Genomic DNA, 288358 nt, shown 5'->3' on the forward strand with positions numbered 1-288358 from the left:
TGGGATGTGACGTGTAGCTAAAGGGGCGGCAGCACACTGCGATTGAAAAGCAGAGAGAACGCAATAGGACTATTGGAGTCAATTTTACGGATGGTGTAGGTTATTTGGAGATGTTTAGCGTGAGCGAGGAGAGGTGGTAATTTGATGAGCTGGTCAAGGAACCCTGTATGGGAAGGTTGGTTGGTTGGTTGCTTTGGGGAAGGAGACCAAACAGCGAGGTCATCGGTCTCATAGGATTAGGGAAGGACAGGAAAGGAATTCGGTCGTGCCCTTTGAAAGGAACCATCCCGGCATTTGCCTGGAGCGATTTAGAGAAATCACGGAAAACCTAAATCAGGATGGCCGGACGCGGGATTGAACCGTCGTCCTACCGAATGCGAGTCCAGTGTCTAACCACTGCGCCACCTCGCTCGGTTGTACGGGGAGGAAGGTGCATGCTGAAAGCGAGACAGAGAGTATGGCGTTCGAGGATCTGGAGGGACTTGTACTGTAGAACTTAGGAGGGGCGGACAGCCGTGCAACATTTGCGTAGCCAAGGATGGAGTGGATCAGGGACTTACGCAGGCCTTCTGCTGTGTGTATCACATCATAATATACTGCTTGAAGCATTAGCAGATGTTTCACTCATCTCTCCTTAAGGGTCTAGTATAGTTTACTCACTTTATTTTTATGCATTTATTTTATTTCCTTGTGCTAAGAAGCTGTGGTTCCCCCATAAGTGGATATGCGTTGGCAACAAGGGAGCTACTAGTAGAAACTAAGAGGACACTCTAGATACTCCAGATTAGGATGTGCATCCAATCCATACATATTTCGAATCTGCGAAGCGTTACCGAATTCACTATTGCATACATAAATTGGTGTGGAAGTAATTACCATAGTTATCAATTTGAGTACATTACCACTAGTCATATTTGGTTGTTAGTAGAGGAAAGGTGCCTAATATGAGACACACTTTTGTAAACCCGTTTGAAAGACCGAAAAGTAAGTGAAGTTGTATTTTTTATGATGGTTATAAGATCTTGCATTATTTAATTTTGTCATACAATTATCGTATTTGCAGTAATAATCTTTCAGAGTAGTTATTAAATCTTCAGAAACAAGGCATTTCGTAGAAACGAGATCAGGGTTTCCTAATATGAGACAGTAATAATATTCTACTTTAATTATTTTATTACATAATAATGACATATGAATATATAATTTTTACATGTTCATTCATTTCTGTTATCCTTCACTCACTTCACACTACTTAGGTTTTTATTTACGACATCCAGGGCAAACAAAATTGTCTTCTGTGACACCGCAATCTTCATCACCCCTTCGATAACATTTCTTGCACTATGACCATTTTTCCCCGTGTTTGCCTTCAGAAAAGCGCCCAGTACAGAACAGACACTCTGCGTCATCGTCATCACCGCTGTCTGAATCCCCACTGTCATCAAGATGGACATCGGATGCCGACGATTCTTCTGCTTTAGGTCTACGATTGGAAGATTTTCCACTCTTCTTCCCAAATAACTTGCTCGCTGCTTTCTTAGCTTCAGCCACTGATCTATTTAGATTCTTGCAGTTGCTTCATGTAAGGAGTTGAAGTTAGTAACGAATCAGAGCACGAACGCGATGTTTGACCTATTTGACTAACTCCAGGTGGTTTTGCGATGTGTGTGAGAGGTCTGATGTCTGCTGGGCTGACAGCCTGACCATCACCATGAGTAGTTTCATTTTAGTTTTTGGCACCTCTTTCTTGAAGGGCGTTAGCATGGCGAAAAAATGAAAATTCATGTTCCCTAAAGATGTTTCTGTTGCATGGTATGAGACCTGTTTCTCTGAAGGCATTCAGAGATGCTTCCACTGTTGTTGCTCGGTTGTAAGCTGCCCCAAATAACTTGGCTATTAATAATGGGGTGATAACACGACCTGGGTTACTTGCCAACCACGTTTCTATCTCTTGGGCATAGTAGGTTTTCAAAGGCCTCATAAATCCGACGTCAAAAGGCTGCATTTTATGCGTTGAGTGAGGTGGCAAACATACAATATGAACATTGTTTTCACATGCTTTATCTAACACATCGAGATTCTTTGCGTGGGAATAATGCCCATCAAGAATCAAAAAGACAGGGTCATTTCAAGATGGCTTTACATGACTCACAAAATGACCAAACCACTGAGTAAAAATGTGAGTTTGTATCCAGCCACTTGGATGGCCAGCTGATATTGATCCTGCAGGTGCACCGTCCATCAAGTTCCAGAAAACATTCCAATTTCTGATCATAAGACTAGTCAAAGTAATCCCTGTTTATGATCATTTAATCGAATTAAAATAAAGGCAGTTGCCAAAATTTTACTACAAAAAACGATGACATATGACATATGACATTTAAAAAATCGAGAGAGAACGAGTTCCCCCAATATGCGATAGGTATCGTAATATGCGACACTGTCGCGTATTTGGATCCCCATACTATCGCATATTAGGAATTTCGCCATCTTACACAAAGATTCACGCACCTGCTAACAACGTTCGTTGGAAAATTAACCTATTTGCCAATAATTATAGGTAATACCATTACAAATAACAACAACAAAAGCGTACAGTAATATCCACTCACCTTTAAGCTGGAATATTGCCACAACACAGATGTCGCAAAAATTCCAAACACAAGACTTTTGTATCAACCTCTAAGTACTGTGTCCGGCTCAACTATGGCGTCCTTCTCTCTGTGCCGTCGTCTGGCACGCAATAGAAACTCTCCACCAGAGTGCAACCCCTAACATGAGCACAGTTGGGGTGTCGCATATTAGGGAATTATCGCATAATAGGCACCTTTCCTCTATGCTTTACAGAAGGAGCCGTCAGTGGTTGCTTCTGCCTGTTAATGTCAGCCTGACTTCTTCCGTATCCTTGAAGGCTTCCCTTCACGATGCTATTGTCGGTGCACGATTTGTGGGTGAATGAATGAACGTCTGACAAGATTAGTAATTGTCATGCCTAAGGTAAGACAAACAATCAGAAAAATTACTTCGGTTCTAGGTGGCTAATTTTGCTGTTTAACGTTCAACTGCCATAGTATAATGGCATACGTGACGGTGACACTGATGACGGAGACGGAGAGGCGGCGGTCGACGCTGAAGTAGCCGGCCGCTGAGAAGCGGACCGCAGGCACGTGCAGCCCTTCCGCCCTTAGAGCCCAGCGGACGCCCTCGGCCCGCCTGGTCACGGCGTGGCACACCTCTATGACCAGCACAACACGCAAGAGGCCGTTCACTATGGTGGTAAGGCTGGACATTATAAAGCGACAGCCGAGTTCTGTCATTTCCGAGCTCCTGTGATATTCCACATATATCAGCAGTAGATTGTTGACACCGAAGAGCAAGGTGAAAAATGTACTGGCGATGTCGACAGCGATAATGATGCCAAAATGAGCTTCCAGCATCAGAAAGATCCGCAGGAGCGTTGAATAACCAGACCTCAGTGTGCTGAGTGACGGTGTTCGTGGCACTCTTATAGTTTGAGTTCGGACAGCGGAGGTGCCTGAAAGAAAACAAACACAAGTCATGTCTAGGAGCACCGATTCGGAAGAAAGTTGTAGAGTCAAAATCGGTTGTCAGTTTGAAATATTTGCTATGTTTGTTGGGAGAAAATACAGACTCGAATTCACTGCTTGTGAGTCATGCGAATTTTTGTACGAAAATGTTTAAACGTGATCAATGTTCCTCATGTTTGTCTACAGCCTCCGTGAGGAAGTAAATAATACTGAATTATTGCTCACTTTAAAGGGACACAGTCGAATAAAAAATATAGGACTAGCAGAAATAAATACTGTAGTAATCTAAAGTGTTTTAAGAACACTATTGACCTTATTTAGGATGTAACACATCACACTTGTTTCAGGATCTACCAAACCGAGCGAGGTGGCGTGGTGGTTAGACAATGGACTCGCATTCGGGAGGACGACGGTTCAATCCCGCGTCCGGCCATCCTGATTTAGGTTTTCCGTGATTTCCCTGAATCGCTTCAGACTAATGCCGGGAGGGTTCCTTTGAAAGGGCACGGCCGACTTCCTTCCCTAATCCGATGAGAGCGATGACCTCGCTGTCTGGTCTCGTTCCCCAAACAGCCCAACCCGACCCCCAAGATCTACAAAGAGTTCCCAGGTGAATACAGTAGCAGAATCTCGCTCAGCAACATTTCTTCTCCGTGTGCAGTTAAAGCCATATCGTATTCAATATCTTCGACATTTCGCGGCCCTGTCTGTAACTGTATAAATATTAATTTTAATTTTAATGATCGACAGCCTCAGTTGCACCGTTTATCTAGAATTTACCTAGGTTTCAGTCGGGATAACCCAGCTTTCTTCAGAATAACAGTAACTACCGTTTGTCCATAGTGGACATCAAGCTAAAACTACAAATCCATAATTAATCGTCGGACTATAAAACTTATCTGGAACTGCCTCGGCCCCACTTCGCGACCGCGATGCGGCAGCCAAAAGTGCTGTGCTGGAGTGCTCAGTTACAGCTCGCACCGGCCAGACCGACTCACCGACTGGCGAGCTCATAGCACCCCTTAAATGCACGTGAACAGGCAACTTTTCCACCTTCCCACCAGAGGGACACACCAAAGCTGCGATCGCCACAGCGGCGCCGCCACCAGAAACGGAGGGCGACTGCTTCACACTACGCGCTGCGACGCGCACTTCAAAACAGCGATTTTTACCATGGCTCAATAGACATTATTTCTACCGCAAGTGTAGCACTAGAGATCTGAGAAGCTAGTGTATATTTCTTACGATCTCAATCATCACACCATCTTCTACAGTTTTGTGATCCTTCTCAATCATCGCCTATCACTCAGTGGATATATTGCAGAACCTCTGACATGGCATCGAGACAGAATGTACACTCCTGGAAATTGAAATAAGAACACCGTGAATTCATTGTCCCAGGAAGGGGAAACTTTATTCACACATTCCTGGGGTCAGATTCATCACATGATCACACTGACAGAACCACAGGCACATAGACACAGGCAACAGAGCATGCACAATGTCGGCACTAGTACAGTGTATATCCACCTTTCGCAGCAATGCAGGCTGCTATTCTCCCATGGAGACGATCGTAGAGATGCTGGATGTAGTCCTGTGGAACGGATTGCCATGCCATTTCCACCTGGCGCCTCAGCTGGACCAGCGTTCGTGCTGGACGTGCAGACCGCGTGAGACGACGCTTCATCCAGTCCCAAACATGCTCAATGGGGGACAGATCCGGAGATCTTGCTGGCCAGGGTAGTTGACTTACACCTTCTAGAGCACGTTGGGTGGCACGGAACACATGCGGACGCGCATTGTCCTGTTGGAACAGCAAGTTCCCTTGCCGGTCTAGGAATGGTAGAACGATGGGTTCGATGACGGTTTGGATGTACCGTGCACTATTCAGTGTCCCCTCGACGATCACCAGAGGTGTACGGCCAGTGTAGGAGATCGCTCCCCACACCATGATGCCGGGTGTTGGCCCTGTGTGCCTCGGTCGTATGCAGTCCTGATTGTGGCGCTCACCTGCACGGCGCCAAACACGCATACGACCATCATTGGCACCAAGGCAGAAGCGACTCTCATCGCTGAAGACGACACGTCTCCATTCGTCCCTCCATTCACGCCTGTCGCGACACCACTGGAGGCGGGCTGCACGATGTTGGGGCGTGAGCGGAAGACGGTCTAACGGTGTGCGGGACCGTAGCCCAGCTTCATGGAGACGGTTGCGAATGGTCCTCGCAAATACCCCAGGAGCAACACTGTCCCTAATTTTCTGGGAAGTGGCGGTGCGGTCCCCTACGGCACTGTGTAGGATCCTACGGTCTTGGCGTGCATCCGTGCGTCGCTGCGGTCCGGTCCCAGGTCGACGGGCACGTGCACCTTCCGCCGACCACTGGCGACAACATCGATGTCCTGTGGAGACCTCACGCCCCACGTGTTGAGCAATTCGGCGGTACGTCCACCAAGCCTCCCGCATGCCCACTATACGCCCTCGCTCAAAGTCCGTCAACTGCACATACGGTTCACGTCCACGCTGTCGCGGCATGCTACCAGTGTTAAAGACTGCGATGGAGCTCCGTATGCCACGGCAAACTGGCTGACACTGACGGCGGCGGTGCACAAATGCTGCGCAAGCTAGCGCCATTCGATGGCCAACACCGCGGTTCCTGGTGTGTCCGCTGTGCCGTGCGTGTGATCATTGCTTGTACAGCCCTCTCGCAGTGTCCGGAGCAAGTATGGTCTGACACACCGGTGTCAATGTGTTCTTTTTTCCATTTCCAGGAGTGTATTACAAATACCGGAGATATATCTAGCGGCGGAGGTGGAAACACAAAAGGCCAAAGACACTGCTAGCTAGGGCATAGCCACCTATGGTAAACTAACATACGCAAACAGCGACAAACGTCGGTAAGCCCCTGCATATCAGCAACACTGACTGGCAACTACCAGCTGCTATTAGAGCCGACCAACAAGCCAAAGCAGGGACATCGACGAGCTCGCCCACAGGCGCACAATCAAGCTGCCAACATTCCCTCATACTGTGCTTCCGGTATATTACCTATCGGACACAAGATCGATAACAAACCTAACTGTTGCAGGTTGCCGACGCTGAACGAGGACTCTGTAACAGCACCAGCGCCAGCCGCCGATCAGCACAACGCACAACGCCAAGGTATCGACAAGCATGATACCCACTACTAACAAAGCCTATCCTTGCACAACCTATCGCAGGCAGCAAGACAACCGCTACTGCTCTTACCACCCGACCTAACTATCGCAGATGTTTTTTTTTTCCCCTTGGCTCTTGCCTTGGCACTTTTCCTCTGCCCTTAAAACCGCTACCCTTCGTCAGATTTCGACCAATCTATCTCCAGATGAGCGCGTATTAATGGTTAATCTGAACCAGACGTACGCAAACATCGCAGTACCCACATCCTGCGACACCTCACTTTAGTGAATACTAACCCTTACGCAGAGATGACAGAAGACCTTTTGTATTGGCCATCATGCCGGTGTGGACGTGGAGGGGCTCCACCTGTATAAAAAAAAAAAAAAAATAGCGGCGGCGGGGTGAGGGCGTTGCAAATACCGGTTTCGTAAAAGGCTTCTTAGCCGAATCGCTTTCAAAATGCGGTAATTTTGTTACGAGGTTGCACCGTCGCCGACTTGTTGGTCTGATACTATACACTGCGGCGATCACCGTCCTATTTGTCTGGTAAAAACCACGAGATTCGTAGATAATGCCATACGTGGATTTATAAAGCCGGTATAGCTTATAACAGGGGTACTTGTGTGCACATGTAGAACCAAGACCGCTTGTGACAGTAACACACAGTAGTTGTTGGGATAGGGTTTTTTAACATCTGCTGGTTTGTAAGACGATTAAACCCTCTTTCTAAGACACGGTGATAGCACTCGCAAGGAGAACCTAAGAGACATGTCCACCCATCGTTGATTTTCGGTCAGTATTATTTCGCGATTATTCAGTGATCAGTTATTGATGCATTATTAACGTTAGTATTAAGGGGTGCATGATAGGTTCGCCGTGAGCGTCAGGCTTATATGTTTGTCTTCAGGCATATGCAAAGGAAGGTATGGATTTGACGTGGAATACTGTGACAGCAAAGGGAAGAGTATGTCAGGCCATATAAATGGTACTGATATTTCTATTTGCAGTGCCACATTCGTCAACTGGGTGTATTTACTACACTTCGCTCCTTGTCAAAACTCGTTCAACTGAGACAAGGATTAGAAATATATGTGACGAATTTCTTAGGATGGCGATATTACCCGTGCATGCTCCGCGTGCAACGCCGGTGACCTGTGCGACGATGATTCACGTTTCCCGTTAACTGTAGGAGCTGTCTGAATGGAGAGGCCTGGTGGAGTGTAGGAACGTAGATGACTTAACCGAATAACGAACTATTACTTAGTATGTGTTGGATAGCTTTCTTGACCACTTGGAAATTTGAGAAGATGCAATACGGGCATAAGTTTGCTCTGGGCCATTATTCCCGCCCATGTAAATTACTCAGTTGATTGCTTCTTCACATTTCGCATCTTTATTTAGTTGAGAAACATCGATTGTGGTGTATGGATCTAGCAGGTGGAAGACACTTTTGCTGGTTTTCTAGCCATGAGAAACACGTTATTTGACTTTGTAAATTATAGAGATAATTCGGAATCTGTCACCTCGTCGACATCGGTATTAGCGAGTGGAAATATCAGTTTACTCTATTTTTCTCTTGTCGAATTTTTTTTTTCACTTCAAGAAAAGTCGTCGCAGATGGGATAAGTTTCTAGTTACTCTATGGGTTACAGCACGCTCCTCATAGCTAAAGTTTTGTGTTTCTAGAGACATAATTTCCAGTCTATATTTTCGGAATTATATCGCGCAATCGGTACTCCTATACTAGTGATATTGATATGTGTTTGATATCGAGAGATACCGCTAAAATGGTATGATATTGTAGCAAACTATGAGAAATTAGATATGTCCTTGTAATGACAGAGTCTGGAGATGTGTGTAGAAAAGTGAGCACACAAACAGGTCCAGACCAGAAACAGTAATACGTTTATGCCAAGGGGAGAAACAAGTCAGTCTTTGCAGAACAGTTGAGAGAATGACTTCAGCCCACTGAGGGCGCTCTGGTCACGCTTTAGGATTGGATGACTGCCCTACCTGGCGGGAGATATCTAGTGTGGTGCGTATACCTATGCTGTATGTGCTTATGCTGTCTGTCATCGCGGTTTATGTACAAAAATATAAAAGGAGTGATTGTGTATGGCGCAGGATATGAATCGTATGGTTACTACATCGACATGGTATGCGGTGCTATATAGCTGGGTTGGAGATCAGTTACACACTCTAATATTCAAGCTCCTGTCCTCAGCCGAATAGCAGTGCAATTCAGTAAGAGTGTTTCCATATTTGACGATATGTAGAGTACTTTGCAAGGTTTAATTGTGGGTGCAATATGGCTGTCTGTGTAAAATACTCTTCTGCAACTCAAAGTCTCGTCTGCAGAAAGAAAAAAAAAGGTGGACAGTGCGTCTACACCAGCAGCATCAGTAATTCGGTGGTTAAATTCGATAAGAACGAAACATAATCCCCATTCATTGACAAGACATCCTTTATGCTAGGATATAGGAGTCTCTACATAACGGTGAGGACGTTTGCAGAATGCAGTAAGGGTAAGACATGATGGACGGGGTGCAATGTTTGGACCATCTGGAGGAATTCATTTCTCATTATTCCCCACTATTTTCGTTAACAGGTTCGTCTAGGACAAGAATGTCCATGTGGACAAGCGTAGACATCATAGCTCCTACAAAAGTGACCGATAACTATTTATGAGACACTATACAATTTCCGAGAGGTCGACTTGACTCTTATTTTACATAGCCATGTGACGTCAGTATAACATTGAGAATCTATTGTATGTTGAGTCGCCATATATATGTTTCGTGGCGAGGCGTCAGTCACGCTAGGGCAGCAAGCATGGCTGGACACAGCTCGTATGTCCGTTTAGGATAGCTAAGGAGAAAGAAGCCTGTGGTATTCTGAAACAGATTTTTATAGTGCTATCTGTGACTTCAGTATCAACAAATATAGCGTCAGCAACAAACACACGTGCTGCCCAGAGGCGTTTTACGTATGGAATCAGTGTGAGGCGCCTTGTTCTGAGGTGAGGTGGACAGTTGGGTGTGCTGTACATCACGTGATTGGCAAGGACGTTACGGTGGAGGAGAAGATGCTGCAGAATCGGGCAGCTGTGAGCTGGCTGGTTGCTGCAACCCTAACCTGCTAGCCTGAGGGAGGGTGGCCCAGGGACGCCATAGCGACATTATGGCTGCCGCGGCCGGGGTAGTGTCGGGGCCAGGAGCCAGCGGCGCGTCGACTAAAAAATATCGGACTAGCCAGCCCGTTCTCCTGATCTTACACCTCTGGACTTCTTTGTGTGGGGTACGTTAAAGGAGAATGTGTACCGTGATGTGCCTACAACCCCAGTGGATATGAAACAACGTATTGTGGCAGCCTGCGGCGACATTACACCAGATTTACTGCAGCGTGTGCGACATTTATTACGCCAGAGATTGCGATTGTGTGCAGCAAATGGCCACCACATTGAACACCTGTTGGCCTGACATGTCAGGACACACTCTATTCCACTCCGTAATTGTAAACGGAAACCACGTGTGTACGTGTACCTCACCCCTCATGGTAATGTACATGTGCGTCAGTGAAAGAGACCAATAAAATGGTGTTAGCATGTGGACGTAATGTGCTGTTCCAGTCTCTTCTGTACCTAAGGTCCATCACCGTTCCCTTTGGATCCCTACGTAATTCGGTGCTCTCCGATACACACGATCGAACTGTGGAGGAGTGGTACTCAAGCATCAACTTCAGGTTACAATGTCTCCGTATGTAATTAACATTTTACAGTGCAAAAAAGGCACTGATTACGTATTTGTTTATATGTTCAGATGTGCTAACAAAACTAACGGGGTTCCATTTTTAAAAAAAAACGTAGGTTTGTGTTAAAAAACATATTTCCGTGCATTTTTTATGGTTTGTATGAACCAATTACACTAGCCCCTCTCGTCACGTTCGGTCTGTGGAATCGATTCGTCAGTATTTGATGTGGTTTACGAAATATATCCAGCGGTAATGTTAGGTGACTCAACCTGTATAATGTGAGCCTTATAACTATCCACCGTGCTGTGATAAGGAAAGTTCATTTTTACTTCCATGTCCACAGATCTAATTCCATTGAGACATTGTAATTTGTAGCGAGACGACCACTTTTCATTGACAATTTCTTTAACCTCACCAAACTTAGAAAGTGCATCTTTAATTTTAGCATTGTCAATCTCTATGGGCCAGTTAAGTACTCGAACAGTCCGAATCGAGGTATCGGCACGTGTTACAGTAAACATACTAGTGGCGCCGTCGCGATGAACAAAAGGGACTTGTTTGCCAATTTTTTTCAATAAGTCGATCAACTGCTACTGGACTGAGAAACTTGACAAACACGCAATAACGATCAGAATCTAGGTGGGTGGTGTGCACACAATCAGAAGTGATGCCTATTACTTCGGTTAGCCAGTCATGAATCTCGAGGGTGGTCGGATGAACTCGGCGGGTATGCTTTTCAAAGCCAAAAACTAGGGTGTTTTTTCCGGATGGTGGTAGATATGGCGCTGCAGCTGTAGGGAATCCGGTCAAACCCGAATCCCGTACAAAATCGGCAAGTTGCTGACGAGAAGGACGACCACAAAAAAGTACAATACACGTGAATCATTCTGAACACAGGAACACACAACGGCAAACAGTAAACACTGGCAAAGACATCGACGATGCGGAGCAACCAGCTAGCACGTCCGAACGCGGCGACAGCGAAAGCCACAAATGCGCCCATCTGAGCCACCGAGGGCACAGATGATAGGGCGATTGCAGGGACTATCTCGCGCACGCCTCCCGCGAGACTCACATTCTCACCTTGTATGTCCACACATTATATTCGTAGTGCCCCACCTCAACACACTCATTACTCGTGGAAGACATTCTTACCAAGTACCGTAAGAGTTCGGGACACCATATCCCTATCCATAAGTTATAGTTATGACGATGCCGGCCATGACCTTCTTCTTCTGTGCGGATGCACACGTATTCCCCGACCTCTTACGGCACTTGGAAGAATGTCTTCCACAAGTAATGAGTGTGTTGGGGTGGGGCACTACGAATGTAGTGTGTGGACATACAAGGTGAGAATGTGAGTCTCGCGGGAGGCGTGCGCGAGATAGTCCCAGCAGTCGCACTATCATCTGTGCCCTCGGTGGCTCATTTGGTTAGCCGGCACGGTAGCTCAGCGTGTTCGGTCAGAGGGTTAGCTGCCCTCTGTAATAAAAAAAAACTGAGTTAACCGATCAACAATGAACTTAAACGGATGTCTTACGACGTCCGCCCCGAGCAGATGCAACGAACAAAATTTGGAAAAAAAGAAAAGATGGATAGAGCGTCTGCCATGTAATCAGGAGATCACTGTTTCGAGTGCCAGTCGGGGCACACATTTTCACCTGTCCCCGTTGATCTATATCAGCGCCCGTGCGCAGCAGACGGTATTAATATAATTCTAATCCCCAAAGAGTGGCTGCGTTGTCTTTAGTGTTGGTTGGTTGGTTGAGTTGGGAGAGGGGACCAGACAGTGAGGCCATCGGTCCGATTGCATTAGGGAAGGAAGCGGAGGAAGTTCGCCGTGTACTACAAAGAACCATCCCGGCATTTGCCTGAAGCGATTTGGGGAAATCACGGAAAACATAAATCCGTCCTCCCGAGTGAGAGTGCAGTGTGCTAACCGCTGCGCCACCTCGCTCAGTCTGTCTTTATCGCGAAAGTGCAGATTTGTAGCTTTTGAGTGCGTTGTGAAGTCCAAAGAATAAATTATGTTTCTGAGTGACTTCAAATTAAGTATAAAAATGGGACAGGAAGCTCATGTAAACTAAAGAGTTGCTCAGCGAGGTCAGACAACGAATTGAAAATGGAGAAGGCAAACAAAGGTTACCGCTCTTCTTGGTACGAGGAGTCTTCTTTGAGGAAAAGAGTGAAAGCTGTGAGTAGATAAGATAGATTTTGGCAGTTACAGAGGGGTATACACGGTGCGTTAACTGTGGAAAATGGTGGCACGAACAGTGCTCTTCATTTGAGGCTGATATTGCGTTCATTTGTGATATTTACTAAGTGCGTATTCTTTGGGCCAGTTTTGCGTACTCTTAAGAGCAGGTAAACGAAAGAGAACGCATTACCATTTCTTGTGTATTTTTTAAAATTTCGATAAAAGAATTACCTGTCTGTTGCTGTAGTTTTCTGGACATGTAGCTTTTGTGTTAATAAATATAAACCTAAAGTTATTTAGTTTTTCTGTTGGTAGTAACCCAGATGCTTACGCTTATTCCTTGAATGCGCACTCTTCGATGTGGTTCCCCTACACGCTGTCAAGGTTCCGATCGACCCCGACTGACCACCACAATGGATGCCTGCGGCAGTCGTGCACAGGTCACACCGTAACCCCTTCACGTCCTGCGCCTGCCACTCAAAAACAAGCAACGGACTGGCTGCCTGCGACATTCCCTGTCATCCCAAACCACAGGTCGGAGATTTGCAGCAGCCCCTCTAGACCTAGAGGATTACCGTCCCATGCGTACGCTCCGGTAAACACCACAACACAAAAAGCTTATTAAGGTATGGTGTCCTGACCAGGGGCGGATCCAGGATGGCGGGGGGGGGGGGGGGCAAATTTTTTACCATATGCCTTCCAAAAAAATTAATTACAAATAAAAGCATTAATACTTTATATACTCGCGCGCATACAGACACAGACACACACACACACACACACACACACACACATATATACACTCCTGGAAATTGAAATAAGAACACCGTGAATTCATTGTCCCAGGAAGGAGAAACTTTATTGACACATTCCTGGGGTCAGATACATCACATGATCACATTGACAGAAACTCAGGCACATAGACACAGGCAACAGAGCATGCACAATGTCGGCACTAGTACAGTGTATATCCACCTTTCGCAGCAATGCAGGCTGCTATTCTCCCATGGAGACGATCGTAGAGATGCTGGATGTAGTCCTGTGGAACGGCTTGCCATTCAATTTCCACCTGGCGCCTCAGTTGGACCAGCGTTCGTGCTGGACGTGCAGACTGCGTGAGATGACGCTTCATCCAGTCCCAAACATGCTCAATGGGGGACAGATCCGGAGATCTTGCTGGCCAGGTTAGTTGACTTACACCTTCTAGAGCACGTTGGGTGGCACGGGATACATGCGGACGTGCATTGTCCTGTTGGAACAGCAAGTTCCCTTGCCGGTCTAGGAATGGTAGAACGGTGGGTTCGATGACGGTTTGGATGTACCGTGCACTATTCAGTGTCCCCTCGACGATCACCAGAGGTGTACGGCCAGTGTAGGAGATCGCTCCCCACACCATGATGCCGGGTGTTGGCCCTGTGTGCCTCGGTCGTATGTAGTCCTGATTGTGGCGCTCACCTGCACGGCGCCAAACACGCATACGACCATCATTGGCACCAAGGCAGAAGCGACTCTCATTACTGAAGACGACACGTCTCCATTCGTCCCTCCATTCACGCCTGTCGCGACACCACTGGAGGCGGGCTGCACGATGTTGGGGCGTGAGCGGAAGACGGCCTAACGTTGTGCGGGACCGTAGCCCAGCTTCATGGAGACGGTTGCGAATGGTCCCCGCCGATAGCCCAGGAGCAACAGTGTCCCTAATTTGCTGGGAAGTGGCGGTGCGGTCCCCTACGGCACTGCGTAGGATCCTACGGTCTTGGCGTGCATCTGTGCGTCGCTGCGGTCCGGTCCCAGGTCGACGGGCACGTGCACCTTCCGCCGACCACTGGCGACCACATCGATGTACTGTGGAGACCTCACGCCCCACGTGTTGAGCAATTCGGCAGTACCTCCACCCGGCCTCCCGCATGCCCACTATACGCCCTCGCTCAAAGTCCGTCAACTGCACATACGGTTCACGTCCACGCTGTCGCGGCATGCTACCAGTGTTAAAGACTGCGATGGAGCTCCGTATGCCACGGCAAACTGGCTGACACTGACGGCGGCGGTGCACAAATGCTGCGCAGCTAGCGCCATTCGACGGCCAACACTGCGGTTCCTGGTGTGTCCGCTGTGCCGTGCGTGTGATCATTGCTTGTACAGCCCTCTCGCAGTGTCCGGAGCAAGTATGGTGTGTCTGACACACCGGTGTCAATGTGTTCTTTTTTCCATTTCCAGGAGTGTGTATATATATATATATATATATATATATATATATATATATATATATATATATATTCTGCTTTTAGTTTAATTGTGTATCGCTATGTGTTAAGTGTGCTTAATCAAATAACTTACTGCATTACCTAAAAAATATTCTTCAAATACGACACGTGCACTTGAAAAACTCCGTGTTTGTCTGCTAATGTAAAATAATCTATAAAAATGCTAATGTTCGTTTCCATTCTTAAATCTCCGAAATTAGTTCACCAGTTGCTTTCATATGACAGAATGTTGCCGTCGAATTCGCGCATGTGTTTATACGCAGCAATGACGATACGAATGCGAAAAGTTATAATAGGGTATTTGACTGAGTTCCGTAAATCATCTTATATTGTTAATTACGTCAGCATCTGTTTGAATCTGCTGACCGTAACATTTATATTCTTACTGTATGACAGAATGGATTGTGAATGAATCCACAGACGATATTTTCGTGTTCATTATTACATTTGGCTAATTAATGTTTGTTCACATTCCGCATGAAAGTGAGAAGAAAGCCAAAATGGGGGAGAAGCGTTCATCCAGATCAAAAACGTGCAACTGCAGAATAAAACCGACTGTCGTAAGGTTCTCACTATTTGCAACTAATGAGAATATTTTCAAGTATTCCATCGGTGTTCATCGCATAATTATCAACACCATCTCTTTGCAAATTACCACTAGAAACAAAATCTTACATACGCACTGCAGGAAAAGTGCTAAAAAAGAGACAGAGATCGCTCATGCCTCAGCGAATATTATCATTTTATTTGTAAGTGTAGCTGTTTCTTCTGTAGTTTATTCACTAAATGGAAGAGGCTTCAAGGTATCTTTTTGAATTGTTACATCAAACTGCGTGCCATTGTTTACATCTTCGACTTCAAGTAAAACATACTAGGTAGGGCGACGTAATCAGCCCCTAAAGCAGTCGGAAAAAAAAGATCGGTCACGCACCAAGGGGGGGGGGGGAGGGGGCAATTGCTCCCCCCGGATCTGCCCCTGGTCCTGACCGAGAACCGTGGATTGTTGATGAATGTCGTTGCATCGCCGTTCTGAACCACCCCACTACGAATACCGCCATCGGCGAGTACGGCGGCGACCTGGAAGAGGTTACATTCTTCCATTGTTTTGGAGGGGCAGCACGGCGTTGTCTCTGCTGGCTTCTCGTTGTGGGGAGCCGTCGGGTGTGACTCTAGGTCACGACTGGCAGTACCTGTGCTGGGAACTGCGGTACGTCGCAGACATCCTGCTTCCTCGGTATTGCAAGAGTTTATTGGTAATGTTTTTCAACGAGCAGATGGTCATCCATAAGTGGCACGTGTCTCTGTGAACTGTCTGTCTGATGTTAAGGTACTTTTTTTTAATTTTTTTTTCATCAGTCTACTGACTGGTTTGATGCGGCCCGCCACGAATTCCTTTCCTGTGCTAACCTCTTCATCTCAGAGTAGCACTTGCAACCTACGTCCTCAATTATTTGCTTGACGTATTCCAATCTCTGTCTTCCTCTACAGTTTTTGCCCTCTACAGCTCCCTCCGGTACCATGGAAGTCATTCCCTCATGTCTTAGCAGATGTCCTATCATCCTGTCCCTTCTCCTTATCAGTGCTTTCCACATATTCCTTTCCTCTCCGATTCTGCGTAGAACCTCCTCATTCCTTACCTTATCAGTCCACCTAATTTTCAACGTTCGTCTATAGCACCACATCTCAAATGCTTCGATTCTCTTCTGTTCCGGTTTTCCCACAGTCCTTGTTTCGCTACCATACAATGCTGTACTCCAGACGTACATCCTCAGAAATTTCTTCCTCAAATTAAGGCCGGTATTAGATATTAGTAGACTTCTCTTGGCCAGAAATGCCTTTTTTGCCATAGCGAGTCTGCTTTTGATGTCCTCCTTGCTCCGTCCGTCATTGGTTATTTTACTGCCTAGGTAGCAGACAGAATTCCTTAACTTCATTGACTTCGTGACCATCAATCCTGATGTTAAGTTTCTCGATGTTCTCATTTCTACTACTTCTCATTACCTTCGTCTTCCTCCGATTTACTCTCAAACCATACTGTGTACTCATTAGACTGATCATTCCGTTCAGCAGATCATTTAATTCTTCTTCACTTTCACTCAGAATAGCAATGTCATCAGCGAATCGTATCATTGATATCCTTTCACCTTGTATTTTAATTCCACTCCTGAACCTTTCTCTTATTTCCATCAGTGCTTCCTCGATGTACAGGTTGAAGAGTAGGGGCGAAAGGCTTCATATGAGCACTTCGTTCTTGATTGTCCACTCTTATTATTCCCTCTTGGTTGTTGTACACATTGTATATGACCCGTCTCTCCCTATAGCTTACCCCTACTTTATTCAGAATCTCGAACAGCTTGCACCATTTTATATTGTCGAACGCTTTTTCCAGGTCGACATATCCTATGAACGTGTCTTGATTTTTCTGTAGCCTTGCTTCCATTATTAGCGGTAACGTCAGAATTGCCTCTCTCGTGCCTTTACTTTTCCTAAAGCCAAACTGATCGTCACCTAACACATTCTCAATTTTCTTTTCCATTCTTCTGTATATTATTCTTGTAAGCAGCGTGTTAATCATTGAGCCACCTCGCTCGGTTCCGGAGAAGGATGTAGAATCATCTTTCGATGCATGAGCTGTTAAGCTGATTGTGCGATAATTCTCGCACTTGTCAGCTCTTGCCGTCTTTGGAATTGTGTGGATGATGCTTTTCCGAAAGTCAGATGGTATGTCGCCAGACTCATAGATTCTACACACCAACGTGAATAGTCGTTTTGTTGCCACTTCCCCTAATGATTTTAGAAATTCTGATGGAATGTTATCTATCCCTTCTGCCTTATTTGACCGTAAGTCCTCCAAAGCTCTTTTAAATTCCGATTCTAATGCTGGATCCCCTATCTCTTCTAAATCGACTCCTGTTTCTTCTTCTATCAGATGAGACAAATCTTCACCCTCATAGAGGCTTTCAATGTATTCTTTCCACCTATCTGCTCTCTCCTCTGCATTTAACAGTGGAATTCCTGTTGCACTCTTAATGTTACCACCGTTGCTTTTAATGTCACCAAAGGTTGTTTTGACTTTCTGTATGGTGAGTCTGTCCTTCCGACAATCATATCTTTTTCAATGTCTTAACATTTTTCCTGCAGCCACTTCGTCTTAGCTTCCCTGCACTTCCTATTTATTTCATTCCTCAGCGACTTGTATTTCTGTATTCCTGATTTTCCCGGAACATGTTTTTACTTCCTCCTTTCATCAATCAACTGAACTATTTCTTCTGTTACCCATGGTTTCTTCGCAGCTACCTTCTTAGTACCTATGTTTTCCTTCCAAACTTCTGTGATGGCACTTTTTAGAGACGACCATTCCTCTTCAACTGTGTTGCGTACTGCGCTATTCCTTATTGCCGTATCTATAGCGTTAGAGAACTTCAAACGTATCCCATCATTCCTTAGAACTTCCGTATCCCACTTCTTTGCGTATTGATTCTTCCTGACTAATGTCTTGAACTTCAGCCTACTCTTCATCACTACTATATTGTTATCTGAGTCTATATCTGCTCCTGGGTACGCCTTACAATCCAGTATCTGATTTCGGAATCTCTGTCTGACCATGATGTAATCTAATTGAAATCTTCCCGTATCTCCCAGCCTTTTCCAAGTATACCTCCTTCTCTTGTGATTCTTGAACAGGGTATTCGCTATTACTAGCTGAAACTTGTTACAGAACTCAATTAGTCTTTCTCCTCTTTCATTCCTTGTCCCAAGCCCATATTCTCCTATAACCTTTTCTTCTACTCCTTCCCCTACAACTGCACTCCAGTCATCCATGACTATTGATTTTCGTCCCCCTTTACATACTGCATTACCCTTTCAATATCCTCATACACTTTCTCTATCTGTTCATCTTTCTGCTTGCGACGTCGGCATGTATACCTGAACTATCGTTGTCAGTGTTGGTCTGTTGTCGATTCTGAATAGAACAACCTGGTCACTGAACTGTTCACAGTAACACACCTTCCTATTCATGATGAATCCTACACCTGTTATACCATTTTCTGCTGCTGTTGATATTACCCGATACTCATCTGACCAGAAATCCTTGTCTTCACTTCACTGACCCTTACTATATCTAGATTGAGCCTTTGATTCTATGACTCAGTTGTTTTTTTTTTTTTATTACAGAGAGCACGCGGCCCTCTGACCGAACACGCTGAGCTACCGTGCCGGCATCCCTAGACCACGGGTATGCTACGTGTCCAAAAAGATCCTTAAGTCGGTGACCGATACAACGTGTCTGGAGCCAGCACGGACTTCAGCACTCCCTCATTGCCAGTCTCCAGAAACTCAAGGAAGTGTTACAACAGTTGTCGGCCCGCTTATGTCTTGTTGCCATCCTTCCCAATCGACTCAGTCCACGCATCCAGTCAGCGGAGGTGGACTCGTAATGGCAAGTTCGTCGTAAATTTGACTTGATAATGTATCCACTGAAATGAAATCAAACTGTCTCTCAACCCGTCACGTTTCCGTCTCCCTTTGTGCGCTCTTAACTTTTTTTGTCAGGCAGTGTATCTCCGAAACGCAGTCTGGAAAGATGTCTTAGCGTCAAGGAAAAATGTATTTTGTTTCATTTTTCGAGTACCGATTGACATACGGAGACAAAATGGAACTACTGCCAAACATGGTAGTACATTTTCCGTAGAAGAACTTCACGACACAAATGGAATACTGGTTGAAGTGGCTCGGTGTAACGTTCTAGTGTGGCGGGATCAAAGCGAGCGACCGCCTGCAGACGACATCGCCAGTGATATGTCGCTCCCGTGTGTGCGTCTCAACGACTGGTAGGATGTCAAACGGGCCGACTTGGAGGGGCATAACAGGACATTTCAATTTCCACCGTCCATACTTTTACAAATAAATCCATAAAACTTTATCAGCATGGCCACGAAGGATTAAGGATTCACATTCATAGCAGTGGATGTTAAAAAACATAAAAAAATAATTTATTTTACATGTGAAATTTCATAATTTTTCGCTTACTACTGACTGCATGTGTTGCTATAGGTACACTGTTCTTCATAAGTGAGATTCTTCGATGAATTTTGCACAGCATACAAACCATACGTATAAGTGCATGAAATTGTAAAATTTATTTAATTTATGAAAAAATGAATGAGCTGTTACATTTTAAATTTCATGTTTACAGAAAATACAAATTTTATAGTTAATTATCTCAGTTTTTAATAGATTTGGAAAATTTTAGAATTTCATACAGCTATAACTATGGTTTGTATGCTGTGCAAAATTCATCGGAAAATCTCTCTTACTTATGAAGGAAAGTGTACTTATAGCAACAAATTCTATAAGACATTGTGGTCTCCTGACCTTCATTGCTTACATATTCCGCCCTCACAATCATATTCCACACATGAAGACGCTTCATTCGAACCCAGACTCGATAAGATAAAGTCAATGTTGTATGAATGCATTTGGACGTATGCAAATAACTAGTAAAGCCGAAGTGCGCACCGAGATTGAAAAACTCGAGGCTGGCTTACAGACGCCGGCCGGAGTGGCCGAGCGGTTCTAGGCGTTTCAGTCTGGAACCGTGCGACCGCTACGGTCGCAGGTTCGAATCCTGCCTCGGGCATGGATGTGTGTGATGTCCTTAGGTTAGTTAGGTTTAAGTAGTTCTAAGTTCTAGGGGACTCATGACCTCAGATGTTAAGTCCCATAGTGCTCAGAGCCATTTTTTTGGCATACACACACACACATTCAAGACACGACAGTCGCAGGGGCTTTTAGTTCGGGAGAGACAAACCGCACGCCGCGAGGCCTGTCCCTTCAGAGGACGAGTCAACCTATCTACGTCATCTCCCAACCGCCCGTAGAGCAGACAGCGTTTGCCCGAGTGAAAGGGAGAACGACCCCGTGTTCGGCTTAAAAGCAAATTCCGCTACATTGTGTGGGAGCACCCAGCCTACGCATTCTTTATAAATATAGCACACAGTTTCAGAGGTTTTCACAGGGAGACAGCAAACGCCAAACGCCGATACTAGAGATATCCAGATTGGTCGCCTTAAATGAAACGTCATTCTCCCGTTTTAGAAGAGCAATGCTGATTGGCAGATGATATTCCTGACGCCTTGAGCTGAAGGAGTAATGGAAGAGACCGAAAGATATACCCCTTCACATCTGGCGTGGAGAGGGCCGTTCCGTTGTCGCCCTTCGAGCGAGAACACGTAACGAGAGCGTGTGTGCTCGTACGTGTACTCAAGAGCGAGGAACAAGTCTCTCCCAGTACTTCACCGGGAAGGCACCTCTGTCGAGAGCGAATCGGAGTGCGGCTCTATAGTGAGTCCTTGCGATTAAACGTTGTTCACTGTGTTGGCCGCCACACTTATTATGTGGTGTGAACGGATAGAGTTATAGTTAAACGCCTGATAGCGAATTTTTGAGTGGCATCGCGGTGGACTGGTTGTCTAACCGGTGTACCACGCCAATAGTTAGACTAGAGGCGAACAGGAGCCCTTGACTTCATCAAGGCATAGGGAGAGTTCGATTGGCGAAGGTCAATCCAAATAGAAGGAGAGTTATCTTATTTGTCAGCAGCTTACGGTATTGTGCAGTACAGCTCTTGCGAGCTCCATATTTCCTCCACAACAGTACACTTCACTGCATTTCACACGCGACAGCCTCGACCGTACCTAGTATCATTCTAACGGACAACTATTCAAGTTGAGTAGGCGCGGCTCTTAGCCATTCTGCCAAGTCAACAACAATCTTAAACTTTGTATAGAAATTTCATTAGCGAATCCTATCCTTAAAAGGTAACTTCACATTCCGAAAAGAGCCCGGAAATAACTTGTTCAGTTCATAACTAAAAGTTCCATTGTGATTTCTCAGAATTTTTGCAAAAAAAATAATAATTTTTTTCGATAGTTTCATGTTTTTCTTACACTAACGAGCACTACTCCAGTACCCAAGTATCCCATTTGTTACGTAGGAAATTTTGTGAATTTTTGTGTCATTTCCTTACAGCAGACGACTCCAGAAGATATTTGTTGATGAAAGTTTTTCAGGCATGTCTCTTTAGAAAGTTAGGAGCGTCTCTCTGACTTCTGTAGAAGTGTGGGGGTGGAAACTGCATCTTGCAGGAGCCACAGGGTAAAGGGTACATCTCAGATTAATCCATTGCCCAGAATGACAGAATAGCACCCACACGCACACAAAAGAACGATAAAATTTCACATGCAAAAAAAATAAATTATTTTGTTACTTTTTTGAAATTCCACTGCTATAAGTGTGAATCCTGATTCCTTCCTGGTCATGTTGACAAACTTTTACGAATTTAATTGAAAAGTATAGACAGTGGAAATTAAAATGTCCTGTGTTTCCTCTCCTGCTCCAAGTCGGCTCATTTCACGTCCCACCCGTTTATGTGATGTCCACGAAGCGGTTCTCTAAGCAACTGCACGGCCTGAGGAAACGTACACCAGTCCTTGTCCCTGGTCCCTTCTATAACAACGCGAATCCCCCGAATATAGCTAGTACTGGAGTAAATCAGTCTCATTGCAAATCCCCTTGCTGTGTCTTTCGTAGACACCAATCTAACAGAAGTCGTAAGGGCACAACAGCGCAAAAGAAATTCCGAAATCTGTTACTGCTAGTACAATTTCTCCTTTTTCCGTTAGTTGCGTTTCACTACTTTCGTCATGCCCACATCTGCTGATTACATTTGGCTGCCTGAAAATTATTCTACACTTCACAAAACATTATGAACTACAGATTTTCCGTTTCTACTTGTGTTTTACTATTTCTGTCGATACTGTTTCTCGATATGCTTCTACATCTAGTACGTCTACAGGTGCTACATCGAGTTTGGATGTAATAAAAACGTAAGAACACACATTATTACTCCTGCTGTAGGTGTCATACCTCTTGCGGGATGGACCATCAGAGGACCGCGTTCTGCCGGATATTTCGACATCTCTCGGAAAGCCTGGCCGATGCCCTCCATCATGTACACGAACTGGGATAACATCACTATAGTGGACAAGTTCATCAACAGTCTCACGACATTCGCTGCCCCTCTACAAGTCAGCTTTTTCACTTTCCAGTCCCCGTAAAAATTCGAAATTGTTATCATTAGTTGCAAAATAAACATCACATCGAGAGCGAGATGCCACATTCCGGTGTGTTTCTCGGGGGCACTTCGATTCTTCTTGATTCGCATCACACACTTATAGACGCCTTCTATCTTCCGGAACTGGGTGCAGATGCATCTGCAGAAAACTATTACAGACGAAAAGTGAGACAAGAAATTGTGGAGTTCGTATAAGCATTTTAGTGCAGGAGAGGTTTCCGTCGAGCAAGTGAATACTCTGTAGGAAAACGAGGTATCTGCGATCAGAAAAACTGCTAGCCACAGTGAAGGAGCTAGCGTGGCATTAAATCCGGGGGAGCGACGACTGTTCTGCAGAGGGATGAGGCCGAAGGCCCTCCACAGGCACTGCAGCGTCCTCTCTCGAAGGCTCATCTACTGCGCTCTAACCCTCCGCTCCTTGCTACAACTCCCACCGCACGTAACAGCAAACTTTCGGGGACGTTCCACGTTTTCTCGATTTGCGGTTGCGCAATATTAGTCCAATACCACCACATAGTGTCGTTAACAACACATACGAAATTTTGCTGACAGATGACAAACGTTTCCATCGATTTCTGTTGTGCGCATTTTCTGTTCGCTCTCATACAGAAAATTTTTCCAGTGTACGCGTCTTGGTCAGAAATTCACAAAGTCCGCGATAATATTCATAACGAGGAAGCTATGAATTGCAGCCGTCTTGGCAGCTATTGTGATAGTATTTATGACAAATGTGTAATGTGCAAATTTGACATCATTTCTTGCCGTCGAACACTAACTGACGCGTAGTGCAGAAATACTGTCACCGAATTACCAATAAATATATAAATACAGCAGTAATCGCAAGCACTCAGCTCGTAATGGAAAAAGAAACCATACTCTCTCAGAAGGCCGGCTCTAGCAGTGTAGAGCGAGATCCAGATTATGCAGGTACTCCAGGCTGTACTAATTACTCGAGAACACAGATAATCCAGACACACGCCTTTACTTTCTTTTTTACCGGTAGCTGCTATTTACTGCATTTACGTGTTATATGTCGCACTTGAGAGCCCACTGCATTACTTGCGCCTTACTCGCCTGAAGCAAGTGGTCGGAAAATATCATCCTTTTATCTACTAGAAAGGCGTAAACATACAGACAGGAAACCGGCCGCGAACATACTCCGTGAATAGAGTCCCTGAATTCACCTGGAGACGAAATGGGAACCAAAACAAAAACATTCCAGTCCAAGCATGCTTGGACAAACAATAGTTTGTGCTTCGACCACGTAGAGCTTGTAAGGTGCCTCTTACGTGAGGAAGACATTTCTACCAGTTTTAATAGTTATTGTCTCTTAGCGATGTTATCACGATAGGAAGTGCTGTAGCCCGTAGCCGGCCATGAGTCGGAAAGCATTTCCCACGCTGACTGGCTAGGTGAAGAAGCGACCGTATGTCGCACGTAGTGGGGTGGGGATCGGCGCTGGACCGTAGCAACAAGCCTGGGAAATGTACATGACTGGAAGTACCGTTATCTTGGCGCCAAAGTCACCGATTTTGTTAATTTATATTTAATAATTAAAGTCATTTATGACAACATGAATACTAGGAGCAGCCTCTGGATGTTTAAAACTATTTATCATAATTTTCCCTCGTTAAAATTCATACCCGTTCATTGAAAAATGCGTATCTTAGTAAATGCGAACTTGATCAGAAATTCACGAACTGTGACGGAACTAGTGAAAGATACGGACTGGCGCCAAAGTCGGCAGTCGGCGTTAAGAGCTCTTCCTGTCTTATTCGATGGTAGTCATGCTCTCGGTTACGAGTAGTTTGTGACATGAGTGTTCATATTGATCTAATAGGAATAAAAGGGATATTACTCCATTCTGAATGTTAATTTCGAAAAATAGATACCGCAAAGTTAATCGACAGCAATTTCAGATAATTAGCTTCCACCAACAGAGACATCCAATGCGCCAATGAGGAATATGCGCCGGACGACATTTACGAGAGCTGCACCACGCACAGGTAGGAGGAAATCTGACGACACGATCCACCAAGGCGGATCAAGACAACCGACCGGGGTGGACGAGTGGTTCTAGGCGCTACAGTCTGGAACCGCGCGACCGCTACGGTCGCAGGTTCGAATCCTGCCTCAGGCATGGATGTGTGATGTCCTTAGGTTAGTTAGGTGTAATTAGTTCTAAGTTCTAGGGGACTGATGACCTCAGAAGTTAAGTCCCATAGTGCTCAGAGCCATTTGAACCATTCTTTGGATCAAGAAAGGTCCGACTTAACTCGCAAATTCCGGGTGGAAATGCTGACCAGTTATAGTGTTATACTGTACGTCACATATACCACCCGCTACGGACTCGCGGCTAAGCTGAGTAATAACAGTATCAGTTTAGAAGCGAGGGGATCTTGCAATTTGAGCGAAGGCGATTTGCGGATTCAGCCAGCTTTGCCTTTGTGATGCGAAGGAAAAAGAAAAAAATGTAACTCAATTTACTGGATAAAGACTAGTTAATGAAACCGTATTCTAATATTAAGTTATTCTGAGATTAAAGAGTATATACACGATTGCTATTTATATTTCAGGATAAATAGGAGAGCAATTTGAACCTCCTAATACTCGCACCACCTTCGGTCAGTCATGAGAGAAGCTGTAATACCATACGAAAGACTGACAGCAGACTGCGATTTCACGTGCTCTGAAGGGGCTACCAAGACTTGAAATACGCATCTGCGGCCCACAAGTGTAGACTTGCGTACTTCATCTCTTCCTTCAGTTTTTTGCCCCCTGTAAATGAGTCTGGAAGAACTTCGTTTAAAAATGACCTGTTTGTTGGTCATAGGGTCATTTCCTTGTATTTTCTTAAGAATGTGACGTACACAACATCCCTTTCTTCCTCGCCGTGTTAGCCTTTAGATTTAATGTTGTTGAGACAAAGCTAGCCTTAGTGTATTCAAATAAGACTGTCCAGCTATTTGCTGTTGATCTGATTCATATGGTTCGACGTAATATCGCTACGAAGACTGCCCCGCTGATGTTTCCTTCTGCATTGCATGACTGAAAATCGATCAATTACCAAGTAGTTCGAACGGTCCTAATGCTTGTCCAAAACTACGCCACAGAGGGTCAAGTACGCTTGTACAAAGCCCTTCATCATGCAAACTTGTCAAACTTGAAGTTCCGTGTGGCGTCACTGTCAGAGGAACACGTATGTCCAAATGTAGTTGCAAAAGGAATATGTATCGCACTACATCATAATGTGGACTGTATTTAAAGCTTTATTTTACGATTAGTAGCATTTTGAAAGTGTGTATCGGTTTTAGATAAAACAATCAGTTAATGACCAAGTGACAGACAACATTTATGGTTTTTAAAATCATGTCATTACTCATTGGATACTTAGTTGCTGACAATAACACCTTGCAAAAGAAAATGGCATCTAACAGTAAAATGAGGAAACCGAATAGGAGCTCGAACTACATATCCACTAATGGATGTTTGCGATCACATATTCTGTCTTTTCTGTCTCTTCCAGCATGGATCAAGTCGTCGACGTTTCTTATTCCTTTCTACTGACTCATGTTATGGAGCCATGACACTTTTCTCCTGTCATTTCCTCTTTTGCCCTCAATCTTCACCTCGATTATCATTTTAAGAAGGTGACACCTTTCATTTCGTATTACATGGCCTAAGTAAGCTGTTTCCTTACGCTTGATTGTGGTTAGCAGTTTGTGGTCTCTTTTTACAATTCTCAAGATCTCTTCATTTGTTTTTCTTGCTGTCCATGAAAAAAAAAGTATTCTTCGATATAACCACGCCTCGAATATTTCCAACTTGTTCATGGTCATCACTTTCAACGTCCAACTTTCCACGCCATACAAAAGCACTGACCGACCACACGTAGCTGTTCATAAATCTAACTTTGAGGTTAAGATGCTAGAGCACACTTTGTAAAAATTTCATGAATGCACTGCTGGCGTTCTCCATTCTGCATCTGATTTCCATGTCCGATGACCAGTTTTCACACAACCACATCCCCAAATAGTTAACCCTCTGTCGGGCGCGGTGTTTGTCGCAGCGAGATCGGGTGCGGCATATCAAATTGATCACACCGATTTTTCACGTGATCATTTATTAAATTCTGTTCACAAAACATATTATAAGTACCAAATATATTTAAAGAAAGACAAAGATGACATACGAGCACAACTGCAGTAGAAATATTCATCATTCAGATTTCTTATCGTCAATGTTGGGCTTTAGTAACAAATTATAAAAACGTCGCTTTTTCATTAGCTTGTTTATTATATTTCACTAATGAAATACACTCCTGGAAATTGAAATAAGAACACCGTGAATTCATTGTCCCAGGAAGGGGAAACTTTATTGACACATTCCTGGGGTCAGATACATCACATGATCACACTGACAGAACCACACGCACATAGACACAGGCAACAGAGCATGCACAATGTCGGCACTAGTACAGTGTATATTCACCTTTCGCAGCAATGCAGGCTGCTATTCTCCCATGGAGACGATCGTAGAGATGCTGGATGTAGTCCTGTGGAACGGCTTGCCATGCCATTTACACCTGGCGCCTCAGTTGGACCAGCGTTCGTGCTGGACGTGCAGACCGCGTGAGACGACGCTTCATCCAGTCCCAAACATGCTCAATGGGGGACAGATCCGGAGATCTTGCTGGCCAGGGTAGTTGACTTACACCTTCTAGACCACGTTGGGTGGCACGGGATACATGCGGACGTGCACTGTCCTGTTGGAACAGCAAGTTCCCTAGCCGGTCTAGGAATGGTAGAACGATGGGTTCCATGACGGTTTGGATGTACCGTGCACTATTCAGTGTCCCCTCGACGATCACCAGAGGTGTACGGCCAGTGTAGGAGATCGCTCCCCACACCATGATGCCGGGTGTTGGCCCTGTGTGCCTCGGTCGTATGCAGTCCTGATTGTGGCGCTCACCTGCACGGCGCCAAACACGCATACTACCATCATTGGCACAAAGGCAGAAGCGACTCTTATCGCTGAAGACGACACGTCTCCATTCGTCCCTCCATTCACGCCTGTCGCGACACCACTGGAGGCGGGCTGCATGATGTTGGGGCGTGAGCGGAAGACGGCCTAACGGTGTGCGGCACCGTAGCCCAGCTTCATGGAGGCGGTTGCGAATGGTCCTCGCCGATACCCCAGGAGCAACACTGTCCCTAATTTGCTGGGAAGTGGCGGTGCGGTCCCCTACGGCACTGCGTAGGATCCTACGGTCTTGGCGGGCATCCGTGCGTCGCTGCGGTCCGGTCCCAGGTCGACGGGCACGTGCACCTTCCGCCGACCACTGGCGACAACATCGATGTACTGTGGAGCCCTCACGCCCCACGTGTTGAGCAATTCGGCGGTACGTCCACCCGGCCGCCCGCATGCCCACTATACGCCGTCGCTCAAAGTCCGTCAACTGCACATACGGTTCACGTCCACGCTGTCGCGGCATGCTACCAGTGTTAAAGACTGCGATGGAGCTCCGTATGCCACGGCAAACTGGCTAACACTGACGGCGTCGGTGCACAAATGCTGCGCAGCTAGCGCCATTCGACGGCCAACACCGCGGTTCCTGGTGTGTCCGCTGTGCCGTGCGTGTGATCATTGCTTGCACAGCCCTCTCGCAGTGTCCGGAGCAAGTATGGTGGGTCTGACACACCGGTGTCAATGTGTTCTTTTTTCCATTTCCAGGAGTGACATTAAAAATGACAATTATCTTTACAAAAAGGCTATTACGACACTGGAGCAGAACAACAATGATATTACAACTCATTTATTTGTTTCATTGTCACTTTTTGACTGTGGTAACAAATGCGGAATTTTTCCGCATTCAGAGCAAAAAGGTTCAATGTGTATCAAACAGATAGGTTTCTGACAAATTTTGCAACAATATTTTGTCAGTATTTTTTTCTGTGCAGCTATTACACCTTGTCCTCTTGATCCCAGTCCCTTGTTCTTCGTTTCTGCTTGTGTCTTCTGCTTCTTGTTCACACGTTGCCCTATATAGTTGTAGCCGCAGTTGAAGAACGCTGTGAATTCCTGAGGTGTCCAAGCATCTACGAACCAAGTGAGGTAGAACTAACGCAGATAATAGTTGCTTAAGGAATCCTTTTCTTCGGATAAAATTCTCGTTGCTGCCATAGCAAATTACTTTTGATTTGATTCCACTCATATTGATCATTTCAAAAATATGACCATGGGCCAACGGCACAAATTTCTTGCTATATTGTATGAAGCGGTCAACTTATCGGTAGTGTCGACTCCACCTTCGGTGCCATTGAAAAATGTTACAATGGATGGTTTCTGTTTATCTCCAATGTTACCATCTACTGAATTATCTTCATGCAAACTTGATGCCAAGATAACACACTTCCCCTTTTTAGGAACGTAGGAAACTAGAGCACAGCCTTTCTTGAAGCCAAAAAGTGAACTATGGACTGCCCTGCCTTTACTGGTAGCAAACTTCACAGGAATCTCACGCTTATTTTTGTTAATCGTTCCAACAAAAGAAAGATTTTTTCTTCTTAGCTCTTCTATCAAACCAATACTAGTAACCAATTGTCTGCTGCCACATTTCGACCTGACTGATAAATTGGTTCACATTGTTGCAGAACAACATCTGAAGGTATATTGCTAACGTGGTACAATCCTTGTGGCTGCAGCCCAGCGTATATTTCCAGATTATAGAGATAAAATACTTGGGAATCCACAAGAGCATATACACTCCTGGAAATGGAAAAAAGAACACATTGACACCGGTGTGTCAGACCCACCATACTTGCTCCGGACACTGCGAGAGGGCTGTACAAGCAATGATCACACACACGGCACAGCGGACACACCTGGAACCGCGGTGTTGGCCGTCGAATGGCGCTAGCTGCGCAGCATTTGTGCACCGACGCCGTCAGTGTTAGCCAGTTTGCCGTGGCATACGGAGCTCCATCGCAGTCTTTAACACTGGTAGCATGCCGCGACAGCGTGGACGTGAACCGTATGTGCAGTTGACGGACTTTGAGCGACGGCGTATAGTGGGCATGCGGGCGGCCGGGTGGACGTACCGCCGAATTGCTCAACACGTGGGGCGTGAGGGCTCCACAGTACATCGATGTTGTCGCCAGTGGTCGGCGGAAGGTGCACGTGCCCGTCGACCTGGGACCGGACCGCAGCGACGCACGGATGCACGCCAAGACCGTAGGATCCTACGCAGTGCCGTAGGGGACCGCACCGCCACTTCCCAGCAAATTAGGGACAGTGTTGCTCCTGGGGTATCGGCGAGGACCATTCGCAACCGCCTCCATGAAGCTGGGCTACGGTGCCGCACACCGTTAGGCCGTCTTCCGCTCACGCCCCAACATCATGCAGCCCGCCTCCAGTGGTGTCGCGACAGGCGTGAATGGAGGGACGAATGGAGACGTGTCGTCTTCAGCGATAAGAGTCGCTTCTGCCTTTGTGCCAATGATGGTAGTATGCGTGTTTGGCGCCGTGCAGGTGAGCGCCACAATCAGGACTGCATACGACCGAGGCACACAGGGCCAACACCCGGCATCATGGTGTGGGGAGCGATCTCCTACACTGGCCGTACACCTCTGGTGATCGTCGAGGGGACACTGAATAGTGCACGGTACATCCAAACCGTCATCGAACCCATCGTTCTACCATTCCTAGACCGGCAAGGGAACTTGCTGTTCCAACAGGACAGTGCACGTCCGCATGTATCCCGTGCCACCCAACGTGCTCTAGAAGGTGTAAGTCAACTACCCTGGCCAGCAAGATCTCCGGATCTGTCCCCCATTGAGCATGTTTGGGACTGGATGAAGCGTCGTCTCACGCGGTCTGCACGTCCAGCACGAACGCTGGTCCAACTGAGGCGCCAGGTGGAAATGGCATGGCAAGCCGTTCCACAGGACTACATCCAGCATCTCTACGATCGTCTCCATGGGAGAATAGCAGCCTGCATTGCTGCGAAAGGTGGATATACACTGTACTAGTGCCGACATTGTGCATGCTCTGTTGCCTGTGTCTATGTGCCTGTGGTTCTGTCAGTGTGATCATGTGATGTATCTGACCCCAGGAATGTGTCAATAAAGTTTCCCCTTCCTGGGACAATGAATTCACGGTGTTCTTATTTCAATTTCCAGGAGTGTATATTAATTCCATATTTATTTGCTTTGCTAGGTATGTATTGGCGAAAACTGCACCTTCCTCGGAATACTTCAAGTTTCTCATCTACTGTAACATTTTCTCCTAGGGGATTTCTGGCAAGTCTGTACAAACAGAAAAAATATTTCCCGAATCGCTGTTATCTTGTCTAATTTTCTCCTTTCATCGCGAGTCACACAATTGTCAAATTCTAGGCACCGCATGATGAATTTGAAACGTTTTATGTTCATAACGAGACGAAATTTTTCAATTCCATCCGCATCACTTTCCCACAGATCTTCTAAGCTTTGTCTGTTGCTTTTGTTAACACCAGCCAAAAACAGAAGGCCAATGAAAGCTTTTAATTCAATAATATCTATACGTTTTACGTCTCTCTCTCGCTGAAAAAAAGCTTTGATGCTCTCAATGTACTGATTGGTATACAGAACTATAATAGACAAAATGTCGTCATCTATGAGGCAATTCCAACATTTCAAAGGTGTTCTCAATGGTTTCGCCGCACCTATAGGACCAGGTAACTTTCGAATAATATTGTGGGCCCTGAAACGTACTCTCTGCGATGGTGGTACTTTATTCCATTTTGTCTCATTGTCCCTTCCAATATAATAATGCTGACTTTCTTCAGATACTTCCTCGTCGTTTTCACTGTCGTTTCCCTCTGTTTCTGACTCTTCCTGCCGAACTTCAACTGCGTCATCGTAATCTGTGTCTACTTCATCTTCAAAAACCTCTTGAACTTCATCATTATCCTCATCGAACAACATTTTTTGTATTTCTGCAACATGTTTTGGGTCAATGAGTTTTTACGTCTTACTGTAGCCTGCCATGATCAAGTGTCTCACACCTAAAATGATAAAATTCCTATAAAATAACGCAGTCAGGCGCAGTGTATCAATTTGATACCTGATACTCAAACATTCTTAACTGACGATTAAACGGTCCAAAAAGAAAATAAGTACATTTCACATTGTATATTAACATTGAACTACTTACTAAGTTATGTTGATAACCAAAGAAATGAATTGTTGAAATGCAACACGAACGGGCGCATTGTATCAAACTGGTCAATCAGCACATATATCGACAACAGAGCAATTGTATCGACACTGAAGCACACAAAAATTACAAGCGTTCGGAAAAGGGTAGCTACTAGCGAGTAGGCGTCAGTGTTGCCACTCCTTGACAAATAATTTACAGTAAACTTCGAGGTGCATCAATTTGAACAGCCGCGCGCGACGGGAGGTTAAATCTATTCGCCCTATCTATGGATTATCATGAATTAATTCTGCATTTTGAAGCTCATCTGAAATGCGAGTGGCTATCATAAATTTGGTCTTTTTGGTGTTGATATTGAGACGCATATTCCTGCTGCGCTCTCCCACTGTAGACCGATCTTGCAGATTGTTCATGTTATCTGCGATTAACACTGTGTTATCTGCGTATCTGACATTGTTAATCCATACCCCATTTACTTTTGTACCTATCTCACAAGCTTCAACCGCCTCCTGGAATATAAATTATGTTCTCAGTACAGGTTAAAGAAGAGAGATAAGAGTAGACGGCATTGTGTAACTCCTCTACAGATCTTTTGCGCTTCTGTCAATTGACCGCCAGTTCTAACCTTAGCAGTTTGATCCCAATACAGATTTTCTATACAATATTTACGGCTAAGTCCTGTCTTCTCAAAATTTGTACAAGGTTATGGTGTTGCACTCTGCCTAACAGTTTTTCCTAGTGTATGAGCACACCATTGCAGCCTTCCTCTGATCGTAGCTGTTTTGAACAAATCCCTGAATTGCATCCCTCGTATCTAGATCCAGTCTAAATCCCAACCGTGAATATCACACATCCCTTTCACCCTTTGCTGTGATTCTATACTGAGTGATGTTAAGAAATACCTTTAGGGTTTATGCCTTATCAGGCTAATTAGTCTGTAGTCTTCGCATTTTCTTGCATTGCTTTTCTTGGGCAAAGGGATGAAGCGTGACGTCAGCCATTTACCGTTATTATAAATTTGATTAAATATTTTTTGGAGAACTGAGATGCCGTTATCATCTAATAATTTCAGAAATGCTGCTGGTATTTGATCTGCACCTACTGCTTTCCTGTCTTTTGCCTTCCTATTGCTCTTCTGATTTCATGGCAGGACCCGACACACCATGGTCATCTTTATTTTCTATTTCAGGTCTTCCATATGCAAAAAGATTGTTTATATTGCCCTCCTAGATAATTTTCTTCTGCTGATCGTCCTGTGCTATTTCTCCTTGGTCATTTTCTATATTTAGCAAGGTTTTCTTACGATATATACCAACCGTTTCCCTTATCTTCTTGTGTAAGCAAGTCGTCTTGTACAGGGTGACACAGAATAACGGAAATGTTGGAAATGAGCAGTGGCAGCCATGGGCAGGTGGCAGCACTGCGGGTTCGTGACAGTTAGCGAGTAAACAGTCCGCCATTTCAATACTCATCGATCAGTGGAACAGACAACAGCGTACGTTGGCCACGATTTTTTTTATAAAAACAATGCTAGTCTGGTAGCGGCGCAGAGGGAGTTTCGAAGTTTTTGTAATTTAGGACGTCATGATGTCGTTTCGTCGAAACACACGATAAAACGGTGGATTAATAACATAGAGGAGATTTGATCTACCCTCAAGATGAAACCAACTGGACGACCAAGAAGTGTGCGTGTTCTGACGAACATTGATGTAGGCGAGTCTGTCTTACGGAGCGCACGGCGTGCAATTCGTAAGCAAGCAGCTGTGGTTGGAATGTCCCAGGAGAATGTTCGCAGAATTCTTCATCTTGATTTAAAATTGCATCCGTACAAACTACAGATGGTGCAACAATTGAAGGCCAACGATTACCGGTTTCGATTAGTATTCTGTCAACAAATGATGCCAAAAATAAACAATGACGACGAATTTCTGAACAAGCTGTGGATGTTAGATGAGGCACATTTTCATCTCACAGGATATGTGAATAAACAGAACTAAGAACTACCGTTACTGAGCAAACACAGATCCTAATGACGTTCACGAGCGACCTGTACACTCTATTAAAGTGACAGTATGGTATGATGTTTCATCACATGGGATTATCGGACCGTATTTTTTCGCAAATGAACAGGGAAACACAATAACTGTCAATGCCGATTGTTACATGTAGATGTTATGAACTTTCGTTACACCTGCATTGAACAACTTTCCAAACGTTCAAGAAGCCTTGGTTCAAAAGGACGGAGCGACTTCACACAACTGCAGGGCAATCATTGGCATATGTGCTAGAATTGTTTGGCAACTATAAATCTATATTTCTAACATCGATCAGTTGTAGAATTTTGGAACACGTATTATGTTCGAGTATAATGACTTTTCTGGAGGCAAAAAATCTACTCTGTAGGAATCAGCATGGGTTTCGAAAAAGATAATCGTGTGAAACCCAGCTCGCACTATTCGTCGACGAGACTCAGCGGGCCATAGACACGGGTTCCCAGGTAGATGCCGTGTTTCTTGACTTCCTCAAGGCGTTCGATACAGTTCCCCACAGTCGTTTAATGAACGAAGTAAGAGCATATGGACGATCAGACCAATTGTGTGATTGGATAGAAGAGTTCCTAGATAACAGAACGCAGCATGTCATTCTCCATGGAGGGAAGTCTTCCGAAGAAAGAGCGATTTCAGGTGTGCCGCAGGGGAGTGTCGTAGGACCGTTGCTATTCACAATATACATAAATGACCTTGTGTATGACATCGGAAGTTCACTGAGGCTTTTTACGGATGATTTTGTGATATATCGAGAGGTTGTAACAATGGAAAATTGCACTGAAATGTAGGAGGATCTGCAGCGAATTAACGCATGATGCAGGGAATGGCAATTGATTCTCAATGTAGACAAGTGTAATGTGCTGCGAATACATAGAAAGAAAGAACCCTTATCATTTAGCTACAATATAGCAGGTCAGCAAATGGAAGCGATTGTTGTTGTTGTTGTTGTGGTCTTCAGTCCTGAGATTGGTTTGATGCACCTCTCCATGCTACTCTATCTAATGCAAGCTTCTTCATCTCCCAGTACCTACTGCAACCTACATCCTTCTGAATCTGCTTAGTGTAGTCATCTCTTGGTCTCCCTCTACGATTTTTGCCCTCCACGCTGATCTCCAATACTAAATTGGTGATCCCTTGATGCCTCAGAACACATCCTACCAACCGATCCCTTCTTCTGATCAAGTTGTGCCACAAACTTCTCTTCTCCCCAATCCTATTCAATACTTCCTCATTAGTTATGCGATCTACCCATCTAATCTTCAACATTCTTCTGTGGCACCACATTTCGAAAGCTTCTATTCTCTTCTTGTCCAAACTATTTATCGACCATGTTTCACTTCCATACATGGCTACACTCCTTACAAATACTTTCAGAAATGACGTCCTGACACTTAAATCTATACCCCATGTTAACAAATTTCTCTTCTTCAGAAACGCTTTCCTTGCCATTGCCAGTCTACATTTTATATCGTCTCTGCTTCGACCGTCATCAGTTATTTTGCTCCCCAAATAGCAAAACTCCTCTAGTGCTTTAAGTGTCTCATTTCCTAATTCCCTCAGCATCACCCGACTTAACTCGACTACATTCCATTATCCTCGTTTTGCTTTTGTTGGTGTTCATCTTATATCCTCCTTTCAAGACACTATCCATTCCGTTCAACTGCTCTTCCAAGTCCTTTGCTGTCTCTGACAGAATTACGATGTCATCGGCGAACGTCAACATTTTTATTTCTGCTCCATGGATTTTAATACCTACTCCGAATTTTTCTTTTGTTTCCTTTACTGCTTGCTCAATATACAGATTGAATAACATCGGGGAGAGACTACAACCCTGTCTCACTTCCTTCCCAAACACTGCTTCCCTTTCATGTCCCTCGACTCTTATAACTGCCATCTGGTTTCTGAACAAATTGTAAAGCGGTTAATTCCATAAATTATCTGAGAGTACGCTTTAGGAGTGATTTAAAATGGAATGATCATATAAAGTTCATCGTCGGTAAAGCAGATGCAATACTGAGATTCATTGGAAGAATCCTAAGGAAATGTAGTCCGAAAACAAAGGAAGTAGGTTACAGTACACTTGCTCGCCCTCTGCTTGCATACTGCTCAGCAGTGGGGGATCCGTGCCACATTGGGTTGATAGAATAGATAGGGATGATCCAACGGAGAGCAGCGCGCTTCGTTACAGGATCATTTAGTAATCGCGAAAGCGTTACGGAGATGATAAACTCCAGTTGAAGACTCTGCAGGAGAGACGCTCAGTAGCTCGGTATGGGCTTTTGTTAAAGTTTCGAGAACATACCTTCACCGAGGAGTCAAGCACTATATTGCTCCCTCCTACGTATATCTCGCGAAGAGACCACGAGGAAAAAATCAGAGAGAGCCCACACAGAGAGATACCAACAATTCTTCTTTCCACGAACAATACGAGACTGGAATAGAAGAGAGAACGTATAGAGGTACTCACGGTACCCTCCGCCACACACCGTCAGGTGGCCTGCGGAGTATTGATGTAGATGTAGATGTAGAACCGCGTGATCTCACGATTCGGTGACATTCGCTGGCCACTTAGATCGCCAGATTTATCCGTTTGTGATTTTTTCTTGTGGGGCTACCTCAAGAGCAAAGTGTACACGAATCGACCAAGAATCCTGGATGAGTTGAAACAGGGAATTCGGGACGCAGTTCACAGTATCCCAGCTGAGACGCTGCATCGGTCAATGAGCAATCTCAGCAGCAGATTTCACGAATGTGTTCGTACAGGAGGACGCCATCTAAAGAACGTAGTTTTTAAAAAATGATAAATGTCATCAGTGTTTTGTAAATGGGAAAGGTGTAAGTTTTCAATTACTATGAACGCAATTTCTTTCCTTCATCACTTCTAGTTTTATTGGATTGACGAAATGTTCCCGTTTTTTCTGTGTCACCCCGTATTTATTTGTTGCACCCATTCCAACTCTTTACATTGTTGTTTCAGTCAGTTATTTTTTGCTGCTCTTATCTCCTTTCTCATGACTTTCTGCATGTCCCTATATTTGTCGTGGTTTCTTTCGTTTTTATGTTTTCTTCGTTTTTCAAATAATGACAAAATTTCTTCTATCATTCCAGTTTTTGTTTCGTGTTTTTTGTTTGTAACCTGTTTCATTTTCCGCAACATCTGTCACATTTTTCTGCACTTCCTCCTGTGCGTTATTTGTATCTGTTCCTTTTTCTAGTTGTGGTTTACTGTATCTGTAATTCTTTCCCTGATTTTTGTGGCTACCCTGTTTTTGATATCTTCATCCTCAAGACGATCGTATTATTTTTTCCGCTGTTGTGTATGTTTTTTGGAATTTGTAATTTTTATTTTTGCTACTAGCAGGATCCAAAGCTCTTGTTAATGAGGATGGAATCTGTTTGGTGCTGTACTATATTGTCAGGGTGATGAGCTGGAGCTCTCTCCATGTGTACAACAGTCTAGGTCAGTGGTCGCCAAACTGCGGCACGCGGGCCGCATGCTGCCGAGATCACGTTTTCGCGAGGGCCGCGACCTCTTCGGCTTCGCACGGGTAGCATGAGTTATCTACTTGTCTGGCTAGTGGTGTTTAGTTCCCGAAACTGCGTAAATTGTGATTAAAATCGAGGAAGTAATTAGGTAACCGAAAACAATCCACCATTTTCATTTAACGCGCCACTTGCTGGTGTTCCGCAGCGCTAAAGGCGTGAGCGACCTGCTAGCCAACTATGTGAGTAGTGATGGGGAGCTCGTGAATGAGTCGTTCAAATGAACGCTTCACTCCAGTAAAGTGTGAACTAACCGCTCAATTTCTACGAACTGGTACTTCAAACTCTTCACAGATAGCACACTCCAAACCTTTTTCTAGTTCACTCACTCTCTTCCCCTCTCCCTCTCCCACTACATCGGCGCTGTCACTCCTCCCTTCCCTTCAGTCCTCCCTCTACTGCCTGTCGACGAATCGCGCGGTGTTTGTTGGGAACGATAGGGTTACGAGGGGTTGAGGAGCGTCAGCTGCTTCCTGCAGTGCTGACATCATTGCCTGTGACTATTTGTGCAGTTAAACTTCGCGTCTACAGGTAGCCTACCGTTGGCACCGCTTGCAGACAAATGAATATTAAACGTACGAACGAAGAGGCAGGCTGTGTGAGCACGCACAGCCAACATGAAAATAAAAAGTTTGTTAATAACACTGAAAGAGGGATTTTACCTGAAATCGTACCACAGATGACAGTTAACGTATTGAATCTGGAGGGTTATTATTCTCAACAAAAATAAAATTTATAGGCAAACTTCTAAATAATTACTTAACTTAGGTACATAGACTTTATGACAGTGGTAAACATACTCTATTTTGGATTAAATTTTAAAAGGAACATAAAATTGGATGTATTTCGTTGGTAGCCCTAGTTTTCAGTCCATGAATACAACAAATAATGTTTCATTTGGCAAACAAAGACTTTTTTGGGCGCTTCATGAGGAAATGTCGAGCAAGATTAAATGTAATACCTTCTTTATTTGTGACAGGCTTCTCTGTTTATCTTTCCTTTGTCCCCTTCGACCATGCTCTATTTAAGTTAACTCAGACGCTGTAAGAGCGTAAAACGTTGCGTGCACGTTACTGCATAGTTCGGCCATCTGTTGGTAAAATTATGAAGTATTACGAAACTTTATTGTACGAGCGAGGAGAAACGAGCGTAGTCGCGTCTGAGCGGCGAACTGGGCAACTTCACCAGGCTTCCGTACTTCATGAATGAACTACTTCACTTGAACGCTTCACGGCAAAGAGTGAAATGAATGAAGTAGTTCACGGGAATTAACGAGTTCGACCCATCTCTATATGTGAGCCGTGCATCAATCGCGCCGCGTGGCCACGGACGCTCGTTTGTCGGCGGCTGGCTTGTCCCGCAGCCGCCTCATTGTTAGCCGCGTCCTGTCCAGTGTAGCCAATCTAGCGACTTTGTCGCTAGAAATGGCGACTTTTGCCTTCGTCTTAGCGACAAAAAAAAACTTTTTAGCCACAAAAATTATTTAGCGACTTGTCTGGAGACTTTTGGAGTACTGACGACTTTTGAAGTACAAATCAAAACTATTTTAGGCCAGTATTTCATTAACAAAGTTAAATTAATTTCTTAGCAGATCATGTAGCATTGTGCAGCATTTAGTGAACCTGAATGTGAGAATTGCCTACAGAGTAAGAAAACCTTGACTATAGAACAATTCATTATTCATTACCCACTAGTTATCGTCGATAGCGTATCGATATTCTTCAAAATTTGAACTCCCTTTATTTTTCGCATTGACAAAAAGCATATGTAATATTAAGTATAATAAAATACATTTCTGTTCAGCAACCTCTAATTTTTCGAAATGGTAACTCGCAGTCAAATTACACTCCTGGAAATTGAAATAAGAACACCGTGAATTCATTGTCCCAGGAAGGGGAAACTTTATTGACACATTCCTGGGGTCAGATACATCACATGATCACACTGACAGAACCACACGCACATAGACACAGGCAACAGAGCATGCACAATGTCGGCACTAGTACAGTGTATATCCACCTTTCGCAGCAATGCAGGCTGCTATTCTCCCATGGAGACGATCGTAGAGATGCTGGATGTAGTCCTGTGGAACGGCTTGCCATGCCATTTCCACCTGGCACCTCAGTTGGACCAGCGTTCGTGCTGGACGTGCAGACCACGTGAGACGACGCTTCATCCAGTCCCAAACATGCTCAATGGGGGACAGATCCGGAGATCTTGCTGGCCAGGGTAGTTGACTTACACCTTCTAGAGCACGTTGGGTGGCACGGGATACATGCGGACGTGCATTGTCCTGTTGGAACAGCAAGTTCCCTTGCCGATCTAGGAATGGTAGAACGATGGGTTCGATGACGGTTTGGATGTACCGTGCACTATTCAGTGTCCCCTCGACGATCACCATAGGTGTACGTCCAGTGTAGGAGATCGCTCCCCACACCATGATGCCGGGTGTTGGCCCTGTGTGCCTCGGTCGTATGCAGTCCTGGTTGTGGCGCTCACCTGCACGGCGCCAAAGACGCATACGACCATCATTGGCACCAAGGCAGAAGCGACTCTCATCGCTGAAGACGACACGTCTCCATTCGTCCCTCCATTCCCCTCGACGATCACCAGAGGTGTACGGCCAGTGTAGGAGATCGCTCCCCACACCATGATGCCGGGTGTTGGCCCTGTGTGCCTCGGTCGTATGCAGTCCTGGTTGTGGCGCTCACCTGCACGGCGCCAAAGACGCATACGACCATCATTGGCACCAAGGCAGAAGCGACTCTCATCGCTGAAGACGACACGTCTCCATTCGTCCCTCCATTCACGCCTGTTGCGACACCACTGGAGGCGGGCTGCACGGTGTTGGGGCGTGAGCGGAAGACGGCCTAACGGTGTGCGGGACCGTAGCCCAGCTTCATGGAGATGGTTGCGAATGGTCCTCGCCGATACCCCAGGAGCAACAGTGACCCTAATTTGTTGGGAAGTGGCGGTGCGGTCCCCTACGGCACTGCGTAGGATCCTACGGTCTTGGCGTGCATCCGTGCGTCGCTGCGGTCCGGTCCCAGGTCGACGGGCACGTGCACCTTCCGCCGACCACTGGCGACAACATCGATGTACTGTGGAGACCTCACGCCCCACGTGTTGAGCAATTCGGCGGTACGTCCACCCGGCCTCCCGCATGCCCACTGTACGCCGTCGCTCAAAGTCCGTCAACTGCACATACGGTTCACGTCCACGCTGTCGCGGCATGCTACCAGTGTTAAAGACTGCGATGGAGCTCCGTATGCCACGGCAAACTGGCTGACACTGACGGCGCTGGTGCACAAATGCTGCGCAGCTAGCGCCATTCGACGGCCAACACCGCGGTTCCTGGTGTGTCCGCTGTGCCGTGCGTGTGATCATTGCTTGTACAGCCCTCTCGCAATGTCCGGAGCAAGTATGGTGGGTCTGACACACCGGTGTCAATGTGTTCTTTCTTCCATTTCCAGGAGTGTATTACCACATGCACAGTGGTAACGCAAGAACAATTCGGTGGGGGTATCTCATAGACATTATTACGATTTAAACAATAAACAAATAGGACTGAAGTCGAGTTACCGAGTGAGCAGATAGTTTCATGACTTCTAGTTCGCCTGAGTTTTAATGTATTTTCAGTGATTATAAATCGGTGAAACTTACGTTGTGGTGGCTCACATAATGGATTTACCGCAGACGAAGAAGCAGTACGCTGAAAAATATCTGGATGCGTGGGAAGCAGAACCTGAATTCAATGGGTGGCGGAAACCAGTCGTTGGAGACTTATCCAAGGCAAGATGCCAAGTATGTGCAACAGAGTTTTATGCTCAATTGTGAGATATTAGAGACCATTAGAAAACTATTAAGCATAAACAAAAAATTGATTTAAAAAAAAATTAAACCACCTTACCCATGAAAATTGTTCTGAAAACTACAGTTACAATAGCAAGCAGAGCGGAAGGCGCCCTTTCTTTGTTTATTGCTGAACATTGTTCTGTTTTAGCTGTAGATCTTTTAGGAATACTGTACAAGAAGGTGTTTTCCGGTGATGAGGGCGCTAAAAACATGCAATTACATCGTACAAAGTGCACTAACATTATAACTGAAGTTTTGGCTCCATATTTTACACAATCATTGGTTGAAGATGTAGGCAACCAAAAATACAGTGTACTAACAGATGAATCCACAGATGTATCAATATCTAAAATGCTAGGTATCTTTATACGCTACTATAGTGTTGTTGTTGTTGTTGTTGTCTTCAGTCCTGAGACTGGTTTGATGCAGCTCTCCATGCTACTCTATCCTGGGCAAGCTGCTTCACCTCCCAGTACCTACTGCAACCTACATCCTTCTGAATCTGCTTAGTGTATTTATCTCTTGGTCTCCCTCTACGATTTTTACCCTCCACACTGTGCTCCAATGCTAAATTTGTGATCCCTTGATGCCTCAAAACATGTCCTACCAACCGATCCCTTCTTCTAGTCAAGTTGTGCCACAAACTTCTCTTCTCCCCAATCCTATTCAATACCTCCTCATCAGTTACGTGGTCTACCCATCTAATCTTCAGCATTCTTCTGTATCACCACATTTCGAAAGCTTCTATTCTCTTCTTGTCCAAACTAGTTATCGCCCATGTTTCACTTCCTTACATGGCTACACTCCAAACAAATACTTTCAGAAACGACTTCCTGATACGTAAATCTATATCGATGTTAACAAATTTCTCTTCTTCAGAAACGCTTTCCTTGCCATTACCAGTTTACATTTTATATCCTCTCTACTTCGACCATCATCAGTTATTTTACTTCCTAAATAGCAAAATTCCTTTACTACTTTAAGTGTCTCATTTCCTAATCTAATTCCCTTAGCATCATCCGATTTAATTTGACTACATTCCATTATCCTCGTTTTGCTTTTGTTGATGTTCATCTTATATCCTCTTTTCAAGACACTGTCTATTCCGTTGAACTGCTCTTCCAAGTCCTTTGCCGTCTCTGACAGAAGTAGAATGTCATCGGTGAACCTCAAAGTTTTTACCTCTTCTCCATGAATTTTAATACCTACTCCGAATTTTTCTTTTGTTTCCTTTACTGCTTGCTCAATATACAGATTGAATAACATCGGTGAGAGGCTACAACTCTGTCTCACTCCTTTCCCAACCACTGCTTCCCTTTCATGCCCCTCGACTCTAATAACTGTCATCTGGTTTCTGTACAAATTGTAAATAGCCTATCGCTCCCTGTATTTTACCCCTGCCACCATCAGAATTTGAAAGAGAGTATTCCAGTCAACATTATCAAAAGCTTTTTCTAAGTCTACAAATGCTAGAAATGTAGGTTTGCCTTTTCTTAATCTTTCTTCTAAGATAAGTCGTAAGGTCAGTATTGCCTCACGTTCAAACGTTTCTACGGAATCCAAACTGATCCTCCCCGAGATCTGCATCTACCAGTTTTTCCATTCGTCTGTAAAGAATTCGCGTTAGTATTTTGCAGCTGTGACCTATTACACTGATAGTTCGGTAATTTTTACATCTGTCAGCACCTGCTTTTTTTGGGATTGGAATTATTATATTCTTTTTGAAGTCTGAGGGTATTTCACCTGTCTCATACATCTTGCTCACTTTCTGGTAGAGTTTTGTCATGACTGGTTCTCCCAAGGCCGTCAGTAGTTCTTTCGGAATGTTGTCTACTGCCGCGGTCTTGTTTCGACACAGGTCTTTCAGTGCTCTGTCAAACTCTTCACGCAGTATCGTATTTCCCATTTCATCTTCATCTACATCCTCTTCCATTTCCATAATATTGTCTGAAGTACATCGCCCTTGTATAGACCCTCCATATACTCCTTCCACCTTTCTGCTTTCCCTTCTTTTCTTAGAACTAGGTTGCCGTCTGAGCTCTTGATATTCATACACGTGGTTCTCTTCTCTCCAAAGGTCTCTCTAATTTTCGTGTAGGCAGTATCTATCTTACCCCTAGTGAGATAAGTTTCTACATCCTTACATTTGTCCTCTAGCCATCCCTGCTTAGCCATTTTGCACTTCCTGTCATTCTCATTTTAGAGATGTTTGTATTCCTTTTTGATTGCTTCATTTACTGCATTTTTATATTTTCTCCTTTCATCAATTAAATTCAATATTTCTTCTGTTACCAAAGGATTTCTAGCAGCCCTCGTCTTTTTACCTACTTGATCCTCTGCTGCCTTTACTACTTCATCCCTCAGAGCTAGACATTCTTCTTCTATTGTATTTCTTTCTCCCATTCGTGACAATTGATCCCTTATGCTCTCCCTGAAACTCTGTATAACCTCTGCTTTAGTCAGTTTATCCTGGTCCTTAAATTCCCACCTTTTTTGCAGTTTCTTCAGTTTTAATCTACAGTTCATATCCAATAGATTGAGGTCAGAGTATATATCTGCTCCTGGAAATGTCCTACAATTTAAAAGCTATTTCCTAAATCTCTGTCTTACCGTTATGTAATCTGTCTGATACCTTCTAGTATCTCCAGGGTTCTTCCATGTACGAGGGTCAGTCAAAAAGTAATGCCTCCTATTTTTTTTTCTACGTTTATTTGTCAGGAAATTTTAATGCAATTACATAGGTTGAAAACCACAACATTGAGGATCATTTTGTCATTTTTCAATGTAATCTCCGCCCATCTCCACAGTTTTGGTCCATCTTTGAACAAGGGCATGTATCCCTGCAGGGTAAAAATCACAGCTCTGCTTCCTAAGCCATTGACGCACGGATGTTTTGACGGCCTCCTCATCTTCAAAATGAATCCCACGATGAGCTTCTTTTAGTGGCCCGAACAGATGGAAGTCTGATGGTGCCAGGTCAGGGCTGTATGGGGGATGAGGCAAAACTTCCCATCCAATTTTGACAATCTCGTCAGAGGTGTGACGACTGGTGTGTGGTCTTGCATTGTCATGCAAAAGAAGAACATCTGCCATTGATTTTGTTGGGCGAACTCGCTGAAGACGTGCTTTAAGTTTTTTGAGGGTTGTGACGTATTGAACAGAATTTATTGTGCATCCCTGCTCCAAAAAATCAACCAGAATCACACCCTCTGTATCCCAGAAAACTGTTGCCATAACTTTCCCTGCCGATCGCACAGTTTTGAATTTTTTCTTCCTCGGCGAGCTTGTGTGACGCCACTCCATTGACTGCCTCTTTGATTCGGGTTCAAAAAAATGCACCCATGTTTCGTCCCCGGTCACAATTTTTTTCAGAAACTCATCTCCCTCCAAACGGAAGCGCTGCAAGTGTTGGGAGGCTATTGTTTTCCTTGCCTCTTTATTCTGATCGGTTAACATTCTTGGAACCCACCGTGCACAAACTTTTGAGTACCCCAATTGTTTAATAATCGTGATCACACTGCCTTTACTAAGAGAAATAATGCGACACACTTCATCTGCAGTCACCCGACGGTCACCACGAATGATGTCATCAACTTGCTGAATGTTGTGTGGAGTCACTGCACTCACCGGCCTGCCGCTCCGCTTTTCGTCAGTCAACGGTGTTTGCCCTTCAGCTTCCTTACAACGACGAACCCATCGTCTAACAGGGCTGACATCCACTGTCACAACACCATACACCTTCTTCAGTCTTTCATGAATGCGTATGGGCGTTTCACCTTCTGCATTCAAGAATTCAATCACACAACGCTGTCTCAAACGAACATCGATGTCGGCCATCTTACAAACTTCTGCTGTGCTGCCACCTGTTGACACAGAAAGTTACTACTGCAGTGGATTGCAGAAGAAGGTTTGAGGAATGGCGCCAAATTCAAATTTTTCACTTAACTTAACTTTTTAAGTAGAAAAAAAAATGGGAGGCATTACTTTTTGACCGACCCTCGTATACAACCGTCTTTCATGATTCTTGAACCAAGTGTTAGCTATGATTAAGTTATGCTCTGTGCATAATTCTACCAGAAGGCTTCCTCTTTCATTTCTTAGTCCCAATCCATAATCACCTACTATGTTTCCTTCTCTCCCTTTTCGTGCTGACGAATTCCAGTCACCCATGACTATTAAATTATCGTCTCCCTTCACTACCGAATAATTTCTTTTATCTCATCATACATTTCATCAATTTCTTCATCATCTGCAGAGCTAGTTGTCATATAAACTTGTACTACTGTAGTATGCATGGGCATTGTGTCTATCTTGGCCACAATAATGGGTTCACTATGCTGTTTGTAGTAGCTTACCCGCACTCCTATTTTTTTTTATTCATTATTAAACCTACTCCTGCATTACCCCTATTTGATTTTGTATTTATAACCCTGTATTCACCTGACCAAAAGTCTTGTTCCTCCTGCCACCGAACTTCACTAATTCCCACTATATCTAACTTCAACCTATCCATTTCCCTTTTTAAATTTTCTAACCTACCTGCCCGATTAAGGGATCTGACATTCCACTCTCCGATCCATAGAACGCCAGTTTTCTTTCTCCTGATAACGACGTCCTCCTGAGTAGTCCCCGCCCGGAGATCCGAATGGGGGACTATTTTACCTCCGGAATATTTTACCCAAGAGGACGTCATCATCATTTAATCATACAGTAAAGCTGCATGTCCTCGGGAAAAATTATGGCTGTAGTTTCCCCTTGCTTTCAGCCGTTCGCAGTACCAGCACAGCAAGGCCGTTTTGGTTAATGATGCAAGGCCAGATCAGTCAATCATCCAGACTGTTGCCCCTGCAACTACTGAAAAGCTGCTGCCCCTCTTCAGGAACCACATGTTTGTCTGGCCTCTCAACAGATACCCCTCGTTGTGGTTGCACCTACGGTACGGCCATCTGTATCGCTGAGGCACGCAAGCCTCCCCACCAACGGCAAGGTCCATGGTTCATGGGGGGGCTATAGTGTATACAACCAAATCATTAGATCAGCATTTCTCAAACTCGCTGTAGTAGAAACTGTAGATGCAAGAAATCTGGCTGCTGTTCTTGTGAATTCTTTGAAAGATCTCAAACTTCCAATCGATAATATGGTAGGAATTGGCACAGATAATGCTTCTGCCATGGTTGGAATAAGCAATGGGCTTTTCGATCAACTCAAGAGAGAATATGGTTTGAAGCATTTGGTATTGATCCTTTGCGTTTGTTACTCTCTTCAGCTTGCAATTTCGCATGCCTCAGTGAATACCATACCTAGAAACTTAGAGTTTCTTGTACGGAAAAACCTACAATTGGTTCTCCATTTCAACCAAAAGACAAGAGGAATATAAAAAGGTTTATGGGACAATCAATTGTGGAAAACAACAACTAAAATTTCTGAAGGTCTGTGCAACACGTTTGCTTCCAATTGAACCAGCAATACTAAGAATTCTGGAGCAGTGGGCAGAACTAAAGCTACATTTTTCACTTGCCATGGTTCAAGACAATTGTTACACTGCCGATCTTTTGTACAAGATGTATTGTGACGACTCAAACCATCTATACATGTTTTACCTTAAACATGGTTTAAAAGACGTACCAACAGCAATAGAAGCTTTTGAAGGAGAAGACGATGACCCCACTAAATTACTAGATACACTTGTATTTCTCATGCAGTCACTCGGACAAAACATAGTTTTTCCAATTGTTGATTTGTTGAGAACACCAGTTCCAAGCGAATGTATGTACGCAAATCCGAACCTTGCTTTATGTTTGAACAGAAATTGTCTGAGTCATGTTTGTCTGAAGAAAATAAAGTTCATTTGGAGAAGAGATGCATTCAGTTTAGTGTGAAAGTCATAAAAGAAATTCAACAAAGAGTGCCAAGTAACGTTACGATCCTGAAAAAAATGTCAATGCTGAATATTGAAGAACACTAAAAGTGGATAAAAATAATGCTGTAGCGGATGTATCCAAGGAATTGGGTTTTAGTGGCGATTTCATAGACGGTATGTTGCAAGAATGGCATAATATCAACTTCATTAGGGGAATAACACTACTAAAACTGTTCGATTTTGGAGTGAGGTTTTTCTAGTATAAAAATGCTGCAGGGGAGAATCCTTTTTCTTTTATTTCACAGTTAGCAATGACTGTTCTATGCCTACCGCATTCAAATGCAGAAGTGGAAAGACTATTCAGTTCTATGAATATTATAAAAAGTAAACAACGTAACAGATTATCGTTAAAGACAATTGATGCTTTGATCATATTGAGAGACCAGCTGAAGAAACAAAATAAAGATTGTCCACCTTCTGACATACCGTCAGACGTGTTTGAGCTTATTGGAAAGAACAAAAGTTACTCTTTTGCGACAAAACCAGTCGAACTGCAACACCATCTTTTGAGCGACGATCAACCCTCTATATCAACTACAGTTCTGTCAGAGCATGAAACAGAAGAGTTATTCGATCTTCTGAGTGACGACGATGAATAGCTTACATACCAGTACGTATAATTTATGTAACCTAATTTGAGTTCGTGCTTTCTTTTGTTACAAATACATTTGTATATTTCTAGTATATTTGACTACTGTGATTGAAACAACAATTTATGTGTTGCATCAATTATGATAACACGTTTAATTAAACGTTAGCGTATTTTATATGTATGTTGTTGCAAGCGATGCGTCATTTAATTAAGACAATATAGCAATTAAGTATGAGAATTTTTATTAATATTTTATTATTCCCCCCCCCCCCCCCCCCCAACTGGCTTAACCATGCACAGCATCATATTTTCAGTACACCCCGAGTAAAATCAGGTTTAGCGGCTTTCTAGCGACGTTTGATATTGAATCTAGCTACTCGGGTTTTTTAGAGTTGGCAACACTGCGGAAGTACTATTACCTTTTAAGAGGTGCTAATCTTTACAGTTTCTGAAGAACGATAAATGATGTATATCCAAATCCGGCAAAGAATAAATGGTTTGCAGCCGTCGGCTGTACCTGTCTCCTTCGTCAAATGAAAAATATACCGGAAGAATTGTAAGAAGGAGTGCGTAAAGTTGTTGACTCACCTTTACGGGTGCCACTTGCCACAGGGGCAGATAGATTTGTCGTAGCGGCGGGAGGGGACGTAGTAATGGAAATCTTTTCTTGTTTGTTTCTCAGTGCTGACAACAAATGGTTGCGTGTGCCTCGTACCAATTATCTGCTATTCTATCAGTCTTAAATGAAGGTGCCTTGGATTCATGAATACGCATTATAGAGACGGTCGTATGCTCTACATATCTGTTAGAAGAAATAATTGGTCATTAGCTGTTAAAAATGTGTGTGTGTATGTGTGTGTGTGTGTGTGTGTGTGTGTGTGTGTGTGTGTGCGTTTATCCTCCACTTCTCCTAAACCCTCTGATTTCAACCACACTGATACACATATTATTTTCAATCTGTAAAGAAACATTGTGGGGTAAGCAAAGGCAACGTTTTACTGGGGCAGGGGATGGTAATGTGGAGAAGGGGGAGCAGGACATGGACACATACAGGGGGAGTGCGAAATGCACAGATAAATGGGTGAAGAGATGGGGAGTGAGGGGAAAGTCGAGATGGACGACAGAGAGTGAGGGAAGGAAGAGACTAAATAACACAAGATTGGAATAAATACATATCTAGCCAATGCCAGGTACCTCATCAAGTATGAAATAAAATTAAGGCTGTTGTAGTTCAGTCAAGTGAGTTGAAGAAAAAGACTTTCAAAACATGTAGAAAACAGTTGCGATCGTGTCTCACGTTACATAATACATTTAAGTATAAGTCTGTTTGCTGTTATTAACCATCTGTTCACAAAGACAACGCAGCAACATTTCGTAGGCAAATACAGTGTTAAAATGTAAAGCTCATTGATGGTGGCAACAATCTGAAACAGAGAACGATAAGTGCTAGAAAGTCAGTGGTAAACCTCTCGCTTCTTTGCTATAGCTAGTCTATTGGAGGTTCGTAACACACCATTTACGTAGTTTGTCAGTTAATAAAAAGACCTGGAAATCTGCAGCCCGAGGTGCCTCATCATATTGTTAGTTTTGGTCGTTGAGCAAAAACGTTTGACGACCACTGTATAGGTAGTAGCTCAAACCAAGTGTTTGTTCTCTTCATCTGTTCCTCTTGACAAAATTGACAAAGCCGTTCGCCTCGATCATTTCGTATTCCTACTCCATATGGACCGACTAGTTCTTCAAATCTTTCCTGTTCTATTTCAGAGTTAAAATCACCCATTATCAAGTTTATCTCACGGTCTTTTAGCAGCATAAGAAGTTGTTTCAACTCCTAGTAGAATACCTAAATTTCATCTTCAGTTATATCTGATGTGGGCGCGTATACTTGGATGATGTTGATATTAATTGGAATGACATTAGTTTAATTAAAGTCATTCGGTCTGAATGAGACAATTATTACCATACCTTTTCTGTGCCTGTTTCTTGGTTCCCTTAATAGTATACAATTCCTCTGTGAACCTCCCACATCTCAGCATCTGGCCAGCATGTCTCTGGCACTTCTTACTGCATGCTTATAATTAAAGTGCAGGTACTCACTACTTATTATACGACAGTGAAACTGGGTAGGTATGCTAACGCGAAACCGACTTACGCTGGGAGAAAACATTAGTTGCAGTTGTGGCTACCTGGTGCAAATCTGGAGCTGTGATCTGTTGGACGTTATGGCATCCACGCTATCATTTTACTAGCGGTAATGTGAGAGAACAGTGCGGCTGTCGAACAAGAGACCGTGCGGTGCTAGTGAAACAGTTTTATGTGACCGGCAGCAATTCCAGTGTTGCAATGGGAGAGTATCGCTGACTGAAACGTCTGAAGAGAGGCCTCATGCCACTAAATGGTTTAATTACGTGATAACTAAATTCGAAAACATTGGCGAGCTCGGTGCGGCACCTGGAAGAGGAAGGCATGCTATCCCGGTGGCAGTTATTGACTAGGTTGCTCTTCCTGTAACTGATCATGCAGCACATGCCCAGGGTAGCGACAGTGCTCGTGCAGTATCTCAAGGACTGTACATCACATAGTCAGCAGCACGGAAAGTTTTGCGGACCATTATACACTGGCACGAGATCCGAAGCCTCATGATCTGCAGCAACGTTCTCAATTTGCTCTTCGGTTTCTGGAACGGATAGAATTTGTTGACGTGTGATGGGGCAATACTCTGTGGAGTGACGAGTCACGTTTTTCACTGCAGGGTGCTGTGAATACACAGAACTAACGAATTTGGGGTACTGCGGAACCGCATGCTGCGCACGAAGAGCCACTGGACTCGTCGTATGTGACTGTGTGGTGTGGATGCAAAAGTACCTTTACCCTCGGTCCGTTCTTGTTTGAAGAGCATGCGCACAGACGGTCTGTCAGGTGTACTATGGCATCGGCACTTTGTCAAGACCTCCTTGCACAGCATGTGATTCCTGCTCTGGAAGAGTGCAACTGTGTGTAAGATGGGGCAACGTCTGATGTAGCTCGCCCAGTGAAAGATCTGCTCAACGCAACCTACCACCAACGTTTTATTTCTACAGATATTCCAGGTGCATGACCTGATCTGGATCCATCTGACTTTTGGCTCTGGAGATATCTACAAGAGCGTGTCTTCCAGGGACATGTTTAGTGTTTACCTAATCTCATGGCCATACACCATGTTTAGTGTTTACCTAATCTCATGGCCATACACAGGAACACGTTGCTCAGATTCCGCCAGAACTGATGTCAGCAGAGCGTTGATCACTTGTTTTACAGATACATCCTGTCGTCAGCTTCTCTGGCGCTCATATTTAACAAATTCTTAAGAATAAAATCAACATTAGGCTTTCTCACTTGTTTGACGTTTTCTGCCCACATCCTACCCCCTAACGCATTAAAATGGGAACATTTATATACGTTTTTCTTGCATAGACAGCGCTAGGTTTGTACCAGGTGTTAAAAATTTGAACTAATTGTTTTTCCAGCGAAAGTAGGTTCCGCATTAACGCATTGGAATAACTACCAAGCTTTGCTACCATGCGATAATTACAGGCCATACTGGAACTCTGTAAGTTAATGCACTTTAATTATAACCACATGATACTTCCGGTTTTGTCTAGTATAATATAACGGCTCTAATTATTAACAAGTAGATTATAAACCCGTCTTTGTGTGTTAGCGGCAAATTATTTTATTAGCTTCTGAGCACATTTCTAGATCAGTTTATCTCAATCATAGGCCTAAATATGAATAAGCTCAAACTTGTAGCAACAACATTAATCTACCTGTCATCCGACGTGTTGCTAGCAGTTGCTGCCATCCGTATACATACTTGTTTAGCTGCAGTTTACATTTAACGATTGTCTCTCCCCAAACCTGTTTACTATTGCTGAATTTGACCGTGAGCTATGTCAAGTTTGCCGCTTACGTCAGGGCCAGAGTTGTATTTTTACGGCCACTGTGGGGTTGATAATGTGAGAGGGGGAATATTTCATTCTTCGTCTTCCAATGCTGACAGCTCAGGCGCGTGCACAATTGGCACCGCTCAGCTGCTGTGGCATACTAGTCAAAAGGAAGTAATGTGGATTCGTGAATGCGCATTATAGACACGGTCATCTGCGAAAGTGGTACGTTTTGTAGCAGTTGTTGTTGTGGTCTTCAGTCCTGAGACTGGTTTGATGCAGCTCTCCATGCTACTCTATCCTGTGCAAGCTTCTTCATCTCCCAGTAACCTACATCCTTCTGAATCTGCTTAGTGTATTCATCTCTTGGCCTCCCTCTACGATTTTTACCCTCCGCACTGTCCTCCAATACCAAATTGCTGATCCCTTGATGCCTCAGGACATGTGCTACCAACCGATCCCTTCTTCTACTCAAGGTGTGCCACAAACTCCTCCCCAATTCTATTCAACACCTCCTCATTAATTATGTGACCTACCCATCTAATCTTCAGCATTCTTCTGTAGCACCACATTTCGAAAGCTTCTATTCTCTTCTTGTCCAAACTATTTATTGTCCATGTTTCACTTCCATACATGGCTACAATCTATACAAATACTTTCAGAAACGACTTCCTGACACTTAAATCTATAGTCGATGTTAACAAATTTCTCTTCTTCAAAAACGCTTTCCTTGCCATTGCCAGTCTACATTTTATATCTTGTCTACTTCGACCATCATCAGTTATTTTGCACCCCAAATAGCAAAACTCCTTTACTACTTTAAGTGTCTCATTTCCTTATCTAATTCCCTCAGTATCACCAGACCTAATTCGACTACATTTCTTTATCCTCATTTTGCTTTTGTTGATGTTCATCTTATATCCTCCTTTCAAGACACTGTCCATTCCATTCAACTGCTCTTCCAAGTCCTTTGATGTCTCTGACAGAAGTAGAATGTCATCGGCGAACCTCAAAGATTTTATTTCTTCTCCATGGATTTTAATACCTACTCCGAATTTTTCTTTTGTTTCCTTTACTGCTTGCTCAATATACAGACTGAATAACATCGGGGAGAGGCTACAACCCTGTCTCAGTCCCTTCCCAACCACTGCTTCCCTTTCATGCCCCTCGACTCTTATAACTCCCACCTGGTTTCTGTACAATTGTAAATAAATAGCCTTTCGCTCTCTGTATTTTACTCCTGCCACCTTTAGAATTTGAAAGAGAGTATTCCAGTCAACATTGTCGAAAGTTTTCTCTAAGTCTACAAATGCTGTAAAGGTAGTTTTGCCTTTCCTTAATCTTTCTTCTAAGATAAGTCGTAGAGTATTGCCTCACGTGTTCCAATATTTCTACAGAATCGAAACTGATCTTCCCCGAGGTCGGCTTCAACCAGTTTTTCCATTCATCTGTAAAGAATTCGTGTTGTATTTTGCAGCTGTGACTTAGTAAACTGATAGTTCGGTAATTTTCACAACTGTCAACACTTGATTTGTTTAGGATTGGAATTATTATTTTCTTATTATATTCTTCTCATACATCCTGCTCACTAGATGGTAGAGATTTGTCAGGACTGGCTCTCCCAAGGCCGTCAGTAGTTCTAATGGAATGTTTTCCACTCCCGGGGCCTTGTTTCTACTCAGGTCTTTCAGTGCTCTGTCAAACTCTTCACGCAGTACCGCATCTCCCATTTCTTCATCTACATCCTCTTCCATTTCCATAATATTGTCCTCAAGAACATCGCCCTTGTATAGACACTCTATAAACTCCTTCCACCTTTCTGCTTCTCCTTCTTTGCTTAGGACTGGGTTTCCATCTCAGCTCTTGATATTCATAAAAATGGTAGGCAGTATCTAGCCATTTTGAACTTCCTGTCGATGTCATTTTTAAGACGTTTGTAATCTTTTTTGCCTACTTCTTTTACTGCATTTTTATATTTCCTCCTTTCATCAATTAAATTCAATATTTCTTCTGTTACCCAAGGATTTCTACTAGCCCTCGTCTTTTTACCTACTTGATCCTCTGCTGCCTTCACTACTTCATCCCTCAGAGCTAGCCATTCTTCTTCTATTGTATTTCTTTCTCCCATTCGTGACAATTGATCCCTTATGCTCTCCCTGAAACTCTGTACAACCTCTGCTTCAGTCAGTTTATCCTGGTCCTTAAATTCCCACCTTTTTTGCAGTTTCTTCAGTTTTAATCTACAGTTCATAACCAATAGATTGAGGTCAGAGTATATATCTGCTCCTGGAAATGTCCTACAATTTAAAACCTATTTTCTAAATCTCTGTCTTACCATTATGTAATCTGTCTGATACCTTCTAGTATCTCCAGGGTTCTTCCATGTATACAACCGTCTTTCATGATTCTTGAACCAAGTGTTAGCTATGATTAAGTTATGCTCTGTGCATAATTCTACCAGACAGCTTCCTCTTTCATTTCTTAGCCTCATTCACCTACTATGTTTCCTTCTCTCCCTTTTCCTACCCTCGAATTCCAGTCACCCATGACTATTAAATTTTCGTCTCCCTTCACTACCTGAATAATTTCTTTTATTTGATCATACATTTCTTCAATTTCTTCGGCATCTGCAGAGGTAGTTGGCATATAAACTTGTACTATTGTAGTAGGCGTCGACTTCGTATCTATCTTGGCCACAGTAATGCGTCCAACATTTTGTTTGTAGTAGCTTACCCGCATTCCTGTTTTTTATTCATTATTAAACCTAGTCCTGCATCACCCCTATTTGATTTTGTATTTATAACCCTGTTTTCACCTGGCCAAAAGTCTTCTTCCTCCTGCCACCGAACTTCACTAATTCCCACTATATCTAACTTTAACCTATCCATTTCCCTTTTTAAATTTTCTAACCTACCTGCCAGATTAAGGGATTTGACATTCCACGCTCCGATCCGTAGAACGCCAGTTTTCTTTCTCCTGATAACATCCTCTTGAGTAGTCCCCGTCCGGAGATCCGAATGGGGGACTATTTTACCTCCGGAATATTTTAACCAAGAGAACGCCATCATCATTTAACCATACATAAAGCTGCATGTCCTCGGGAAAAATTACGGCTGTAGTTTCCCCTTGCTTTCAGCCGTTCGCAATACCAGCACAGCAAGGCCGTTTTGGTTAGTGCTACAAAGCCAGATCAGTCAATCATACAGACTGTTTTGTAGCAAGCGATGTGAAATAAAATGAAGGTTGTTGTAATACAATGAAATAACCAAAAGAAAAAATTACGTTGAAAAAATTTTGTAAATATTTATCGAACATTCCGTCGGTTCTCGGAGGAATGCAGACATATTAAAAGATTGAAAACAAGTGTTTAATGTAGTAAACTTTGTGATCGTGTCTCATGTTAAACAATCACTGTTATTAATTAGTCTAACATACTTACTCAAGTCTGTTACCAGTTAATTGTAATATAGATAGCTGAAGAAGCGTTACGGTGGCCAAGAAGGAAAAGAGACCATAGCATATCTTTTGCCCCGAACAGCACAGCCACCTGCCAGTTTGTGAACAGACTAGTTCTAATATTCACAATGTACATCGTAACTTGTACGGAGAGTAATAATTTTTTAAATATTACTGTTTAAACAACGTCTTTCGGCCTACATATGCAGTTTCTCTTTCCTCCAGGTGAAAAAAAACCGCATAATACAACAGATAAAACTGACTTCTAAACCCTTTTACATACAAAGCTGTTACCCGCCATTATATACGTTTGTGATAATTTTGAACTAATTTAATTATATTATTTAAAACCGTCTCTGTTCTGTATTACCTGGCCTAATAGAAAAGCCCGACTGAAAACGGTTTGCTGCCGTCGCTTGGTATTATTTCAGATACAAGGTCAGAAAAATGCCTAGAAAATACACTATGTGATCAAAAGTATCCGACCACCCTCAAAAACGTACGTTTGTCATATCAGGTGCATTGTACTGCCACCTGCTGCCAGGTGCTCCATACCAGCGATCTCAATAGTCATTAGACATCGTGAGAGAGCAGAATGTGGCGCTCCACAGAACTCACGAACTTCGAATGTGGTCAGGTGATTGGGTATTGCTTGCGTCATACGTCTGTACGCGAGAATTGTACACTCCTAAACATCCCTAGGTCCACTATTTACGATGTAATAGTGAAGTGGAAACGTGACGGGACAGGTAAGCACAAAACCGTACAGGCAGACCTCTTCTGTTCACTGACAGAGACCGCCGACAGTTGAAGAGGGTCGTGAAGTGTAACAGGCAGACATCTATCCCGACCGTCACACGGGAATTCCAAACTGCAGCAGGATCCACTGCAAGTACTATGACACTTAGGCAGGACGTGGGAAAACTTGGATTTCATGGTCGAGCGGTTGCTCATAAACCGCGCATCACGCCGGTAATGCCAAACGACGCCTCACTTGGTATAAGGAGCGTAAACACTGGACGACTGAACAGTGGAAAAATGTTGTGTGGAGTGACGCATCACGATACACAATGTGACGATCCGATGGCAGGGTGTGGGTATGGCTAACGCCTGGTGAACGTCATCTGCCATCGTGTGTAGTGCCAACAGTAAAATTCGGAGGCGGTGGTGTTATGGTGTGGTCGTGTTTCTCATGGAGGGGACTTGAACCCCTTGTTCCTTTGCGTGGCACCATCGCAGCACAGGCCTACGTTGATGTTTTGAGCACCTTCTTGCTTCCCAATGTTGAAGAGCAATTCGGGCATGGCGAATGCATCTTTCAACACGATCGGGCAGCTGTTCATAATGCCATATGCCTGCGAGAGTGGAAGCTGTCATTAAGGCTAAGGGTGGGCCAACACCCTACTGAGTTCCAGTATTACCGATGGAGGGCGCCACGAACTTTTAAGACACTTTCAGCCAGGTGTTCAGATACTTTTGCTCAAATAGTGTAAGCCCGGAAATCAGAACAACAAACATGGGATACTGCTGCGATGGCACTGGCCACAGTATCCGCTTGGATGCGGAAAACTGGTCGTTATACGTGTAGTTCCAATGCATAACTTTCTTTTCGACTTCTAAATATTTGGTGCGATCTCTCATAGAATGTGTGTAGCCCGCATCTCGTGGTCGTGCGGTAGCGTTCTCGCTTCCCACGCCCGGGTTCCCGGGTTCGATTTCCGGCGGGGTCAGGGATTTTCTCTGCCTCGTGATGGCTGGGTGTTGCGTGTTATCCTTAGGTTAGTTAGGTTTAAGTAATTCTAAGTTCTAGGGGACTGATGACCATCGATGTTAAGTCCTATAGTGCTCAGAGCCATTTGAACATCAGTGTGTGTAAGTAGTAAGCTTCTATCAATAACTACCCCACCCCTTTTCTATGCGGGCCGGCCATTGTGGCCGAGCAGTTCTAGGCGCTTAAGTCAAAGTCAAAGCAGTACACCACTACGTACGCAGCCGATCTTATCGCCCGAACGTTCTGACTTCGGACGACAGTGGGTAAAATTCAAATCAATTTATTTTCGTCGGTCAAGTTAACTCCAAGGACGATTAAATTTGTGGCATCCTGAGGATGAAAATAACATAATCGGAGTATGTATCTATGGACTGAAAGCGATGATTTATTCGAAACCTCATATACGCAGTCTTTATTGGAAATTTTAGGCATTGATTACGACCTCAAAAAATATTTTTTTTTAAATGAAAAGAGTTGCGTATCCTATATGGTTATAGTTACTGTAATGTATCTTTTTTGTGTTAGGTGGCCTACAAATTGTTATTATTGCTTACTAGCGTTTTATGCCAGTAGTGTAGTGATGTTAATGTGAAGTATTTTGCAAATATTGCGGACAGTATGTATTTCCGCTTTTAAGTATTTTAGGTTTCCAGAGAATCTTATGCTACACTTTATGCTTGTCTTTCGCTCGAGTGCTAAGTGTCAGTCACTGAATTTAACTGACGTACGTCTGCACAACTTTAAATAAAAATACTGAGAAACAAGGTGTTTTTCAAGATTACCACGAATTATCTCGAGTATGTAACAGAACGTGTGCACTTCATCTCATATCATTATTCTTAAAACTTGTCTAGTTATTCCTATAACCGAGGACAAAGTGTGTAGTACACGCCACGTTCTATGATCTATACGATGCAAGAAAGCTCCTTCACATGCAATTGGCATCTCTATTAGCAAAAGCCTTTATGCAGCACTCGTATCCAAGCTCAGATCCGTCGCGGTATCCATTCCACCCTAAAAGGTTAAAATCTAACCTGCTTCCTTTTGTGGGATAGGTTATAAAGAAACTTGACGTGACCTCGTTGACCTTACCAAAAAGTGACGAAGGGGTCGGACGCACTATGACCACTCTATCTGCCGATGTTATCGGGCGACCTCTGGCGACGGTATCTGATGGCCGTTGTCTGCTCCACTGTGAACGCAGCCTTTAGTAAAAAAAAGTTTGACGACTACGGCTCTAAGGTTTCTTGAAACCTTCTGTCGCTTTGGTAATTGTGTGACGCTACATCGTCGATAACGGTTAATATCAACAAACAAGCCTCTGCTAGTTTTGATGTTCAATTTTCCCTGGAAAACTCACAAGGTGCGGTGATTAATGTTCTACTCACTAAGAGTATCACAAATAAGTATTTAAAATTTCACGAGTTTTTTCTTCCGCTGGCGATCTACTTTGTACCACAGCGGATCTAATGGATAAAAATGGAGATGATAAATTCGCGCGTGTCTGAATTGCGCACTAATTTTATTATAAGCCGCTTAGCACAATTCTGAATCACGTTATCTTGTTCCAAGATGTAAATTGTGTTCAATATTATAAAAACTATAGTGCGGTACTAAGAAAAGTTATTAAAAAGTCCAGAAGCATGTGTATCATGTCTGAGATCAGTAACTCTGATAATAAAATTAAAGTAATTTGAAATATTATTGAAAGGGAAACAGGGCAACCAAGAGTACAGGAAGACTTTAGTGCCATAAAACTGAATGACAAGTGTACTAACAAACAATCAGAAATTGGAAATATTTTCAATAATCATTTTTTAAATGTTGTGGAGAAAATAAGATCTAGATCTTCACTAGAAGAGGCAAGGCTTCTAATAGAAGAGGCCATACCTGTGCATTTTGAAACAACTGTATTTCTACCAACCTCTCCCTCTGAAATCAGTAAAATAATAAACTCACTGAAAAGTAAAAGCTCTTACAGAATTGATGGTATTTCCAGCAAGATACTTAAAGCTTGTTCCCCACAGATAAGTAGGATTCTCAGCCACGTATGTAATAGCTCTTTGGAGCAGGGTGTTTTACTTGATAGACTGAAATATGCCATTGTAAAACCATTTCATAAAAAGGGGGATACGTCAGATGTCAACAACTATCGCCCAATCTCTCTTCTGACAGCTCTGTCAAAAAATTTTGAGAAAGTAATGTATTCAAGAGTAGCCTCCCATATTTGTAAAAATAAAGTACTAACAAAATGTCAGTTTGGTTTTCAGAAAGGCTTTTCAACAGAAAATGCTATATTTGCTTTCACTGACCAAATATTAAATGCTCTGAATAACCAGACATCACCCATTGGTATTTTTTGTGATCTCTCAAAGGCCTTTGATTGTGTAAATCATGGAATTCTTTTAGATAAGGTAAATCGTTATGGTTTGAGGGGGGCAGTGCACAAATGGTTTAATTCATACTTAACTGTAAGAATGCAGAAAGTTGAAATAAGTGGTTCATGTAATGTTAAAACAACAGCTGATTCCTCAAACAGGGGGGCTATCAAGTACAGGGTCCCACAGGGTTCGGTCTTAGGTCTTTTACTGTTCTTGATATACATTAATGACTTACCATTCCATATTGATGAAGATGCAAAGTTAGTTCTTTTTGCTGATGATACAAGTATACTTATAACATCCAAAAACCAAGACCTAAGTGATGTAATTGTAAATGATGTTCTTCACAAAATTATTAAGTGGTTCTCAGCAAACGAGCTCTCTTTAAATTTTGATAAAACACAGTATATACAGTCCCGTACAGTAAATGGCACAACTCCAGTAATAAATATAGACTTTGGACAGACGTCTGTAGCTAAGGTAGAATTTTCAAAATGTTTAGGTGTGTCCATTTATGAGAGGTTAAACTGGAAGCAACACATTGATGGTCTGCTGAAACGTCTGAGTTCAGCTACGTGTGCTATTAGGGTTATTGCAAATTTTGGTGACAAGAATCTCAGTAAATTAGCTTACTATGCCTACTTTCATTCACTGCTTTCGTATGGCATCATATTCTGGGGTAATTCATCGTTGAGTAGAAAAGTATTCACTGCTCAAAAACGTGTAATCAGAATAATTGCTGGAGCCCACCCACGGTCATCCTGCAGACATCTATTTAAGGATCTAGGGATCCTCACAGTAACCTCACAGTATATATATTCACTTATGAAATTTGTTGTTAATAATCCAAAAGTAATAACAGTGTGCATAGTTATAACACCAGGAGAAAGGATGATGTTGTTAAATCTGACTTTGGCTCAGAAAGGGGTAAATTATGCTGCCACAAAAGACTTTGGTCATCTACCAAACAGCATCAAAAGCTTGACAGATAGTCAACCAACATTTAAAAATAAATTAAAAGAATTTCTAGATGACAACTCCTTCTACTCATTGGCTGAATTTTTAGATATAAATTAAGGGAGGGAAAAAAACTAACTTAAACATTAGTGTCATGCAATATTTTCTGTAATGTAATATCTTGTACAGACAACTTTCATTAACCTGACACGTTCCACATCATTACGAAGTGTCGTATTCATGATCTATGGAACAAGTATTAACCTAATCTAATCTTGAACGTAATAGACCATTTAGAAATATTCTATTTATTACATAATATCTGATTTATGTCATTGCAGGAACATAGCGCAATGTCTAAAATGGTGTGACTGGGTTCAGTTGGCATCCTGGTACAATGCATGATAATCTGCAGTAGAAGTACAGTGTGAAAGGACCTCGTGTCTCAATGGATACAAAGACCATAAGGAATTGCCCCACTAGCTAATCAACACAGGCTCTTTATCAGACTTCCACAGATGCGATTGACCTCCATCATCTAGGATGGAAGAAAATGAGCAAGTGTGCAGGAAATGTTCATGTGAAGCCCTCAGAAAACAGTAAGGTAAGCACTTTGCAAAGATGATCTAACCCAACATAGTTTACACTGTTCTGTACAGTGAGTTAAATTTTCATCCATGGAAACTACTGAGCTAGCAAAAATTATTGCTAGAAGACTGATCCCTGGTTTGAATAGGGGAAGGTGTGGTGTAAACACTAGTCCCATACTTTTTATGCTATCTTGTGGTCAGATGAAGTTGTGTTTAACATTGAGGGATTGCTGACCAGTACAGTTATTGTCACTGGGCAACAGAGGATCAGATGGCAGTTGATGAAAAAAAGTCAATGTCACCCTTAAGGTACAGTGTAGTGCGATATTGCACAAAAGAAGTTGTTACAACAGAAACTGTGGATCCATATCTCATTCAGGATACAATGAATATTGAACAGTATCATAAATGCTTGAAGATTATGTTCATGGAATTACATCCACATAGGACAATTACAGTGACCTAATCTTTATATAATATGGGGCCCAAATTGACTTTGTAAAATCTGTCCATGTGTTTGCTCAACACCTATTTTCCAGGACACTGGTTGGTATGTTGTGGCTCCCTTGAATAAGGAGTCCTGACTTAACATGATGGAATTTCTTTTGGGGTTGGGTGAAAGAGGAAGTTTGTCACTTTAACCAAAAAAGTGATGAGTAGCAGGAATGAAATTGCAAAGTTCTTGGAAACATACTGCTGGGTTATCTCCAGAAGTCTTCCACAAACATTTGTTTATAAAAACAACTGGATAATAATATTGCTAATGTGGAATTTTAGCAATTCATAACAATTCTAGCATTGTAAGGATCATAATGCTTTTATTTCATGACACTGATTAAGTATTATTTAACCACCCACCTTTTGTAAGGAAAATGATAAATAAAAATGTCTGAAGAAATGTAAATGAACAAAAAGAACTACAGGGTACAAAGGAATAACAAAATATTGATAAATACAAAAGATTGAATCATACCACATAGCTTCTGCAAAGGTAGTGGACTGAAGAAACCGACAAGTGAGTTCAGATGGAGTATTTTCGATACATACAAGATGCCCATGTTGAAAAACTGTTATGTACTGGTGTTTCATAATGTGTTATATATTAGAGTCAATAAAGACTTAAGGGACAGTAACAAGTGTTTACTGTTTTGTACAGTTAGTACATTTTACCTCAAGGAAGTTTGCACAGGTTCTCCAGTACATTTGAGGCGGTGTTTTACAACAGCTAACTTCAGTATACATTTTCTTTGAATGTCCCATAACTGTCTGTAGCAAAACTTGTAACAGTTCTTTTCTAGTGTGTATGTTAATGAGTTATGTCATGGGTTAAATAAATAATTTAATTTGGCAGTTATGTAATATTGCATCAGTGTTCTCCAATGGTCAGCACTAATGCAATGAAGATACCTTGCAGTCATCAGTCATCTGACTGATTTGATGCAGTCTGTCACAATTCCTCTTCTGTACCAACCTCATCTCATGTAGCACTCACATCCAGCATCCTCAATTGTTTGTTGAATAAATCCCAATCTTGGCCTTTCCCCATAGTTTTGATCCTCTACAGCTTCTTCTAGTACAATGGACATCATTCCCTAATGTCTTAATACACGTCCTACTGTCTTGTCTCTTCTCCCTGTTTACACATATTTCTATGCTCATGAATTGTGAGAAGAACCTCCTCATTCCTTATCTTATCACTCTACATAATGTACAGCATCCTTGTGCAGCACCACATCTCAAATGCTTTGATTCTTTTATACTCAGCTTCCCCCACAGTCCATGATTCACTTCCATGCTGTGCTGTACTCCAAATATGTTCTCAGAAATTTCGTCCTCAAAGTAAGGCCAACATTTGATACTAGTAGACTTTTCTTGGTCTGGAATGCTTTCTTTGACTGTGCTTGCTGTTTCTTTATGTCCTCCTTCCTTCATACGTCGTTTTGCTTTCAAGGTAGCAGAAGTCATTAATTTTGTCTATTACATGGTCCTCAGTTTTGAGATTAATTTCATCACTAATTACATTTCTGCTACTCCTTGCCACTTTTATCTTCCTTTGGTTTACTCTCACTCCCTATTCTGTGCTCAGTTGGCTATTCACTTATCAGTATGTCATCCTGAACTTAACCCATTTTTTATTTCCATCATTGCTTCTTCGATATATAGATCAAACAGTAGGGAAAAAAGCCTGTATCCTAATGTTACACCGTTTTTAATACAAACACTTCATTCTTTATCTTCCATTGCCTTTGTTCCTTCTTCATTCCTACACATATGAGTACTGTATACTAATAATTTTTCCTTATAGTTTACACTTATTTTTCTCAGAATTTCGAACATTCTGCACCAATTTACACTGCCAAACACTTTTTCTATGACGAAAAATCCTATGAACGCGCTTTGATTTTTCTTAAGTTTTCCTTCCATTATAAAGTGCAATGTCAGGGCTATCTCTCTGCTGCTTTACCTTTCCTAAAGCCAAAGTGATTGTCATCTAACAAGTACTCAATTTTCTTTTCCACTCCTGTAGATCATGCCCATCAGCAGCTTTGACACTTTATCTGTTAAGGTGGTTGTACAGTAGCTTTTGCACTTACCTGCCCTTGCCATCTTCAGGAAAGTGGAAATGATACTTTTCCAAACATTGGATGATGTACCTCCAGTATAATATATTCTACACAGCAACTTGAATAGTGATTTGGTCAAAACTTTCATCAATGATTTCAAAAATTCAGAAGGAATATTTTCTACACCCTCTGTCTTATTTGTTCACAAGTATCCTAAATCTCTTGCAAATTCTGACTGTAAAACTGGATCACCTATGTCATACTATTAATGCCAGTTTCTTCTTATATGACTTCATCAGACAGATCTTTCCCCTTATAGAAGTCTTCAATGTACTGTACTCTTTTCACCTATCTGCACCCTCCTCTGTATTTGACAATGAAATTCTTCTTGCACTCTTAATTTTGAATATTTTGGTTTTAATTTCACTTTAGATTGTCCTGACTTTTCTGTATGATGAATCTGTCCTTCTGATGGCCTTTTCTCTATCTGTGTCCATGTGGTCATTTTGCTTTAACTTCCCTGCACACCTTCTTTATTTCACTCCTATAGGATTTATATTGCAGTTCAAATACAAGTTCAAAAATCTATATTTGGTGAAATTCTTCTTGCACTCTTAATTTTGAATATTTTGGTTTTAATTTCACTTTAGATTGTCCTGACTTTTCTGTATGATGAATCTGTCCTTCTGATGGCCTTTTCTCTATCTGTGTCCATGTGGTCATTTTGCTTTAACTTCCCTGCACACCTTCTTTATTTCACTCCTATAGGATTTATATTGCAGTTCAAATACAAGTTCAAAAATCTATATTTGGTGGCATCAATCTTCTCATGCTGGTTCGAAGTTTTTTTTCTGTATTCGTATCATAATCAATGGATGTTTTTCAAGGTATTCCAATTTTCATATCAGCAGTCAGTTTTTTTTTTACAACTGCGCGTTTTCAGTTAAATCATTATAGCCATTGAGTATCAAGTTTCCATTCGTTGCATTTCCTCTTAGACATCATTTTATCTCCTTAGATTCTTTTGCTCCCATCTCTCATAATAATTCCTATATAAACAGATTTATACTTTAATGTCAAATTACTCATGTATAAATCTTTATGCCAAGTAACTTATCATATGATTTGTTTTATTTCTAGCAGATTAAAACTGTATGTCAGACAAGGACTCAAACTTGGCATCTTGGCCTTATTTTATATTTGCCTCCTAATAATTGTTTGGTAAATCAGGTAGGAATAATATTTATTGCAGGATATCAATCTGTTGTGATCATACAAGAATTTCATTTATTACTGATTAGAGTCACCTTAATATCATTTCATTCCATATCTTGGCAGTATGTGACATGAATGCAAAAGGGAATTTTTATATATCTCATATGGTAATGAGCTTTGGAATGAATTGCTTTTTGCAGTTTTTCATTTTTTTATCAGAAGATTGCTCTCTTTGCTTACTCAATAAAATTGTTGTATGGTTGAAACAGATTATTACACTGTCGTAAATTCCACTGGAATTAGTTTTTGGATGAGATCAAGTTATATTAAAAGATATCATGTTTGATAAGCACTTACCAAAGTTCTCGAGGCATGAATTTTACTGATTTCTTTGGAGGAGTTATTGCAAGAGGGTTCAGATTATTGAACTGTGTGTATTGGTTGATTTACTAAGAAGTTTGTTAAGGAAAAGTAATTAACTGAGCAATTACTCATGCTTTACTTAATGCCAGCATTGAACATGGTACGCAGTCTGTAAAAATACAGGGTCTAACAACAGTGAAATTCAATAACATGATTTCAGGCTTCCAGCATGTCAGCTGGTTTAAAATGACATCTGCCTTCTACCAAGTATATCCTAGCTATTGTTAAGTGAATTTACAGATGATGTGTTGCTGGCAAGCCCTGATATACTGTTGCTGCCAGCTGTGGTATCATAAACGTCCCTAGTATTGCCATGTGTCTACATGATTGATGTGCCCACTTCAACATTGCTACCGTTAGAACCCCAGTATATTTTTCAACTCAGTTATAGATGAGTATGCTCTGGAAATGATCACTGGATTTAGTCTGATGACACCTCTGCAGTGGCTTGCACTAATGGCTTTTGAGACAGTGCGATTAAAGGAGACACTGAAAAAAAAACATACACTTCCCTTAATAGAGACAGTTGCCTACAGCTTAGTGTGGTGTGAGATACATTGATTACAAGGTTGAAGTGGATGCATAGAACACTGATGTAAAATATGTCCACACACGATGATACTGCAACAGCAGTGACATCACAACCAGCAGCTAGAGTATACCAAGGTGTAATAGCAGCCAAACAGCAGTCATTTCCTTGAGAATGGCCAAAGAGTACTTAGTCATAAGGTCATACCATTTTAACCACTTGACATAGCTGAAAGGCCAAGAACATTTTATTGAGTATTTCTTGTTTTGATTAGTGCTTCTTATTACTGTGTGCACAATTCCAAATTATTTCATTTCCCTTTGCAACATGTTCAGTACTGAAAAGAGTTGTTAGCTGCACATACGTCTTAAATTCTATGCCTGTATCAAGCATGGTAGAAGGAAAATATAATGCTAAAAGCTTAAGAAAAGTAAAAGGTATTAGTAAAGGTGCCAAATTTGGTGGCTAATTTTAAAACAATTAAATATTTGTGTGACATAAATGTCAGTGATCATAAATCATTATCATCTTAAGATATCAACAGCACAATGCGTACTGTCTGCAATTTCCAGTTTCCAGAAACATACAGAAATTTGGTGGAATGTTGGCAGCATTACCTATGCTATATCATTCTATAGTTTTGATGTTTTATGCAATCAAAGTGGTTGTGTCATAACTGGTTCCATTTAATCAAAGTTGATCAGATATAAAACAAAATCAAAAGCCAATGAATGGCTCTAACAAAGAAGAACAACATAGTGGAATAACTAATGACATATGGCACAGCTAATCCATACCATCTTTCAATATTAATTCATCCAACATTAATCAGCATTGAAATGAAATATTTATTAGAGAAATTTATCTTTCCTCAATGAACTTGGCCTGAGTAATTTTTTAGGTTATCCAAGCATGATAAACAGCACATATAATTTTATGTGTACAGCTGCTTAAGAGTTCAGACACTGCGTACATTTCATTCATTCAGTTCTTTCATTCACACACCATGTTCCATCTTTGTCATAATGAAATTGAGTTATAGATTAAAAGGCAGAAGCAACCATTGCTGGGTACAACTGCTCAAACTGATAAGTATACTAAATACTTCCAGATTACTTTGAACAAAATAAAACAATGGAAAATCTAGGATGGAATAACAACAAGAAAAGGTCTGGTTTAATCTCCTAAGTCGACAGTGACCAGGTGTGTGTATTATGCATGTGTGAAAGACTGTATGTTTTGTTTTGTCTATGTCAGATGAATGATTACTCTATGTCAGATGAATGATTTAGTCTGATAGCCAAAGAATATCTAACACTTTTTTTTAATGCACCTGTCTGTCATCCAAAAGGATGAGTCACCTAAAACTTGCAGTGAAAATATTGCAGAAATGGAAAGTGCTATTGAAGTGTGGTTGTCCCAGAATGGATTTGTAGTCAGGGGCTCATACTGTTAGCCAATCAAAAGATTGTAATAACACTTAGAAAGTGTATATTTTGTGCAAGCATACCCTTTTTAAATGGAACAATGCCTACTGACTTTAACAAACTAAAAGTGAGGTAAATTTCAATGTCAGTGGTATTTGTTGTAGGATTATAGTGCAAGTTGTTTACAAATATCATATTTTGAGAAGTTCCCACACTGACACTTGTAGAATTCCTGTGGCAGTACAAACTATAGAAGAATAGAAGAGCATACCCTAGATATATGGATTCTGGCCAGTAATGAAACAACTGACCATCACAGGTTGCATTCAAAATGACCATCAGCAATGGCAATATATGCTTCCCATCTGGTATGGAAAGACCTCTGCACTTAATATAGTATTCCAGTGGATATGTCCTAGCAGGCTGCAGTAATATGTCATCGCATACCATATGGTGTACTTGGTATGTCCTTACACAAAGTGTCTTTCATCTTTCCCCACAGAAAAAGTCTACAGACAACTCTGGGGAAAGGGCCGGGTGATGTACAGGTGCTCTGCATCCAGTCCAGTGATGAGGAAACAATTAATGACAACATGCGCTACTGGTTGTACATCAATTGTGTTGGTATCACAGGTTCCTCCAAGCATCTGTGGAAGATGGTCTGTTAGGAGACTATGATACTTGAGTGTGTTCAGTATTCTGTCTATGAAAAATGGACCTATGAGCTGACAGTTCACTATTCAGCACCACACATAAACACTCCATGGATGCTGACATTCTGCCTGATGAAGCCAGTGAAGATTATAAACAGATAATGATGTTTCAGCACTTTACCTGGCCCTGATTAGTAAATGTGACTTCATCACTAAACAAGATACATCTGGAGTATCCTGTCTTAATGCCCATACACAGAAGTTAACATGATTCACATAGCCGTTTCCATGGAGCTCTTAATAAAGAGAGATGTGATAGGGCCAGAACCTATATCAATGGAGAACATCTGGGGCCTTGTCTGACTCATGCCACTTCCTCGGGCAATTGCACAGGTCACATGCAGATCAACTGCAACAGCAGCAAGAACATTAATTTTTCTCTCTTCTGTCATTACTTGTTTCCTTCTGTTGTCTGCGTGTTATGCTACGACTTTCATGTCACTGGTTGAAGAGGTCAATAAATAATTGGCGAAATGGTTGACGTCTATTGGGATATGTTGCCACATACATTGTGCAAGAAGTAATTGTGTTCTTCCTACACTCTGCAACACCATGAGCATGTCAGGTTTTCTGCATTGGTAAATCCATCATCATGAACTACTGCTTGGACTGTCACACACTAAGTATCAGGTTACAATGCACTCAAGGAACACACAAACACACTGTAAGTAAACATATCAACATCTTACCTAAAAACTCCATAGTGTCAGTGTGAAAATTTTTCAAAATATATCTGATAAATGAGGCACACTACAGTTATGCAACAGACACCACTAACATTCTAATTTACCCTACTTCTAGTTTGTTAATTCCAATAAGCAATGTACCATTTAAAAAAAATTGTATATTTGAAAAAAAAATACACTTGCTAAGTATTATTATGATCTGTTGATTGCCTAACAATATGAACCCCTGATTACCAATCCCTACTGTGAAAACTGCTCGCCAATGGCACTTTAATTTTCTGCAATATCTGTGGTGCTAATTTAAGGTGATTTGCCCTCTTTAAATGCTAAGTGAAACACAGCTACTTTGAGAGAAACCAAAGCTATCATTCACAATAGCCAGTGGCTGTTGTCATCTCATACTCAGTTCAGATGTACTGCAGAACAAATGGCTAATGGAGCATTCTTTTCCTTTGTTTTTATGTCTTTGGTGATTTTCAATTTATATATTTATTTATTTATTCTTTGACCATGGACTATAGCTGATAATTCTCAGACAAGATCTCAGGTGCATCATACAATTCAGTAGGCAGACAGACAGATCAACATCGGTGTTGTGACTGTATTTCTTTCCTGAAGTCCATTCACGACCTCTTATATTTGCACCACAATATTAAGCTCCATTCTGAACTCTAGAGATGGATGCATAACCTATACAGAAATCATATCTACTTCTAGCATTGTGGTTGCGAATTGCTGATTACATTCAAAATTCAATCCTGTTACTAACCACAAATACCATTAGAGAAAAGGTGTTACGGCATTTGCAGATAAGAGTCCTTATGTACCTGAGGAGGACATTGATAGATGTTTGGTTATTATATTTGTACAGTATTCTTAGTGGTTGCTTCTGTAGAATAAACACTTTTGTCATGTTAGATTACGCCACGGAACACAACTGAAGGTAAGCAAATTTCGCAATCTGCCAATCTCATTTGCAGGTAAGCAAAGTGAGAGAAATTTCTGAGTGCAATGTGGGCAGAACTGATTTTTCTGATTAACTTATTCTTATGCTAGTGTCATTTCAGTTTATTATCCATCTGGAAACTCAGGAACTTCATGTATAGAACCTTGTCCAGTGCATGCCTGTTGAAACTTCTGATACCTGAAAGTATTTTTTATTTATCTGTAATTGAATAATTTGAATTTTTTCAAGTTTAACGGTTGATACATTGGCTGTGAACCAGTTATAAGTCTGTTCCATTATTCTCCTGCCTGTAGGGATGTGTCTGGACTTTTTATCAATATACTTGTGTCGTCAGCAAACGCTACAGTTTTTCAAGAGTCCTCCTGTGTGCCCAGTAAATCACTTACGTAGACCAAGAACTGAACCTTGTGGCACATCTATGTTCCCCCAGCCAAATTTAATATTATTTACTAATTGATCCTCTGTTTTCTATTGTTAAGATATAACTCCATCCATGCAGGTGTAAGACCTGTAACACTACAATTATACAGAATGAAATCTTCAGTCTGCAGTGGAATGTGTGATGATATTAAACTTCCTGACAGATTAAGCTTTACTTCTGCCAGTACCTAATCTCCTACCCTCCAAACTTCACAGAAGCCCTCCTGCGAACCTCGCAGAACTAGCACTCATGGGAGAAGGGATATTGAGGAGACACGGCTTAACCGCAGCCTGGGGGATGTTTCCAGAATGAAATTTTCGCTCTGAGCAGATTAAAACTATGTGCTGGACCGAGACTCAATCTTGTGACCTTTGCCTTTCATGGGCAATTGCTTTACCCAAGGATGACACTGCCCATTCTCACAGCTGTACTTCCACCAGTACCTCATCTTCTACTTTTCCAACTTCACTGGATACAACTTTAGTTCACCTAGCAGAATTTTACGATCTATTTTACAGAATCAAAGGCCTTGACAAGACCACAGAAAATGACAATAGGTTAATTTTTGTTGTTTACTTGTAATTAACCTGATTGTGAGATCATGAGTATTATTTACTGCAAACAAGAGTAACATTGTTATGACCAGTCAAAACTACAATTATCTGACCAAAACTGTGGATTCTTTGACTGCTCTGGGAGATGGGTCATTGGAACTGCAAGATATGATATATTAGTTCACTTTATTAGATGAAGATTTACTTAACTTGATACAATCCTTTGCCACAGGAATGCATGACAATTTACAACTGTCATTGACTATTGAAGCATGGATTGATGCATTAATTAACAAAGTTTTCTCTTGAAGTACAATGTTCAACATTTACAAAAGTACATTTCCATCTGAGACTTAAATAACTCTTTACCGCAATTCCACAATGTTGACTGCTTCATCTGAGATTAGGAACTACGGCTTATTGCTTCCAAGCTTGGCTCTGAATTGACCTCTGTGCAAGGATGCTGCTGTGCTTAGAGAGAGGATGTGTATTCTTCAGCCTCTCTCTTTCATCACTGCAGACTGCAGTGAGACATTGCCAATGTCTACAGTATCAATGCACATTGCTGACTTTGCTGTGATGATACCACATCCATAAATATAATACTCACTCATCATTAGTGTGGCGCAGAAAGATGTAAGCTATTCAGTCATAATCTTTGATCACTTATCCAGTGATGTGATGAACCTAATTGATAATTAAATTAGCTCGAAACTCGAACTGAAACCACATCTGTTTAATAACTCTGTATACTCCTTGACTGGTTTCTCATTGTAACAAGAGATCATAGTTAAGAACCATGGAATGTGCAGATAACTAGCTAATTAACATGGTGAAACTATAATGGTCAGTCCTCCTAACATTGTGTCTTAAAATGGAACAGTCAGCCTCACTGGAAATTTGCTTTAGTTCCATGAGCTATACAATATAACATTCCTTCTGTTATACACCCTCCCATTAAAAATGTTGTCACCTTTGCCTGAGGGTATAGCATAGTCTGGGGCCTTTTTACCAATTATTTTTAGTATTAATGCTAACTAATTTCCTCTCTGGGTTACAATTATGAATTTTATTTACAACCTTAAAACTCCAGCCTCTTTCAGTAATAAAATATTAGTATTATGAAACCATATACTGATAAAGTTACTGTTGGTTAATAATACTTCACACTAAGGTTTTACTAATTCTTTTGATTTTATTAGCATTTCTCAGTCTTCATTTTATTAATATGTTGTCATTGTGGTCTTCAGTCTGAAGCCTTGCTGTAGCTCTCCACACTAGTCTATTCAGTAAAGTATTATTCATCTCAGAATAACTATTGCAACCAACATCCATTTGAATTTGTTTACTTTATCCATGCTTATGTCCCCCTCTACAATTTTCACATCCTACACTTCCCTCTATCATCAATTCTCTGTTCACTGATAGGGCAGTGATGGTCTACTGGGTAGAACACTAAACTCTGGCACTTGATCATTGCTTCAGTCCCTCATTCCAGTCCAGCTAGGACAGCCCCAGGTGTTGTGACTAGATGAAATTACAATAAATCAGCCATAGAGGTGGATTCTTTGATTGCTCTAGGAGAAGGATCATCAAACTAGAACACATGAAATATCAGTACACTTCATTACATAAATTAAAAAAAGATTTAATTAACTTTGGCACATTTCTTTCCCATAGGATTTCTTGATTCTTTACAGCTGTCATTGACTATGAAGCATCACATGATGCACAGATCAAAACACTTTTCTCTTTCAGTACAAAATGCAACACATACAAAAGTACATTTTTTCAGAAACTTTAACTACCTCTGTCCTGCATGATGACATTGCCTGCCTTAGCTGAAGTCTCAATGTGAGCGAGAGCTCTTCCAACCTCAGCTCTATATTGACCTCAGTGTGAGAGTGCTGCTGACAAAGAGGGGAGGTGTGGCCGTCAGCAGCTGACTTTGGTGTAGCACCATGATTTCTGGACAATACCACACCAAGTCCACTCAATCTGTTGTCAGTATAAGCACCTGGGATGTCTCCTGGAGGCAATGGGTGGCCAGGGCGAGGGCTCTACACTTCTGGCCCTATGGCGAATAGAAGAGCTGCACTCTATTGGCACACAGACCAATAGTGTGGTCCCAGGCATGTGCCTTTAGGAGCTGCTGGAGATACCATTTAGTTCATGAGTGGTTTGTAAGAAAACCCAAGAAAAGCATTTTTTATGTTTTTTACTGTCAGCAGTGGATACCTATATAATTAACCCAGTAACTGGCTCAAATTTTAACGGTATATTCTCTGGGCATTTATCTAAGTGCTATCTTCCCATTATCAAAAATATATTTATCCATTATCAAGAAATGTACCAAAAACATGGTCTTTGGGCACCAAAACTGAGTCACAGGTTCCAAGATGGCTATGCACACCAAATGGCTGAAATATTTATAATATATTCCTAAGATTCTGATCTTGAACAGCCTGAACAATTTTCTTACGTTTCCTGTACACAGAAGTTCAAAGTTACCCTACTTGTACACGTAAAATACACAAATAAAATCTGAGGTGAAAACATAATTTACAAAGTTACATAGCATGGAGAGATATTGTTTTGAGTGTCTCTCTTATCACCATAAACGTTCTGGAAACCTCATGTTAAGTACTGAAGCATATGCAAAATTTTTTTGCCCATAGAATTTGGCTGAGGTACACAATTATTTTTGCATTATTTCAATTCCATATAAGCAAACTTAAAAAAATTTACTGATCCTTAAAGCTCTTTTTGTATGATAACAATGCTCTACTGTAGCTGGGAAAAGAATGGAAAAGTGGAAAAAGCCACTATTATAGCCAAAAAAGTTGAATATGCTGCTATTTAAAAGTCTCTGGCTAAAAATTTTGTTAGCTGCTGCCTCATTTTACCTTTCTCAGCACCCTTAAAAGTTTTCCCAAACATGCAAACAGATTTACACTTTTTTATGGTGAGAGAGGAGACAGCAGCACTGGGAAAGATAAAGAAAACTAATAAATAAACAGTGCTTGTCATACAGAAAGAGCAAAGGAGGCAATGGCAGTGTGAGAAAAGAAGGACATGTGGCAATAGAACATAGCTGAAAGTGACAGAACAGTGCTACGAAAAGTGTGAAGGAGACAGTCGCCATGGGAGAAGACTAATGAGGAGAAAGTGGAGGTTGATGAGAGCCAGTATAATAGGAGCAGAGTCCATGGCAATGACAATGAGAAAGAGAGAGATAGTGGCAATGAGGGCAATGACAATGAGAATGAGAGAGATACTGGCAATGAGAAGCGACAGCAGTGGTTGGAAGGAAAGAATGAGACAGTTGCAGTGAGAGAGAGCAAAAGCGAGGCAGTTAAAAAGAGAGAAGACAGTAGAAGTAGGACAGAACAGAGGAGACTATGGCTGTCAGACAGGAGACAGTGATAGTCAGGGAGACACAAGGATATAATGACAATGAGTTGGGCTGAATGAATGAGCAAGAACAGGTGAGTAGCAGTGGGTGGCTATGTGTGACTTACAGTGATGGACTAGTGTGTGTCAGCAAGTTACAGACAGAGGAACCTGTGGAAGTAAGAGACTGCATGTTATAAACGAGCATGTATATGTGTTTGCATACCAAAATTTTTGCTAAAATTTTTAAAGGTACTGAGGAAGGTAGTCAGGCAGCTGGTACCCCACTTTTCAGTCAGAGTCCTTTAAACTGAAGCACATTTGCCTTTTTGTGCTTGGATAGGAGCACTTTTTTGTTGGTTTATTTTTCTCCAGCTTGATTCAATACCTCATCATTCTTTGATCTACCCATTTAACCCTCTGTGGCACCATGTTTCAGAAGCTTCTATTCTATTCTTGTATGAACTGTCATCATCCACATTTAACTTCCATACAACAATACACTCCAAACAAATGCCTTACCAAAAGGTCTCCTAACACTTAAATTTATATTAGATATTAACTAATTACTGGTACTCTTGTTTAAAAATTATTTCCTTGCAATTGCTAGTCTGCATTTTACATAATCACTACTTGTGACATCAGTTATATCATTTCCCAAATAGCAAAACTTATATACTGCTTTAGTATCTCAATTCCTACTCAAACTCCCCCTCTATTGCCTCATTTAACTCTACTATGTTCCATTAATGTTCATCTTGCAAACATTTAAGACACTATCCATTCCCTTCAACTGCTGTTCCACACCATTTGCTGTCATTGACAAACATGAAAGTTTTTAGAATGATATTTTCACTCTGCAGCGGAGTGTGCGCTGATATGAAACTTCCTGGCAGATTAAAACTGTGTGCCCGACCGAGACTCGAACTCGGGACCTTTGCCTTTCGCGGACAAGTGCTCTACCAACTGAGCTACTGAAGTACGACTCACGCCCGATACTCACAGCTTTACTTCTGCCAGTATCCATCTCCTACCTTCCAAACTTTACAGAAGCTCTTCGGTAGCTCAGTTAGCAGAGCACTTGCCCGCGAAAGGCAAAGGTCCCGAGTTCGAGTCTCGGTCGGGCACACAGTTTTAATCTGCCAGGAAGTTTCATATCAGCGCACACTCCTCTGCAGAGTGAAAATCTCATTCTGGAAACATCCCCCAGGCTGTGGCTAAGCCATGTCTCCGCAGTATCCTTTCTTTCAGGAGTGCTAGTTCTGCAAGGTTCGCAGAAGAGCTTCTGTAAAGTTTGGAAGGTAGGAGACGGATACTGGCAGAAGTAAAGCTGTGAGTATCGGGCGTGAGCCGTACTTTGGTAGCTCAGTTGGTAGAGCACTTGCCCGCGAAAGGCAAAGGTCCCGAGTTCGAGTCTCGGTCGGGCACACAGTTTTAATCTGTCAGGAAGTTTCATATCAGCGCACACTCCGCTGCAGAGTGAAAATCTCATTCTGGAAACATCCCCCAGGCTGTGGCTAAGCCATGTCTCCGCAGTATCCTTTCTTTCAGGAGTGCTAGTTCTGCAAGGTTCGCAGAAGAGCTTCTGTAAAGTTTGGAAGGTAGGAGACGGATACTGGCAGAAGTAAAGCTGTCAGTATCGGGCGTGAGTCGTACTTCGGTAGCTCAGTTGGTAGAGCACTTGCCCGCGAAAGGCAAAGGTCCCGAGATCGAGTCTCGGTCGGGCACACAGTTTTAATCTGCCAGGAAGTTTCATATCAGCGCACACTCCGCTGCAGAGTGAAAATCTCATTCTGGAAACATCCCCCAGGCTGTGGCTAAGCCATGTCTCCGCAGTATCCTTTCTTTCAGGAGTGCTAGTTCTGCAAGGTTCGCAGAAGAGCTTCTGTAAAGTTTCGAAGGTAGGAGACGGATACTGGCAGAAGTAAAGCTGTGAGTATCGGGCGTGAGTCGTACTTCGGTAGCTCAGTTGGCAGAGCACTTGCCCGCGAAAGGCAAAGGTCCCGAGTTCGAGTCTCGGTCGGGCACACTGTTTTAATCGGCCAGAAAGTTTCATATCAGCGCACACTCCGCTGCAGAGTGAAAATCTCATTCTGGAAACATCCCCCAGGCTGTGACTAAGCCATGTCTCCGCAGTATTCTTTCATTCAGGAGTGCTAGTTCTGCAAGGTTCGCAGAAGAGCTTCTGTAAAGTTTGGAAGGTAGGAGACGGATACTGTCAGAAGTAAAGCTGTGAGTATCGGGCGTGAGTCGCACTTCGGTAGCTCAGTTGGTAGAGCACTTGCCCGCGAAAGGCAAAGGTCCCGAGATCGACTCTCGGTCGGGCACACAGTTTTAATCTGCCAGGAAGTTTCATATCAGCGCACACTCCGCTGCAGAGTGAAAATGGCATTCTGGAAACATCCCCCAGGCTGTGGCTAAGCCATGTCTCCGCAGTATCCTTTCTTTCAGGAGTGCTAGTTCTGCAAGTTTCGCAGAAGAGCTTCTGTAAAGTTTGGAAGGTAGGAGACGGATACTGGCAGAAGTAAAGCTGTGAGTATCGGGCGTGAGTCGTACTTCGGTAGCTCAGTTGGTAGAGCACTTGCCCGCGAAAGGCAAAGGTCCCGAGTTCGAGTCTCGGTCGGGCACACAGTTTTAATCTGCCAAGTAGTTTCATATCAGCGCACACTCCGTGGCAGAGTTAAAATCTAATTCTGGAAACATCCCCCAGGCTGTGGCTAAGCCATGTCTCCTTAGTATCCTTTCTTTCAGGAGTGGTAGTTCTGCTAAGTTTGGAAGGTAGGAGACGGATAATGGCAGAAGTAAAGCTGTGAGTATCGGGCGTGAGTCGTACTTCGGTAGCTCAGTTGGTAGAGTACTTGCCCGCGAAAGGCAAAGGTCCCGAGTTCGAGTCTCGGTCGGGCACACAGTTTTAATCTGCCAGGAAGTTTCATATCAACGCACACTCCGCTGCAGAGTGAAAATCTCATTCTGGAAACATCCCCCAGGCTGTGGCTAAGCCATGTCTCCGCAGTATTCTTTCATTCAGGAGTGCTAGTTCTGCAAGGTTCGCAGAAGTGTTTCTGTAAAGTTTGGAAGGTAGAAGACGGATACTGGCAGAAGTAAAGCTGTGAGTATAGGGCGTGAGTCGTACTTCGGTAGCTCAGTTGGTAGAGCACTTGCCCGCGAAAGACAAAGGTCCCGAGTTCGAGTCTCGGTCGGGCACACAGTTTTAATCTGCCAGGAAGTTTCATATCAGCGCACACTCCGCTGCAGAGTGAAAATCTCATTCTGGAAACATCCCTCAGTCTGTGGCTAAGCCATGTCTCCGTAGTATCCTTTCTTTCAGGAGTGCTAGTTCTGCAAGGTTCGCAGAGGAGCTTCTGTAAAGTTTGGAAGGTAGGAGACGGATACTGGCAGAAGTAAAGCTGTGAGTATCGGGCGTGAGTCGTACTTCGGTAGCTCAGTTGGTAGAGCACTTGCCCGCGAAAGGCAAAGGTCCCGAGTTCGAGTCTCGGTCGGGCACACAGTTTTAATCTGCCAGGAAGTTTCATATCAGCGCACACTCCGCTGCAGAGTGAAAATCTCATTCTGGAAACATCCCCCAGGCTGTGGCTAAGCCATGTCTCCGCAGTATCCTTTCTTTCAGGAGTGCTAGTTCTGCAAGTTTCGCAGAAGAGCTTCTGTAAAGTTTGGAAGGTAGGAGACGGATACTGGCAGAAGTAAAGCTGTCAGTATCGGGCGTGAGTCGTATGTCGGTAGCTCAGTTGGCAGAGCACTTGCCCGCGAAAGGCAAAGGTCCCGAGTTCGAGTCTCGGTCGGGCACACAGTTTTAATCTGCCAGGAAGTTTCATATCAGCGCACACTCCGCTGCAGAGTGAAAATCTCATTCTGGAAACATCCCCCAGGCTGTGGCTAAGCCATGTCTCCGCAGTATTCTTTCATTCAGGAGTGCTAGTTCTGCAAGGTTCGCAGAAGAGCTTCTGTAAAGTTTGGAAGGTAGGAGACGGATACTGGCAGAAGTAAAGCTGTGAGTATCGGGCGTGAGTCGTACTTCGGTAGCTCAGTTGGTAGAGCACTTGCCCGCGAAAGGCAAAGGTCCCGAGTTCGAGTCTCGGTCGCGCACACAGTTTTAATCTGCCAGGAAGTTTCATATCAGCGCACACTCCGCTGCAGAGTGAAAATCTCATTCTGGAAACATCCCCCAGGCTGTGGCTAAGCCATGTCTCCGCAGTATTATTTCATTCAGGAGTGCTAGTTCTGCAAGGTTCGCAGAAGAGCTTCTGTAAAGTTTGGAAGGTAGAAGACGGATACTGGCAGAAGTTAAGCTGTGAGTATCGGGCGTGAGTCGTACTTCGGTAGCTCAGTTGGTAGAGCACTTGCCCGCGAAAGGCAAAGTTCCCGAGTTCGAGTCTCGGTCGGGCACACAGTTTTAATCTGCCAGGAAGTTTCATATCAGCGCACACTCCGCTGCAGAGTGAAAATCTCATTCTGGAAACATCCCCCAGGCTGTGGCTAAGCCATGTCTCCACAGTATCCTTTCTTTCAGGAGTGCTAGTTCTGCAAGGTTCGCAGAAGAGCTTCTGTAAAGTTTGGAAGGTAGGAGACGGATACTGGCAGAAGTAAAGCTGTGAGTATCGGGCGTGAGTCGTACTTCGGTAGCTCAGTTGGTAGAGCACTTGCCCGCGAAAGGCAAAGGTCCCGAGTTCGAGTCTCGGTCGGGCTTACAGTTTTAATCTGTCAGGAAGTTTCATATCAGCGCACACTCCGCTGCAGAGTGAAAATCTTATTCTGGAAACATCCCCCAGGCTGTGGCTAAGCCATGTCTCTGCAGTATCCTTTCTTTCAGGAGTGCTAGTTCTGCTAGGTTCGCAGAAGAGCTTCTGTAAAGTTTGGAAGGTAGGAGACGGATACTGGCAGAAGTAAAGCTGTGAGTATCGGGCGTGAGTCGTACTTCGGTAGCTCAGTTGGTAGAGCACTTGCCCGCAAAAGGCAAAGGTCCCGAGTTCGAGTCTCGGTCGGGCACACAGTTTTAATCTGCCAGGAAGTTTCATATCAGCGCACACTCCGCTGCAGAGTGAAAATCTCATTCTGGAAACATCCCCCAGGCTGTGGCTAAGCCATGTCTCCGCAGTATCCTTTCTTTCAGGAGTGCTAGTTCTGCAAGGTTCGCAGAAGAGCTTCTGTAAAGTTTGGAAGGTAGGAGACGGATACTGGCAGAAGTAAAGCTGTGAGTATCGGGCGTGAGTCGTACTTCGGTAGCTCAGTTGGTAGAGCACTTGCCCGCGAAAGGCAAAGGTCCCGAGTTCGAGTCTCGGTCGGGCACACAGTTTTAATCTGCCTGGAAGTTTCATATCAGCGCACACTCCGCTGCAGAGTGAAAATCTCATTCTGGAAACATCCCCCAGGCTGTGGCTAAGCCATGTCTCCGCAGTATTCTTTCATTCAGGAGTGCTAGTTCTGCAAGTTTCGAGAAGAGCTTCTGTAAAGTTTGGAAGGTAGAAGACGGATACTGGCAGAAGTAAACCTGTGAGTATCGGGCGTGAGTCGTACTTCGGTAGCTCAGTTGGTAGAGCACTTGCCGGCGAAAGGCAAAGGTCCCGAGTTCGAGTCACGGTCGGGCACACAGTTTTAATCTGCCAGGAAGTTTCATATCAGCGCACACTCCGCTGCAGAGTGAAAATCTCATTCTGGAAACATCCCCCAGGCTGTGGCTAAGCCATGTCTCCGCAGTATTCTTTTATTCAGTAGTGCTAGTTCTGCAAGGTTCGCAGAAGAGCTTCTGTAAAGTTTGGAAGGTAGGAGACGGATACTGGCAGAAGTAAAGCTGTCAGTATCGGGCGTGAGTCGTACTTCGGTAGCTCAGTTGGTAGAGCACTTGCCCGCGAAAGGCAAAGGTCCCGAGTTCGAGTCTCGGTCGGGCACACAGTTTTAATCTGCCAGGAAATTTCATATCAGCGCACACTCCGCTGCAGAGCGAAAATCTCATTCTGGAAACATCCCCCAGGCTGTGGCTAAGCCATGTCTCCGCAGTATCCTTTCTTTCAGGAGTGCTAGTTCTGCAAGGTTCGCAGAAGAGCTTCTGTAAAGTTTGGAAGGTAGGAGACGGATACTGGCAGAAGTAAAGCTGTGAGTATCGGGCGTGAGTCGTACTTCGGTAGCTCAATTGGTAGAGCACTTGCCCGCGAAAGGCAAAGGTCCCGAGTTCGAGTCTCGGTCGGGCACACAGTTTTAATCTGCCAGGAAGTTTCATATCAGCGCACACTCCGCTGCAGAGTGAAAATCTCATTCTGGAAACATCCCCCAGGCTGTGGCTAAGCCATGTCTCCGCAGTATCCTTTCTTTCAGGAGTGCTAGTTCTGCAAGGTTCGCAGAAGAGCTTCTGTAAAGTTTGGAAGGTAGGAGACGGATACTGTCAGAAGTAAAGCTGTGAGTATCGGGCGTGAGTCGTACTTCGGTAGCTCAGTTGGCAGAGCACTTGCCCGCGAAAGGCAAAGGTCCCGAGTTCGAGTCTCGGTCGGGCACACAGTTTTAATCTGCCAGGAAGTTTCATATCAGCGCACACTCCGCTGCAGAGTGAAAATCTCATTCTGGAAACATCCCCCAGGCTGTGGCTAAGCCATGTCTCCGCAGTATTCTTTTATTCAGGAGTGCTAGTTCTGCAAGGTTCGCAGAAGAGCTTCTGTAAAGTTTGGAAGGTAGGAGACGGATACTGTCAGAAGTAAAGCTGTGAGTATCGGGCGTGAGTCGTACTTCGGTAGCTCAGTTGGTAGAGCACTTGCCCGCGAAAGGCAAAGGTCCCGAGTTCGAGTCTCGGTCGGGCACACAGTTTTAATCTGCCAGGAAGTTTCATATCAGCGCACACTCCGCTGCAGAGCGAAAATCTCATTCTGGAAACATCCCCCAGGCTGTGGCTAAGCCATGTCTCCACAGTATCCTTTCTTTCAGGAGTGCTAGTTCTGCAAGTTTCGCAGAAGAGCTTCTGTAAAGTTTGGAAGGTAGGAGACGGAAACTGGCAGAAGTAAAGCTGTGAGTATCGGGCGTGAGTCGTAGTTCGGTACCTCAGCTGGTAGAGCACTTGCCCGCGAAAGGCAAAGGTCCCGAGTTCGAGTCTCGGTCGGGCACACAGTTTTAATCTGTCAGGAAGTTTCATATCAGCGCACACTCCGCTGCAGAGTGAAAATCTCATTCTGGAAACATCCCCCAGGCTGTGGCTAAGCCATGTCTCCGCAGTATCCTTTCTTTCAGGAGTGCTAGTTCTGCAAAGTTTGGAAGGTAGGAGACAGATACTGGCAGAAGTAAAGCTGTGAGTATCGGGCGTGAGTCGTACTTCGGTAGCTCAGTTGGTAGAGCACTTGCCGGCGAAAGGCAAAGGTCCCGAGTTCGAGTCACGGTCGGGCACACAGTTTTAATCTGCCAGGAAGTTTCATATCAGCGCACACTCCGCTGCAGAGTGAAAATCTCATTCTGGAAACATACCCCAGGCTGTGGCTAAGCCATGTCTCCGCAGTATTCTTTTATTCAGTAGTGCTAGTTCTGCAAGGTTCGCAGAAGAGCTTCTGTAAAGTTTGGAAGGTAGGAGACGGATACTGGCAGAAGTAAAGCTGTGAGTATCGGGCGTGAGTCGTACTTCGGTAGCTCAGTTGGTAGAGCACTTGCCCGCGAAAGGCAAAGGTCCCGAGTTCGAGTCTCGGTCGGGCACACAGTTTTAATCTGCCAGGAAGTTTCATATCAGCGCACACTCCGCTGCAGAGCGAAAATCTCATTCTGGAAACATCCCCCAGGCTGTGGCTAAGCCATGTCTCCGCAGTATCCTTTCTTTCAGGAGTGCTAGTTCTGCAAGGTTCGCAGAAGAGCTTCTGTAAAGTTTGGAAGGTAGGAGACGGATACTGGCAGAAGTAAAGCTGTGAGTATCGGGCGTGAGTCGTACTTCGGTAGTTCAGTTGGTAGAGCACTTGCCCGCGAAAGGCAAAGGTCCCGAGTTCGAGTCTCGGTCGGGCACACAGTTTTAATCTGCAGGAAGTTTCATATCAGCGCACACTCCGCTGCAGAGTGAAAATCTCATTCTGGAAACATCCCCCAGGCTGTGGCTAAGCCATGTCTCCGCAGTATCCTTTCTTTCAGGAGTGCTAGTTCTGCAAGGTTCGCAGAAGAGCTTCTGTAAAGTTTGGAAGGTAGGAGACGGATACTGTCAGAAGTAAAGCTGTGAGTATCGGGCGTGAGTCGTACTTCGGTAGCTCAGTTGGCAGAGCACTTGCCCGCGAAAGGCAAAGGTCCCGAGTTCGAGTCTCGGTCGGGCACACAGTTTTAATCTGCCAGGAAGTTTCATATCAGCGCACACTCCGCTGCAGAGTGAAAATCTCATTCTGGAAACATCCCCCAGGCTGTGGCTAAGCCATGTCTCCGCAGTATTCTTTTATTCAGGAGTGCTAGTTCTGCAAGGTTCGCAGAAGAGCTTCTGTAAAGTTTGGAAGGTAGGAGACGGATACTGTCAGAAGTAAAGCTGTGAGTATCGGGCGTGAGTCGTACTTCGGTAGCTCAGTTGGTAGAGCACTTGCCCGCGAAAGGCAAAGGTCCCGAGTTCGAGTCTCGGTCTGGCACACAGTTTTAATCTGCCAGGAAGTTTCATATCAGCGCACACTCCGCTGCAGAGCGAAAATCTCATTCTGGAAACATCCCCCAGGCTGTGGCTAAGCCATGTCTCCACAGTATCCTTTCTTTCAGGAGTGCTAGTTCTGCAAGTTTCGCAGAAGAGCTTCTGTAAAGTTTGGAAGGTAGGAGACGGAAACTGGCAGAAGTAAAGCTGTGAGTATCGGGCGTGAGTCGTAGTTCGGTACCTCAGCTGGTAGAGCACTTGCCCGCGAAAGGCAAAGGTCCCGAGTTCGAGTCTCGGTCGGGCACACAGTTTTAATCTGTCAGGAAGTTTCATATCAGCGCACACTCCGCTGCAGAGTGAAAATCTCATTCTGGAAACATCCCCCAGGCTGTGGCTAAGCCATGTCTCCGCAGTATCCTTTCTTTCAGGAGTGCTAGTTCTGCAAAGTTTGGAAGGTAGGAGACAGATACTGGCAGAAGTAAAGCTGTGAGTATCGGGCGTGAGTCGTACTTCGGTAGCTCAGTTGGTAGAGCACTTGCCCGCGAAAGGCAAAGGTCCCGAGTTCGAGTCTCGGTTGGGCACACAGTTTTAATCTGCCAGGAAGTTTCATATCAGCGCACACTCCGCTGCAGAGTGAAAATCTCATTCTGGAAACATCCCCCAGGCGTTGGCTAAGCCATGTCTCCGCAGTATTCTTTCTTTCAGGAGTGCTAGTTCTGCAAGGTTCGCAGAAGAGCTTCTGTAAAGTTTGGAAGGTAGGAGACGGATACTGGCAGAAGTAAAGCTGTGAGTATCGGGCGTGAGTCGTACTTCGGTAGCTCAGTTGGTAGAGCACTTGCCCGCGAAAGGCAAAGGTCCCGAGTTCGAGTCTCGGTCGGGCACACAGTTTTAATCTGCCAGGAAGTTTCATGAAAGTTTTTATTTCTTCTCCATGGCACTCCCTTTCCAAATTATGCCTTGGTTTCCTTTAATGGTTACTCAATGTGTAGATTCAATAACACTGGGGATAGGTTGCAAGCCTGTCTTGTTCCCTCCTTGACCATTACTTCCCTTTCATATCCTTCAACACTCTGCCTTCTACATTTTCTTGGAGTACAAGCTGATCTTCCCTTAGGTCAGATTTTGCCAGTTCTTCCATTATTCCATAAATAATTTTTCTGATGGTTCAGAAGCATTCACACCTCTCAGCACCTGCTTTATTTGAAATTACATTCTGATTGAATGTGAGGCTACTTCATCTGTCTCACATGCCTTCACATTAGATGGAATAAATTTATCACGGCTGCCCCTCCAAAGGATTTCAGAAAATCTACTGCAAGTGTCTTGTTTCCACTTAGGTCTCTGTCAAATTCATCCTGTAGTGTCATATCTCCCATCTCATTCTCATTTACTGTAAGTAATAATATTTTTCCCCTTCATCGAAGACATAATTTTCTGTAATTTCATTGGAGTACCTTATCTTAAACAATTTCTTCAGCATTAAATTATTGCTGTTTATCTTAATTAGTGTGAGTCTACTGCTCATGCTGATGGTGACAGTTATAAATTGGAGAGTCCATTGTTGTGATCATTATGCTGAACTGATATTAACACCTCTGCGAATACAGAAATCATTGGCTTTATTCCTTGTTGGGAGAATACGAGTCAAGCACATTAAAGTAAAATAGTTGAAATGGTAAGTCACTCCTCATGGGCAGATAGCTGAATGTACTTAGGTAATGTAGGGTGTTTTTGTTGTTTCTTCTTCTGAACACTGCCATTAAAGTCTTGTTAATTTATTACAAATTGTGAAAGAGTACAGAGTCACAAAATTATATAAATTTGAGAGCTACTTGGTCTTCACATGCATCTTTGTTACAAGTAAATCTTCAACAATTTCCTTATACAGGAACACTTTATGAGGTTGAGTATCAGTGATTGTGAGCTACTTTCTTATAATTACATCACATTTATTAACATATCAAAGATAAGTATTCTAGAATTATTAACTGACTAACTATGTCTATTTCAATTTCAACCAATCCCCTTCTACCTTTAATGTGTATTTGGTGTTCTATTTCCTGCACTTGCGACAAAGCGAGCTGGGATAATTTTAATTCCCCTCTTGTTATGCCATCTGTCTCCTTAAATCCGTTTATTTACTTTTAACTATTTACCATTTGCATATGTGAATATAATCTGCATTTTCAGAAAAGAGAAAGATTGGCCCTCAGTTTTAAAGAATATAAAACCGGATCTAATTTTGTGCTTAGTTTAGGTATGTATTTGATTTTCTAATTTGTTTCAGCTATTCCTCATTAGTGGCTTTCCTTATAGGATGAAATCAGTAATTGTTTCATAACTTAAATTCTATTGTTGACATGTTGTTGTTGTTGTGGTCTTCAGTCCTGAGACTGGTTTGATGCAGCTCTCCATGCTACTCTGTCCTGTGCAAGCTTCTTCATCTCCCAGTACCTAATGCAACCTACATCCTTCTGAAGCTGCTTAGTGTATTCATCTCTTGGTCTCCCTCTATGATTTTTACCCTCCACGCTGCCCTCCAATGCTAAATTTGTAATCCTTGATGCCTCAAAACATGTCCTACCAACCGATCCCTTCTTCTAGTCAAGTTGTGCCACAAACTTCTATTCTCCCCAATCCTATTCAATACCTCCTCATTAGTTACGTGATCTATCCACCTTATCTTCAGCATTCTTCTGTAACATTACATTTCGAAAGCTTCTATTCTCTTCTTGTCCAAACTATTTATCATCCATGTTTCACTTCCATACATGGCTACACTCCAAACAAATACTTTCAGAAACGACTTCCTGATACATAAATCTATATTCGATGTTAACAAATTTCTCTTCTTCAGAAACACTTTCCTTGCCATTGCCAGTCTACATTTTATATCCTCTCTACTTCAACCATCATCAGTTAGTTTACTTCCTAAATAGCAATACTACTTTACAACTTTAAATGTCTCATTTCCTAATCTAATTCCCTCAGCATCACCCAATTTAATTTGACTACATTCCATTATCCTCGTTTTGCTTTTGTTGATGTTCATCTTATATCCTCCTTTCAAGACACTGTCCGTTCCGTTCAACTGCTCTTCCAGGTCCTTTGCTGTCTCTGACAGAATTACAATGTCATCGGCAAAACTCAATGTTTTTACTTCTTCTCCATGAATATTAATACCTTCTCCGAATTTTTCTTTTGTTTCCTTTACTGCTTGCTCAATATACAGACTGAATAACATCGGGGAGAGGCTACAACCCTGTCTCACTCCTTTCCCAACCACTGCTTCCCTTTCATGCCCCTCGAGTCTTATAACTGCCATCTGGTTTCTGTACAAATTGTAAATAGCCTTTCGCTCCCTGTACTTTGCCCCTGCCACCTTCAGAATTTGAAAGAGAGTATTCCAGTCAACATTATCAAAAGCTTTCTCTAAGTCTACAAATGCTAGAAATGTAGGTTTCCCTTTACTTAATCTTTCTTCTAAGATAAGTCATAAGGTCAGTATTGCCTCCAGCATTTCTACGGAATCCAAACTGATCCTCCCCGAGGTCTGCATCTACCAGTTTTTCCACTCCTCTGTAAAGAATTCGCGTTAGTATTTTGCAGCTGTGACTTATTAAACCGATAGTTCGGTAATTTTCACATCTGTTAGCACCTGCTTTGTTTTGGATTGGAATTATTACATTCTTCTTGAAGTCTGAGGGTATTTCGCCTGTCTCATATATCTTGCTCACCAGATGGTAGAGTTTTGTCATGATTGGCTCTCCCAAAGCAGTCAGTAGTTCCAATGGAATGTTGTCTACTCCAGGGCCTTGTTTCGACACAGGTCTTCCAGTGCTCTGTCAAACTCTTCACGCAGTATCGAATCTCCTATTTCTTCATCTACATCCTCTTCCCTTTCAATAATATTGTCCTCAAGTACATCGCCCTTGTATAAACCCTCTATATACTCCTTCCACCTTTCTGCTTTCCCTTCTTTGCTTAGAACTGGGTTGCCATCTGAGTAGACATATAAACAAATAATAACTCTGTACTAATTATAAATATTTGGAAGACAAAACACTAGCAGTCTTAAAGTATCTGTTTGGCTCTATTTCAAAACATGTTAGCAAAATCAGCCCTGAATTATTTCCAAAGTAATTAACAGTTTTGTCAAAAGTATTGTTTGCATAACTGTGTTGTTGTTGTGGTCTTCAGTCCTCAGACTGGTTTGATGCAGCTCTCCATGCTACTCTATCCTGTGTGAGCTTCTTCATCTCCCATTACTTACTGCAACCTACATCCTTCTGAATCTGCTTAGTGTATTCATCTCTTGGTCTCCCTCTACGATTCTTACCCTCCACACTGCCCTCCAATGCTAAATTTGTGATCCTCTGATGCCTCAGAACATGTCCTACCAACCGGTCCCTTCTTCTTTTCAAGTTGTACCACAAACTCCTCTTCTCCCCAATTCTGTTCAATACCTCCTCATTAGTTATGCGATCTACCCATCTAATCTTCAGCATTCTTCTGTAGCACCACATTTTGAAAGCTTCTATTCTCTTCTTGTCCTAAATATTTATCATCCATGTTTCACTTCCATACATGGCGACACTGCATATAAATACTTTCAGAAATGACTTCCTGACATTTAAATTTATACTCGATGTTAACATATTTCTCTTATTCAGAAACGCTTCCTTGCTATTGCCAGTCTACATTTTATATCCTCTCTACTTTGACCATCATCAGTTATTTTGCTGCCCAAATATCAAAACTCCTTTACTACTTTAAGTATCTCATTTCCTAATCTAATTCCCTCATCATCATGCAACTTAATTTGACTACATTCCATTATCGTTGTTCTGCTTTTGTTGGTGTTCATCTTATATTCTCCTTTCACGACACTGTCCATTCCGTTCAACTGCTCTTCCAAGTCCTTTGCTGTCTCTGACAGAATTACGATGTCATCGGCGAACCTCAAACGTTTTATTTCTTCTCCATGGATTTTAATATCTACACAGAATTTTTCTTTTGTTTCCTTTACTGCTTGCTCAATATACAGATTGCATAACTATATATGTTAATTTCACGATATAAACAAAAAATTCAGATTAACTCTTGCAGCAGAAGAAATTGCTAAAAAGGCAGAGTTTTTTGTTATATTCAGTTAATTTAATGAGTCAAGTATTAATTGTAATTTCTGTAAATTTAACTTTAAACAATGTGTAGTTTCATTACCTATTATTGTGATACATAAGGGCCTGATTTTTGGTCATGAGTCAGTCAGTCCACAGCTTAGTTTCAGATGAGTAACCTGTGCTGTTTAGAACAACAACAATGCTTCAACTTAACAGTGTAATAAGTGTTAAACAATTAGGCCATGTCTAAAAACCATGACAGTGTCTGCTCTGTACATACCTGATTATTCTTCAAGAACTGTGAACTTTTTGGTTAGGTTTTTACAGCTTGTAGATGTTGAACAAGAAACTATTGTAGCAGTATGTGGGGGTTGGCCTGCTAACTATTCCTGAGGCTTATGTAAAGTTTAAACAATAGTCCACTGGTCATACATATATAACTGTGTATTATTGGTGAGGAGGGGGGGGGGGTGTAAACAGTGACAGTAATATATATATATATATATATATATATATATATATATATATATATATGTAGAACTTTGTGTGTGTGTGCGAGCTACATTATTTACAGTAATCAGTGTCCAAATTACAAACTCCATTTTTCAGCCAGTGTAGCGATGCAGTATGTCAACAATGAGGACAACAAACAAAGAAATAAAAGCAGGTGGAACTGCTACACATGTGACAGATAGTTAATAATTTTCTTTTCTATAACTGATAAGTATTTTTTCTTTGTATTTGTGGAACAGCATCATATTGTCAGCAAGCATCATTATATCTCAACAACATTTTATTCATAATAGTTTTATGACACTTATTCTACATTTATTTCATGTTGCATTCTTCCCATCATATTTACTTAACCTGCTTTTTACATTTCAGTCCACTGTCTGCAGTTGAATCTATGACACAAAGACAAAATCATACCACAGTACTGTTCTTACATTCTCCTAACATAACAATGATAACAATCAAGTATTGATAATACAATGTAAAAGGATAGCTAAAAAGCTACTCACCAAGCACTGGCAGGGGAGCAAACACACACAAAACGACGTAACTTTTACAAGCTTTCGGAGCCAGTGGCTCCTTCTTCTGGCAGAAGAGTTGAAGGGGAAGGAAGAGGATTGAAGGAAAAGGACTGGATTTAGAAAAGTCACCCAGAACCCCTGGTCAGGGAAGACTTACTGGATGGGAAGAAAAGGAATGTCGGTTCTTCCCATCCCATCTGGTAAGTCTCCCCTCTCTTGGAGTTCTGGGTGACTTTCCTGAACTGTACACCTTTCCCTAAACCTCTCCACAGTCCTTTTCCTTCACCCCTCTTCTTTCCTCTTCAAGTCTCTGCCTGAAGAAGCCACTGGCTCCAAAAGCTTGTAAAAGTTAAATCCTTTTGCTTGGTAAGTAGAACTTTCATCTATCCGTTTATATTACATTTTCCTAAATAATTCCAGTTCTTATGAACTTACATGATACTGTGCTTATGCCTAACAGACTCATCAACCATTTTCATAATTCTTAGAACTATCTCAGCTAAATATTCATACAATTATTATTATTATTAATAATGGTTTCTCTGGTTCCCAAACTATTGCTGTATGGTACTCTAACTGTACAGAAAATATCTAGTACACCTGGTCAGCTAATTTCTGTGAGCATTCAGTCCCATATTGGATGTTATCCTCTTCTCTTTTCCTTTAATTCCTTGGATACAATGAATTAGTTATTGTCTGTTTCATCCACCACACTACTAAACTCATAGCCTCCTTGTTTGCCATCTGTAAATCCAGATGCGTTTACTAGCTTTCTGAAAGATTTTGGAATCTTTTATTTTACTGGGGCACTCTGTTAGAAGCTTCCTCTTACATATAATCCCAACATTAATGTTTTTTGGATGTTTTATCAATCATGAGCCCACTCAATTTGTATGAATGTTACCAATGTTATTAGTAAAGACAAATGTGTATCTGTTTTCCAGCTTCCAGAATGTACATTCTGAATGCTGTAATTCGTTATGTTGGAAAAACATATCTTTATTGGCCCCAGTCCCACATCAAACTTAAGTCACACGCTGTCCCTCCTATGTTAGCTCAATAACTTTTCATTTGTTGTCAGAAGTGCACTGTAGTGCTCAATGCATTTCATTTTTACCTACAGCAAGAGGTATACAGAACATTGTCTAGCTATATCTCAAGTCAAAATGGAAACTATTACAGTATCACAGGAATAACAAATGTGCCAAAGATGACGATACAGATGTTGAATGATATATCTATATATGTTATGAACTATACAACTGAGTAACAAAGATACAGCATAACAAGCAGTAAATTTAAATAATGAAGAAGGTTATGCATATTATACAGTTTTACCTAAAATGAGGTCAGATTTAACACAAGCTGATTATGACAACACACATATGAAACATTGGAGATGTGAAGAGTATTACTGATTATTGATGGAAAAAATAAAAATGTGCTAGAGATCATCAGAAAAATCTATTTGATGAATGAGAACGTTATTTTTAATAGATGGATCTATTACTTATCAGAGCACATATTTGTAGACAGAATACAATGTTCTGTCACATGGATTTGTTTTCACTCACAAAATGTCATTTCTGAAATTATTCAGCATGAAGCCCAGCCTTAAATAATCCACACAGACGTAGCTCAACACCAATGAGCATGTAAATGCAATGCTTCCAGTGAAGGTCACATCATAACTGGAATCAAATTATTGTTTCTTTGTTTTTACATGTTTTTTACTTGTCAATGCCTTGATCAATTGTCGTATTGCAAAATAGACAACTGCTACTACAAATCCTACAACAAGCAACAAAAAGCCAATTACATCAAGCAGTAGCAGCTGCCACCAGTACAAGTCAACAGCGGCACTGCGAAGGTGTGGAGCTCCATTGTGGCGTATAATGTACTCTAGCCACCAGACAGCTGTTTCCACAGAATGTTGTCGATGTTCACGGAATAGAATTGAGTACTGCTTCATGTTCTCACGGTACCTGTAAGAGAAAACCATTTGTTAGAAGTCCCAAGACAATGTGAGTGTTATTTGAAACATTCCAAGCTGTTGTGCAGTGTTACATCCAAGTATTATCTGCAGATAAGGAAAATATTATTGCCTGTAACAGGACACTAAAGGCTATATGTCACCAGCTAAAACCAAAATATACTTTACAAATGTCTTGCAAGATGGTATTGTACACATTTTGATTTCTCTCCTATTCTTCTTGATTCATATGAACTTTGGCCAATATCATGGTAACTTCTTAAATTCTGTGTTGCATATTATGTGAGTGCAATATCATTGTTTCTTTCTGAAATGAAAAATTATGCAGAGAGATTCATTTAATCTTCACTGTAACAGCAACAGTACCTTTTTAAATTGTCCATCATCCATCAAGTTTTAGGAACACTGCAGCAGTACTGCAACAACTTCACCTAGAATAAGCATGTTGGGTTTGATGGCTCTTAATTAAATAATTTCCCTAACCATGATCATTAATTACCTGCAACACACTATGCTTATGGAATGTGATGTGTTGCAACCACTTCTGCTCAATTTCTATATTTGTATGATATAGGCGAATTCTTTATAAATATAAAAAAGAGGGATTGAAGTAGAACATATTAAATGGCATGCTCTACAACTGGATGGTCAGCTTTGCTCGTGATAACAGTTTGGCAGTGGCTGTTTGTTCTGACTGAATTCGTGATTATTCCCATATAAAAAAACTGTGCAGATGTTCCTGTATTGAGATATAATACGACTGATTTCATGGGGTATCCCTGTCTCTTGATGGGGAAGGATGTGCCTCTGATGGTATAATAATCATGATGTGGCATTTTGTGTGCAGAATAGGTCTTGCACCTGTATCTTTCACAAGGATACAACATGTGACACAGGTTTAGGCATAAGCACAGTATGCAGTATGGGTATGGACCAGAACAGGTGGTCAAGTACTATTCTTGGACAGGTGGGAAGGGTTTTGGGAAAACTGTTTCTCATTCCGGGGAACATGATGTGTCAGGCAAGGAATGAGTGAGCAAGCAAGAATAGCTGTCTCCGACAACTGTAGGCCAACAGAGCACATGGACTGCATGAAGCTGTAATGTCAGATGTCATGAAAAGTTATGAAAAGAAGACTTTCTGACTGTACTGAAATCAATGTCGACTCGAATCATTGCCATTTAGCTGATGATCATCCTACAAAGACTAAGAAAGTATATGTAAGTCAGTACTGACACAAAATACATATAAAATTAACAGCAATTAACTGAAGATAGCCACATTCATAATATACAAACCTCAAACAAAAGCTGAAGGTGTCAGTAGTTCGTCTTGGATCACAATATCTAAGGACAAACCAATGCTGCAGGAGATTTTGTTTGTTATGTTTAGTTATGGAAATGTGGCGGAGGGTACCCTGAGTACCTCTATCAGCTCTCCCTTATATTCCAGTCTCGTATTGTTCGTGGAAAGAAGGATTGTCGGTATGCTTCTATGAGGGCTCTAATCTCTCTGATTTTATCCTCATGGTCTCTTCGCGAGATATATGTAGGAGGGTGCAATATACTGCTTGACTCTTCGGTGAAGGTATGTTCTCGAAACTTTAACAAAAGGCCATACCGAGCTACTGGGCGTCTCTCCTGCAGAGTCTTCCACTGGAGTTTATCTATCATCTCCGTAACACTTTTGCGATTACTAAATGATCCTGTAACGAAGCGCGCTGCTCTCTGTTGGATCTTCTCTCTCTTTTCTATCAACCCCATCTGGTACGGATCCCACACTGCTGAGCAGTATTCAAGCAGTGGGTGAACAAGCGTACTGTAACCCTCTCCCTGTATTTTCAGATTGCATTTCCTTAGGATTCTTCCAATGAATCTCAGTCTGACATCTGCCTTACCAACTATCAACTTTATATGATCATTTCATTTTAAATCACTCCTAATGCATACTCCCAGATAATTTATGAAATTAACTGCTTCCAGTTGCTGACCTGCTATTTTGTAGCTAAATGATAAGTAATCTATCTTTCTATGTATTCATAGCACATTACACTTGTCTACATTGAGATTCAGTTACCATTCCCTGCACCATGCATCAATTCGCTGCAGATCCTTCTGCATTTCAGTACAATTTTCCATTGTTACAACCTCTCGATACACCACAGCGTCATCTGCAAAAAGCCTCGGTGAACTTCCGATGTCATCCACAAGGTCATTTATGTATATTGTGAATAGCAACGGTCCTATGACACTCCCCTGCGGCACACCTAAAATCACTCTTACTTTGGAAGACTTCTCTCCATTGAGAATGACATGTTGCGTTCTGTTATCTAGGATCTCCTCAATCCAATCACACAATTCGTTTGATAGTCCATATGCTCTTACTTTGTTCATTAAATGACTGTGGGGAACTGTATCAAACGCCTTGCTGAAGTCAAGAAACACGACATCTACCTGGGAACCCGTGTCTATGGCCCTCTGAGTCTCGTGAACGAGTAGCGTGGGCTGGGATTCCCACAATTGTCTTTTTTGAAACCCATGCTGATTTCTGCAGAGTAGATTTCTAGTCTCCAGAAAAGTCATTATACTCGAACATAATATGTGTTCCAAAATTCTACAACTGATCAGCGTTGGAGATATAGGTCTATAGTTCTGCACATCTGTTCAACGTCCCTTCTTGAAAATGGAGATGACCTGTGCCCTTTACCAATCCTTTGGCAAGCTATGCTTTTCTAGAGACCTACGGTACACCGCTACAAGAAGGGGGCAAGTTCCTTCGCGTACTCTGTGTAAAATCGAACTGGTATCTCATCAGGTCCAGCAGCCTTTCCTCTTTTGAGGGATTTTAATTGTTTCTCTATCCCTCTGTCGTCTATTTCGATATCTACCATTTTGTCATCTGTGTGACAATCCAGAGAAGGAACTACAGTGCAGTCTTTCTCTGTGAAACAGCTTTGGAAAAAGACATTTAGTATTTTGGCCTTTAGTCGGTCATCCTCTGTTTCCGTACCATTTTGGTCACAGAGTGTCTGGACATTTTGTTTTGATCCACCAACCGCTTTGACATAAGACCAAAATTTCTTTGGATTTTCTGCCAAGTCAGTACATGGAACTTTACTTTCAAATTCATTGAAAGCCTCTCGCATAGCCCTCCTCACACTACATTTTGCATAATTGGACACCTTGTGTCAAATGAAGATGTGCAGCCAGACCCAGAAAAGGTGAGACCTATAACAGAATTTCCTATTCCTAAAGGTATTAGACATGTGAGAAGCTTCCTTGGATTATGTTCTTATTACCGTCGTTTTATAAAAGACTTTTGTATCAAAGCCAGGCCACTACAAGAGTTGTTAAAAGCACATGCTAAATTTATCTGGGGTGATGTTCAACCAGATTCTTTCGATGTGCTGCTAAAAGCTCCTATGGCTGACCCTGTACTTGGTCTGTTTGATGACAGAGCACCTACAGAACTACACACAGATGCCAGTAGGTATGGGATCGATGCTGTTCTGGTGCAAATTTTGAATGGAAAAGAGGAGGTTATAGCCTATGTTTGTAGGACATTTACAAAAGCTGAGAGAAACTACTCAACTACAGAAAGAGAATGTATTGCTGTGATCTGGCCAATGTGCAAATTTCAAAAGTATCTCCATGGAAGGCCATTCATAGTTGTTACAGACCTTCATTCACTTTCTTGGCTAACAGGTCTTACAGATCCAACAGGAAAACTCGCCAGGTGGGCACTACATCTTCAAGATGAAGATAGTGTCTGTTTCGCTCCAGGATCTCTCTGCTGAGCAGAAGGACACCAAGATACCTGAAATTATGCTTGCCTTAAATCGGTCAGAGGATGTGAAAGGAGAAGTTAAGGTAGTTAACGGATTACTTTGCAAGAAAAACTGATCCGTTTGGAAAGATGTGGCTACCAGTGATTCCTAAACACATGCACTTAGATGTTCTACAGAAATTGCATGACACACCTGAGGCTAGACATTTAGGATTTATTAAGACCTATGATAGAATCCGCAAGAGATTTTTCTGGCCAGGTTTATTTAGGAGTGTCTGTCACTATGTGTCGCACTGTAGAGAGTGCCAGAGGAGAAAGGCAGTTCCTCAGAAACCACCTGGCTGACTCATACCAATTACACCAGCCGAAACACCTTTCCAGCATGTTGGAATTGACCTCCTCAAACGATTTCCAATGTCTGCTAGTGGCAATAGATGGATTATAGTTTGCCATTACAAAAGCCGTGAAAAAAGCCGAAGCATCCGAGGTAGCCAAAGTCATTATGGAAGACATTGTATTAAAAGATGGTGCCCCAAAGTCATTAATTACAGATCGAGGGAAAGTTTTTCAATTGAATCTTGTGACAGACATAAGCCGTCGGTCCAACATTACTCATCACGTGATGACTGCCTACCATCCGCAAACTAATGGGCTTGCTGAACATCTTAATAACACCTTGGCCAACATAGTATCAATGTTCATCAATGTTGAACAGAGCAACTGGGATGAGGTGCCACCTTTCATGATGTTTGCCTACAACACCGCCAAACAAGACACCACAGGATTTATGCCAATTTTCCTGGTGCATCGGCGCGAGGCAACCTACGACGATGGACACTGTGTTTCCATTACATCCCGATGACGTGGATGATGACTATATTGGCCAGATGTTAACCAGAGCTGAGGAAGCTCGGCAGTTATCTCGACTCCGTACGCTGCATGCTCAAGAAAACAATCACTGAAGGTACGATGCAAGCCACCGTCCAGTTGTCCACCAACCTGGTGACCTCGTCTGAATCTTCACTCTTGTTTGGAGTTGGTCTGTCTGAGAAGCACTACTTTGGACCTTATAAGATTGTAAGGCAGTTGTCTGATGTTACTAACGAAGTTGAAGATTTCGACCCCAAAGCAAGACGACGAAAGATCAGAGATACAGTCCATGTCTTTTGAATGAAGCCCTACAAGGATCCTGCCACCCAGGGTAAATTTGAAGCTCCAGCGACAGGCAAAAAGCGGAAAGGTGATGAAGAGCCTAGTGACAAAAGAAGTTCTAAGAAGATCACTGCCAGGCTGAGCATCGGGAGTCAGAGTATACAGGACCGATGACTTGATCCTGGACTAGAAGTACATAACACTGAGATGCTGTTCTCTGAAGCAAGGAGCAATGTCGCAGAAGAAGCTGAGTAGCAACGTGGTCTAGTGGTTATGATACTGAACTGTTGCATGGAGGGTCCTGAGTTTAAAACTCACCTGGACTGTACAATTTTAATTTCTATATTCAGTTTGAGTACATTCTACAAGTATCCACAAATGTCCAGAATCATTGTACTGGAATGTTCTGTAGCTGTATATATACTGTATGTGTTCTGACCGGAGGCAGTTCACTCCACGCCCTTATATGTGCAAGTGCTGAATAAACTTTCATTAAGTGAAGTTACTTTTCGTCAATCATCTAATTACACCTTCTTCTGACAATATGATTTGTGTCAATTTGCATAATGGGAGACAGCAGGTTGGCCAAACCAGTTTCATACTTGAACATTTTACAAAAAAGTCTCTTTGAACATCACATAGAATTTTATGGACATTTGCTGTGATTTCAGTGACAGAATTTGGCCACCAGTGCATACACTCTTATCAGGTCTTTGTGCTGTCTTTGGTGATTAACCGGCAAAGTATATGCACATTTAAATTTCACTAGTGCACTGTAAGATAATGCTATGAGACAGCAAACTATATTTCAATGTATTCATTGTTTGACTTTTCAATTAGAGGTGCTACAGGGCTTTTTGAAGACAAAATTATCAAACTGGAAAAGTAAGTAAATAAAAATGAGACTAAAGACATGATATTGCCGTATGAATTTGATGGAGCACTATCAAAATCAACCCTGGGACCAGATGATATACCCTCAGAATTAATGATGTTATTAAGAGAGCCAACTATGATAGATTCGACCTGAAACAGCTGGAATACCCTCAGACTTCAACAACACTGTAATAATTACAGATCCAAAAAGGCAGATGTTGACAGATGTGAATGTTACCGACTTGAATTACTTATATAAGAATGGAAACACTGGGAAAGCTCAGTCTTTTGGAAGATCAGTTTGGGTTCTGGAGAAATGTAGGAGTAATTGAAGCAATATTGGTTCTATTACTGATCTTAGAAGATAGGTTAAAGAAAAGCAAACCTACATTTATAACACTTGCAGATTTATAGAAAACTATTGGCCAGGCTGACAGACTATTTGACATAAAGATATTGGGAATAAAATACTGGGAGTAAAATGTTATCTACAACCAGACTGCATTCATAAACATCCAAAGATTTGAAAGGGAAGCAGTGGTTCAGAAGAGTTTGCTACAGGATTGTAGCCTATCTCCAATGTTACTCAGTGTTCAAAATGATCAAGTTTTGAAGGAAATCAAGGAGAAATTTGGAAAGGCTTTAAATTTCAGAAAGAATAAATAAAAACTTTGAGGTTTCCTGGTGATATTGTAGTTCTGTCATAGTAGGTAAAGGGCTTGGAAGAACAGTTCAACAGAATTGGTAAATTCTCGAAAAGAGAGTATAAGGTGAAAATTAACAAAAGTAAAACAATAGTAATGATGTGTAGTCACATTGAATCAAATGATGCTTGGGGGTCATATTAGGAAATGAGATATTAATGGCAGTAGATGAGTTTTGCAGTTTTAGAAGCAAATTAACTGACAACAGTCAAAGTAAAGAGGATATAGGAAGAGAAATTTGTCAACACTGAACATAAATGTAACAGTATATCTGGTGTTTGTAAGGAGGTTAACGAGCAGGGACACTACCAATAGTTTGTGACATAAGCTGACAATTTGGGTTTGATGGGAGGTATGTTAGGGCAGTCTGTGAGGTTATGGTCCACACCGTGTCTGGGTAGCATAGTGGTCAGTGCATCTGCTTAGTAAGTAGGAGACGCAGTGGGAACCCTGGTCTGACACAAATTTTCAGCTTGCACCATTAGTGGCTAATGTCTTCAATTCTTTTGTGTTTAGATAAATTTAATTGTTAGGAAGCCTTTCCTGAAGTCATTTGTTTGGAGTGTAGCTTTTTACAGAACTGAAACATGAACAAAAACAGTTCAGACAAGAAGAGAGTATAAGCTTTTCAAATGATGTGTTACAGAAGAATGCTATAGATCAGATGTGTGCCATAGGTTGAATCAGGGAGGGAGGGGAATGGGGGAATGGTACAACATGACTAAAAGATGGGGTGGATTGCATACATTCTGATTCAGCAATGAACTGGTTATTTAGTAATCAAGGAGAACGTGGGTAGTACAAACTGTCGAGAGAAACCAAAGATTTAAGACAGTAAGCAGGTTCAAATGAATGTAGGTTGCAATAGTTATGCAGAGATGAAGAACCTTGTATAGGACAGCATAGTCTGGAGAGCTGCATAAACATAGTTTTCAGACAGAAGGAAACAACAGCATACAGTGTTCCACATAACTATATCTGACTGAACCCTTGTGAGGTCACTATTTGTAAGTTTTAATTCTATGAATGCAAATAAATAATGGTTAATAATCTGTCCACATATTTCTGTGTTGGTTACCATCACTGATTCTCCTGGACTATACCAACCCCTAAAACATGATGTACAAGCTACAGTAATTTAGGGTGAAAAATTTGTCCATTTGGCCTTAAATGACTGCTGGTTGCTTTTATCTGCAGGAGATGTCTAAGTAACAGAGCAAGAGGGATAACCTTACAGATTCCAAATGGTATTGTGTTAACAGAGGATATATTCCTTTGAAGGTAGATGGGCAGCTGTTGAGGGCCAGAAGGGGGGGGGGGGGGGGATAATAGTCAAGGAGTTGAAATTGGAGAGCATGTGTGGATGTGGTACTGGAGATTAGTTTGTCATTTACATTTTATGAGGTAGTGCTTGCCTATGATGGCCACAGGGAAACCTTCAGAATTCTTGGCAAGGGACCTCTTGTTACAAGAGTTGCGCTGTCCAAAGTTTTCCACAGTATGTGAGAGAGGCATCCTAGTATAGAAGGGATGGCATCTGTTAAAGTAGAGGTATTGTCAGTGGTTCTAGGTTTTGTATGGATGGGGAGATTTTTGGGGAGCCAGTGCCAAATAAGAAATTGTCGTCAGCATTCAGAAATGTGGCATGGCTAACAGAGCAAGTGTTAAAGCCGTGTGGGATTGTGAATAGTTTGTGTTGTCCCAGGGTCAACAAAATGAAGATACATACAATCAATGAATCTAAAACAGACAAAGGATTTCTTGACTTTCAGAAGGCATTTGATACATTTTCACTCAGTCTCTTACTGAACAAAACATGAGCTTACCAACTACTGGACTAGAATTATAACTTCATTCAGCACTACATACTACATTCAACTCTCCAAAGTGACCTTAAATGGCATGAAATCAACATGTGTGAAACTGGCTTTGGGAATATGCCAAGGCATTGTTACAGGGCTGTTACATATACATAATTGTGTAGTAGATAACACTGGAAGCTCTGTGAAGACATTCTCAGATGATGATGTTTTCTAAAGGAAGTTTGCAACATCAGAAGACATGCAGATGATAAACAATTGGGGCAAAGACTCAAAGTTGAATGTAATGAAATTCAACATGCTGCATACAAATATGTGAAAAAATATTTTATAATAGGTTACATTATTGACAATAAATGACTAGCAACAGAAACAGCTATTAGAGCTATGGAATGATTGCATAAAACAAATTGTAGGAAAAACAAATGCCACAGTGAGATTTATTGGAAGAATCTTAAGAAAACATAATGATTCATGAAAGAAATAGGATTACAAAACACTTGTTGGTCAGATTCTCAAGCATTGCTCACCAGTCTGGGAACCTGAAAAAGTTATTACTAGAAAATAAACAGAAGATCCAACGAGGAGTGACAGTTGTCATCATGGGATTATTTAATACATGTAAGAGTGTAATGGAAACACTCATTCCACTTCAGTATCAGACATTATAAGGTAGATGTCATGCATTATGGAGCAATTAATCGTGGAAATGTGAAGAATGCATGCTTCAGGAAAATTTGGACAACATATTAATCACCCTCCCAAAGGTTTCATGATAAACAAATCAGAGAAACTGTAACTCATACAGATGTTTGCCAACATCCATTAACAAAGGGAACAGGGAAGGGGTCAGATAATAGTAGTACTAAAAAATCCCCCTGTTTGCACACAGTAAGTGGCTTGGAAAGTACAAATATGTGAGCTTTTGGCCAAAAAGCCTTGTTTTGAATTAGGCAACGTACACACACACACACACACACACACACACACACACACACACACACACACACACACACACATTCATGCAAATACAACCCACACATGCATGATCACAGTCACTGGCGGCCAAGGCCAGACTGCAAGCAACAGCACGTGATGGGAGAAGCAATCTGAGTGGTGGGGGAAGAGGAAGAGGCTGGTACAGGGAGGGAGAGGAATAGAATGATAGAGAGTTGGGAGTTGGGGGATGGTTAAGTGCTGCTTGTGGGAACATACAGGGACATGGTGGACACAGCTACTAGATGCAGTAAGGAGGTTAGATGGGAAGGGGGGAGGGGGTGGGAGGGGAGTGGAAAAGGAGAGAAGTAGAGGAGTGGAAAAGAGACTTTGGGTTTGTTGGTGGAATACTGCTCGAGTTGGAGTAAAGGGGATAGGTTGGTGAAGGACAGGGACTAACAAAGGTTAGGCAAGTGGGGCTACAGGAACATAGGATAAATTGCAGGGAGAGTTAAAACATGTACAGTACAGAAAAGTTTGTGTGGGTGGGAAGGATTCAGATGAAGCAGCGTGTGAAGCAGGCACTAAACTGCCTATGTTGTGTTGGGTACCATAACATGCTCAGTAATCGGTTAGTCAAGCTATCTCTTGGCCACAGTTTGTCAGTGGCCATTCATGTGGACAGCCACCTTGTTGGTTTTCATGCCCATGCAGAGCACAACATAGAGGTTGCAGCTTAGATCATACATCACATGACAGCTTTTACATGTAGCCCCTATCTTTGCTTGGATAGGTGATGGTTGTAATTGGACTGGAGTATTTGGTGGGAAGACACAAGAAGACCTGTCCCATATATTCCCCCAACACCCTACTCCAGTCCGGTCATAAGCATCACCTATCCCATCAAAGGCAGGGCTACGTGTGGAAGCAGCCATGTGATCTTCAAGCTAAACTGCAACCACTGTGCTGCATCCTACATGGGCAAGACACCTAAGAAGCTGTCTGTCAGCATGTAAGACCATATATGAATATATGCATATGAAGATGGCATCTGTTCTTTTGGTCATGCCTGGGATCTCCTGCTTACATGGCAGATGGTCTATATGACTGAGCCAATGAGTGGACAGAGGATAGTATGACTGCATGCTCCCTGTGAGACCCACACTCCCAACTTACTGTCCACACACTACAGATGTAGTGCCCCTGCCTGCTATACTCATTACTCATGGCAGTCAATCTACCGATTACTGTAAGAGTTTGAGCAATGTGAAAGCAAACTGAAGAACATCATTGGCCAGTATGCCTTACCTATATGAAGATGGTATCTTTTCTTTCAGACATGTCTGAAAGAACAGATACCATTGGTGATATTGCAGCTCTTGAAGAATTAAATTACAATGTAACTGCACCAACTCTTACAGGAATTGGTAGATTGACTGCCGCAAGTAACAAAAATAGTGGACAAGGGCACTACGTCTAGTGTGTGTGGATAGTAAGATGGATTTGTGGGTCTCACAGTGAGCTTGCCAGAGATAAGTCCCTGTAGTCGCACTTTCCTCTGTGTCCTTGGTGGCTCAGTTGGACAGAGCATCTGCCATGTAAGTGGGAGATCCTGGGTTTGCGTCCCGGTCAGGGCACACATTTTCAACTGTCCCTGTTGATATTTATCAACGCTTGCAAGCAGCTAATGGTCTCAATTTCATTTTAATTTTATTGACAAAAAACTGGCCGAGAGACAGCTGTACCACCCAGTTGCTGAGCATGTTGCCCAACACTATATTCTTCACCTCAGTGACTGCTTCACAGCTTGCACCATCTGGATCCTTCCTACGAACACCTCTTTTTCTGAGGTGTGTAGGTGGGAACCATCCATGCAATATACCTACTTCCATAACCCCCTGGCCTCAACCTTCATTAGATCATCTCCTTCACCCACCTATTCCATTTTCTGCTTCCATTCCAGCACCATGCAGTCTCCTATTCCATTAGCAGACCCACAGTCTTCTTTCCTGTTCCACTGCAGCCCACTATCTCGTCCTGTCTAACCTCTCAACTCTACCAAGCTACCCCGCATGTTTCTATCATGCCCGTGTGTGTGTGTGTGTGTGTGTGTGTGTGTGTGTGTGTGTGTGTGTGTGTGTGTGTGTGTGCGCGCGCGCGCGAGTGCATGCACATGTGCATACGTGGTTGTCTACTTTAGAAGAAGGCCTTTTGGCTGTAGGTTCATATGTTTGGCAGTCTTTTTGTTGTGTCTGTCTGTGAGTCAACATTTCCTCTATATAGTTAGTAGCAATTTATTCTTTTCATAACATTCCATCCTGAACTTTCCACTAATTGGCATATGACAAAACCAAGGACTGTGCTCAGATTTTATTGTGCATATTCTCATTGAAGAAGTAGTTGTTTGTAAGAATACTGCTGATAACATGTATAAGAAATGAGACAGTGGAGTAGGCAGAACATTAAGAGAGGGAGTGCTAAGATGGTGGCAAGGGCACTGATAGGATGGATAAGATGAAGTGTTAAAGTATATAATGAAAAGCAGGGAGCCAGTGGTAATGGGGCAGGGAAATTGAAGAGATGGTGAAGGAAGACACAGATGTCCTCAATATTCTAATTTCAATTGCGAATAAGGGATTAGGACAGTTGGCCAAAACGAGAAGACCACAAATTGCTGACCTGAAATTAAATTTGTCTCAAAACTTATTTTGTGAAATTCAGGCTACAATAATTGACTTTAACAGCTGAAGTGCCCTCAATGACTCATATTTGTAAATATCATTTGAGAACTATAATGATTTTTTGTCAGTTGTTGAATTTTTTCTACTTTAACTGAATTTATAGCACAGTCAAGATGCAGCTGCCAGGCAGTCTGAAATTGTCTGCAGTTGACACATTCCCAAGTATTTTTATTTAAATTTAAATTAAAGGTAATGGAAAAAGTGTAAGACAGTTTATAGCTATGTGCATAAAGCTAAAATAAGCAACAATTTTAAAGTATCACTGTGTGTCGGAAGCTTCAGAAGAAACCATTAGAGGGTAAGTGCTTACATATACCGTAAGAACACGGTCACAAAACAGTACTCAAAAGCAGACACCGACTACTAAATTTTGTTTTAAGCTCGGTTTCTTTTCCCTACCCATAAGCCAAGTTTTGTTTTACAACAATCAGTATCAACATGATTCTCTGCAGATGAAGCATTAACGAAGATTCTAAGATAACGAGTACAGTCTTGAATGGCTTTTATTTTATATTAAATAAATATTGTTGTATTAGCAAACACAGAAGCACTTACTTAGGGTTGTCCAGTACAGTTTGGACAGACTGCAACACAGATTCTTTGGTGATATCCTTGAGACAGAGCCGGAGACCTATACCAGAAAAGTCTATCTTCGCAGCGTTGTGTGTCTGGTCTGAGAAGAAGGGGATGGCGATGAGTGGGATGGCTCGATATGCAGCCTCGTTTATGCTCTGCAGACCACCTTGCATTATGTACAGCTTCACATTTGGGTGCGCTGCAAATGGTGAGAAACTGAGATGCAACTCATTCCATTCTATAGTCAAACCTTTAAATAAAAACTAGTTGGATGTGTTTTGTATAGACGACAAAGAGGTTTACTTTTATATTTAATTTTAAGTATGCTTTACTAGTAACTAAAATTATGTCATAGACTTATAAATTCATTTTTATTAAGTTTAAACTTCGCATCTGGTTAATAATTTGCAGGTGGTCAGGGTACATCCACACAGACACACAAATTAAGCGTACTCAACCTGTAAATGATTCGTTCTACAAAACTCTATAAAAAATTATACAAATGATATGCAGAAACTGCAGTTATCTAACTAGTTAACTCCAATGGCATAGCTCAGCCTTGAGGTGCAATTGTTTATCCCAAGAATGCTTTTCTTTCTTGAATTGTACTTCAGTCTGCACTAAAATAGCTTAAATACCTTATTCGGTATATTACTACTGACCATCAGTCGAACATCCATTCAGCTAAATGCCATGTGTGTTTAATAATGACTTCAACAAAAGAGAAAAAAATCCTGTAATGTTTGACCAGAGAACTAACAATACATATATGTATTAGAACAATCTAATGTAATGTATGTAGAGAATTTTAGAATTCTTCCCAATCCACAACACATATGCTATGGTCAGTGTTTTGAAAGAAAAACAGTCTTTGTTGCAGCCAAGACTATTTTCTTTTGAAATTTGTAGAGAATGTTATTAAATGTGTCAAACAGGTCTAACACTTACATCTTGCTGCAGGTTATACAAATGGAATATTCCAAACAGTTTCATTGGCTCATACAAGTTTCCATCCAAAATGTTCTTGAGTATGCCTTGCTGCTCACCTGTTTGGGATCCTCATATCATCCGGAAGGAGGACATGTAACTGTATAACAGATGTTTTATGGGTTGCATCTGGCTAGCTTTATGGATGTGCTATGAAGATTATCAGGTAACTTAAACAAGAATTGGTGGATGAAAGACAAAGTTCCTCTAATTATTAAAATGCTCTTACAAAATTGCAGACAACTAGTCTTTCACATTCCTTGTGAAACAGTACAACTGCTTACACCATTAGTCTTGTGTAACTTTGGAAGCAACGTTACAGAATGAGTGGAAGAATGCAAAAAATATTTTTTTGCCTCATTTTGCATGATAATAAATTGTTATCTATTCTGTTTTGCATATTGGGTGGGCATCTGAAGTCTGTAATTTTTGATTGATCGATTGACTGAGGAAGTTATGGGACTAAACAGTGGGGTCATCAGTTCCACGATTCCAAAGTTACTTGCAGAAGAGAGAGGGTCTGCTAAAAGTGGATGCATCCAGTCAGAGGAGTCAAACTATAAAATGAGGAATTTAAAACACACACAGTAGAAGGAATGAAAGGGTAGACCAAATCTAAAAACTGGAAAAAAGGGGATAAAAGATCAGTTTTTGCGTTGGTGAGTGGTCATGGGTCCCAGACGAAGAAAACATGAAGAGAGGTCCAACCACAACCACCCTTGCCCTGCTCCAGGAGTAAAGTAAAATATCAAAATAAAAACCAGTACCATGGAGGAAACTGAGAACCAGTTCATCAGCTAATATTATAGATAAGGAATCTGGAGGACTATACTTACTATGAAGAACCAAAAGAAGGGAACATTCCACCAATGCCTGTGATACTGTCAGTCTGGACTCACAACAACATTGTGGGGATAGCTCGTAACACAAGAAAAAACAATGCATAGATGGCATAAGACAGTGGACTCCGTCCAATACAAGTGGAAGGAAGAGTCAAACATGTGTGTAGCCCTCTTAGCCTCTCCTCACCTGTGCTCTTCTGCCCTTCCCGTGGGCCCACTGATTTCACCGAGTGGAAGATTGCACCAGAGGGTTTGGGGGTTTACCAGCTCTCCCTTGAATTATACCCTCTCTAGTTAGGGACATCAGTCGAGATAGGAGGACATTGGCCATCCCACTGGAGTTGGTAACCCAACTATTAGAGCATGTGCCCAGCCAAGTGACCAAGCTGAGGGTCTTGTAGAAGCCACAGCACACGCCTGCCTGGAGTGTAACTGCACTTTCACTGTGAGTCAGGCCTTGTTGTCCACTGCTGCCGACAACACCAGATGGCCCCAAATGCAGTGATGAACACAGACACAGGGCTACCATCTTGGGCATGCTCCCGGATGCCTTCGCCACTTTTAGGTCTAAGGAAGAGGAGATTAGTAAGAAGATGCAGCGCCCACCACCAAAACAGCTGCAGATGGCCCAGCAGCAGCAGAAGCAGTGCTGGTGGGAGTTCGCTCACACCTTGGAGGCCTTCCAGGGTGCATGTACTGTGTGTGGTACTTTTGGATGGCACCTTCCTAAAGCTACCACCTGATATCCCCGGCCTGCACACAGCTTCTGGGCTAACCTCTTCATGTAGCAGCCAACATACACTGCTGGTGACATCAGTGAGTGCCTCCTGCTGCACTTGCTGCATGTGGACTTCGATTGCTTGTGGAGAGAGATTACAGCTAAACAGTTCGCAACCTCCCTGCTGCCCAGGAGTTTGGCACCAGGTCCCGCCAAGCTGCACTGCCTGCTGCATGATATGGTGGTAAAATTGGTGAATCTCGTGCCCCTTGCAAGAGCGCTCCCTAGCTGCCTCCTCCATGTCCAGACCACCTTATTCTCCAAAAAGGCTGCACCAGCATCACCCACTGACTTTCATCCCATCACTGTATGATCTGTACTGTCTAGTACTCTTTACAAGGTTATGGCCTTGCTCCTGATGTGTCTGTGTGGTGTGGAGAAATGTCAGTGGGCATTCATCTCTCAGGATGGAATACTGGAAAACACTTTCATCTTGGACCAAGCTCTCATCAATGCAGTCTGCTCCTGCCATTCTGTCTTTGTTACGTCTCTCAACGTGTCCAAGAACATTCAGATCATTAGCTCTTGTGCACGTGCTCCTGCCATGCCTGCGTCATGGGCTGACCCTAAGTCACATGTGGATGAGAGCCCTGAAAAAAGTGAACACCATGGTTGCAAGCTGCAATCAGGAGATGGTTCCACCTCCCAGTGGACTCACTTCTGGGCTACTTTCACGCTCCTGTTGCCCGTGGCTTCTCGGCATTCCATCTGCCTGCTGGATGGGTCCTACCCTCCGGTGAACCTGACTTCTGATGTCGCAGGAGATGGGGCCAGCTGTGGACGGCACAGGCCTGGGCGAGGTACAGCATGAGGTCACAGCACTCGAGTGGGACTTGATGTAGGAAGGCCACCTACTGAAGATGTAGAAGCAGGTTGGGGAGATGCAGTCATGTCACCTGCATGTCGCCTATGGATTGTCCCTCTCGGAGGCTGCTCCGGGTATGGCACCAGTTGGTCCCCGACACCAGTCAACTCCTGTCTGGGTGTGACTATATCAACGCCATTCGTGACCACATAAACGCCTTGCCCTCCAAGGTGTGGCATATTCGCTGGTGGATGGCTGACACCCAATGCTGTGCGAGCTGTAAAGCCATCGAGACCACAAACCATGTCGTCCAGGCTTGCAGACAAACGCACAGGTCCTGTGTGAAACATGTGAACTCATGCAAAGGGGCTTTGACGTCTCAGTGGAACTCCACCTTCGTATACCAGAAGGACTAGATAAGCCAGACATCATTGCAGTCAAAGGCAGCCAAGCCCTCATCGTCAACTCCCAGATAGCGAGAGACAACCTGGTACCAGAGTGGGAAGGTGAGGCAGTGAACTACATAAACCATACATCATCACAGTCAAAGACAGTCAAGCCCACATAGTCAACAACCAGATAGTCGGAAACCATCTGGTGCCACAGTGGGAAGGTGATGAAGTACAACATGCTGTCCATCCGGCATGCCGTCCTTGACCTGTGTCATGTCGTCATGGAAGTGATTCTTACATTGGTCACGTTGAACTGAAGGGGGACACAGTCCCCACAATCTGCAAGAGACCTCTTTGAGCTGGGCTTCCAAGTGTGGGAGCTGGCAGTCATCTCCTACGTATTGTGCATCCTACAAATCTTTGAGTGTATGACGGCACAGCGCTCGATGCCCAGAGTTGGCATTGGGCAGACTCCTGGGGAGACTCTTCTTTCACAGGAGCTTCTAAATTGTTTTCTTTAATGTCTTTGTAACTTTATTTTCTGTCTGTTTTTATATACACTCCTGGAAATTGAAATAAGAACACCGTGAATTCATTGTCCCAGGAAGGGGAAACTTTATTGACACATTCCTGGGGTCAGATACATCACATGATCACACTGACAGAACCACAGGCACATAGACACAGGCAACAGAGCATGCACAATGTCGGCACTAGTACAGTGTATATCCACCTTTCGCAGCAATGCAGGCTGCTATTCTGCCATGGAGACGATCGTAGAGATGCTGGATGTAGTCCTGTGGATCGGCTTGCCATGCCATTTCCACCTGGCGCCTCAGTTGGACCAGCGTTCGTGCTGGACGTGCAGACCGCGTGAGACGAAACTTCATCCAGTCCCAAACATGCTCAATGGGGGACAGATCCGGAGATCTTGCTGGCCAGGGTAGTTGACTTACACCTTCTAGAGCACGTTGGGTGGCACGGGATACATGCGGATGTGCATTGTCCTGTTGGAACAGCAAGTTCCCTTGCCGGTCTAGGAATGGTAGAACAATGGGTTCGATGACGGTTTGGATGTACCGTGCACTATTCAGTGTCCCCTCGACGATCACCAGAGGTGTACGGCCAGTGTAGGAGATCGCTCCCCACATAATGATGCCGGGTGTTGGCCCTGTGTGCCTCGGTCGTATGCAGTCCTGATTGTGGCGCTCACCTGCACGGCGCCAAACACGCATACGACCATCATTGGCACCAAGGCAGAAGCGACTCTCATCGCTGAAGACGACACGTCTCCATTCGTCCCTCCATTCACGCCTGTAGCGACACCACTGGAGGCGGGCTGCATGATGTTGGGGCATGAGCGGAAAATGGCCTAACGGTGTGCGGGACCGTAGCCCAGCTTCATGGAGATGGTTGCGAATGGTCCTCACCGATACCCCAGGAGCAACAGTGTCCCTAATTTGCTGGGAAGTGGCAGTGCGGTCCCCTACGGCACTGCGTAGGATCCTACGGTCTTGGCGTGCATCTGTGCGTCGCTGCGGTCCGGTCTCAGGTCGACGGGCACTTGCACCTTCCGCCGACCACTGGCGACAACATCGATGTACTGTGGAGACCTCACGCCCCACGTGTTGAGCAATTCAGCGGTACGTCCACCCGGCCTCCCGCACGCCCACTACATGCCCTCGCTCAAAGTCCATCAACTGCACATACGGTTCACGTCCACGCTGTCGCGGCATGCTACCAGTGTTAAAGACTGCGATGGAGCTCCGTATGCCATGGCAAACTGGCTGACACTGACGGCGGCGGTGCACAAATGCTGCGCAGCTAGCGCAATTCGACGGCCAACACCGCGGTTCCTGGTGTGTCCGCTGTGCCGTGTGTGTGATCATTGCTTGTACAGCCCTCTCGCAGTGTCTGGAGCAAGTATGGTGGGTCTGACACACCGGTGTCAATGTGTTCTTTTTTCTATTTCCAGTAGTGTAATATACAAGATGTGTGCCAAAAGTAAGCTCCCACTGGTGCAGTACGAAATAATAATGTCCATATATTCCTTTGGAATACAAGCAGTTGAAATAGACAGTTAAACTAGACATTGCAAACAGTAACTGCTGGGGCCGTTTGCACTCTAACCACTATTGCTTCCAGGTTGGTACAAAGAGCAGACCCCTACAGATGCTATCCCGGGGCTGGCATGATTCTGACAGAATGCCTCATAACCACAAAATGTTGGTGAGTGGTGATCATAGAAGTGCATTTCTTAAAGAACAAGACAGAATGCAGAATAATATGAAGCAAATTGTTGTATTTCCCATAGGTGACGATAATGTCTAATCAAGTTCCACTAGAGCATTGTGTGGCGAGAATCCAGATTAGACATATAGAAACCAAGAGGAGATCATGTCACTTGGTCAGTGGTTGTCACCGATAAGGATGGGGTGACAGCCATAAGTAAGATATCAGACTCAGGTTGCGATGGGGCACTTCTGGCGACACTGGGGGAGGGTCTCGTCCTGGGACTTTAGTTTCTTCTGGTTCTCTTTGGACTTGGAGGAGGGAGGACACACAGGGAGAACAGGCTTCTGCAAGATCCGGAACCGAAAGGCAAAAGAGAACTTGCGACCTTGGGGCACACTGATGATGCATCCCATAGTCTTGTTGTAGTAGTAGGCTTCCGGCCTGAGAAATCCTATGGGAAGTTGTCCTGGGGGTAGCCCCATCACCGATAGGTGCTGAAGAAGGATGGCACTTCTTTGGACAGGGAGGGGGAGTGGCTTCTGGTGGGGAGGGCATGGGAACTGCAGGGGAGGGAATGGTGCTGGGGAATGAAAAGGTAGGAGGAGGGAAAAATGGAACAGGGGCAAAAGTGGCAGAAAGTGACACTGGATGGAGTTGATCATATTTTTGGCGAGCATCAGCATAAGATAGGCAATCCATGGACTTGTACACTTTGATCATCGTTTCTCTGTTGTAAGCTGGGCTATCTGGTAAGTAAGGAGAATAGTGGTCATGATAATTAATACGCACTGGTGGTGGAACACAGAGGCTTCCCTAATGGGGCAGGTGTTCAGTCACCACCCAGTATCCACCTTACAGTGGGAGACGTATTCCCAAAACACGAGCATCAAAATCAGCTCATGGGTGGTGGAACATATGGCTTGATGTCACATCTGTAGCACATAACCTTGACCTTCTCCGCGAGGGCATCTACCTCAAAAGCTAGAATGAAGGCATCAGTATCCATGCGGTTGTCTTTATGACTGTTCTCCACATGTCGAAGAAAACGAATGCCGCATCGCTCCAGATTAGCTTGGAGTTCCATAGCAGTGTGCAGGATGAGGACCGTATGAAAAATCACTCCTTGGACCAGATTCAGAGACTGGTGAGGCATAATAGACAATGGGACATTGCCAAGATGATCACAAGCATGAAGAGCTGCAGATTGGGGAGCAGAAGCAGCTCTGATCAACAGGGAGCCTCACCGCACCTTACTGAGTGTCTCCACTTCACCAAACTTTTCCTTGAGGCTCTCCACAAAAAACAACGACTTTGTGGTGGTGGATGTGTCCTTGTCCATCCTAGTACATTTGAGAATGACCAGATTTTTGCAGCTTGATCTGCTACATGCAGAAGCATCTGCCCTGATAACACCCACTCCAATCAGGGGCTCTCTCCATGGCCCATGGGCACCACCCAGCCACAGCAAGGGCTGACATTGTCCGGAATTCCAATGCTCCAGGAAGACAAGCAACCACACCTTGGCATACATGGGGAGGGAAAGCTCAGGTATCAGTAGTGTGATCCCTATGTTGTCAAGGGGCTTAGCTAGATGAGTAAATAACAGCTCCAGCTCCACCACATGGCCTGGCTACATGTGCTGATGACCTAATGGGGTGGAGGGGTGCTATGGTGGAGAGGGAAGAGGGGGACAGGAATCCAAACCGAAGGTGGTACATGCTATTGAGAAAGTTCTTACCCAGATGGCTCACACTAAAAACAGAAAATTTATAAATGGATGTCAAACCCCAAGTGGGGACCTGAACGCCAGAAAGGATGAAAATGAAGAGGCAGGAGGAAGAAAATTGCAAACAGTACAAAGAACCTGGAGGATCATGTCCACATAAATCAGAGGGGAAGGAGAGGCAGCGGAGAAAGAGTGAGGATAGAGAGTGAAGGGCATGGTGAAGGAAATGCAGCCAGGGAAGGAAGAATGGGCAGCAATAGCTCAGAGCCCCATGTACACCATGCACAAACTCACAAAAAAACTGAAAGCCCCCTAGACTCAATGTCTCATCTAGTAATGAATGTAATGTACAAATCTGCTTTTGATAGACACTAATGATAACATGCATGTGAGGTGGCACAATGGTTAAGCAACCAGATGTATATTTGAGAGAAATGGAGCTAAATTTCCTGTCTGATGATAAGCATCTAGCTTTTCAATGTTTTCCCTATCCTCTATGTTTACAATGCCAAGTTAATCCAAAAGTAAAGATACAAATCCCTTAATCCAAAATAATTTCACAACTCTTTCAGTTTAGATATGCTATAGAGCCGTAAGGAAAACCTCCTGAAAATTTCATCTCCCTATTATACATATAGTCTGAGAAAATGTACTTATATACAAAAAAACTGGAAGTTATGGGAAATGAGCTTCAAAGCATTTACTTCAGTGTATGAATACATTTTTACTGCATTATCTGAAGACCTGAGCTATTCCTCGTCTAAATAAAACACAGGTGCTGAAGGTTATAATCCTATGCAGAGCCCCATTTTCTGCAAAACTTTGCTCTTTGTTATACTGCCCTGATTAAATGATGAAACAGCATCATAAACCCCAAGGTGAAGAATGTTTAGACCCACAAACACAACCTTTTGTGGTCTGTTTTATATTACATGGTTAACACATTCATTTGTCTTTTGAGTCCAGCTGTGAATGTATTTCTTTAGTAGATGAATATCTGCAAGGTTCAGAATATCATCTTTATTTCATCCATTATGGCATGTGGCAAATGATGAAGGGTGGTTATATTGTTATTTAGTTAGCTTGCCTCTACTGTACTTGCACCAACTATCTACTCCTTTTAGGGATAGCTCATGTTGGAGACTCTCATTGCTTGAAGTTGTGTCAAAAGACTGCTCTTCTCATTAATTCTGTCTGATTGCTGTATTATGTCTGATTGCTAGATCATAGAACTTCTGAATAGGATGTACAGCCTTGAGCAATCAAAGTCTTGATTCCATACTTTCTAAACATGGCCAACGCACACTATATTTCTTAATGTTCACACTGTTCCCATAGGACATCAGTTCCTTAATTTCTCTGACTGCCTTTGAGATAATTTATGTATGTAATGTTGAACAACTTTTTTGAGTGTTGATAAATACTTACTACTCCAGCAACTTCAATACCCCACTGCCCACTGGAAACATAATATTTTGCTTTGCACTCTTCTTTATGTTTAGTTTTTGTTTTATCCTTGCATATGCGATCCTTGGAAAGTATTGTCATATCTGCTAGTTTGCCAGTGTCCACTTTGTATGTGTTATAGCACCATTCAGAGATGTATGGCCTGTATTCTGCCAGCTCACATAGAAAACTATGGATAAGTCCCTGTTGTTATTTTCAACAACAGCTTCATCAACAGCAGCTTTCACATTTTCCTGTGCTACATCTTCAACAGTAGAGCCTATTGCAATGATGTGTTTGTAAAATTTTGAGGGTGATGCACAGGGAGTTTCATCACACCACATAATATAGCACCTGCAACCATGCTCTTACCTATAGATCATAATCTGTAAATCAGTCTAATGTTTATATCATATAGTTTATCAGCATCTGCAGTAATGTGTGAGAAACTGAAAAAATAAACACTGTGTTAGCAATAATTGCACATAAACTTTAATTCAAAAGCAAGTTCTACATGTACACTTATTTTCAGTGAAGCACCACATTTTCCACATTGTTTGCAGCATACATTGTTCTCGAAAAAATCTGATAATAAAGACACATTAATTATCTCATACTCTGTAGTTCCAGCATTTAGTTTTTTGTACTGTTCTTCAATTACAGCTAGTTTTCATTTTGAAGTACTTTTAGGTGTAATGGCAGTGCCATCCCTCAATATATCACTACCACTGTAGAATTCAGATGCTACTGCGACATCCAATAAGAAAGCAGATGATGAATCAGACAAATTCTGAGTGCTGTTTAGTTTCTTGTACCAATGTTCAAAGTCTTTAAATGCCTTCAGACTAGGTCTTGGCATGCTGAAGGGAAGAAAATTCAGTGACTTCCCCAAATATGACTTTCACAACAAGCACATGGATTTACACACAAAGGAAACAATAAAAATGGTGCAAAACTAATTGTCAATTATCTTGCAGTGTAGCCAACAGAAAAGATATGTCTCTTGTGCTCAATTATATCTCTGGCAAGGCAGGCTATATCAGGCACGTTTTGTCTCTCATAAACACAGTGTGGAACATCGTGTGTCACAATGTTTAAGAAATAATTTAAAATACTTCTATGCATGCCATGTCAATATTTGATACATAGCTTTAAACATGAGACCCAAAATATTTGAAAAATGCATTTTCCCAAAAATCGATTTTTTCATCGAAAAACTCATTATATATTCCCTTCAGGGAAATGCCAGGATTATAGCATCATGTGACAGCTGAAACTTTTGCATCCATGATACCTGTTCTTAGATACAATTCCTTGTGAAATCTACTTCAGTCAGCAGGTTCTGTACATCAAGTCTCACCACTGATTTTGTTGTAACTGCAGCATGTGATATGCACCTTCTGTATTACATTAGTTGCTCTTAGTTCTCTGCACACATGAGTATGTCATGGAAGAAATTGTCCACTGCTGAAGGAAACTTACCTGTTTTGCTTTTAATGTCTTCTGTCTTTGGAAATCTTGTGTATCATCCTTCTCACATCCCTAAATCCTTTCACTTCTTCTACTGAACTTTTCCAAAGTTCATCAAACTTCTGACTGGTTTGATGTGGCCTTCTGTGAATTCCTCTCATGCTAACCTTTTCATCAAATGGTAGTATTTACACTGTATGTACTCAGTTACTTGTTGGCTGTATTCCAATGTCTTCCCTACAATTTTTACCCTCATCAGTTCCCTCTACGGAAGTTATTCCCTTGTGTCTTAATGTGTCACATTATCCTCTCCTTCTTTTTCTTGTCAGTGTTTGGCATGCATTCTTCTTCCCATTGATTCTGCAGAGAACTTCCTCATTTCTTACCAGTCCACTTAATTTTCAACACCCTTCAATGGCATCACATATCAAAAGCTTCAGTTCTCTTCTTCTCCAGTTTTCCCACAGTCCATGATTTGTTATCATACAATTCTGTTCTCCAAACATACAGTCTTAGAACTTTCTTCCTCACATTAAGATCAATGTTCGGTAATAGAGTTCTCTTTGATCAGGAACATCTCCTTTGTGTCTGATAGACTGCTTTTTATGTCCTCTTTCTTCGTTTGAATCATGTTATTTTGCTTCCAAGGTATCATGATTCCTTAACTTCATCCTGTTTCTGACCTCTAGTTTTGACATTAAATTTATCACTAATCTAATTTCTGTTACTCCTCATTACTTTTGTCTTTCTTCTGTTTGCTCTTATTCCATATTCAGTACTGATTAGGTTGTTCATTCCCCTCAACAGATCCTGTAATTCTTCACTTCACTGAAGACAGCAATGTCATCACTAAATCTCATTGTTGAAATTGATTTTTGCCAAACTTAAGTCCCACTCTTGAAACTTTCTTTTATTTCCATCATTACTTCTTTGATGTGTAGATTGAACAGTAGGGGCAAAAAACTACCTCCTTGTCTTACGCTCTTTTTAATCAGAGTATTTTGTTATTGGTCTTCCATTGTACACTTGTACACATAGTTTCTTACCTGTATTTACCTATAGCTTATTTGCATTTTTCTCAGACTTTCCAACATCTTGCACAATTTTACATTGTCAAATACTTTTTTCAGGTCGAGAAATCGTATGAATATGTCTTGATTTTGTGCATTGCCAACTGTATATTCCTCTGCCTCAGTTATTAGTTTTCTGCCACTTCATTCACATATGGAGTGCAAGCTGTAATTAATCTACTCTTGTTCTCACAATCCATTTGGGACCAATACAGAGAGCAGTTGCAGTATATGTGAAGAGACATCATTTGAAATCAGTTCTTGAAACTTTGTAAGTAGGCTTTCTAGGAGTAGTTTTTGTCTAATCAATTCTCGAAACTTTGTAAGTAGGCTTTCTAGGAGTAGTTTTTGTCTATCTTCAAGAGTCTGGCACTTCAGGTTTTTAGCATCTCTGTGACATTCTCTCATGGATCAACCAAAGCTGTGACCATTATTGTTGCCCTTCTCTGTTTATGTTCAATATCCTCTGTTAGTCCTACGTGGTGCAGGTCCCACACACATGAGCAACATTGTAGGGTGGGTTGCATGAGTGATTTGTAAGCAATCTCCTATGTAGACTGGGTATAGTATCCTATCAATAATCTAAAGGCTACCACCTACTTTACCCATGACAACCTATGTGATTGTGCCATTTGTAGTCACTCTGAAGTTTATACTCGTGTATTACGAGCTGACCAATCCCAACTGTGACCCATTGATACTACAGTCATAGGATAGCATTTTTTTAAAAAAAATTGTGAAGTGCAATTCCACATTTCTGAAAATTTAAAGCAAGTTGTCAATTTATCCACTATTTTGAAATTTAATCAAGCTCTGATTTACTAATTGACTGGCTGACTAACTTCCAACAGATCCTCAGGTTTCTTCTCCAGTACTTAGTAATCTTCTTTTTCACTATTTAGAAGTCAAAATTCTTCTATCAAGAAATTCTTATATCTTAACACATTACCTTGCAAGAAATGGAATCTGAGCCAGATTGATATCAAGTCTATGCACCATATTATTTAACATTACAAATCTGTTGTACCAGCCATCGTGAGTATGTTTTATGCAATTTTCCATGCTAAGGTAGACAAATCACAGATTGATTCTCAATTTATGGTTTAGAAATAAAATTTAATTTACAAAATGAAACTAACAAATGGCTCAAAGCACTATGGGACTTAACATCTGAGGTCATCAGTCCTGAAACTAACATTCAGAATGAGCTGATGCAACCTGATAAATTTGTCAAAAAAAGTGCAAGGAATGTCAATACAACCAAAAAGGCCCTTGTACTTGGCAGGAGTCATGGTAGAGGCATTTCACAATTATTACAAGAACCCCCAGGTAAAAACTATCAAGTTACTGGCTTAATCAAGCCAAATGCAGGACTCAGTTATGTTACGAACGATATAGGCTTTTTGGGGAAGGATCTTGATAAACAAGACCATGTGATAATAATAATAATAGGTGGTGCTGGGAATAGTTCAGGTCCCAACCACAAATAAAGAGTTGAAAGAGAGATATCTAACATTGCTGGAAGAAAATCACTCACCAATGTGAAGATAGTTTGACTCTTCCAGTGTTTTGATAGGCCAGATATGAAACATTCCATGAAATGTGCCAACAAGGAGCTCAGTAGAACCTTGTGGAAACTAGACCAGTAACACACTAAAATGAAACATGTAATACCGATAAGCCAGCATCATAACACTTACAATGGCTTACATTTAAATAGAGCATGGAAAAAGCGTACAGATATTATCACCAATAGTATTACAGAGAAGGAAGACAGCATCCACCCAAGCCAGATACTTCCTAACAGTGAGGACTGTGATAAACATTACTGCTTAAAAATATTCCATCAGACCTATCCCCTTAAAAAAACATGGACCTTGCCACTGGTGAGGAGCCTTGCGTGCCTCAGCATTATCAATAGCTATACCGTAAGTGCAACCACAAGCAGGGCTATCTGTTGAGAGGACAGACAAACGTGTCGTTCCTGAAGAGGGGCAGCAGCCTTCTCAGTAGCTGCAAGAGCAACAGTCTGGATGATTGACTGATCTGGCCTTGTAACGTTAACCAGAATGGCCTTGCTATGCTGGTATTGTGAACAGCTGAAAGCAAGGGGAAACTACAGCCATAATCTCTCCCGATAGTATGCAGCTTTACTGTATGGTTAAATGATGATGGCGTCCTCTTAGGCAAAATAGTCTCCTATTTGGATCAACGAGCAGGGACTACTCAGGATGATGTCGTTATCAGGAGAAACAAAACTTCCATTCTACGGATCGGAGAATGGAATGTCAGATCCCTTAATCAGATAGGTAGGTTAGAAAATTTAAAAAGGAAAATGGATAGGTTAAAGTTATAGTGGGAATCAGTAAAGATTGGCGGTAGGAGGGACAGACTTCTGGTCAGGTGAATACTGGGTTATAAATACAAAATCAAATAGGAGTAATGTAGGAGTAGGTTTAAGAACGAATAAATAAAAAATTAGGAGCATGGGTAAGCTACTACAAACAGCAAAGTGAATGCATTATTGTAGTCAAGATAGGTACAAAGCCCATGCCTACCACAGTAGTACAAGTTAGCTCTGCAGATGATAAAGAGATTGAAGAAATGTATGATGAGATAAAAGAAATTATTTAGATAGTGAAGCGAGACAAAAATGTAATAGTCATGGGGGACTGGAATTTGACAGTAGGAAAAGGAAGAGAAGGTAAAGTAGTAGGTGAATTCAGAATGGGGCAAGGAATGAAAAAGGAAGATGCCTGGTAGAATTTTGCACGGAGCATACCTTAATCATAGCTAACACTTGGTTTAAAAATCATGGAAGAAGGTTGTATACGTGGAAGAGGCCTGGAGACCCTTGAAGGTTTCAATAAATTATATAATGCTAAGACAGATTTATGAACCAGGTTTTAAATTGTAAGACATTTGCAGGGGCCGATTTGGACTCTGACCACAATCTATTGGTTATGAACTATAGATTAAAACTGAAGAAACTGCAAAAAGGTGGGAATTTAAGGAGATGGGGCCTGGATAAACTGAAAGAACCAGAGGTTGTAGAGAGTTTCAGAAAGAGCATCAGGGAACATTTGACAACAACAGGGAAAAGAAGTACAGCACAAGAAGAATGGGTAGCTTTGAAAGATGAAATACCGAAGGCACTTGAAGATGAAGTAGGTAAAAAGATGAGGGCTAGTAGAAATCCTTGCGTAACAGAAGACACATTTAATTTAATTGATGATAGGAGAAAATATAAAAATACAGCAAATGAAGCAGGCAAAAAGAGTACAAACGTCTCAAAAATGAGATCGACAGGAAGTGCAAAAAGGCTAGGCAGGGATGGCTAGAGCACAAATGAAAGGATGTAGAGGCAAATATTACTAGGTGTCAGATAGATACTGCATCAGGAAAATTAAAGAGACCATAGGAGAAAAGAGAACTGCCTGTATGAAAATCAAGAGCTCTGATGAAAAACCAGTACTAAGCAAAGAAGGGAAAGCAGAAAGGTGGATGGTGTATATAGAGGGTGTATACAAGGGCTATGTACTTGATGGCAATATTAAAGAAATGGATAGCTGAAGATGACATGGGAGATATGATACTGCGTGAAGAATGAGGCAGAGCACTGAAAGACGTAAGTCAAAACAATGTCCAGGGAGTAGACAACATAGACAACATTCCATTAGAACTACCGATAGCCTTGGAACAGCCAACCCTGATAAAACTCTACCACCTCATGAGCAAGATATATGATACAGGCGAAGTAGCCTCTGACTTCAAGAAGAATATAATAATTCCAACCCTAAAGAAAGCAGGTGTTGACAGGTGTGAAAATTACCAAACTATCAGTTTAATAAGTCACAACTGCTACATTCTAACACGATTTCTTTATAGATGAATCGAAAAACTGGTAGAAGCTGACTTTGGGGAAGATCAGTTTGGATTCTGTAGAAATGTTGGAACATGTGATGCAATACTGACCCTACGACTTATCTTAGAAGACAGATTAAGGAAAGGAAAGCCTATGTTTATAGTATTTGGAGACTTAGGGAAAGGTTTTTTCAGTGTTGACTGGAATATTCTCTTTCAAAATCTGAAGGTGCCAGGGGTAAAACACAGGGAGTGAAAGGCTATTTACAATTTGCACAGAAACCAGATGGCAGTTATAAGAGTCCAGGGGCATGAAAGGCAAGCAGTGGTTGGGAAGGGAGTGAGACAGGGTTGTAGCCTACCCCTAATGTTATTTAATATGTATATTGAGCAAGGAATAAAGGAAACAAAAGAAAAATTTGGAATAGAGATTAAAATCCATGGAGAAGAAATAAAAACTTTGAGGTTTGCCAATGACATTATAATTCTACCAGAGACAGCGAAAGACCTGGACCAACAGTTGAACGGAATGGACATGTGTCTTGAAAGGAGGATGTGAGATTGAAAATCAACAAAATCAAAATGAAGATAATGGGATGTAGTTGAATTAAATCAGGTGATGCTGAGGGAATTAGATTAAGAAATGAGACACAAAGTAGTAGATGAGTTTTGCTATTTGTGGAGCAAAATAACTGATGATGGTCAAAGTAGAGAAGATATAAAATGTAGACTAGCAATGGCAAGAAAAACTTTTCTGAAGAAAAGAAATTTGTTAACATCGGGTATAGATTTGAGTGTCAGAAGGTATTTGTATGGAGTATAGCCATGTATGGAAGTGAAACCTGGACGTTAAATAGTTTAGGCAAGAAGAGAGCAGCAGCTTTTGAAATGTGGTGCTTCAGAAGAATGCTGAAGATTAGATGTGTAGACCACATAACTAATGAGGAGGTACTGAACAGAACTGTGGAGACGAGGAGTTTGTGGCACAACTTGACTAGAAGAAGTGATCAGTTGGTAGGATATGTTCTAAGGCATCAAGGGATCACCAATTTACCAGCGATGGGCAGTGTGCAGAGTAAAAAATCATAGAGGGAGACCAAGAGATGAATACAATAATCAGATTCAGAAGGATGTAGGTTGCAGTAGTTACTTGGAGATGAAGCAGCTTGCACAGGATAGAGTAGTATGGAGAGCTACATCAAACCAGTCTCTGGACTGAAGACCACAACAACATTCCATACAATACAAGAAATCTGCTAAACAAAAAGGAAGTGCTGCTGCTTTCAATTCAGGATACAACAAGTTTAGATGAAACAAAGCTGACGTACTTTGCTTATCAGAACAACACCAAAAAGCTGTGAAATTGGGCAAATGCACTTAAGAGATTACAAAATTCCATCTAAGTAGTGTAAGATATGTGGCAATTTTTATTTACAACACTTCTAGGTCTCATGCTGTCAGTGTAAGTCAGTATTGCATTGAACAAAATTTTAAATGCTGTGCAGTCGAACTAGAATTAGAATAGCAGTTCACCATAATTATAACTGTCTACAGAGTACCAGTAAATAATATCCCTTTCTTGCTGAGTCAGAAACTGTCTTTATAAAACTTTATAAGAGCAACAGTAAAAATATTCCACATGGTAATTTTAACATTGACTTTCTCGTAACAAATAGTAACCAGAGACAAATGCAAGCTTTGATGTCTTGCTTAAACTTACACCCAAAGATCTCATTCCCAACAAGGGTAGACAACAGCAGCAAGAATATGATCGACATTTTTTGCCTGGTCTCCACACAGTACTGTGATGTAAAAATACAGACTGTAGTAAATGGTCTATCTGGTGATGGTCAAATGGCAATCCTTAAATACAGCAACAGAAAACAATTAATGTACAAATCCAACTTGGGCATGTCAGAAAAATAAATTATGACTCCACCAATATGTTTAGAAATAGGAACTATGGGAAAAAGTAAAACAAAGAGACTAGGGACGAGAAATGGCCCTCAACATGTTGAAGGCCAGCTTCCCCTGAAGGCAAATAAAAACTAAATCAAATGTAAGTAGGTGAAAGAATTGATAACATTTGGGATTAGAACAGCATATTCCAGAAAGAGGAACTTTACCAAGGACAGTGAAATAGTACACAGAAAGCAGTGAAAATATATTAAAGAGATATTGCAAAATATTAAACTGTGTAATCAGGAAGGCCAAGAAAACATGCATTATGCACAGAAAACTAACAGGTCAAATAATATAACAAAAAGCATATGGAAAATAAAAAAAATAAAAAAATTGTAAACAAAGAGTGACAAAATATCAGAAGAATCAGGTGTAGCAGAGATCATAAAAAAAAGGGGCAGATGACAACAGTCTGAAAAGGGCAGACTCAGAATTCCTGTTTGACCTACATATAATTTTCCACACAGCTTGTGTGCAATTCTATAAATTCCACTCTGATTCTCAATCAGTGTAGGACTATAATCATCACTGAATGCTATTTCTTTAATTATTTTCAATTCATTTTCAAAATCTAGTTGATGGAAGAGTCTCCACCAACTTTTTAGACCTCACCACTGACACCAGTAACCAACAACATTTATTTGAGATATACAGGAAAATAACCTCAACAGACACAGTAATACCAGACAGTTCCCAGCATCCCATAAAACATAAACATGCAGCATTCCACTCCATGGTGCTGTGCCTGCTATCTCTAGGCTAAACCAAAGCAGATTTTGAAAATGAGTTGAAAATAATTAAAGAAGTAGCACACAGTAATAGTTATGGTCCTATACTGACTGACAATATACTCAGAAAAAGGAACAGACAGAGGATAACAGCTCTCCTTTATCCACCTTATACAGCACAAAACCATACTGATAGCAAATGGGCCCCGATACTATACATGGGTAGAACTTCACAAGTCTTGCCAGGTATCTTAAGTTCAGGAAATGTACTCCAGCGTTTTACACTGTTCAATAGCAAATCTCAGATGCCTCCCTTAGAACAGAGTGAAATTTATAGATTCCCGCATTCATCACATTCACCAATTTGTGCATATGACGTAGTAGCATGTGCCATTACTCATTTGTAGAACATTTCTTTTTTGTACACTGACATAGTTTTAATGTTTATATACTGTAATGTAAGATTTATTTGTTTATTGATATAGTCATAAAATGTCACATATCTTTGAACAGCATTCTTTGTACGGCTGTGAATTATTACTGAAGTTGTGTGGGCTTTTTGTTCAACATTAAGTTACCTGACAGTGGCCCAAAAACAGAAAGCCAGTTCATAATGAACTAATACGTATCACTGTAGAACATTAATATGCCATATTCAAGTTATTAATAATTTAATACACTTTCAGACAGCAAATAACAAGCTTCAAGCCTTAAATTGATACCCATGGACAGAAAATAAATGATACTTCACATATAAGATTTATAGGAACAGAAATGGATAACAAATTAATATGGACTGAACATATTGATTACCTGCTCAAGAAACTAAGCTCAGCATTTGTTGCACTAATAGCTATTTTGCCCTCTGTTTACAGGGAAACAATAATTTTGTCACATTTTGTATATTTGCACTCTCTGATCTCATATGGTATAATATTCTAGAGAAATTCTGCAAAAGTGGAAAAAGTTTTCAAAATACAAAGATTAGCTGTGAGGCTGATAGATGACATTTCAAATCAGGTATCCTGTAGACACCTATTCATGACAGTTAGGATACTGACAATCACAATTCAGTATATCTACTCATTGATGGCATTTGTAATCAAGAACAAAGATCTTTTCCAAACTAACTGTGATATTCACAATCACAACAAAGGAGTCATCCAGTCTCAAATAAGAATTTACAATGAGTTTCCACTGAACATAAAAAGAGAACACTGACAGTTCTCATGTATTCAAGAGAAACCTGGAACAGTTCCTCATAAACAACACTGTATGCAATTTAAAATAATTTTTAGGCTTCAACATTTATATAAGGTGCACAATATGTAATTAATAATATTGTTAATATTGCGTTTATATTGTTTGCAGTACTGTTTATTTTTCTTCTATTTTTGCCCATATAATAGTGTATTCATTGACTTTTCCTACATTAGAATACAATCTAATTTTGCTGGACCAGATAAAAATCAGCCAGTCAATCTTCCCTACATTACAATACAATTTAATTTTGCTGGACCAGATAAAAATCAATCAGTCATTCAATCATAACTCCTTCCTATGGTGTACGTGATGTTTGTGGCAATAGGATGGGTGTCATTCAAACTTGACTTAAAATACAAATAATTCCTAAATCTTGGGTGGGGACTGCTCAGATAGTGGACACTGTTATAGTGGAGCAAATGCTGTCGAAAAAGACATCTCAATTATCATTGTCATCATCTCTGTTTTCCCTTTATCCAGCATCAGGGCAATTTGGGACATTTGTGGTACTTCTCCAGTCACTCCATTCTTTCCACGATTTTTATTCTATGTTTGTTTTGTTCCAGTGCACACTTCTTTTTCATATGTTGGTGTTGACTGAGCCTATTCATCATGTTCTGGATTTCCATTTTACCCTCAACGTTGGCCTCCATAATTCATTTTGATATTCTTCCATATTCCATTGTCTTTAAATGTAGCCTACAAATTGTTTCAACTTATTCCTCAGAATTCTGTATGACATATGTCCATATGAATGCAAAATATATCTTGTACAGAACTTCCTTATAATTCACTGGCGCCTCCCTCCCCCAGACTGAACCCATTTCATACACTGTGAAAATGCATCTTGTACAGAACTTCCTCATACTTCATTGGAACCTCCCTCCCCCAGACTAAGCCCATTACACATCGCAAAAATGCTCTGTTGCACCCTTTTGCTCAGTTTTACCTCCATTACTGCATTCTTTAATATCACACTTCCAAAATATCTGCAGTTGTCCACTATTTCAGTTTCCTGCCTTTTAATATTAATTTGTCCTTTCCCTTCTCTATCTCCTCTAGTCACCATCATAGTCTCACTTTTCTCCACACTGCATTTTAAGCCATGTTTCTCATTTTTTTCCTTTAATATGTCCAGCTGTTCTTGTACATCCTTGTGTTAGTTCCACACAATATAATAATGCCAACAAATAGCAACAACTTAGTTTCCCTTCTTCTCTAAGCTTATTTTGTCTCTTTCTCAGTTTCAGCAATAATTTCTCAGCCATCTAACATTCATAACCAATCAGTTCTTCCATCCTGGGGATGAACACAATTGATGCTTTGTCATACACTGCTTGAAGAATTATAGTTGTTTGTTTTCCACCTCCTTTTCTCTCCAAGGTTTCTCATATCTTTTCTCTGGGACATTATCATGTGCCTTTACTAACTCAAGAGGTGTCATCATCAGATCTTTCCCACGATATAAATGCCTTTTCATCAACAGTTTCATACTACATATTGGGTTCACTATTCTACAACACTTTTATTTTAGCTTAATTTATTGTTAGCATATTCTGTGCTTCATAGACGGGTCATAATATTCAATTTTCAGTAGGAAAGGATGTGTCATCAAAAGTGGTCTGATATCCTCTCCAGAAATTTTATTTTACTCTCTTCACTGTTTTTCAACATACACTCCTGGAAATTGAAATAAGAACACCGTGAATTCATTGTCCCAGGAAGGGGAAACTTTATTGACACATTCCTGGGGTCAGATACATCACATGATCACACTGACAGAACCACAGGCACATAGACACAGGCAATAGAGCATGCACAATGCCGGCACTAGTACAGCGTATATACACCTTTCGCAGCAATGCAGCCTGCTATTCTCCCTCCCACGGAGACGATCGTAGAGATGCTGGATGTAGTCCTGTGGAACGGCTTGCCATGCCATTTCCACCTGGCGCCTCAGTTGGACCAGCGTTCGTGCTGGACGTGCAGACCGCGTGAGACGACGCTTCATCCAGTCCCAAACATGCTCAATGGGGGACAGATCCGGAGATCTTGCTGGCCAGGGTAGTTGACTTACACCTTCTAGAGCACGTTGGGTGGCACGAGATACATGCAGACGTGCATTGTCCTGTTGGAACAGCAAGTTCCCTTGCCGGTCTAGGAATGGTAGAACGATGGGTTCGATGACGGTTTGGATGTACCGTGCACTATTCAGTGTCCCATCGACGATCACCAGAGGTGTACGGCCAGTGTAGGAGATCGCTCCCCACACCATGATGCCGGGTGTGGGCCCTGTGTGCCTCGGTCGCATGCAGTCCTGATTGTGGCGCTCACCTGCACGGCGCCAAACACGCATACGACCATCATTGGCACCAAGGCAGAAGCGACTCTCATCGCTGAAGATGACACGTCTCCATTTATCCCTCCATTCACGCCTGTCGCGACACCACTGGAGGCGGGCTGCACGATATTGGGGTGTGAGCGGAAGACGGCCTAACGGTGTGCGGGACCGTAGCCCAGCTTCATGGAGATGGTTGCGAATGGTCCTCGCCGATACCCCAGGAGCAACAGTGTCCCTAATTTGCTGGGAAGTGGCGGTGCGGTCCCCTACGGCACTGCGTAGGATCCTACGGTCTTGGCGTGCATCCGTGCGTCGCTGCGGTCCGGTCCCAGGTCGACGGGCACATGCACCTTCCACCGACCACTGGCGACAACATCGATGTACTGTGGAGACCTCACGCCCCACGTGTTGAGCAATTCGGCGGTACGTCCACCCGGCCTCCCGCATGCCCACTATACGCCGTCGCTCAAAGTCCGTCAACTGCACATACGGTTCATGTCCACGCTGTCGCGGCATGCTACCAGTGTTAAAGACTGCGATGGAGCTCCGTATGCCACGGCAAACTGGCTGACACTGATGGCGGAAGTGCACAAATGCTGCGCAGCTAGCGCCATTCGACGGCCAACACCGCGGTTCCTGGTGTGTCCGCTGTGCCGTGTGTGTGATCATTGCTTGTACAGCCCTCTCGCAGAGTCCGGAGCAAATATGGTGGGTCTGACACACCGGTGCCAATGTGTTCTTTTTTCCATTTCCAGGAGTGTACTAGAAGGACATCGATGGTCAAAAGTTGTAGACCTTCCTTATATCAGAACTTAACCCAAAACTGTTATCTTTACATTGATACTGTAAGCAGCCTGCTGTCTGTCTGCCTTGCCTTTGCACAGAGCAGAGTTCTGAAAAGTCATCCACTTATTTTTTACTTCTGGTAACTTGTATATAGCTTTCCTGATATCATCAGTTTTTAGAAAGACTATTTGTTTGTCTACTACCTAAAATATGTCTGTCAATCACTCTGATTTTGATAATTTACATTTCCAAAAGCCTGACAATAAAAAGAGTAACATCCAGAATACATGGCCAGTTGTGAGTGTAACTTGGCATACATACATGTCACTGGTGTGATGTAAATGATTACAGCTGCAATTCTCCGTGGCTGTTAGAATGGTCACCAGTGAATGTTAGCGTTGTTTATGTTCATTATTGTTGTTGGATATATAAAGGGAGTGAACAGTATCAGACGTTGAGTGGTCACTGTGGAGATTATGGAGATGCTGCATACTTCTTGATATAGTATTATCAGCACCTGAAAGAGTTTGAAAGGATTTTCATTGTAAATTGACATTTGGCTGGCTGGTCAAGTCTCACAGTATCCAGATTTGTGCATCATTGGGATGTGGCAGTGGATCAGTATTGAACTGCATGGGAATCTGAGGAAAGGTATACTCATCATCTAGGTTCCAACTGATCACCTTTGAGCACCACAAAGTAGGTCTGCCATCTGAGACCAAGTAATGGACTCCCTGCAACAATCTGCATCATCCTGCACCATTGATAGAACACTAGTACCAACTGGACTAGGCAATTACCATCTGATTCACAGGCTGCAGTTGGTAATACAGCACAAATGGCCACATTTGACGAGGTTCTGGGACTGGTAAGCATGGACTACCGATAGATGGTGCCATACGGTGTTCACAAAAGACATTGCTCTGCACTGCCGTGGATGACCATCATCAGCAGCTGAGGTGGTAAGCTGGGGAGGCGTCCCGTTCTTCCAGAGTTTTGCGGTGGCACACCAGGATTACACCTGGTCTCACGGTGTGGGGAGCCGTTGGATATGATACTAGGTCTTTCTTTGCTGGTACTGACTGAGGGAACTCTGATGGCACAATGTTAAGTCACAGGTATCTTGCATCCTCATGTGTTACCTGTCATGTGACATTATCATGGTCATCCAAATGAGTGCTAAAAGCAATTCATTAAACTTCAATTACATGATAAATCAGTCTAATCTAAAGGCCATAAATACGACTAAATATATGTTGTTGTTGTGGTCTTCAGTCCTGAGACAGGTTTGATGCAGCTGTCCATGCTACTCTATCTTGTGCAAGCTTCTTCATCTCCCAGTACCTACTGTAGCCTACATCCTTCTGAATCTGCTTAGTGTATTCATCTCTTGGTCTCCCTCTATGATTTTTACCCTCCACAATGCCCTCTAATACTAAATTGGTGATCCCTTGATGCCTCAGAACATGTCCTACCAACCAATCCCTTCTTCTGGTCAAGTTGTGCCACAAACTTCTCTTCTCTCCAATCCTATTCAATACTTCCTCATTAGTTATGTGATCTACCCATCTAATCTTCAGCATTCTTCTGTAGCACCACATTTCGAAAGCTTCTATTCTCTTCTTGTCCAAACTAGTTATCGTCCATGTTTCACTTCCATACATGGCTACACTCCATACAAATACGTTCAGAAACGACTTCCTTACATTTAAATCTATACTCGATGTTAACAAATTTCTCTTATTCAGAAACGCTTTCCTTGCCATTGCCAGTCTACATTTTATATCCTCTCTACTTCACCCATCATCAGTTATTTTGCTCCCCAAATAGCAAAACTCCTTTACTACTTTAATTGTCTCATTTCCTAATCTAATTCCCTCAGCATCACTCGACTTTATTCGACTGTATTCCATTATCCTTGTTTTGCTTTTGTTGATGTTCATCTTATATTCTCCTTTCAAGACACTATCCATTCCGTTCAACTGTTCTTCCAAGTCCTTTGCTGTCTCTGACAGAATTACGATGTCATCGGCGAACCTCAACATTTTTATTTCTTCTCCATGGATTTTAATACCTACACTGATTTTTTTCTTTTGTTTCCTTCACTGCTTGCTCAATATACAGATTGAATAACATTGGGGAGAGACTGCAACCCTGTCTCACTCCCTTCCCAACCACTGGTTCCCTTTCATGTCCCTCGACTCTTATAACTGTCATCTGGTTTCTGTACAAATTGTAAATAGCCTTTCGCTCCCTGTATTTTAACCCTGCTACCTTCAGAATTTGAAAGAGAGTATTCCAATCAACATTGTCAAAAGCTTTCTCTAAGTCTACAAATGCTAGAAACGTAGGTTTGCCCTTCCTTAATCTAGCTTCTAAGATAAGTCGTAGGGACAGTATTGCCTCACATGTTCCAACATTTCTACGGAATCCAAACTGATCTTCCCCGAGGTCGGCTTCTACTAGTTTTTCCATTCGTCTGTAAAGAATTTGCGTTAGTATTTTGCAGGTGTGACTTATTAAACTGATAGTTTAATAATAAACTAAATACGTAGGAGTTACAATTACGAACAACTTAAATTGGAAGGAACTCATAGAAAGTGTTGTGAGGAGTGGGGAAGGCTAGCCAAAGACTGCATTTTATTGGCGGGACACTTAGAAATTGTAACACATCTACTAAGAAAACTGCCTACACTACTCTTGTCCATCCTATTTTAGAATACTACTGCATGGTGTGGGATCCTTACCAGATACTATTAACAAAGTACATTGAAAAAAGTTCAAAGAAGGGCTGGATGTTTTGTATTATCAGAAAATAGGGCAAAGAGTTCAAATGGTTCCAATGGCTCTAAGCACTATGGGATTAACATATGAGGTCACCAGTCCCCTAGACTTAAAACTACTTAAACCCAACTAACCTAAGGACATCACTCATATCCATGCTTGAGGCAGCATTCAAACCTGTGACTGTAGCAGCAGCGCAGTTCGGGACTGAAGCACCTAGAACCACTAGGCCACAGTGGCCTGCAGGGCAGAGTGTGTCACTGAAATGATTCAGGATTTGGGGTGGATATGATTAAAACAAAGGCTTTTTTTTTGTTGAGACAAGATCTTCTCACGAAATTACAAAAAATGGTTCACATGGCTCTGAGCACTACGGGACTTAACTGCTGTCATAAGTCTCCTAGAACTTAGAACTACCTAAACCTAACTAACCTAAGGACATCACACACATCCATGCCCGAGGCAAGATTCAAACCCATAGTGGTTACGCGGTTCCAGGCTGTAGTGCCCAGAACCTCTCGGCCACTCTGGCCGCACGAAATTACAATCGCCAACTTTTTCCTCTGAATTCAAAAATATTTTGTTGACACTGACCTACAACAGCAGAAATGATCAACATTATAAAATTAAGGGGAATCAGAGCTCGTACGGAAAGATATAGGAGTTTGTTCTTTCTGTGCAGTATATGAGATTGGAATAATAAGATAATTTTGAAGGTGGTTCAATGAACCCTCTGCCAGGCACTTAAATGTGACTTGCAGAGTATCCATGTTCTGGGCAATGCCTGTCCACACATGGCACGTCTCTATGAACTGCCTGCACAATGCTGATGTATGCCCACGACCATTAAGATCACTCACATCAGTCGCTGATAGAACATGTTTGGGACCAATTTTGATGTCACGTCTGTCCCAGTGCCAGTATCCAAGATAAAAAAAGTATGTAAGTTGCTGGCCAGCTTATCTCAGGTCAGGATGTTACACTTTGTTACATTGTTTCCATACAAATTATTGCATGCATCCAGGACAGATGGGATGTAACATCATACGGACAAGTCCAGCCCAAGAAGGTGAGTAGGTGCAATAGTTTTGACACTGAGCTTTTAATGGGGAGAAAATGTTTTATATTAGCACCTAGATACCACAATTCAGATTTTCACTGATCTCCATAAATCACTGGAGATAAATTCCAAGGCTATTCCGTCAATTACCTCTCGTAAGACTTTCCCCCGGCCTTTGCCCATGTCTTGTAGCGTTCCGTGTCTATCTATCTCTGTATTCACAGGAAGGTAAACTGTAAATTTCCTTTATTTTAAATTTCAGACTGTTGTTCATTGCTACTATGATGTTATGATGTGTTAATAATCCTTATCTGTCCCTAGAAATATCTCGGGAGCCCTATGTTTGATTTCTCAGTATCAAAATTGTACTGATCAATGAAGCATGTAAATTGTAGGGCCAAACAGGGAAGGCAGGCGAGACAGAAGAACTGTTGCTTTCAGGCTCTTACCTAAAATGTCCTGCTGGGGAAACCATTTTCCTACGAGCACATTATCCGGTTTCCAGGGAAGGCTTCCATTCTCCCATTTCCAAACAATGCGCTGTGGCAGCTCACGGAAGGCCTCCAGGAAGGCCTGCACTGTGTGTGGAGGCAATGTGCTGCTCCTGACATTGGTACCCAGGCTGAAGTAGATAGCACCATGCTTCGCACCATCCAGAAACTCTTGCAGCCCCTGTAAACATACGAAATAAAAGTAAGATATTAAACGATTCTGTCTTTGGACCACAGACTGTACTGTTAATGTCAGAACTATTTATAACTAAATGTCTTGCAAGAGCCAGGTGATTTGGTGCTCAACACATTGACTGTCGTGTGGCCGCCCCCACCGGTGGGAGAACTGCATTCCTGATGGCATGAGCCTGGCCTGGCCTGGTCGTGCAGCATTCATCAATAAGTATCTGGCAGCCAATACGTTAAGCAAGTGCCCCATTACTACTGCCTATAGGAACCACACATCAGATTTCAAGGGTTGGATACATGAGAAAAGCATGAATCATGGAGAGAGAGTATTTCTGCACTTTCTGGTTATCAGTTACCCTCTGCTGAGGGGCTACCCTTTTTGTAACATGCAGCTGTGAGGGTTTTAAGTTATAGCGTGCTCAATAAGGCAGCTCAGAAACTAAAATTAATCCGAAGAACTACAGGGACAGATAATTTGTACATGTTAGGTTCAAACATAATGTAAACAAGCACCTGCTCAGGACATTCAGGGACTTGTCATCAGGTGCAGTGCACCTAACCAGATATTGTGACTACTGTATCCTGCTATTAGTGCATGTGAGTGTGACAGTGCCGAGTGTAGTGTCGCCATGCCCATCATGTAGTAACCAAGTAGTATACAAAACTGATCCAAATAACACAAATATGGCTTTATTTATAAATCTCTGAACAATGATTCTGTCTTTTGACCACACTGTACTGTTAATGTCAGAACTATTTATAACTAAATGTCTTGCAGGAACCAGGTGATTCCACACAAAACAAGACAGAAGAATTGTACAGAAGGGGCAACATAAGTGATATGCAGAACTACTGATATGAGTAACACAAACTAAGGAATGTAGTTAGAGTGAGTCAGCACTGCTTCCTGCAGTCGCTAGTAGATGGTGTGGTGGAGACCGTGCCGTGTGGACACTTCCTACAGGTGGCCTCTAGGTGCTGGCCCGTGCTGATGCAGTTGGTAGTCGATTTAAGTACATACACATGATGACACTACAGTCAGCACTCTCACACTCGCACGCACTAGTAGCGGGATGCAACAGTGATGGCACTGAAGCAAGCCTCACCTATGAAGCAGTTATCTTGTTATTATTCCAGCATGAGTGATACAATGTGATGCACTAGAGCACTGAAAGCATTCACTGTTTTTTGCCAATCATTGTGTTAAATGTTTTTGTTTCAAAATTCGTAGGAGAGTCACTATCTGCGTATCAACAGTTATGTTCATGTGGACTTCTTGTCCACATGTGCCATGTGAATGTGTGAAGCTGTTTTGTGTTGTGTAGTGAAACACAGATATTAAAAACTGTTAAAAGTGAGCAACAAATTGTGCTTAAGGTGTATGAGATGTTTTTGGAAAAAAATCTGTCTCTAGCAACACAGTTTTGTGCTAAATGGAAACTAAAGCTATACTGCTTTCTTGATGTTAATCGTTTTTACAAATCACTTGTACAGGTAATACGACATTTTGTTGTCCAGCTGACATGATAAATTAATGCAGCAGCTGTAGTCTATACTGTGGATCACTTGTGTTCCAGTGGTGAAGGTGGCAGCATAGGTGCATTTTAATTACTCCACAGCTGATGTGCCAGCTGTGATACACAAGCACAAACATACTGTAATAATTATATGTGAATGTTCTCAATGTGACATGATTTAGATTCCATGGGAAGGAGACTCCAATGATATAATGACAAACAAGGAGGAACACACAGCATAATTTTTACTTCTGTATTAAACTTACAATGAGCAAAATATAGTAATACCAACAACTCCCTGTGCAAATTATGATATCCACATTTTTCACACTGTACAATTGACAATGTACAATTGACAGTTACCCATACCACTGGTTATGGAAAATCCTTTTCCTTCTAGTGTACATTCTCTCACAAAGGTGGTGTCTTGATTGCATCTACAACACTACTTCCTTTCACTAAAAGGAGTTACAGACTACAGCAGATTTTAAGTGCTAATTTTTAAGGCCTGTATACTGTAATCACCATACTATCTTTCAATTCATTTTCACTTTGGATCAGCTATGTTTCTGTTTGTCTCCCGTAGTTATTGTATCTCACAGTTGCTGTGTTTATACAAGTCAGGCATTATATTTTCCTTGGTAAATGTTACACACTCATTATTAATAGTTGTTACTTCATAAACTGACCAAAAAGAACTCAAAATTGTATGCTTTCAAGAAAAAATAGCCAAAATATGGGGTTTGGTGATTTGTGGCTTCACAGGCTGCAGCCAAAAAGTGGACCCTAAAACAAATTAACATGTGGGCCCAACCACTGAAGATATCAAACATACAACACAAACATTTATATGCCAGATCAAAATAGCTCCATACACTTAAACTTTTCTGGCATGGTTCCAGTCTTAACCATGTCTCTGAACATATTAATTGTAGTCTTATCAGGAAGCAGTGCCCTCACAAAAGTTAAGTTGTGCCTTGAATAACATCATTTGGAAGCTTACTAGCAGCACCTGGTGTAAGTGCCCTGGTGTCATCAGTACACCTGTTCTTACTTGTTTCTCTTCACAGCAATGTATCCAGCATCCAGATGGATAAATTATGCCACACAGTGTAGCACTAATCTGAATGAAGTGTAGCCCATTTTATCAGGATACCTGTGGCCAACTGTAGTCAGCAAAACATACCCCATGATGGGCAGAGTACATCAATACATGATGAAAGATAGTATAGAGATTGAAAAGAAGAGGGGCTAAAATGGCACAAGACAGGGATTGCATGGTTATGAAGCCTCACTATGTAAGCTCATATCAGAACAGCTTTCCTGTTGATGTTAGAGCTTTGGCAAAATAAAGCAGCAAATCTGCAGACAGCAAGTGAGAAACTTTCTGCCATGCCCAACATGTTCTGTATGACATGAAACATGCAGAATTGTCTAAGGGTGGAAGTGATGTGGTGCAAGGAGAGTGTGCAGCAGTGTGAAACAGCACTAGATAGGTCTGTATAACTGCATGAACTAAGGAGAAATAATATCATCTTGTTTGTATGAACCTTATTATTATGAATGATTTGTTTAAAGGCAGTGAAAAGTGGCTGACACAAATTCTGCAACATTTACCTGCTCAACATTTAAATTCTGCAACGTGTGCAAATTGTGCACAGGACTAGGGTACAAACTACACAACTAGTAGCTGACCTGTGCTTCTCTGTTTCTAATAATGAGCATCAAATGGAAATACTTTAATTCGGAGAATATTTTTAAGTTAAAGCATAACTTTACACTTTGTGGGAAATAGACTTAACATAGTCTAACAAATCCATTTCACAATTTTACATTGTGCAGTTTTGTTTGGAATAAATATTTGTCTTTCTTTGGTTTCTCATCTGTTTTCCGAAGTACAGAGGACCTGTCTGACCAAACACAAGGAAAGAAAAAGTAATTTTCCTCAGTAATATAATTTTCGATGGGTCAGAAAACTACATGAGTAATGGATTTCTGGCATGATGCTCAACCTGACACAAAAAACACCTCTTCATCTTTTGTTACAGAATAATGAATTCCTTCCCTATTTCACATTATATTCTTTATTTTTATTGTGTCTGTTACCAACTTACTGCCTATCTCTTGTACTGAAGATGCGTCATTAGCGTGATCCCCCATGTGCCCATCTCCACCATTCCACAGCCAGCTGGTGTAGCCCAGTGGTTCTAGGTGCTTCAGTCTGGGACCACGCGACCGCTACGGTCACAGGTTCAAATCCTGCCTCGGGCTTGGATGTGTGTGATGTCCTTAGGTTAGTTAAGTTTAAGTAGTTCTAAGTTCTAGGCGACTGATGACCTCAGATATTACGTCCCATACTGCTTCGAGCCATTTGAACCATTTGATTCATTCCACATATCCCACTCCACTTTTCAGTCACTTACTTTCTCAACATTAGGTTAAGCATTAGTATTCTTGTTTCTACCACGACCTAGAAGCTACTTGGCCATAAGGATACACTGCTGGACATTCTTGTTTGGCAGCAAACTCTGTGTAAGCACTCTCCTATTGGAAGGTCAAGGTGTGGAATTTGAGTTGAAGGGTTATTAGACCATTCCATAACCTTTTCTAAGTTGAGAAGTTTGTATCTGCTCAAACTGTTAAGGCTGCAGAATTTTGGGATATGTGATCAGTTTTGTATCTTCTGTTTGTATTTTAGACTTATTTTGATTGTGCAGTCTGTATTATCTTTCTGTATTATTTTCAGTCTTTACTTTTTTACTTTGATGTTCTGGACCTGAAGATAACAATAATGATAATAACAAAGGGTACACAGAGATGAAATATGCAAAGTATATAAATAAATGGAGGTATGAACTGTTCTAACAACAATCCAAAAATGAAGTTGAAACCACATAGGATGACGCTTGAGACCTGCGGTAGTGGTTTAGTGTCAGTCTCAACGTGCAGTCCCGTGAGCTCGATGACGTTGGGCAGGTTTGGCCTGGGGTAGTGGCTGCTGAAGTGGGCTGTGACGATAAGCAGGCTGAAATTGCGTTCTGTTTCAAAAACGGACGGCGGCTCGGGCCCGAAGTACTGCCGCATGACGGTCTCGTGCTCTGGCAGGACAGTGTAGAACCAGTAGTGCATGAAGCGCAGGTAGTGGTACGTATTGTAGAGGCGCTGCCAGAATGTCATGCGGTCAGGCAGCCCGACAAACACGTCGGGCAGGTATGCAGGGTTGGTGGGGTTGCCGATGGTGTAGTGGCTGGGCATCATGGCAGGCAGTGTAACGATCCCCACCAGCGGCGGACGGCCCGCTCTGTGCACCAGGCCGTAGTAGCACTGGAACGGCAGCCGCTCTGTCACCACCAAGTCAAACTTCTCATCCTTCCTGCAATGACAGGAGGAAGACTGTACTCCCAATACTTGCATGCAGGCTAGGAAAGAGACTGTCAACACTGTGTGACTGGTGATTGGTGATTTATGATCTCCTCAGCATGTTGTGTTGATATGCCCCCTCCAAGTGAAATCTAGGTGAGGACATATCCATAGGCTGAAAAACAGGTGTTAGTTATGAATATACACTGAAGCGCTAAGGAAACTGGTACAGGCATGCACATTCAAATACAATGTAAACATGCAGAATATGATGCTGCAGTCGACAACGCATATATAAGGCAACAAGTGTGTGGTACAGTTGTTAGATCAGTTACTGTTGCTACAACGGCAGGTTATCAAGATTTAAGTGAGTTTGACCATTTTATGAGTGTACTGTGAACATCAGGAAATCAGATCTGTGACACTGCTGCGGCCGGAAAAAGATCCTGCAAGAACAGGGCCAATGATGACTGAAGGGAATCGTTCAACGTGACAGAAGTGCAACCCTTCCGCAAACTGCAGCAAATTTCAATGCGGGCCATCAACAAGTGTCAGCGTGCCAAACACTGAATGAAACATCATTGATATGGGCTTTTGGAGCCAAAGGCCCAATCGTGTACCCTTGATAACTGCACACTACAAAGCTCTATGTCTTGCCAGGGCCCATCAACACTAACACCGATGACTCAAAACATGTAGCCTGGTCAGACAAGTCTCATCTCAAATTGTATCGAGCACATGGAAGTGTACGGGTATGGAGACAACATCATGAATCCATGCAGCCTGCATGTCAGCAAGAGACTGTTCAAGCTGGTGGAGGCGCTGTAATGGTGTGGGGCACATGCATTTGGAGAAATATGGGACCCCTGGTAAGTCTAGGTATGACTTTGACAGGGAACACATACGTAAGCATCCTGTTGGTCACCTGCATCCATTCATGTCCATTGTGCATTCTGATGGACTTGGGCAATTCCTGTAGGACAATGCGACACCCCAAACATCCAGAATTGCTATAGAGTAGCTCCAGGAACACTGTTCAGAAGAGATTTCAACCCCCTCGTACTCTTACGGATTTATGGTGTCAGTTCCCTCCAGCACTAATTCAGACACTAGTCGAGTCCATGCCACATGGTTTTGTGGCACTTCTGCATGCTCGTGGGGGCCCTACATGATATTAGGCAGGTGTACCAGCTTTTTGGCTCTACAGTGTAGATACATTTACATTACTGAAACTTATACCAAACAACATGTCAACAGATGAATTAAACAATGAAAGTATATTAAACACTCCTTCAGTCACATAATGGACTGGAGGAAATTACAAAAAAATGAAATAATAAAGATTGTCAGGGCATATAAGTGATGTATACTAATGTCCTCCCATGTATGGCTGAACCATAACTATGTTAATTAATAAGTGGTTCTCTGATGGTGTATTTCCGGAATTTCTGAAACTTGCAAGGACAATACCAGATTATGAAAATGGTGAGCCATATGTGCTTGCAAGCTTCAGATCAATCTCAATAGCTCCACACTGGACCAAATCCCAAATTACATTGAAATTAATTAACCCTTCTCACATACACAGCATGGTTTCTGCAAAGGCAAATCTACAACAGTAGCAGCACTAGATCTGGTTCCCAGGATGAAGCACAGTTCTGAAAAAAGAGAATGTTTAGCAGTGATATTTTGTGACCTTGTGAACTGTTTGACTGCTTTCTCCAACAGAGCCTTCTGAATAAACTCAGTCAGTATAGAATTGAAGCCACCAATCTGGCAACCCTCAAATATTACCTGTAAAAGAGGAGGCAGAATGTATCAGTCCAAGAGGAGCTCTATCACGTGAATGAAAACTGGAATACAGTCTTATCACAGGGATCGGTAATGTGGCCCCTCCTTCACAACTTTGTGCTCAAAAGGCATCAGCACTAAGAGAGATCAAGAAGAAGCAGATCTTTTGTTTGATGTGAGTAAAGAATCGTTTGTTATAAATAAAATGAAAATCAATGAAGAAAAAATGCAAAAACTGTTATGTAGCCTCAGTGACAAAGGATAGCTTGTTCAAATTCTGCAACTTATGCAAATTCTGCTCAGGACTAGGGTATGAACTACACAACTAGTAGCTGACCTGTGCTTCTCTGTGCCTCCTTCACGTTGAGGAAGGATTCCTTCAGTAAGAGGCATGACATACATGTCAACAACACCCTCAACAAAGAGACCATAAATATTCCAACCAGTTGACTGTCCAAAAAAAAGAGATAGCTTTCCGAACATCGCCCTGAGAATGTTCGGATTACTACCTATGGATGTGATGATCCTGCCACTGGAGAGGTTCGAGAACAAAATTTCAAGAGACTTAAGATTACATCCACTATACTCCATTTGGACTTTTTTTACTGTGAAGAAAGTGAATGGATTTACTCAAATTTCACCAAAACTAGTGAACCTTTAGAGAGCTCAGTTGTCAGTAACAGATTAAATGTATATACAGTAAAATGCTTAATATCTTAATTTTTTTATATTGTACATATTATTTGTATATAGAAAATTTTGTAATATCTGACACCGTATATCCACCCATGGGTGGCTAACCACACAGACTTGGTAGTAAAGAAAGAGTAGTTGTAGGTAGATTCAGGTGCATTCCATTTTGGAAATCATCCACGAATTTAGTATTCCGAGACCCACAGTGTCAACAGTGTGCTGTGATTATCAAATTTCAGGCATTACACATCAGCACGAATAACACAGTGGCTGACGGCCTTCACTTATCGACTGAGAGCAGCGGCGTTTGGATAGATCTGTCAGTGCTCAAAGCAAGAAACTTTCCTTGAAATAACCACAGAAATCAATATGAGACAAACGGCGAATGTGTCTGTTTGGACAGTGCGGCAAAATTTGGCGTTTGTGGGCTATGGTAGCAGATGACCAATGCATGTGCCTTTTCTAACAGCACCGACTCTTCTAGGTTCGTGACCATATCGTTTGGACCCTAGACGACTGGAAAACCAAGGCCTCATCAGAGGAGTGACGATTTCAGTTGGTAAGAGCTAATGATAGGGTTTCAGTGTGGTGCTGATCCCAAAATGCCATGGGCGCAAGTTATGAACAAGGCACTATGCAAGCACATGGTGACTCCATAATGGAAAGGACTGTGTTTACATGAAATGGAGTGGGTACTCTGGTCCAACTGAACCAATCATTGTTCACAAGTGGTTACGTGCAGCTACTTGGAGATCATTTGCGGCCATTTGTCGACTTCTTGTTGCCAAACAAGGATGTCATGTCAACGGGCCACAATTGCTTGTGGCTGGTTTGAAGAACATTCTGGACAATTTGAGCGAATGTTTTGGTGACCCAGATCATCTGACATGAATCCAATCGAACATTAATCGGAATAATCGAGAGGTCAGCACAGACAATACTTTGGCAGTTATGGGCGGCTATAGGGGCAGCATGGCTGGATATTTTTGCAGGGGGCCCCCAACGACAGGGGACTTCCATCGACTTACTGAGTGCATGCCACACCTAGTTGCCGCACTACACAGGGCAAAAGGAAGTATCCCACGACTCTTGTCATCACAGTGTATGTCTCACACAGCACAAACCGAACCGTAGCATCTTCTCTTTAACCTATGCATGTTTGAGGAGTGTTAGCTGCTTCTTCTAATAATTTCCGGGTATGCAGCCGGATCCCGTCGACATTCTGCCACGATATTTCGGCCCAGAGACATCCGGCCATCATCAGGTGAGTACACAACTACTGAAGAGCCCAGGTGCAGTCGCGGTATTTATACCGATTCTCGCGCACGTGTTGACATGCGCGGCATAGCCGAGTTGTACGTGCTGCCCTCGGTGGTGAAAGTAAAAGATCATCTAGTCATTGAGTATCGAATGACGCTGTCTATTCCGCTGTGAATGTATAACTTTAATAACAGGATTCCAAGTTTTATCCAGTTGAAAGCCGTTGTCACGATTTATAAGATTATCGGCAAGACGTATTTCCACTGATTCCTCGATTACGGAATCCCAAAATCCGGAAACCGGAGCTAAAATTTTTGTTCCATTGTATTCCATTGAATGTCCCAAAGAAATACAGTGCTCTGCTACTGCCGATTTTGACGGTTGCCGCAGACGGGTGTATCTTTCATGTTCTATACACCGTTCATGGACAGTTCTTGTCTGGCCAATATATGCAGAGCCACATTCACAGGGAATTTTGTAGACGCCTGCTTTCTTCAGTTGTAAATCGTCTTTAACGGATCCAACCAGGGCCCGGTTCTTTGCTGGTGGACGGAAGATAACCTTGATTTTATTCTTCTTCAGTAATCGGCCTATTTTCGACGACACATTCCCGGCTATGGAAGAAACGCAGTTGATTTAAAGTCGTCATCAGCGTCCTCAGTGCGCTGCTTCTTGTTATGACAGTTGCGCATGGCCTTTCTTATTTGGCGTGAAGTGTAGCCATTCTCTTTAAAAACCTTCTCCAAGTGTTCTAATTCTGCGTGGAGGTTTTCATTGTCCGATATTACATGCGCTCGATGTATTAAGGTACTGAGAACGCCGGCTGTTTGTGCTGGGTGGTGGCAGCTTGACGCCTGGAGATACAGATCTGTGTGAGTCGGTTTCCTGTACACAGAATGTCCTAATGACCCATCATTTTTACGGCGTACTAGCACGTCTAGAAATGGTAAAGTGCCATCTTTTTCAATCTCCATCGTGAATTTGATGTTCTCATGTAAAGAGTTTAAATGATGAAGGAATTTCTCCAGTTCCTGTCTGCCATGAGGCCATACAACAAAAGTATCATCTACATACCGCCAGAAGACCGTAGGCTTTAAGACAGCAGACTCAAGTGCTTTCTCCTCCTCCATAAAGAGATTAGCTATCACAGGGGACAAAGGGCTCCCCATGGCGACGCCGTCTGTTTGTTCAAAGAATTCGTCATTGAATAGAAAGTACGTTGAGGAGAGTATATGTTCAAACAAGGCCGTCATTTCTGCACTGAATAAGTTACCAATAAGATGTAACGATTCCATTAAAGGCACTTTGGTAAATAGTGAGACCACATCAAAGCTGACTAATAAATCCGAACTGCTAAGCTTAACTTCCTTCAAGCGACTGACAAAATCCTCGGAATTACGTATATGGTGGCAACACTTACCCACATACGGCTTTAGTAGTGATGCCAGATATTTTGCTGTAGAATAGGTGGCAGCACCAATATTACTCACTATTAATCGTAGTGGGGCACCATCCTTGTGTATCTTGGGAAGACCGTAGAGTCTTGGTGGTACTGCATTGTGTGGTCTCAATCTCTTGATAATTTGTTCAGGTAGAGAACAGTCGTTCAAAAGGGTAGCAGTTTTCGTTGATATTCGGCTTGTTGGGTCCTTTTCAATTCTGCGGTACGTGGAATCATTTAGCTGACAATATATCTTCTCGTTGTAGGCTTCCCTTGTCAGAAGAACTGTGGCGTTACCCTTATCCGCAGGCAGTACGACTGTGCTAGTGTCTTCTCTGAGGCTGCGGAGAGCAGCTCTTTCAGCTGGCGAGATGTTACTCCGTTGTGGCGCACATTTCAACAACGTTCGGCAAGATTCACGTCGAATTTCGTCTGCATTATCCGCAGGGAGACGTCTAATAGCTTCCTCAATGGAACTGATGAAATCCGTTAAAGGCAGTGAAACAGGAGTAGGGGCGAAGTTTAAACCTTTCGCAAGCACTGACATCGTCGCATCGTCAAACGATTTCTCCGTAAGGTTCACCACGGATCGTCCAGAGATAGCTTCTTGCGGCTTTCGTGTTACGAGTTGGCTAAACTTCGCACTTTGCCTGTTCGTACTGTTCCTGTGAGCCCAGTCTGCCTTGGCCCAAGATACACCGTCAATCCAGTCCCAGCTAAGGGAAGAACATCTTGCTGCAATCTTCAGATGTAAATAATATAAATTCCTGGCAACAGTGTCTAACTCACGACGCGTATAACGGATTCGTTCTCTTAATAAAGCCAGACTCGCCTTGCGTTTTATATTGTTGGCGGCCACACTATTAATAAAATGAACAACTCTGGCGAAAGTTGGAATCAAGTTATTGTTTCTACATTTCAGTAAAAAATTTAGTGAACACAGCAACCTGGCTCTTTTCTCGCGTAATTTATCCAGTACGTGGATATCCTGAACCATCTCCTCCCCGTAAAGGTATTTGATGTGACTTGAGTCTGCTGTCTTAAAGCCTACGGTCTTCTGGCGGTATGTAGATGATACTTTTGTTGTATGGCCTCATGGCAGACAGGAACTGGAGAAATTCCTTCATCATTTAAACTCTTTACATGAGAACATCAAATTCACGATGGAGATTGAAAAAGATGGCACTTTACCATTTCTAGACGTGCTAGTATGCCGTAAAAATGATGGGTCATTAGGACATTCTGTGTACAGGAAACCGACTCACACAGATCTGTATCTCCAGGCGTCAAGCTGCCACCACCCAGCACAAACAGCCGGCGTTCTCAGTACCTTAATACATCGAGCGCATGTAATATCGGACAATGAAAACCTCCACGCAGAATTAGAACACTTGGAGAAGGTTTTTAAAGAGAATGGCTACACTTCACGCCAAATAAGAAAGGCCATGCGCAACTGTCATAACAAGAAGCAGCGCACTGAGGACGCTGATGACGACTTTAAATCAACTGCGTTTCTTCCATACGCCGGGAATGTGTCTTCGAAAATAGGCCGATTACTGAAGAAGAATAAAATCAAGGTTATCTTCCGTCCACCAGCAAAGAACCGGGCCCTGCTTGGATCCGTTAAAGACGATTTACAACTGAAGAAAGCAGGCGTCTACAAAATTCCCTGTGAATGTTTCTCTGCATATATTGGCCAGACGACAAGAACTGTCCATGAACGGTGTACAGAACATGAAAGATACACCCGTCTGCGGCAACCGTCAAAATCGGCAGTAGCAGAGCACTGTATTTCATTGGGACATTCAATGGAATACAATGGAACAAAAATTTTAGCTCCGGTTTCCGGATTTTGGGATTCCGTAATCAAGGAATCAGTGGAAATACGTCTTGCCGATAATCTTATAAATCGTGACAACGGCTTTCAACTGGATAAAACTTGGAATCCTGTTATTAAAGTTATACATTCACAGCGGAATAGACAGCGTCATTCGATACTCAATGACTAGATGATCTTTTACTTTCACCACCGAGGGCAGCACGTACAACTCGGCTATGCCGCGCATGTCAACACGTGCGCGAGAATCGGTATAAATACCGCGACTGCACCTGGGCTCTTCAGTAGTTGTGTACTCACCTGATGATGACCGGACGTCTCTGGGCCGAAATATCGTGGCAGAATGTCGACGGGATCCGGCTGCATACCCGGAAATTATTAGAAGAACAAATACGCCGGGGAAATTTCAGATGTTAGCTGCTTGTTCACACTGTTACTGTTTGTCAGTAGGTGTCTACAGGGAGTGGATAAACATACGGGAACATCAAAGACACAATACATGTCCGCGCCTAATACACTCCTGGAAATTGAAATAAGAACACCGTGAATTAATTGTCCCAGGAAGGGGAAACTTTATTGACACATTCCAGGGGTCAAATACATCACATGATCACACTGACAGAACCACACGCACATAGAGACAGGCAACAGAGCATGCACAATGTCGACACTAGTACAGTGTATATCCACCTTTCGCAGCAGGCTGCTATTCTCCCATGGAGACGATCGTAGAGATGCTGGATGTAGTCCTGTGGAATGGCTTGCCATGCCATTTCCACCTGGCGCCTCAGTTGGACCAGCGTTCGTGCTGGACGTGCAGACCGCGTGAGACGACGCTGCATCCAGTCCCAAACATGCTCAATGGGGGACAGATCCGGAGATCTTGCTGGCCAGGGTAGTTGACTCACACCTTCTAGACCACGTTGGGTGGCACGGGATACATGCGGACGTGCATTGTCCTGTTGGAACAGCAAGTTCCCTTGCCAGTCTAGGAATGGTAGAACGATGGGTTCGATGACGGTTTGGATGTACCGTGCACTATTCAGTGTCCTCTCGACGATCACCAGAGGTGTACGGCCAGTGTAGGAGATCGCTCCCCACACCATGATGCCGGGTGTTGGACCTCTGTGCCTCGGTCGTATGCAGTCCTGATTGTGGCGCTCACCTGCACGGCGCGAATCACGCATACGACCATCATTGGCACCAAGGCAGAAGCGACTCTCATCGCTGAAGACGACACGTCTCCATTCGTCCCTCCATTCACGCCTGTCGCGACACCACTGGAGGCGGGCTGCACGATGTTGGGACGTGAGCCGAAGACGGCCTAACGGTGTGCGGGACCGTAGCCCAGCTTCATGGAGACGGTTGCGAATTGTCCTCGCCGATACCCCAGGAACAACAGTGTCCCTAATTTGCTGGGAAGTGGCGGTGCGGTCCTCTACGGCACTGCGTAGGATCCTACGGTCTTGGCGTGCATCCGTGCATCGCTGCGGTCTGGTCCCAGGTCGACGGGCACGTGCACCTTCCACCGACCACTGGCGACAACATCGATGTACTGTGGAGACCTCACGCCCTACGTGTTGAGCAATTCGGCGGTATGTCCACCCGGCCTCCCGCATGCCCACTATACGCCCTCGCTCAAAGTCCGTCAACTGCACATACGGTTCACGTAGACGCTGTTGCGGCATGCTACCAGTGTTAAACCAGGGTCTGACACACCGGTGTCAATGTGTTCTTTTTTCTATTTCCAGGAGTGATGTTGTAGGAAAAGCAGCTTCGTCTTGGAATGCAGTGTTTTCAAGGGAATCTTGTAACAATCTGCCTGCAAAACAGTGCCAATTTTAGGTGAAGGCAATGGAGGTGAACAGCGATCACGCACTCTTCTCTCCAGAGCAGACTACAGAGGCTCAATAATTTCACGTCTTGTGACTGTGGTGGCTAGGGCAGACGCAACAGTTCATCCTGGTGCTCACAAAACCAGTCCACGGACAACGTGAGCTGTGTGAACAGAGGCAGTGTCGTCTTGGAAAACAGCATCACCATTGGAGAACGAACATTGTTTCATGGGTTTGACCTGATCAGCCCAAGTGGTCATATAATGCTTGGAATAAAGGACCTTGCAGAGTAGCCACGGGGCCAATGGAACATCAAGACATGGCCCCCCGAATCATCACCAAAGACCCAACCATGTCTCACTCTTTGGACTAAAACTCGGCCAGAAGTTAGGAACAGTGCCCAACAAGACTCTTCCGACCTAATGTTCTCTTCCACTGCTCCACAGTCCAGCGTTTTATGGATTCGACACCACGCTTTTTGTTACATTTGTTCGCATTACTGGTGTGCAGTTCTAGAATTCGAGCTCGCCCTGAAATTCGCAGCTTGTGGAGCTCCATTCGTGCTATTGTGCTGACACAGTTCGCGAGACATGTAGTTCTGCGGTGACTTTTGCAGCTGTCGTCATCTTGGCACAGTCCTCTTCAATGACCGTCTGTTGTGATCACTCACTACATGCTTTCTCGAGCGTTGTCTCACAAGGGAAGACATTTTTTCGCTCTTGCCGTATGCTGTACTATCTTCGATATGGTGCCTCTTGAAGGTTTTTAAAACACTTGTGGCTAAACGGCCGGGGAGGCTGAGCGGTTCTAGGCGCTACAGTCTGGAACCGCGCGACCGCTAGGGTCGCAGGTTCGACTCCTGCCTCGGGCATGGATGTGTGTGACGTCCTTAGGTTAGTTAGGTTTGTTCTAAGTTCTAGGGGACTGATGACCTCAGAAGTTAAGTTCCATAGTGCTCAGAGCCATTTTTGAACTTGTGGTTGCAGAAGCACCACCATACGAGTACCAACAGTTTGTCGTAGATCAGAGTCACTTAGCTCTGACAACGCGCTTACAACTCGGCCTACACTGGACACTGTTCTCAACACGACGATCAGTGCAACTTACTGAGGACGTTGCTCTAAGAACAGTTAGTGGCCAAATACAACAGCTCATAGCGCAAGCTTGGCTAGCAACTCCTTTGATGTTCAAGCGTGCATTTCTCGCATGGTTTCCGATTTTTGTCCAACTCTTATAGCCTGTATCATTTCGAAGGAAGTTACGCACACAATATGCTAAGTTGTGAAATGCATAAATGGTCTCCATCGTGAATAACTTGCTTATCTCAAAGCGACAGCCGTGCTTGTGAAGCCACGGATCTCGCCAGTTCGTTTTCATTTTCGATTCAATGAGCCTGTATAAAATTTCGAACTGACATGCAAAAATATTTACTGAACCGGTCTATACAAAATCACAGTTCCTTGAAAAGATGGTGAAATTTACCTGTCTTCTTCTGTACTACTTCATCGAAGAGAGAGTAAGCAGCAGTCGGTCGCCTTCGACCAGTTGCATGGCTCTAATGAAACTCGACCACCTCCACACCCAAGTTCGGTTTCACGTCCCGTGTTGAGACGGATTTTACGACTGAAACGCTTGACTACAGTGAGTCGGCTGATATAATATAAATATTTCAAAATATTACTGACTGAAGATTTGTACATTCAGATGAAGGGGAGCAAATCATTTCCTGGCGAAGAGTTCTCGGGCTTCCAGCCGGGTGGCGGTGTCTGCGACGTTTCGACGAGTAACATACTCGTAATCTTCTGGCGAAGACTTTGCGGATGCCGGTTCCTTTATACCTGCGGCGCCCCCCCCCCCCCCCCTGCCACTTGGCCACGGGAGGCTGGATCCAGAGGAGCCGGCGGGCGGGCCGGAAGGGGAAGCGGGTGCGCCGTTCGTGTCTCCGTCAGAGCATTCCGGTCGCGTCTCGTGAGCTGGACGCTTCTCTGTGCGTTCCTGGCGTATTGGGGCTAATGCTGGATTCCAGGTCGCGCTCGGTTGATAGCTTTCGTCCCTGTTCACAAGATTCTCGTGCACCCGTATTTCTATTGATTCTTTAATGACGCTATCCCAATAGCTCCCGGCTCGGCACAGCACGCTGGTGTTTTCGAAATCAAAGGTGTGGTTTTCTTTGATGCTATGCTCAGCTATAGCAGATTTCTCTATCTGTCCAAGTCGGACGTGCCTGATGTGTTCCTCGCACCTTTTAGTGATGCAGCGCTGCGTTTGTCCAATGTACTGCACACCACATTTGCAGGCAATGCTGTATACACCAGGTGTGTTGTGATTGAGTGGGTCTTTAGCTGAGCCCAGCAGCTCTTTCGTCTTCGGCGGTGGTCGGAAGACGGTATTTATGGTAGATTTTTCTAGTAGCCTCCCGATTTTGGCTGATATGGTCCCCAAATATGGACGTGCTTAAATTGCTGTGCCACGAATAGTCGAAGATGAGCGACAAAATAGCGAGAAGATTGTGGACATTCTCTGGATTGAACAACAAACTGTTTACGTATAATTAAAAATTTGCTTAGGCATTATTTGGTAGTCATAAACTCTCACCTAACTCATTTTACCTTTTTGAAATACATGGGAAAGCGCCTCAGCTTGGCAGTTTTATTTTCATCACTATAAAACCGCGGTTCTTTTTCACTGCAAATATTAAAATGTATATTTATTCTTTGTTAACATGCTACCCACATTGTCCTGTCTGTGGCATATGTTGGATGGAATTGCATTTCGTTGGGACACCCTATTAGGCACGTTCACAAAACTGAATGAACTCGCTCCTGAACAGAATGCTCCCTTATTTGTACAGAGCATCGAATATTCCAGAACATGCTTGAATGAATTAAAATGAAGTCACTGAATTGTTTAGAAAACACGAACGTGAATAAAAAAAATACTTGCAGGAAACATGACAGTATCGGCAACTTTGAATTCTATCCCCTACACTACAGATGCTAAATGTGACAAATCTCTGATATCACCATCTCCTGAAGGCTATAATCGCCGGTATGTCATTAACTCTGACAAGTAATTATCTTCTTAAGTCTTTATGTAGCATAAATGCTACATCCTTTTTTTTTAAGCTCAAGGAATAAACTGATCCCCCTGTGCCTGATTGTAGAATGTAGGTTTTATTTAATGCCATGTTTTCACTTCCTCATTTGTTTTCGATTCTGCATATTCCCAGTAGGTGGCAGTATCTGCTTTTTCTTTTTTTTCTTTTTTTTTTAATTGCTGTTTATCGGAGCGTCGTCATGTCTTCGAGGGATAAATGTAATTTCCGTTTGTTTTTAGAAATTTGAAATAGAATGTGTTTACAGCATGCTGTAATATGCTGATATACCCTGCACTATCGATTAAGTGATCGTTTATTTCATCACAACAACATAGCAATATATTTTTTCTCGGTGTAGTACTGAATCTATTTTCGGCAACAACATATATACTTTCAGTCGAGTGGCAGTGTTTTTGTAATTTATAGGAGTTCAATATTCAGTTTCACATATTTCAGTACTTTTTAACGTAAATATCGTGAACACGTTATTGGCGAATCATACCGTTTTTTAAGATTTGGTATTGTAATCTTATTTTGTCCCAGAACTACGCATCAGTCACCAATATAAACTTTTCATTCATAAAATCTAAGCTCAGAACTGAGGAGATTCTAATAAATAGTACTACAAACGACGCATTTATGACAAATCGATGCGCCATACAATCTACAGTGGTAGCATACGAATTGTAACAGGAAAAGTACCAAATATGGGAAGCCATCAATATGTCGTTTCGTAGGGCTATCACTTTGTTGCAACACAGCGACCATCAATGTGTCGGTGTTTTGAAACACCATATATTAACAGAACGTGAGTGATATAAAATCCATCAAATATGGGTTTCAACTGCGGGCAACATGATCCGATATAATGTCTGAAATAATAGGTTCTGCTTCCGACGTGCAAAGCTATCTTGCATATCACTAGCCACGTTCCTTTCCACGAAACAATAATTTGACGTGTCTGATTTGCCTTTCTCGCTTGGGAATGATCCGAAACGTGGAACCCCATGTTGTGACGTTACAAAACTCGACCAGCTCCAAACAGCTGCACACCCAAGTTCGGTTTCACATCGCTTGTTGAGACGGTTTTAGGACTGAAACGCTTGCGTAAGAAAAAGTAACCCTATTTACATATTTAGGCAATGGCCTTGCCGCAGTGGTTACACTGGTTCCCGTGAGACCACCGAAGTTAAGCGCTGTCCGGCGTGGTCGGCACTTGGATGGGTGACCATCCAGCCGCCATGCGCTGTTGCCATTTTTTCTGGGTGCACTCAGCCTCGTGATGCCAATTGAGGAGCTACTCGATCGAATAGTAGCGGCTCCGGTCCAAGAAAACCATCATAACGACCGGGAGAGCGGTGTGCTGACCACACGCCCCTCTTATCTGCATTCTCAACTGAGGTTGATACGGCGGTCGGATGGTCCCGATGGGCTACTTGTGGCCTGAAGACGGAGTGCTTTTTTTTTTTTACATATTTGGTTTGCACAGAATATAAAGCATACGTATTTTACTACCTATTCGAATTGAAACTGATGTGCATTTACATCGAATAGGAACGTGGTATGGGTGCGACCTAGACATTAGCACGCGGTCACAGCAGTACCGACAATCAACGGATTCCGCCGACGACTAACATCGGCCGGAGACGAACTTAAGACGACGGTCGGTGGACCTCAACTCGCGTTGTTTTCTCCGGTAGAATCACGTTCCCACAGGCAAAACATGGACTGTGGGAGACTTGCAAGTTTAGTACGTGAAACAACGAGTCTGTGCATCCTGAGGATCAGAAATATCATTAACAAGGACACATATCGAAGTCTATGGTCTGAAACTTGAGCCACAGCAATATTTTTGACGCTGATGTCCGCAAAAATTAAAGAAAAAAACGGTACTTGCGATATATCAAGACAAAATACTGGTTCACACGAAATAATACATTTCTTTAATTTCGCCGAATCATTTACAAAATGTAATTCAATTTCAATATTTTTGTAACAGAACTGTTTCCTTTAAATGACGTGTTTCTAATGTTTAAGCCTCCATCATCAGGTAGACTTACATGTATTAGTATGACATATATGTAAATTGTCACATTTTGAAACCTTTGACACTCTCCAGTGGTGACAGATTCCTTTCTCCCGCAACACGTCACATTTAAGCTGTCATATTTTGTAAATTTTGTTTACAAAACATTACGGCTTACAGGTGGTGTGTTACTATAGAGAAAGGAGACTGTGCCCACTAGAGGCGGGACCACAAGTTACCCCAAAATCGTAACACAACACACACACACACACAAACACACACACACACACACACACACACACACACACACAAACACACACACACCACACACATACCACACACGCGCGGGCGCGAGTGTAATACTAACACATGTAAATCCACCTGATGGCGGAGGTTTAAACCCTCAAAACCTGTTGTGGATTTAAAAAAAAAAAAAGAAATTTAAAAAAAAAACGCCAGTGACTAGTAACAGTAAATTTCTTGCATCATTCGAATTTTATTTCCATTACATTGCAAGCTGTAACATTATTTCTTTACTAAGTATGAAATATGTTGTAACGATAATTACAATTATTCGATAACTATTAACTGATTGCATCAGTGGTGTAAATACCCGGAACAGGTAAACGTTGTGGCGAAGCCATAAAGCCTGGACTACGGAGCAAAGGAAGAAATTCATTTGACTGGATTATCTTGTTGCACAATGCCACCAACTTGTGGCCGAGTTTACGTCGCAAGAGTGAGACGTGACGGGGGTTCGGTAATGAATTCGGATGCCATATCAAAGGGTTGCTCTCAAGATCGTGACCATTTTGGCTTTCAGGTTCATCCCATGACATAATGTGTGTTCCCAATGTTGATGCTATATTCCAAAATGACACGGCCCTTGTTCACGAATCTCGCACAGTCCAGTGGGTACGTAAATGTCCCTGTGAATGGTGTTCCATGCAGGAAGATACGATGCACAGTGGTTCAGATGTCCTCATTTGTGTCTTTCGTTGTTTCTGTAAGTCAGCTAAACAGAACGCAGCGATGGTTGCTCTGAAAGCACACGGCTGATTTCGTTTGCAAGCCTGTGCTCTGTCTCAAAGGAACTCGTTGTCGACGGGGCAGTAAATTACAACCGCTATCATTTGGTGATAATTGATATATCAAAATAAGAGTGGAAAACAGTAACTTGGATCCGAAAAGGGATATGGAAGCTATTAGAGAATAGTCACCTGGATAGTCCTGAGGCAAAGAAACTTCTATGGCCAAGTTGAAGAAACCACCACAACATTCAGCGAAAGTGACTTGCGGGAAAATAGGAAAATGTGAAAGAGAACAGTTAATTTTTTAACAATAAACCTAGCTTTTCGTTCATTTCCCGGTACAGTACATAATTTTGTTGCAGACGTGCAATAACACTTATTAAGATATTACATTGCACAATTTTTGTAGTTTTTCCAGTGTGACTGATAGAAGATACATTTTCGTGTGTGTGACTGGGTTAATAACTCCATTTTTATGGGGAACATTTCGACGAGTGGCCGATTCGTTTATGTCATCGGTTGCGAAAGAATGGTTTCGAGTATGCTCGATGGCTGGACTGTAACCTCTATGCAATTTACAAAACAAAAGATTTAGAGCTTCTTATTTAGCAGCGTAAGCTGTGTTAGCCATTAAAGTACCATTAATATGGCTTAATACAGATAAAAACGTTACTGAATAGATCGTAAAACTTAACCTTGGGCGAGCGAGGTGGCGCAGTGGTAGAACACTGGACTCGCATTCGGGAGGACGACGGTTCAATCCCGCGTCCTGCCATCCTGATTTAGGTTTTCCGTGATTTCCCTAAATCACTCCAGGCAAATGCTGGGATGGTTCCTTTGAAAGGGCACGGCCGACTTCCTTCCCCATCCTTTCCTAATCCGATGAGACCGATGACCTCGCTGTTTGGTCTCTTACCCCAAAACACCCCCCCCCCCCCAACCTTGAAACCATAAGCAATGTACTCCACAAAAATCTTCAATTTGTGGTGAACGAGACACAAATTTCCTCCCAGAGTTACCTGCCATTTTACCACATTTATGGTATCGTGGTCACCGAACCAATGTAATCGTTCTCAGTTGCTGCTCGGTCCTCTCTCAGGTATGTCAGTGGTTTCCAAGGAGAGTCCTCGTCGACAATGTGTCAGGAGCGACGGTAAAACAGATTCAATTAACACATACTAAGTCATGTAGTCAACGGCCCAAACCGCGATCGAAAGACCCGTTTCAGATTTCAGTGAATAACGTGACTTAAAAATAGCCTTGTCCTTGAGCTTCGCTTCTGGCGCAGACCATTATTATTGCTAACGGTCTAGATGTAGATACCATACAGAAGGTTTGGTTTCAGCGAATCAGAGAATCGCAGGTAGAGTAAATCATGCTATCACTGAACTTGATGGAGTTTCGTCAAGAAACAGACATTAGAATAATTCGTTGTTGACACTTTTTATGCTAACATCTCATGGTTAATGACATGACCTTTTATTGCGTAGACGAGGTACTGTGTGACTGATTGAAGAGCTAGGTATGGAGCTGTGATGGGTGGAACATGCGAGAGATAATTTCGTTATTTTGTGTGTTAACAATATTGTTATTTTGATTAGGTGAAAGATACGTTATGGCATCTCCGAAAATCTGTACGATAAACATACACCCAATAAATAAAGTTTGAAAAAGAATTATATTCCGTCACCATGGATCACTGTCACAATTACAAGAACATTTCACAATGAAACCGGTTACATTGCCTTACCGGTGTGTTCTCGTGGCTGTGTCAATAACAGAATAAAATAGCATAAGAAGTATCCTACAAGCATATAATTACTGCCAACGGCTTTGCCGCCTGCCAAGTGTGTTAGTTCTTCTTACTTGAGCCATTCCTTCATCTGCGGGAGGTTGAACTGGAGATGACACATGGTGATGCCCTCCTCGTGATAAGCTTCGGCCAGCAGCATCGGCCACGTGTCCGCCATCGTGGAGATGTTGAAGTCCTCAACGAACTTGTAAGACTCGCGCGTGCTGACGGTCGAGTAGTTTGCATGATTTGTCTGTAACACAAATTTAAAAAAAATGTAAATCTTGCGCTGAATGACTACCGTAAAAGAAAGCAGAACTTGAAACATCACCAACGGAACAGTCAGATTATATGAGAGTCATCCAGAAAGCAATGCATCACATGTTTTCCTCAACAATTATTTACTGAACACAATGAAACGTACACACAAGAAAGACTGGTGTTTCTTATACACTCCCACTCTTTCCACGTAATCTCCTTCCCGTTCTATGCGGTCACGTCTTTCTCATCCTCAAATTGTCTTCAATGAGTGACATTTTTTAGTGGCCCAAACAAATGGAAGTCTGACGGGGCTAGGTCAGGGCTGTAGAGTGTTTAGGGATGTATTACGAAGTCCTCAAACTTACGTGAGGCAGAGCTTCAATATTACTGGTGGTGCCTCTGGGCATTAAGAATGAGCACATCTGCAAGGTGTATCTTGTCTGATGCGCCAGCGGTGGAGGGCATTCGCAGACGCTGCAAATCTTGGAACTCTGCCGAACAGCTTTCTCGTAGTGGCCTCACCCTCCTTTCCCAGCGACTATGCCCACTTCTGTCGGCTGCAAATGCTCCATAAATTACACACAAACGTTTGTGTAGGTTCCCAACAGTTTCTTTGTCCGCAGTGAGAAATTCAGAGTTGATACACTGCTTGTAACATACGGCACTTGCAGATACCATGTTGAAACACTGCTGTCGGAGGGAATGGAAAATTGCGCCCTCCGTAAACTCACGCATACCTGAAGTTTGACATTCGCGCCATTTTTGTTGGCTGACAAACAATGTGGTGCGTTACTTTCTGGACATGCCTCATAACTATGAAGCACTGATTTCAATCTTTAATCTGTCAGTGATAAGATGTTGCATCATCTAAACTACGGTTCAGCAACTAAATGTTGTTATGGTCATCAGTCTGGGATACTGGTTTGATTCAACTCTGCATTCTAATCTATCCGGTGCTAGCCTCTTCATTTCCGAATAATACTTCAGCCCATATCTTTCTGAATCTGCTTACTGTATTCATCTCCTGGTCTCCCTCTACGATTTTTGCCTCCGCGCATTCCTCCGATACTAAACTGCTGATCCTCTGATGTCTCAGAATGTATCCTATCAACAGATCACTTTTCGTCAAGTTGTGCTACAAATTTCTTGTCTCGCCAATTCTATTCACTACTTCCTAAACAGTTACGAGATCAACTGTAGCTCCAAATTTCGAAAGCTTCTAGTATCTTCTTGTCTAAACTGTTTATCGTCCATGTTTCCGTTCCATACACGGCTACATTCCAGACAAGTACTTTCAGGAAAGACATCCTAACGCCTAAATCTGCATTCGATGTTAATAAATTTCTCTTCTTCAGAAATACTTTTCATTCCATTGCCAGCCTACATTGCATATCAGTTACTCTGTTGCCCAAACAACAAATCTCATCTACTGATTTAAGTGTGTCGTTTCCTAATCTGCTTCCTTTTACTCGACTACATTCCATTATCTCTGTTTTGCTTTTGCTGATGTTCATCTTATATCCTCCTTTCAAGACACTGTCCATTCCGTTCAAATGCTCTTCCAAGTCCTTTAGCAACTAAACTAGATAAACAGAGACGTTAGCAGTTTCGACCTTCACAGATTAATTCTCTGATGACAGAACATGTTTTACACATCTTTTATGGTCAGTCAGAGGGCCGAAACAGAGAGGATATAAAATGCAGACAGGCAATGGCAAGGAAAGCGTTTCTGAAGAAGAGAAATTTGTTAACATCGAGTATAGATTTAACAGTCAGGAAGTCGTTTCTGAAAGTATTTGTGTGTAGTGTAGCCACGTATGGAAGTGAAACATGGACGATAAATAGCTTGGACAAGAAGAGAATGGAAGCTTTCGAAATATGGTGCTACAGAAGAATGCTGAAAATTAGATGGGTAGATCACATAACTTATGAGGAGGTATTGAACAGAATTGGGGAGAAGAGGAGTTTATGGCACAACTTGACAAGAATAAAGGATCGGTTGGTAGGACATGTTCTGAGGCATCAAGGGATCACCAATTTAATATTGGAGGGCAGCGTGGAGGGAGACTAAGGGATGAATACACTAAGCAGATTCAGAAGGATGTAGGTTGCAGTAGGTACTGGGAGATGCAGAAGCTTGCACGGGATAGAGTAGCATGGAGAGCTGCATCAAATCAGTCTCAGGACTGAAGGCCACAACAAAAACATTATGGTCAGTTATTTGAAATGAGATCCTAATTCATATTGTAGTCATTTATTCATTCACCATCCAAATTTAGTGATTGGCCTTTGAGTTACAAAAAGTGAACGATGTGTCTGCCTGTAATTAATAGGGTTATTAACTGAAAAGTTACCACGCTAAGGTGGAAAGCGCCATTTCTGGATAAATTTCGTTTTCTATGTTGCTATGTAGTATGTGAACAGGGCTTTTAGTACTAAAAAGGCTATCTCAATGATGGTTGATGTAGGTGTTACGATGCCCAGGAGATCGCATCTTCTTGCTCCTTCCGTTTTGTAGCCTGTCAGTTGTATGTCATCGCTGGCTGTATAATGCACAGTAAAAACATTATGTATAATTCAGCACAGGTAGTACCAGAACAACTGGCAACTCTTAAAGAAAGCGTGAGCAAAAGTGACGAAGAATTTTGTTCTTGATGATGTAATGAGAACCTTAGCAACAGCTCGCGATAAGCAACCATTTAAAGTTGTTTAGGCGAAATGTGGTTATTTTACGGAGTTTCAGTAAGAAGCTGACATGATCATTAACAAAACTAAGGTTAAAATAAATTCTGTGTCTTGGATCAAATTCATGCGCCTCTTGCAATTCCGTGTTGGTCGCGATTCGACACAAAACGCCGGTCGATTTGAGAGGCCAGCCTCTTTCATGACGCCAATTGAAATGGGAGACATTCGAGGACCCGTCTCTGTGGTCCTGACCTCTCGTCATGTAATTATCACGCCGTCGGTTCCTTAAACGTGGCACTGAAAGCTCGACGACTCCTGTCGGAGGAAAATGTGGCAGTTGCGGATTTCTTCACGCAGGAAGACTCGGTGTTTTACAAAACGGGTATCTTCAACCTGATACGTCGGTGGGATGATTGTCTCAATGCACATCGATTCTGGACTCTACGGCCTTCGAACGGAACTTTTGGATCATCGCTTATACAACCAGTGGAAAGAGTACCACAATGATATGATTACATCTTTAGCTCGGCACGCCATTTTGAATAAGGAAACGAGTAAAACCATTGGCAACACTATTAACTGCCCCATCAGGCGTTAGGCGTCTGAAAAGACCACAAACGACACCTTCCAAGTGTCCCATGTCTTGTGACGAAGAGTTAAGTTTGCAAACGCATGAAGGAATGAGGACGGGAATGTGTAAGCAGTCTACCTCTAAGGTATACTCTTAACCCGGTAAGTGTTAACGAGTTCAACTGTCGTCGCTGCGGGAGTCCTCAGACAAGTCAGTGGCTGAAGTAGCATCCCAAAGATTTGGATGGAAGACCTGCCGAATGCGCATGTGAAGGAAATGGCCCAACATGACCGCCAACTGAGAACTGTTCAATCATTCGATAGGAGAAGAGGAGGGTTACAGTTTCATGTCCTGTTGACAATGATGTATTGGAGAAGGAACAAATTCTCGGCGTCACACAGACGAGGGAGCAAGTCGGATATGTCATTTTCAACGGAACCATCCCAAGTGATTTAGGTAAACCAAGGAAAAACTAAATCTCGATGTCCAGATGGGGATTTGAATTCTGCTCCTCTGAACTGTTTGACCATCAGCATCACGTGCAGTCACACATTGCTACTGGTACAGGGCCACAGGGTGACCTGAGGATGTCGAAGCAGTGTGATGCAACAGATTCTCGTTGCCCTACAAGGGATGTAAGCCAGATACTACTTGGATTGCCGTGTTCGGGTGATATGACAAGGAGTGATGTATGACTAAGGCCTGTTAGCTTTAGTCACTAATGGAATTCGTTGAAGAATACGAAGACACTTCATTTTCCCCATATTCAAATCTGATGGTCTAGTGATAAAGCCCTAAAGACCCCCACACGGCAAGGCCAGTCTCTAGTGTGGCGCAACTAGCTTACGATCTGACGCCATGAAGGGCGCACAAAACACGGACTATCTCATGCTTTCGCCTGACATTACGCAAATAGTTCTCAACTGCATATTCATCTGTCAACTGCAGACGTTAAGATGACTCCCAGCTGCTCTCAGGCAGTGTTGTCTTGTCAGATCTACCGTTTTCCCGGGAAATTTCTCACTTTTTAAAAAAGGCCTTGTTGTACTATAAAAAAATGCCAAACATGCTGCTTTTTATCACATTCGTGTCTATTCCTTGAAGTCATTTTCATTTTGGCGAATGTTGGTACGACTCTTGATTAACTCTTTATTTCTGAAGATATTACTTCAGTTTTGGGTATCCCTTATGTGAATTCCTCACCCCAGAGACTTTTCTCGTATCAGCTCCAACTGTTAGAGTCAAGCTGTTGTTTAAAAGATGGTAACGTGTGTCACTTGGTGTCAACTGTCTTGAGTTATTGAAATAGTATGAGTGAATAGTTTGGAAAAGTAAATAATGTAATCTGTTATTGTGGTGCATACTGCTAACAATTACTGACTTATTGAGTTTGAATTAAAGATTCCTGAGTTGGCTGTTAGTTGCGCATGATGTACTTCTAGCCCTGCTAGTACGCAACGGTTTAAAATAGCCTGTGTTACTCGCCAAATTTGTTTGCTGATTGCCAAGTCTTGCCCACTCTTCAGAAAGAGTATCTTCTGCAACTGGGCTAATGAAGATGAAAGAGCAGAGATAAGTTATCTACCAAAAAGTTATGTGGGTTATTCTGTATTCAAAGAGTGGTGAAAAATTTTGAGTGTTTGCCCTTTGGAAATAATGAAGTCAATGATACAGATAATGATTGAAGCTCACGGGACTCGAGCACGTGTCTCCTTACTTACTAGGCAGAAATGCTGGCCATTCCACCATCGCAGCACTATGATCAACATGGCTGCACGGACTACCTATGTCAAGGGCCCTCCCCAACAGAAACTTCATATCTTCAGCTTATTTTCCCCCGAAATTGTCACTATTGCCAGGGCTCTCCGGCATTGGAATAGCACCCCAGTGTTGGACGTAATGGGAACGTCCTGTACTTCATGTGATCGTATAGATCTTAAAGTTAAATTTTCCCCATGACATTTAAGCAACGAGGCCCGGGTACGATACCCGGCCGTGGCACAAATTTTTATTCATTTCTTCGGCTTTAATCATTATCGTAGGTAAACATGAGACTTACATGTCTCGGAGAAAATTATAACACCAATGATAAAGAGACATAACTGTGCTGTGTATGCTGGCAGATAGGAACGATAAACATAGTTTTCAATTTTCGGCGGGAAAATCTGATGGGGCATGTAAATGGTGAATGATTTTTATCTGTTTACTTATATTGTTGAGGCAACGGCCTTGCCGCACTGGATACACCGGTTCCCGTGAGATCACCGAAGTTAAGCGCTGTTGGATGTGGCCGGTACTTGGATGAGTGACCATCCAGCCGCCATGAACTGTTGCCATTTTTCAGGGTGCACTCTTTAGCCTCGTGATGCCAATTGACGAGCTACTCTTCCGAATAGCAGCGGCTTCGGTCAAGAAAACCATCACAACCTCTAGGAGAGCGGTGTGCTGACCCCACGCCCCTCTTATCCACATCCTTTTCTGAGGATGACACGGCGGTCGGATGGTCACGGTAGGCCACTCGTGGCCTGACGACGGAGTGCTTTTATACTGTTATTCTAAGGATAATATGCATAATTACGAAGTTAACTGTTAATACTGATATTTAATTATATGAATAAATAAATAGTGACTGTCAAAATAATTTCGATAAGTTATGACTCAAAAGTACAATAACGAAAATCATGCTCAGTGGCACCAGGGCACTTATAATGCCGAGTCATTACGTCGTATTGCTTTTGTGTGAACTTCTATTACATTTCAGTCTGGAACCGTGCAACCGCTACAGTCGCAGGTTCGAATCCTGCCTCGGACATGGATGTGTGTGATGTCCTTAGGTTAGTTAGGTTTAAGTAGTTCTAAGTTCTAGGGGACTGATGACCATAGCAGTTAAGGCCCATAGTGCTCAGAGCCATTTGAACCATTTTCTCTATTATATTGTAGGAATAAGAATAATAAACAATAATCGCATAGAAGAGGTACGCAGACATTGTTTGTGAAACCACTGTAGCAGTTATTTCCTACATTAGTGAGATTTTTATACATATATTTATTGATGAATAGTAGTGGAGTATTAGCACGAAGAACAGGGTGTCTTGTTCCTACTGCTATATTCTGATTTTTGAGTTTCTGTCCTGATTTCGAGACTGTTGCACTTGGCAACACTGCCAACGCCGCAGCATCTGACGAGCATTATAGTGAGTGTGCATCAGGACTCAAGACACCGTCGCCGCCAGCAGAGCCCTACTGGATATTCCGCTAGATGCGTTAGTTACCGTTCGCTGGAGGTAGGAATGGACCACTGTTGATAGTGAACTTAAACAACATTGTGACGCACCACCATCATACTAAAGTTAAGTATCTGTGAAGATCTTTCTACAAATTGAAGCGTAACAGAACATGAATTTGCTATCGAGTTGAGACACAAATCTGGTACATTAAACTCAGTTGTCACACGCAGGTTTCCGTAAAAAAAATACTTGTATTTTGGCTCCGTATATTTCGTCAAGTCCAACTGATGGTTTTTCTTCTCCTTATGAATTTGCAGTGCTCCACTGTAGAGCAACCGAAAAGCAGAAGGCAACGGAATTATTTTTACTTCATGTTCACAACCATGTTTCACAATGATTCGTCCCACAGACGAAGCACGTTGTGATTACGACACACTCTTATGCATCGAGGATCGTCACTAGATAACTTCAACCAGAGCACAGTAATAATTTTCAAAGCTGGTGGCGTTTTGAAAACCAGCTCAGTGGATCCTCTGCACTTGAAATCTTCCATCATCACCTCCTAAATGGTCAGTTTTGAACGATCGACAACGGCCTAAGCAATGACATGCTTCCATTCTAAAGGAACCATAGCTTTTGACGCTTTCTTTCCCTTCTCGATCATTGCAAAGTTGCTGTCACGATGTAGGAAACTAAGACTCGAACATAAAATTTTTTTATGTATTTCTGTAAAGTACTTAGAGCTGGCCAGATAGAAATAACGTGCTAAAACTCTCTAGTTATCGTCCTGATTGACACAGTAGTCAGAGCATACCGCTAATTTGCGTTCCATACCTTCTTCAAGTATCACAATTTTAAGCAGACAGGAAACTATTTTAGCTGAACCCCACCTTGCGGCGGATTCTTCCCACAAATTTATTGTTTTTATTTCACTACCAACGTCACGATCCGTGAAATTATACGACAGCTGTCTCCGGCAGAATACCGTGGAATGCGTCAACGAAGGACAAAGGAAAACCTGTTGTAGGTCAACGCATACAACTCGTATATTGTTATTCCTTTTAGCCACGTCCTCATCGTTTTTTGACACTTTGCATGTCTGGTCTGCTTTCGCATGAGGCAATTGACTCTCAAGTTGGATGCCGTGCATTTATATTTCGACTGAAGCTGTGATCACAAAAAAATTGGAGTACAGACTTTCATTTGAGGGTGTGATCCTGCTGTAATGGCTCGTGTGCTTCGGGAAACTCGAAATGTGTTCCCGGGTCAGAGCCCTGTCAACATTTGATATGGTATGTGGACTACTGAAATATTTTCATCGACCTTCGTTAGGAGTGGTCATTCTATGCTTTAGTTTACGCTGACGACTCTGTATTCGTGTTGCGTGATGCAGTATATGTCAATCAATAGTTTTTGACACGTTCTTCTTTTGACTGGACATAGTATTTGAAAGTAGTTTGTTTCCGAGAGGTATCGTCTGTCTTGCCTCCTTTCGTATGGCTGGCACACCTATTTCCATGGAGTTTATCAGGTAAATGGATTGCTCTTCGTTCGTCAAGGCATAATATTCTTCATACAGCTTTAACTTAATTTCAAGGCTTATGTCCTTGCATCCTCCTTTTGAACACATTTGTACAATGCATACATGATCCTCAATCATGCAGTCAATATTACAACCTAATATTCAACAGAATTATCACATTTCACATCCTATTTTAATAATACAGCAGTGCGCAGGGAGTGTAGTATGTTTTTTCGTCGATGATAACGACAAAACTGTAGTTAATTTTATTCACGTTACATGTTTTTACTCTAATGTTTTCCGAAGATGCACATAAAGTACGTCGTTATAGCCATGTACTATACGTGGCACATAGGCCGCTATTCGAAACTTATACGCTACTCTATAGATATAAGCCTTTTTAGAAAACCGATTCAGCGTTATACCACTCATGTGCGATGGAGGGTGTTTCGTAGGAACTAGCTTTCCATTTCGTGATTTATGATCCAATCCAGCATCGCGAAGACTTTTCCTCTTAATATCCTGCCAATTTTCCTTTTCCGTGCATTATTTGCACGTTTCAAACCGCTTACGGTAAGCGTTACCTCGCTACACTCCACGATTCTCGTAACATACAGCATTTTTCGCGCAGATCTAGGCACTCTGTCCGGAACCGCGGACTGCTACTTTCGCAGGTTCGAATCCTGCCTCGGGCATGGATGTATGTGATGTCCTTAGGTTAGTTAGGTTTAAGTAGTTCTAAGTTCTAGGGGACTGATGACCACAGATGTTAAGTCCCATAGTGCTCAGAGCCATTTGAAGCATTTTTTTGTTCGCGCAGAGGCGCGATAACTGCGTCAGCAGCCGTAGCTCTCGTACACTGCTGTTGTTCCGTTTTCGGCAGTAAGTCAGACTCAAGTGTGAGATATCACACTAGGTCACTGTAAATAAAACTTTTAAGACGTTCTGATGTATTGACAGCCATCAACCTTTTTCTCAATCATTCTTTAGCTAACTGATTTTTATTTAAAAAATTACGTTCAGTCACAGTCTGTGTAAATGCTACTTGTCCTCTGATTGTTTCGCTGTTCATACGTACCGTGAAAATGTATCACACAGCTACCTGCTCCGTAGTGAAACAGGCGTGCGGAACACCGTTACTGGCGAGAAACAGATTACACAGAAAAGCCAGCTTTGACGCTTTTCGAGCAACAGTATACAGTGTGTTACATTAATGTAGGGCCAAACTTTCAGGAAACATACCTCACACACAAAGAAAGAAAATATGGTATGTGGACAAGAGCTTTCAAATGCCCCCATAAATGAAAGTCAAGAGGGTTGAGGTTAGGAGAGCGTGGAGGCCATGGAATTGGTCCGCCTCTACCAATCCATCGGTCACCGAATCTGTTGTTGAGAAGCGTACGAACACTTCGACTGAAATGTGCATGAGCTCCATCGTGAATGAACCACATGTTGTGTCGTACTTGTAAAGGCACATGTTCTAGCAGCACAGAGCGTATCCCGTATGAAATCATGATAACGTGCTCCATTGAGCGTAGGTGGAAGAACATGGGGCCCAATCAAGACATCACCAACAATGCCTGCCTGTGTTGATGACGTGATTGCACAACTGCGTGCGGATTCTCGTCATCCCACGCATGTTGATTGTGAAAATTTACAATTTGATGACGTTGGAATGAAGCCTGATCCGTAAAGAGGACATTTGCACTGAAATGAGGATTGACACATTGTTGGATGAACCATTCGCAGAAGTGTACCAGTGGAGGCCCATCAGCTGCTGATAGTGCCTGCACACGCTGTACATGGTACGGAAACAACTGGTTCTCCCGTAGCACTCTCCATACAGTGAAGTGGTCAACGTTACCTTGTACAACAGCAACTTCTGTTACGCTGACATTAGGGTTATCGCCAACTGTACGAATTGCCTCGTCCATTGCAGGTGTCCTCGTCGTTCTAGGTCTTCCCCAGTCGCGAGTCATAGGCTGGAATGTTCCGTGCAGCCTAAGACGCCGATCAATTGCTCCGAATGTCTTCCTGTCGGGACACCTTCGTTCTGGAAATCTGTCTCGATACAAAAGTACCGCGCCACTTCTATTGCCTCGTGCTAAACCATACATCAAATGGGCATCTGCCAACCCCGCATTTGTAAACATTGCACTGACTGCAAAACCACGTTCGTGATGAACACTAACCTGTTGATACTACGTACTGATGTGCTTGATGCTAGTACTGCCGGCCGCGGTGGTCTCGCGGTTCTAGGCGCGCAGTCCGGAACCGTGCGACTGCTACGGTCGCAGGTTCGAATCCTGCCTCGGGCATGGATGTATGTGATGTCCTTAGGTTAGTTAGGTTTAAGTAGTTCTAAGTTCTAGGGGACTGATGACCACAGCAGTTGAGTCCCATAGTGCTCAGAGCCATTTGAACCATTTGATGCTAGTACTGTAGAGCAATGAGCCGCATATCAACACAAGCACTCAAGTCAACATTACCTTCCTTAAATTGGGCCAACTGGCGGTGAATCGAGGGAGTACAGTACATACTGACGAAACTAAAATGAGCTCTAACATGGAAATTAAGCGTTTCCGGACACATGTCCACATAACATCTTTTCTTTATTTGTGTGTGAGGAATGTTTCCTGGAAGTTTGGCCATATCTTTTTGTAACACCCTGTATAATAGAAATAAGAACGCGAATCGTAATTGTGAGTGTGGCGTATTCGGCGAGCGTCGTGTGATGACAATGATGTGTGATGCCGGGCGGCGGTTCGAAACATTCCCGGATATGAACTTTTTTCCGCGTGCAAAGACCTACACAGTGACTTGGATTTAGGAGGCACGGTCCACCACCTGTCTGGTGGTGGTGACAAATCTGCCCTCGAATTCTGGCAATACATTAACGACCAACACTGTGCAATAGTCAAAACCCAAAGTACCACTCCTGACACAGATTTTGCCGCGCCGGGTAGGGGCGCCGTCTACAGCGCCTTGTCACGGTCCGTGCGGCTCCCCCCGCCGAAAGTTCGAGTCCTCCCTCGGGCATGGGTGTGTGTGTTGTTAATAGTGTAAGTTAGTTTAAGTTAGATTAAGTAGTGTGTAGGCTTAGGGACCGATGACCTCTGCAGTTTGGTCCCATAAGACATTAACACAAATTTTCCAAAGTACCAACAATATTACTCGAACTTTCTCCGGAGCGCTTATCACAACCCCTCTCGCAGCTGGATCATCCACGCAAACAGCAGCGGATGAATGACACTTCATCCATTTTATAGATACTATTCTGTCAACGGTTTTCGTACACAGTTCCGAGAAGACGTGCATTCATGATCTACTGATCTGTCGCTACCACGTGTCCAGGTGATGTCGAATGCGATCTTCAGTCTCTGCGCGGACGTGCTTGTGCGATCGAAACATTTATGATACAATAAAAAGGTAATATAAAAATGCAATAAAATCAATAAAAAATAAAAATGGAAAATTAAAAAGTACCTTTCATGTAGATTTTCTTGTTTCTTTTCCTTTTCTTGATAAAAAAGCTCGTTGTGATCAATAAGTTTTTTTGTTCGATTTGAATTCCTAAATCATTTAAATATGATATTCATCAAATATATGGTAGTTAACTGACACATAACCACCACTTTTCAAGAAAATACACGTCCTCTAGTTTCTAGTTACATGTTGTTGTTGGAGTGGTCTTCAGTCCTGAGACTGGTTTGATGCAGCTCTCCGTGCTACCCTATCCTGTACAAGCTTCTTCATCTGCCAGTACATACTGCAACCTACATCATCCTTCTTCTTGTCGAGCTGTGCCACAAACTCCTCCTCTCCCCAATTCTATTCAGTACTTCCTCATTAGTTATGTGATCTAATCTTCAGCATTCTTCTGTAGCACCACACTTTGAAAGCTTCTACTATCTTCTTGTCCAAACTATTTATCGTCCATGTTTCACTTCCATACATGGTTACACTCCATACAAATACTTTACGAAACGGCTTCCTGACAGTTAAATCTAAACTCGATGTTAACAAATTTCGCTTCTTCAGAAACGCTTTCCCTGCCATTACCAGCTACATTTTATATCTTCTCTACTTCGACCATCATCAGTTATTTTGCTCCCCACATAACAAAAATCCTTTACTACTTTCCTAATCTAATTTCCTCAGAATCACCCGACTTTATTCGACTACATTCCATTATCCTCGTTTTGCTTTGTTGATGCTCATGTTATATCCTCCTTTCAAGACACTACTCCGAATTTTTCTTTTGTTTCCTTTACTGCTTGCTCATTATACAAATTGAATAACATCGGGGAGAGGCTACAACCCTGTCTCACTCCCTTCCCAACAACTGCTTCCCTTTCATGCCCTTCGACTCTTATAACTGCCATCTGGTTTCTGTGCAAATTGTAAATAGCCTTTCGCTCCCTGTATTTTACCTCTGCCATTTTTAGAATTTGAAAGAGAGTATTCCATTGTCAAAAGCTTTCTCTAAGTCTACAAATGCTGGAAGCGTAGGTTTGCCTTTCCTTCATCTTTCTTCTCAGTTAAGTCGTAAGGTCAGTATTGCCTCACGTGTTCCAATATTTCTACGGAATCCAAACTGATCTTCCCCGAGGTCAGCTTCTACCAGTTTTTCCATTCGTCTGTAAAGAATTCGTGTTAGTATTTTGCAGCTGTGACTTATTAAACTGATAGTTCGGTAATTTTCACATCTGTCAACACCTGCTTTCTTTGGGATTGGAATTATTATATTCTTCGCACGCAAAATTCTGGTTTTCACTGCAAATCCGACAGTGTTAATCATCGATATTTTATAAAAGACTATTAAAGACTGATGAAGTTAAGAAAGCATTACACAATTAAGTTTTTCGGAGAAAACTGAAAAGTCAAACCCTCTTTGTTTGAATATGCCCATTTTCGTTTAGGACAGAAACAATTTTCAGGGTGTCGAGCACACTGAATAAATGCTGGACTTTTATAATTGTTGCCTTAGCACTGCAATCTGCACGCAACAGAATTGATCTGGAGCCAAGTTGCCAAACGTACTGCACGAAGCTTTGTGACACGTCACAGCCGACCGATAGCGAAATACAGAACAGCACATAATAAAAGAGGAGGAAGAAACGTGGATTTCTTCGTGGTTTGGGACTCTGTTGCAGATCGCCTCGTTATAAACGTAGCGGCGCTGAAATGTATTGCTCGGAGTTCAATATGGAAGAAGATCCGATATTAGCAGACGACAGACTGTAATACCTTCAGTGGTTTCGGTATTCAACTATATGGTGCATGGTTCGCTACCTGCCACCTATATGGGGCGCCAAGCGTCATGTGTGAATGCCACACCTGGAAACAGAAAAGTCGCAGAATCGAAATGGAAATTTCAGCATACCTATCGTTCACCTCTGAGTGGTGTGAAGATTCGCCAGGAAAGGCAGGGGGGTTCTCATTCCAGGTTAACCTGAAGATCCCACTTGCCTGATAGGGCTACCATGTGACGAAAGTCGACTACTTGGCTTCCAGTTGAAAGAACCGCACCAGACATATTATCCACACGAAGTTATCACTGTTCTTATCGTTGTTACTATCATTGTTTAAACATTACTGCTATTATTATATTCGTCACTGAAGATGTTTCGTTTCTCAAAGTAATTTAGTTTAGTTTCTGAAAGTTTCCCACTGCAGCAGATGGTGATGTGCGCGGAAACATGCTGATGGACTACATATGCGGAAACATAAGCAACGATGTTCATGCACGCACGATCCACAATACCCACATGCACACACGAAGTCAGCGTGGCGTTTCGCTGACGGGATTTTGAAGTACCATGTCATGAAGTGATTTTCTCGTTTCTAAAGAATCGGACACCCATAAATTTGTCGATAATGGATGAGATTAGCTGCAGGCATGAAGCCAGAGGCGATGACAGATACTTACTTGGTGCTCGTAGCAAACAGTCTGCTACGACATCAGGCATTCGCAAACCCTATATGTGCTGCTGCAAGGAATTCAGAATAGAATTCGTCATTTTCCGTTTTAAGTGTAGCATGATTTTACACGAGCACTCTAAATATTTCCTAATTAGACTGAGGACAATTTCAAGTTTGTTAACGATTACATATGCAGCAAAGCATGGTATCATGTGGAGGATCATGATTACATCCGCTAGGAACGGATTGGGCAATCAGAGAATAGGTAAACATGCGGTGAGGAAATAAGGCACGTGCACCGAATTACACTCCTGGAAATTGAAATAAGAACACCACGAATTCATTGTCCCAGGAAGGGGAAACTTTATTGACATATTCCTGGGGTCAGATACATCACATGATCACACTGACAGAACCACAGGCACATAGACACAGGATACAGAGCATGCACAATGTCGGCACTAGTACAGTGTATATCCACCTTTCACAGCAATGCAGGCTGCTATTCTCCCATGGAGACGATCGTAGAGATGCTGGATGTAGTCCTGTGGAACGGCTTGCCATGCCATTTCCACCTGGCGCCTCAGTTGGACCAGCGTTCGTGCTGGACGTGCAGACCACGTGAGACGACGCTTCATCCAGTCCCAAACATGCTCAATGGGGGACAGATCCGGAGATCTTGCTGGCCGGGGTAGTTGACTTACACCTTCTAGAGCACGTTGGGTGGCACGGGATACATGCGGACGTGCATTGTCCTGCCGGTCTAGGAATGGTAGAACGATGGGTTCGATGACGGTTTGGATGCACCGTGCACTATTCAGTGTCCCCTCGACGATCACCAGAGGTGTAAGGCCATTGTAGGAGATCGCTCCCCACACCATGATGCCGGGTGTTGGCCCTGTGTGCCTCGGTCGTATGCAGTCCTGATTGTGGCGCTCACCTGCACGGCGCCAAACACGCATACGACCATCATTTGCACCAAGGCAGAAGCGACTCTCATCGCTGAAGACGACACGTCTCCATTCGTCCCTCCATTCACGCCTGTCGCGACACCACTGGAGGCGGGCTGCACGATGTTGCGGCGTGAGCGGAAGACGGCCTAACGGTGTGCGGGACCGTAGCCCAGCTTCATGGAGACGGTTGCGAATGGTCCTCGCCGATACCCCAGGAGCAACAGTGTCCCTAATTTGCTGGGAAGTGGCGGTGCGGTCCCCTACGGCACTGCGTAGCATCCTACGGTCTTGGCGTGCATCCGTGCGTCGCTGCGGTCAGGTCCCAGGTCGACGGGCACGTGCACCTTCCGCCGACCACTGGCAACAACATCGATGTACTGTGGAGACCTCACGCCCCACGTGTTGAGCAATTCGGCGGTACGTCCACCTGGCCTCCCGCATGTCCACTATACGCCCTCGCTCAAAGTCCGTCAACTGCACATACGGTTCACGTCCACGCTGTCGCGGCATGCTACCAGTGTTAAAGACTGCGATGGAGCTCCGTATGCCACGGCAAACTGGCTGACACTGACGGCGGAGGTGCACAAATGCTGCGCAGCTAGCGCCATTCGACGGCTAACACCGCGGTTCCTGGTGTGTCCGCTGTGCCGTGCGTGTGATCATTGCTTGTACAGCCCTCTCGCAGTGTCCGGAGCAAGTATGGTGGGTCTGACACACCGGTGTCAATGTGTTCTTTTTTCCATTTCCAGGAGTGTACATTTGTCAGCCTTGAGTATACTTTCTCAGACCTACCGTGATAAATGATTCACAAATATACGTGACACTGGTGAGCCAAAACATTATGTCTACCTGCTTAATAGCTTGTTTGTCCGTCCTTGGAACGAAATACGTCACTGAATCTGCGTATCAGGAATCTGACAGTTTGTTGGTATGTTTGTCGAAGTATATGGCATTAGACGTCTACGCATAGGTCATGTAATTCGCGTAAATAACGGGCCGCTCATTTAATTGCGCGGGGGTGGTGCCAGATAGCGAAACAGGTGGGATCCATAGGAATCACATCATGTGAGTTTGGTCGCAGAGACATTAACGTGAGTTCACTGTAATGATAGTCAAACAACTGGAGCACGGTTCTGGCTCCGATACACGAACAATTATACTGCTGACAGATGGCATGATGGATGACATCGCATCAAGCATGAAGGGATGCAGGTGGTTCGCAGCTGTCAACGTACCTTCGATTGCTGCCACAGGCCCCACGCAAGCGCATGAGAATGTCTCCCACAGCGTAATACTGCTCCCACCATCTTGCGTCCGTGGCGTGCTGCATGTTTAGAGCCACAGTTCACCTCGATGGCGGAGTTTGTGGAGACGACCATCGACCTAGTGTAATAAAAATGTGATTCACCCGCAAGAGCAGACACTTTTCCATTGATCGACGGCGAATCCCGATGGTCCCGTGGACACTGCAGTCGTAATTGACGATTTTGGGTTAACGTATGAACACGCAAGGGTGGTCTACTGCGGAGCTCCATATTCAGCATGAACGGTGTGCCCCGAAACACTTGTGCGTTGACCAGCATTGCGCTCTTTCACCAGGAATGCCACAGATCATCATCTATCCTATTTTACAGAGCAGACAAGCCTCCGAACTCCACGTTCTGTGAAGAGTTGTCAACGTCCAACCGTTTAGCGCCTAGTGGTACTTTCACTGTCCTTCCACCTCTTTTCGTAGGTGCTTGAGACAGTAACACGTTAACGCTCGACCAGCGTCATCGTTTTTGAGATACTCGTTCACAGGGCTCTGCGTAATGATTATTTGACCTTTGTCAAAATCGCTCTTCTCCGTGCGTTTCCCTACTTGTAGCCCATGTCTTCGCTAGGGTTGTCCCTCGTCCGTGTCTGCTCCGCCTACATACTTTTATTACCACGTCACGTGCCCGTAACACCAACAGAGGGCATTAAACGTCGCGGTGGGCAGTGGTCACTATGTTCTGGCTACGTAGTACATGTGTAGTACGGTATTAGTACAGAGTGAGACACATCAGCAGTGCAAATGTATGATTTATTTACATAATGTAAGCATATTTTGAAACGTGGGTTGTGTGTCAGTTATGAGTATTCGATTGCTTCCCAAGCATTAAGCATATAACATGGTATATTAATTACTGTTAGGTTCAGTCACATATCAATACACGCTAATATTCTAAAAGAGGTGTAGGATTGCTTGTTTTCAGGTTTTGTTGTGCCATGAGATACAGAAGTTCAACGATTTTTGTATCGACGGCAGTTATGTAAATGTAACAGTGTTTGGCATGTGATTGGCAGTTGGCTTTCGTTGGTCAACAAAGCTCTGTGAGATCGTTAAGCGCCACCGGTAATTATGAATGTTATACCACGATATGTGTGTTGGAGAGTCTTACACATTTACTGCTTTCATTATATTATTAACTGTGTCATAAGATATATTAACAATAAGGTATGTCATACTACATATAAATATGGACAGATTTCTGTTATATACCAAAAAAAAAGGTTCAAATAGCTCTGAGCACTCTGGGACTTAACATCTGTGGTCATCAGTCCCCTAGAGCTTAGAACTACTTAAACCTAACGACATCACACACATCCTTGCCCGAGGCAGGATTCGAACCTGCGACCGGAGCGGTCACACGGTTCCAGACTGAAGCCCCTAGAACCGCACGGCCACATCGGCCGGCTGTTACATACATATTTCAATTAGTATGTGTAATAATGCGATGTAACAATTTGTCTTTCCCTTGTTTTATAGATCCTGGTAATGGGATCATGTCGTCCCGAAACATGTTGCGTTGGGTACTACACACATATGCACAACTAATGCATCTTAATGTGTACTTACAACTTCGAATACTTCCTTAAAGTTTTTGCTGTGAGTCTTTGGCTCCTCTGAAGCTACTGTTGACTCGTCTAGTCAGTGTGACAACCACTTAAAATATAAGATTGGAGACTTTTTAAACAACAGTACAAACTGAGTGAGTGGATGAAGTAGACTTTCACGTCCGGCGATAACAAAGGTCTTACCTCGAGAAGGTCAGCAGAAATGTGGGTGACGTGGTGGCCCCTGCGCAGCAGAGACTCTATTATCTTATTTATTGGGAAGGCGTGACTTATTGACGGCGAAGTTTGTATGAAGAGGATTCGAGACGAAAGAGTCCCATGCACAGCGAGCAGAAGCCCGAGAACGAAGACTGTTGCTTTCATCTTGCCTGCAAAGAAGAACAGAAAGTGTAACATGCATTCGCCTGTTGCTTTCATCAACAGATACCCTCTTCAGTACCTGCAGCTTCATTATTACTTTTGCCAAACGGTCGCCAGGATTGTATCTTTATTTCCGAATTTCCAGTACACATTATATCTACATCCACATCCATACTCCGCAAGCCACCTGTCGGTGTGTGGCGGAATCCTACTTATTGCTGAACATTGAACGTCACGGACGTTTTGCATATGAAACCTGTCACTCAAGGACTACTACATGCTAAATAGTACAGGTTACTTAAAGATCTATATCTCACTTAATATGACAGCACTCTTCTGCAAAATCCTGGGTTTTTGTTGAGTTCCAGGCGCAACGTAATCGCTGGCCAGCACAGAAAAACAGCCCATATCAGCGAAGTGTTCTAGCTCCGCTTGTCTTCTACACCAATGACCAACCGCTGACTCCAAACACAAGAAGCATCCTCCATTCAGATGATCTAGCCTTGCTGCACAGAAAAACAGCTAGGACGACCTAAGAACCCTATCAGTGTACCGTAATTGTAACGACGTAGGACCAGGAGCTGCTACGGCACATGCCCGTGCATTCCAACTACGGAACACAGACGCTCGCTTCTCTTCAGCTTCTACACTAATGACCAACGACCGCATATAATATGGACTGGAACTCAATTACGTCATTGTGATTCTGGGAACTAGGAATAACGCTTGACAGAAATCTTCGAAAAACCACTGCAAGAACTACAAAACTAAAAATCAAGAAGCAAAACGTCTGATTCCTAAGCTGGCACGGTCAAAATGGAGCTCACATTCCCAAAAAAATCTGTGCGCTTTCAAGGGCACTTTTTCTTCTGCCAAATGTGTCTCTCCTGTATAGCACAGATCATCGTGTACCAGTAGAATGAGTACAGCGCTCAATGAAACATGCAGGCCTGTTACAGGTTACCTCAAACCGACTCCAACAGACAAACTTTATCACCTTGGTGGAACAGCGTTGCCATCTCTTGGTGGTGTAGACGCTAAGCACCCACCTGGACGACATCAGCCGAGCAAGTTACCCTTGGACACAATGAAAGCTGTATGGTATGGAGGTCGCTAATAAAATGACGATCCAGAATGGAATGTTGAAAGGACAATATGTACAATGGAGCTTTCATTTTTATGACACTTGCTGTGAATGTGGGCGAGCGAACTGCATATGGTTCCATGCCTTTTGTGCTTAACATCTTGCAAAGAGGATGGTACTACTCATGGCATCTCGACTGCCTTGAAGGTGACGAAGTTCTGAGTATGTACGATACGAAGATACTGTATTTTCCTAGTCTAATTTTTCTGTTTCTGATTTGTTTGTCTGTCTGTGTATTTGTATATTTCTGACCCGCGAACAAATAATTAATATTATATACATTTTTACGCACGATATTTCAACCAAAGCCAGCGATACTACCGGATATTGAAAAACAGCAAATAGAGAGAAGTCCTCAACGAATGCGCTGAGAAAGCTCCTGAAGAAACTGAGTTCATTTGCACTAAATTTAACTTTCAGAAACTGAACACGAAGTTCGGAAAACTCAACAAGAAAAAATGGATCAAATGGCTCTGAGCACTATTGGACTTAACATCTCAGGTCATCAGTCCAGTAGAACTTAGAACTACTTAAACCTAACTAACCTAAGGACATCACACACATCCATGCCCAAGGCAGCATTCGAACCTGCGACCGTAGCGATCGCGCGGTAACAGACTGACGCGCCTAGAACCGCTCGGCTACATCGGCCGGCTCGGGAAACTCCAGCGGGGCTCGAAAAGGAAGCACACATAGTTAGATCACAGATACTCAACAGAGCGTAAGGGAGAACACACACGTCTACAACAAGAAGTACGGTCCGCACATACATAGGTTAGACACTACACTACCGTGATCAAACCTGAAGTTCTTTACGCAAGTGAAACTTTCATTCACAACACAACAGGCAATTTGGAAAACATCCTGAAAGTAGAACAAAGGACTTTGAGGGCAAATCTTTTCCCCGCAAAAGACAAAATTATCAAACATGTCAGCAGACATCATAAAACTTAGTCGAAATACTACGGACATGTTCATACACACAAAAGTTGACATAGGAAAAATAAAGAACATGCCATGCATTCAACATATTGAAGACGACCTCGATGGATGTGGAATTAATAGAAAAAAAACTTTCGAGACAAAATGTAAACTGTAGAACGTGATTCAAAAGCTACACAGGAAATATATATAAAATGCAATGCACTAACAGAGTGATTCACTCGCCGATTCATCATCGCCTAGCCCAAACCGCTAACGATAGAAAATTGAAATTTGGAGATGGTGTGGATCTTACACTACAGGTATAGTTTATTTGTTCAAAATTCCACTCCAGAAATGGATAAAATAGGGTTTTTTGACAATGTGTCCCTATTAAGGTAATTTTGAAGTTAGAACTACGAAAATTGGTTTCTCAGTCAGAAATGAAAAATGCGCGTTTTAGCACTTCTGGAAATCCAACCACTAAAGCAGTAAAATAATGGGTGAAACTTTTAGTGGAAATAATACATTACCAAAGACTACTAAAGCATTTTGAAAGGTACATCTATTTGAACTGGTATTTGACTTATCGATTAGAAATAAAGAAACAGGTGTTAGGATGTTTCTGAAAATTCAGCCCCCTAAGGGAGTTAAACATGGGATGAAAAACTGTATGAAATTTTTTCATACATTTTGAAAGCTATATTTATGAAAATTTCTATTTGGATTCTCTGTTAGTAATAGAAAAATTTGTGTTGCACCGTTTTTGGGAAAACAACCACTAAGAGGGTGAAATAGGGAATGAAAGTTATTAAGAAAATATTTCGATCTAACAAAACAATACAAGCACTAAATATATGAAAATTGCTATTTCACTTCTCGGTTAGATGTAAAGAAATATGTGTTAGGGGACGAAAGTTCCTACAGAAATATCACCACAAGAACGTAAAAGGGGCGATTAACAAAAAACTTCAACTCCAACTACCAGAATCGCATTGTGGTCAGAAGTCCATTCGGAAAAGTCCATCCTTCTGCGGCCTTAATTAGCGTGTAAGGTTTAGAAGGCAGTGCAATTTATGAACAACATTAAAATTTGATTAAAGAAAAAGAATAAAATCTGTGCAAACCATACGGACTAAGTGAACGAAACAGCCGTCACTAAGCTAGTATGTAATATACCTAAAACTGTAATTTGTGATACAAATACATGGTGTTACGCAGGTTAAAATGTGTTAACGTCAGACGTTGGGGTCACTTTCTCAACTTCACAACAGAAAAGAAAAACCGTTTGCACACCAACAGCGAACTTCCTTCGCCGACTTGTTTGTGCAGTTGGGGATGTAGCTGTTGGGATAACATTTTATAAGATTCTGGAAAATTCTTGCATTGGACTAACATTCAGTCATGTGCTTAAGTGTACGTCTATAAGGTCAAGTCGGAGGTAATGAGGAGGTACTTCAGCAACTACTAGAGAGAATGGTCTGACAACGTCTTCAGTGTGCAAAGTCTTGAAATCTCTTTCAGAACGTATGACGAAACTTTTCAAGTACTGAATAGAAGATGGACACATCTGGTCAAGAAATGAGTGAACTGAGTTATGAGAATTGCTCCATATGATGAACTTGAAACTGAGTTTCACACAGAAGTAACTTTCGTTTTACAGAATCAATTTTGTCTGCCATATCTTTTAGCGAAACATTCTCCCCTTGCATTAAAAGATTTGATGAAATCAAACAATTGGTGATGTCGACCATAAAATATTTTGCCACTTCTGTATTTTACCTTGAGGTTTTTCCCTAATCACATCGTCTTCGTGCCTGGTGCTGTAACGATGTTCCAGTGACTCTTTTTCCAGCTCATTTCTGCACCATGGAAGCATAAGAAGTGGCAAAAACAAAGGGTTTCGTCGCCTTATATTCTTTTTTGGTTTGGGATAGGTGGTCCACTTGGGTACTTTTATTTCCTGTATTTTGTGTTCCTCAGCAGAAACAAGGCAGTATTGCCTCCAGATTGGGTGATTCCTAGAGCAGTTAATGCAGACTGCTGGGGATCAGCAGCCCGTCACAGTGTCGTTGGCTGCGTTTCTGCAGTTCCCACAGGTCGCTTCACTGCCGCAACTCTTGGTTGTATTGCCAAAACGTTGACAATTATAGCACTGTATAGGGTTTGGTACGTAAGGCCTAATTTAAAGCCGAAGCCTGGCATAACATGTTCAGGCAGTGTTGGACAACTGAGTGTGACAATGAAAGTGGCAGCTCCACATCCACTATCCCCTTGGACGCCCATTCTTGTTTCAGCTCCACTACGTCCAAGTCCATGATATCACAGTTCCTGAGCACATTTTTGCTAGAGCTGAGAGAAGTGTGGATCACAACAACGATATTATATTCACGTTTGTGTGATTTCTTAACAAATTCAACCTGCTTTGACCAGTCATTTTCGACCAACAAGAAACCTTATGTAAACGTTTGATAGGTGCCAGGAAGTCCTTCCAAGCCTTTATGGATATGGAAGGGGGACACTTTTTCAGACCTGCACTCCTTACTCTTAATTATCAGAAACACATCTTGATTTACGACTCCTTTAATTCTGTTAAACTAAAGTCTGACTGACTGTGATAATTAGGTGGGGTACCCTCCTTCATTCGTTTGGATGATTGGGTGTGAGTACTCCTAAGCCATACTCCCATCATGCTCAGAGGAAAATAAGATTTCGAGGGTTCCATCTTGGTCTCATGAGCAACGTGGAAAATAAGGGTCATACAGATCCCCACATGCCTGAGTAAGCCTTATACAACTGAGGTGCGGCAGAAGTTGCCCACTAATGGCTGCTACACCTCAACAGCCTTGGTGTGGTTTTTTTATAGTGGTTTTTTTCCGTCCTCGCGATCCGGGCAATCGAGCCAAGATCCCCATTCCCTATGACACACAATGTTTCACCTCAGCGCCGCATGGTGGTCCTTGAACCATGGCCGGAACTTACAGTGACAGAATACTGGTGACACATCCCAGTCCCCAGCTCAGGAACCCCACGGTCAAGCCTGTAGCAAGTAAGGAATTTGGGTCCCTGAGGAGCTCTATTAGGGACAGATCTGGGTATGTTTATGGGCACAGGAATACCTTAACATCTTGAAGACAGTTCGTAGAGACATGTGCCAAGTAAGAACGAGCATTTTCCTGCTCAAAAAAAGATAGTTCACATGAGAGGTAACACACGAACGCAGATAGTCGTATGTGATGGCTCCCCACATCATGACAGTTGGAGTATCAGCGCTGCGGCTCTGAAAAACACTGACATGTCGCCGCCATACTCGCTGACGATGGACAATCATGGAGGCGCAGAACCGCGATTCATCGCTGAACACAATGAGACCTCACTCTTCAGGAGTCCGCGCTTTCCAGTCATGGGAGGGCTATAAGAGAAGTCCTCTGTGTTGTGACATTAACGTCAGCCTACTGATGGAATGGTAATTCCCTGTTCTGGTTATTCCCAGTCTCTGGCCAATGGTATTTACTCTCGGCTGGCAGGCGCAGGTGTTGAGGGGTTATGATAGGTTTGGTACACAAATCGGTGATCACCGCCTGTGGTGGCCACACGCTGTCGTCTGGAACCCTGACGACGAACACGTCTGCCCTCACATCCCATGGAGTCGGGCCACCGTGACACCCGAACTCCCTACAAATCTGGATATTGCTCGTTTCGACAAAATGCACAAAGAGGGCCATTTCAAATTCTCCCTGTGCTGATAACGCTGTCTCACATGAGTATGCGGCAACTACGTGTCCTTCACAATGATCATAGAACACCTGGCTCTCTTCACACCCCTTATTTAACCTACTAGTCTTGGTAGTAACATGAAACGCGAACAACAATGCGCTCCTGTGGCTGTTCTACTCTTCACAGAAATCGCTACTCATAATCATTAAATGATCTCGCCAGTCGTGCGCACCCCTCGAAGTTACGAAGACATCCAATGGCTCTGAGCACTATGGGACTTAACTTCTGAGGTCATCAGTTCCCTAGAACTTAGAACTACTTAAACCTAACTAACCTAAGGACATCACACACATCCATGCCCGAGGCAGGATTTGAACCTGCGACCGTAGCGGTCGCGCGGTTCCAGACGGAAGCGCCTAGAACCGCTCGGCTACTCAGGCCGGCTCAATCGTCTGTGACAGTAACTATCCGATATAGTAGTCACTCAGTGTCAAGACCGTCATCGTGCCACAACCACTAGGTCGCCGTGTGCGGATCACGACGCGCTTTAATGGTGTAGTTTCGGGTTTACAGCCGAGTTACAGACTTCATTTTCATACACGATGTTTCGACGGCGCTGCTGTCGTCTTCTCGATGTGCAGCATGTTGTACTCTTGTGTGTACTCGCTGCCAGGGCTACAACTAGACTGCGAAAAATTGTTGATTGGAAACGGGGTAACAATGAAAGAGTGAAACGTCAGGATGTAAGAAAGTAGGGAAGAATTGTGAGAAATCGTTTTATTAGGAGCAATACAAATTATGATAGCTCCACATCATTTGTGAAGTCTGACAGAAGAAATATTTGAAAAGTGTAATAAGTTTAAAGGCTTTTTGTTTTTGTAAAAAAAGGAGCCAATCGGACCAGACCGGCCATCGTGTCACCCATTAGCCAACGGCGTCCTTTGGAGGCCTTATGGAGGGGTCGGAATCAACACATCGCCTCCCGGACGTTGTTAGATTAGCAGACATGGCGCCGCTGCTATTCTGTCAAGTAGCTCCTCGGTTTGCATCACAAGGGGAGAATATCCCGTTCTAGTACTCCAACCAGGAAAACATCCCTGGCAGTACGGGGAATCAAATCCGGGTCCTCCACATGGCCAGTCAGACACGTTGACCATTTGGCTGCGGAGGCGCATTCAGAAGTACAGAAAACATATCAACGAAAATTTTAGAAAAGATGTAAGCGTCATTGGTCATTTCCAAAGACCCACGGAATGGCCACAGCTTCACCTCATTTATTTCTGAGCAGTAACAAAGAACGCAGTATTGACGTCCCTAACCCAACGAGAAGTAAAATGCCCTGCATTTTACTTCGAAAAAATCGTCCATGGCAGATAGGTCTTTCTTTTTTTCAGATTTGTTGGTCAATACAAGGCGCTGAATATTTCCTAGGATGGGAAGATCGTGCAGTTTAAACGTGAAAATTACATGATATTTTTTATTTCATTATGCTGCACAATATACAGTTAAATTACGATGATTCCAACCTGCATCAGGTTGTGGTGGTTCTTTCTGAGCAACTGCCAACCGTTTGTCACATACGGCTTTCCTTGAATTCTTAGTTCAGTAATCTTCCATATATCTCTAATCTTGCCTTTTCTTTCGGACATAAAGCACTGCACACAAAAGACTCACGAAAGAAAAGAAAATGTGTTATTGCTTTTTGCTAGTATCAAAGCGAGCGAGAAGTAGGACATAACGGGTTTACCACTGCAGCCGACTCTCTCTGTGCATTCAGAGTTCCTCCTGTAGCCAACAAAGGAACTTTAACACAGTGCTAAATCTAATGGAGTTCTGGTGCTTCCCACCTGTCTCGAGCTATTACCGACGGCACACCCAGTTTAGACACTTTCAGCGTTCACAGTCCTCAACTGTTGGTGTGACGTCACGGTTTGGGACCGAGTTCGACTCCTGGCGCCCCCTACGCCCAACGATTATTTGCTTTTCAGAGCCCGCGAAACGGAAGTTCCCTCACCATTTTCCAGCTCTAACGGATGCGATGGCCGGCGGAATCTCAATGAACTGAGTATCGAATCCCATTCCTGGTTTAAAACGAAACAACTGGCTCAGTTAATCAAGTTCTGCCACAACATTCATTAGATAGAGTCCTTAATTCCGTTGTCCCAGAAACGTGACGTCTGCATCACAATACTGTTCTCATAGGATTTCGTTCCATTATTCTATTCGAGGCAGTGCTCGGCGAGAACAGATCTGCTTGGTTGTTTCAGTCGTATATGTCGCTCATGTTCCTTACACCTCTTCCCCCTATTGTAATAGTCTGTCCCACGTAAGTCCCGCTTGAAATAAGGTAAACAACCAGCTTTCTTAGATCTAGATTGTCTTTAAAATTACAAAGCGGCTTATTACCTTTACTGGCGGATAATTCACATCAAGTGCATTTTGCACCCGTCAACAAAGATAAGAACTTCTACAAAAATGTAGCAACAGGAGACACAGTACTGAAATTTAATGATGTAGAGGGTTATCTCACTAGGCGTAAGATAGATACTGCCTACAGGAAAATTAAAGATACCTTTGGAGAAAAGAGAACCACCTGCATGAATATCAAGAGCTCAGATGGAAACCCAGTTCTAAGCAAAGAAGGGAAAGCAGAAAGGTGGAAGGAGTATATAGAGGGTCTACACAAGGGCGATGTTCTTAAGGACAATATTATAGACATGGAAGAGAATGTAGATGAAGATGAAATGGGAAGTATGATACTGCGTGACGAGTTTGACAGAGCACTGAAAGACCTGAGTCGAATCAAGGACCCGGGAGTAGACACCATTCCATTGGAACTACTGACGGCCTTGGGAGAGCCAGTCCTAACAAAACTCTACCATCTGCTGAGCAAGATGTATGAGACAGGCGAAATACCCTCAGACTTCAAGAAGAATATATTAATTCCAATCCCAAAGAAAGCAGGTGTTGACAGATGTGAAAATTAGCGAACCATCAGTTTAATAAGCCACTGCTGCAAAATAATAACGCGAATTCTTTACAGACGAATGGAAAAACTGGTAGAAGCCGACCTCGGGGAAGATCAGTTTGGATTCCGTAGAAATGTTGGAACACGTGAGGCAATACTGACTCTACGACTTATCTGAGAAAATAGATTAAGCAAAGGCAAACCAACGTTTCTAGCATTTGTAGACTTAGAGAAAGCTTTTGACAGTGTTGACTGGCATACTCTTTTTCAAATTCTGAAGGTGGCAGGCGTTAAATACAGGGAGCGAAAGGCTATTTACAATTTGTACAGAAACCAGATGGCAGTCATAAGAGTCGAGGGGCATGAAAGGGAAGCAGTGGTTGGGAAGGGAGTGAAACAGGTTTGTAGCTTCTCCTCGGTGTTATTCAATCTGTATATTGAGCAAGTAGTAAAGGAAACAAAAGAAAAATTTGGAGTACGAACTAAAATCCACGGAGCAGAAATAAAAACTCTGAGGAACCCTACGACTTAGGTTTATAAAGTATGTAGATTTTCGACAATGTTGACTGGAATACTCTCTTTGAAATTCTAAGCTAGCACAGATGAAATATGGCGAGCGAAAGATTCCCTACGAGTTGCACAGAAACGAGAGTGCTTCGTAAGAGTAAAGGGATAGGGAAGTCAAGTAGTGGTTGAGAATGCAGTATGAGATACTTGTAGCTTATCCCCGATGCATTCAATCCGTACACTGAGCTAGTTGTGAAAGAACCAAGGAGCTATTTAAAAAGTGATTGATGTTCAGGGACATGAAATAAAAACTTTGAGGTTTGCCGACGACACTGGAATTCCGTCAGAAAAGGCTTGGAAGAAAAGTTGATCGGAACGGATAGTATTAAAAGAGGTTATGAGGTGAACATCCATAAACGTGAAACACGGTACTGGTATGTGGTCGGATTAAATCAGGCGATGCTCCTGGGAATTAGATTAGAAACAAGACACTAAATGTAGTAGGTTAGATTGCTATTTGAACAGCAAAGAAACGAATAATGGTTGAAGTAAAGCGGATATGAAATGTAAACTGGCTAGGCAAGAAAAAAGTTTCCGAAAAACAGAAATTTGGTTAACAGCGAATACAAACTGAACGGTTAGGAAGTCTTCCCTGAAGGTATTTATACGGGGTGTAGCCTTGTACGGATGCGATCACGAACAATAAACAAGTAAGACAAAAAAAGAAGCTTTCCAAATGTGGTTGTGTGGTTCAGCAGAAGATTAGATGTGTAGCTCGAATGACTAATGAGGAACAAGTGAACAGTACTAGTGAAAACAGAAATCTATTGTACAACCAGACTAAAAGAAGGGAAAAGTTGAATGTATACTTCCAGAGACATTAAGAAGTGGAGGGGAAAAGGTAAAACTTGTACAGGGAGACCAAGAGATGAAGACAATAATCAGATTCAGAATGATGTAGGCTGCAGCAAAGTCAAACAAGCCTTCGGACTGAGCACCACGACAACGACAAATACAACTACACGAACTGAACCATACATAAGATGTGGTTGTCTTCAGTCCGATGAATGGTTTTATGCAGCCTCTTCATCTTCGAATAACTACTGCAACGTACAGCCTTCTGAATCTGCTTACAGTATTCACCTCTTGGTCTCCCTCTACGATTTTTACTGCACCACCCCTCCCCATCCATACTTCTCTCCACTACTGAATTGGTGACCCTTTGATGTCTCAGAATGCATCCTATAAATCGATTCCTTCTTCTTATTAGATAATGCCACAAACTCCATTTCTCCCCAGTTATACTCAGTATATCCTCATTAGTTACGTAATCTACTCATCTAACCTACAGCATTCTTCTGTACCACCATATCTGAAAAGCTTCTTTTCTCTTCGTGTCTAAACTGTTCATCGCTTATGTTTCACTTATAAGTAGGCTGTTTACATTTTCTTATTGGTAACGCCACGTAGCGCTCTGTATGAAAAATCACTGGCTGTGCTGTGCGCAGTCTGTGGCTGGTTTGCATTGTTGTCTGCCATTGTAGTGTTGGGCAGCGGCAGCTGGATGCTAACAGCGCGTAGCGTTGCGCAGTTGGAGGTGAGCCGCCAGCAGTGGTGGACGTGGGGAGAGAGATGGCGGAGTTTTGTAATTTGTAAGACTGGATGTCATGAACTATCATATATATTATGACTATTAAGGTAAATACATTGTTTGTTCTGTATTAAAATCTTTCATTTGCTAACTATGCCTATCAGTAGTTAGTGCCTTCAGTAGTTTGAATCTTTTATTTAGCTGGCAGTAGTGGCGCTCGCTGTATTGCAGTAGCTTGAGTAACGAAGATTTTTGTGAGGTAAGTGATTTGTGAAACGTATAGGTTAATGTTAGTCAGGGCCATTCTTTTGCAGGGATTTTTGAAAGTCAGATTGTGTTGCGCTAAAAATATTGTATGTCAGTTTAAGCACAGTCGTATATAAATTGTTCAAAGGGGACGTTTCACACTTTGTGATGTAACATACGACAAGTGGTCTGTTGCATTCGCCATCTATCGCCCCTGGCCTAGCACAATTTCTAATTAAATGATAAAATTGAGTTGCGGGTTAGGATTTGTTAGTTATGTGCATAAATACTGTGGAAGTATTTGGTTTTATATGTGCAAATAATTCAAACCCCGAGCCAGCAACAGGCGCGGACTTTCGTTGACGCGGCAGTGAGGCTGACGACGTCGCTCCATGGAGGTCCAGAGTCGCGGCGGCGGAATACTCCGAGGTGGTTGTTGGACTTCGGAGGAAAAAAGTAGGAAGAAGCAATTTAACGGTCGGTAACGCAGTAGGCGGCACCTCAAGAGCCGACTGTACGTAGGTATCAGAAATAAATAGCTGTAACTATTGTAAAAAAAGGAGTTCCGAATAAGAGTTATTACGAGAAGCAGTCAGACAGCGTCAGTTACTGGTGAATGATCGCCATAGGCGACGTTTTCTTCATCAGCTGCGCCGTCCCCTCTTTCACTCGACGTATTTAGTCAACATTAAGACAGAGCCGAACTACGCTGATAATAAAACTCATCAGTGGGGTGGGGACAGCGCAACTTCCACACATGGCTACATTCCCACTTAAATCTATATTTGATGTTAACAAATTTCTCTTCTTCGGAAACGCTTTTCTTGCCATTGCACGTATACATGTTACATCTTCTCTGATTCGGCTGTTTTGTTGCCCAAATAACAAACCTGATCTCTTACTTTGTTTCTCGTTTTCTGATCTAATTCCCTCAGAATCACGTGATTTAATTCGGCTACATTTCATTATTCTTGTTTTGCTTTTCTTATATCCTCCTATATTCTCCTTTGTAGACACTGTGAAGTCCGTTCAGATGCTCTTCCAAGTTCTTTGCTGTTACTAGTAGAATTATAATGTCGTCGACAAACCTCAAACGTTTTATTTCTTATCCCGGAACTTCAATTCCTACTCCAAATTTTTCTTTGGTTTCGTTTACTACTCGCTCAATGTACAGACTGAATAACATTGGAAACAGACTACAACTCTGTCTCAGTCCACTCTCAACCACTATTTTTCTTTCATCCCCTTTGACTCTTATCACTGCCGTCTTATTTCTGTACAAGTTGGAAATAGCCTTTTGCTTCCTATATTTTAGCCATGCTACTTCCAGAACGTCAAAGAGTGTGCTCTAATCAACATTATGAAAAGCTATTATCCATTGCTCTTATGTTGAAAGTAAATGAGTATGTGGTAGCTTTCCATTTAGCTGCTGCTATATGAAGTATTTGCTTATATATTCTATCTGCTTTGTTGAGCTATCACTTTCAACTGAAAGGACGCTCATGATCAGGCTAATCGCAGGGGGCACAGAAGCGTTTAAATAGCCATTCTTCCCGCGCTTGATTAAAGAATGGAACGGAACAAATGACAAATCAAAAAAAAGTTTTGCATTAGCTCGGCTCCGAGAGTTTCGGAACCTGTACAGAAAACTGAAATAGAAATCATCATAAACACCATTTCTGCCTTTTTTGTTGGCCATGAAAACCACACATTGCATGTTTACCACCATACAGCGAGACATTCAGAGGTGGTGGTCCAGACTGGTATACACATCGGTACCTCTAATTCCCTGTGGCACGTCCTTTTGCATTGATGCATGCCTGTATTCGTCGTTCCGTGCTCTCCACAAGTTCATCAAGGCACTGTTTATCCAGATTGTCCCACTCCTCAACGGCGATTCGGCGTAGATCCGTCAGGGTGGTCGGTGGGTCACGGCGTCCATAAACTGCCCTTTTCAAGCTATCCCTGGCTTGTTCAACAGGGTTCATGTCTCAAGAACATGCTGGCCATCGTAGTCGAGCGATGTCGATATCCTGAAGGAAGTCATTCACGAGATGTGCACGATGAGGGCGCGAATGGTCATCCATGAAGACGAATGCCTCGCCAATATGTTGCCGATATGGTTGTATCGGTCGGAGGATGGAATTTACGTATCGCACACTCGTTATGGCGCCTTCCGTAACCACCAGTGGCGTACGTCGGCCTCACATAATGCCCCCCAAAACAGCAGGTAAACTCCACCTTTCTGCGCTCGGTGGGCAGTGTGTCCAAGGTGTTCAGCCTGACCGGGTCGTCTCCAAACACGTCTCCGACGATTGTCTGATTGAAGGCTTATGCGACACTCATCAGTGTAGAGAACGTGATACCAATCCTGAGCGGTCCATTCGGTATGTTGTTTGGCCCATCTGTGCCGCGCTGCTTGGTGTCGTGACTGCAAAGGTGGACCTCGCTTTGGACGTCGGGAGTGAATTTGCGCATCATGCAGCATATTGCGCACAGTTTGAGTCGTAACACGACGTCCTGTGGCTTCACGAAAAGTATTACTCAACATGGTGGCGTTGTTGTCGGGTTCCTCCGAGCCATAATCCACTGCAGTAGTAGCCCTTTGGCGGCCTGAGCGAGGCATGCCATCGACAGTTCCTGTCTCTCTGTATCTCCTACATGTCCGGACAACATCGCTTTAGTTCATTTCGAGACGCCTGGACACTTCCCTTGTTGAGAGCCATTCCTCGAAAAAAGTAATAATGCGGACGCGATCGAACCGCGGTATTGACCGTCTAGGCACGGTTGAACTACAGACAGCACGAGTCGTGTACCTCCTTCATGGTGGAATGACTGGAACTGATCGGCTGTCGGACCACCTCCGTCTAACATGCGCTGCTCATTTATGGTTGTTTACATCTTCGGGCGGGTTAAGTGGCATCTCTGAACAGTCAAAGGGATTGAGTCTGTGATGCAATATCCACAGTCAACGGCTGTCTTCTATCTTCAGGAGTGCTGGGAACCGGAGATGCGAAACTTTTTTTTGATGTGTGTATTTTCAGACGGCTGCTGTGGCCGAGCGGTTGTAGGCGCTTCAGTCCAGGACCGCGCGACTGTTCCGGTCGCAGGTTCCAATTTTGCCTCGGGCATGGATGTGTGTGATGTCCTTAGGTTACTAAGTCTAGGGGAGTGATGACCTCAGATGTTAAGTCCCATAGTTCTTAGAGCCATTTTTGTGTATTTTCAAAGATAGTTCTTATGAACGACTTTGGTTAGTAGCCAAAGATGAGGTACTATGTCGAACGCCTTCACCTTAGACAATCTAGGAAAATGCAATATCTCTGCTCACCAGCATCCATTATTTGGAAGATGTTGTGAATGAATAAATCAAGCTGAGGTACATCTTCCTTTTCTTCTCAATCTGTGATGATTCTCTGACTGTTTTCCTCCAGCAACGTAATAATTTTTCAGCTTAGAACGCGGTCTACGCCAGCTCGGTCGTCTCAGAGACTGCAGCCACGGGTTACCAGAGACCTTCCGCCGCTGGGACCGGAGCCAGGCAGAGCCGGTCCCGCGCCCACCCAGCAGGGAAAGTGTTGCTCCGGCCGGTGATCAGGCGGCCCTGCACCAACACCTCCGTCCCGTCACCCACTGCCCAGTCTCACAGCGTTCTCTCCTATTCTCGCAAGGTATGCTTTGTGAGTTCATATCTTTTCATAACCAGCTGTTTTATGCTTTGGTGAGCGATGTACGTTACTGGCATTAAAGTTGCTACACCAAGAAGAAATGCAGATGAAAAACGGGTATTCATTGGACAAATTTATTATACTGCAACTGACATGTGATTACATTTTCACACAATTTGTGTGCATAGATCCTGAGAAATCAGTACCCAGAACAACCACCTCTGGCCGTAATAACGGCCTTGGATATGCCAGGGCATTGAGTCAAACAGAGCTTGGATGGCGTGTACAGGTACAGCTGCCCATGCAGTTTCAACACGATACCACAGTTCATCAAGAGTAGTGACTAGCGTATTGTGGCGAGCCAGTCGCTCGGCCACCATTGACCAGACGTTTTCAATTGGTGAGAGATCTGGAGAATGTGCTGACCAGGGCAGCAGAGAACATTTTTTGTGTCCAGAAAGGCCCGTACACGACCTGCAACATGCGGTCGTGCATTATCCTGCTGAAATGTAGCGTTTGGCAGGGATCGAATGAAGGGTAGAGCCACGGGTCGTAACACATCTGAAATGTAACGCCCACTGTTCAAAATGCCGTCAATGAGAACGAGACGAGATCTAGACGTGTAACCAATGGCACCCCACACCATCACACCAGTTGATACGCCAGTATGGCGATGACGAATACCCGCTTCCTATGTGCGTTCCCCGCGATGTCGCCAAACAAGGATGTGACCCTCATGATGCTGTGAACAGAACCTGGATTCATCCGAAAAAAATACGTGTTGCCATTCGTGCACCCAGGTTCGTGCAGATGGTTGCACTGGTGGAAGTAAAGCTGTGACGACGGGCGTGAGTCGTGCTTGGGTACCTCAGTTGGTAGAGCACTTGCCCGCGAAAGGCAAAGGTCCCGAGTTCGAGTCTCGGTCCGGCACAGAGTTTTAATCTGCGAGGAAGTTTCACATCAGCGCACACTCCGCTGCAGAGTGAAAATCTCATTGTGGCAGACGATTGTTGGCTTGCAAACGTCCCCATCTGTTGACTCAGGGATCGAGACGTGGCTGCACGATCCGTTACTGCACGATCCGTTACAGGCTGTCATCTCGACTGCTAGTGATACGAGGCCGTTGGGATCAAGCACGGCGTTCCGTGTTACCCTTCTAAACCCACCAATTCCATATTCTGCTAACAGTCATTGGATCTCGACCAACGCGAGCAGCAATGTCGCGATAGGATAAACCGCAATGGCGATGGGCTACAATCCGACATTTATCAAAGTCGGAAACGTGATGGTACGCATTTCTCCTCCTTACACGAGGCACCACAACAACAACGTTTGACCAGGCAACGCCGGTCAACTGTTGCTTGTGTTTGAGAAATCGGTTGGAAACTTTCCTCATGGCAGCATGTTGTAGGTGTCACCACCGGCGCCAAACTTGTGTGAATGCTCTGAAAAACTAATCATTTGCATGTCACGGCATCTTCTTCCTATCGGTTAAGCAATTTTAATGGTCAGTAGTCTATATCTTGATGCGTAAGTTCCCGCTGTAGAATCATCGAACATATTCTGACTTCAAACATAACGACCTATCTTCAACAGAATGACCTCGTTCTAGCCAACCAGCGCGCTTTTCGGAAACATCGGTCAGATGAAAGGCAACTTTTGCCTTTCTCACGTTACGTCCTGACAGTCATTGGTCGACGCTGTCAAGTAGTAGGTGCCCGAAATGTATGTCTCGCAGTATACTACACCTACGCTTAGAAACGAAAGCACGATCGTATGCGGTGTCAAGCGATATTTTTGTGACTGGATTGTGGTAGGGTTCAAATGGTTCAAATAGTTCTGAGCACTATAGGACTTAACTTCTGAGGTCATCAGTCCACTACAATGTAGAACTACTTAAACCTAACTAACGTAAGGACATCACACACACCCATGCCCGAGGCAGGATTCGAACCTGCGACCGTAGCGGTCGCGCGGTTCCAGACTGAAGCGCCTAGAACCGCACGGCCACTCCGGCCGACTGTGGTAGAAAAGAAATTTGTTAACATCGGGTATAGATTTAAGTGTCAGGAAGTCGTTTCTGAAAGTATTTGTATGGAGTGTAGACTTGTATGGAAGTGAAACACTGACGATAAATAGTTTGGACAAGAAGAGAATAGAAGCTTTCGAAATATGGTGCTACAGAAGAATGCTGAAGATTAGATGGATAGATCACATAACTAATGAGAAGGTATTGAACAGAATTGGGGAGGAGTTTGTGGCACAACTTGACTAGAAGAAGGGATCGGTTGGTAGGACATGTTCTGAGGCATCAAGGGATCACAAATTTAGTACTGGAGGGCAGCGTGGAGGGTAAAAATCGTAGAGGGAGACCAAGAGATGAATACACTAAGTAGATTCAGAAGCATGTAGGTTGCAGTTGGTACTGAGAGATGAAGAAGCTTGCACTGGATAGAGTAGCGTGGAGTGCTGCATAAAACCAGTCTCATTACTGAAGGCCACAACAACAACAACACCCGTATTGTTGGCATTAAAATGCGTTTACCATTTTCTGTGCAACAAAGGTTTTTAATTTTTTTTAAATTATATTACAGTACGACAACTGAAAGGTGTTAGGGAAAGTGGGGCACAGATGAATTGCATTTATTTCTAACAGTACGAGTGGTTATAATTAAACTTTCCTTATTTAACATGTTATGACACGGAAACTAATTACCGTACGAGTACCAAAGTTGGACCACTAATGTACAAAGTGTAGGGTGCATGATTTCCATGCGTCGCAGCGCCACCGTCCATTTACAACTATGGCCACCAGATGATGTGAGCAGTCATCGTCATTCATAATCTCACACACCTGACCAATCGCGGTGCTATTGCTAAAGTGTCAACATGAGCTTGGAAGAAAGGAGCAGGGCATCGTTTGTGAAGCTCTATTACGAAAAGAACAGTAATGCTGCTGGTGCACTTCGAGAATATCGTCGGCTGAAAGGTCCTCTTTCTCCACCTGCTGTGTGGAGCATGATGAAGACGTTCGCATCAACTGGAGAACTGAGGGTCGCTCCGGGATGAAGCCGACGAGCGGTTGCAACAGCACTCGTTGATGAAATCGCTACTGCTATGGCAGACAACGCTGCGCACAATTCCCAGTCGTCAGACAGTGCGCGTTCTGAATCACGACAGTTGGACATGCCATGGTCAACTGTATGGAAGGTGCTTCGAACCATACTCAAATGGGCGTCTAGCAGCTTGCACCACAGGACTAACAACGATGTGTTGACTTCGCTCTCCACTTTCTCTGGGGGATTGAAGGTGTCGAAGTCTGGCCCCGCACTATCCTATGCGCACATGAAGCTCATTAATCTCTGACAGGTGAGGTGAATACACAGAATTGCTGAGTATGGGGATCTTCACCTCCAGTCATTGCGCGTGAAGTTCGTCTGTATGGTGAACTTGTCACTGTTTGGTGTGGCTTTATGGCTACGTTCATCATTGGTCCGTACCATTTTGAACACGTCAGCGCACAAGAACCAAAGAAGTGCAATGTGACTGGCCTGCGTTACTGCAGTATGCTAACACCAGCATGTCATATCCACCCTACAGGAGAGAGATGCAACTGAACTCAGCGGTGTTCATGCAAGATGAGGCCCCTCCGCAGTCGACGTCAAATTAACCCGCTTCTCCGAAACACATTTGGAAAAGACTGAATCATCAGCCGATCGTCTCCCAACGCTTGGCCATCACGATCACCTGATCTCACTCCCTGTGTTCTCTGGTAGTGAGGCTACCTGAACAGGAGAACATTCACACATGTGCTGATCTGAGCGCAACATATCAAGAGAGGTAGCCAGCATACCTCACTCCCTGTGTTTTCTGGTTGTGAGGCTACCTGAACAGGGGAACATTCACACATGTGCTGATCTGAGCGCAACCTATCAAGAGAGGTAGCCAGCATACCTCACTCCCTGTGTTCTCTGGTTGTGAGGGATATCTGAACAGGGGAACATTCACACATGTGCTGATCTGAGTGCAACCTATCAAGAGAGGTAGCCAGCATACCTCACTCCCTGTGTTTTCTGGTTGTGAGGCTACCTGGACAGGGGAACATTCACACATGTGCTGATTTGAGCGCAACATATCAAGAGAGGTAGCCAGCATACCTCACTCCCTGTGTTTTCTGGTTGTGAGGCTACCTGAACAGGGGAACATTCACACATGTGCTGATCTGAGCGCAACATATCAAGAGAGGTAGCCAGCATACCTCACTCCCTGTGTTTTCTGGTTGTGAGGCTACCTGAACAGGTGAACATTCACACATGTGTTGATCTGAGCGCAACATATCAAGAGAGGTAACCAGCATAACTCACTCCCTGTGTTATCTGGTTGTGAGGCTACCTGAACAGGGGAACTTTCACACATGTGCTGATCTGAGCGCAACATATCAAGAGAGGTAGCCAGCATGCCTCACTCCCTGTGTTTTCTGGTTGTGAAGCTACCTGAACATGGTAACATTCACACATGTGCTGATCTGAGCGCAACATATCAAGAGAGGTAGCCAGCATACCTACTGGTATGCTTCGTTCTGCTGTGCATAATCCAATTTTGCGCTTTCAGATTCTTCTGGACGCTGATGGACGCCATATTGAGCCCCATTAATAGCATTAACATTACCAGTATATAATGGCATCATTACCTTAGCATCACATTAAAAGTGTTTGAATTGAATTGATTCTGCATTATTTCTCTTCCCAATGTCCTTGACATTAATACCAGCAAGTTTGGTGCACGAACGGTGCCGGCCGGTGTGGCTGTGCGATCTAGGCGCTACAGTCTGGAGCCGAGCGTCCGCTACGGTCGCAGGTTCGAATCCTGCCTCGGGCATGGATGTGCGTGTTTTCCTTAGGTTAGTTAGGTTTAATTAGTTCTAAGTTCTAGGTGACTGATGACCTCAGAAGTTAAGTCGCATAGCTCTCAGAGACATTTGAACCATTTTTAAACAACGAACGGTAATTTGCTTCCTTTTTATAACGAGTTCAATTATAACCACCCATTATACCTAAACAGGGACCACAGATTAAACTAATGTGGACGTGTATAGAACGTGCCTCAGCCAAAAATTAAGTTGCTTGCTGAAAATAAAAACAAAAAGTCAAGCGGAGATAAAAAAAAAAACATTTTTGGCCGCAGGAAGGTGTTTCCATCGAAGTTGGTTACGAAATGGAAGAGCATTTTCTTATATTTGAAGAGGTGATGCTCCTCAAATATATCGGATGCATGAAAAATTACATTTGACGTTGCCGAGCGAAAGAGACTGCTCGTAATGTCAACGGAGAAGAAACCCTCGCGGCAAAAAATGGGATGAAGATGTCCATCTCAGAAATAATGCCGAATCCCAGGAAAATGATAAAAGCTTCTAGGCTTGGCCAACGAGACTGTGAGTTGACGAGCAGCAGATGCAGAAAAAAGGTAGCCAAGCAAAGGAGAAGAAATCTAGGTCCACCTTTCCACCTGCGAAAATCAAGTGTTTTGGAAATTTCACAGAAACTCATTCGTAAAACGGACATGTGGTACAGAGAATTCTCCAAAGAATATCGATTATATGCAAGAAATGAACAAATGAATGAAATGGATGTGGATTCAACCAAAATGTTTTGCCAACGGTCTCAGAGTAGGGGACAGAGGTTCAGGGCATATCTTGCTCGAGGGGTGGAAACAGCCCCTAAAGGCGGAAGAATCAGCAATGAACAACGGTGTGAGGATGCAGAAGGCAATGGAAACTACTGCTTAAAGACACACAACGTGTGTCCACAGGACATGTGACCTGTAATTGAGAAAGTGTACTGATGATCTCTCCATTGGCAAAAGATTCCCGAATAGTCCCCTATTTGGAACTCTAGGAGGGGGCTTCCCAGGAGGGAGAGGTCCATGAGAAACAGATTGAATAACCAGCGAAAGGATGACGTTCTACAGTCGGGGCGTTGATATAAGGATTTCGAATCAGATGAGTACAGGGTAATATTAACAGCGACAGAAAATGGTGTAACGGGAGTAGGATTCGTTATGAGCAGGAAGGTAGGGCAGAGAGTAAGTTACTGTAAACAGTTCACTGATTGGGTGGTTCTTATCAGAATCGACAGAAAACCAACACAGACGTCACAAGCCGAATATGAAGAGATATCCATTAGTCAGGAAGAATCAATACGCAGAAAGTGGGATACGGGAGTTCTAAGGAATGACGGGATACGCTTGAAGTTCTCTAAGGCTAAAGATAGAGCAATAAGGAATAGCTTATTAGACAGTACAGTTGAAGAGGAATGGACATCTCTAAAAACGACAATCACTAAAGTTGGAGAGAAAAACGCAGGTGCAAAGAAGGTAACTGCGAAGAAACAATGGATAAAAGAAGAAATACTTCAATTGATCGATGAAAGAAGAAAGTACAAAAATGTTCAGGGAAATTCAGGAATACAGGAATACAAGTCACTGAGAAATGAAAGAAATGGGAAGTGCAGGCAACCTAAGATAAAATGACTACATGAAACATGTTAAAAATTGAAAAAGAAATGATTGCCGAAGGAATTGATTCAGTATATAGAAAAGTCAAAAAAACCTTCAGTGAAATTAAAAGCAAAGGTGGTAAAATTAAGAGTGCAACGGGAATTCCAATGTTAAATGCAGTAGAGAGATCGTAAAAGTGGAAAGTCAGCACTGAAGGCCTCTAAGAGGGGAGGATTCGTGTAATGTGACAGAAGAAGAAACAGGAGTCGATACAGAGGAGATAGGGGATCCATTTTTAGGACAGAATTGAAAAGAGCTCTGCAAGTTTTAAGGTCAAATAAGGCAGAAGGGACGACAACATTCCATCAGAATTTCTGAAATCATTGGGGAAGTGGCAACAAAACGACTAATCACTGTTAGTGTGTAGAATGTATGACTTTTGGAAAAGCATCATCCACACAATTCCTAAGACGGCAAGAGCTGACAAGTGCGAGAATTACCGCACAATTAGCTTAACAGCTCATGCATCCAATTGCTGAGAAGAAGAATATACAGAAAAATTGAAAAGAAAATTGAAAATGAGAGGCAGTTCTGATGTAGCGGTCGATAATGGAAGCAAGATTAAAGAAAAATCAAAACACAGTCATAGAATTAGTTTACCTGGAAAAAGTTTTCGACAGTGTAAAATGGTGCAAAACTTTCGGAAGTCTGAGAAAAACAGGGGTGAGCTATAGGGAGCCAAGAGGGAATACTAAGAATGGACGCCCAAGAACGAAGTGCTCGTATTAAAAAGGGTGTCAGACAAGAATCTTTCGCTCCTACTGTTCAATCTGTACATCAAAGAAGCAATGGTGGAAATTAAAGAAAGGTTCAGAAGTTGAATTAAAATTCAAGGTAAAAAGATATCAGTGATAAGATTCGCTGATGAGATTGCAATCTTGAGTGAAAGTGAAGAAGAATTACATGATCTGCTGAGTCGTATGAACAGTCTAATGAGTACAGAATATGAAATGAGAGTAAATAGAAGAAATGCGAAAGCAATGAGACGTAGCAGAAATGAGAACAGCGAGAAACTTAAGAATGTATAGTAGTGAAACATGAACTGTGGGAAAACAGGAACAGAAGAGAATCGAACCATTTGAGATGTGGTGCTACAGATGAATGTTAAAAATTATGTGGACTGATAAGGAGGTTCTGCGCAGAATCGGAGAAAAATGGAATATGTGGAAAACACTGTCCAAGAGAAAAGATCGGATGATAGGACATCTGTTAAGATATCAGGAAACGACTTCCATGGTACTAGAGGTAGCAATAGGGGGCAAAAACTGAAGAGAAAGACAGCGTGTTCATTTTTCTCAGAATTTTCATTCTCTAAATCAAATACTAAGGGCAACACCCTGCAGTTGAGGAAGGCATTGTTTAAATAATTCCTTAACTTACTGTTTAGGCCCTAACAAGGAAATCTCAAAAGTGGTACAATTCAGCCATTCTTCTCCACCTGGATGTAACAATTAGAGTATGGAACAGAACGACCACATAGTGTTAGTCGTATGTAAACCAGGTGGCACATTTCAGTTCACTGGTAATATCTAGGAAAACGCTATCACTCTACATATCACCTTGACTACCAAACACTTTTATGCCCTGCACTAAATAAGACTAACAAAAGATATTGACTGTATACAAAGAAGGACAGCACGAAAGGTCACAGGTTTGTTTTAGCGAAAGTAGGGCGTAATAAAGATGCTGAACTGGAAGAAGCTTGAGGATAATAAACACAAACAGTCCCGTGAAAGCCTAGTTATATATCGTTTTGTGGTCGAAGCTCTTTTCTTTGCCGTGTTTATTTCGTGACATGTGATAAGGAAATGTGGTTCTACCCTGAGCAAACACAATTTTTCTTGTTTAACGACCAGCACATTTTCAGCAGAAGTTTCTCCGTCTTCTGTGGCTTTTGTTTATTATCTTATTATTACATACTGCTATTTGGTGGTTGCGGCACGGCTACAATTATTGCCTCCTAGTGTGTCATTTTTTTATTTTATTTTTTTGTAGATATCTCGTTTTTGTGCTTTAACAGGGTGTTTGAGTGGAAGTTCATAACAGCAAACAGACAAACGGTGTGCATTAGGAAGCTTCACGAAAACATTCTCCAGAAGCACGAAAAAACGACATCTACAAAACATGTCACACAGGAAGGGAATAATTGTAGCTGTGCTGAAAATAAAGTATGTGATAAAAAGCATCCGGACACCTGCCTGAAAATGATTTACGAGTTTGTGGCGCCCTCCATCGGTAATGCTGGAATTCAATATGGTGGGCCGGCCGGAGTGACCAAGCGGTTCAGTCCGGAACCGCGCGACCACTACGGTTGCAGGTTCGAACCCTGCCTCGGGCATGGATGTGTGTGACGTCCTTAGGTTAGTTAGGTTTAAAAAGTTTTAAGTTCTAGGGGACTGATGACCTCAGCTGTTAAGTCCCATATCACTCAGAGCCATTTGAACCATGTTTTCAATATGGTCTTGGCCCACCTTAGCCTTGACGACAGCTTCCACTCTCTCCTGGGAATGGCAGCCCATTCTTCACGGTGTGCTGCACTGAGGTGAGGTATCGATGTCGTTCTGCGAGGCGTGGCACGAAGTCGGCGTTCCAAAACATCCCAAAGGTGTTCTATAGGATTCAAGTCACGGCTCTGTGCGGGCCAGTCCATTACAGGAATGTTATTGTCGTGGAGCTATTCCGTCACAGGCCGTGCATTATGAACAGGTGCTCAATCGTGATGAAAGATGCAATCGCCATCCCCGAATTGCTCTTCAACAGTGGGAAGCAAGAAGGTGCTTAAAACATCAATGTAGGCCTGTGCTGTGATAGTGTCACACAAAACAACTTGGGGTGGAAGCCTCCTCCATGAAACTCACGACCACACCATAACACTGCTGCCTCCTAATTTTACTGTAGGCAATACACACGCTGACATATGACGTTCACCGGGCATTCGCAATACCCACACCCTGCCACAGGATCGCGTCATTGTGTACCGTGATTCGCCACTCCACACGTTTTTATACTGTTCAATCGTCCTTGTTTGCGCTCCTTACACCAAGCGAGGCATCGTTTGGCATTTGCCGGCGTGATGTGTGGCTTTTGAGCAGCTGCTGAAATGCAAGTTATCTTACCTCCCTCATGTCATAGTACTTGCAGTGAATCCTGATGCAGTTTGGAATTCCTATGTGATGGTATGGATAGATGTCTGTCTATTACATATTACGATGCTTTTCAACTGACGGCGGTCTTTCAGTCAACAGAAGAGGTCGGCCTGTAGGCTTTTGTGCTGTTTGCACTTCACTATCACATCGGAAAGAGTGGACCTCGGGATGTTTAGGAGTGTGGAAATCTCGCGTACAGACGTATGACTCAAGTGCCACCCAATCATCTAACCACATTCGAAGTCCGTGAGTTCCACTGAGCGCCCCATTCTGCTCTCTCACGATGTCTAATGACTATTGACGGCGCTTATACGGAATACCTGGCAGTAGGTGGCAGCACAGTGCACCTAATATGAAAACTTATGTTTTTGGGGATGTCCGGATACTTTTGATCACATAGTGTACCAAACAGACTTATGAACACTAGTTTGTAATAATAAGATAATACATAAAAGCCGCTGAAGATAGTAGTGGGTAGTAAAACATGAAAAATTGTGTTTCCCCAAGGCATAAGAACATTATCGTATTATATATTTACAAAGTTTCAAGACCAAGCTTTTAGCGAGAAAGCTAGGAACATACAGTCTCCATACCCGAATGGGGCAGAAAGAAGCGCTAACAGCTGGTGCAATGGGGGAGAAATACATAGATGTGAATTTAAATTAAGTGTTCAAAGATACATCAACTTTGTCGAGAAACTTATTAATTAGTCACCGCAGCGTGAAACATCTCCACACAATACGGTATTAGTGGGGACCTTTAAAACGTTGCTGAAAACTTGTGCAACTTATCAAACGAATTAACAAAGCAAACACTGTTTTTCGACTTGTTCCTATTTCAAGTACATTACTGATTCAGTAATTTTGATTTTTTCCGTGTTTGTTTGGTTAGATTACAATGCTTTACTAATAACTCACAGTTGATTCTATTAAAATAATTCTGTTGTTGTAGTCTTCAGTGCAAGGACTGGTTTGATGTTTGATGCAGCTCTCCATGCTACTCTATTCTGTGCAAGCCTCTTCATCTCCGAGCAACTACTGCAACCCACATCCTTATGAATCTGCTTGGTGTATTCATCTCTTGGTCTCCCTCTACGATTTTTACCGTCCTCGCTTCCCTCCAATATAAAATTGGTGATCCCTTGATGCCTCTGAATGTGTCCTACCGCCAATCCCTTCTTTTGGTCACGTTGTACCACTTCTTTCTCTTTTCCCCTATTCTATTCAGTACCTCCTCATTAGTTACGTGATATACCCTTGTAATCTTCATGTAGCACCACATTTCAAAAACTTCTTGTCTAAACTGTTTATCGTCCAAGTTTCACTTCCATACAAGTCTACACTCCATACAAATATTTTCAGAAAGGACTTCCAGGCACTTAATCTATACTCGATGTTAACAAGTTTCTCCTCTTCAGAAACGCTCTTTTTGCCATTGGCCGTCTATATTTTGTATCCTCCCTACTTCCATCATCATCAGTTATGTTGCTTCCCAAATAAGTGCCTCATTTCCTAAACTAATTCCGTCAGTATCACCTGAGTTAATTCGACTACAGTCTATTATCCTGGTTTTGCTTTTGTTGGTGTTCATCTTATATCCTCCTTTCCCTCGACTTTATAATTTCTACTCAAAAGTTTTCTTTTGTTTCCTTTACTGCTTTCTCAATAAACAGATTGAATAACATCAGGGAGAGGCTACAACACAGTCTCACTCCCTTCTCAACCACTGCTTCCCTTTCATGTCCCTCGACTCTTATACCTGCCATATGGTTTCTTACAAATTGTAAATAGCCTTCCGCTCCCTGTAGTTGACCCCTGCTACCTTCCGAATTTTAAAGAAAGTACTCCAGTCAACATTGTCGAAAGCTTTCTCTAAGTTTACAAATGCTAGAAACGTAGCTTTGCCTTTCCTTAACCTGTCTTCTATGAGACGTCCTGTGGTCAGCGTTGCCTCTCGTTTTCCTACATTTCTTCCGAATACAAACTGATCTTCCCTGAGGTCGGCTTCTACGAGTTTTTCCATTCTTCTGTAATGGATTCGTGGTAATATTTTGCTACCGGGACTTATTAAACTGATATTCGATAATTTTGACACCTGTTCGAAGAGAATTTGCTCTTGCAGCCGGTCGAAATAAACTTCATTGCAAGATATTTTGGGCTGGACAACTGCCAGCCATCTTCAAGTGACCCGGACGAGGACTGACGAAGGCTTTTTTTTTCTTTATTGTTATTTAAAAACCTTGTACAAAAGTTAGGCCGGCAGCGGCCTATCTATGCTGCTCTTCGGCGGTAGAAAACCAGAGATCAGATAACATTTATACTGATATACAGAAAATATGAATATGAAAAAACAGGCGACACACATAATGATAATAACGAAGACATTCGAACTGAAGACACTGAATTTCATAAGAAAGTGCAACCGTACACGAAGGGACAATGAGTATACTGTCGAACGATGGAGGACACTGAAGAGACACAAGTGCACTGGAATGGAGAAACACTGCACAGAAAACACTGACGAGGATCTTAGACGCACTGCACACACTACTGCACGAAAAAATGGGGAGGGGGGTGCCACAGGGAATAGGGGAGGGTAGGAGGGAGGTGGGGAGGACGCCAGTGGGAGAGAAGAAGGGGAGGGGAGAGGGTAGGGTTGGGTGTGGAAGCGTTGGGGGGGGGGGAGGACCGGGAGAGAGGAGGGGGAAGGAAGTTAGGAGGGAGAGAAGGGAAAGAGGGAGCCCTGGAGGAAAAACTCATGAGGAGGAAGGGGAGTATCAAATCTGGTAGGAAGATGGAGGGGATGAGGACATCATCTGGGACGGGGAGTTGGCGGAAGCCACCTTGGGCAAGGGTGTGGAGGGTGGTAAGATGGAGAGCGGGTGGGATGCAGGAGTATAGGCATGGCAGTGGCTTGGCGTGGGAAAGGACGGGAGAGACAAGCGGGTGAGGGCGATCAAGTTTACGGGAGGTGTAAAGGATCTGTATCCGCTCAAGGAAGAGGAGGAGGTGTGGGAAAGGAATTAAGTCGCAGAGGAGCCGCGTGGGGGATGGGAGGCGTATGCGATAGGCGAGGCACGAAGACGTTCTCAGCTCCGTCTTATATAGTGCGCTGATCCTACTGCCGCGCATGCGTTGAAGTCACGGAGGCTGAAGAACTGCAAGACTCAGCTGCCGTCGGGATATTCTTCAAGTTGAGTGTACTTAAAACCCTTGTGCACAGGACATATACGGTGTCGGATGCAGCGAATTTGCCTAGTGAACTTGCACATTTACGGACGGTGTTCAGAAACAATTGATACTCGACCCAGCAAATTAACAGGGCTTTCTCAACTAGAACCAGGAACCGTGAAGTGGATAAAGACGTGAACGCGCCAGCCAAGTCCCTAGCTTTCTTCCCTTCGTTGGAAATATCTCCTTCAAAATAGCGAGGATTTTCAATAATTTTCTTGTGAAAGTGGTTTTTTGTCCACCTAAGATTTCGTATTTGCTGGGATCGGTGAAGGATGATTTGTTACTGCGGAAGGCAGGAATTTACAAAATACCATGTCAATGTGGTATGGCCTATATAGGGCAGACAACGCTTTCAGTGGAAGACCGTTGCACGGAACATCAACGTTGCACTCGCCTACTGCAGTCCAGTAAGTCTGCAGTTGCGGAACATTGTATTTCCGAAGGACATTCAATGGAGTACGACAAAACTTCGATTTTAGCCACTGAAACAACTTCTTGGGACTCCATTATCAAAGAATCTGTTGGAATACGCATCGTGGGATCTAATGAACCGTGACTGTGGTTACCAAGTACATCGCCCTTGTATAGACTCACTATATACTCCTTCTAACTTTCTGCTTTTCTTTCTTCGCTTAGGGCGGGTTTTCTATCAGAGCTCTTGATATTCATGCACGCAACTGCTTCTCTTTTCTCCAATGATCTCTTTAATTTTCCTGTAGGCAGTATCAATCTATCCCAGTATCTATCTAACTCCTAGTGATACATGCTTCTACATCCTTACATTTGGCCTGTAGCCATTCCTGCTTAGCCATTTTGCACTTCCTGTTAATGATATCAAACAATTATTATTATTAGCATAAGGAGTCATCGACCCTAGAAAATTCCAGAATTTATTCCTTGTATGACCATCCCTCCCCGTGTTACCTCACAATCTATATTGAGTGGACAATGACATACATTTTCATTAGGTCTTTCAGCTCTGTTCCTAACTTATCTGGCCAATTTAGTTTCAGGATATGAACAAGAGTTCATTATTCGAACGTATCTGAAAAACTTGCCTCTAACCATGTAGATCCATCATTTCATTACTGTGGAGAATTACTATTAGAGATATAGTTTTGTGGGTGATGTCCGTTCCTGATGTTGCGTCATCTTATTACGATGTAAATGCTAATTCCGCCGTTGCTCTTATTCCAATAACGTTTGTCTCCCACTTTCTGAACAGATATACTTTCTCTGGACAACTTTATTTTCACAATTTTTGCAGATAATTCTAGTTAATTGGTGCACCAAAAAAACAGCCGATAAATTTTTAAAAATGTTCCCAGAAGACCACAATTGACTAAGATTGCACGTTGTTTTTGATCTTTCGTCCACGTTCGTAACAGTGCCTTTGTTAACACTCAACGTTTCCCTTCTGTACATTAACATGCGACACATATTCTGGCACTCACAAATTAAATGAGTCCAATATTGTTTTCTAACAATGCTGCGTTCGTTCAACGACTCCAAAACAAAATTCTTTCGGACCGGTTTTTACTACAATTGTCAGTTTAACTCTTTATTTAGCTTGTATTTAACAGTCGTAAAACTACCAAAAATACAAAAACATCAACTGATACTTCAAACGTTGTGATTATTACTCTTCTAACATTCTTGAAAACCATCTCATTATCGTAGGGGAACGACCTCATTCTTGAAAGTCAACGGGTAGCTGAATGATCTGTTTGCATATTATTATGTTGAACTGTGGGACGGTATTCACAATGAGTGGTATTAAATTCGCCGTCTACAGACATTCAAATTCTTCTTTTGTGCTTTTCCTGATTAATTCTATTTTCATTATTTCACGATAATTCCCAACCCCTATAGGAATAAAAGTTTCGCACTCGATAGGTTCCGCAATCGCGTTGCTTCATACACAGTTTCGCTGGAATTGTTGCGGCGTCAAGGGCACAAGTTCCGCACTTCGTACACAGTGCAGGCAACCTAACACATGCTCCAGATTTTTGGTTCTACAAAAGCAGAACTGACACAGACGTTAAGGGCGCCTCGCAGTTTCGTGTCATCTGCAAATGGTGTCTAACTATAATTGCGTTTTGTAAACGGCTACAAGCAAGCGTCATCTTTGAAGATGATTGTCTCCACAACACACATCCACGACCTCACATGTTAGTTGTATGTGTAACTTTCGCCACTGCAGGCGATCGGTACTAGGCGTCGGCGCCCTTGAGTTGTCAACACTGGAAGACATGCATCTCTCTCTCTCTCCCCCTGATGTCCTTCCACGCCTCAATTACCGTGCTGCTTTCCCTCAGTACCTCGCACTTCCTTCAGGCAATCCACCAAGACAGAGAGCAATATCGGGCCATCGATTCTGGTTTTTCTCAATATAGCGGATCCATCTTGCGAAATAAAAGTAAACTTATGTGTTTTTGGTAATTCAATGAGGTATGTAACTTTATAGCTTTGGCATCAAAATACGTTATATAATAGTTATTGCAATAGCAATGGGGGGGGGGGGGGGAGGAGGGGAAGAGAGCACAATGAAAATTACGTCTGACAGTTGGGCTCCCAATCCTGAGAGGTTGAGAAGCGATGGTCTGTATAACAGTGCGGTTAGGCATTATTAGCAAATTAGGTGTAACTATGCTACAGCGAGGAATTTAGGAGTCAAGCAACAGTAACGTAAGTTATTAAAAAATTCAATTGTTCTCAAACTATTGCTGGAAAACTATTGGTTAAAAATAGTTCATTATTTCGTGTTGTAAATCACACATCACAGACTGATATTGGTCATATTTATTACGATAATTCAATGTTTAGTAACTCATTGCCCGTTGTTCGAACAACTAAGAATGCGAATTGAGGCTGAGCGAAGCAAAAATTGGTAGTCTGAAATAGTCGAAGTCATATTTCAAAATGCGACTCTGGACTATCTGTAGAAGTATTTCGAAATTTTGTGTATTCATGCGCAAGAAATTCCTGAATTCCAAACGAGAAGATCGTACCCATGTCTATATCATCCTTAAACGGCTTAAATCTCTTTCTTTGCCAATGGCTACTCTTACCAGCCGCCTGTTTAATTTGAAAGAGTCCAAACAAATAATAGCATTCGCCGCACCATACAGAGAATCGTGCCAGCATCTATGTTTGACTCAAGGAAAGCAGAAGGGCTAAAGTTAAGTCATTTGTTGCCCTGCTCCAAAACTTTCTGCATATAAACGAAGTAAAACTGCATCCCACGCTGCGTTTTACTCTATACATAAGTAACTGAAAAGCAGAAATTTTTGACTCGATTGTTTCTTCGCTAGGCAGCTGCTCTAAAAGACTGCAGTCAACTGGATCAATTACGCGGCTTGCATGGCTCTCTAACCAGTCATCCAGTTTCTGGCAATCTCCACATCATCCAAAGGTGAATGCTAGGTTAAAAGGCAGAGTGACAAAAAAGTGACCGCGCCGGGGTTCGATCCCACGTTCTTCTGATTCCTGGCCAAACGCTTTACCACTTTTTTTTCCCCCAACAGTAATTTATGAAGTCGTCTACACGTACGGTTAACTCACACTGAAATAACACAGTTTACATATGTGAAAAAATAATTAATTAGAAATACCTCAAGAGTCATGGAAACAGGAAATACATTCCGTCACTGTCACACTCAGCTTCAGGCAGGTGGAGACGAGGTGAGGCTGGCGTCGAATCCCGAGGCCTGGCCACGATGCCGCCCTCCTATTCACCCCCCTCCCCCTTCCCACTGAGCTCCTACTCCAGATGGCCCTTTTTTTTAATTTCCAAAAAAAGTAATACACACTAATAGCACAACAAAACAACACCTCAATGCCTTAAGGCTTGGAAACTTGAACAAACCCACATTTTCAGCCCACATTGCAAAAGAAAACCATTCAGTGACAAACACTGAGAACAACACGAAAATATTACATTTAGCAGAAAAATAAGCCACCAAGAATCTGTTAAGAGGAAAGTAAAATACACACACACACAAGAATAATGATATCCTTAATGACGAGACTGAATTGGCTAACACTCCTTTCCTGGAAAACTTACGAGTAAATACTTTCCAACTCGAATATAAATAATGTGTGTACCCCTATATGGAGATCTAGTACCTAACCTTATAATCTTGTGTTCACATACAATAGTTAGCATTATTTATGTCACTAAATCCTAATAAATTTCAATGTATTTTCCATCTTCCTGGTTCAAATAGTACATAAGGATTTCACACACTGCTACCAACATTTGTATCACTATTGTTATACAAAATTGGCCTGTAATGCTATAATTCGCTAAATGCCACTTATTTATCGTTTCTGTCTGGGAATAATATCCTAGATTTAATGTAAAATACTTTTTAAATTTAACAAAATAGTAATTTACTCTTCCTTTCCCAGTAAATGCATCTTTGTATCATTGCACTGTTGCATCTTTGGCACTCATGTAAACTGTAAACTCTGCATCTCTCGTGCTGTGAATCAAAACATGTTCTGTACATTGAAAATTCATTTTGTGACCAAATGAAGTTATTGTACAATGCAAACCAACGTATGCGATGGTGAAAATACAAATATCCTTGAGAATATTTCACTGCAAGAATACTGCAAAAACAAATGCGCCAGATGTACATTTCAGGTAAGCTGCATTCAAACAAAAATCTATTGCGGAACCATTTTGTTTGCACTTTTGTAATTGTGGACTATTGCATATCCTAGTGCGACTCACGGGAAACCAATGTATCATTTGTTTTTATGAAAGCATGAAAAAAACATCTGATGATGAAGTGCGGAAAATTCGAAACCCGGAACGGTGCTTTTTGAGTGTAACCTAAAACCAACCTGTGGCTAGTTGCTGAACGCTATCAAAAATTTATTTCATACAGCAGCTACTGTTTCCAACCATGTCTTTATTTGACAAAACTGCATAGTGGGGGTTGCTCCTGTGTGTTCCAGTGTGATATTATTCCAGGAAAGCTTTCGCTTTGCTGGCGAGATCGAAAGTTTCCTGGCCGAGATCGAAAGTGGAAAGTGTTTACTTGACCCTTCGTAGGGTTCGGCTCAAGGGAATTATTCTGATACTATTCTGACAAGGCATTGAGTGCTTTCTCGATCTTCTGGTCTATCTCCTCGACAGTCCTCCTTTGATTTGCGATTTCCAAGTCATCTGCATGTTTAGTGGAAATCAAATCGTTGACCACCCTGTACCTGTAAGAGTCCGCTGCCATTGCTAGAAGCTGGAAGGTGATGCTGGTCCACACATTCGTGGGTATAATTGTTCAGTGAGAGGGAAACTGGTAAATAAATCATCTTGTAGGGTGTAATGTTATCGGATTTTAGATACTTTGCAAGTGAGATATTTGTCGTAAAGGAAAGGAACAGCAATCGGGCTGTAGTTCGTGTAAAGAGAGGAAATACTTTACAATGTGTTCCCACACCAAGACGCGCGTTAAAATGGTTTTTGACACTAAATAAAATGTAACTTGTAGCGGTGCTACACATCACGTTTTAACATGTCGGCGACCAAACGCTAAAAGGGAATTAAGTCTCTAGAACATTTCTTAACAAATGATGGATTGTTCTTTCAAATGTTTCGCAGGTTATTGCTATCGAGCGCTGTGGCAATGATTTAAATATCTGCGCCCAGAAGGTCATAGTGCTTATCTGAAATACCGGGTGACCAAAAAGTCAGTATAAATTTGAAAATTGAATAAACCACGGAATAATGTTGATAGGGAGGTAAAAATTGACACAGTTAGTTGGGGTGGGGGTGGCGGCGGGGGGGTGGGGTGGGGGGACGAAGTCAGCAACCGTTTGCTTACGGCGTTAATCCAAGGAAGACCGTAAAATAAAAACGCAACCGTTTACTTACGGCGTTATTCCAAGGAAGACCGTAAACTAAAAACGCTCCTCGGGCAGTTGGTTCAAAGATGACTTATTTCATTGCACGCAAGACACGTAACGTACGTACGTAACATGAATACGATAACACAAACTTACAAATGAGACGGAATTTTCTTTTTGATTTGCATTTCCACTGGACGTATGTCACTATAATATTGTAGCTTGTGTTGGTTCAAAATGGCTCCTTGAGCAACATTCACGGCTAATATCTCTCACGTCACCCTACAATGCCAAAAGTTCCTTAATCAAACGATATGCGCCTGCCAATACAAGACACTTGTTTTCTCGTCTTCCAACCGCTTTCGGTAGGTGTCAGTATAATCATTTTCGACTTAACTTTAATTCATCATAACTCCGGCAATTTGTGTGAAATATTTGTAAATTGTATTATAAAAAAACCTCCCTCATGAATCAGCGTATCTCTTAGTGAAAACTGGATCATAATCCTTGCGCCATTTCCTGAGATTAGCTTACACGTACAGATAGATGCGAGGAGGCGACTCGAATTTATATACAGAAGAGAAGAAGACAAGAGGCGTATTCACAGCAACGACTGGATTCTCTTTAACTCACAATGACGAAGCGCTAGAGGCTACCCCTCTAGATTTGGAATCTGTTTAGTTAAAACCATTCTGTTATCGCAACGGACTGTCACCGCGGCCGTTACACACACCCAGCAGTGTAAGCAAAATCGTCTCTGAGTCGTCACCTTCTGTCGCGGACGATCGCTACTCCATCGCCGGACAGCTACACGACGACGAAGAGGTCAGTAGGACATCGCCCGGGACTGCTGCCACAATAACTTTAGCAGCAATCTCCATGACGTCATCTGCTACCTGGAGAACATGGGCAGCAAACATGTGTCGAACGCTCGCAGGACCTTTTGACAACTCTCCAGCACCACCAACGGATGAAAAGGGCAGCACCATCACCATCAGCTACTGCAGCGTCATCAGCCGCAGTATCGTCAGCAACGGCCACACCATCACCAGCAGCAGCCCCGACTTCTCCAGCCACAGCACAGGCTACGACGCATACTGCCATACGAGCAGGTAAACATTCCGTACCCCAGTCAGCCCACAACCTTACTTCCACACTCAACCAAAAATTTCACTCAAACCAACAAATGGCATAGCGGGGCCAGTCAGAGTCAGTATGAAACTAAAAGGACGCAGATACGTCTTCCAGATATTAATGAAATGCAGGTCGTACTCAACCCAGAACTGAAAAACTAAGTATATTCCTATTCCTTCGTGCTCAGCAAATGTGATCAAAAATTTTTAAATCCTCCAAAGATACTCCTCAGTGGTACATAACAGCAGTAAAGTCCAGCAACTCATCCGTAAGAGATATTCCATCGTCGTTAAAACTAAGGATCCTCATTCCCATTTATCCTTCCTCCGAATTATCCCCTCTTTTGGAGGAAACGCTTCCATAACGACCTTCACAAATCCTCCTTAACAGCCGCAGTCTCCATGCCGACCCCACAACATCCCCAACAGTGTCAAAGAAGTTTAACATAGGCTACACAGACGAAGAAATCGAAAGTGAACTCCCAACTAGGAATCGATGCGTGCAAGCACTACTCATCCGAAGTATTAATGGACCTCGCTTCTTAATAATCACCCGACGTCTTCCACAAATTCATTAGACAAAGGGCCTTGATTTACTGCTGGAAGCATCCTGCAGAAGCGTCTCAGTCCCCTACACAAAGCATACAGAAGTCAACGACCAACCTGACAGAAAATTGTAAACACCCACCGACCTGTCGTCACTGCAAGCAAAAGTCACCTTCACAAACAATGCCGGCCGGCCGATGTGGCCGAGCAGTTCTAGGCGCTACAGTCTGGTACCGCGCGACCGCTACGGTCGCAGGTTCGAATCCTGCCTCGGGCATGGATATGTGTGCTGTCCTTAGGTTCAAGTAGTTCTAAGTTCTAGGGGACTGTTGACCTCAGAAGTTGTCCCATAGTGCTCAGAGCCATTTGAACCGTTTTTGAAACAATGCCCTTATCTCAACTACCAACTACCCACTCAACCTCAATCCGTGTACCCCCCAGAAATGCAGATCTAAACCTTTTCCCCAAAAACCTGAACGCACCGTTCTCATAAACACAATTGGTACACCAGTCCACAAAAACGACTCCTTCCATTCTGCCCCCACCATTGAAGATATAACAGTGAAGCAAGTTTCTGTGCTGCAAGGTCTCCAGCTGGATACTGCTTGTCGCTAGAATGTTTTTACTTCGTACTTTACCCTGGAAAACTTGCATCCTTCTGAACTACCTCACAACCCACAACAAATAGCCCTCACCATTCTGCACCACCCTCAATCTGAATACCTACGACATATATTCCCAAAATCAAGCTCTTGCTGTGGGCGCACATTGTAAAGTATTTCCTCTCTTTACACGAACTACACGCCAGCGAGGCCCCAGGACTGCTTTTTTTTTTTTTTTTTTTTTTTTACAACGAGGCTGTTTTTTACCAACCGTAATTTAAACTTGTAACTGAAGGCTCCCGTAAACGATCAGGCTTAGCTGTCAAATTCGCTGTTATCTGTCCACAGGTATGTCAAACAAGCCCGTACACGGTCCAACAAGTTTGTCAATTTAACATCCTGTTCGTGTATGCTGTCATTTTACACTAGTGGGAACGGTTACAAACGCAGAGAAAGCATAACGAACGTTAACTCTCACACTGTGTTTAAAGAAGAAAACACGGCGCTGGCCCAACGAATGGTTTAAAATGAAGGGGAAATGTACACATGAAGACCTGTTTAAGGAAATGTCAACATTGATGATTACATAGATTTTTTTTCGAACGCCCAGTGAGACTTTTAATAACTTGTTTAGAGTTACTGAAATAGAAGGTACACATATGCGAAAATTTATTCTCTACTACTTGGTCCTCAAATGACAGTTTATGAAAGTACCACAATGTGGGAACATGTAGCCTACACTGTCCGTTGAAGAACCAGAGATCTTCGACTTTTTTTTTTCAATTTAATTGCACTCTCGTTTGTATGTTGTGCTTGGACTATTGATTTTCTTCTCAACTTCTTCCTGCTTATTATACCGTTGGCAACGATGCGACACCTCGTACATTCTGACGCTTCTCAGTGCTATTTTGTAGTTTCCATTGTTGTAAAAGCTCGAGAGACACTGTGAGAAACTCTTTTCCACTAAACATATGGGGCTAAACATCAACATAAACAACATCCTACAGTTATTAAATTTTCCGTCAATCAAAATTTCTCTCAAACACGCTCTTGTTTGACAAACTCGTCAAGCAACACTGTACACATTCAAATATTTGGCAGACATAGTAAAACTTGACCAACTGTCTGATCATGTACGGGGACCTAAGGAGTCCGAATAATTAAGTGTTATTCAAATGCAGTATTCTTCTGAGGGGTGAAAACATGGACAATAAGGCAACAATGAAAAAGATTCAGGCATTTGAAATGCGGCTGTATCGATGAGTGTCTTATACACATAAAATTACCAAAGATGTTCTCAGGCGAACCGGTAAGGATAGAAACAATATTTTAAAACTGATAATGGAAGAAAAAGCTGGAAGGAAAGAATGAACATCATGGTTATACAATTTGAAACAGTGGTTTGCGTACACTTCCCTACAATTTTTTTGACCCCAAGATCAAAAACAGTACTAGCCAGAACGATAGCCAACCTCCGAAGAGAGACGACACTCTGGGAGAAAGAAGAAGACTAATGCTGTTCTTCAAGTATTACATTATTGAGAAATTATTTCTTCCGAACAGTGTTACGATTCTGGGTACTGAGTTACGTTCTCCTGTCAAGTTTTTGTCGTTACGTAGAGAGGTCGCAGAATCATGAATCCAACAGCCAATAAATAAATAAATAAAAATGAAACGTCTTTTATGGTTCCAAACCGATACTGTACCGTAACTGAAATGCTTTTTGTGTCAGACAGCCATTATTAACAATCAAAAATGGTATGCAGCAATAACAGAGTATTTCAGAGGAGATCATGAGGGTACAATATGATTAGAGAAATGCGAAGTATTTTAGAAACTTAAGACACAAATGTCTGTTCCCTCTCCTCCTTAAGCATGAAACATACACGGGTCATCCACTAAGGCGTATATTATCTGTTCCTGGAAACGTGCAAAGGGCTGCAAAAGCCTAGTACGGAATAGTTTCTCAGGGTACGATCATCTGCCTCTACTGATTTTACTTCAGTCTACGTTAGTACCGCTGTTATCGTTCAGTGCTTGAGTTGAGTGGCACGCTGAAATTCAGCCTACAGTATAAAAATCCCATGTTCTATTTTGATTAGCAAGCTCTACCACAAACATGTCATACACTAGTTTATAAATTGAAGAATAAGTTACATGTTCGTTTCCGTTGCATCGAATAGCAGCCAGATTGCCACATATCGCATGCTACTCATCACATCGCAAGAGGATTCCACGCGATAGGAGATCAATCGCGTGACCTGATATTTTACACACTTGCGACCTCCGGGCGCATCGCACGGCCTGTAGACGGATCGCTGCGATGTGCCCTTCCTGTGTGGCCCCCTTACGACACTGGCCTTACATTCTGATGGAGCAGGGTTCAAATCCCTGCCCGACTACGAAGAATTAACTTCTCCTTATTTTCCCTAATTCAATTATGACGATTTCCAGGAAGATTCCTTTGAGACGGAGCAGATGATTTCTTTCCAATCTTGAGATTCGTCATTGAGACTTTGTCGTCGCTGTGACCTTCTTTCGTTTAGGCTGTTAGTAAAGACAGCGGCCTCAAATTGACCGACTGTCCGCGGTAATTCGAATGTATACGAGGAGAACATTAACAAAACTGAAAAAAATGAAGGGACGGATTCCTGACTGAAAATGCAGGTCCCACGTGCAGGTGTTCAAAACTGATCGTTACCACGGTAGTAGACGCTGACGAATGCAAGTTGCTCTCACCACGTGCCCTGTGTTCCTTTTGCGTTGAAGGCTGTGTGCCTGACGCAGAGTACTGTAGCAGGTGAATGGTCCGGTGTTAATGTCGGGAACAAGCTGATATGGTGTTTTTGTACGGCCAAGCAGATGGAAACGGTCGAGAGGCAGCACGGCTATAACAAAAAAGTACCCTCATAGACACCAACCACATAATAGAACATTTAAAGCCCTTTTTGGGCATTCGTGTGATCACGGATCCTTTCAGATCGACGAACTTGCAGCCAGGTGGTGGACTGTGCGTACACCAAGTTTGGACGACCACCGAGTTCTAGAGGACGATTTGTTGCCATTGGCGGTGGCCGAGTGGTTCTAGGCGGTGCAGCCTGGAACTGCGCGACCGCTGCGGTCGCAGGTTCGAATCCTGCCTCGGGCATGGATGTGTGTGATGTCCTTAGGTTAGTACGGTTTAAGTAGTTCTAAGTTCTGGGGGCCTGATGACCTCAGAAGTTAAGTTCCATAGTGTTCAGAGTAATTTTAAAACCATTTGATTTTGTTGCCACTGCACGCACACCGCCCATTTCTGGACACATGTTCCTAGGAGCTTTTCTCATCCATTTCCGGTCAGGAATCCTTCCCTGCAGTCTGTCGGTTTTATTACTGTTCACCCTCTGCTGATCTGATATTTCATAAAAGGTTTTGTAACAGAAATACTCTAGCTGTAGAGTACGGCAGACAATTTGCTCAGCGCAGATAACTGTATTCAGTAAACATTGTAAAGTTAGTACTGTTATCAGTTAACGCAGTTTGAATGGCCAGCCGAACAGAACGTACGCATTCTTCATTTAGAAGAACTCTGAGCTACAAGCAAGCAAATAATTTCAGCACGCACAGTGTACCACATTAAAAAGGATGACGAATATTACCGTTGCGACTTTTGAGTTAGGCTCACCAGGGGACACCTGACGCCGTTGCCCGGGTAACACCAATGACAAATCCGCTTTCACTACCATCACGCCAGCAGTTCTGTTCGCAAAGCGCCCCTGTTGCCACGCCATGGATAAACGCTGCGCTATCATGTCGTGCCGTGCATTACATGCACATATGTTGTAAAGTGACATTTTCTGGTTCTGAAGTGTTCTGCAGTAAACACGTATTGAACTAACGTTTTGTGTGAATAAAAACAGTGCATCACATCTGCATCACACCTGAACACGAGATTCGCAATAAAAGTGGTCGTACAAGAACACGTTCAAAGGGTGTGAAGATACTGTTGCTCTGCATAATATTCCTACGAATTCGACAATAGTAAAAATGGTTCAAATGGCTGTAAGCACTATGGAACTTGACATCTGAAGTCTTCAGTCCCCTAGACTTAGAACTACATAAACGTAACTAACGTAAGGACATCACACACATCCATGCCCGAGGCAGGATTCGAACCTGCGACCGTAGCAGCTGCGCGGTTCCAGACTCGGATATTTGTTGCGGACAATGTGCCATACAACTCCGACATGATGGATAAAGCTTCAACAATACATGGACGAAAGCGAATATTTTGCTCTGGGTAGAAAGAAATGTTCTTTTGGATAAAGGTAAACATGTGTAAGGCGGAGATAACGGAACTTTTGTACAAACCAAAAACTCCACGCTGCTACAGATGTGTATATCGGCACACCTATTATTACACGAGAAAACCCAATTCACTTATTGTTTGTTTAGTTTATTAGATATCCTGTGACCGCTACGGTCACAGGTTCGAATCCTGCCTCGGGCATGGATATGTGTGATATCCTTAGGTTAGTTAGGTTCAAGTCTAGGGGACTGATGACATCAGATGTTAGGTCCTATAGTGCTTCGAGCCATTTGAACCATCCGGATGATACGATAACAACTAACATGCCATTGTTTAGATATTGTCAGTATCGCACTGTCGCACGATGCGAATGACAATGGATTATGTCGTTGACAGCGGAACACATTAGACCTCAGCTCCTATGTTAATGATCTTGTTAACAACATTATCCATCTTTTAGATGTGAATGCTTATTGCAGTATAATAGCACCTCGGATAATATTTATTCTGATAAACATGATAAAGGCATTTGGTTAACTCCGAATTTGTTATAACCGAGTTTTCTAACGAATGGAAACCTCTGAGAAAAAGATTTTAGAAATTGTTTTATGAGCACTAATTTTCACCGTGACAGCACCACTCATTCTACCTTTTAGTAATAAATCGTTAATTTTCCCGCCGACTGTTAATATTGCGTCCACAATTCTTAACAAGTCCTGAGGTATGTTTACAAAGAAGTACAATATAGAAACACACTGCAGTGGTTAATCCTACTAGAAGTACTTTAGAATTTCGGTTACGCACTAATGCTACCGAAGGCTATAGAAAGCATCCTGCAAATGCATCCGGCTAAGAAATGACAACAAAAGCCAAAGAAAAAAGATATAACGTTAGAGGGGAGTGCAACGATGGCGCGGAACTGCACGTTGAGCTTGTATGGCAGTAGCAACGTTTTGGCAAAACCTAAAGTGCCGCATATAACGTACCTGTGTGAGTAAAGTGGTGCAAGCAGGCGACCAGATCTGCTGTCGGCGAGCGTAGCCAACTGGCATTAGCGGTTCACGCACTCGTGACCTGGCGCTGTGTGACGTGCCGTTCTCCCTCCAACGGCTTCCCCCACCCTGCGCACCCACGCCGTATCTCGCGCTCCGCCAGGGCACCGTTCAAATTGTACGAGCAAATACAAGTGGTACGCAAACGAGATGCATTGTCTCTCCAGGAAGAATGTATAACTAGTGACGGAGGATGTCATGGTCGATGCGAAACAAGAAGCAGCGGAAAATACTATATTCAGTCATTAAATTCCATCGACATCATTTGTTTTCTTTTATATATTTGGCATTTGGTATTTAGTAAATCAGTAGCCCTCCTTAAACAAAAGCGTATACTGTTAAGCCCCTATTACACGATGCGCCTAAACTGTATATCTGTGCAGGAGCGTCCCAAGCTTGCAGATCTGTTAACTACAGGCTGTTTCACGTATACCTATTACACCATCCACGCGGAATATACCTCGCGCACATGAGCAGTAGACAGTAACGACGCGCGAAACGTAGATAGAACTGTCTGATCTCTTGTAGAGTCGTTTGTTCTACCGCGCGAAACACAAGGGGGACTGTGTGACATATTGGAACGTCATTCGTTCAAATTATTTATGTCAGCTCAAGGTTCCCATTTAAAAAAAAAATTGTTTTTCTTAATCATTGATTATTAAGTAATTGTTATTCTCTTATATAGGGTACTACTGTTCTGAATTACAAAGTTAGTTTTATATTACGACACTTGGTTAGGCCGGTATTACACTATCAAATTTCTTTTGTCAAATATCTTTGTCCAATATCTTTGTCAAAGATATTTGACGGTGTAATGGGGAATTTTGCCAACTGTTGTCCAATATTTGATCAAATCTAGGGCCTCGCTGTAGATTTGATCAAAGAAGTCGCTTGCCTTCTGTTCATTGCAGTGTGACACGTTACCACATGGAGCGCTAGCATCACTGCATTTTGTCGTCTGTAGTGTGTGCCGACAACTACAAAATTAATGGAGATGTATGAAACTGATGAGGCGCTTTACAACATGAGGCACGCTGCATACAAAAATAGATTACGAAGATTAGAGACCTGACCTAACCTAACCTAACCCTCTCCTGTAGCAAGGAATCGGAGCGTTACAGTGAGGCTGTCTTCTGCAGATGTAGCAGTTCTTAAGTGAATATTGTGTTTTGTGATATGAGGCTACCCTTCATTGAGCACATACAGAAATGTATACTTATCCATTCTTAAGTAATTGATGTACGACTTGACGTCATTCACTATGAGCTCACGTAAAAAGTTTTGTTGAATGCTTTTATCGTGTCGTCGTAAAACCCACGGCTTCACCCAGCTCAGCTATGTTTCCTTCCACCCCCCCCCCCCCCCCCCGATTCTCTTCCGCATATGCACACAGTGCAATTGTGGTACATGCAACTGCTGCGGTTAATAAGTTGTTTGACGAAAAATATGATGGCAGTGTAATACCCATTCTAGCGCTACGTCAAAGATCTTTGTCAAATATATTTGATGGAATATTTGATCACATCTTTGATCAAGTCTTTGACAAAGAAATTTGATAGTGTAATACCGGTCTTACAAAGGTAAATGTATTTATACAGCACTTTGCACATGGAGGATTCACTTGTTTTTGGAGCTATGGCAGTGACAGTAAATCTTCAGATTAGTGCAGACCGACGACGAAAACGAAAAGGCTGAGTTTGTCGAGTTCGACCCTGGCTGAAAAGAAGGGACGAAGGGAGGGGATTATATTCATTACTTATGAAGGAACTGAGGCTCGAAGATCCGCAAGAATTTCGAAACTTCGGTGAGGATGGACATGGTCTGTTTCGGGAAGCTGCTGTTTGTGATACAAGATGGAAGTGGCAAGTGTGATACAGTCATGAGGGAGACTATCTCACATTCTCGAAAGTTAGAATTAAATCATATGTTTTTACGTTTTGTGATCGTATCAGCACAGATCACGAATAAAATACTGAAAAAAGCCCTGTTATGTTGCAGGCTGCACATTACGTTTCCTGGCGACTTTCTCCCTTATCACTGCCAGTTTCTCTTTTCTGGTATGCTGAAATAAGGCAAGAGGTGCAATCAAATCAAACACAAACTTTCGTAAGTAAGGCATTACGATAGAAATCGAAAATCACCGCGTAACGGTATATGCATATTATTCAGATTGCGGACGTACCTTATTATGATACAACGGGTCATACATGCACCTTTCCTCGCTATGTTCCTTAATTAATATGCTTAACGCCTCTTTGCAGAATTTCAGTTCTAGAATACGAAGAATCAATGGAAAAAATGCTTTCTACAAACAGCTAGTATAGAAGAGGCTACTGTCAAAAAAATTGTTTCTGGATTTATGAAACTTACTGAAAAAAAATGCTGAAAAATCCCTAACACGAAAACTTGAAATTGGCCGCTAGCCACCTAACAATAAGCAAACAAGCAGAAAGCACTGCAGTAACCCCCTTCTACGCATGCGCGAGTTATCGGTTCCTAGTGCGTATGCAGGGATTGACGGCAGTTTAGTACAGCTTTCTATTCTGGCGCGTGGATAATGTGTCTGCTAATTTACGTAGTTTCACCCTTTCTACCGTCAGATAGCTGTCGCGCTAGACCAGTACCTTTCGCGGCGGATCGTCGTGTAATACCTATTTTATAATGTAGAATGTACATAAAATATGTACACAAATGTTTCGTCTGACACGAGTCTCACGGTTCCAGCGTTTACGTCACATAGTGGGAAATCTCGGATTCTGCTCTAGAATTCCATCACTCAGCAAACTGTGGACTTCTGCTGGTACTGTCTCTGCACCAAGTCTTTGTTTTCTTATTACTACCATAAACTTTAATAAAAGACATAATTATGAAACACGAAGTGTAATGCCTTCTAGGCTGCTGGTCATATGTGAAAGCAGAAGTTTATTTGTATGAGGTCTGTTCGGAAACCAAGGAACGGTTTATCGGAAAATGGAAACAACAGTGAAAGTCAAAACTGTTTTATTTGCGACAGTTAGCTACAACTTCCAGCTGCTTATCTCCATACTCGCTTATCCGACTTAGACGTTTGTCGTAGAGTAGTACCAACTTTCCAATTCCCTCGTTATAGAAGGCAGCCGCCAGTGCTTTCCACCAATTTTCTACACTGGCCTACAGCTCGTTGTGTGTGCCAAAATGTTGTCTTCATAGCCAGCGGTTCATGTGAGCACCGATGAAACTCAGAGGGAGACAGTTACGGGCTGTATTGTGGGTAATCAAACATTTGAAATTGAAAACGATGCAGTAGCATCTTCATTGCTCCTGCATAATGCGACGGAGCATTGTTTTGAAGAGGAAAACGCACTACAGTTATGTAATGATGGCTGCATAGCTTCAGGCGAAATTTTTCACCAGGGCCTCGTACTTGGCGGGAGCAACTATTGTTCTAGTTATCTTTACGGACTCCCTGTGTGCTCAGAACAAAAAATAACGACGGAGTGCTATCGACGGGCATACTAGAGACACTGCCCAACACACCTGTGCAAAACGTCATCGGATTTTCACTGTGGTTTTTCATTTTGAGACCGATCGTTCCTTACTTTTCGAATAACCCTCGTAATTAAAAGGTCAAATTACGATTTAGTCATTTTCTGGAAGTTTCGCGAGCTAGTGATGTCTTTTGGTATTTTCACAAGCAAACACATACAATCGCAATGCTGACTGCTGAGAAAGCTTGTTTCCGTCCGACAGCTGGAGCTACATTAAACGCACTTAGCGCCAACAAAGCACGCCGTTCATTAATTAATGACAGATGCACCGTCAAAATTATGTGTGTTTTTCATTCTTTTTCTTTGTGGTTTATGAAATAAGATATTTTGACACCCCAAGCTTTAGTAAAATTTCAGTAAACCAGAATGTTGGTAAAATATACGTTAACAGAGCAATACTTCCTGGCAAGGGCGTGGGGTGCAAACATTATATTTCATGCGTAATAAGAGTATTCACCCCCTATTAGATCTAGCAGATATCTACCGCCCTCGTAAGGACTCCCTTCCTGTCGAATCCTCTTCACCCTCTTCCTAAGTCTTGGTTCGGAACCGTATCTCTCTTCACTCTTCCCCAATCCCTCCTCCGACATCCACCCACACAAACTCCCTTCAACGCACTTCCTTCAAAAGCTACTTTCTCCTGATACCATTATTCCTGGCGGTCTACATCCATTCATCTCCTCATCTATGTATCTATTTTAATCAGTCAACACATCGGCCTTCTGTTTCACCTTATGTAGCTGTTCATCTTTTCTATATATTATGTGCAACATGTGTTTCCATTCATCTGTGTTAATAATTTAATTAATCACAAAATCAATCTTTTATTTTATATTTTAACCTATGCAACTGACGATCTGTATTTTTATCGTAACAAAACGCCCTCCGAATAGGCCTCGAGGCCCACAGGACCGACCGGTCGCATTGTCATCCTCAGCCCTTAGGCATCAACGGATGCGGATATGGACGGGCATGTGATCAGCACACCGTCTTCTCGGCCGTTGTCAGTTTTCGTGACCGGTGCCACTACTTCTCAGTCAAGGAGCTCCTCAATTGGCCTCACAACGGCTGCGTGCAACCCACTTACCAGCACCATTCGTCAACCAGCAAGGTGACCCATCCCCATCGAATTCGGGTCCGACTGCGCCTAACTTCCACGATATCGACGGGAGCCCGTGTTACCGTTGCGTCAAGGCCGTTGGCCGTTTTGTTGACAAAACGTTTATTTTGTCAACCTCCATGGCTAGCATTTCTGTTATGTCTTTTTTTTTTACTCTCGTGTGGTTGAAGAGCGATTAATTGTATCCTCTGACAGCCCACCCCCTAGCGGGGGAGATGAAATAACAGCTACAGGAAAAGTCTATACACTGACTTCCACATGTAAAAGGCATCGACACACCATTAGATGTTTTGCCAAACAGTGAAGTCATCGATCCCACCAGATTAAGGAAGGATGGGGAAGGAAATCTACCTTACCCTTGCAAAGGAACCATCCAATCATTAGCCTGAAGCGATTGCGGGAAATCACGAGAAACCTAAATCAGGATGGCCAGACGAGAGATTGGACCGACGTCCTCCCGAATCCGACCACTGCGACCACTGCGCTACCTCACTCGTTACTTGTTATTTCTCCTGAAGAGCCATCTACACCGTTCACTAGGGTATCAACGTACATCGATGATACGTCAGGAGGATAACAAGTAGCATATCGAGGTATCTTTTAGCTTTAGGAGTTTACTTCTCCCGCTAGTCTCGATAGAGTTGAATGTGGTTCTGACTACTAGAGTTGAATGTGGTTCTGACTACTCGTCACTCGTTCAAATGGCTCTGAGCACTATGGGACCTAACATCTTGGGTCATCAGTCCCCTAGAACTTGGAACTACTTACACATAACTAACCTAAGGACATCACACACATCCATGCCCAAGGCAGGATTAGAACCTGCGACCGTAGCAGTCTCGCGGTTCCGGACTGCAACGCCTAGAACCGCTCGGCCACCGCGGCCGGCCGCGTCACCCGTCTTCACACTGCTGCCCGAGGATGTAGCGGCGGCGGAAAACATGGCGCGTCACACAGTGGGACCAAATCCCAAAAATCTGGCCGAAAGTCGAAAAATGAAGTTCCGGTAGTTTCTAGTCGTGAATTAGGTTGGGTAAGGATTCGAAGGTCGAATTCCGGTCGCCAGAGCCCCGTAGCCTCTCTATACCTGCTATTGTAGGACAGTTGAAAGGGAACCCTTCAGCAAGCTAGACGCGACGCGCAGTGAGCAGATATTTCAACGCTACATTCAACAGGACGCCAAATCTCTAAAAATCAATCGATTTCATTTCTTAAGGATGGAATCAACAGCCGCGAGTAAGTACAAAATCAATGTGTAACATAAAAATAATATTAATAGTCCATGCGGTAACAATAAATGAATCATTTATGCGCAAATGAACGGGAAATAACAATGGAAAATAACAATGGAAAATAACAATGGAAAATGGAAAATGGAAAATAACAATGGAAAATAACAATGGAAAATAACAATGGAAAATTTTAAACACGAAGAGAGAAAATTTGTAAGTTATGCCAAGTTCAACGATCTGACCGATCGCAGGTTGTAGATGGAACTATTCTTGAACGAAAAAAATCAAAACTTACTGCATGTACCTGCAAATGTGTCATTGGTACGAGTTCTTGCAGCGTAAAACATAGTTTGCTGAATTTCGTACAGCAATGAATAGGAATGTGGCTCTTTTTCTCGAATTTATCTGCGTTCTTCATTGTATTTCTAGTTCAATGGTACGTAACTCACTTTTATGAATATACTCTTCTCCTTTTCAAATATTATTTTTAATGAATAATAGTAACAAGGTAAAATATGGAATTATCCACCTATATAGATATTATATTTTCCAATTTCAGAATTCGTCTCCGATAATACTGAAAGGTCATTTGATTGAGAAAGTGATTGAAGTGTATGTGGTGATCGAAAATATCATGTTTGCTAAATTGTAACGCTTCACTCTATCAGTCAATGTAAAACCTGTCCTCTGCAAGTTGCTGCATGACTTGCATAAAAAGTGGCAGCAGGTATCGAGAGGGCAAATTTCTGCAAAAATATTCTGAATGGTTGAGCGTGTTTCCTTCTTTCGAAGAAACTAAGCAACCTTCGGAAAAATGCTATAATTTGGGTCAGCCTTCTTCAGAATTTTCAGGGTCTAGTAGAGGACAAAACGAAGCAGGACTGAAGAATTACTGTCAAGGGATAGTACAGAAGAACTAACATGTGCCACTCAAATGAGCCTCCGATCATCTGGGAAATCAGTTACTGCAAAAATTATTCGTTATGTGGGGTTGGGGAGCCCATCTAAGACCAAGAACTATGAGTCCATAGATACGATTCGTGAAACGACTTTATCTGCTGATACTGCTCTGTTGCTCACAGTAGAACTAAAATTATCGAAATCGCAATATCAGGGGCTTCGTAACGGAACCAAAGAGAACAGTTGTGATTTATTTTCGCCGTATAAATTGCCATATCAAGCTAAGCTCAAATGCTATCCGCCTAAGCTAGATATTTCTGCTACCGAATGTAGTGCTGAGGTAAAATTGCAGGTTTTGCTGAATCCACAGCTGACACAAATGGATGTTATCAAAAGTTTGTCTGCTGAAAATGTTCGCGGCTGGAATTTAATTTGTAAGTGGGGCTGCGATGGCACTTCTGGCCAAAGAGCGTACAAACCAAAGTTCACCAACGATGATGGAAGCAAGTCAGATGCTAATATTTTTTTCTGTCAGTCGTTCCAAGAAAGAAACGCAAGGATAGTTGTCGTCATCGCCTCGTATTTGCAAGCCAATTAGAATCCAGTTTTTTCACGAGAGTCCTGAAGTCCTGAAGCTGCTCCTGAGGAAATGGAATACATTGAAGAGAAAAATCCTGTCTCTTTCGAAAATATAGAAATGGAAAAGAATTAAGAGTTTCTTTCCGACTTGCTATCACCATGATAGACGGTAAAGTTTATAATGCTATCCGGCATAATATGTCTACTCGACGATGCTATTTATGCAGCGGAACTTAAAAAGCATTTTACAGTATCGATGCAGTTTTAGAAAAGAAAGTCTGTGAAGATCATCTACGGTTTGATTGTCACCTTTGCATGTGTGGATACTGTTTTTCGAGTGTTATCTGCATTTAGCATATAAGCTTGAAATTAAAAACTAGCAAGCGCGTAGTGATAAGGAAAAGGAAAAAGTAATGATCCGAAAAACCAATATAGAGATGGGTCTCCGTATGGAATCAGATCTGATAGTCGAATGACCAAAGCCTGGTTTTGCTAGTTCGAATGATGGGAATACCGCTCCAAGATTTTTCGAAAACTCAAGCATTTCTGCTGTCATAACAGGGATAGATGAGGACTTGATTAAGCGTTTCCCTGTGATACTGCATACAACCACGAGTGGCCATGAAATCAATTTCATAAAATTCCAAAATTATGCCTTACGGACAGCTCGCTACTTTGTGCAATTATTTTCATGGTTCTACATGCCATCTTCGGTACATAAGGTATTGATTCATAACGCAGAAGTGATAAACTCATCTGTTTTGCCGATAGGGCAGATGTCTGAAGACGCCAAAGACTCTACTAATAAATACATAAAAACAGTTTCGTAAAGATTTTGCAAGAAAGTTTTCTCGAGCCAAAACAATGGAAGGCATTCTTTGCGCTTATTGTTAATGTCTGATCCATTTACTTCACGTTCGCGCGAATTGCCTCGAAAAAGCTCGAAGTCGTTGCTCCCAGAAGCAGTTTCATTGTTAGTTGCACCACCCACGTGTGCCAGTAAATACAGTAAGCTCCAGCGATTTAAAAGTTGAATCAACTGACTGTGAATCAACGTATTCTTCGGAAGACGATCTATCAAATTTGAATCAACAGATTGTATGTTTTATTGTATTATACAGCAAATGGATATATTTTGTATTTTCTCTATAAAAGTTTTAACCTCCACACAAAATAAAAATAATATTAATAATATTCACATTTAGTGTAACCTCAAAACAGAAAAATTCCTAAACCTCTCAACAGTAAAAAATATAATTATGTCGTTCACATTCAGTATAACCTACCAACAGGAAAATTGCGTAACCTATCAATAATAAAATGTGACTCACTTATAACCTTTCATTAATGACTGTGAATTTAAACTGGTAAATTTAGGACGTCAGCAGTGCTGCATCATTGCCCTGAACATTCATTCTGAATAAATTGAAAAATCTTACCTCAATTAGGTCGCCGGATAACGCGTATATATCTGCTCCTATAAGAAATTTTTCTGGCGCAGCTCAGTGCAATGCTGGCCGATAGGTTTGTCATGTATAAAAGAAACAACTGATTTTTCTTTTCAATAATCGGGATGACCAAGGATTGGAGAAATTAGTAAATTCTTTAAATTGAAATGAATGATTGTCAAAAGTTACTTTTTATGAGAAAGATTAAGGGATTTTTTAAAAACATTTAGATGGGACTTGATATAACAATACTACGTATGCGCGAGGCTGCTTTTACCTTAAGCTACAACGCCCAGGTTCCGCCATCGCTCCACCACGACCAGCCCAACCAACACGATACACCAGACTGCTCGCTAATAACTACATACTCCAACTGCTACACAGTTCCTACTGCAGTCAACACTGCCCTTTGGTCTCAGATTCTCTTATAGCTTACATATCGCAGGCAGTGCGTGAGCAATCCATCGAAATTACACTGCTCTAGTGCGCTAGCAACAAATTCTTTAATCATGGACCTCTTACATATCCCTCCACTGGGGGGAGGGGGGTAAAAATTTGTCAGCGATGGTGAGTCAATTGGACTTGCCATGAGCAACAAATTTTTCTATAATCTAATTAGTTACTAAGTCTACAGTCACAGAGTATGTACATTATTGATAAGTGCAGATATGAAATAGTGTGCATACGCACTGAGTACAGAACATATCAAGTAATGACAAAATTTATACGCAATGAGTACAGAACATATTAAGGAATGAAATACTGTATACGCAATGAGTACAAAACATATTAACGAATGATATAAAGTGCACACGCACTGTATAAGTCTTTAGCATTTTTTTACATGAACTGAAAACATTAAGAAATGAAATAAAGTGCAAAAGCACTTTAAAAATCTTTAGCATATTTACTACAACTGACAATATTAATAAATGAAATGAAGTGCACACGCACGGTATAAGTATTTAGCATATTTAGGACAACTGATCTTATTAACAAATGAAATGAAGTGCACACGCACTGTATATGTCTTTATCATTTTACAAGAATTTAAATGCACTGTATAAGTCTTCACCATTTTACAAGAACTAGGAAAGGAATGGGAAGGATTGCATCATGGTTGTAGCACAGTAGGTTGCACGTAGCTGCACTGAAAGTCCATATCTTTCTACAGAAGCACAACACCAAGTGAGACAATCTGGAGCTGTTTTCCCTGAAGTATTTATCAGTGTAGCCAAGACACTGAAATTTTGTATTAATATTCAATGTTAACATCATTTTGGTAGTACCTTAGGTACACCAAACAGTAGGACCGTAATGACATCTCCATCGTTCAAGGTGGTGGACAGCTTGATATCTCAACACCACATTCTTGTAGAATCCATACTCTCACATCAACAGAGAATTAGTGCAAAAACCAAATATAGTGCTCCATGATCATGAGGATGGACAGGACATACGGATATTGCAGTAATTGCTGGCAATTAGGTCAGAAGGTGAAGGATACATTACGTCTTATGCTAGTCATCATAGAATTACACTAGTGTAACAACCCATCTGAATAATTATTGGCATTCATTAGCTATTTACACAGCATTTAAGTAGTATGTATGGAGTATTACAGAACATTATTCATACGTCATCTCAATACTGTAACTAGTGGCACTCATTGGCCAGTTCCAAAGCATTTTTTATGTATTATTCATAAGTCATCATTCAAAATGAGTTAATTATTGGCATAGCATTTGTGCATAAGTCATCTAATTATAGTAATATATGGCATCATAAGTTATTATAGTAATTATTGGCACTCATTGGCCAGTTACAAAGCATTTTTTATACATTATTCAAAAGTCATCATTTAAAACAAGAGTTATTTATTGACATAGCATTTAGGCATCAGTCATTATATTACAGTAAACATTGGCATCATAAGTCATCTTGTTACAGTACTTATTCGCATCATGTCATCTCATTACAGTAATCATTGACATTGTATTTATGCATAAGTCATTTTATAGCAGTAATCATTGGTATAGCATTTATGCAGTGTTACAAAAAAATCATTCATATTACATCTCATTACAGTAATCATTGGCATAGCATTTATGCACTATTACAAAACATCATTCAGTATTACTCAGAACTCATCATTCAAGTGACATAGGACATATTTAAAATGTAACATACTGTAACTATTACTCAAGGTCTGTAGTCCAACAATACGTAGATATAATGGATTCAATGCAACAGACAAATTTGTATTATATTTAGGACTAGCAATATATCTTAAACTGGTAGAATTATTTAGTTGTATAGCAGTAATAGTTGGGACTGGTAATAAGTTTTTTTTTTTTTTTTTTTTTTGCTAGCAATGCATTGCGTTGGGATCGATAATTAATTGCTGGGGCATGAAAATATTTGCTTTCGACTTATTGCTGGAAATAAGGATTAATAACGTCATTCGTCATGAGTCAGCTGTAGCAAGGTTGTGAAACAAGTAGAGTATATGTGATCACATTCATGTATGATACACACAGATTGGTAAAAAATATGAAAGTATTAGAACAGGTTTCATAACTAAGTGCTTATAGCATATTAATATCATGAAACGCTTCTCCTGGAATAAATACAAAATGGATTATTGAGCTGAAAGAAGAAATGCATATTATGCTGAAAAGTAGTGAACTTCGAATTAACAGGTAATGAAACGTGTACTCAACATGTATGTACTCTAGCTGTCTTTCCCAAAACATTCAGTCATTATACTATGCGACATAAGGTATACTGTCAAAAAGAACTGCAACAAATACTTAAATAACTACATAGTATTTCTTAACTAATGCAAAATATATATATCTCATCAATATCATCATCTGCAAAGAAAAACTTCATTATTCATATTACCATAACTTCATCACTATCATCACCTGCAAAGAAAAACTTGATTATTCATATTAGCATATTCTTCATATAACTATTCATCATCATTTACTATCATCTGCAAAAAATAGACACTTCATTATTCATATTAATATTAACATTTACTTCATATAGCTATTCATAGTATAGAGTTTCTTACTTCTAGCATATTTCATTACTAAAATTAACATCTGTAGTTCTGTCTGACTGCTTGCATAAATCGCCTCGTATTCTGAAAGAGAAATAATTAGTGAAGACTGCTATTATACGATATGTATACTATATTCTTGTTAATGTTTGTGAATTCTGATCCAGTTACTCTTCATGACAAGGTATTGCATTTTCTTTCGTTCATTCTGGTGGTTAAACTTCCATTTCATAGTAAGCCACTGTGGTTTGTTTAATTTATTTCTTTAACACGTTATTGCTTTCTGAAAATGATGAAAATGGATTAATATCTTGCATTTAAATCATATACCCATTAAATAAAAACTTGTTTCTAGTGATATAACTAAGCATACAGCACAGTGTGACAGAAAACGTATTATGTCAAAAACATAGACAGTTTTCAAGTGCAAAAAATGTACACACAGTATCATAATGTAGTAGCAAAAAATGTAGAATAGTCAAGACATTCAAATATCATAAGGCAAAAATGTCAAAGTCAACTGGTGTTTCTTATATCTTAAAACTTTCATAGTGCATACAGACAATAATTCTATTTTCAATAGGAAAACACTCATACATACACAAAAAAATGTAAAATGTGCACGGTCTGATGTCTAACGACATGAAAACCGACCTGCTAACCTTACCTTGCCGGGCACTTGCCAAGAAAAAATAATCATCGTCAGTTAGTGGTCATATAATTATCTGGAAATGGTATTACAGTGTGATAAATCATAAAGTATGTTCATTCAATAAAGGGTTTAATATTGGAGACATGGTGATTGCCCTTGCTTTTTCTGGTTCTCAAAGTTTCGACGTGCACTACATTAGGGTGAGGAATGCTTCGTATTCTATATGGACCTGCGTATAGAAGCTCAAATTTACTGCATCTACTCTTTCCTCTGTTGGATAAATAATGCCTGCGTACTAATATCTTCTGTCCAATGTGAAAGTCACGGCGTGTTCAAACCTATTTTTGCTGTCTTCTCCGGCGCTCTGTGGCACGTTTCATGTTGTTGAGCGCAATGTCAATTATTTCATGGTGACGTAGTAGACGAGATGTAGGAAAAGATACTAATTCTTTAATTTTGTCAGGTGGTTCAACATTTTTCAATATAACAGTCGGAGATAGCATAGTAGATTCATTTGGTATCGAGTTAATTACATAATGGAATGAGAGTATGTGCGTGTCTCAATCAATATGTTTTTTATGGCAGTATATGCTACATAGTTTACCAATTTCTTTCATCAGTCGTTCACAAGGATTCGAAGAAGCGTGATACTTGGATATATAGATCGGAGAAATGTTTCTAGCTCGTAACATACGGGTCCATATTGCAGATCGAAATTGTGGTCCATTGTCAGAAATTACTTTCAATAAATGTCCTACATGAAATAAAAAATGTTTTACAAATGCATTCGAAATAGATTTAGCAGTAGCTTTGCGTAACGGAGTGAAGGTAACAAATTTCGAAGAAAGTTCAACAGCGACAAAGATGTAACAAAAACCTCTATCAGTTCTGGGAATTGGACCAAAAATGTCTACAGCGGCCATGTGTCTCAATTTAACGGGTACAATGGTATGTAACGGAGGAATATGTGAAGCCGTGTCTGATTTAGCTTTCTGGCAGATTTTACATGACGTTAAAACTCGTCGAATACGTTTCTCCATGTTCGCAAAATAACAGTTCTGTCCCAGTATAAGAAAACATTTTCTGGCTCCATAATGTGCGTAACGTAAATGAGTATACCAAATTTAATTTGTTAACAAGTTCGTCAGGAATGCATAGTAACCAGTTGTAGCTGTCAGGGTAGAACGGCAAAACAGAATGTTATTGCGTACAGTGTAATGGTTTCTGATGGTAACATTATTCCTATCTTGCCAAAGGTGTTTAATTTCTTTCCACAATTTGTCTTTGGTCTGCTCTTGTGCTATGTCTCTTAATGATGCCGAAATGAAATTTTCAAATGCGACTTGTTGAATGTACATGACGCTAAAATTTGTTTGGCAGAAGTTGGTTGCGATGTCTTGCTGATTGTTGCTGAGAGATCGGGATAGTGCGTCTGGTACAATATTTTGTGTACCAGGAATGTGAACAATTGTAAAATTAAATTCCTGTAAATAAAGTTTCCATCTGCTTAACCTGTCATGTGTGAATTTAGCTGAAAATAAAAACTGTATAGCTCTATGATCTGTGTAAACGGTAGTATGTCTTCCATTAAGACAATGCCTAAATCTCCTAAATGCCCATACAATACATAATGTTTCAAGTTCTGTAACAGAATAATTGCGTTCAGCAGGTGACAGAATGCTACTTGCAAAGGCGATGTTTTTAATTACTGTAGTACCATCTTCTTCAATTTCCTGAAAAATGTGTGCGCCTAAAGAGGTGTTAGAACTGTCGGTGGCAATGGAAAAAGTTCTAGTAAGATCTGAGTGTGATAAAAGAGGTGCATTCAACAAAGCATGTTTCAACTTCACAAATTCAGAATGTGCTTGGCTATCCCAGGACCAAATAGCGTTTTTACCCGTCAATTGGCATAATCTAGGGGTGTCTAAAGCAGAGTAATGAATAAATTTACGGAAAAAGTTAATTAATCCAAGAAAGCTGCGTAATTGTTTCTTTGTTGTTGGAACAGTAATGTCACGTAACGCTTGAAGTTTTTCCGGGTCAGGCTGAAATTACATGTCCAAGAAATTTTATAGAAGTTTTTCAAAATTGCGATTTGTTAAGATTAACTGTGAGTCCTTGTGCACGAAAAGTTTGCAGCAGTTGTTCAAGAATCAGATTGTGTTCAGACCAGTTAGCTTCTGCAATAAGAATGTCGTCTACATACGTTGTGATTTTGTCTTTTAATTCTGTCGGAAGTATAGTATTCAAACCGCGAATAAACGCTGCTGAAGAAATTGTTAAACCGAACGGTAATTTACAAAATTGATAACAGTCACCAAAACAGAGAAATGCTGTGTACTTTCTGCAGTTTGGATGGAGCTGAATTTGCCAAAATCCCGATTTCAAATTTAATGTGGAAAAACAGCAGTACGATGAGATTTCTGTAGAAGTTCTTCTAGTGATTGTGGGCGATCTGTTTCATTAATAATAATGTCATTGATGTGACGCGAATCAAGCACGAGCCGAAGTGAGCCATCCTTTTTCTTAACAATATGGAGCGGGTTTACGTACGGACTAACTGCCGGTTCAATGATTCCTTGGTCAAGCGTAGCTTGCAATTCTTTCTTAACTTGTTCTCTGTGGATGTAAGTAATGGGATAATGTTTAGCTTTAAATGTGTCGTGCTGTTTAACTTGAAATTCATACATAAAACCGGACATAGTACCAGGGACGTTGTCAAAAGCTGGAGCTTGCTGTAAAAGAATACTGCGTAGCTCTGTACGTTCGTCGTCTGTATTTGCACTGCTTTGCTTTACTTTATCAGAAATCATTTGCATAACGTCATAGTCGGCTTCGTCTGGTGTATTGTAGTTGTGTACGTACGTATCTGTGAACAATGTGGAATGACAGTCCGTGTTACGCGATGTAGAAAAGACCTGTGTTCGGTTAATTGCCTGTTCATCTGCATGTAAAGCATGCTAAAATTCTAATGCCAGTTGTACATTCTTATCCTTTAACATTAAATAGGAATTTTGATAGTCAATAATTGCGTCATGTTGTACCAGAAAATTCGTACCTAGAATAACATCTGTTGTCACTAAGGGAACAATCGAAAAATTTTAGTGGAATTTATGACCTGCAATACAAATCTATAAATTTGTCTGTAATTTTACATCTACTCCTTGAGTAGATACTGCTCCTTTTACTTTAGTTTTGCCTAATGGTAACGTAGGATAAATATTCTCTTTGTTACATTCGTTGAAGGTTTCTTCATTTATAACTGACATAGGTGATTCAGAATCGATTACTGCTGAAAATGTGTGTGATCCAACCTTCACTTCAATAACATTGTGGGAAATGGCTTTTTGAATAACTGGTTTTTCATGCAAAAGTGTGTCTCGGATGTGGTCAAAAGTAATAAGATTTTCGTGAACAAGATTCTCTGTGTCAAAAGTATTGCTTGTGTTGCTGGAAGATGCAAGCTGTACTGTATCTAGTCAAATTCCTTCTGACGTGCTGTTATTTGCGGAAGGATGCTGTGGCATTTGAACAATTTGTACTGTTCTGTTCTTTCTTCCTGACGTATTAGATTCGGGATGATAGCGACTGTCTGGTTCGTTCGTGATAATTTGTTGTTGTGGTTGATTCCGCTGCTGGTAAGACCGCCTGTTACGCTGAAAACTGTGCTCATTACTTTTACGTCTGTCATAATAATCATTGCTATACGGCGCGTTGCGATACGAGTTGAAATGATGCATCTTCTGTACGTAGTGATTTCCTTGTTGTTGTGCTTTACTATTTGTCGGAGCCGATGCTATACGTGTAGGCGGCGAAACATTAAAGCTTGCTTGACCTTGCACATTACATTGTTGGTTAGGTATGCTAACCGGCTGGTTTTGTTGCTGTTGTGGTGAAAACACTCTATTGTTGTCAAAAAAGAGTCAGCGATTGCTGAAAATTTTGTACATACTGATGATTAAAATTATGTCACTTATTAAAAAATTATGCTGGTAGTCCTTGCCATTTCCTGAGTGTCTAAAGAAAGCTGTCACTTTCGGTAAAACGTGTCATATCGGGTTTTCTTTACTCATTCCTAGTTCTAGATAGATCGATAGTCGAAGAGCTGTTTTGATAGATATAAAGGATGGTAAAAGAGTAGGCAGCAGTGCAGCAAACTAAAGACGAAATAGCACTGTCTGTGCACGCTACGGCACATATTCATCGAAGTGTAATGAATCCCCTGAGGTCAGTTACGCGCTGCAAATAAATTTTAGTTTCTGCTTTACAGGCAATGCCGGTGAAAATTCAAAAACAAATTGTTGTATCCAGGCCAATTCTAGTTTCTGCATTACAGGCCAAGCTGATGAAAATAAAAAAGCAAATTGTCGAATGCAGTCTAAAGGATGTATTTGTGTTATGTCATTTTTAAATAACGTAGAATTTTATACGAAGAAAAATTGCTTATAAACAACGTTGTCGTCTCTGAATGTGTGAACTGGTTAAGGATTGTATGATAATCCGTTTGTCTGTGTCTGTTCGGAATCTAAGTCACGTACTCTCTGTAAATTACCTAAATTGTACTGGCTGTGAGAGTGTGAGATATGTTAAGAAAGTGGTGTGTGCTGTGACGTGTTAAAGGCTGTAACATTTTTCATTTCAGTCATTTCTTGCTGTAAAGATGACACTTTTCTACGCAATGTATTATTGGACGAACTCATCTCACTGATTGTCTGCTGTAAATTTTGGAATTCGGGTGTTTGATTGAAAGAAATTGGTGACGTATCGTCTGATTGGATATCATTCTTATTTTCGATAACGTCAATACGACTGGCCAATTTATCAAATTTTTCAGTCAATGCTTTAATCTGATCATCATTTTTAGTGTCACAAGCATTAATTTGTTTTTTGATTTTACATGTGGTTTTCTTTAATTTCTTAACGTCTGCTTTAATGGCATCGGTATCGTGTATTAATTCTAACTGCTCAAATCTGTTGGTCATTGTCTGAAAGGCTACGGTGTGTGTGTCTGTTTTTGTTTTAATATCGGAGATTTCATCATGCAATTCGGTGTTCAACTGTTTGATTTCGTCTGATACTGTAGCAATATTGTTGTCTACGTATGTTTTTGCCTTCATAAACATTTTACGCTTATCTTCCTGTCTCTGTGCAGTAATTGTTTCCATGACTTATTTCTTTACTTTATTCTTTTTCTTTATAAATTTACGGTAACGCGTTGCACTGTTGTGTAGGTGGTGATTAAAACGTAGCAATATTGTTGTCTACGTATGTTTTTGCCTTCATAAACATTTTACGCTTATCTTCCTGTCTCTGTGCAGTAATTGTTTCCATGACTTGTTTCTTTACTTTATTCTTTTTCTTTATAAATTTACGGTAACGCGTTGCACTGTTGTGTAGGTGGTGATTAAAACGTTCGTCAATTTGGCTGTTTTGTTGTTCAAATTTCGTGTCTACTTTCGCATCCAGTGTGCGTGAAAGTTGTGATGACATTAATTTAAACTCGTCGCGTAACTGTGTTTTCAGAACATTGCTTAGCGACTGCACTAATTTCATCTCTAAGTAATTTGGTTGTGGCTGCTTGTGTATTACTTAATTCTTGTGCCACAGATCTAATTTCTTCACTACTGTTCCTAGCACAAACCTTAATTTCCTCATGTAATTGTTCTTTAGTATCATGACATTGCGTGGCAACGGCTGTAATCTGCTCAGTATGCTGTTCAATAGTCTAAACATTCATGGTGGTGTCTGTTTGTTCTATATCGTGTCTCCCTACCACTTTCGCGCAACGACGCTCTGAGCGTGTTTTTTAGGGAATAGATTAGTTTGAATCTGGGACCTGTTGCTGGTAAGGAGACGCCAGACCACACATGACATGTAGAATTCAGAAGAGTTTAGTGAGACTAGCGATGATATAACCAAATACTTAATGATTTCAGCGTCAGCTCCACTGCACTCCCTGTAAAAGAATCTTAATACTAACTAAATTTAGTGGAAGGGGTACAAGGCTTTCCTATATGTAGTTAGCTGGTAAAATGACGTCGAAGAAGCAGTTAAGTTTACCGTTGGAAATTTTATTCTACTCACAAAACATCGTTTATAAATTGCACTATTGATAAAAGGAAATGTTTTAATACAGGATGGTAAAAACCAACTGCGTTCAACAAAAAGGTGAACTATTATTCCATGAGTGTGGGTTTTCAAGTTCTACAATGGATCGAAGGATGACCTATGCCATATCACATCTATAATCTAGGTTTAAATTAAGTTTCACAAAAGATAAAACTATCGAAATGGTCTACAGTGACCGTCAGTTATCTTTAATTACTTATCTAACTTGTCATAAATTACAGTGACTGATGTGGCTTCTCAATAACTATATAACAGAGAAATCATCGCGTTTCAGATTTTTACTTCAAGTGGCAAATGTGAACACCATGAGCTTTAATTTACGATCGCCACTAGTATTACGCACACAAGGGGTGTAACAGATGAGATTTCTGCAGTTCTGATTGAAGCCTTATGCGCTGTTATGCGGCATCGCTTGCTTTCATTACCTTGTTGGTGTTGGTGAGGGGCGGCGACCGGCGCAGCTCCTCTCACCTCGCCGTCTCGGAAGCAACACTCTCCTAACTTCTCCTTACTACAATTTACCGAAGTTGGTCTAAAAAGAAGTATCTGGCCGTGTTTTCATCTGACCAATCAGTGTCTCAAAGTCAACTTTAAGCTCGGCCTAAAAAAATTCTGTCTATCCAATGAGAAACGTTATACTTTTCGTGGTGGGGTAATGTTTTTAAAGTTTGCAACGTAACAGAGACGCGAAAAAGTCTCACGCTAAAACCATCAGCTGGTGTGGCCCTTTTTGTATTATCGTAAGATCTAAACTGTTTTTTTGGAGGGCTATATCTTTTAACATGGGCTGGCGGGTGTTCCTTAACGTAACAAAGACGTGAAAAAGTCTCACGCTAAAACTCGCGGGTGGTGTCGTTCTAATGGTTAGCTGGAGACGTTGGTGTCTAGTCCGTCACTTATCGTAGGGCCTTCTAGCTTAACACGGTTCTGCTCTCGGCTTCTGTTGTCGTTTCTCCCCTCGGAACTGTGTCGGTCTCACGGTTGGAAGGCACGAGATGCATTTAGGCATTCTTGTGTTAGTCTGTGGTATTCCATTTGCTCACTCGTTACTCGTACTACTTTGGTTAATTTAATGTCACTATTTATTCGGAGCTATGTGACATACTACTGGATTTGCTTATAATGTCAGGGTTTTCATGGAAGGTGTTGGATTTGCCTGACACCTTACATATCACTGCCCTTCGAACTTAATTTTTGCACTGAATTTAGGCAATGATTAAATCGTTGTCTAAGTCAGTCAAAAACTTTCTAATTTATCTAAATTTTGTTGCATACTGTTCAGCCATGTAATTCTGTTCCTTGCTAGTTTGTATTACTAATTTATGTTTTTATATTCTTCCATATAATAATTAAAAATGACAAGAGAAGAATACTTTTATGCTATTATTAATTTTTAATTATTTTGTTTTTTTATTTAAGTGTGAAGTTTGTTTTTTAAGAAGTTTCTTATCGAAAGTGAGGAGTCTTTCACATAGATTTTCTTAGAAATATTGTTTTTATAAATGTAGTAATTGAGTAAAATCTATTCTTAACACATTTTCTAATTATCATGTACAAGTAAAATGTTTTTGTTTCTAGATAATCATTTCAACAGTGTTACACTAACAAATAAGAATTATTTCCAAGAATTGCTTTGACAAAGAAATGTACATACACAAGTATTGAGATATTATCCTTATAAATGGTACAAAAGTTAAAAAAAGGGAAAACATCCAACAACATAATTTTTTGTTCTTTGTTTTTATAAGGAGAAAATAAGTAAAATATAGTTATTCTTTTATTGTTATGAGGAGAAAATAAGTGACATATTGTTTCTTTATATACTGTCGTTTCAGAACTAATGACTTTTTTATCTATAATCTATTTTTTACTTAAGTCCATAGTTAATGACTGTAATTTTTTAGTTTATTAGCTATCTGGTGTGCTTAACTTATTTAGTTTGTCACACGTTTCTTTTGCACAGTTCCTACATTACATAATTTGATTTCACACATTCACACAATCCTATGAATGTTTAAGCATGAGGTTGGCGAATGTTTTTGCACGAAGGTGATGGACTTGAGCAAGATGGATGTGGGCAGGTATTTGATGTACAGCTTCGTACGTCATTCCTTGATGGCTTTGCAAGTGTGTGTTGCTGTTGGGGAGCTCCCATTATGGAATGGAGCTGTGAGTGCAGAATCTCGTGGTTTACTGGCTTTGTATGCGTGAAAGTCATCGTTATGTGTCGCTGAAAGCGGTCGTTTTTCGTTGTAATACTTCGCAGACGACTAGTTTACAATAGGATAGGGACTGGGGTAGGTATGTCGTCTATTCTTCACCCATCATCTTTCTTGGTCAATCTTGCGAATCTTTGACTTCTGTTCTTCCCGCTTTTTCTCTGCTTCTTACTTCCTTCTTGGTTCTTCTCTGGGCAGGATATGGAAATATTTATTGATAACTAGTCGCTTTGAAGTTCTCCTCCTAGTAACAGTTTGATAAATTTTTTGGGCTTGTCATTTTTAATTTGTGGAAGTTCTTCTTCAGTTTCGTGCATCAGCGTGCTGTTTAATAGCAGTAGTGTGACTTTTACACATATTTTTTGCCAGAGGTGGCTTGCCCAAGCGGTCTTCTCGTTGGGCCGTTTTTTGCTCGCTCTGCTGAGTCGGGGGCGCCCTGGGGTTTACGAGTGGCGAAAGTGGGGTGTCTGCTTGTCTGTCAATGCACCAGTCCCTTCTGACATTCGGCGTCCCATCGCATCTCCTCTGCAGGGCTCTGTCACTGTGCGGCTCGGTGTTTCATCCTAGCAGGGTTCCACCTAGCGGGCAAATTTATTGCTCACATTCTATACAAGGGCCTTTTGTTGGTCTCGCTTCTACCTTGCAGGAATCGTGTCTTGCTAATTACGACCTTTCTTTCTTGATACTTCTTGTGTTGCAACTTGTGGGTCATTGCATTTCTTCCTTCCTGGAGTTTTTACAATGGTTCTTATAAAAAGTTTTACTCATAATCATCTAACAAATGTCTAGTACGTACATTGTTTTGCGCCTTCTTAAAAAGCTTTAGAAACTTCGGCACCCTTTCCATGTTACAATTCTAAGATATTTGGAATCTTGACGTCTAATCCAGAATACTCAAATTCGTGTTTTTATTTTTGTATAGTGTCGTGGTGTATAGTATTTTCGTGTTTCATGCTGTTAGACTATCTATGATTTATCCCTTCACCTTAATCTATGGTACTATTGGTGTTATTATTGAAACTACTTTCTTTTTCCCACCTTCCTCTCTCTTTATTCTTCTTCCTCCTGATGATCTTATCTGCAACATAATCTTGAAATGTTGTGCTGATTATTTACCAGTAATAAAATTAATCTACAAACTTGTACTGAAAGTGTTTAATAGTGACAGTCTTAGGTAAAAAGACCTCTGCTTTATCTCGTAAAATACCCTCTAATTATCTTTTACTGTGTTCCGAAATACCTTGAACTTCTTGCAATTTTTCGTCGATTTCTTTATGGACTTCTAACATGAGTTGAGGCGATTCCCCCTTTTGTGCATACCATTCTAATTCTTCATCCTCTTTATCTTGCATCATTATTAATTGTTTGTTTATAACTGGTATTTCTTCTAATTTTAGCTTTTGCTCAAAGAGAAGTGTGACATTCCCGAATGTTACGCTACCTTTCCCCATATCTATTATCGCTCGTCTCTCATTTAAAAAATCTGCACCTATAATCAAATCTACAGTTAGTTTAGGTATAATCACGAAGTTGGCTTCAGTCTTTTGACCTTGGCACGAAAGAGTTAACCTTGTTGTCTCGTAACTTCCGCAGCATTGTTTCTAATAGGACCTCTTACTTTAATCTTACGTGTTTTCAGAACTGGCAATTCCTCATTGGCATTACACTGCATGAATAAATTTTCTGAGATCGCAGTCAGTTCACTTCCGCTATCAGTTACAATATTGACTGGGATATGCTTTACCATGGCCTTCACAATTGGTTGAATTTGAAAGGGTTGGTTCTGTTCTTCTTCTTCTTCTTACATCAACGAATCCTCCACTGAATCATACATGAGTCTTTTTAGGAATTTACCTTGTGAATTCGAACTTTCTGTAGGATAAGCTTCGACTGCTACTTCTCTCTCTTTTATTTCCTCTTCTCTATTTCTTCCTTCATTTACGCTTCCTTCAACATCTTCTACTTTTTCCTCATCCTCGTCTATCTTCTCCTTCTTCGTCGCTACTTCCACATAATAGCATCTAAATGCTCTAATTATAGCTTCATAGCTTCCTTCATTATATACGTTGGGTTGTGTGCCGACTTGTAACTTATTTTCAACTTATGTCGACTGCGCATTATCCTCATTGAATTCGCTTTTCCTGGTTTCCATCTCAAATAGCTCTGCAATACTCATTACTTCGTCCTTTCCTCCTACATTCGTTGTGCATGCCTCTGATAATTCATCCTCCTCATCAGTATTCTCCCAATTAATTCTGTCCCAACACGATATTGTTATTTTCTTGTCTTCGTTTTCATCTGGTCCCTGCGGATTTGTTTCTTCCTTCTTCTCTTCTCGTGATAAGATTTTTACTTCTCTGTTCAAGGTGCTGCAATTGTCCTGGGTCGGTGCCTCATTCTCTTTGGCAAGGGCACTTAGCTGTCAATTCGAACGTTTATCGGGTTTTGGTGGTCTTACCTCAACCTCTTCTATCTGTATTCGCTTTTCTTGTTCAGCTTGTTGATAGTGGTTCCTTTGCTGATAATTTGTCGGACTATTGTTCTCCAGTACCCGTTCCAGTTGTCGTTATTCCCTCTGTAATAGTTGTTGCCGTTCCTGGGTGAATTATACTTATTGGCATATTCTGTTTTAAATCCATAACTTGTACTATGGGTTCTACGTATTCAAGACGCAATTTAGAATCCTCATCGACTGTCTCACTACATTCCTGCTCCTCTTTCGTATACTGACTAATGTTTTCTATGCCTTGACGTACATTATCATCGTTATGTGCGTTATATGTCCTATTTCTCGCGATACTGCATCGTCTGTTGTACTGTCCTCTATTCTCTATCCATTTTCATGCTGGGTCTCTACCTCAATTCGGTCAAGGTCTCGATCTGCCATTGCTAATCTTTCCGAATCCCTTATTTTCTGTTTTAAAAGCAATTCAGGCGCCCTACTTCGCGTCAACATGCGCTCATACGATCTCATGCGTTTCATAAACTTTTTGATCACACGACTTGACAAACCATTCACCTACTTGTTGGGTCAGAACCAACTTGTCAACGATGTATCCGCCACCTGTGCGCTTGCATTGGAGAGAAAACTTAATTCTAACGATATTAAAATTTATAACTTAATTATGCTATTGTTTCTACTAGAATGTGTCTATTGAATACGTTCTTACTATCTATCGTTGCAGCTACTGTTTTCGACTATGTATAAAGTTGGAAAAATAAATTTACAACGAAAATTTTTCAGCCGGATATTCTTCTGACCTAGTGAGTCATGTGGTCGATCTTCAATCATGGTATTTTACCATCCTGGCAGGGTCGCCATTTTCTAAACATTCATGGTGGTGTCTGTTTGTTCTAAATCGTGTCTCCCTACCACTTTCACGCAATGACGCTCTGAGCGTGTTTTTTAGGGAATTGATTGGTTTGAACCTGGGACCTGTTGCTGGTAAGGAGACGCCAGACCACACATGACATGTAGAATTCAGAAGAGTTCAGTGAGACTAGCGATGATATAACCAAATACTTAATGATTTCAGCGTCAGCTCCACTGCACTCCCTGTAAAAGAATCTTAATACTAACTAAATTTAGTGGAAGGGGTTCAAGGTTTTCCTATTTTTATTTAGCAGGTAAAATAACGTCGAAAAAGCAGTTAAGTTTACCATTGGAAATTTTATTCTACTCACAAAACATCGTTTATAAATTGCACTATTGATAAAAGGAAATGTTTTAATATAGAATGGTAAAAACCAACTGGGTTCAACAAAAATGTGACCGAATATTCCCTGAGTGGGTTTCTAAGTTCTACAATGGATCGAAGGATGACCTATGCCATATCACATCTATAATTTGGGTTAAATTAAGTTTCACAAAAGAGAAAACTATCCAAATGGTCTACAGTGACCCTCAATTATCTTTAATTACTTATCTAACTTGTCGTAAATTACAGTGGCTGATGTGGCTTCTCAATAATTATATAACAGAGAAATCATCGCGTTTCAGATTTTTACTTCAAGTGTTCAGCAGTTCTGATTGAAGCTTTATGCACTTTTATGCTGCATCGCTTGCTTTCATTACCTTGTTGGTGTTGGTCAGGGGCGGCGGCCGGCGCAGCTCCGCTCACCTCGCCGTCTCGGAAGCAACTCTCTCCTAACTTCTCCTTACTACAATTTACCGAAGTTGGTTTAAAAAAAACTATCTGGCTGTGTTTTCATCTGACCAGTCAGGGTCTCAATGTTAACTTTAAGCTCCGCCTACAAAAATTCTGTCTATCCAATGAGAAACGTTATACTTTTTGTGGTGGGGCAATGTTTTTAAAGTTTGCAACGCAACAGAGACGCGAAAAAGTCTCACGCTAAAACCTGCAGCTGGTATGGTACTGTTATTCTGGAGGGCTCTATCTTTTTACGTGGGCTGGGGGGTCGTCCTAATGTAACAGAGACACGAAAAAGTCTCACGTTAAAACTTGCGGGTGGTGTGGCCCTTTTTGAATTATCGTAAGATCTATACTGTTTTTTTGAAGGGCTCTAGCTTTTAACATCGGCTGGCAGGTGGTCCTTGACGTAGCAAAGCCGCGAAAAAGTCTCACTCTAAAACTCGCGGGTGGTGTCGTCCTAATGGTTAGGAGGCGACGTGGGAGTCCAGTCTGTCCCTTATCGTTGGGCCTTCTAGCTTAACACGGTTCTGCTCTCGGCTTCTGTTGTCGTTTCCCCCCTCGGAACTGCGTCGGTCTCACGGTGGGAAGGTACGACATGCATTTAGGCATTCTTGTGTTATTCCATTTGCTCACTCGTTACTCGTATTACTTTGGTTAATTTAATGTCACGATTTATTCGGAGCTATGTGAGATACTACTGGATTTGCTTATCATGTCACCGTTTTCATGGAAGGCGTTGGATTTGCCTGCCACCTTACAATAGTGGTGTCAGGTTTTTCATTAATTTGTGTGAATGACCTGCCGTGTTTTTCATTCGACTGTTTGAAACTTTCTTTAAGTTGTTTGAAATTGTTGTCTTGTTTTTCATTCGACTGTTTGGAATTGTTGTCTAGTTTTTCATTAAGTTGTAGCAATACTGCCATAACTTGATACATGCCAAAAGTAGCGACTCTATTTTCTATGATGTGTGATGGTGTATCTGCATGTGACACCTTTTGAATAACCATTTGGTCATTGTCTGATTCACGAAAAGGTTCGCTAATCGGTTGTGCACTGTTGGCCACTACATCGGAATCAAATAAATGTGACGTAGTGTAAGTACATTTTTCACCTTCGTTACATTTGTCTGTCACATTTCTCTGTTGACTGTGTAGATTTTGCAAATCACGTGTTACAAAATGGACAGCGTTCACTCTAACGGGACGTGCCGCGTCATCAATTGTCGTCAAATTTTCAGAGGTCACAATTGAATTTGTTTGTTCATCATTAGGATCAAAATCATTACTAGTGTTCGGCACGCACTGATTATCAGTAATTAGAGGATTATCGCTATTACACTGAGTGTCGCTAGCATTATTCGAGTCGGCTTTTTCACTCATTGCACATCGCGATGTACTGTTAGCAGTTTTTCGCGCCATTTTCACAAATCAAAGTTAAGCATAAAATCAAACTAGGACAAAGCAAAAATGGAGCAAATACAATAACAATGAAGAGCAATAAATTGCCGATGATCTGTGAAAGAAAGAGTGACAAGTTAGTAAATGCGTTGCTCCAGATGTAAACTACATTTAGTATTAGGTAGATAAGAGCAGATATATATCTGACTACTTTTCAAAAATTTATACAGGAAATACGATCCTGGCCGGTTGTCGACAAGTGTAACCTCCCCACAAAATAAAATAATATTAATAATATTCACATTTAGTGTAACCTCAAAATAGAAAAAATCCTAAACCTCTCAACAGTAACAAATATAATTATGTCGTTCACATTCAGTATAACCTACCAACAGGAAATTTGCGTAACCTATCAATAATAAAATGTGACTAATCTCACAATAATAAAAAATGTGACTCACTTATAACCTTTCAATAATCACTGTGAATTTAAACTGGTAAATTCAGGACGTCAGCAGTGCTGCGTCATGGCCCAGAACATTCATTCTGAATAAATTGAAAAATCTTAGCTCAATTAGGTCACCGGATAACGCGTATATATCTGCTCCTATAAGAAGTTTTTCTGGCGCAGCTCAGTGCAATGCTGGCCGATAGGTTTGTCATGTATAAAAGAAACAACTGATTTTTCTTTTCAATAATCGGGATGACCAAGGATTGGAGAAATTAGTAAATTCTTTAAATTGAAATGAATGATTGTCAAAAGTTACTTTTTATGAGAAAGATTAATATTAAACGATTTTTTAAAAACATTTACATGGGACTTGATATAGCAATACTACGTATGCGCGAGGCTGCTTTTACCGTCTGCTACAACGCTCAGGCTCCGCCATCGCTCCACCACGACCAGCCCAGCCAACACAATACACCAGACTGCTCGCTAGCAACTACATAACTCCAACTGCTACACAGTTCTTACTGCAGTCAACACTGCTCTTTGGTCTCAGAATCTGTTATAGCTTACATATCGCAGGCAGCGCGTGAGCAATCCATCGAAATTACACTGCTCTAGTGCGCTAGCAACAAATTCTTTAATCATGGACCTCTTACAAAGTGATTAATGTTAAATCCGCCATTTTGTTTTTATTTCAAATTTTGACTTCGGATTCATAATCAGCGACACCGAAAACCTCCGAGTGCTGACTTTGAGCTAAGTTTATAATGTTTTCGACTTTTGGCCAGCTCTTTGGGATTTGGCCCCACTGTGCGTCGTATGGACACTACAGATTGGCCCTTCGCGAACCAATAGGTCCAAACGAACGGTTTATCACGATGAATGCTACGAGCGATGAACGAATTCTAAGGAACGGTCTTTCACAGTTCTCATCGGTCGCGGCTTTCTACTTACAGTTTCCGGGAACGAGAAACGGTCGGTCTCGTTCCCGCAACGGCACATCGGCCGGTCTCGTTCCAGCCTCGGTCCCGTTCGCGTTTGTTTCGGTCTCGCTCGGCCGAACTCGTCCTTCTTCGCGTGGACATTCGCAGTTCCACTGCCGACTGCTCATAGTTAGTTCAGTATACAGTTGTTCGTTTCGTTCGCTGCGCATGCCTGTTCTATATCTGTTTCATACCTTTTTTGAACTCTCAACTTTCGTTCTTTTCGTATTCTATTCAGCTTCCATGAGCGGCAATTAAAATGTATTTTATAATTACGTAAATTACATAAAATTACGTGCTATGTAATACATACATCTTTTCAGGTAACAAAACGGCATATCAGCTTACTTCACTATTTCGATAAACACCAGAAGAAATACTTGAAAAAAGGCAAGATTTTTTTTTTGTTACACATGCAAAGGAAGTCGGCACGACACCCACGAGCGGCTGTCTTCCGTCTTTTATTTTTTTTTTGATCCAAGGTAAAAGGGCATGTTCATTGTTAATGGAAGGAAGACGGCCTTACAACCCAATACGTTCTTCAATATTATATCAGTGGTACAGCGTGGCGCACGAAAAATCGACCCCGAGTACTAGACTGCTCGTTGTCGCTTACCAAACATCATCTGTTGTTTCGAAGTTGTTGTTTGCATTAGCTTATTTGTTATTTCTTCACAGCCTAATTATTACTTGTTTATCTATTCTGCTCGTAGCGGTCAGCAAATTCTGCGTAATTGCGGTGCCGGCTTTTCGTGCGCCACCTTATATTATTTCACTGCGATCAGCCGCCTAACGCTACAGTTGGCTAAACGAGAGGTATTGCAGAATCACGAAAATTACAAGTCTGTGACAATTCTGTTATGAATAAAAATGTTGTGTTGGCAGAAGAGCGAACACCGTGTTACTAGTGGAGGCCGAAATGCACGTGTTTTAGCTCTCGCAGGCTGGCGTGAGGAGGGAAGGACTTTACTGACGTGAGGTCTGGAACACGACAAGGAATTAGAATTCAGAAAGCGGACCTAATTAGTTTGATACTTAACTTTAATCCACTAATGATGAACTTCGCTCTTGACGGTACATGATTCACAATTTTATCTGTTTAGAATACATTCTCGAAGAATAAGGCGCCTTGCTAGGTCGTAGCAAATGGCGTAGCCGAAGGCTATGTTAAACTGTCGTCTCTGCAAATGAGAGCGTATGTAGACAGTGAACCATCGCTAGCAACGTCGGCTGTACAACTGGGGCGAGTGCTAGGAAGTCTCTCTAGACTAGATCTGCCGTGTAGCGGCGTTCGGTCTGCAATCACTGATAATGGCGACACGCAGGTCCGACGTATACTAACGGACCGCGGCCGATTTATATGCTACCACCTAGCAAGTGTGGTGTCTGGCGGTGACACCACAGAAAACTATGTACTCCAGGGCGGAGGCAAGTGCCCCCTCTTGGCGCCTTCCATCTTCAGTCACCTATGCTACTAATTTTCAGTTTTTCGTAAGAACGGTATACTGAGCACAAATGAACGGTGAACGAGAAAAAATGAACGGTTCCCAAAAAGGAGCGATCACCAGGGAACTAGTTCCCAAGGATGAACGAGTTTGCCCATCTCTGCTGGACACCTCAGTTGTCGCCTCCTTCGCCCACGGGCTCTTCAGCGATCCGCCTCCTAATGTACCCGACGCAGCAGATCGGCCCTCACAGTGACGGGATGTGAAGTGTTCGCGTCACTCGAAATGGAGGGCCAAGTGGAGACTGGGTGTCTATTGCCCTGTGGGTCCGAGCAGGCAGATGTGTGGGTAGGAACTTACTAGCCAACGGAAGTTCCAAGTTAGTCGAGTTTCGGAGATAACATACAGGCCTGCAAAAGAATGCCAATGTGGACTCGGTATGTCTGCCAGGAGCCTAATGCGAGATGTGGAGGAGGTCTGCGTGCAGGGTGCAGTCGTCTACAAGTTGTAGATCTCGTCGGCACCAGTGACACCTGTAGTTTGGTTCTGAGGCCATCTTCAGTTCATACAGGCGGCTGGACGAAGCGGTGATGGCTGCTGTCCTCCCAGGCGAGCAGCAAGCAGGGATCGCAATTTGCAACATAGTTCCTAGAGCTAATCGGGGTCCTTTGATTTGGTGGCGAATGGTGGGTTTCACCAGAAGGCTTCGTCTACTCTGTGCCGGTCTTGGCTACAGATTCCTAGACCTGCGTTATCGGGTGGGGAATTGTAGGGCTCCTCTTGATAGGTCAGGGGTGCACTACACAAAGGAAGAGCTACTTGTGGAGTGCGCATGGTTTTTCGTTACGCTAGGGGTTAATTTGAGGTACTCTGATGAATAATTGGCGGCCGATGAGCAGATAGGGACATCAGACCGCGTTCAGAGTAAAAATACTTCGTCTGTCGAAATTTTATCAGTAAATTGTCGAAGCACTCGTAACAAAGTTCCTGAATTTTATGCTCTCTAGAAAATTTCTCACGCTCACATTATTCTTAGATCCGAGAACTGGCTATACCCCGTGGTAGAAAGCTCTAAGATATTTGGCGAGTCATAGAACGTTTGTCGGAAGGACAGATTAGAGATCATAGGAGGGGGAGCGTTCATTATAGTTGAAAAAAGTCCTATGTCTATTGAGATTGAAATTGAGTACGAGACTGAAGTTTTTTGGCCATGTGTAACAGGTCTGGGTGAAACCAAGTTGATTTTTGGGTGTTTTTACTGGCCACCCGATTCTGCTGTGACCTAGTGTAATTGAAAGAAAATCTACGGTCAGTAGCGTGTAAATACCCAGATCGAGCATTATTAGTAGGAATGGGACTTTAAACATCGAGTATAGATTGAAACGTCTACGGATTCACTGCAGAGGCTGCAGACAGACAATCTGGCTTAATACTTTGGAACACGCCCTTCCGCCTGAGGTTCTAGTCCTTCCTCGGGCATGGGGGTGTGTGTCTAGAGACCGATGGCCTCAGTAGTTTGATCCCTTAGGAATTCAGACACATCTGAACATTTTGAACACGTTTTTCGAAAACTTTCATCAAAAGCTAGTTCGCCAGCCGACACGCAGTAGGAATATCTTAGACCTTGTAGCTAACGGCAGGCCAGATGGCATCAGTATCGAGACGAGAATTAGTGATCATAATGTCATCATAGCGACTGTCGTTACGAAAGTTAATAAATCAGTTAAGAAGACTGTTGTTGTTGTCGTGGTCTTCAGTCCTGAGACTGGTTTGATGCAGTTCTCCATGCTACTCTATCCTGTGCAAGCTTCTTCATCTCCCAGTACTTACGGCAACCTACATTCTTCTGAACCTGCTTAGTGTATTCATCAGTTCGTCTCCCTCTACGACTTTTACCCTCTACGCTGCCCTCCAATTCTAAATTCGTGATCCCTTGATGCCTCAGAACATGTCCTACCAACCGGTCCCTTCTTCTTCTCAAGTTGTGCCACAAATTCCTCTTCTCCCCAATTCTGTTCAATACCTCCTCATTAGACATGTGATCTACCCATCTAATCTTCAGCATTCTTCTGTAGCACCATATTTCGAAAGCTTCTATTCTCTTCTCGTACAAACTATTTATTATCCACGTTTCACTTCCATACAAATACTTTCAGGAACGACTTCCTGACATTTAAATCTATACTCGATGTTAACAAATTTTTCTTCTTCAGAAACGCTTTCCTTGCCATTGCCAGTCTACATTTTATTTCCTCTCTACTTCGACCATCATGTTATTTTGCTCCCCAAATAGCAAAACTCCTTTACTACTTTAAGTGTCTCATTTCCTAATCTAATTCTCTCAGCATCACCCGACTTTATTCGACTATATTCCATTATCCTTGTTTTGCTTTTGTTGATGTTCATCTTATATTCTCCTTTCAAGACACTATCCATTCCGTTTAACTGTTCTTCCAAGTCCTTTCCTGTCTCTGACAGAATTACGATATCATCGGCGAACCTCAACATTTTTATTTCTTCTCCATGGATTTTAATACCTACACCGAATTTTTCTTTTGTTTCCTTCACTGCTTGCTCAATATACAGATTGAATAACATCGGGGAGAGGCTACAACCCTGTCTCACTCCCTTCCCAACCATTGCTTTCCTTTCATGTCCCTCGATTCTTGTGACTGCCATCTGGTTTCTGTACAAATTGTAAATAGCCTTTCGCTCTTATGAAAGTTTCACTTGACATACTGAGAACCATGCATGAAGGGCAACAGGCTGATCCCATATTTCTAGCTTTCCGAAAAGCATTTGACAAGGTACCCCACTGAGGGATGTTAACGACGGTACTAGCATACAGAACTGGTTCCCAGATATGTGAGTGACTCGAAGACATCTGCACTAATAGAATGCAGTATGTTCTCCTTGACGACGAGCGTTCATGTGAGACAAGTCCATCGTGTGGAGTACCCCATGGAAGTGTGGTGGGACAGTCATATACGAATGACCTGGTGGAAAGGCTAGGCATAATTCTACAGTTGTTTACTGAAGACGCTGTCGTGCACGGATAGGTAGCGAAGTTGACTGACTAGAGGATGATACAACATGAAGTACACAAAATTTCTAGTTGGTGTGATGCTGGTTCTAAATGTGGAAAATGTAAGTTAATGCGTACGAGTAGGAAAAACTGAACCGAAATTTTCGAATACAGTGTTAGTAGGGTTCTTCGTAACACGTAACGTGTATCCACAGGACATGTGGCCTGTAGTTGAAGAAGTGTCATGATGATCTCTCCATTGGCAAAAGGTTCCGGAACAGTCCCCCATTCGGATCTCCGGGAGGGGACTGCCAAGGGGGAGGTTAACATGAGAAAAAGATTGAATAATCAACGAAAGGATAATGTTTTACTAGTCGGGGAGTGGAATGTCAGAAGCTTGAACGTTGTAGGGAAACTAGAAAATCTGAAAAGGGAAATGCAAAGGCTCAATCTAGATATAGTAGGGGTCAGTGAAGTGAAGTGGAAGGAAGACAAGGATTTCTGGTCAGATGAGTATCGGGTAATATCAATAGCAGCAGAAAATGGTATAACAGGTGTAGGATCCGTTATGAATAGGAAGGTAGGGCAGAGGGTGTGTTACTGTGAACAGTTCAGTGACCGGGTTGTTCTAATCAGAATCGACAGCAGACCAACACCGACAACGATAGTTCAGGTATACATGCCGACGTCGCAAGCAGAAGATGAACAGATAGAGAAGGTGTATGAGGATATTGAAAGGGTAATGCAGTATGTTAAGGGGGACGAAAATCTAATAGTCATGGGCGACTGGAATGCAGTTGTAGGGGAAAGAGTAGAAGAAAAGGTTACAGGAGAATATGGGCTTGGGACAAGGAATGAAAGAGGAGAAAGACTAATTGAGTTCGGTAACAAGTTTCAGCTAGTAATAGCGAATACCCTGTTCAAGAATCACAAGAGGAGGAGGTATACTTGGATAAGGCCGGGAGGTACGGGAAGATTTCAATTAGATTACATCACGGTCAGACAGAGATTCCGAAATCAGATACTGGATTGTAAGGCGTACCCAGGAGCAGATATAGACTCAGATCACAATACAGTAGTGATGAAGAGTAGGCTGAAGTTCAAGACATTAGTCAGGAAGAATCAATACGCTAAGAAGTGGGATACGGAAGTTTTAAGGAATGACGAGATACGTTTGAAGTTCTCTAACGCTATAGATACAGCAATAAGGAATAGCGCAGTAGGCTACACAGTTGAAGAGGAATGGACGTCTCTAAAAAGGGCCATCACAGAAGTTGGGAAGGAAAACATAGGTACAAAGAAGGTAGCTGCGAAGAAACCATGGGTAACAGAAGAAATACTTCAGTTGATTGATGAAAGGAGGAAGTACAAAAATGTTCCGGGAAAATCAGGAATACAGAAATACAAGTCGCTGAGGAATGAAATAAATAAGAAGTGCAGGGAAGCTGAGATGAAATGGCTGCAGAAAAAATGTGTAGACATCGAAATAGATATGATTGTCGGAAGGACAGACTCAGCACACAGGAAAGTCAAATAATCTTTGGTGACATTAAAAGCAACGGTGGTAACATTAAGAGTGCAGCGGGAATTCCACTGTTAAATGCAGAGGAGAGAGCAGATAGGTGGAAAGAATACATTGAAAGCCTCTATGAGGGTGAAGATTTGTCTGGTGTGATAGAAGAAGAAACAGGAGTCGATTTAGAAGAGATAGGGGATCCAGTATTAGAATCGGAATTTAAAAGAGCTTTGGAGGACTTACGGTCAAATAAGGCAGAAGGGATGGATAACATTCCATCAGAATTTCTAAAATCATTAGGGGAAGTGGCAACAAAACGTCTATTCATGTTGGTGTGTAGAATATTTGAGTCTGGCTACATACCATCTGACTTCCGGAAAAGCATCATCCACACAATTCCGAAGACGGCAAGAGCTGACAAGTGCGAGAATCATCGCACAATCAGCTTAACAGCTCATGCATCGAAGCTGCTTATAAGAATAATATACAGAACAATGGAAAAGAAAATTGAGAATGCGCTAGGTGACCATCAGTTTGGCTTTAGGAGAAGTAAAGGTACGAGAGAGGCAATTCTGACGTTACGGCTAATAATGAAAGCAAGGCTAAAGAAAAATCAAGGCACGTTCATAGGATTTGTTGACCTGCAAAAAGCGTTCGAGAATATAAAATGGTGCAAGCTGTTCGAGATTCTGAAAAAAGTAGGGGTAAGCTATACGGAGAGACGGGTCATATACAGTATGTACAACAACCAAGAGGGAACAATAAGAGTGGACGATCAAGAACGAAGTGCTCGTATTAAGAAGGGAGTAAGACAAATCTGTAGCCTTTCGCCCCTACTCTTCAATCTGTACATCGAGGAAGCAATGATGGAAATAAAAGAAAGGTTCAGGAGTGGAATTAAAATACAAGGTGAAAGGATATCAATGATACGATTCGCTGATGACATTGCTATCCTGAGTGAAAGTGAAGAAGAAATAATGATCTGCTGAACAGAATGAACAGTCTAATGAGTACACAGTATGGTTTGAGAGTAAATCGGAGAAAGACGAAGGTAATGAGAAGTAGTAGAAATGAGAACAGCGAGAAACTTAACATCAGGATTGATGAGCACGAAGTCAATGAAGTTAAGGAATTCTGCTACCTAGGCAGTAAAATAACCAATGACGGACGGAGCAAGGAGGACATCAAAAGCAGACTCGCTATGGCAAAAAAGGCATTTCTGGCCAAGAGAAGTCTACTAATATCAAATACCGGCCTTAATTTGAGGAAGAAATTTCTGAGGATGTACGTCTGGAGTACAGCATTGTATGGTAGTGAAACATGGACTGTTGGAAAACCGGAACAGAAGAGAATCGAAGCATTTGAGATGTGGTGCTATAGACGAATGTTGAAACTTAGGTGGACTGATAAGGTAAGGAATGAGGAGGTTCTACGCAGAATCGGAGAGGAAAGGAATATGTGGAAAACACTGATAAGGAGAAGGGACAGGATGATAGGACATCTGCTAAGACATGAGGGAATGACTTCCATGGTACTAGAGGGAGCTGTAGAGGGCAAAAACTGTAGAGTAAGACAGAAATTGGAATACGTCAAGCAAATAATTGAGGACGTAGGTTACAAGTGCTACTCTGAGATGAAGAGGTTAGCACAGCAAAGGAATTAGTGGCGGGCCGCATCAAACCAGTCAGTAGACTGATGACAAAAAAAAAAGAAAAGAAAAGGGTTCTTCTTCATACAGGCTCGTCGTTTAAATATCTGGGAGTAACGCTGCAAAGCGATATGAAATGGAAAGAGCACGTGTGGATAGTGGAAGAAGAGACGAATTGTCGAATTGGGTTTATTGAGAGAATTTTAGGAAAGTATGGTTCATCCGTAAAGGTGATTGCATATAGAATGGGAGGCTAGTGTGACCTGCTCTTGAGTACTGTTCGACTGTTTGGGATCAGAGGCAGGCTGCTAAATTTGTTACTGGTAGTTTCAAAAAATACGCAAGTGTTACAGAGCTGCTTCGGGAACTCAAATGAGAATTCCTGAAAGGAAGGCCACGTTCTTTCGACGAGAAACTGAGAAACTTTAGAGAGGCAGCATTTGAATCTGACTGTGGAACGATCCTTCTGCCGGCAACATACATTTCACTTAAGAATCACGAAGATAAGATGCGAGAAATCACGGTTCGTACGGAGGCATATAGGCAGTCGTTTTCCCTCGCTCTTACTGCGGGTGCAACAGGAAAGGAAGCGGCTAGTAGTGGTACAGGGTAGGCCCACCCTCCACCACGGACCGTAGTACTTGCGGAGTATGTACTTTATGTGCAGGCAGATGCATGCAAAGCGGCTCGCGGACGTGGCAGAACTGAGCATTCAGTAAAAAATGACAAATGTGGTAGTTTCTTTTTCTTATTGTTGCAATTTATTTCGCTGCATACGGTCTATTTGTAAAAACCATGCTACAAATAAAAATAAACAATACTCGACCTGAGGCTTTCCTGGCGTATGTGATGCTTCTGAGGTTCTCGGGTGTACTGTCGGATGCAATCGTCGAAGGTCCATGATATTTCGGCAGACAACCGTTCTACCATCATCAGGCGGTGCTGATGGAATGAGGTTTCTGGGCTGCGTTTGACTGTATTGTTTTCCCTCTGAAGCACCACTGGGGCATGCCTGTTTGATTCAAGCTCGGCTTAATGAAGTTAGAAAATGGCGGTTTTTATGTATCTGCATGATAGTTCATTATGTGTGTGTGTGTGTCTGTATTTTATTGGTGCCTAAAATGTCTGTTGACTGTGGAGTAAGGTCTCTTGTCTGAAGCGTCGGGGTAATGTGTGTCCAATAGTCGGATGAGATGGTGGGTCGATGTGGAAGCCTTCTCGTAAGAGAGTGTGACTTGTTTCTGGTGTAGAAGGAGTGGATGACTCCTCTAAGTGTTCCCTACTGTCTGTGTTTTACGTACACTTATCAGCGTTAGCTATAGTGAGGGGGACTGTGCTCTGAAGTGACTGTAATTTGCTGAACTTTATAAGAACATCACTCTGCCAACCATGGTGGGTCGGCAAGATGACGCTCTTGCAAAGCGATAGGTTCGTCTCAGCTCTTAGTCCCATACCCTCGAGCAGCGGGTGAAGTAGGTCGTAAACTGCACAACCTTTACTTTTGGCCTTGTTTACGAGTTTCCCGAAAGTGAATCGTCTGGTTAGAACGATGCCGAGGTTCGCCGAGTCTCTCCACGGAATATTCCTGTCACTTACAACGATCTCGCGTTATGGTGGAGTTAATTTATTAATATATGTAACAGCTACAGTTTTCTCCGGGTTTATCTCGATTTACCAGGCGTTGCACGATTTTGTGACTGCGTCGAGGTGTTTCTGGAGTCTACTGATTATGGAATTTAGGTTTGGGCTGCTCCTAAAAATTGCCAAGTCTTAAGCATGTAGCGCATTTTCGCTTCGTACCAGTTTTGGTGTACAATAAGGGGCCCAGAATGGAACCGTGTAGGACCCCAGCGACAGTGTTCCTGACTGAACTGATATGCTTGCCGCGCCTGACACAATACTGCGTCCTGTCCAGGAACGAATCGGGCATGCTAATCATGTTCTAGGAATGTCTAACTGGGTTGTTTATCAGTTAAGCCATCATACCAGATTTTACCGAGTGCTTGCGGGATGTCTAAGAAGAACGCTCCTGTGCTGTGTTTCCTGGGTCTCGCCCTGCATGTATGTTCCATCAGATGCAGTGATTGATAAGCAGTGCTGTGTTGAGGACGGAAGCCAAACTTCTCAGGACTGATGATGTTGTTGTCTTTTAAAAACTAGGAGAGGACTCGTACGATTAGACACAACAGTACTTTACCGAGAAAGGTATCTTTGGACAAGGATAGGGTTTTTGTTTGGTTTGGATATGGTTATTGTCTGAGCAGTTGTCCAAGTGGGTGGTAAGTAAGTCGAGGAGGGGCATTGGTTGTGAATGGAGATGTGGTGGGAGATTTATGAAGTGGGAAGGTGTTTCAGGTGTGGAACTGGGGAATTTGTTGTTTCCCAAGCGTTTGCTGTAGGCAGACACAAGACGATCGGAATTCCGTTCCAGGCCTGGTTCCTCTCCATTGAGCTACTCGTCCGAGCGTTGTTCTCTCCTGCCTATCACTCTGGTCATCTTCGATGACGTTAATTCGGAATTGTTACTAGTGGTGTCTCCATTAGGCCTACCTCTGTTTTTTCCACATCGCAGTATACTAGTCCTATGTTTCCTCGGAGTGGCCTGTCTGCCCTGGGAGTGGCCTTCAGTGCTTTTGCGATTTCTATTTCCACGTGAGACTTCTGTGCTCTTGTATACTACTGGCCATTAAAATTGCTACACCAAGAAGAAATGCAGATGATAAATGGGTATTCATTGGACAAATATATTATACTAGAACTGACATGTGATTACATTTTGACGCAATTTGGGTGCATAGATCCTGAGAAATCAGTACCCAGAACAACCACCTCTGGGCGTAATAACGTCCTTGATACGCCTGGGCATTGAGTCACAGACCTTGGATGGCGTGTACAGGCACAGCTGCCCATGCAGCTTCAACACGATACCACAGTTCATCAAGAGTAGTGACTGGCGTATTGTGGCGAGCCAGTTCCTCGGCCAACAGTGACCAGACGTTTTTAATTGGTCAGAGATCTGGAGAATGTGCTGGCCAGGGCAGCAGTCGAACATTTTCTGCCCGTACAGGACTTGCAACATGCGGTAGTGCTTTATCCTGCTGAAATGTAGGGTTTGCCAGGAATGGAATGAAGGGTAGAGCCACGGGTCGTAAAACGTCTGAAATGTAACGTACACTGTTCAAAGTGACGTCAGTGCGCCCCATACCATCACGATCGGTGATACGCCAGTATGGCGGTGACGAATACACGCTTCCAATGTGCGTTCGCCGCTACGTCGCCAAACACGGATGCGACCATCATGAAGCTCTAAACAGAACCTGGATTCATCCGAAAAAAAATGGCGTTTTGCCATTCGTACAACCAGGTTCCTCATTGAGTACACGATCCCAGGCGCTCCTATCTGTGATGCAGCGTCAAGGGTAACCGCAGCCATGGTCTCCCAGCTGATAGTCCATGCTCCTGCAAACGTCGTCGAACTGTTCGTGCAGATGGTTGTTGTCTTGGAGACGTCCCCATCTGTTGACTCAGGGATTGAGACGTGGCTGCACGATCTGTTACAGCCATGTGGATAAGATGCCTGTCATCTCGACTGCCAGTGATACGAGGCTGTTGGGATCCAGCACGGCGTTCCGTATTACCCACCTGCACTTACCGATTCCGTATTCTGCTAACAGCCATTGGATCTCGCCCAACGCGAGCAGCAATGTCGCGATACGTTGGGCTACAACCCGACCTTTATCAAAGTCGGAAACGTGATGGTACGCATTTCTCCTCCTAACACGAGGCATCACAACAACGTTTCACCAGGCAACGCCGGTCAACTGTTTGCGTATGAGAAATCGGTTGGAAACTTTCTTCATGTCAGCACATTGTACGTGTCGTCACCGGCGTCAACCTTCTGTGAATGCTCTGAAAAACCAATCATTTGCATATCACAGCATCTTCTTCCTGTCGGTTAAATTTCGTGCGTGCGGGAGGGTACCCTATATCACTAATTGTCATTTCCTTTCCTGTTCCATTCGCAAATAGAGGGAGGGAAAAAACTATCTGTATGCCTCCTTATGAGGCCTCCCCCCCTCCCCCACATGAACTATGGACCTTGCCCTTGGCGAAGAGGCTTGCGTGCCTGAGCGATACAGATAACCGTACTGTAGGTGCAACCACAACGGAGGGGTATCTGTTGAGACCCCAGACAAACGTGTGGTTCCTGAAGAAGGGCAGCAGCCTTTGCAGTAGTTGCAGAGGCAGCAGTCTGGATGATTGACTGATCTGGCCTTGTAACAATAACCAAAACTGCCTTACTGTGCTGGTAATGCGAACGGCTGAAAGCAAGGGGAAACTACGGCCGTAATTTTTCCCGAGGGCATGCAGCTTTACTGTATAGTTAAACGACGATGGCGTCCTCATGGGTAAGATATTCCGGAGGTGAAATAGTCACCCATTCGGATCTCCGGGCGCGTACTACTCAAGAGGACGTCGTTATCAGGACAAAGAAAACTGGAGTTCTACGGATCGGTGCGTGGAATGTCAGATCCTTTAATCGGGCAGGTAGGTTAGAAAATTTAAAAAGCGAAATGGACAGGTTAAAGTTAGATACAGTGGAAATCAGTGAGGTTCGGTGATAGGAGGAACGGGACTTCCGTACAAGTGAATACAGGGTAAAAAATCAAATAGGGGTAATGCAGTAATAGGTTTAATAATGAATAAAAAAGAATAGGAGCGCGGGTAAGGTACTACAAACAGCATAGTGAACGCATTATTCTAGCCAAGATAGACACAATCCCTAGAAGTAAAAGTATATATGCCAACTGGCTCCGCAAATGACGAAGAGATTGAAGAAATTTATGATGAGACACAAGAAATTATTCAGATAGTGAAAGCAAACGAAAATTTAATAGTCATGGTTACTGGAATTCGATTGTTGGAAAGACAACGGAAGGAAAAGCAGTAGGTGAATATGGAATGGGGGTAAGGAATGAAACAGGAAGCCGCCTGCTAGAATTTCGCACAGAACATAACTTAATCATAGCTACACTTCTTTAATAATGATGAAAGAAGATAGTATACGTGGAAGAGGCCTGGAGACATTGTAACGTTTCAGATATACTATATAATGGCAAGACAGAGATGTAGGAACCAGATATTAAATTGTAAGACATTTCCAGGGGCAGATGTGGACTCTGACCACAATCTATTGGTCATGAACTGTAGATTAAAACTGAGGAAACTGCAAAAAGGCCGGAATTTAAAAATTGGGACCTGGATAAACTGAAAGAACCAGAGGTTGTAGAGAGTTTCAAAGAGAGCATTAGGGAACCTTTGACAAGAACGGTCAAAGAAGTACAGTAGGAGAAGAATAAGTAGGTTAGAGAGAAGAAATAGTGAAGGCAGCAGACGATCAAGTAGGTAAAAAGACGAGGGCTAGTAGAAACAAAAGAGATATTGAATTTCATCGATGAAAGGAGAAAATATAAAAATGAAGTAAATGAAGCAGGCAAAACGGAATAAAAAACGTCTAGAAAATGAGATCGACAGGACGTGCAAAATGGCTAAGTATGGATAGTCAGAGGATAAATGTAAAGAGGTAAACGTACATGTCAATAGGGTAAGATAGATAAGGAAAATTAAAGAGGCCTTTTGAGTAAAAAGAACCACTTGTATGAATATCAAGAGTTCAACTGGAAAACTATTACTAAGCAAAGAAAGGAAAGTAGAAAGGTGGAATGAGTATATAGATGGTCCATACAAGGACGATGTACTTGAGGGCAATGTTATGGAGATGAAATAGGACGTAGATGAAGATGAAATGGGAGATATGATACTGCGTGAAGAATTTGACAGAGCACTGAAAGACCTAAGTCGAAACAAGACCCCTTGAGTAAACAACATTCCTTAGAACTACTTATAGCCTTGGGAGAGCCAGCCATGACGAAACTCTATCATCTGGTAAGCAAGAAGTATGAGACAGGCGAAATACCATCAGACTTCAAGAAGAATATAAAATTCCAATCCTAAAGGAAGAAGGTGTTGACAAATGTGTAAGTTACTAAACTATGACTTTAGTAAGTCAAGGCTGCAAAATACAGACACGAATTATTGACAGAAGAATGGAAAAGCTGGTAGAAGACGACCTCGGGAAAGATCAGTTTGGATTCCGTAAACATGTAGGAACACGTGAGGCAATACTGACCCTACGACTTATCTTAGAAGACAGATTAAGGAAGGGGAAACCAACGTTTCTGACATTTGTAGACGTAGAGAAAGCTTTTGACAATGTTGACTGGAATACTCTCTTGAAAATTCTGAAGGTCGCAGGGGTCAAATACAGGGAGTGAAAGCCTATTTACGATTTATGCAGTAACCAAAAGGCAGTTATAAGAGATAAGAGTCGAGGGGCATGAAAGGGAAGCAGTGATTGGGAAAGGAGTGAGACAGGGCTGTAGCCTATCCCGGAATCAAAACGTACGGTTGCTGATGATTAATTGAGTGTCCGTTCTCAATGCAGTGTTGTGCTACTGCAGACTTTCTGGACTGCGGTAAGCGCTCGTGTTGTTTGCAATGATCTTCAACAGTGCAGACTGTTTGAACAATGTAGGTTTTCCAGCACCAGCTTGATACACCCCCGCTTTATTGAGATGTAGACCGTCTTTGACCGACAGTAATAGGGCTCGTATTTCGGCTGGAGTGCGGAACACTGAAATTATTTTGATTTTTCGCAGTAGTCTGCCAAGTTTGAATGATACATTGCCAGCAAACGGCATGAGAGCGGTCTTCTTATTTTCTTCTACTTCCGGGTTTTCGTCTTTCGTGGTGTTCTTGGAGTTGTTACGTTGTAGGACCGCCCGAATCTGTCGGCTGGTGTATCGATTTCCGCGGAAGACAGACTGCAGGTGTTGCAGCTCAGTTTTCAGACTTTGTTAACCTGACATGGTATGTGTCCGGTGTACGGCGGTGTTCAGCACGCTATTTGTTTCCGAGGGATGGTGGCAGCTGGAGTTGTGGAGACAGAAATGTGTACGATTTGGCTTGCGGTAAACACTGAGGACAAGCGAGCCGTCGGGTCTACGCTGAAGTAGAGCATCGAGGAACGGAAGTTGGCAATCTTTTTCTGTTTCCGTGGTAACTTTGACATTTTTAAAGAGCTCCTATACTGTAAGAATGAACATTCAATGGCCCACACGAACAAATTCTGGGACTCCATTTTTAAAGAAACCATTGAAACACGTGTGACGCATAATTTGAGAATCAGGATCATGGGTTTCCAACTAAGTAAGACATGGGAGACAGTACTTAGCTCAGTTAAAGAAAATGGTAACGTCCGCACGGGAGACGCGACGCAACCGCAGGCAGGCAACTGAGGCTCTCCCCACCTCCGTCTCCCTCCACCGCCGCTGTCTCTGCCGCGCGGAGCCTGCGAGACCAGAGCTCTGTACCCACTGGTGTATATACCGAGAGCGCACCGCATCTCGCACAGGAGGTACCAGTGTGCCTGGCTGATCTAGAGCTGCCTCAGTGGGCGCACCTTCCACATGAGGGCACACGACGGCATATCCGGAGTAAGACGAATACAAGCAGGGGTACCACAGGGCAGTGTACTCGGCCCATTCCTCTACATCTTCTTCTTCTTCTTCTTGCGTTACGGCCTCTGTAGGACCACGGGTAGCCCCCTCGTGGACTGCATTTTCCTCTTCTTCTCCCAGAACCTCTTCATTCTTTCTCTTCTCCTCTCCCGCTCTTCTTCCGAGATCTTCAGTTTCCGTTTCTCCTGGCGGCTCCACTGGTGACATTCTAATCTTTTCCTGTATTCTTCTCTGTCATTGATCTCCGGCATATTTGCCGGTGTATATTTGTTTCTCCAATTTTCCTTTCCTTCGACCTTGATCCCCAATTCCAACCAGTCCTTTCAAGTTCAACAATCCACTTGGTTCCTGTCTTTCCCCTTGTCCTCCCTGTTGTTTGCCACACTCTCTCCGTCATTCTGTCCATACTCATCCTAACTACATTCCCAGCAAACCTTACCCTTTTGAGTCTGATTTCCACGGATATTGTTCTCATGTTCCGATACAGTTCTTCCCTAGTTCTTCGCATCCACCTCTCTCCACCTCTTTTGCGACTTAGTATTTTTCTCAGTATTTTCCTCTCTCCTTTCTCTATTTGCTCTGCCGCATTTCTTCCTAGTGTCATCGTCTCAGCAGCATATAATACTGCATTCCTCACTGTTGCCTTGTAGTGGCTTATCTTTGTCCCTGTGGATATATTCTTTTTATTGTACACCTCTCTCGTCATGCAGAAGGCTGAGCTCATCTTCTTTATCCTCTCTGTTATTCCCTTCTTGCTCCTGTTTCTTCCTGTTATAAATTTTCCCAGGTATTTAAATTTGTCCATCATTTGCACAGTGCCTTCCAGTGCTTCCCAGTTTGCAGTGGTGTTTAATGTCTTTTTCTTGTTATAGGCGATCCTCAGTCCCACCTTTCTGGCTACCTTACTTAAGTTGTCGAGTTGTGTCTTTGCGTCTTCTTCCGTCTCACGTACTATTGCTATGTCATCTGCAAAAGGCTAGGCAGTCCACTTGAGCCCTGATGTCCTTTTTGTACCCCACATGGGTCTTTGGTATTTCCATTTCCTCGTTTATTGCTCTCCACTACCTGATCACTTCGTCCAGTGCTATACTGAACAACAATGGTGACAATCCATCTCCCTGTTTAACACCAGTCTTGATCTCAAATTCTTCTGACAGTGCTCCTCTGAATCTCACCCTTGCTTTTGTGTCTGTTAGAATTTCTTTTATGAGTTCTTGTGTAGATTCATCAGGTCCTCTATTCTTCAGGATCCTAACAAGAGTCTGTCTGTCGATGGAGTCATATGTCTTTGTGAAGTCACCGAAGGTTATTACTGTCTTTTTGTTTTTAAGGCCCTATGTTCTATCAGTTGCTTCAGGATAAATACCTGTTCTACACAACCTCTTCCCTTCCTGAATCCCGCTTGGTAGTCGCCAACTGTATTTTCTACCAGTTCTTCTACTCTCTTGAGCAATAGTTTTGACAGCACCTTGTATCCGACCTCTAGTAGCGATATTCCTCTTTAGTTGTTTGCATCTCTCTTGCCCCCTTCTTGTGTATTGGTACTATAATTGCATTGTTCCATCCTTCTGGCAACTTCTTATTTCTCCAAATCTGGTGAATTATATTGGTCATGTTGTCTATTGCTTTGTTGCCTCCCCACTTTATCATCTCGGCTGCTATACCATCTTCTCCGGTTGCCTTATTATTCTTCAGATCACTTATGGCATGTGAGGCTTCATCCCTGGTTGGAGGGCGTGGCTCTCTCTCTTCTGTGTCAGTCCCCAGTTCCAGCTCTTCTTCATTCCTCTACATCATGTACATTGTGGACCTCCCGACGGTGAACATAGTTCGCCCTAAATGCAGACGATACTCCCGTGTACTCGAAGAGCAGAAGCACCAATCGCCTACAAGAGCGACTACGCTGAACGACCGTAACACATGTGACACTATACCACAATGGGCAAAGAAATTGCTCCTAACCCAAATGAGACACAGGCCATAGCCATATGCCGTCGAAGACTATCAACCAGATACCGACCAGTGACGATCAGAGGCACACAGGTACCGTGGACAAAACCAGCTGAATACCTTGGATTAACTCAGGACAAAAGTCTCACATGGAAACCCCGCTTCGAGGCAGTCCGTCCTAAAGCCTTGGGTACGTTCGAGTAACTCTACCCGGTCCTGAACCCGACGTCGTCCACACCCCCACGACTGGGGATCGTGCTGTACCACACACTGGTAAGAGCAGTCCTCGAGTACGCCGCGGTTGTGTGACGAAATGCAGCTGATACCCACACCAGGTGACTACTAAGGAAGCACAACCGTACCCTCAGAAATGCAGTACACCTGCCACTAGACTTCCCGACAGGCGAACAGCATCACCTCACAGAAGTTCAACCACTACAGGAGAGAATCCTCCAGTTAGAGCGCGTATTCTGGGAGTTAACGCAGAACTCACAGAACACCCTAATACGAAAGCTAGGACGCAGAATACTCTGCAGGCTGGTCAGCACAAGATGACCTGTCCTGCTGAGAAACTGAGAAAGACCGCACCTCTAATTTAGTCAGTTGGGTAGCAAATAAGTCAGCTCAACAAAACGAATATTTAGTTTAGTGTTTTCTTTTAGAGTTCTCGCAAACACGCAGTATCGCATACGACACGCATTACCATTCTGAACTTGTAAATAGATATATAAATAGTGAATAAGTCAGTATAGAAAACCCTTGTCAACATTGTAAGCCTCGGCAAATGTGACAAATTATGCTGATGTCACCATCTAGATTAATTATCCAACGGGTGATAGAACGGCTAACAATAACAGCTAAGACACTCACACCACAGAATCGTCAAATCACCTCCCTGTTGCGCTAACTCAGATCGTTCTGTTCGTACATGGGTTGCAGAAGGTGGGATATGGGTTTCTCCGACTCCTGCTCAGTTCCGACTTAAACTGGAACGATCACAAAGCTGCAAAAATGGGGGCAGTTGCAGGATGCGTCGGGACTGACTGAAACCATGTTGGAATTTTACTGTAGCAGACAGGTTCGAGGAAGGTGTATCGAGATAAGAGAGTACCAGAAATATGATTCACTTGTGGCTGTGATCCAACACAGGTATCTGTTTGAATGGAGAGACTTGAGCCGGCCGGTGTGTCCAAGCGGTTCTAGGCGCTTCAGTCTGGAACCGCAAGACCGCTACGGTCGCAGGTTCGAATCCTGCCTCGGGCATGGATGTGTGTGATGTGCTTAGGTTGGTTAGGTTTAAATAGTTCTAAGTTCTAGGGGACTGATGACCTCAGATGTTAAGTCCCATACTGCTCAGAGCCATTTTGAGAGTCTTGATTCCGAATCATAGACATAATTTCTAGCAGATAGCGTAGCACTAGAGATCTGATAAGCTAGTGTACATTTCTTACGACCTCAATCAACGCACCATCTACTACTGTTTGTGATCTTTCTCAATCAGTCATCGCCTATAATTCAGTGGATATAGCACAGAACTTCTGACACGGTATGGAGACAGTATACGTTACACATACTGGATAAATATCTAGCGGCGTGAGGTAGTTGCAGTTAGCGGTTTCATACCACGTTCCATTAGTCGAAACACGTTAAAAGTTGAGCGATTTTATGACGAGGTTGCATCATGGGTTACGTGTAATCTGACTGCCGGTATGATAATATACGCTCCCCCAATCACTGTCTCGGTATTTGTTCGGGAAAACCACGTCATTCGTAGGCAATGCCATACCTCGATTTATAAAGCCAGTATAGCTTTTAACATGGATACTCGTGTGCACCCGCAGAACCAAGACTGCAAGTGGCAGTAACATACAGTAGTTGTTGCGAACGGTTTCTTTTTAACATCAGGCCGAGTACACCTCTCTAGGACACAGTGGTAACACTCGCAAGAAAAACTTATGAGACATGACCAACCAGCGTTGATTTTCTCTCAGTATTATTTTGTATTGTGTGGATTCATCTATCGGTGAAGTGTTGTACTCAGTAGCAGTAGGGGATGCGTGATAGGTTCACCTGGAGCATCAGACCTATAAAGTATGGTTTGCGTTCCCACATGTGCAAGGGAAATGAATATGTCCATTCGTAAGGAAGGTATGGATTTGACGTCGAGCACTGTGCTAACAAAGGGAAGAGTATGTCAAGTCATATGAATGATACTTATATTTCTATTTCCAGAACAACAGCCATCAACAGGGTGTATTTCCGATACTTCTCTCAATGTCGAATGTCGTTCAACTGAGACAGTGATCACAACATTTAGCTGTAAGTACAGGTATAAAATATATATGTGACCGATTTCTTAATGTGATGATCCTACCCCTGCGTGTTTGGCGTGCAGTGCTACTGACCTGTGTGGGGATGATTCACGTTTCCCGTTAACAGTAGAATCCCTCCAAATGGAGAGACCTGTTGGATCATAGGTATGTAGACTTCTTAACTGGGTTGTCCTCTAGACAACCAAATAGCGACCTAGTACTTAGTATGCTTTCGTGATCGCATGGAAATTTGACAAGATTCAATATGGTCTTTTGTTTGCCCTTGGCCATTATTTCCCCCCCCCCCCCCCTCATGTAATTGGTCGGTTTATCATTTCTTCACATTTCCCATCTTTATTTAGTTGAGAGAAGAGCGATTGTGGTGTGGGTGTCTAGCACGTGGAGGACACATTGGCCGGGTCTCTAGATATGAGGAACACCTTAGTTGCTTTGTAAATTATATGGTTGGTTTGGAATCTGTTACATCACCGACATCGTAATTTGCGAGTGGAAATATCTATTTCCTCTATTTGTTTCGAGTTCTCATGTAAAGGTATTCGCAGGTGGGATAAGTTTCTAGTTACTCAGTGGTATAGAGCACGCTCCACCTAACTTAAGTTGGGGGTTTGTTGAGAAATAATTCCCAGTCCGCATCTTCAGAATTATGTTGCGTGAGCAATCAGTAGGATAATGCTGTGTGCAAACCATGCGAAAATATATTTGTTCTTGTAATCCCAAAGTCTGAAGAATGGTGTAGAAAAAATCAAGCAGGTAAGCAGGTCCGGATCTGAAACAGTAACGCGTTTGTGTTGAGGGTGAACGAGCTCGAATTTGTAGAACAGTACTGAGAGTGACTTCAGCCCACTGAGGGCGCTCTGGTCACCCGTCGTGAGTGGATTACCGCTGACCTAGCCGGGAAATATCTAGTGCCACGAGTATAACTACGGTGCTGTCTGTCTTCGCAGTATATGAATGGATGATGTGAAAGGGGTGATTTTTGTATGGCGTACGATACAAATGGTATGTTAACTACATCGACACAGTACACAGTGATATATTGCTGGGTTGGATATGGGTTTCACGCCCTAATATTCAAGCTCCTCAGTGGTAGAGCAGTGTAATTGAGTAAGAGTCTTTCTGTAATTGACAATATTTAGGGCACATTGCGAGGTTTAGTTGTCGGTGCAATATGACTGTCAGTATAAAATAGTTTTTTGCCTCTGAAAGTCTTGCCTGCAGAAAGAAAAAGAAAAGGTGGATGGTGCTTCCACACTGACACGGTGTAACACTACCGTCCGCTACTGCTATACCATAACCTCAAAGTTGGAGGCAGGTCATGAAATAAAAGTATCTTGTAAAAGTAATTATGGTATAAAGCAACAGAGCAGTGTTACCCTGTGAGAGGAATTTTGTTATATTGACCGCGTTGTACCTAACGGAGGTGGCTTATCGGAAGTGAAAGTCAGAATTACGTAAATATTCAAACAGTAACAAATAATATTTTACCTAACTACAGTGTTTAAAGAATAAAGAAAACGGTCGCCAGCCTAATTAGGCAAGAGAATGATTAACATTATTGTTTAGGAAATTAGGTGTGAGTAACTTCAACGGACAAACACAACCTATATTTTGCCACGCGCGGGTGCAATGAACTCTATCACCTGCATATGTTCACGATAAGATTGGAAGCTGACAGAGCGGAACAAACTATTTGCATAAAAAGGACAGATAACAACACACACTTTTACTTTCAGGGCTTATTCAAACTGAATGGTCTTTGTAAAATTACCATTAATATTCACTGTAGGATCATAGATTGGACATAGGTTCAGTATTACTTGTCACACATTTTCCTAGCTGACATAAAATTGTAAATGTAGTTCACTGCAAAATTATGAGCAGATCATAGGTTAAGTCTCTCTTAGCAAAATACTTTTCATTGATTCCCTTTTTGAGTAAAGAAGTTAATGTTGTCATAGATAGTTGTCTTTCTATTAATCATTATGCAGTATGAGCACAATAGGCAAACTGTGGATCCTGTTGCAACATTAATATGCACTTTTATTGCACAAAAGAAACAAGCACTTACCAAGCATGAGTATATAACTTTCCACTGTTGCAGTTTTCCACTTTTACTACAGTGAGACACAATGTTGACAAATTTGCAAGAAACTGATTCACCTTATAAATTTTACTGCAGGCAGCGATATGATCATTAACTAAGCAAAACTTTAGAAGCCTCAGATATAAGAACTTTTAATCATTAAAAGAAACAGCAAATTGTCTTTATTACCGCAGTCTTCTACGTTCAAGTAAATGATTAAATAGGTGACTTTGAAACTCCACAAAACTTTAAATAGGACTGTTTCCATCACTGGGAGGCTTTCACAAAACTACATTTACTACCTCCCACAACTTCACTAAATCCACAGCAAATCTGAATACTCCATTCTTACCAAAGATCAAACAACATTATTTAATTAACTATTTGGCTTTGAGGCTTTCATTTTTCCCACAAACTAGGACACTCGGTAATCACTTTAGTTCAAAAGGAGAGGAACCTGAGAGGTGTTATGATAAGGAAAAAAAATCAGAGTAGTTACATTAATTCAGTTATAAATTACCTTATATATGAGCACACTAACACATCCAATAAACTGACCCTTCACTGTACATTATTATAGTGTTCCGTTACAGTGATTGCGCAATGTGGTGGCGATTGCATGTTAGTAGGTTGATTTGCAGGTATAATTGCTGGACTCTGTCATTTCTTGGTGGTGATGATAATTCCAGAATATTTCCAGCTCTTCATCCATCCATCCGAGTCATTGGAAAGCGTCAGGAAAAGCCTCTCTAGGAACCAGCCCAATATACAACTTTTATATGAGCAGTTCACAGTTTAGTAGCTCGTCCCCGACTGACTCTTGTTCCACCATTTCTACCTATGCAACCACAATTTGCGCGCGTTACACAGTTCTGTTTAAGAACCGTAAGTGAAGGTCAGCAGTTTACATAACAGCAAACAAACATTTTGAATGAAACAGAACATTTGCACATATTAGTATTTCTACAAAAATATTATTTAAACAAAATTCCAAATATATACAGTAAGTTTTGTCTCCCTCCAACTGGGACAAAGAATTTAAATGACAGACACACTACATTGCACAGAATCAAATCATGACATCAAAGTTTTTACAAAGAATGGAGAATACAATTTTGTGTTACCTATTCAATCGAACACATTTACAGAAGCTCAACGATGTGACATTAAATAAAACAAAAGGTAAAATAAATCAGTAGAGTATTAGAGCTATGGTGTTACAACGGCATCAGTAATTTGGTGGGTAAATTCGGTGAGAGCCAATCATAATCCCCCTTTCATTCACAAGACGTTGTTTGTGCTTGGGAGATAGGAGTCTCTACATAGCGGGGAGAACGTTTGGGTATGTTGAAAGCAGGAAGGATAACACGTGGTGGACAGAGTGCCGTGTTAGAAGCTCGAGAAAGAACGAATTCGCAATTTTCCTTATTGTTATATCGTTAGTGACGATGATTACAGCACACCAACCTGCATTGGCGATGTCTCTCCATCATTACATCTGCAGGTGCGGTATTCATTATCACCTGTCCTTCATCACACTTGTTTGAGAGAATCTTGGCTGGATACAGCACCTCCCAGATGCGCTGATTGTAAGACTTTGTCAGACAATTTCCTAGGACTGAGGTGAATCGAGACATATAGCCGGTGTGAATGTAGGCACACCATAATTTTTTCATTTGCTGTACAGATATAAAAGTTACTCACTGTTTGTGTAAAATGTGTATATTGTTGAAACTTCCTGGCAGATTAAAACTGGCAGAAGTAAAGCTGTGAGTACGGGGCGTGAGTCGTGCTCCGGTAGCTCAGTTGGTAGAGCACTTGCCCGCGAAAGGCAAAGGTCCCGAGTTCGAGTCTCGGTCGGGCACACAGTTTTAATCTGCCAGGAAGTTTCATATCAGCGCACACTCCGCTGCAGAGTGAAAATCTCATTCTGGAAACATCCCCCAGGCTGTGGCTAAGCCATGTCTCCACAATATCCTTTCTTTCAGAAGTGCTAGTTCTGCATGTTTCGCAGGAGAGCTTCTGTAAAGTTTGGTAGGTAGGAGACGAGGTACTGGCAGAAGTAAAGCTGTGAGTACCGGGCGTGAGTCGTACTTCGGTAGCTCAGTTGGTAGAACACTTGCCTGCGAAAGGCAAAGGTCCCGAGTTCGAGTCTCGGTCGGGCACACAGTTTTAATCTGCCAGGAAGTTTCATATCAGCGCACACTCCGCTGCAGAGTGAAAATCTCATTCTGGATACATCCCCCAGGCTGTGGCTAAGCCATGTCTCCGCAATATCCTTTCTTTCAGAAGTGCTAGTTTCGCAGGAGAGCTTCTGTAAAGTTTGGAAGGTAGGAGACGAGGTACTGGCAGAAGTAAAGCTGTGAGTACCGGGCGTGAGTCGTGCTTCGGTAGCTCAGTTGGTAGAGCACTTGCCCGCGAAAGGCAAAGGTCCCGAGTTCGAGTCTCGGTCGGGCACACAGTTTTAATCTGCCAGGAAGTTTCATATCAGCGCACACTCCGCTGCAGAGTGAAAATCTCATTCTGTGTATATTGTTGTTGTCGTTGTTGTTGTGGTCTTCAGTCCTGAGACTGGTTTGATGCAGCTCTCCAGGCGACTCTATCCTGTGCAAGTTTTTTCATCTCCCAGTACCTGCTGCAACCTATATCCATTTGAATCTGTTTAGTGTATTCATCTCTTGGTCTCCCTCTACGATTTTTACCCTCCACGCTGCCCTCCAATACTAAATTGGCGATCCCTTGATGCCTCAGAACATGTCCTACCAACCGATCCCTTCTTCTTGTCAAGTTGTGCTACAATCTTCTCTTCTCCCCAATCCCATTCAATACTTCCTCATTAGTTATGTGATCTACCCATCTAATTTGCAAAATACTTCCTAAATACTTCTGCCTACACTGCATGCCACGCCAGCTTCCATAGTTTTCAAACCAAGTACTTCACGAGATTGACTAACACACACTGCCTGCTACCCTGACAAAGTAAAACTAACTGCTTTGACGAAGATCTGTGCTCTCAGGAACAGACTTACAAAGTATGTGCTTATATCGATACTACGGAGGTTGAGTACGTTTTTCTAATTTACTATTTTCATTCACATGTATGGCCTAACACCTGAAAATTTTCATGACAGATAAAACAGCTACTTTTCAAGATGAGCTGCATGGGAAACGTAACGACTGTAGTTCCCCTTTGCTTTCAGCTATTCACAGTACCAGCATAGTAAGGCCATGTTGGCTGTCGTCACAGTGCCATAAAAGTTAACCATCCTGAATGTTGCCTCTGCAACTATTGAAATGGCTGCCAATTCCTATAAAAAAGACATATCTGCCTTCTCCACAGATATGCCTCCAATGTAGTTGCACCTACTCTTGGCTGTGCTGCTATCTGTATCGTAAAGGCACTTAAGTTATCCCCACTTCAGCGGGGTCCATGTTTCATATGATGGGTCGTGTGTCTGAAGAATGTGAAATGGTTGTTTTGTGGAGAATTAGATCACTGTGTGCAAAGTTTGTGCTTTGTCCTGGATGACATTTACGGATATTTCTGATTTTTTAAGTGACAATTGAGACTCCCAGTGAAGTGCTGCGCAGTCAAAAGCGTGAACTTTCAGAGCCGTACACGGCATAAACTGCATAGATTTTGAGGGGTCATTCAAAAATTAAAGAGTTTGTTGTTTTACAAATTGCTTATTAACTGATAAAAAATGTAATTCTCTCGATCAGAGGTCGTGAGATCATTTCTTTAAACTGGCTACTAGGGCGTGTTGTAAGACTGAAAATTCTGGTGTAAACGGTGATTATTTTCCGACTTTCAGTTGTAGAACTTTGGGCAAGGATGGACCTAGTTGCAAGATTAGAGTACTCGTAGTGAAAACAGAGAACAGATCTTTTATTCAAGAATATTTAGTACTTGCTGTCAGAGCTGATGAAGTACACATGTATTACAATGATGAGACAGTGAAATCATGCGCCCTGTGGATTCCTGTAGTTCTTTACAAATTTGCTTAGCTGACAACATTATACGCTGTTTCAGGGCAGGCTGATCTTCAGAAGAACTCACCAAAGAAGTAATTTTGACGTTAGCAGACAGAACAAAGAGGACGCACTGTTGCAAATACAAAGAATTTGTCTTTCTCTAGTTTCTTATTGGTTTTTAGTTTCAGAATGTAAATTTTTGACTTTCTTTACACCCATGTTTCGCTCACTGCACATCTGTGTAATACTCTATACCATAGATACCCCTTTTGTGCTATTTGTGATGGTTTGTAAATATTTTAGGCGATAGCTGTAAACTACCTAAGAAATAATTTCACTTTACACTGTGGCGAGAGAGGGTTCTGTTACACTTCTTTTCACCTTTCTCTCATTTCCAAATATTCCTCCCCTTTCCTCCCTGTGTGGTGTAACACTAGGTTATATGTTCATTTTTGTCAACGATGGATACGACAGATGAGATAGAGACAATACATAACCTTAATGTTTGTTTGAATACTGTAATGCTTCATAGGCCATGGTGCTGTTGGAGAGGGTATGTGCCGAGCTAGATCCAGCGAGAGCTGCTGTTTATCTTGGTATTGTGTACCGGGCTTAAGGGTGCACAACAGGTACTACGCCACCACACAGACACAGCCACTCGCATTTCAGTTACGAGCAGCAGCCACCAGCTGGCACTCACAAACTCGGATGATATCCTGCTTCCGCACCACTTCCACGTGCACCTCGTTCTCCTCCGCCGATAGTGTTGCCAGCACGAATGTAAGCACTGTTAACCGTGAAACACATCGATTCTGTCTTGCAGTGGCTGAGACGGAAACCTGCCGCCAGCAGGCGCAAAACACGACGTGCTGCGCACTCTCTCACAGTTGTGATTCTAGAGTTGGACGACAGAGGTCTGGCCCTGCATATAGCCCAGCACAGTGCATCAAACTGAGCCACAGAGCTCAGCTCTACGCGTGCCTTTCACAAGACGACATTCCCACTTAGCAGTCACTATTTACTCACTAATATGACAATCACGAGTGTCTAAATCATTACATTGAGTAATAGTGATAAGATCACATCCTGAAAAGTTACTTAGATTTCAAGGTATAGGACATTAAGTGATACACCTACAACTGGACCAAAGTTAAGTACTATGTTGTAACATACTCTTAAAAAATGCTATTGGTTATTTCTTATTGAGTTGCCACACTTCTTTTCAAGTGTCAAGAAAAGTGTTTAATTAATAAGCGTGCAATATACGAACTGTTTTATTAGACTATGGGAGGAACTATGTTTTCTGCTATCGTGGATAAACATAAGCACGACAACAGAGCTAATCTAACAGCAACATTCAGTTACTATGTTACCAACACTTGGAATCCGAAGCGTAGAGCGACTTGGCAGTTTTTTCATTCAAAAAAGATGACTAATGAAGTCAGGACCGTGTGGAGTTTGCCCAAGGAACTTCAGTATTTGTAACCTGACACTTACTCACTGACCCACACACCACGGAGATCTGATCAGTAACTGCACTGTATTACGAGTCGACTTGTAAGATTGCGTAAACACGCTCCCGTAAAGCTTTACTTTATACATTTTTTTCATGTCCTCCCCATTCAGTTCAGCTTATGCTATATTTCATGCAGTTCAGAAGCAGTAACTTATTTTATTTTACACCATGTTCAAAAATGTTGCTTGCAATGTAATGAGAATCATTTTCAATTGTTGTTAATAATGCTGTTATTCAGAGATGGTCTCTACCATAGTGCGACTTCGAAAAGTCATACATTAAAGGGGGGGGGGGGGGAGACAACAACGCAGCACGAAGGATGTATCCGGACGGGACGCAAATCGGTAGATGTGGTGTACATCTATAGACAAATAAATAGTTACAATTGTAGGGCAATTTACACAAGAGAAAGAGCTTCACAAATTCAGCAAGTCAATAACGCATTGGTCAACTTCTGGTCCACATGAAGGCAATTATTAGGCTTGACATTGATTGATATAGTTGCTGGATGTCCTCCTGTGAGATATCGTGCCAAATTCTGTCCAACTAGCTCGTTATATCGTCAAAATCCCGAAACAAACAGTAGAAACTCTCGCTGTGCCAGTGAGGACGTTAGCTTGCTGAAATGGGAGCACGGGATGGTTTGTCACGGAAGCCAACAAAACGGGGCATAGAAAAATTAATGAATTACTGTACTGATAAACATCTTATGTTATTTGATTTTCAAACAGCTGAGCAAAACTGAACGTACTCAGACATTTCACTCTTTACCTGTTCTGATCAACACTAAACTGACACACAATATTTTTCTAGCGCAACGCAATCTGACTTTCAAAAATCCCTACAAAAGAATGGCCCTAACTAACATTAACCTATACCTTTCATAAATCACTTACCTCACAAAAATCTTCGTTACTCGAACTACTGCAATACAGCGTGCGCCACTACTGCCAGCTAAATAAAAGATTCCAACTACTGAAGGCACTAACTACTGATAGGCATAGTTAGCAAATGAAAGATTTTGATAGAGAACAAACAATGTATTTACCTTAATAATGTTCAAGGGACATAATATATATGTATCAGTCCATGACATCCAGTCTTACAAATTCACTCTCTGTGATGGACACATGTCCAGATCATCCGCTCTCAAAACTCCGCCATCTCACTCCCCACATCCACCACTGCTGGTGGCTCACCTCCAACTGCGCAACGCTACGCGCTGTTAACAGCCAAGTGCCCAACACTACAATAGCAAATTCCAACAATGCCACCCAGCCACAGACTGCACACAGCACAGACAGTGATTTTCATACAGAGCGCTACGTGGGGGTGGCGTTACCAATATAAGAACCTAAGAGGATACTTACATAGCCCCCATGCTCCCCACAAAAAATTTTACACAGCCTACTTACAACCGTTCTTGGCTCACAGCCGTATGGCGGGGCGATAGTCTGGGGCGTCTCCACACACGTCTTCGCTGGACATGTGAAACATGAAGACAATTCTACTCCAGTCATAGAGGTTCCAGGATGAAGATGTGTCGGGAGATGGCCAGAACAGCGCCGTCTTTTTCGTGTATTTTAAAAATGATGACGTGTTTGTGTGTTGTTGCGAAGTATGTCTGGTTTCCTGAAATCCTGCACTCATATGTTAATGAAATAGCTCCTTCACAGTTTACACTTACCACAGAACTGTATAGAAATATTCCCACCGATTGATCTCGTTATTGTGACAATGCGCTCGAAATGTTAGAGGAAATGTAAATGGGAGACAAATATTTCGTTGGAGCGTTGTGAGGTTCCATGCCCTCTTTTGCATGTCTACTCTCCTTTTCACAAATTTTCTTAATGTTGTTTGTCATTGCACGGTAGTACCAGACTGAATAAGGTTATTGTAATGAGAGTATTTGTATTGAGAACTCAAAAATACTTTTCACTTGGTTCCTAAACATGTTTGGCTACTTTCCTGGGCGGCTTGTGCGAGGCAAGCATTGGAGGACGCGGCACACGGCATTTCTCGTTGGGGGCTGCGCTTCCCTGAATTCTGGGGGGTTCGTACAATAGGCTTAAGCGCCTGGCGGAACGACTGAGGTCGGCCGAGTTTCGCCTGTTGCATGCAGGGCGAAACGGCCTGCGAGACATCTGAGTGTCGCCGCAGTTTATTTGTTTACCGTTCCGGCGCGTCCCGAGCGAAGATTCCCGGCACCGACTGACTGCATTGTCCTCTTGATTCTGAGAATACTTGTAGACTGTGCCCTGCTCGGAGCTACTGTCTGACGCCCGATGGCCGGTGGTCTAGGCAGGTTGTTTTCAAATGACAAGTTCAGTACTCTCAGCTGAATAGCAGAGGCATGACTGGTCAACTTAAACTGAGGCTAGTTGACATCATAAAGCCCTGTTCTAAATTGGAGGGAACGGTCGCTATTGGCGCGAATGAAGCTCTGTGACAGTGTGGGGACATTTTGGAGTCAGAACTGAATGCTGATTCGCAGTTTTCGAGGAGAGTACGGAGTAGAGCAAGGTTGGCTTCGATCTTGCGTTGCGTGGGCAGAGTGGGCATTTGGGGATCTGATCTTCCTCGGAGTCGGGAGTTGTTTCGACTTGGTCGCTCTTTTTCGGAAGAACTTAGAATCTTCGGACAGCCTTCGAGGCTAGGGGGTGACACAGCGTTGCTGCACGGCAGAAGCCTGCGCCTACATCATCAGGACGCTGCCTACCGACGACGCCCTGCACATTTCAGTACTGGTACAGTATTTTGCGGCTCCGGTATTGTAGGTCCTTATCAATTTTATACTGAATCCCTCACTAGCATGCTCGCTCGCTTTGCTACAAGTCCACCTTGCTTGTTTCTCCATGTGATCCCATTTGAGCTCTCACTACTAATTACGATGCGGCTAGATAGTTGGAAAATTAATATTTGATTCATTAGGACCCCCAGTCATTATCGTGAAGCTATTGCATCACAGAGAGTAGGAGCCCTTGTTCTTGAGCCAACTCTTATTCAGATAATAGTTCAGAATACCCTATCCTTTAACCTACTGTTTGTGTCGATAATCATGTGCCTTTATGTTCTGATGTACACTCCTGGAAATGGAAAAAAGAACACATTGACACCGGTGTGTCAGACCCACCATACTTGCTGCGGACACTGCGAGAGGGCTGTACAAGCAATGATCACACGCACGGCACAGCGGACACACCAGGAACCGCTGTGTTGGCCGTCGAATGGCGCTAGCTGCGCAGCATTTGTGCACCGCCGCCGTCAGTGTCAGCCAGTTTGCCGTCGCATACGGAGCTCCATCGCAGTCTTTAACACTGGTAGCATGCCGCGACAGCGTGGACGTGAACCGTATGTGCAGTTGACGGACTTTGAGCGAGGGCGTATAGTGGGCATGCGGGAGGCCGGGTGGACGTACCGCCGAATTGCTCAACACGTGGGGCGTGAGGTCTCCACAGTACATCGATGTTGTCGCCAGTGGTCGGCGGAAGGTGCACGTGCCCGTCGACCTGGGACCGGACCGCAGCGACGCACGGATGCACGCCAAGACCGTAGGATCCTACGCAGTGCCGTAGGGGACCGCACCGCCACTTCCCAGCAAATTAGGGACACTGTTGCTCCTGGGGTATCGGCGAGGACCATTCGCAACCGTCTCCATGAAGCTGGACTACGGTCCAGCACACCGTTAGGCCGTCTTCCGCTCCGAATTTTACTGTTGGCACTACACACACTGGCAGATGACATTCAGCGCACATTCGCCATTCCCAGACCCTGGCATTGGATCGCCACATTGTGTACCGTGATTCGTCATCCCACACAACGTTTTTTCTACTTTTCAATCGTCCAATGTTTACGCTCCTTACACCGAGCTCGGCGTCGTTTGGCATTTAGCGGCGTGATGCGTGGCTTATGAGCAGCTGCTCGACCACGAAATCCAAGTTTTCTCACCTCCCGCCTAACTGTCACAGTACTCGCAGCGGATCCTGATGCAGTTGGGAATTCCTGTGTGATGGTCTGGATAGATGTCAGCCTATTACAAATTACAACCCTCTTCGACTGTCGGTCGTCTCTGTCTGTCAACAGACGAGGTCAGCCTGTACGCTTTTGTGCTGTACGTGACCCTTCACGTTTCTGCTTCACTATCACATCGGAAAGAGTGGACCTAGGGATGTTTAGGAATGTGCAAATCTAGGGTAGGGACGTATGACACAAGTGACACCCAACCACCTGACCACGTTCGAAGTCCCTGACTGTTGTGGAGCGCCCCATTCTGCTTTCTCACGGTGTCTAATGACTAATGAGGTCGCTGACATGGAGTACCTCGCAGTAGGTAGCAGCACACTGCCCCTAATATGAAAAACGTATGTTTCTGGGGGTGTCCGGATAGTTTCAATCACATAGTGCATACATCCAGGAAGGAAGAGTAAAAAAATGGCACGAAATGTGAAGAACTGCGTGACGACTTCTGTTTCGGACAACGTATAATCCAATGGCAGACTTCAGTCGATTATATGGTATTTTGCAGAAGTGCAGTTCAACTTGGACCAAAGCAAAAACTGCATATAAGTGTAGTTGATAACGGAGCGAAATGGAATGAAAATCGAATTCAGTATCAGAGCCAACGCTAGAAAATATTTACAAATTAGTCGATAACGCCTCAAATGAAATGAGCAAATTTAATGACCTGCCCATTCACATCCTTTGTTCAGTTCTGACACAATTTTACGTATCCATCCTTTCCATGTCATGTGAGTAATTTGACTCAGTGATTCGAAGCCAAAGTCGTTTATTTTCTGTAAGACCAGAAAGACTATGCACTAATAATAAATAAATACTACAGTTTTGACCAATGAACGATGGAAATACATGTTACTCAATTATTAATTTATTACATATTGTTGTATTTGAGGTTAATGTGATGTAACTGAAATATTTCAAATACCGGAATATGGGAAATTTTTTAATTATCATCTGAAAGTTAAGTTTATCTTAATAATAGTACAAGGAAAGTCATGAGAGAAATAAGACAGACACTCAGAAAAAAAAGAGTAGAAAAATATCGGCGGATAAATCGGACGACAGGTGAAAAACTGTATGGTGACTTGTGCTTTGAAAAACACCTAATCGAATTACACTCTTCAGTCGAGCTGGCCGGGGTGGCCGAGCAGTTCTAGGCGCTACAGTCTGGAACCTCGCGACCGCTACGGTCACAGGTTCTAATCCCGTGTCGGGCATGGATGTGTGTGATACCCTTAGGTTAGTTAGGTTTAAGTAGTTGTAAGTTCTAGGGGACTTATGACCTCAGAAATTAAATCCCATAGTGCTCAGAGCCATTTGAACCATTTTCTTCAGTCGATTGTGTAGAATTCTACCAGACAGGTAAATACCAACGACCGAAGGAGCACACTCCAACTTGGGCCAAACACATTTCAAACATTAATGTAAGCAATAACCGAACGTCAGTGTAACTGATAAGGGAGCTAAATAAAAGGTAAACGAAATCAGTACAACGAATACTAGAAAATATTTACAAAAATGTTTAAGCTGTTAACACCGTGAGTGAAATAAGAGAAGTTATTGATCTCTAAGTCAGTGTTGAACAGGGCGGTCACGGCGTGACAGACTTCACGTGTGCAGGCCACGTGGGCCGCTTGTGGTCCAAGGACGGGCCAGTCACTCGGCTTTGGTCGGTCTTCCTCGGAAATAGCCGGAGCATCGCGACGGATCATTGGATGTTGCACTGTGGCGTTTTTCGATGGCACAGCTTACTCTCCTCATTTCGGGAGAATCAAGGTGTCAACGCTGTTTACACTTCGGTATTTGTTCGTGGGATGGAGGACGTTCACAGGTCCAGTGGATATTTGCAGAAAAAGAGTCAGTCTAGTGATTTGATGGCCTTTAAAATGAATGGGGACGACGAGAAAAGAGGGATGAGAGTTCTCAGTACGTATTACACAGTTACATAAGCAACGGATAGTGCAATTGAGCACTGTGGCACTCATGGCAGGGCATGGGCCATGAGCCAAATTATTGGCCACCCCTGGTTTCCGTATAGATACTCATATTACTCGTCCAACTCTGGCACATGCTTCTTACTGGTTCATCCTGTACATGCAGTGTGAGTACTTTATCCAGTTCGCTGTAGTGAGCTGTACCCAGAAAAAGTAGCTTATCTTCTGTGAGATCACTAGGACTGTACACTATTAATGAGTAGCTGAGTGACAGTGCGCACCGCGGTCGGCCGTCCACGCCGCTTCGCGCGCCGAGTGTTTTGTTTACATCATCGTCACAGCGCTTCTCAGTCGAACACGCTCTAACGGCCAACTCTTACAGGAAGAACACTCTTAAGTTCACCTTCTCAAATGAATACGCACGACCCAAAGTACTGGCCGTCGAACGCTTCCTACGCGAAGACGTGAAGATCCCCCGTGGCGAACTCATCGGTATACACCTATCGATCATTACCAGCGTCGTTTATGTTAAGATGACTTCCGACGCTGCCTACAATGAGATTATTCAAAGGACGCGACATGGACTAAAATTTCGGCACTCCGACGGAAACGTCGGGCCTGTGGATGTCGACCATGCGGGACTTGGCCTTCGGACGATCCGTGAATTCGAACTGCCTTTCGAGGTGAATGAAGATGAAGTCATCGCGGCGCTAAGCCCGTTCGGAAAAGTCCAGAGCCACGTAGCCGAGACATGGGCACAGTTTACGACGTATCCGGTGCTTAATGGTGTGAGACAAGTCCGAATCGATCTCAAACGGCACGTTCCATCGTACATTTCTATCGGCGGCTGCCGTGCGGTGGTCATTTACGACGGACAACCTCGAACATGTTCCGGTTGTGGCAAAGAAGGCCACGTCCGTAATGAATGCCTGCAAAGCCGCATCACACAACTATGACCCGACGATACGAACACCGACAGAACCACGACCACCCTTCGAGTCACCTATGCGGCCTCACTGCACGTCCAGCCTACACAAGACGCCGTTCATGAGCGTCTCTCTGGTCCGATACACCCGGAGGCGTCCCAGCACCTTGACACCGGCGATGCCGCCCGTGAACATGTCCAACAGCCGGACACACCCACGCTAGAATATCACAAGGATACCAATGACAGTGTTCTGGAGAATGACGACCGCACCATAGCACCCGCGGATTTTGTACCGGAACGACGTGAATCTGTTCCTTCCTCAGACACTGAAACTCATTGCCGAAAGCAGAAGTCGCCCAAACGACGAAAAAAACGCCGCAAGACATCAGATTCGATCACTGAGCCCCCTCCGCAGAACGAAGAGGTGGCACACCACTCTGACGGAGAACACGATAACACTTTCTCCTCTGCCACGGAGACGCGTCATCCACAAGACGGTGAACCGTCCAACAGAGAGCGTGCGCAAGCCCCGCGCCCAGAAGCCATGGAACATAGCACGCCTGTTGTCACCGACGCAACTGAGCCGACTCGCCGATGTCAAACCCGTCGGACATTTTTCATGGGCGGATGACACGGATTTCCCACCTCCATCTGATGCGGAAATGAGATCTGTTCCTCCGTTAGACCAACACTAAAATGGGGGAAGTTTCTACGGCGACTCCTGCGACTTCTATGGACTTCCAACATCCACCACAACAATCTTCACCAGCTACGAACCTATCGGCAGCACGGATCTCCCATCAGGCGTACCGAATAGCTACTATCAATACTAATAACATCGGCTCCCACGCTAAACTTCAACTGCTCCGTGACACGCTAAGAGCAGCGGACATCGACATCGCCCTCTTACAAGAACTGAGGACAGCAACTAGGACTGGGTGTTATGGATATGAGACGTACGCCGCCCCTGCAGCTATGGAACACAGAGGCGCAGCCATCCTCCTCCGAGAAGGGATTGCAGTTTCCGACGTCGCATACCTCCAAACAGCGCGAGGGGTGGCCATAACAGTTGAAGGACTCAAAATTATAAATCTGTACGCCCCATCGGGCACTGATAAACGGAGGGATCGCTCCCAGTTCTACGCAGAAGATATCACACCTTTATTCCTCGGCCGATACGATCATCGCATCGTAGGTGGAGATTTCAACTGTGTTCTCGAGCGCACGGACCAATACCCCCATTTCACCACATGTCCGGAACTTCGCTTGCTCGTCCGCCGCCTTCGTCTCCTCGACACTTGGCGAGTGTTACACGGCGACCGCCCGGGGTATACACATATTACGAGCCACTCCGCCAGCCGACTTGATAGAATATACATCTCTAACGCTCTAAAGTAAGTTCTCCTCGACGCGGAACGTTGGCCATCTGCCTTCGCGGATCATGACATCTACATCTGTACCATGAACCTACATCGACAATCTATATGGCGCAGTGCATGACCTTGGAAACTCAATGTCGCGCTACTGCGGGACCCTGAATGTCGACAACAGGTCACCGACACGAGGCACACCTGTGTTCAACGAATTATGCGTTGCGAGACCACACTGCAGTGGTGGTTGCTGTGCGCCAAACCGGTCATCCGACGCACATTGACACACTATGGCAGAGCCAAAGCCAGGTGGAATCACCATACAACTGATTTCTACTATAGCGCTCTACGTGAACTCATGGATCAACCTCCATCCCCGGATCGTCTAAAAGAAGCTCAATGCATTAAGGCAAAGATTTTAACCTTGACCAGATGCCGTCTAGAGGGAGCTATTTGTGCGGGCACGCAGCCAAGATAGGATTAACGGTGAAGAACATTCTAAGCAGCATATTATTCAAAATTTTCGTCGACCCCGACGGCCTTTAATGACAACTTTAGACTTACCTGATGGACGCCGGCTGACTTCACAAGCTACCATTGCGGATGCATTCACAACGCACTATAGACTTTTCTATAAAGAGGTACCTGCCGGTGCAGAGGCCATTGCTGAGGTTGCCCAGGAGACATTTGGTACTCTAAACGCAGCAGCTGCAACCCTCCTGACTTCTGAAGTGACCACCGACGACGTCCAAGGCGCTATGGCCAAAGGGTCTCTGAATCGATCTCCCGGCCCGGATGGTTTACCTCTCGAATTTTACAGAACCTTCCAAGATTTGATGATGTCGCGATGGAGGGACATGTACTGGGAACTTTTGTCCGGCGCGGCGAACCCGCCACCAATGTTCATGGATGGCTTACTTGTACGTCCCGAAACCCGCAGGAGGAACACGACTCGACAGTTATCGGCAGATGACGTTACTCAATTCCGACTTCAAGATTTTCACACGCCTTCTAGCAGTGCGACTCAAACATGTCTTACGAGACATTGTTTCCCACGAACAAACATCTTTAGGCGGCGATCGTAATATACAGACAGCCCTCAGTGAATATCGAGATGTGATCGCTGTGGCAACACACTCGCGACTGCCAGGCGCTTTACTCTCCATCGACTTCAAACAAGCGTTTGACCGCGTCAATCATGCATTCCTCAACGCAGTGATGAACCGAATGGCAATTCCCCAGACGTTCACGCAAGTGATTATGCGGCTCCTTCGTGGAGCAACGTCCAGACTTCTCGTCAACGGCAGACTTACAGAACCCATGCGGACTGAACGCTGAGTACGGCAGGGTTGCCCCTTGTCGACGGTGCTTTATGCCATTGCGATGGAACCACTCATTTGCGGATTACGGCGACGTCTGACAGGTATTCCACTCCGGGATCCTATGTTCCGCTGCCGAGCTTACGCGGACGACTCGGCCCTCGTCGTACGTTCAGCGGCCGACGTACAAGCTGCGATGCAGTTGATTACCCGTTACAGTGCAGGGGCAGCGAGCGCTATGAACGTGGCAAAATCATGCGCCATGAAGATCGGCCGCTGCCTTCCCGCAGACAGCGTAGTCGCATTTCAACTGGTGGACACCGTTCACTGTCTCGGGTTGGTGTACACGCGAGACATTCGCCGCACCTCGGCGATCAGTTATTGGACGCTGCTGCAACGCATCCGGGCCAACATACGAAATCACATACTACGCCCGCTGAATATGTGCCAGAGAGTCACCTTCGTCAATACCCATCTGGCAGCCCGGATACCCCATATAGCGCAGATTCTGCCCATCACTGCGACAATGGCGGCCAGATTACAGGCGGCTTTTGGCTATTTCATTTGTTCTGGACACATCTTCAAAGTCCAGTTTGAAGCTCTCACCTTACCGCAGCGGGATGGTGGCCTCGATCTGGTTAATGTGAGAGCCAGAACTACTGCACTTTACACCAATACTATGCTCCGGTTATGTAAAAGCTAAAATGCTAGTTTTACTGGAATGTTGACCACCGAGCTCGCACCTGTTTCGAGACGCCCACCGACGTCTCTGGCACACATCCCACCTCCAATGTCACATATCGGCCGTTTCTTTTTGGAGCACAGCTACATATGCACCGAGCTCCCCAGGACCAGGAAGACGACCACCCGTAACATCTACCGCCTTCTCCGAAAGTCTCCACCCCTGCAATCCCATCGAAACACGTCACCCCCATGACCTACAGTTTGGGAAACGATCCACCAACCATATCACACCACTGACACCACCTCTATGTGATACTTTCTCGTCAACGGCAAGTATACTACAAGACAGAAACTGCATCGTATCGCACTAGTGGACTCACCCCGTGCCTCAAATGCAATGTCGAAGATACAGATTTACATCGTTTTGAGTGTGGGCCAGCAGCAGCTGTCTGGACCCTCGTACAGAAGATTGTGGCTTTCTACCTCCGAGCACCATCACATCACGTTTCTCCTACTATGATGATATATCCCGACACGACCTACTTTCCACCGTCTAAGTGGCACGCCATCAGATGGATCAGAGGCATGGCTGTCAACTACCTCTTCCGGGACGACATCGTCGATCCGGCGGACTTTTGGACACGCCTCCAAGTGCATCACCACACCCTTCACCGACATCGACACTATCGGGCCACTTTCTCGAACTGTTTACATTTTCACCAACCCGCCTCAAAGCTGGAATGTCAACGAACAGTGCCAGCCAAGACTGGACGATTCCACGTTCCCCTTCAATGGTCAATGATAGAATGCATTTTGTTCTGATGGCGCGCCAAAGTGGAGTATTCCTATTTTATTTCACTTCTCTTTTCTCCTTCTCTTCTAAGTTTTTTTTCTCGTTATACATGTTTATCCCTTTCACACATAGCTCTCTGTCTGCAGCCTATTTGTTTCCTTTCTCCTGCGCTCCCAAAAAAAAAAAGAAAGTGTTTGCTGCTGATGGTGAGACTGTATACTCATTTATGTTAACCAAAAAAATAAAAAGAATAAAAATAAAAAAAGAATAAAAATAGAAGGCCTTTGCCGAAATATAGCTACCTTTTATGTTTTCCGTTTCAAAGGATATTGTGTTATTTTATGAAGAACATCGTCTTTTATTTTCATACACAAGAGGTTTTTATTTGTTTTCTTATAAGCTGCAAAATAAAAAAGAGGATGGTAGAGAAAAAAATAAATAAAAAATAAATAAAAAATTGGTAGAGCACATCCCCGCAAAAAAAGTAATCAGGGCGACAGAATGTCAATCCTAAGGCCCGGGTTCGATTCCCAGCTGTGTCGGAGTTTTTTTCCGCTCAGCGACTGGGTTTTGTGTTGTCCTAATCATCATCATCATCATTGCATCGTCATCGACGCGCAAGTCGCTGAAGGGGCGTCAAATCGAAAGACTCGCGCCCGGCGAACGGTCTACCCGACCGGAGGCCCTAGTCACATGACGTTTGCATTTAATGTTACAGGTCTGAGCAATGAGATGGGAATAAGATGTATTCAGGTACTAATTTATTACATTTATCTGCGTTTAATGAGATGTCTCTGAAAAAATTGAATGACAAAAATATGAAACTGTAATTAAGCTATGAAAATTATGTCTAAATAATACTTCCAATAGACCAAACAACAGTAGCAAATTACTAAACAAATTTATTTTGCACTTGCTATTTTTTGACTAGCATTTGTAGCTTTGATAATTAACATCTTCAGTATCATATATAGGAAAGTACAATATGCTACTGCAGTTACACATTTATAGAACAGTGCCTATTGAGTCTTCACGAGATGCAAACAAGAACTAAAGCTAGATTTGAAACGTAATAGTTTGTTCTTTAACTCTATTATAGTAGTTATATAAGTGAAACATAGCCATGCCAACCAAAGACTATTTTTGGATTATGATAGTTGCAACCATTGAAGAGTTTTTTTCCAGGAAACTTGGGGACATTGACTTTATCAGCATTACATTAAATAATCAGCTCTTAAATATTGTGAGTATAATCCTCAGTTCATTATTATTAGAGCTACCTCCACAGGAAACATTCGTTGAAAACTGATGTGTATGATTTGCACATTTAAAACTACTGTGTTTAGTGTGCAGTATTCGGAAAACAAACATCAGACTACATCTGTTGTCTCCAGTCATTAATTTCGAAGATTATTTACAATAAATAATGTTAACTCTCCACAGTGTCAAATTTTGTTCATTCTATTCAGGTAATTTGACAGAAATGCCATAAAATAATACCACACAGATCACATAAATATCAAACAAATCTCAGTCTAAGAAGCTGGATATATCTTCCCAAAGAAATATTGTTTATACATATCAAAATAAGATACTGCTGCTTAATAGTCCACTGATATGTAAAAGTTCAGTACTTTGGTGTTAAGAGCCCATTTGAGAGTGCAGGGAAGTTTGCAATTCACAGGTGTTAACATGATATTACTACAGTACCTAAAAACGTAATGAATATCAGTTACAAAATTAATCAGAAACATACACATAGTTCATTTTCAACAGACACAAAACTGTGTATTATCACATACTTCATATTTCATCAGCAATTACTTGAACCACTGATAGTGGTGCTGTATTTATGTGTGGCCATTTTGCTGTATTATGATGAAGGTTGAATGTAAAGTATTAACAGAGTTTCACTCAAGAGCTCATGATTTTAATAACCAGCAAAAGCCACAAATAACATGCCAGATAATTACAAAAAACAGGTGTATGTAGCTTTACATTAAATAAGCGCAGGGATAACAGTTTGCTTACAAAACTGTATTATTTAGTTCGAGATTTGCAGGTAGATATTCACCTGGATAAAACGTTCCATATACCTTGTAATGTTCCTATGCTATATAGGAAAACAAGTCTAAAGTACATTGAGTGCAGTTGGACAGTTCCTCGACAGTTGGAAATTCAAGTAAGGTCCTCTACTCAAAGCGACAAGAGAGATTCTACTGTGTTTTCCTATTGAAAAAATATCTATGTTACAGAAATATCACAAAGAAGAATACGTCTGAAAAAGATTTCTCTTACTGAAAACTTTCTTTCTAAGTTACAAATTGGGGTTTGACTCCATTATCTTAAGCAACAAAGTCATACACAGATCATTAAGTACTTTATCTTTCAATATTATTAGGAGTAACAAATCTTCTGATGCTAAAGTGAAAAATGAGATAAATTATATAGCAGAGATGCTGACCCGCAGGTAGGCACAACAAAAAGACTTTCACAATTAAACCTTTCGGCCATTGGCCTTCTTCAACAATAGACACACGTGCACTCACACGCTGACTCACACAAACGCAACTCACGCACATGGGTGCAGTCTGAGGCAACCGAAACCACGCTGTGCATGATGGGAGTGCTGACTGGGTGGGGGTAAGGAGGAGGCTGGGGTGCGAATGAGGAGGGATAGTATAGTGGCGGACAGTGAAGTGCTGCAGGTTAGACAGAAGGCAGGGGAGAGATGGGGGTGGGGTGGAAGTAGCAGAAAAGGAGAGAAATAGAAAGATTGGCTGTGGTGGTGAAATGACAGCTGTGTAGTGGTGGAATGGGAACAGGAAATGGGTTGGATGGGTGCGAACAGTGACTAACAAAGGTTGAGGCCACAAGGGTTACTGGAATGTAGGATGTATTCCAGCTGTGCAGTTCAGAAAAGCTGGTGTTGTTGGGAAGGATCCATATGGCAAAGGTTGTGAAGAAGTCACCGAAATTAAGGACCGTGTTTAGCAGCTTGTTCAGCACCAGGAGGATCCACTTGTTTCTTGGCCACAGTTTGTCGGTGGCCATTCATGTGGGTAGACAGGTTGTTGGTTTTCATGCCTACATAGAATGCAGCACAGTGGTTGCAGTTTAGCTTGTAGACCACTGGTTTCACAGGTAGCCCTGCTTCGATGGGTAGTGACCAGACTGGAGTAGGTGGTGGTGGGAGGATATATGGGATAGGTCTTGAATCTAGGTCTTGCATCTAGGTCTATTACAGGAGTATGAGCCATGAGGTAAGAGTTCGGGAGCAGGAGCTTATTGCTGAAACAGCGGGAGCTGTAAGTGGCAGTGATACCAGAATTTGTTTCATTCCGCGAGAGAGCCGCAGTTTCGGACACTGCCGTTCCTGACCGCAGGCCGTCACACGACGTCTGCCTAACTCGATTCGCTGCGACGCTCGGCTGTTTTCATCCTCCGCCCTAAGATGTCGTAGGACAGTAATAAGATTTGATCACGAAGTGAACAACAGCTTTCACGGCTGTGTACTCAGCTTTACAAATCAGATGTTACTTGTCCTTATAGAAACTCACTATCTGCTGATTTTTATTATTTCACGATTTACCTTTTTTATTTTCTTGTGAGGACTGTTCACTCTGTAGCTAAAGAGGCTCATCGTGTCCATGTGTAAATATCTCACGAGGCCACTGTGTTGTAAATGTACCATACAGTACACCACTGCTGGGGAGGGTTAGGTGAAGCAGCGAAAGGTACAAAAAAAAAAAAAAAAATAGAACTGTGTGGAAACTGGATTAATTTTATATTTATAGTCGTAGATGTTTATCGTTCATTAATTTTTAGGTTTTTCCGGGGTCAAGACGGTTTCTTATATTATTGTGGCTGCTTTCGAGCAGCCTGACAGTATGGGCAGGTTTTAAAACTTTATTGTGTCATATTAACCAAGATTTTGTGAATCAGGCAATTTTACAGTAAAACTCCTTTTTTTGTAATTCCAAATTCGCTCCTCAACTGCGAGGATTTTACGAGCAGGTGGAGGAAGGTAGTTGTCTTTGTGGGACTGCTTGGTGAGCTTTGAGGTATATGGTTATAAAAGGAGTGACACGCTTGAGAAATGGTGAGAAATGATCGGATGCTCAATGTGAAGTTTATGAGACGTATAAGGATTTTGTGTATGCAAAATCTTATACGAAAGGCTAATACCACTGCATCCAGTGCCCTACTTGGGACCTAAAAGCACTATAAACTCCGACAGCAGCTGACTCTTCACTTAAACGCACGCTCTTGTGCCGAGTACATTACCTCAATCAAGATGGAAGGAGGCATGAGCAACACTATGAAGTCTCCCTCTTTCAAGTGGATGACATAGGGAGCACGTGCTCTCCAGCGTCCAAGGGGAATTCCGCAAATTTATCTCTGATGAAATGCCATTTTTAATTAATAATTTCCATTAAGATAACATGAATCTATTCCATAATACATGTTTCGGTTTTTGTGACCGCTGGAGACAAGATAACTGCCCCGTGACGACTTGTGGATTACTCATATACTGTTAGCACAAAGGTTTGTGTTGAGGTTTTATACGTTTTGTGTTTGATGTGAGCTGTACTGGTGGTTGGGCAGGCCCCAGCAGAAATCCACAGGATATTTATGCGCCAGCCATCTCCATAATTGAGCAGTTGGGCACTTCTGTAGTACCTTTTTGGAATGCTGCAGTCAAACACAGTGGTGGACTAAATGGATGCACATTTCAGCATGAAGGGAGTTGCACAGATGAATACTAGATGAGAACCGATCTACTGTCACAACATTTCCAACCAGGACAACTAAACGCTACCTGCTCAGCCGGTAGCCCCGTTCCACTGGCACCGTGCGTCTATCTAAGTGTAGTCTCCACGTCAGTTACCGACCAGATGTGCAGACAGGCAGTCACAGCTTCACCGAGCAGCAATGTTGAGTAGGCAAAGCCACTAGTGTATGAGCCGTCCCCTAGACCTGATATTTCTGGGCTTCGAACCGGTTCAACTGAGTAGGGGCCATCGTCAGATGTCTCACCTGACGCCACAGCCAGCTTTCCAGAGTACTGGGTTCGACTCACAGCATCTGCGTGCTCGTGCCAGCCGGCTAGGGCTGTGGACAGAGTACGACAGTCCAACTGGAAGCTCACTGTGCTGCGTTAGCGCGGCCATAGCAGCCAGCCGCTACTACGCTGTGTCAGCGTTCCACTGCCTCAGCAGACGCACTTACTGCTGCTGACTGTAGTCAGCACTTGTGATGCAGCCGTCGACCAACTTTATGAGAACTGTTTAATGAGTTAGTACTTATGGTCCACATACGCTGTGGAACTGGAAGATCCTTTCCCCACAGCATACCGCACACGCCATTCAGGAGGCACGCAAAGTACTGCATTGGCTCCTTACTTAGCTTGCATTTACCGCGAATCTCTTGCCCAACGTAAAGTCCCGAGGCAGAAAAGTTGCTGTCCATTCATCAGCACGCCTTTAGAAAGCATCGCTCCTGCGAAACGCAAGTCGCCCTTTTTTCACATGAAATCTTGCGAACCACGGATGAAGGGTATCGGATGGATGACATATTCCTTGACTTCCGGAAAGCGTTTGACTCGGTGTCCCACTGTAGACTCCTAACTAAGGTACTAGTATATGCGATTGGTTCCCAAATACGTAAGCGGCTCGAAGACTTATTAAGTAATAGTACCCACTACGTTGTCCTCGATGGTGAGTGTTCATCGGATGTGAGGGTATCATCTGGAGTGCCCCAGGGAAGTGTGGTAGGTCCGCTGTTGTTTCCTATCTACATAAATGATCTTTTGGATATGGTGGATAGCAATGTGCTGCTGTTTGCTGATGATGCTGTGGTGTACGGGAAGGTGTCGTCGTTGAGTGACTGTAGGAAGATACAAGATGACTTGGACAGGATTTGTGATTGGTGTAAAGAATGGCAGCTAACTGTAAATATAGATAAATGTAAATTAATGTAGATGAATAGGAAAAACAATCCCGTAATGTTTGAATGCTCCATTAGTAGTGTAGCACTTGACACAGTCACGTCGATCAAATATTTGGGCATAACATTGCAGAGCGATATGAAGAGGGACAAGCACGTAATGGTAGTTGTGGGGAAGGCGGATAGTCGTCTTCGGTTCATTGGTAGAATTTAAGGAAGATGTGGTTCATCTGTAAAGGAGACCACTTATAAAACACTAATACGACCTATTCTTGAGTACTGCTCGAGCGTTTGGGATCCCTATCAGGTCGGATTGAGGGAGGACATAGAAGCAATTCAGAGGCGGGCTGCTAGGTTTATTACTGGTAGGTTTGATCATCACGCGAGTGTTACGGAAACGCTTCAGAAACTCGGGTGAGAGTCTCTGCAGGAAAGGAGGCGTTCTTTTCGTGAATCGCTACTGAGGAAATTTAGAGAACCAGCATTTGAGGATGACTGCAGTACAATTTTACTGCCGCCAACTTATATTTCGCGGAAAGACCACAAAGATAAGATAAGAAAGGATTAGGGCTCGTACAGAGGCACATAGGCAGTCATTTTTCCCTCGTTCTGTTTGGGAGTGGAACAGGGAGAGAAGATGCTAGTTGTGGTACGAGATACCCTCTGCCACGCACCGTATGGTGGATTGCGGAATATGTATGTAGATGTAGATGTAGAAGCGCCTTCCCTACAACATTTTTGTCAACGTAGTAGTCAACACAAGCGTGTCACAAACACAGACGATAGCAGCAGCTGAAACCCGTAATATGAATTAAAAACAGAAAGGAATTACTGATTAGCAGCAAAGGATTACTACCATTCTCGAGATGGGGCGCCACCAGCATCAAAGACGACACAATTCAAAGGGCACAACTGACAGCCATAGCTGTTGCTAGGTGCCCACTTGCTGTAAATCAGATCCTCTATTTTCTCAGCTAACAATACATTATATGTCAGCAACGCATTGGTCCACCTCTTCCCCTTACGCAAGAAGTTATTAGACTTGACATTGTTTGGTAAAGTTGTTGGATGTCCTCCTAAGTGATTGGTTGGGGTGGCCCTGCCCATTGTGCTCCACACGTTCTCGATTGGGAAGAGATTGGCGGACCTACCTGGCAAGAACGAAGACAAACAGCAGCAACTCTCTCTGTGCGGATGCGAGTATTGCCTTACTGAAATCTAAGCGCAACAAAACGGGACATAGAAATTCGTTGACATACCGCTGTCCTGTGAGGGTGGCGCAGATGACAGCCACGTGATCCTTCTATGAAATGAAATGGCAACCGAGAGATTCGGTCTTATCTGTCAGGTCGTGTGGCGGGCGATAAGAGGTTGGTCTCCCACCGCTGTTTGAGGCGCCTCCAGACACGCCTTCGTTGCCTTCGCTGCACATCAAGGCACAATGCGAAGCGGCACACTCCACCGAACGCAACATTACTCCAGCCAAAGATTCCAGGACTTAGACATGCCAGGACACGCTCAGAACAGCGGCTTTCTTTTGGTCTTAGAGCGAATTTCAGAAACGTTGATACATTAGTATGTTATTCTGAAGTACGTTAGGTTTCCAGAGAACCTGTGCTCATATGCCAATGAAAACAGATACTTTACAGTTTACACCTACAACATAACTGTGTGGATATGTTTCCGACGATAGCTCTCGTTAGGAATGGTTAGAGAAAATTTAAATGAGAGAAATATTTCGTTGGCACACTGGAGGGCACGCACAGTTGCATTCTATGTAACACGTAAAGGAAGTGAATAGCCTTTTCTTTCTTATGGGTAGCTTAGATGTCTTTGGTTGTGAAATCTACGCAAGATAAGATGTGAGATCGGAACTAAATCTAGTCTATTAGCAACACAGTAATAAAACACGCGTCCTCTCTAGCTTTTGCACTCGAGGAAGGACAGAATTTGAGCTCCCCTCCTTTACATGCTTTGCAAATGAAGATAAGTGACAACAGTATAAGCACCACAATAACGACCAGAGCGGCCCCCAGGGCCAGAGTGGGGATGAGCGACCCCTCGGAGCAGGCGAGAACTTCGTCTGTTGTCTGCCGCTCGCCGGGACGTCGCCCGCTCCCAGAGTCTCCCAACAGCGTCCCGTCTCGAGCGCCACTGGTTGTCGCCTCCTGGGAAGAGCACTTCGTCCACCGGACTGTCGGATCGGCGTCCAGCAGTATCAGCTGGGGGATCGGTTCCAGAACGCAATCCGATGCGAGCTGGAGGTCATTGCCACGCAGTCGCAGTTCGCTGAGGGCCGGCACCATGGAGAAAACCAGGTCCGGTAGTTCACCGAGGCTGCAGAAGGACACGTCGAGAGCGGACAGCGACCTGGAGGCCAGCATGGGGCCCCGGCCGGGCAGCTCCAGTGGGTTCCAGGACATGTCCAGCTGCTCCAGGCGGCGGCACTCGGCGAACGCGTCGCGGGGCAGCACGTTCAGCACGTTGTGCGAGATGTTGACCTCCTTGAGGTCTCTCAGCGTGTAGAATGCGTCGGGGGATATCTGCAACGAAAGGTACCAGAAGTGACGTTACACACTGTATCTCAAGGTGACAGAGAGTACTGCGGGCACGTTGATAATGAGGTCTTTCTGAAATGCGGCTGAATTACTCCGCGAGCATCTCTGAAGGTATTAATAGGATAATTTTTTATTTTGATTTATTCATTAGTTATTGTAAAAAACAACGTGATCAAAGACACACGACGAAACTACATCTTTGTTTCAAGTGTGCGACATTTCATTGTTTTGTAATTTTCTGGAACTTTATTCCAGGAAACAACGATCTATTAACATTATAATTTATTTAGAAAACACAGTCTTGGTCACATATAAGTAGTTACTTTTTATTCGTGGAGGACCGTTTTTGATCTACTACAGAGACCATGATCAGATCCATATTCCTTGGTGATAATAGGAATCGCTGTTGTGGAGCAGGCCCATCTGTGCTAGCAATCAGAACACTGTTGGGAACAGTGCTTCAAACACCCGCATGGCTGGGCCTACTCCACGCCAGTGACTCCTACTGTCACGAAATCAACAAGGAACGTGAATCTGATGATGGTCTCTGTAGTAGATCGAGACCGGTCATCCACGAATAAAAAGTAACAACTTACAGGCGGCCATGACTGTTTTCAAAATAAATTATTGTTTTGTCAAGTTTCAAAGAACTGTGCTATTACACCGTATGCAGTATCCTGTATACGAAGAAAACTGTTTGTTTTTTTAATTTCAGATGAGATTTGGGAAGTGCAGGACTTCTGTCATAAGACACGCTTCATCTTGGACGGATCAACATTAACACTTCGGATGGGGGGCTTAATGATGACTGCATTTTGAAATGGTACAGTAGTTTCCGCTCCATAAGCAGCAGATTTCGTTGCTTGCTCGCACCGGGAAATGCAAACGGAGGCGGCTGCCAATTTTTATTGTACAACGCGGCCGGCCGTGGGTGCAACAGAACCCATGTGGACGGGTGGAAAGAAATGTGTCAGGCTTCATAATACGTATTTATATGTGTCGCGTATTATGCATTTCTTGTACGTGAATGTGAATCTGCACATGAACTTTCCTAATTCTCCTTCCTAATCCTCCTCACACCTTTCCATAAAGCGTGGCCAAATCTTAGTTGGGAAGTAGTTCTGTAGTATAGTAGTGCCAAACTTACTCCTTGGTAGAGGATCAGAGAGACATTACAGGCAGGTAAAAGTCAAAGACGGTTCCAGTGTCACAAGATTTGGGATGGAGAGGTTGGTCACGGCCAAGTGGTTCGATCACCCCCTCCATCGGGGCCCAGGAAGACATCCGGGTGCGCGCCATATTCTGGGTGTGTTACGGAAGACGGGTAAGTGAGCAGACGTGCCTTCAGTGCGTCTGTCACGATGTTCACGCGTGGAAGAGCGGTATTTGAATATTTGTACTAATTCTTTTATTTCCAGCTTCGGATTGTGTAAGGAAATGAATGTTCTCGTTTAATTTCGTAAATTTGACCCCCTGTGTTAATGTATCTGGTCCCCAGTTTGCCCGTTATCCTCCTCACATAGTGGATGCCCCATGTAAAATATTGGGACACTTTGGTGGTATACATTTGGCCAACGCAATTCCGTCTTTCCCGTAGAAATGTGCGTGCAGATTAGTATACAATAAACCCGAGCTATAAGTTGTAAAATTGTAATATCTGTGAACTGGAACAATTGCTGCAATCGCTGTAAAGTCAAGTGATAATGTTTAAAATAAATAGATAATCAATTGCCATCAATCTTTAACATACCCAAAAAATCACAAAGAAGTCAAGTTAAAGGAATTCATTTAAAATAAGAGATACAGAATGCAGGGACCCACACATCAGCGTGTGAGACCTCTAGCCCCTTGCCTAGTACCGTACAGAAAGGGCACGCTCTCTAGGTAGCGCTCTCAAGCTCCCCTCCCCAGTTATCCGTTGCG

At 42.7% G+C, this 288358-nt stretch overlaps 1 protein-coding gene and 1 non-coding gene across 3 annotated transcripts; one reads left to right on the forward strand and one right to left on the reverse strand.

Annotated features, from left to right (window-relative positions):
* Nucleotides 1-88652: 88652 nt before the first annotated feature.
* LOC126281562 (UDP-glucosyltransferase 2-like) lies at nucleotides 88653-211980 on the reverse strand. Of its 2 annotated transcripts, XM_049980634.1 has the most exons (7): nucleotides 211886-211973; nucleotides 170602-170786; nucleotides 152469-152647; nucleotides 135145-135604; nucleotides 130484-130706; nucleotides 103475-103694; nucleotides 88653-90896 (listed from the first exon to the last, which is right to left on the reverse strand). In XM_049980634.1, the coding sequence occupies exons 2-7, from the start codon at nucleotides 170779-170781 to the stop codon at nucleotides 90614-90616; spliced, it is 1545 nt and encodes a 514-aa protein (XP_049836591.1). In that variant the 5' UTR covers nucleotides 170782-170786; nucleotides 211886-211973; the 3' UTR covers nucleotides 88653-90613. The 2 variants fall into 2 exon arrangements, with proteins under 2 accessions (XP_049836591.1, XP_049836592.1); XM_049980635.1 differs by lacking the exon at nucleotides 170602-170786 and having other exon boundaries at nucleotides 211886-211980.
* A 51202-nt stretch (nucleotides 211981-263182) lies between these two features.
* Trnas-cga (transfer RNA serine (anticodon CGA)) lies at nucleotides 263183-263257 on the forward strand. The gene has a single exon. It is a non-coding gene; the product is annotated as a tRNA-Ser (tRNA).
* The last annotated feature ends 25101 nt before the right edge of the window (nucleotides 263258-288358 follow it).

The sequence above is a fragment of the Schistocerca gregaria genome, chromosome 7 (genome assembly GCF_023897955.1).
Source record: "Schistocerca gregaria isolate iqSchGreg1 chromosome 7, iqSchGreg1.2, whole genome shotgun sequence".
Lineage (NCBI taxonomy): Eukaryota > Metazoa > Arthropoda > Insecta > Orthoptera > Acrididae > Schistocerca > Schistocerca gregaria.

What these genes read in the sequence shown, in the direction of transcription:
- LOC126281562 (XM_049980634.1), bottom strand. Translation starts at nt 170,781, where the DNA reads ATGAAAGCAACAGTCTTCGTTCTCGGGCTTCTGCTCGCTGTGCATGGG. An exon ending in TTTCTGCTGACCTTCTCGAG is followed by an intron (nt 152,648 to 170,601) that starts GTAAGACCTTTG and finishes TTTGTGTTACAG; the next exon opens with ACAAATCATGCAAACTACTC. An exon ending in TCCCCAGCAGGACATTTTAG is followed by an intron (nt 103,695 to 130,483) that starts GTAAGAGCCTGA and finishes CACCATTTGCAG; the next exon opens with CGCACCCAAATGTGAAGCTG.